At 42.0% G+C, this 288358-nt stretch overlaps 4 protein-coding genes and 1 pseudogene across 7 annotated transcripts; 3 read left to right on the top strand and 2 right to left on the bottom strand.

Moving 5' to 3' along the window:
- Positions 1–726: 726 nt before the first annotated feature.
- Positions 727–1031, bottom strand: LOC309807840 (small ribosomal subunit protein eS27-like). The gene has a single exon (XM_082627788.1). The coding sequence runs from the start codon at positions 932–934 to the stop codon at positions 776–778; it is 159 nt and encodes a 52-aa protein (XP_082483914.1). The 5' UTR covers positions 935–1031; the 3' UTR covers positions 727–775.
- Positions 1032–5433: 4402 nt separating this feature from the next.
- On the bottom strand, positions 5434–6010 carry LOC309807632 (large ribosomal subunit protein uL23-like; annotated as a pseudogene). Its single transcript has one exon. The product of its transcript is annotated as a large ribosomal subunit protein uL23-like (transcript).
- Positions 6011–19375: 13365 nt separating this feature from the next.
- On the top strand, positions 19376–50840 carry TMEM41B (transmembrane protein 41B). Of its 2 annotated transcripts, none has more exons than XM_082628632.1 (8): positions 19376–19465; positions 19585–19710; positions 33585–33702; positions 35839–35967; positions 45059–45152; positions 45797–45901; positions 47046–47184; positions 48746–50840. In XM_082628632.1, the coding sequence occupies exons 2-8, from the start codon at positions 19590–19592 to the stop codon at positions 48781–48783; spliced, it is 744 nt and encodes a 247-aa protein (XP_082484758.1). In that variant the 5' UTR covers positions 19376–19465; positions 19585–19589; the 3' UTR covers positions 48784–50840. The 2 variants fall into 2 exon arrangements, with proteins under 2 accessions (XP_082484758.1, XP_082484757.1); XM_082628631.1 differs by having other exon boundaries at positions 48614–50840.
- Positions 50841–74891: 24051 nt separating this feature from the next.
- On the top strand, positions 74892–187443 carry DENND5A (DENN domain containing 5A). Of its 2 annotated transcripts, none has more exons than XM_082626468.1 (23): positions 74892–75036; positions 116602–116673; positions 117439–117548; positions 119416–120073; positions 129980–130167; positions 141017–141334; positions 142528–142743; positions 143243–143477; positions 158628–158778; positions 160161–160254; positions 162473–162604; positions 167325–167477; positions 173247–173331; positions 174877–174961; positions 175753–175881; positions 179752–179873; positions 181041–181186; positions 181765–181883; positions 182288–182469; positions 183082–183164; positions 183649–183772; positions 184750–184918; positions 186421–187443. In XM_082626468.1, the coding sequence occupies exons 1-23, from the start codon at positions 74925–74927 to the stop codon at positions 186602–186604; spliced, it is 3867 nt and encodes a 1288-aa protein (XP_082482594.1). In that variant the 5' UTR covers positions 74892–74924; the 3' UTR covers positions 186605–187443. The 2 variants fall into 2 exon arrangements, with proteins under 2 accessions (XP_082482594.1, XP_082482595.1); XM_082626469.1 differs by having other exon boundaries at positions 184750–184884; positions 186421–186627.
- A 33578-nt stretch (positions 187444–221021) lies between these two features.
- On the top strand, positions 221022–287951 carry SCUBE2 (signal peptide, CUB domain and EGF like domain containing 2). Its single transcript, XM_082627121.1, has 23 exons — positions 221022–221157; positions 222360–222482; positions 228143–228268; positions 233120–233254; positions 238335–238460; positions 240828–240944; positions 241676–241765; positions 246757–246873; positions 247832–247954; positions 250681–250797; positions 252385–252507; positions 252936–253052; positions 253312–253398; positions 255112–255216; positions 257836–257991; positions 258386–258592; positions 273853–274023; positions 276244–276411; positions 277125–277286; positions 281048–281245; positions 282664–282816; positions 286920–286999; positions 287668–287951. Exons 1-23 carry the CDS (start codon positions 221037–221039, stop codon positions 287818–287820), a joined length of 3075 nt encoding a protein of 1024 aa, XP_082483247.1. The 5' UTR covers positions 221022–221036; the 3' UTR covers positions 287821–287951.
- The last annotated feature ends 407 nt before the right edge of the window (positions 287952–288358 follow it).

Genomic DNA, 288358 nt, shown 5'->3' with positions numbered 1-288358 from the left:
CCACGAGCTCTGGAGCCCGCACACCACAACTAGAGAGAGAAAACCTGCAGGCCACAACTAGAGAAAAGCCTGTGCACCACAACTAGAGAGAAGCCCACATACTGCAATGAAAGATCCCACATGCCACAACTAAGAACAGATGCAGCCAAAAATAAAAAATAAAATCAATCAATCAATAAATAAAATATTTTAAAAAAAGAAAAGGCAACTTTTTTTTAAAGTCATTGCATTGGTACAGATGAAGTAAAATGGGCTTTCTTATTCACTAGAGTTTTACAAGAAAGGAGTCATAGTTCACTTTTTGACTGAAAATTATACATATTGATCATAATGTAAACATTGATTATTAATGTAAGTTAAAATTGTGATTTAACTACTCTGGGACAATGGGGAAGTAGTGGAGTTGGGTGTGCGGTGTATTTGTAAGAGAGCTACATCCTCATCTACCACAACAGGAAGGCAATAGAGCGTGTTTAACACAGATACATCAGGAAATAACAGCATAAACACTTTTTTTTTTTAATATATGGAGGTAAATACCTGAAGCAACATGAAAAGTGGAAAATGGTTGTCTTTGGGCTATGAAGAGGAGTGAGGCAGAAGACTACTGTTTTTCACTATACGTTGTCTAGGGGTATTGAAGTATTGAAATATTTTTCAATGTGTCAAGGAATATTTCCAGTGAAATATTTTTAAACTTCATTCTTTTTTTTTTTTTTTAATCCAAAATGTGTTTATTGGGATGGTTTCCCATTCATCTTGATTCCAGGGGCTTTTAGTGCTGCCTCTGTCTGAAGGAGCATCCTTCTGTAAGCCTTGCTTTTCCTCCTGTAAGCTGGCAGAGGACAGTAGAGCAGCCAACACACAAAACTACTGTTTGTGCATGGCTACAGACGGTGGTGATTTTATAGCATCGTGGGCATTTCACATCCATGAAATAGGAATTGGGGCTCTGCACCAGGCGCTTCTTCTTGTGTTTCCTCTTCTCCTCTTCTGGAGAGGGATGAAGGAGATCCTTTGCAAGAGGCACGTTCTCGGGCTTCCCTGGTGGCGCAGTGGTTGAGAGTCCGCCTGCTGATGCAAGGGACACGGGTTCATGCCCTGGTCCGGGAAGATCCCACATGCCGCGGGGTGGCTGGGCCCGTGAGCCATGGCCACTGGGCCTGCGCGTCCGGAGCCTGTGCTCCGCAACACGAGAGGCCACAACAGTGAGAGGCCCACGTACCGCAAGAAAAAAAAAAAAAAAAAGAGCAAGGGGCTTCTCTGGTGGCGCAGTGGTTAAGAATCTGCCTGCCAATGCAGGGGACACAGGTTCGATCCCTGGTCCGAGAAGATCCCACGTGCCACGGAGCAACTAAGCCCATGCACCACAACTACTGAGCCTGTGCTCTAGAGCCCACGAGCCACAACTACGGAAGCCCACTAGCCACAACTACTGAAGCCCACTAGCCACAACTGAAGCCCGTGTGCCTAGAGCCCGTGCTCCACAACAAGAGAAGCCACCACAATGAGAAGCCCGTGCACTGCAACGAAGAGTGGCCCCAGCTCGCCGCAGCTTGGAGAGGGCCCGTGCGCAGCAACTAAGACCCAACGCAGCCAAAAATAATAAATAAATAAATAAATAAAATTTATTTTAAAAAAAAGAGCAACAACCCAAAATAATATTTATTGGACATCTACTAAAGCTAGGCACTTAGTATACATTATCCATTCTATGTGATAAGGATTATTAGCTCCATTTTACAGACGAGGATAGTGAAGGTAAGAGGAATTAAATCAATTGCCATTATTTTGAGGGCCCTGTTTCTTACCTAATTTCTATAGCCAAAAAAAAAAAAAAAAATCTAGTTAAGATTTCAGAGAGGCAATATAAACAAAGTCATATTTTGGACATTTAGGAGATAGCTCTGATTGCTAATGTTAATTTTTTTCTGATGCAAATAAATGCCTTTACTTTGTGTCAATTCACAAGAGCCATAAAATGTCAATTTTTGCCATCCTTACAGTTTTTTTCACTACAGAGAACTAAAGAAAAGAACGACCTTATTGTTGTTAAGTTTAACGGGGATTTTTTCTATCCTTTTAAAATGTGTCTTCGCTATTTGTGTGTATCTCTTCACCTTAATTGAACAAACTTTTTCATTACTAATTTACATATTCCATTGAATAATAGCATGTTTTAGGGTGACTCTTCCAAGAGCTATTGAGGAAAATATGTGTTATGGTTAATCTAAGATTTGCTTATGACTTTTGATTTCCTTTGATCTCTGATCCAAGTGGTAAAATGCACTGTGTGTGATACACTCACACCTGGTACAGAAACCAGTGCTAAGGGCATAATTAGAAGTTGACAATGGATGTGATAATCCCAATTCATTTTTCTTTCTTTTTGGCAAGACAGTAACTGGCTGGAAATTTAAAATTCTCTTTTTAAATCCTTAAACAAATCACTCCTCCGAAATTTTACACTTAATCACTACCATCTATCAGCCACCACCTATTCAATTATAATATGTACAAAAAGCCTGTTGTACACCAGGAACTATTCAAGGTGCTGGTGTACTGTGGTAACCAAGGCAGACAGGGTATTTGCTTTCATCGTGCTTAGGTCTTATCTAGGGAGACAGACAATAATCCAGTAAGTAAAATTTCAGATGCTGTAGTGTGAGGAAAATAAGACTACATGTCATGAGACAGAGTCATGGGAGGAGGGCAATATTAAATAGGATAGTCAGGAAGGACTGACATTTGACTGAAACCTGAATGATGAGGAGGCAGCTGCTCAAAGATTTGGAAAAGAGCCTCTCAAACCAAGGAACCCCGGTGCAGAGGCCTGAGGAAATGTGTGGCAACTTAATGTTTTGGGTACTGAGAATGAAGGCTGTCTCTCCAACGAACTCCCCGCCCCTGCCCCAGCTCCCCACCACACACACACTGATAAGAACCCAGCAGTAAGTACAGTGAGAGATTGGAATATTTTACTTAACTTCTGGACGGTGAAAGATCTGGTAAGGAAATAAGCAGAAGTCAAGAAGAAAACGAAGATGAATTGGAACCTGAAAGGCCTACTAAGATTTTTCTATCATTAAGGTGGATTCGAGGAAATTTAGTTTTGTTGATTTAGTTTTATTGATTCAATAAAGTTACTGACTAGCAAAGAATCCAACCTAAGTCACTCTTCTATGCTTAGTGCATCACTCTATTTATAACTAAATGTTTCCTGAAGTAAAATAGAAAACAGCCACTTTGCTCCCTGTACTTATGCTTCTCAACAGAGATCCCATAGTAGATTTTCTTACATTTGTGGTAAACTATTTTTAACCATGCATCAAGGCAATAAAAATAGTTTTCATGTGATTATGTCTTTGGAAGTCTGGCACAAAATGTCATTTTGCTTAGAGAGTGTGGTGTGACAGCTGTAAATCGTCACATTCCAGCTTAATGCTTCAATATTGTATTTTCAGTGTGACTGAATGGCTGGCTTTTTCCGGCTTTGACTGCGTTTTCTATAGAGAAGCTGGCACTCAGACAAATCCCCTGAGACACCCTCACAAAGAGATGCTGACAGATGTCTGTCTCTCAGAGGTTCTAACTGGGCAACATTCCATGCAGACATGCTGGGCATGAGCGTGGGTGTCTGTGTCTGTTGGCCTATGGGAGAGTCTTCTCATTCTGTCTTGCCAGCAGCCAAAAGGCATGGAGAGCCCTTTGGGAGGGGAGTTCTGCCCTGGGGCCAGCATGCTCAGGTAGAATGGCACTGAGCCAGTTTAACAGGGCAAGGAGTCTTATTCAAGAAAGCCAGAAGTAGTGCAGCAGGCTGGAGAATCAAACCTTTCTCCTCATTATATGGTTGGGTCATAGACTAAGTGCTTAATAAATAATTGGTCCTGTTCAGGCACTCTCCTCGATACGTGTGATATACAGATGCTTAACTCAAGGAACTCACCCTAACTTGTTCAGAGGAATAGCCTATAGCAGCCAACTCTTTTTTTAGCCACTCCACCCCAACTCCAAGACTGCTTACAACTCATTCAATGAATTTTCAAGTAGCTGTATCAAGTACTTTATTCTATGCCAGGCATTGTGATCTGCTTAAGATAAACAGAAGTAAAAAGACAGATTGTTCTAGGATTAATATTGTATACACAGAAATGTTGTAATGGTTATCTTGGGAGAGTAGAATTAGATGGAGATATGGACAAAGACTCAGATTTTACATTTTGAACTTTACTATTTGAACTTTTTGTAACATTTTTTTGGCAGTGATTATTTGTTGTAACTCAACTAAAATCTTCTGAGCAACTGTTTGTGCCAGGCACCCTTCTGAGCTTTGAGAAGACAGCAGTGAATGAAGCAGAAAAAGTCCCCTGTCCTCAAGAAGCTTACATTCCAATTGGGGAGTAATACAAAACAAAAAACCTATACAAATGTGCTATTATAATAAGTGATGACATGGCCCATGGAAAAAATAATTTTTAAAAATAAAAATGTTCATTTTTTAAAGTTATTCTATTCTGACTTGTTCAGATAATCTTGACTCTTTAGAGACCAGGATTCTTTACTGGCCTGGGCAAATAGCAGCACTGAGAGAAACGGGACAGAGGGCCAAGCCTCAAAGCCTTGAACCATTCAGACTCTTGCCAACACTCTCTCCATCCAGCACAAATGAAAAGGCAGTTTGAGATGCCTGCATTCTTTTGGCACAAGTGTGATGTCAATCCAGAGAGTTTGACCTGGCTGGTTGTTCTTGACTGGAGCCCAGCCCTTTTCCCACTCAGTTTGGGGACAGAACTCACTGCTGTGCCAGTATGTGAAGGTGCCGACCCTGCCTACCCCACATACATAGCCTGCTTCTTTCCAGCTTTACCAGCTGGTTTCCATTGGCTTCTGGCCTGCCTTGTCTGACAGCTGCCTGAACACTGGGACTTAAAAATTAGTTCTAAATGCCTGAGTCCAGCCACCACATTCCAACCTATTTCTAGGACAACATCTTATTTCTTTGGCTCCCTGAGAAACTACTCTTCTTTTTCTGTTTCTAAACTGTTTCCATTCCTAGTTCAGGGTGAGGTCTCCTCACCTGGAAGTGCAAAACTTAGGGGTTCCAGTTCCTGCTCATAGCCAAGGAGAAGATGCTGTTTTCACTAAATTCCTCTAGTCAAAGAAGAGGTAAGACTTGATATATTAAAGAAACAATAAAAATTGTACGCATACTAACATTACGAACATTTAAAATATCTTCTTTGTTTTTATTCCAATCATGAAGGTAACACAAGCCTGTTGCAAAAACTTTAGAAAATACAGTAAAAATAATTTATACTTTAATAAATTATTTTCATTTTTATCTATTCTTGTGCTCATATGTTTATTGCTGTTATTGGTTAAATATATTATTCATTCATTTGGGACAAAATTCCAAAAGTAAAATCTCACTGTTTCCCTGCCACCCAGTTCCTCTCCCTGAAGCAAACTGTTCATCACAGTATCCTCTTTTTTTTTAGTGAAAACTTTTATATTTAAAATTACCAACTGGACTCAGTTTAGATAATCTCAATTTTGTTGGCAACTTCCAAAGCATCGTAATCAGGAGCCAGTTGAACATACGCTTCTTCTCTCCATCAGGCCTTATCAGGGTGTTCACCTTGGCCACATCAATGTCATAGAGCTTCTTCACAGCCTGTCTGATCTGGTGCTTGTTGGCCTTGATATCCACAATGAACACCAGTATGTTGTTGTCTTCTATTTTCTTCATGGCTAACTTGGTGGTGAGGGGGAACTTGATGATGCCATAGTGGTCAAGTTTGTTTCTCCTAGGGGCACTCTTCTGAGGACATTTGGGCTGCCTTCTGAGCCACAGTGTTTTGGGCGGTTGGAAGGTGAGTGATGTCCGGATCTTTTTTGCGTGGCTATGGATGCTTTTCAGCACTGTGGTCTTGGCCTTCAAATCCTTTGCTTTGGCTTCAGCTTTGGGAGGGGCAGGGGCTTCCTTCTTCGCTTTCAGCACCATCTTTGTGAAAAGCCACAGTATTCTCTTATAATCCTTTTCATTTCTGTAAAATCTGTAGAAATATCCTACTTCAATAAACCTTTCTCTGCTTCAAACTCCGATGTTTCAGTTTATTTGGCCTCACTGTGCAGCGGGCACATGAACTTTGGTAACAATTTATTTTCTGATTTTAATACTTTAATTTTTCTTGCTTTGTATCTTAGTCAATCTAGCTAAATATTTGTCAATTTTTTTAAGAAAAAGCTCTTGGTTTTATTGATTTTCTCTATTGTTTTTCCATTCTATATTGTATTTGTCTCCATTCTGTTCTTTATTACTCCCTTCCTACTGCTAGCTATTGTTTTAGTTTGCTCCTTTTTCAAGTTCCTTAAGGTGTAAAGTTACTTTATTGATTTACTTTGCCACTCTCTCTATTATGTCAATGAAAAATCAAATAACAATCAAGCTAAGAAGAAAGAAAAGAGAATATTATTCAAGACAAACTGAGGATTATAACCCGGGAAACAGATTCTCAGAAACTCTAAGAACTGCTCCATTAACCAGGAGTTAGAGATGCAGTTTTATACATTTTTGAGACAAAGAATTAATGTATCATATTGAAATGTTAGCATTGTGCACACAGTTCATCAGTTTTTTTGTTTTTTGTTTTTAGTCAGTTATGCACATACAGAACAAGCCCTTGGTCAATGTGACCCTTTGTGTGAGATGAAAAAGAAATATTAATCATAGAATTACAATGCTGGCATCTGAAGAAAGGGACCAGCTTTTTCTCAAAGTTTGATTTCATCCTCCTGCTTTGAGAAGGTCTGGGTAATGTATAATGTAGATGCACAGTGCACATTGGGAAAGGCCTACCATAAAGGGGTCATGTCATTTTTTTTTTCCTTTCTGTCTTAGTTTGATTGTCCAGCCATAGAAAATTTAAGATTTTTCCTCACCAACTATATATGTAGATATTATTATTATTTACTATTTTATTTAAAAATTATCATACAGGGCTTCCCTGGTGGCGCAGTGGTTGAGAGTCCGCCTGCCGATGCGGGGGACACGGGTTCGTGCTCCGGTCCGGGAAGATCCCACATGCCATGGAGCGGCTGGGCCCGTGAGCCATGGCCGCTGAGCCTGCGCATCCGGAGCCTGTGCTCCACAACAGGAGAGGCCACAGTAGTGAGAAGCCCACGTACTGCACAAAAAAAGAAAAAAAAAAAAAATTATCATACACAACAATGTAAAGCAACTATATTCCAATAAAATTAATTAAAAAATAAAAATTATCATACAGTACTGTTCTATGAAGATTAGCAAATATATAGATGTGCATAACCAATATCACAATCAGAATACAGAACAACTACTTGTTCTGTTAATTACTGAGAGATAAGTGGTAAAAATGTCCGACTATAACTGTGACTTGTGTATTTATTTCTTTCAGAATTGTTGCCAGTAGTACAAAGAATTTTTTTCTTGAATCATTTGAGTGGGATATAAAGTTACTCTTTTTCGTTTTGTAATTAAGCAATATTTTTATGATAGATATTTCAAAACTATGTAAATATTCAATTTTCATCAAACTTTAAATTTATTCATTGATTTTTTATCAACATAAATTCATGATTTCATATTTTATCCAATGAGTTATAGTCTGTTAATATCATTATTTGTTTTGGGACCGCCCTGGTGGCACAGTGGTTTAGACTCCACACTCCCAATGCAAGTGGCCCGGGTTCCATCCCTGGTCAGGGAACTAGATCCCACATGCATACCACAACTAAGAGTTCGCATGCCACACTAAAGAGCCTGAGTGCCTCAACTAAGGAGACCACCTGCCGCAACTAAGACCCAGTGCAACCAAAATAAATAAATGGATAAATATTTAAAAATATATATCATTATTTATTTTGCAACTCAAGTTATACCCAATTTGGCCACTGGAGCCTCTTCAAGCTGGCTCTTGTCCTTTTGATATGTCCCTATCATTCTTTGAGCACGTCCTTGTTTCTTGTACAAGATGCTCCAGACTCATCTTGTATTTTTCCATGCCTGTAATTAACCCTGTAATTAGCCATTTCTCCAAGAAGTGAAAAATATTACTTAGAACCAAGATCTTAACACTAAGTATATTCATTGTCCTTGAGGTGTCACTGCTCCAGGCCCTTTTGGTAGACACCCTCATTTACATTTATATTCATTCCTACTTCCATCTATCTATCTATTGAAAACCATGATTTCAGACTGATACCTCCAATTTCAATACCCCCAACATCACAAGTTTCAGTCTACTTTTCTCCCTTCACATGTTTTTAACTCTAATGATGGTAAGAAAATCCAGGCCACTATTATCCTAATATTGTTACTTATTTTTTATCAATCTACCAGTTTGTAACCAATCTCTTATTGCTGCACCCTTCTCTCTCCTGTGTAGATGCTCACCTTATCCCATTTGACTCCAACACCTTGAACCAGGTTGCCCTATATAGATGCATTTTTCACCCAGTTTTGACTTTGACTCCCAGTACCAGGCTAGTACCATCACTGCCCCCTGTGTGGACACTCTCCTCAACCTTCTTTGGCTTTGAAAACCTGCTTTGAGCCGCCCCTCCTCAAGGATACCCTGTCACCTGATGTGCAGAAGAGTTCATCCAGAAGGCCTGAGACTGCTATTGCTAGAAGGGATTGTGTACAAGTTTGGTCCTTGGCTGGCACCTAGTACCCTGGAATTCAGGAGGGTTCCCACCTTCCCCATACTGATAAGAATGGTTCACTGTGCCCAAACTCTTTGTATAAATAATGTGGTTTATCCTGAACAACTTGCTTTCCTTGTGGGAATCTGGAATTTTTGTATATACAGGCATGGAGTACCTTTGTGACCAACTTTTGATAAAAACCTTGGGTTCTGAATCTTACGAGCTTCCTGATAGATAACATTTCACACATGTTGTCACAGTTTGTTGCTGGAGGAACTAAGCATGTTCCCTGTGATTCCACTGAGAGAGAACTCTTAGAAGTTTGTGCATGGTTTCCTTTGAACTTTGCCCCATATGCCTTTCTCTTTGCTGATTTTGGTTTGCATCATTTTGCTGTAATAAATCATAGCCATGAGTATGACTGTGTGCTAAGTCCTGCTAGTTAATCATTGAACTTGGGGGTGGTCTTGGGACCTCTGACACACCTGGCTTGGGCTCTGAAAGTCCACACTGGGCTGCTTCTCTATAAGGACACCCTCCCCACTCTGCTTGGGTTTTAAACCCCTATGCTGACCGAGTCTCCTCATTTTGTCCAGGCTCTGACACCCTACACTAGCCCACCCCATTTCAGGGACAATGTCTTCATACTACCTGTTTCCAGTTTTTAGCTATTGTAACTAAAACTGCTAGGAATATTTGTGTATAAGTCTTTTTGTGGACATGTATTTTATTTTATTTTTTATTTTTTTTTATTTTTATTTTTTTGTGGTACGTGGGCCTCTCACTGTTGTGGCCCCTCCCGTTGCGGAGCGCAGGCTCCGGACGCACAGGCTCAGCGGCCATGGCTCACGGGCCCAGCCGCTCCGCGGCATGTGGGATCTTCCCAGACCGGGGCACGAACCCGCGTCCCCTGCATCGGCAGGCGGATTCTCAACCACTGCGCCACCAGGGAAGCCCTGGACATGTATTTTAAACTATACTTAAGAGTGGCACTGCTAGGTCATAAAACAGGTGTTTGTTTAGCTTTATAAGAAACTGCCAAAACTTTTTCCAAAGTGGTTGTACAATTTAATACTCCCACCAGTGATATATGATTACCAATTATCCCATAAAAACTATATAATGAAGAAAAAAGTCTTTTATAGTTACCCGTCTATTTTTGGCACTCTTCATTCCTCTGTAGGTCTGCATTTCCTTCTGCCATCATTTTCCTTCAACATTTCTTGTATTTTAAGTCTGCTGATGACAAATCTCTCAGTTTTTGTTTAACTGAAATATCCTTCTTTCACCTTTGTATTTGAAGCTATTTCTGCTGGATTTAAAATTCTCAGTCCACAGTTTTGATTTTATTTTCTTTAAGCACTTTAAGGAAGTTGTTCCATTTTCTTCTTATTTGCATTATTTTTCTACAAGAAGTTTGCATTCGTTCTTTTTCTGTTCCCCTGAATGAAATGTATTTTTTCTCCAAACCCCCTCTGGCTGTTCCAAAGATTTTCTGTTCATCTCTGGCTGTCAATATCATCATGACAGGTCTGTGTTTTTCTTTATATTTATCCTGCTCGGGGTTCAATTAACTTTTTGATCTTTGGGCTTATTGTTTTCAACAAATCTGTAAAAAAAAATTGACCATTATTTTAAAAAGTACTTCAAATATCCTAATTTTTCTCTTCTTTCTTTCTGAAGTTCTAATTAGACATATAATACATTGGACTCTGCCTTTTTCTCTCTGTGCTACAATTTGGAAGATTTATTTTGCCCTGTCTTTAAGTTCACTGGCCTTTTTTTTGTAGTGTCTAACTTGATGTTAAACCCATCTAGTTAATTTTTCACTTCAGGTATCGTATTTTTAGTTCCAGAATTTCTGTTTTGTTCTGCTTTACAGGTTACATTTCCTTAGTGGTATTTCTTGTTTGTCCCCTTATTATGTTCATGGTTTCCTTTAAATCCTTAAACATATTCACAATAGCTTTAAAAAAAAAGTCATTTCTGGGTCTCTACTGACTGATTTTTCTTCTGATTATGGGTCACCTTTTCCTGAATCTTTGAGTGCCTAGTAATTTTAGATTGCATGCTGAACATTGTGGATCCCATGCTATAAAACTTCTTGATTTTATTTTCTTTTTAAAAAAATTGAGCTGCGGCACAGCAAAGGAAATCATCAACAGAATGAAAATGCAACCTACTGAATGGGAGAAGATATTTGCAAATCATATATCTGATATGGAGTTAATATCCAAAATATATAAAGAACTCACACAACTCAACAACAACAAAAACAAACAATTCAATTGAAAAATGTGCAGAAGATCTGAATAGACATTTTTCCAAAGAAGACATACAGATGGCCAACAGGCACATGAAAAGATGTTCAACATCACTAGTTATCAGAGAAATGCAAATCAAAACCACAAAGAGAATGACTATTATCAGAGAATGACTACTATCAAAAAGACAAGAAATAATAAGTATCGGAGAGGATGTGGAGAAAAGGGAGCCCTGTTGGTGGGGATGTAAATTGGTGCGGCTGCTATGGAAAGCAGTATGGAGGTTCCTCAAAAAATTAAAAAGAGAACTGACATGAGATCCAAGTATTCCACTTCCTGGTATTTATCTAAAGAATACAAAACCACGAATTTAAAAAGATAAATACACCCCTGTGTTCATTGTGGCATTATTTACAATAGCTAAGATATGTAAACAATTTAAGTGTCTATGATTGGATGAATGGATAAAGATATACAGATATACAGATTACAGTGCAATACTATACAGCCATAAAAAGAATGAAATCTTGCCACTTGCGACAACATGGAAACATGGATGGACCTTGAAGGTACTATGCTGAGTGAAATAACTCGGGGAGAAAGACAGATACCATATGAGTTAACTTATGTGTGGAATCTAAAAAACAAATGAACAAACAAAACAAAAACAAACTCATAGATACAGAGAAAATATTGGTGGTTAGCAGAGAGGAAGGGAAGTGGGGAGAGGATGAGATGGGTGAAGGGGATCAACTGTGTGGTAATGGATGGTAACTAGATGGTAACTAGTGGTGATCACTTTGCAGTGTATACAAATATTAATTTATAATGTTGTACGCCTAAAATTTATATAATGTTATATATCAATTTTACCTCAATAAAAATAATTGAATTTTGTTCTGTAGACAGTTAATTTACTTGTGCATCAAATCAATCCTTTGAATCTTGTGTTTAATCTGTATTAGTGTTATGTCTAAAGCAGCCTTTTCTCTAGGGTTAGATTAGCTCTAATACTAAGGCTTTGCCTTTCTGGTGTCTTTTCTGAATGCCAAACTTGGTCACGAGCTTTTTTCACTCTGGTTTAGTGGAACTTTAATGTCTTCCAGTCCCATGTAAGCTCTGGAATCTCCACACAGCTCACAGCTTTCCAGTATCTGTTATTTTGCGAGCATTTTTCTTTGCTCCACCTCATGTGGTCTTACGCTGGCTTGGGCAGGTTTTCAACCAAAAACCCAAGGAGATTCCTATGCAGCTATCTGGAGCTTCTTCTTTGTTCCTCTCTGGTGTCCTGCCCTGCAAATTCCAGCCTTAGTGGTCGCCTTGAACTCCCATCCTGTTCTCTTTGGCCTAGTAATACCACTGTGCCCTCTTTGGGCTACCCCTTCTTGTGCTGTGGTTCAGAAAGTGCCTCTAGGCAGAAGACCATGCAATCATGAGACTCATTTGTTTCCCTTCTCTCAAGGATCATAGTCCTTGACTGACTATTGTTCAGCATCTAAAAACAGTTGTTTCAGATATTTTGCCTAGTTTCCTAGTTCTTTGCAGTGGGAAGGCTGGTGTGGTACCAATTACTTTGTCATGGCTAGATAGGGAAATCTCAAATTGGCTTTAGGTTTTGCATTATATTTTAAGAGGCTTTTCCAGTGGTTTTTCTTGGGGAGGGTGAATAGTGACTTGGAAGGAAGTATTGGGTATTCTGGGTGTTGGTACTGTTCTGTCTCTTGACTTGGAGATGCCCCTCTTGAGTCTGAATATTCAGCAAGCTGCAAACTTAAATTATGTCCATATTTCTTTATGTAAAATATATTTTAATGTCTTCCTTATTCCAATATTAATTTTAGATCCTTAAAAAAGCTTTTCAACTTTTATTAGATAAATATTTGCTATGCTTGCACAAAGGCTAGACCTCCAGGGCCTGTGAGTCAAGACTGAAAGCAGAAAAGCACTGTGTCTGCTCTAGAGATTACGAGGGGGGAGAAAAAGTGAGGTGCTGACAATAAGAGGGAAGAACAAAAATGTCTAGAAAAATTTATTAACGGTCTCTCTGTTTCTCTTCAAACAATTCAGTAATCTCTACATTATTCATTATTGTTTTGTGGAGTAGATTTTCCTTTGGGTGTGTGATGGGTGCTAAATTCTGTTTTAAATTTGCACAGGGATAAATCAGAGGCTTTCTTATAGGTTATACTAAGAAAGGTCTTTTTTTTTTTTGCGGTACACGGGCCTCTCACTGTTGTGGCCTCTCCCGCCGCGGAGCACAGGCTCCGGACGCGCAGGCTCAGCTGCCATGGCTCACGGGCCTAACTGCTCCGAGGCATGTGGGATCTTCCGAGACCGGGGCACGAACCCGTGTCCCCTAAATCGGCAGGCAGACTCTCAACCACTGCGCCACCAGGGAAGCCCAAGAAAGGTCTTTTTGCTCAAGATAATAAAAACGAGGGGCCTCCCTGGTGGCGCAGTGGTTGAGAGTCCGCCTGCCGATGCAGGGGATATGGGTTCGTGCCCCGGTCTGGGAGGATCCCATATGCCGCGGAGCGGCTGGGCCCGTGAGCCATGGCAGCTGGGCCTGCGCATCCGGAGCCTGTGCTCCGCAACGGGAGAGGCCACAACAGTGAGAGGCCCGCATACCGCAAAAAGAAAAAAAAAAAAAAAAAAAACGTTTTCTCTATTTTATCTTTCTGTACTTTCATAGTTCTTATTATTAAATTTAAAGCTTTAATATCATCTGATAATTAATTTTATATATAGTATATGATAGATATCTGATTTAAAAAATTGGTTAGACAATTATCCTAGTACCATTTATTAAATAATCTATCCTTTTTTCTTCTGGTTTAAAATGCCTCCTTTGAGGGGCTTCCCTGGTGGCGCAGTGGTTGAGAGTCCGCCTGCCGATGCAGGGGACACAGGTTCGTGCCCCGGTCCAGGAAGATCCCACATGCCGCGGAGCGGCTGGGCCCATGAGCCACGGCCGCTGAGCCTGCGCGTCCGGAGCCTGTGCTCCGCAACGGGAGAGACCACAACAGTGAGAGGCCCGCGTACCGGAAAAATAAATAAATAAATAAAATGCCTCCTTTGAGTCATCTGGGACCTACCAGCATGCACTGAATTGATCTGGTTGTGCCTTAGACACACACACACACACACACACACACACACACAGGCATAATGATTCATTTTCTAGAATGAGTTCCTCTAGACTTGCCCTTTTTTTCTCTAAATTAGTTTTTTCTTTAAATTTAACCTTCAGTTTTGAGTCACTTAGTTGCCTGTTGCATCAAATGATTCTTTGGTTTACAGGTTGTCTCCCAGTGATGCCAGATGGGATCAGCACAGCCCCAGGTGCTAGTTGCTAATGCCTATAAAATAACCCCCCCCACACAAAGGAGAATCATTTAAGAGTTCTTTGGACTTCATCTTCAAAAGTAGCCAAAGAATTCAAGTGACAGGTTATCCCAGAAAATCTTTTGCAGTTAGTGAAATTAGGGTATAACTAAGAACATTCAGAATACCACACACACAGTTTAGGTATTCTTGGTATAGTGGTGGGACAGCGGTGATTATAAAATGAAAGTAATTAACATGTACATGCTCTGCTGGGGGAGACTAAAGGGAAACAGGTGTTCAGCCTAGAAAAACATTTCTCAGTGGATTTCCTATGAAGTCAATGTGTCTTGGGTTTAACTTTGAAACAAATTAAAAAATTTTTTAATTGAAAAAAAATAAAATGCCTCCTTTATCATATACTAATCCCTATGATTATGTGGGTCTACTTAATCTCATTTGTTTACCTACATTTTTCCTGATCCAGTACATCCCTGTTTTAATTACTTTATAATATTTTTTTGTTTTTTGGTTGTTTTTTTTTTGCGGTACGCGGGCCTCTTATTGTTGTGGCCTCTCCCGTTGTGGAGCACAGGCTCCGGACGCGCAGGCCCAGTGACCATGGCTCACAGGCCCAGCCGCTCCGCGGCATGTGGGATCTTCCCGGACCGGGGCACGAACCCGTGTCCCCTGCATCGGCAGGCAGACTCTCAACCACTGCGCTACCAGGGAAGCCCTATAATATTTTTTAATATTTCCTGATACAGGTCTACCCCTCTCAGCCTTCTTTTTTCATTTGTGCATTTAACTATCTAGTGATCATATGCATTTGGAGAGCTTTCATGTATCTCAAGGCATTCATTGTACAAAAACATATTGAGAAAGGCACCATGCTGAATCACCAAAGGGGCTTATAGTCTGGTGGCAGATAATAAGTAGACAATTAGGGGACTACCCTGGTGGTCCAGTGGTTAAGACTCCATGCTTCCAATGCAGGGGGCACAGGTACAATCCTTAGTCAGGGAACTAAGATCCCACATGCCATGTGGTGTGCCCCTCCCCCCCAACAAAGTAAACAATTAAATATAATTAGATAATTACTAACATAGAGTCAATCCAGGGGAGGAAGTGCCTGTCATGATTGGTAGGTACCTTTAGGACAACTCTTCTAAGATAAGCAGTAATTGATCATAGAGAAACACTGGGGAGAAGACATTTAAGGCAGAGGGACAACTATTGCAAAGGCACAGTAGCACAAATGAGTATGGCATGTTCAGGGTACTATATGTGGTTTGGAATGGTTTCTTTTATTCATTTATTTGTTTATTCACGTTAGATTCAGAGTCAGCTAGACCATTTGAGCTTGTGTCACACCATGAAGGGCTTCAAGATGGTCTCTCAGAGACCACTCTAGTGGTAATATGGAAAATTGCTTAGAGGTGAGCGAGAAGAGAGGTCATGAGATCTGAATGAGGAAGGTAAGGAAGAGGAGATGGAGATCTGACTAGACCCAGTGTTTGGATGTGGTGTGAAAGACAAGAGGAATTCATTCATTCATCATTCATTCAACAAGTTGAATTTAATGAATGTTAAATGAGAGTTCTTAGGTTTCTGGCTCAAGCAAAAGGGGAACTGAAGGTGCCATCTCCCAAGACTGTGAATACAGGAAGTGTTTAAAGTTTGTAAGGATAAAGTTGATTTCAGATTTGGATATTCTGAGTTTGAGGTGCTTGTGGCACACCCTGGTATAAATGTCTAATAAGTGTTATGAGTATAGTTCTGGTGTTTGAAATAAAATTTTTTTATCTATGTATGTATAAGTGGTTATTGAAGTCATGGCCAAGATTGCCTAGAAAAAGTTTGTAGACTGAGAAGAGAGTGGATATCTAGGGGAGATGCCAGCTTTTAAGGGAAAGGAAAAAAGAAGTTTCCTCCAAAAGAGTTTACTAAGTGGTCAGAGAATTGTCATGGAAACCATGAAGGAGGGAGCAGTTAATCTATTAAGCAATGGAGAGAGGCAGCAAATGACTAAAAACTGAATCCAATGAGAAGAAGCTCACTGGTGACTATAAGGAGAGGAGTTTCAGGTGAGAAAAGATGATAGAAGTCAGGAAGCAAGGAAGTATAGATAGACAGTATCCAAAACAAAATTCAGCATCTTTCCCTCCAGTGTGACTCCTCTTCCTGTAATCTTAGGCACAAATATTCCCCTCAGCCTCCTAAACCAGAAATTCCTTGAACACCTAATCCCTTCACTCTCACTTAATATCCTTGTCTAATTAGGGCATTACTCCCCTAGATTCAACTTCCTTAGTTAACATTTCTAATATTCCAGAAGGATAAATCCCAAATATCATGATTATCTATGGATGGTGTTATTAGTGATGATTTTTATATTTTTCTGTTTGTTTTTTCAGTTTTTTCTGGAATAACTAGTATGTATTTACTCATGTAATTAAATAAAAGTTTAAAAATAATTTTTCTCACATTATCTCATATCTGACACCATCTTTGTTTCCAGTCCACTACGCTGGGTCTAGCTGGGATTATTACAATAACTTCTTAGCTTCTCTTTCTGCTGCTAGTGTGACACTCCTCTAATTCTGTCACTGGGCAGTAAGGATAAGCTTTCTAAAATACAAATCTTAATACATCTCTCTCCAGTTAAAAAAGTTCTTCAATGGCTTCAGGTATCTTTCAGGATTAAGTTCAAACTTCTAGCACTTTGTGATAATGCCCTTGTCTTATCTCACTTTTTTCCATTCTCCTATTCTTTGCTTAAAGCTCCTTTACAAAGATAAGCAGTGGTTAAGAATCCGCCTGCCAATGCAGGGGACACAGGTTCCATCCCTGGTCCGGGAAGATCCCACATGCCTCGGAGCAACGAAGCCCCTGCACCACAACTACTGAGCCTGTGTGCCACAACTACTAAAGCCCGCACACCTACAGCCTGTGCTCTGCAACAAGAGAAGCCAATGCAATGAGAAGCCCATGCACTGCAACGATGAGTAGCCCCTGCTCGCTGCAACTAGAGAAAGCCTGCGCGCAGCAACGAAGACCCCATGCAGCCAAAAATAAATAAATAAATAAATAATAATAATTAAAAAAACAAAGATAAGCAGTAGCTTCTAGCATTCACAAAAGCTGTTTTCTCCTCCTTTCCTTTGTTAATTCCCTCTCATCCTTTAAATCCATTTAATAATCATTCTTCTTAGGAGACCTTCACTGCAGCTCCATTCTAATTTAGACACTCCTCTCTTCTGCTATTGCAATCTATACACCTCTCAGTGCCATCACACTGTATTAATGAACTTGTTCATCTTTTCCTAATTTGTTGGCTATTTAATTTTTCTTCTATGAATTTATTATTCATATCTTGTCCACTTTTCTGTTGAGTTGTGCTTTTCTTATTGATTTGTAGTAATTCTTATTTATGTGACAAATATTTTTTCTCAGTCTGTTCCTAGAGTTTATTTTTTGGTGCTTAAAAAATTTTTTTTAGTAAAATATATCAAGGGTTTAAGTTAATAGTTTTGCAACTTGCTCAAGAAGACCTCTATTCCAAAGATATAAATTTACTTGCTTATGTATTCCTTCTAATATTTTTGTTTTGTTTTTTATAGTTATCTCTTGGAATTTGTTTCTGAATAAGCGTCATCCGCATTATTAGTCTCTGAGTTTTTTTTTTTTTTTTTTTGGCTACATTGGGTCTTCGTTGCTGCACGCGGGCTTTCTCTAGTTGCAGCGAGCGGGGGCTACTCTTCATTGTGGTGCGTGGGCTCGTCATTGCAGTGGCTTCTCTTGTTGCGGAGCACAGGCTCTAGGTGTGTGGGCTTCAGTAGTTGTGGCACATGGGCTCAGTAGTTGTGGCTCGCAGGCTTAGCTGCTCCATGGCATGTGGGATCTTCCCAGACCAGGGCTTGAACCCATGTCCCCTGCCTTGGCAGGCAGATTCTTAACCCCTGTGCCACCAGGGAAGCCCCTCTTCGTAATTTTTTATGGTTGAAAATCTATTCAACATATTTATTGAATGCCCTCTTAGGTGTTGGCACTGTCATCTCCTTGGGGATACAATGGTGGACAAAAAGACAAGGCCCCTTACCTTAATGGAGCTTACATTCTAGAGGTGGAGGCAGACAATAAACAAGTAAACGAATAATCCAAATAATTATTGCTTTTAAAAACGGCCATGAAGGAATTAAATGGGAAGCTACCTCTTAGAGTGGTCACTGAAGGTCTTAATATAAGTAGGCAGAGGATGTGTACATAAAACAGTTCCACTGATTGGTTCTCCCATCATTTACCTAACCATTCTTTGGTGTTGGGTTTTTAGATTGCTTCCCCATTTACTATTATACTAAGAAATAATCCCGTTAGGAATAACTCCCTCTGCATGTTTATTCCCACAGAATAGCTTCTTAGAAATTTAATTACTGGATAGGAACAATCAGTATTTTTATACACATTGCCAAGTTACTTTCAAGAGAGAATTCCAATACATTCAGAAGTGAGTAAGCTGAATACCACTCTGAGAGGTAGGAGTGGAAAAAGTAACCGCCAGAAAGGTACGTTTGGGCTCTACGAAAGGAAAAGATAAATGAGCTGACCTGGATTTACAAATGAGGGGTGGCAGGGCGATGACGTGGGAAAGCATTTGCTTGGGAACAAGAAAACTGGATTCTAAACCGATTTCTGCCACCCTGTGACCTTCACAGATTACGGGCTCCTTGAGCCTTAGTTTCCTAAAACTCGGTGGGTTCGGCTCAGGCTTTATGTTTTCCAACATCTTCAGACCAAGACAGATTCTCGAATTGGTAGAGAAAGGAGTCAGCTGAATCAGCATCCACCGCGAAACTCCAACTAATCATTCCCGGGCACTTCCGGTCGCCAGGACAAAGGCATTACAATCTCTGAGATCGCACTTCCGGATAATTGGAGCTGCGCTTCGGACGCCTGCTTCTCTGAGTCACACCCGCTGACTCCGGGGCCGTGACTGCGCATGCTCCGCGCAGTCATGATGCGGGGCGGGGCAGCAAGTGGGGCGGGCGGGGACCCTGACTTGTCTCGCGGTTACTGGGCGGGCGCGAGCGCGCGAGCCTCGGGGGCGGGGCGGGGCGGAGCCTAGTCCGAGTAGGCGCTGCGGGATCCGGCTCGGCTTCGCTGTGCTCGCGGGCCTGAGGTCGTCTCAGGTAAGGTCGTTGTCCCGGAAGTGGCTGTGGCTGTGGCCCCTGGGTGTTGTAAGGAGCCTGCCGTGTAGTTGTTGTTAAGGGGCCGCGGCATCACCCCGCTTCCTCCACCTTCCCTGCAGCAGCCATGACGAAAAGCAGAGTTGTCGAAAGGTCGCAAACGGGGGCACTCCATACGACCCCTCCGGGAGACAAGGCAGCGGGGCCGCGGGGTCCCTCGGCGCCAGGCAGCGGAGACCACCTGAAGGGTGAGTAGACCTGGGAACCAGAGCTGGGGCTGGCCCAGAGGCGTGAGTGTGCCGTGAGGGGCTTCGGAGGAGAAAGGACCCCAGCGGGTCCAGGGGATTTGCGGGTGGAAGGGGGGCCTGTTGGCATCTAGGGACGGGAGCAGAGTGGGGGACCTAGGCTACGGCCTACCACAAGGCCGGACACCTAGTGGGTTCGTAAATGCTTTTTTAGCTGAGTTAAATTAGAAGAAGGAATAACACTGGCTGGTTGACGCTCAGGGAGATTGTAAGGTTGATAATATTGAAGTTAGGCAGAACTGGAAGGAACGTTAGCATTCGTTGCTTTATTTTTATAGATGAGAAAACTGAGGTCCAGAGTGGATATATAACTTGCACAAAGTCAGAAAGCCAGATTAGTGAAGTATTGGCTAAAAGCAAGGATTTAACTACGTCCAGGTGCCGCTTCGAGGTGGCAAGAACACTTGGGTTTGCGTCCCTGCTCTACCACTTAAGACTTTGGACTTGTTATCCTTCAAAAGCTCAGTATCTGAACTGTACAGTGGGGATGGTGATAATATTAATAATAGTAATATCTACTTAAGATTGGTGCGTGGATTAAACAAAATAATTCACATAAAGGATTTAGTGTAATGTTTGGCTTATATGAAGTGAAGGCTGAATAAATGTTAGCAATTACTATTATAGCTAAGATCTCTTATTCTCAAGTTTTTTTTCCACTACGCCATCCTGGCATTTCTCAGGGCCTCAAATATTATTTTAAGAAAAAAAGTGTACCTAGAAACTAAATACTTTGATTTCATCTGGGCGTAGAGTTTTCATTGCTTTTCAGCAGTTGAAGCGATTTAAGCTCCTTAAGTGCTTTCAAGGCCCATAAACTTGGAGAGATCCTAACAAATGCCCATTAAGTTGTCTGCAGCTTACTCACACTGATGTGTTCCACCACCAGTGATGGGTAAAGAGAGGATCTTTTAAGAGTGTCTAGCGACATTGTAACTATAGTCATCAGTAAAGTATTATACACTTAAAAAATATATTTATATATGGAGATAATTAACATTCAGCTGAAATTTTTTTTTTGGCCGTGCCGTGTGGCTCTTAGTTCCCTGACCAGGGATCGAGCCCGTGTCCTGGTAGTGAAAGTGCCGAGTCCTTAACCTCCGTACTGCGAGGGAATTCCCATCAGCTGAAATTTTTTGAATCAAATTTAAAACATATGAAAAATTTAGAAAACGTCTTGCAGAAAATGGTATTTTATTTTCAAATAATTTAAAATGTCTCCAGTCTAATTTGGGTCTTTTCGGCTTTATATATTTGGATATTTTTACACCTTATAGACAATAGAGCCAAATAACTTCAAAAACCAGAAATGAAGTGTTGTCAAGGTATAAATCCACTCTAAATGACAGTGACCTTGTTTTGATGATGCTGCAACTGAGAATGACAGTAATCTAAGGGCTTCCTGAAAAAGTATTTTCCAGATAGGAAAATACTTAAGAAGTATTTTCCATGTTGTCCAGATAGGACATCCCTAAAGATTGTCATTTGGTTTGGGATAGCAGTTAGTTATTTTATTATTATTATTTTTTTTAACCTTAAGCTGTTCAGAAAATAAGACCTTGAAACTGCCAAAGTGCTTTTTTTTTTTTTTTTTTTTTTTTAGCGGTACGCGGGCCTCTCACTGTCGTGGCCCCTCCCGTTGCGGAGCACAGGCTCCGGACGCGCAGGCTCAGCGGCCATAGCTCACGGGCCTAGCCGCTCCACGGCATGTGGGAGTCTCCCGGACCGGGGCCCGAACCCGCGTCCCCCGCATCGGCAGGCAGACTCCCAACCACCGCGCCACCAGGGAAGCCCGGCCAAAGTGCTTTTACAATTGTTTATTGTATTTTAACATTTGAACAACACATTCAACAAAGTTACTTTTGTGATGCTGTCAAATGACTTCTGTGGACTACAAATCTATAGGAAGACAGAGGGAAGAGATGTGAAGGCACGCCTTCATAGAGAAGTAGGGTTTGGGTTAGTAGAGAGAACAGAAAAGGATTCTGGGTGGGGGAAACATTAGGCTTGAAGGTTAGTTAGTGTGAACCTTTTGTGTGTGTCTATAAAGAGATAAACTTGTCAGTAGTATAGGATTTCTTTTTTTTTTAATTTTTATTCAGAAAAGGAAAGGTTTTAGAGAAAAAAAATTTTTATTAACTCTTGAGAAATACATGGTAATAGAGTGTTTCTATAAATTCCATGTATTTGTATTTTTAAATAAATTTTTATTTTTATTAACTGATACATCTACATAATTTTGACAAATAGTTGTCATTGTGTGTATGCTTGAAATACTTTACACCTCACATGCAGTGTTTGGTACATTTAGTGGATTCCTTGCCTTGACTCTAGTCCGACGTCTGAGTCTTACTGAGGACCGCTGTGATGATTTGAGCAAGGCAATAACACTGAAAGTCTAATTCTTGCATGATTAGAAAGGGTGAGAGACAAGAGGTATTACTACTTGAGAGGCTCTTGACCTACTCTGTGTGCAAGGGTACCTGGACCAGGTGTTTTATTTTCTTTTGTTGTTTGCCCTGGCTGATCTTTTTACTCGCAAATCATAGAAGTTCCCCATTTTGATTTAAGAGAACTCCTAGGACCATGTTTTCCAATATATAGGTCATACCTTTGTGAGCGGTGTGAAATGAATTTGATGGGTAATCATGAGCCATTTAAAAAAATGGAAGAGAAAATAGCAGAGTTCTTTGCATGTAGTAGGGGGTAAGTATTCTTTGAATTTTATTTTTCAGTTATATAGATTTTGTGTGTATCATATCACGATATAAAATACAGTACTTATTGTGGAAAGCAGCCAAAAATGTTTGGGAAACACTGTCCTGAAGTTGGTTTTACAGCTCTTAGGAGACAGTATTGTTCAAAATTGGATAATAAATCCCTCTCAGATGCCTGTTCTAGGTTCTGCCTTGCTAATGTGGTTCAACAAATATCCTTTGAGCGTCTGCTATGAGCTAGGTACTGGCTTAGAGGAAGAAGAAAGCTCTGATTACTGATAACTGGGAACTAAGACTAAAATTGGCATTTGGACGTCAACCAAGGTATTAGTATGATGTGTTGATGTCAGTCTCAACCCAAATATTATATATCAGGATTCTTTTGCTTGTAATCAGTAGAAAACACAATCAGAAGCTTTGCTAAAAGGAGGTTTATTGGTTCATATAACCAGAAAGTTGAGAGATTAAGTGGGATTCACTGGCTTCAGTCTGGGACCAGTGGCTCAGTGATATCATCAGGATCAGATTTCTTTCATATCTTGTTTTGCTTACCTGATAGCAGCTTTACCTTAAGGTTGGTTCCTCTTGAAGGTCCAGGTAAGCTAAATGCTTCCTTGATAATTTTGAGAATCTTTTTCTAAGTATTAGCAATACAAATTTAGATATTAACTCTGATTAGATTGCCTCAGATCAAATGCTTATCCCTGAACCTATCGTCAGAGGGTAAGAATAACCTAATTGGCTCAGCCTGATTCATGTTCAACACCTAAAAAAAGGGAGTAGAAATGAGGCTAAGTCAGTTTTCCCATTGACGTGGATTTCTGTGATGGGTCACTCATGATTTTTCTCTACTTGTGCTCAACCATCTTGGTGTAGGAATGAAGAAAGTGAGCTTGAAACACTGATTTTGGGTTAGATAAGCTATAAGGAAAGAGTGAGGATTGTAATCAGAGGTGCTGCTGGATATACCATGGAGTCCAGGCTGGGCATAGAAGGAAGAGAAGTGAGGAGCCCAACAGAGGGAGAAAATGGAGGTGTTAAGTTCATGAAAGAATAAAGACGATCAAGGAATGGCATGTTGGAATTTAAAATATCCAAGATAGAGCAGTCTCAGGTAGTGTAAGAACTTAGTGTACCACTGGAAGTGGGTGGCTAAAGTTGAATAGAAATGAAAGTCTAAGAATTTTGAGGCTGGATGAATCATCTAAATAGATGTATCTTTTAGGATTATGAAAAGTTTGCTTGAAGCTTGGCTTAGTCTTCGCTGAATAGGGGAAGTGCCTGAAAGTGGTTGATGATAGTGAGTGAGGCTGTGTGGGTTGAATGGTAGCAGAGATGCAGGGCATAAACATCAGAGAATGAGTATCTTTATACAGGATAGGTAGTGCTCTTTCTTCTGCTGCCTGCAAGCATGCTTTCTCTCTGTGTGTTTTTTTAATGGTTAATTCTTTATATTTTATAAAAAAGTTATTTTAGCTGTTTAAATTTATACTTGATGATACTACCATTTTTGATTATTAATATATAATTAAAAAAATTTTAAGCTTGAGATAAAATTTACTTCCAAAAATATTACAATAGATTCTTGTAACCATAAAAAACTTGTTAGAGGGAATTCCCTGGTGGTCCAGTGGTTAAAAATCTGCCTTCCAATGCAAGGGACGTGGGTTCAATCCCTGGTCGGGGAACTAAGATCCCACATGCCGTGGGGCATCTAAGCCTGTGTGCTGCAACTACTGAGCCCGGGCACCCTGGAGCCTGCGCAGTGCAACTACTGAGCCCATGTGCTCTGGAGCCCACACGCCACAACTAGAGAGAAGCCCACTTGCTGCAACTAGAGAAGCTCGCGCACCACACAAGATCCCACGTGCTGCAACAAAGAGCCTGCGTGCCACAACTAAGACCCCATGCAGCCAAAGAAATTAAAAAAAAAAGAACTCTGAAAAACTTGTTAGAGTTCCTGTAAACTGTGTCCTCAGGGGAGATGGGTCTTTTGCTTCCTCCATGGTAGGATTCTGTAGGTCTAGAACTAGTGGACTAGATGACCAGTAAGAATGATTCCTAAAATCTTGTAGATATAAAGATTTTGCTTTTCAAAAGGTATTGATATGAAAGTTATAAGAGAAATAGAGAGCTACTACAGGGGCATTAAGGTTAAGTTTTGATTTTTCAGGATAGATATATGCATATTAGAAGTTAGAGAAGAGTTGCTTGTTAGCGGGAAGAATTGAAGATATTCAGTGAACGGAGATGAGATAATTCTGAGAGCAAGATCTGCAAGGAAGTGTGTTGGCATTTGATGCAAAGATAAGGGGAAAGAGGGAAGTGGAGATAATTTGGTGAACAGATCTTGAGGTAGAGATTGGGAAGCTCTCTAAAGTGTGGAGACAGCCTCATTGGTTGAGACTAGGGGGAAGTAGAATTAAAGGCTTGAAGAGACTTGAAATAGCCCTTTTGGAGGGTACTGTAAAAGGATCATAGTTTGCCAGTGATAACCTTAATTGACGATAGAAAAGCAGGAAGCATATGAACTTGTAAGCCAAGAGAGCACAATGATCTTTCTCTAGCTGTACCTTTGGCCTGGGAGGAGGTTGGAAAACAGATAATGGAATAAATGAGAATGGGAATTAGTATGATGGAAGATTTGGAGGTTAATGAATGTATAAAGCACTGTTGTGGGTGGCTCTAAATGCTAAATAACATGTGTCTAATGCAACCAGAAGGAGGATGCACATTATAAATGTGTATGTTACACATTCAGATGTTGAATCATTAAAGCAAGGTTTATAACCTTTTTTTTTTTTTGGCTGCACCTTGGACTTGTGGGATCTTAGTTCCCTGACCAGGGATCGAACCTGGGCCCCCAGCAATGGAAGTGTGGAGTCCTAACCACTGGACAGCCAGGGAATTCCCAAGTTTATCTCTTTTATCTCTGTTCAGAACTAAATGAATTACGTGCTAGCCTCTAGATTCATTAGAACTATACTCAGAAAGAATTGTGGAATCATAATAGGGAACACTCCCTATTTCCAAGTTTGTTTGAAAGAATGGAGAGCTTCAAAATTGACTTTTATTTTTAATAGTTTTATTGCATTATTAGCTGTTTTCTTGTGTTTACGTTGTGCTGAGTACAATACTTGAAAAAGTTTTCCTTTCAGAGAGTGAAAAAAATATGTATCGAGTTAAACTTGGAGGTTAATTTTGTTCAACAGATGTCTATATATTTCATCATCCAACTGTAAGGCAACAAGTAGCAATCAGAGAGATGTGTACTCAAGGAAGGCTTAGGGTGGTGTTCCGTAGTCCAGTTAAGTCCACACCTTTCTCCTCTCCGATCCCTTACTTAGGACTTGTGAATTAATGATGGGAAGAAAAATATTGTAGTTACATTTTAGAGTTGCAATGAAAAATGTCTTGTTTAATTTTTAATTTAAGAGGACTGTTACCTACTGAAGTATTTATTTAATTTTTTTTTATTGGAGTATAATTGCCTTACAATGTTGTGTTAGTTTCTGCTGTACAATGAAGTGAATCAGCTATATGTATACATATATCCCCTCCCTCTTGGACCCCCCCACTTCCCACCCATCTAGGTCATCACAGAGCACCTCGCTGAGCTCCCTGTGCTTTATAGCAGGTTCCCACTAGCTATCTATTTTACAGATGGTAGTGTATTTATGTCAGACCTAATCTCCCAATTCATCCCACCCTCCCCTTCCCTGCCTGTGTCCACACGTTTGTTCTCTACATCTGCATTTCTATTCCCGCCCTGCAAATAGGTTCATCTGTACTGTTTTTCTAGATTCCACATATATGCGTTAATATACAATATTTGTTTTTCTCTTTCTGACTTAGTTCACTCTGTATGACAGACTCTAGGTCCATCCACATCTCTACAAAGACCCAATTTCATTTCTTTTTATGGCTGAGTAATATTCCATTATATATATGTACCACATCTTCTTTATCCATTCATCTGTCGATGGACATTTAGGTTGTTTCCATGTCCTGGCTATGGTAAATAGTGCTGCAGTGAACATTGGGGCACATGTAACTTCTTGAATTATGGTTTTCTCAGGGTATATGCCCAGTAGTGGGATTGCTGGGTCATATGGTAGTTCTATTTTTAGTTCTTTAAGGAACCACCATACTGTTTTCCATAGTGGCTGTATCCATTTACATTCCCACTAACAGTGTAGGAGGGTTCCCTTTTCTCCACACCCTCTCCAGCATTTATTGTTCGTAGATTTTTTTTTTTTTTTTTTGCGTGACGCAGGCTTCTCACGGCTGTGGCCTCTCCTGTTGCGGAGCACAGGCTCTGGACGCGCAGGCTCAACAGCCATGGCTCACGGGCCCAACCGCTCCGTGGCATGTGAGATCCTCCCAGACTGGGGCATGAACCCGCATCCCCTGCATTTGCAGGCAGACTCTCAACCACTGCGCCACCAGGGAAGCCCTGTAGATTTTTTGATGATGGCCATTCTGACTGGTGTGAGGCGATAACCTCATTGTAGCTTTGATTTGCATTTCTCTAATAATTAGTGATGTTGAGCATCTTTTCATGTTGCCTCTTGGCCATCTGTATGTCTTTGGTGAAATGTCTATTTAGGTTTTCTGCCCATTTTTGGATTGGGTTGTTTGTTTTTTTGATATTGAGCTGCATGAGCTGTTTGTATATTTTGGGATTAATCCTTTGTTGATTCATTTGCAAATATTTTCTCCTATTCTGAGGGTTGTCTTTTCATCTTGCTTATGGTTTCCTTTGCTGTACAAAAGCTTTTAACTTTAATTAGGTCCTACTTGCTTATTTTTGCTTTTATTTTCACTACTCGAGGAGGTGGATCATAGAAGATCTTGCTGTGATTTATGTCAGAGTGGTTTTCCTCTAAGAGTTTTATAATGTACAGTCCTACATTTAGGTCTTTAATCCATTTTGAGTTTACTTTTGTGTATGGTGTTAGGTAGTGTTCTAATTTCATTCTTTTACATGTAGTTGTTCAGTTTTCCCTGCACCACTTATTGAAGAGGCTGCCTTTTCTCCATTTTATATTGTTGGCTCCTTTATCAAAGATAAGGTGATCATATGTGCATGGGTTTATCTCTGGGCTTTCTATCCTGTTCCATTGATCTATATTTCTGTTTTTTGTGCCAGTACCATACTTTCTTGATTACTGTAGCTTTGTAGTAGAGTCTGAAGTTGAGGAGCCTGATTCTTCCAGCTCCATTTTTCTTTCTCAAGATTGCGTTGGCTATTTGGGGTCTTTTGTGTTTCCATACAAATTGTAACATTTTTTGTTCTAATTCAGTGAAAAATGCCATTGATAATTTGATAGGGATTGCATTGAACCTATAGCCTGCTTTGGGTAGTATAGTCATTTTCACAGTATTGATTCTAACAATCCAGGAGCGTGGTATATCTCTCCATCTGTTTGTGTCATCTTTGATTTTTTTCATCAGTGTTTTATAGTTTTCTGAGTACAGGTCTTTTGCTTCCTTAGGTAGGTTTATTCTTAGGTATTTTATTCTTTTTGTTGCAGTGGTGAATGGGATTGTTTCCTTAATTTCTCATTCTGATCTTTCGTTGTTAGTGTATAGGAATGCCAGAGATTTCTGTGTGTTAATTTTGTATCCTGCAACCTTACCAAATTCATTGATTAGTTCTAGTAGTTTTCTGGTGGCATCTTTAGGATTTTCTATGTATAGTATCATGTCATCTGCAAACAGTGACAGTTTTACTTCTTCTTTTCCAACTTGTATTCCTTTTATTTCTTTTTTCTCCTCTGATTGCTGTAGCTAGGACTTCCAATACTATGTTGAGTAATAGTGGTGAGAGTGGACATCCTTGTCTTGTTCCTGATCTTAGAGGAAATACTTTCAGTTTTTGACCATTGAGAATGATGTTTGCTGTGGGTTTGTAGTATATGGCCTTTATTATGTTGAGGTAGGTTCCCTCTATGCCCACTTTCTGGAGAGTTTTTACCATAAATGGGTGTTGAATTTTGTCAAAAGTTTTTTCTTCATCTATTGAGATGATCATATAGTTTTTATTCTTTAATTTGTTAATATGGTGTATCACAATGATTTGCATATATTGAAGAATCCTTGCATCCCTGGGATAAATCCCACTTAATCATGGTGTATGATCTTTTTAATGTGTTGTTGGATTCTGTTTGCTAGTATTTTGTTGAGCATTTTTGTGTCTATTTTCATAAGTGATATTGGCCTGTACTTTTCTTTTTTTGTGATATCTTTGCCTGCTTTTGGTACCAGGGTGATGGTGGCCTTGTTGAATGAGTTTGGGAGTGTTCCTTCCTCTGCAATTTTTTAGAAGAGCTTGAGAAGGATAGGTGTTAGCTCTTCTCTAAATGTTTGATAGAATTCGCCTGTGAAGTCAGGTGGTCCTGGACTTTTGTTTGTTGGAAGATTTGTAATTACGGTTTCAATTTCATTACTTGTGATAGGTCTGTTTATATTTTCTAATTCTTCCTGGTTCAGTCTTGGAAAGTTGTACCTTTCCAAGAATTTGTCCATATCTTCCAGGTTGTCCATTTTATTGGCATAAGGTTGCTTGTAGTAGTCTCTTATGATCCTTTGTATTGCTGCAGTGTCGGTTGTAATTTCTCCTTTTTCATTTCTAATTTTTTCAATTTTTATTTTTAAAAAATATTTATTTGTTTATTTATTTATTTATTTGTGTCAGGTCTTAGTTGTGGCATACTGGATCTTTGTTGCAGCATGCAGGATCTTTTGTTGCAGCCTGCGGGCTCTTTGTTGTGGCGCATGGGCTTCTCTAGGTGCAGCACATGGGCTTCTCTCTATTTGCAGCACGTGGGGTCTCTAGTTGTGGTGTGCGGACTCAGTAGTTGCGGCACATGGGCTTATTTGCCATGCAGCATGTGGGATCTTAGTTCCCTGACCAGGGATCGAACCCTGCATTGATTCTTAACAACTGCACCACCAGGCAAGTCTCTCATTTCAATTTTATTGATTTGAGTCCCCTCCCTTTTTTCTTGGTAAGTCTGGCTAAAGGTTTATCAATTTTGTTTACCTTCTCAAAGAAATAACTTAGTTTTATTCATCATTGCTAATGTTTTTTTCATTTCTATTTCATTTATTTCTGCTCTGATCTTTATGATTTCTTTTCTTCTACTAATTTTGGGTTTTCTTTGTTCTTCTTTTTCTAGTTGCTTTAGGTGTGAGGTTAGATTGTTTGAGATTTTTCTTGTTTCTTGAGGTGAGATTGAATTGCTATAAACTTCCCTCTTAGAACTGCTTTTGCTGCATCCCATAGGTTTGGGTTGTCGTGTTTTCGTTGTCATTCGTTTCTGTGTATTTTTTAATTTCCTCTTTGATTTCTTCAGTGATCTCTTGGTTATTTAGCAGCACACTGTTTAGCCTCCATGTATTTGTGTTTTTTACAGTTTTTTCCCTGTAATTGATTTCTAATCTCATAGCGTTGTGGTCAGAAAAGATGTTTGATACGATTTCAATTCTTCAATTTTCCGAGGCTTGATTTGTGACCCAAGATGTGATCTATCCTGGAGAACGTTCCATGTGCACTTGAGAAGAAAGTGTTTTCAACTGCTTTCAGGTGGAATATCCTATAAATATCAATTAAATCTATCTGGTCTATTGTGTCATTTAAAGCTTGTGTTTCCTTATTTATTTTCTGTATGGACGATCAGTCCATTGGTGTAATTAAAGTCCCCCACTATTATTGTGTTACTGTCGATTTCCCCTTTTATGGCTGTTAGCATTTGCCTTGTGTATTGAGGTGCTCCTATGTTGGGTGCATAAATATTTATAATTGTTATATCTTCTTCTTGGATTGATCCCTTGATCATTATGTAGTGTCCTTCCTTATCCCTTGTAACAGTCTTTATTTTAAAATTTATTTTATCTGATATGAGTATTGCTACTCCAGCTTTCTTTTTTTTTTTTTTTTTTTTTTTTTTTTTTTTTGCGGTACGCGGGCCTCACTGTTGTGGCCTCTCCCATTGCGGAGCACAGGCTCCGGATGTGCAGGCTCAGCGGCCGTGGCTCACGGGCCTAGCCGCTCCGCGGCATGTGGGATCTTCACGGACTGGGGCACGAACCCATGTCCCCTGCATCGGCAGGTGGACTCTCAACCACTGGGCCACCAGGGAAGCCCTCCAGCTTTCTTTTGATTTCAGTTTGCAATGCATATCTTTTTCCATTCCCTCACTTTCAGTCTGTATGTGTCCCTAGGTCTGAAGTGGGTCTCTTGTAGACAGCATATATATGGGCCTTGTTTTTGTATCCATTCAGCTAGTCTGTGTCTTTTGGTTGGAGCATTTAATCCATTTACATTCAAGGTAGTTACAATTTTGTAATTGTTTTGGGTTTATTTCTGTGGGTCTTTTTCTTTCCTTGTGTTTCTGCCTAGAGAAGTTCCTTTAACATTTGTTGTAGAGATGGTTTGGTGGTGCTGAATTCTCTTAACGTTTACTTGTCTGTGAAACTTTTGATTTCTCTGTTAAATCTGAATGAGATCCTTGCTGGGTACAGTAATCTTAGTTGTAGGTTTTTCCCTTTCAACATTTTAAATATATCCTGCCTCTTCCTTCTGGCCTGCAGAGTTTCTGCTGAAAAATCTGCTGATAACCTTATGGGAATTCCCTTGTATGTTATTTGTTGCTTTTCCCTTGCTGCTTTTAATATTTTTTCTTTGAATTTAATTTTTGTTAATTTGATTAATATGTGTCTTGGTGTGTTTCTCCTAGGGTTTATCCTGTATGGGACTCTCTGCGTTTCCTGGACTTGGGTGGCTATTTCCTTTCCCATGTTAGGGAAGTTTTCAACTATGATCTCTTCAAATATTTTCTCATACCCTTTCTCTTTTTCTTCATCTTCAGGGACCCCTGTAATGCCAATGTTTGTGCGTTTAATGTTGTCCCAGAGGTCTCTGCGACTGTCCTCAATTCTTTTCATTCTTTTTTCTTTATTCTGTTCCTCAGCAATTATTTCTACCAGTCTATCTTCCAGGTCACTTATCTGTTCTTCTGCCTCAGTTATTCTGGTATTGATTCTTTCTAGTGTATTTTTCATTTAGTTACTGTGTTGTTCATCACTGCTTGTTTATTCTTTAGTTCTTCTAGGTCTTTGTTAAACATTTCTTGTATTTTCTCGATCCGTGCCTCCATTCTATTTCCGAGATTTTGGATCATCTGTACTATCATTACTCTGAATTCTTTTTCAGGTAGGCTGCATGTTTCCTCTTCATTATTTGGTCTTGTAGGTTTTTGCCTTGTTCCTTCGTTGTAACATATTTTTTTGTCGCCTCATTATTTTTGATGGTTGGGGCTGTGTTCCTGTCTTACTGGTTGGTTGACCTGAGGTTTCCAGCACTGGAGTTTGCAGGCAGCTAGGTAGAGCTGGCTCTTGGTGTGGGGATGAGGACCTCTGTGAGACCTCACTCTGATTAATATTCCCTGGGGTCTGAGGTTCTCTGTTAGGCCAGTGGTTTGAACTCGGTGCTCCCACCACAGGAGCTCAGGCCCAACCCCCAGCCTGTGAACCAGGCTCCCGCAAGCCACCTGGTGTGTGGCCAAAAAGAAAAAAGGAGCAGAGCAATAACAAAGGATACAAAAGAAATACAGTTAGAAAGATAAAACATATACTAGATAAAATACAAAGAAAAATGAAATAGCAACACAGTGAAACAGAACCATAACAGCAAAAAGAAAAAAGAATAAAAGCAGGAAAAGGCCTTGGCTGTGGGGGAGGGGCAGACTTAGGCAGGGGCAGGGCCTAGGCTCAGGACTGGAAAAGCCCTGGGGGTTGGGGGGGCGGGGCTTAGGTTCAGCACAGCTGGAGGGGGCCTCACAGTGGAGGCTCAGGCCTGGGGGCCCAGCAGGCTTGCTGGGACCCAAGTGGGCAGGGGCAGTACTGGCCAAGTACCTTCTGATCCTCCGAGGTTCCCTCCCTGTCCCCACTGATCTCCTTCCTGTGGGTAGGGGATCACAGTATGCCCTCGGTGTGCCCCTCCTCGGTGCCCACCTCCCAAGCTGGGGAACCCCTCCCCTCCCCCAGCCACCCCTCGGGGCACTGGTCCCATCTCGCCTCTACTTTTCCTCTCCCCCTCCCTCTCACACCCCCAGGACCCACGCAGATGGAGGGGGCCTCGGAGGGTGGAGGATCTGCCCTGGGACCTCAGCAGGCTCTGGGGCCTGAGTGGGTGGGGGAAATGCTGGCCACATTCTCTTCCAATCCTCTGATCCCCTGACGGTCTCTCCCCATCCCCATTGATCCCCTCCCTGTGAGTGGGCCCCTACGGGCGTGGGAACCCTTCCTCTCCCCCAGGCGCCCCTCATGGGTGCCAGTCCCTCCTGCATCCACTTTTCCTCCCCCCTTGCTCCCCACCACGTCCTACCCGGTCGCTCAGGGGTTCCTCCTGTCCCCTTAGGTGTCCAAAGTCCCCCACCAGCACCTGGTAGGTGCCCTAGTTGTGAGGAGATGCAAACTTAGTGTTCTCCTACTCCACCATCTTGACTGCGCCCACTTGCATATGATTTTTAAGATAACACTAAGATTACCTTGTTGGAGAACACAAACATATTCTCCCATTCTTGGAGTCACAGACAGAGCCACCCAAAACATTTGAGGTTCAACTATATTCTGAAGCCCTTGGTGTAAAGAGAAAGTGTAACATTCATCAGTTGCATTAGTGAATCTGTTGGTTCTTTCTCATGACAGTTTGAAGTAATTGCCAGATTACCTCATTTTTCTTAAGAGGCCATCCTGCCTATGCTGTTATCCCCCAATATGGATATATAAAATTGAAAGTCAGTGATAGCATTTAGAACAATGCCCTTTTTTCCCCTTTGGCTTATCAACAAATCAGTGCTACAAATTCTGGTGTTCTGTTTTTCTGTGCTTCTAAAATGCATATATCCCTGCAAAGAACTATGGCCAGTTAATAAACATCAAATATGGTAGTATTAAAAATTTAATGTTACGATGTTTTGGGCAAAAGTGTGAACAGTTTCTTGGGAGGAAAACCTTTCAGGAAATTATTTACTGGCTTGGAATACTGTCTTCCTCTATATTTATCTTAATTATAATTTTTTTTTTTTTCAGAGAAAGCCTGTGCAGAAGCTGGGTCAGCAAGAATGTCGCTTCTTATATTGGTGTCCATTTTCTTATCTGCAGCTTTTGTTATGTTTTTGGTATATAAAAATTTTCCTCAGCTTAGTGAGTAAGTATACTGAAAGAAACGGAAAATGTCTAGACATTTATAGAGATGAACGTGCATTGAAAGTTCAACTAATTTAAGGAACAGAACTGGCATAATAATTGTATGTCAGCTCTCATGGCTTGTAGCAAGTTCATATTGACACTGTAATTTAAATACTTCTTTCCAATATGTCTCTTGATTTTCCATGCAAGGTTCTCCTAGTGCTGCTCCTCTAATTAAGGCATCTTTCTAATGGCTATGTTGAAAAACATAGCCACATTAATAAATTTATTGCATATTATTTTTTAATGTTAGTAGTGACCAAGTAAATTTATATTGCAGTCCATAATAGATATTGACCTGCAGTTTGAGAAATACTGATGCTCTTTTTCTCTGCGTTATCCCTTTTTCCATCCGTTTTCTCCCTTCCTACTTTTCCGTGTCATCAGTTTTTGTCTGCCTCTATTCATCCATTTACTTCCACACCACATCTCTGTCTCCTAGCTCTTTTTCTCTTCTCTGTTTTATAGAAATGACATGGTTTGAATCGGTACTTTTCACTGTCAAATGCACTTTGTAAAAACACTTGTCTATCTAGTATACAGCCACAATTCCATAGCAGAAACCTTGGGAGTGAAACGTATTTCAGAATTTAGAACTTTTCTATTTTGGAAAGATAACATGGAATAAATACTGTATATTATGTAGTATCTCCAGCAGGATCTGGGGCAGCACCCCATAATCAAATACATTAATATTTTTATAGTGAAACCTGTATTATAGAAGACTATGAAAAACTGTATATAAGTGTGGGTCAATTTTTGCTGACAGATTACAAAGAACTTTTGGTTTTCAGAGCTTTTTGAATTTTAGGGAAAAGATTATAGACCTGAAACATACCTTATGAGGATAAAATATCCCTGGGTTATTCAACCACAATAACAACACCCTTGGATAATCATAGATTACATCAGAGACTACTAAAATGTAGTTAGACTTTCAACCAGGGCCAGCTTGGTGTGGTGATGGATAACTGTGAAATGTGATTTCAGGGTATAAGGAAGGCCCTGTTTCCTCTAAATTTCTTTCATTAACACTTTCTTATGCTTGAAATTTTATAGTTAAACTTATTTTTATTTTAATACTTTGATTTCTTACGTGAATGTAAATGCCTTTGGGAGGATAGCATGTTATATTGTTATGTTAATATTAGTATCATTGAATTTTAGGTCTTTTATCTTTTTAATCAAAGGAGTAGGAAATAAAGAGCTGACTGAAAGGGGGAAAGAATATAGAGTGTAGATTAAGGTTGTTTTGGATCCCAATCTGCTCTAAGAAATATAACACTTTTATATAATAATATGCTGTTATAAATCTTTTGTATTCTGCCTATTTCTTTCTGTGTGTGTATATGTGTGAGATGCATGCACACGCCTATAAAGAGCTTTTTAAAGCTTTTAAATTTATAAATGAGAAAACCCATTTTAGTTTACCTGCTATTTTTATAGGACTTAAAGAGCATTCTATCATTGTTCTGCAAGGTTAGTTAAATTTTTTCATGTAAACAAATGGGTAAAATAAATGGGTACAATATACATTAAACACAAAGGTGATTATTTGGGGCTTTTACAAACAAAACATTCAGTTCCAAACAAGGCACCAAATATAAAGTAAAATTAATAGAAAGTGACAAGTGTTTTAAGTTTTTATTTGAACTTTGAGCTGGGATATTCAAGAAAAGATGTGAACTATAAATTCATTGAAATTTTTACTTAATTTTGGTTGTAATTGATTATTGACTTCAGTTTATCATGAGGATTACCCAAAATGATGTTCAGTATGTTTTAAATATGCTAACATCAGTGGTTCATTTCTTAATTCAAAATTTACTCCAGTGTTAGAGCAAATGCTTTTTAACCTTCAGTTTGGGTCATCCTGAATTTTCAAATGGATTACATATCTCATGAAATTATATTAAAGCATTTAAAAACAAATCATTTATAGACTTTGAACTTAAATTTTGTGAATTTATGCTTAACATATTACAGATCAAGGCATCAAATCATTTTGGATAAAACTTCATGTTTTGAACTTGACTTTGATAAGAATTATCTTGGCAAATTTCTATTTAAAAATTTTTTCACTTTATTTCTTTAGAGAAGAAAGAGTGCATATGAAGGTTCCCAGAGATATGGATGATGCCAAGGCTCTAGGAAAAGTTTTATCCAAATATAAGGACACCTTTTATGTACAAGTACTTGTAGCTTATTTTGCTACATATATTTTGTATCCTTTTAACTGAAAAATGTTTTCTAGTCTGTTTAAGAAAAAGGTTTTAAAAGATCTGCTGCTCAGTTATACATAACTATTTTTCCTTTTAAAAATTGTTAATGCAGTATAACCTTAAATAAAATATTGAAAAATGAGAATGAAAAAATTCTCATTTTAATCCTTTCTCTTCAAGTCAGTTGTCATTTCTGAATATTTATTACCAGTTTTTCTATTTTCTGCTTATTTCACTTATCATAAACTTTTTTTCTTTCCTTTGTATTATTCAAGATAATCATTTTATTTAGGATTATTTTATTAGTTAATTGATTGTCTTAATTTAAATAATAATTTTGAATTAATAATCACCATACTATAAATTTAAAAAAATTCCCTTAGGTTTGAAGATATAATTTGTATTTAATTTTTGCTTTTCTATATGTTATGTTATGAATCATTTGCTCATGATTTTTTTCTTCCATTTAATGGTTTTCTTGGTAAAAAATCCTATGAGAGTAACTAGTCATGTAAAGGATATGATTTTTTTTTTACAGTTCTTAGTATGTATTTCTTTGTTTTATATAGAAATATATGTTGTATTTTAACTAGGCAGGAAAATTGCTTTATTCTTTCTACATATTTTCAAACTGCCTATGCAACTGATGATTAGCCTTCCAATTTGTGGATGTTAATTTCTAATTTTTGTATCTTTTATTCTAATCCAATGTATTTTCCAAGTCTCCTTGGTTAATGAAAGACATTAACTTTTTTTTTTAAACATCTTTATTGGTGTATAATTGCTTTACAATGTTGTGTTACTTTCTGCTGTATAACAAAGTGAATCAGCTATATGTATACAGATATCCCTATATCCCCTCCCTCTTGTGTCTTCTTCTCACCCTCCCTATCCCACCCCTCTAGGTGGTCACAAAGCATGGAGCTGATCTCCCTGTGCTATGCAGCTGCTTCCCACTAGCTATCTTTTTTACATTTGGTAGTGTATATATGTCAATGCCACTCTCTCACTTCGTCCCAGCTTACCCTTCCCCCTCCCTGTGTCCTCAAGTCCATTCGCTACATCTGCATCTTTTTAATTAAATTAATTAATTAATTAATTTATGGCTGTGTTGGGTCTTTGTTGCTATGCGCAGGCTTTTTCTAGTTGTGGTGAGTGGGGGCTACTTTTCGTTGTGGTGTGCGGGCTTCTTATTGCGGTGGCTTCTCTTGTTGTGGAGCACGGGCTCTAGGTACGCGGGCTTCAGTAGTTGTGGCACGCGGGTTCAGTAGTTATAGCTCGCAGGCTCTAGCGCGCAGGCTCAGTAGTTGTGGTGCACGGGCTTAGTTGCCCCGCGGCATGTGGGATCTTCCCAGACCAGGGCTTAAACCAGTGTCCCCTGCATTGGCAGGCGGATTCTTAACCACTGCACCACCAGGGAAGTCCCTACGTCTGCATCTTTATTCCTGTCCTGCCCCTAGGTTCATCAGAACATTTTTTTTTTTGAGATTCCATATATATGTGTTCGCATACGGTATTTGTTTTTCTCTTTCTGACTTACTTCACTCTGTATGATAGACTCTGGGTCCATCCACCTCACTACAAATAACTCAATTTCGTTTCTTTTTATGGCTGAGTAATATTCCATTGCATATATGTGCCACATCTTCTTTATCCATTCATCTGTCGATGAACACTTAGGTTGCTTCCATGTCCTGGCTATTATAAATAGTGCTGCAGTGAACATTGTGGTACATGACTCTTCTTGAATTATGGTTTTCTCAGGGTATATGCCCAGTAGTGGGATTGCTGGGTCGTATGGTAGTTCTATTTTTAGTTTTTTAAGGAACCTCTATTCTGTTCTCCATAGTGGTTGTATCAACTTACATTCCTGCCAACAGTGCAAGAGGGTTCCCTTTTCTCCACACCCTCCAGCATTTATTGTTTGTAAATATTTTGATGATGGTCATTCTGACTGGTGTGAGATATTACCTCATTGTAGTTTTGATTTCCATTTCTCTAATAATTAATGATGTTGAACATCCTTTCATGTGTTTGTTGGCAATCTGTATATCTTCTTTGGAGAAATGTCGACATTAACTCTTGATGTTGTAAAGGTAATCATTTTCCTTTTTCAAATCAACTTTTTAAAAGGCATATTAATTATTTTGTTAATTCTCTCAAAATATTTCTATTCTTCCTTCCTCTCTTATTTCCTGAATTTCTTTTGGTTTGTTGGACTTTTCAGCTAAGATTTTTTTCTCATAAAATTCAATAGCATTTTATTTTCTTGGATTTTTATTGGATTAGATATTATGTATTTAACATACAGATGTTCCTATATTTACCTCCTTATGCAGATGTTTTGAGTGTATACCTAAAACACATTGGATCAGTTATTCCTGGCATAAACAACTTAAGTGACAAGTATGGTTTTAATTGCTTTTGCTGCTAACACAAACATTACTCTTTTACCCAACTGGTGAGGATAACATTTATAGTTAGGTAGTGTGCTATGTGTGGGCACTTTGTCATTATCTTCCCTATTTATTAGAAAAATTCAAATTTGGGGGTAATTTGAAGAATGATTATTATTCACCTGTCTTTCCACAGTTCTTTGGGACAGTTATTTGTAAAGTAATTTAATTATATACTGACTGTTCTAAGAAATTCACACCTGCTGCCTTTTCCTACTTCCCATTTCATCACTTATCTGTAAAAACCAAAGTGTTGGGCTTATAGGTTATTTTGCATTTATAAACTTTAGCCATAAAAAATATTTTCCCCAGAGCTTCTCTGGTGGTGCAGTGGTTGGGAGTATGCCTGCTAATGCAGGGGACAAGTGTTCGTGCCCCGGTCCGGGAGGATCCCACATGCTGCGGAGCAGCTGGGCCTGTGAGCCATGGCCGCTGAGCCTGCGCATCCAGAGCCTGTGCTCCGCAACGAGAGAGGCCACAACAGTGAGAGGCCCGCATACTGAAAAAAAAAAAAAAAACTTTCCCCAAATAAGAAACATTTGGTTCAGCCCTTTCATTTGGCTTTTATAAGGTTTTTGTGAACATTTTGTGAATGAGGTATATAGTTTCTGCTTACTTTGGAAAGTCATCTTTTTCTGCCCCATTTTGCCCCGTAACTTTGGAAGGATTCATAGCTGAGGGATAAAGGGGATACCTACCCATAGGACCAGAGAGCCAGTTAGCATAAGTGAATCTAGACCATCTATGGCAGAATAAATGTTGTAGACTAGTTGTCTTAATATCCATATGTAAATTAGTAGAAAAAAATAAAGTGCCTTGTAGAAAGTGAATTAAAAGTATAGGAATAGGGGGCTTCCCTGCTGGAGCAGTGGTTGAGAGTCCGCCTGCCAATGCAGGGGACACGGGTTCGTGCCCTGGTCCGGGAGGATCCCACATGCCGCAGAGCGGCTGGGCCCATGAGCCATGGCCGCTGAGCCTATGCCTCTGGAGCCTGTGCTCCGCAACGGGAGAGGCCACAACAGTGAGAGGCCTGCGTACCGCAAAAAAAAAAAAAAAAAGTATAGGCATAGGGACTTCCCTGGTGGCGCAGTCGTTAAGACTCCATGCTCCCAGTGCAGGAGGCCCGGGTTTGATTCCTGGTCGGGGAACTGGCTCCCACATGGCATGCAACAACTAAGACCCAGCACAACCAAATAAATTAATTAAATAAATATTTTTTTAAAAAAGTACAGGAATAGGTTTATTATTATAAAATACATTTGGTTTAAATTTTTCAATTTTAAATGAATCATTGGTTAATATTGTCAATTCAGCAGGTTTTGTTGCATATGGTTACTATTTGCTTAATAATTAAGGTATTGTAGTGATTCTGCATTGTTTTAGATTTTTTAAAACATTAATTTATTATTTATTTTTTGCTGCATTGGGTCTTTGTTGCTGTGCACGGCTTTCTCTAGTTGCGGCAAGCAGGGGTTACTCTTCATTGCTGTGTGCAGGCTTCTCATTGTGGTGGCTTCTCTTGTAGAGCTTGGGCTCTAGGCATGCGGGCTTCAGTAATTGTGGCATGTGGGCTCAGTAGTTGTGGCTTGTGGGCTCTAGAGCGGAGGCTCAGTAGTTGTGGCGCACCAGCTTAGTTGCTCCATGGCATGTGGGATCTTCCTGGACCAGGGATCAAACCTGTGTCCCTTGCATTGGCAGGTGGATTCTTAACCACTGCATCACCAGGGAAGCCCCTGTTTTAGATTTTTTATAGGATAATTTGTTAAATCTATATTTTCTTATAACTTTCTATTTATTTTACACTTTGGAATCTTAAGCTCTGAGTGTTAAAAAGGTACTTTTTAAAACTCAGTGAACAAAAGAGAAGACTTATCTTTGGGCATATAATAAGTACAGCACTGATTAATAGAAGTATAATGTGAGCCACATGCAGTTTAAAAATTTTCTAGTTAGCGCATTAAGGAAAGTAACAAATTAATTTTAATACATTTTACTTGAACTGAAATGTCAAAAATATCATTTCAACATGAATCCACATAAAAATTATTACTATTTCACATTCTTTTTTTGGTACCAACTCTTTAAAATGTGTATATTTCACACTCATAGCACATCTCAGTTCAGACGTGGCACATTTTAGTGTCTCTTCCCCACAGCCACATGTAGCTAGTAGCCATTGTATTCAGCAGTGCAGTACTAGTACTTTCATTGGTAATACCTATTTCAAACTCTTGTAATTACTTATTTTAACTTTAGCTTTCATCCATTTAACCAGAAAATACTAATTATATGCTAAGTGCAATCTAGTGTTTTAAGCATTCAAAAGCAAAACAACTATTTCCATCTGGAATAATGGGAATTATGGTTAGAGGTATGGTATAGTCATTCTAGACATAGCAAGTCTAGAGCAGAGCTTATAAGCACAGGGCATGGTTAGGAAGTGATCAGTAGTCCAGTTTTGTTGGTATATAGGGTGTGAGAAGGGGAGGATTTGAAAAATAAGTTTAGGAAGGTAGGCTAGACATTGCACTCAGATTGTAGAGAAGTTTGAGTACCAGGCTAAGGAATATAGAATATTGATTTGGTATTGGATAGTCATTGAGGATTTTTGAGCTGTGGATGACAAAAGAAAGGATATATTTAAAAACGAATAAAAAAGTTTACCTATGGAGAGAGAGATGAAACAGGGATGGAAGTGAAACTTCTCTAAGTGTATTTTATTGTGTAGATTTGACTTTAGAGCCAAGTAAATATTTTACATAATGATAAAACCAATTAAATCAAATTGAAAAAAGAAACAGAAATCTTAAAAAAGTAACCTCACGCCTGTTAGTAGGATGGCTACTAATCAAAAGAAAAAAAAAACCCAGAAAGTAACAAGTGTTGACGAGGATATGAAGAAATTGAAATCCCTGTGCACTGTTGATAGGAGCATAAAATGGTTTCTCTGCTGTGAAAAACAATATGGCGTTTCCTCAAAAAATTAAAAATAAGATTCAGCAGTCCCATTTCTGGGTATATACCTGAAAGAATTGGAAGCAGGGTCTCAAAAGATACTTGCACACCCATGTTCATAGCAGCATTATTCACAGTAGCCAAAAGGCGGAAACAACTCAAGTGTCCTTTAATGGATGAATGAAACAAAGTATGGTGTATATATATACAATGGAATATTATTCAGCCTTAAAAAGGGAGGAAATTTTGAAACATATTACAACATGTATGAACTTTAAGGACATTATGCTAAGCAAACTAAGCCTATCACAAAGATATGCTATATGATTCCACTTACATGAAGTACTTAGAGTAGCCCAATTCATAGAGACTGAGAGTAAAAGGATGGTTGTTGGGGGGTTGGGGGAGGGGAGAGTGGGGAATGTTATTTAAGCTGTATAGAGTTTCAGTTTTGCAGGATGAGAAGAGTTCTGGAGATTGCTTGCACAACAGTGTGAAAGTACTTAAATGTTATTGAACCATACACTTAAAAATGGTTAAGATGGTAAATTTTATGTATATTTTAACAAAATTTAAAAAAATTAAACAATCTAAAGCAAAATGAAACAAATCTAACAGTATATTGAGTGGATGGGGATTTGACTATCTAGAAGAATTATTTCAAATTGTTTCCTTGAAAAAAGTAATTTGGCTGTGTGTCCCTTCTGGGATAAATCTTAAGGACAGAAAAGATTTGAAAGAAATCTTAAACTATTTTCAGTTGCTTTATTGTTCTGAAATTTTAAAATATGTGATATTAATGTATCTAGTATATATATATATATAGATAGATAGATAGATAGATACTTAATAGTATGTAAAGGAAATAGCTAATTATGTTTATGACATTAAGAACCAAGATTTTTCAGTGTTAGAGAAAAGAAATTAACATCTATACAAAGTTGGAAAGTTAAGGTCAAATTTTATTCCCATGCAGAGAGAATGGCTTTGTTAACACTATAAGATAAATGACAGCGGAATGATATAGGCATAAGTATAACTGATTCACTTTGCTGTATAGCAGAAACTAACACAACATTGTGAATCAACTATACGCCAATAAAAATTAATTTTTAAAAAATGACAAAAGAACATGTTAAACTACCCTAAGGGATACAATAGGCAAAGTTCAAAAAGTGGTAAATTCTGCAAATGACCCAGTTTCTTCAACAAGTAAATTACAAGACAGAAAAAAGAACCAAACCTGTACTTAAGTGCTGTGGAGAGCAAATACCATGTGTGGACCTTTTTTGTCCTGAGTTGAACAAACCAGCTGTCCAAAAAAAAAAAAAAAATTAAGACTCTCTTGGGAATTGTGAGCACACTCAATAGCTACTTATGGTAGTTAGGAGTTTTGGTTAATTAATCTCTGACAATGGTATTATAGTTGTGTTAAAAAGAAAAGGAATCCTTATCTTTTAAAGGTATTAATGTAGTTGTATGGGATATGTCTGGGATTTGCTTCAATATAATCAAATGTAAAGGATATAGAGAAAACAAGATTGGTTGTATGTTAATTGTTGAAGCTGTATATGGGCATATAGGGCATCATAATACTAGTTTCTCTACTTTCATATGTGTTTGAGACTTTCCATTAAAAGATTCTAAAGAGCCCTGAAATAACTAAGTTTAATTTTTAAAATTTTTAATGGAGGCATCCAGTAGACTGCTGGGAAATTTGAGACTGGTATTTGATGAGAAAAGTTGAATCAGAGATAGAGAATTCAAAGTTACCTATCACCTATCTATCTATCTATCTGTTGCCATATGCTTGAAGCCATGTGTACATCCATATACATGGAAATGACTGAATTTATCAAAGAAAAGTGAGAGATTAGCTAACAGAATGTTAGAGAAATCTCAGGTTTGAGGGTGAGGAGAGAGAAAAACTAGAGAAGTAATGATCTGTAACACAGAAGAAAAATACAGTTCACTGGAGGTGAGTTTTACACTGAAGGATGTTTAATCCTATGCAAGGGTCAATGGAAAATTCTTACTGAGAAAAAGTCATTACTTTTGTCCAGGAGGGGGTTTCAGTAGAGTGAGGGATGGTTAAGCCAGGTTGCAAGGGAGGCAGTGAAGATGAGAGGCAGTAACTGGATAGGATACCTTGCTCAAGGAAAAGCCTAGGTTTTCTTTAGTGTGTAGGCATCTGAGTGGTTTTATACAGAAGGGATCTGTGCAAGAGCAAGAAGTTGAAGATAGAAGAACTCAGGAAGAAAGAGATTGAAATGAAAACAAGAGTAAAGTGGGGACTAGAGGAAAAAAGGAAGGATAGGTAAAGATAGAAATTTTAAAGTAGAGGGGAGAGATGTTGAAGGAATTCACTCAGTCTGTCTGACTTACAAGTAAATCATGTTATGGGTGATGCAGAGGTCCAGGCCAAAACTAGGAACTAGAGAGACGTAGGAAAACAACATAATTCTGTTTTAAAAATAAGATTTGTGGGGCTTCCCTGGTGGTGCAATGGTTGAGAGTCCGCCTGCTGATGCAGGGGACACGGGTTCGTGCCCCGGTCCGGGAAGATCCCACATGCCGTGGAGTGGCTGGGCCCGTGAACCATGGCTGCTGAGCCTGTGCTTTCGGAGTCTGTGCTCCGCAATGGGAGAGGCCATAACAGTGAGAGGCCCGCGTACCGCAAAAAAATAAAAAATAAATAAGATTTGTGACTTTTACTATATTGTGTAACCCTTATTCTTTTTTAAATGAGTAGTAAGTTGAGGTAAATGTCCAAAAGTTAAATTAGAAATAGTAATTATTATACCTTATACTGTACCTGTATTTCCATAGAAATCATGTTTCCTAAAAATATTTGAGAGTAAAAATCCAATGCATCAGGGGCTTCCCTGGTGGCGCAGTGGTTCAGAATCCGCCTGCCAATACAGGGGACCCGGGTTCAAGCCCTGGCCCAGGAAGATCCCACATGCCACAGAGCAACTAAGCATGTGCACCACAACTACTAAGCCTGCGCTATAGAGCCTGCGAGCCACAACTACTGAGCCCGTGTGCCACAACTACTGAGCCCACGTGCCACAACTACTGAGCCCACGTGCCACAACTACTGAAGCCCATGCGCCTAGAGCCGGTGCTCCACAACAAGAGGAGCCACCACAATGAGAAGCCCACACACCGCAACAAAGAGTGGCCCCCGCTCCCCACAACTAGAGAAAGCCTGCGCCCAGCAATGAAGACCCAATGCAGCCAAAAATAAATTTTTTTTAAAAAAAGCCCTTAAAAAAAAATCCAGTGCATTAGAGAAGCGTGTCGTTTACAAGATTATTGAAGACTTCTGTTCTCTTTCTTTTTTGCTGCCCCCCGTCCCCCTCCCCACTCCATCCCCCTAAAGTGCCCAGTTCCTCTCTATCTGGTACACATTCAGTATTTGTCTTTGTTTTCTCTTAGTAACACACTCTAATTAGCATTGATTTACGATAATGTTAGTAAATATTTATAAAGGTATTGTAGCTGTAGAATCATGTATTTTTTAAACTTTGGGTATAATTTTACTTTTTTTAATACTGAAATATGGATATAATCTTATTAACATCTAATTTCTGTATTGATACTTTTTTTCTGGATTGTTGGATTTGTGGTTTAAAAATCCATTTAATTATGTTTTAATCCTTAACTTAGAAGTTAACAGCTTGCAAACATTTGCTATTCCGGGCTCTATATTTCTCAGTATACTCTCAGGGTTTCTTTATCCCTTTCCACTAGCCTTATTTCTTGTTTGTTTGGTAAGTATATAAAATGAAATCGGGAGACTAGAAAGAAATAACTTTAAATAGAATGATGGGAATGATGATGGCATCCTAGTCCCACTAGTCTCTGGAAGCATAGACTTATTAGTTTTAAAAGGGGTTTAATGTTACAGTAATATCTGTTAAGTCCCTCCATAAGGAGATGTTATAGTTTGGCTTTTTTCTAGAACAGGGTTATCATAGACTTAATTGCATTTATAGGCTCTGTTCTAGCCTTTGCTTTCTGTACTGTTTTGTAATTCAAATAGTCCAAGAATGTTGGTGGGCCCAAGGAGTTAAGTCCCATGGCTGGAGGTGGTGTTTTCAAGCATAGGAATTGAAAAAATATTGCTCTTGAAGATTTATTCATAGGCTAATGGCTAACGTTAACTATTTGCATATAGTCACTAAGTTTAATCACAAGTGCCAGTTTGTTTTAGCTGGTCTCATTTTAGTTATAATTTGGTCAGAGAAAGGACTAGATCAGATGGGTTCTTGTGCTCTGCTCAAGAGATGTTACGCAGAGTATCCACCCCATACCCCAAAAGAAAGAAACTAGTTGAGGTTTGCCTTAGGTGAATATATCCATGTGAATAAGATGGAAAAGTACAAAGTGCTTATGGGTTCTTCTTATTTTGTAGTGTTCTGGACTCGGTGCCTCATTCTGCTATATGCTCTCCTATTTAGTTGGGAGGCCAGTTGTCTATAAATACCTAACTGAGAAAGCAGTAAAATGGTCACAGCAGGTAAACATGTATTTTTAAATTATTTGATGTAATTCTTTGGCTACTTGGGGGGTCAGTGTATAATATCCACATAAATTAACTCAGACTCAGGGCTTTGATAAAAATGATCTTTTGAAAATTAAGTGGTAGGCAAATAATGTTAATAATTTCAAATATGATGTTTTTGTATCTGTAACAGTAATCTTAATTCTTTATTCCTAGTAACTTCAATCAGAGCACAAAAGTCAAAGTGTCAATGTAAAGGCATCCATATATTTAGACACCTCACCTGTTTTGTGTTGATGCAGGATGCTGTCAGTGGGTCTCTGAAAAACTTGTATCAGCCAACTCTTTTAATGCATTTCATCAGTGGGAAGAACTTATCTTCTGTTAGGGTCTCTGCAAAGACTAGCAGTGATAAATAGAAGGACTACTGCCCAGGAAAGTCTAGTATAGTATTGCTAAGAATCTTATTCTTAAAGAATCAGAAGAAGCAGACTATTAAATCAGAGGAATTTTAGAAATTTACCCCTTTGTTTTACAGGTTAGGAAATTAAGAGAAATTAAGCATTTTGTCCAAAATCAAAATCATTATTTGTGTAGCAAGATCTAGGAAGTATAAACTGTAATCAGTGCTTTTATTTAGTCAGATAAATGTTTCTATATGATTGTTTAATCTCATTTATCAATGATGAATGAATTCACTCATGTGAAGTACATTAACATAAAGATTATCTGAATTTTGTTTAAATTGGAGGCCAGGTTTATTGATGTACTATACTAGCCCTTTATATTACAGGACGTTAAAGGCATTAAAAAGTTGGTCATTTGATATCTATCTTATATATAGTTATAAATTTAATTTTGCCTTTTTAGGTTTAAAATGTTGTTGAGCCATATTATCTAGGCTGATGTAGAGCCATCTTTAGTAGTATAACATTACACTATAAGCACAATCTTAAAAACTTTCATCTGATGTTATTTAGCTCTGGTAATGAACATTTGATAAGCAGTTCATTGTCATTTTCAAGCTCCTTATTTGATCATTTCTGTTGGGTAAATGCTGAGCTATCAGGGATAAGAATTTGAAATAAGGTATTTTATAATGAGTTTATTTTCAGGCTTGGCTTTATCTTGATCCTAACTTGTTTCTTTCTTGTGACAGGTTGAACGTCATAGAGAACATCTCATTAACTACATTATATTTTTGAGAATAACACCATTTCTGCCTAACTGGTTTATTAATATTACATCTCCTGTGATAAACGTGCCATTGAAAGTTTTTTTTATTGGCACTTTTCTAGGTAAGCCCTCTGGTTCATGCTGTGTTAGAACTCATTGTGTACATGTCTAGCAGTGTCCAGCTGGGCTAGATTTTATGCTCTTTGCAGGCATGCCAGCACCATATATAACTGGTGGGCACAGAGCCTGGCCTATTATAAGTAGATGCTCGGAAATGTTTGTTGGATTGTGTTGATTTAAATTTTTTTTTTAAACAAGAGCACTCTCTGCTGGATATTTTTTTAATCATGTAGAATTAAGCAGGACTTTTTAACTCCATTCTCTCCCTCAGTGGAGAGAAAAAAAAAAATTTGAAGGTGCCTTTTTTGAGTACTTTCTCCTTTGTCTTCTAATCAGGTACTGAAATACTGAACTTTAATTTTCAATAGAAAATTGATCCTATCTTTTTATTAACATAGAACTTATTATGGGCATTACTGAAAGTTTGAGGGAAAGCAAGGATGAACAAGAAGTTTCTTGCTTTCAAGGAGCTAACACTTAATTTTGAAATTAATCAGTGGGTGTAAAGATTCATTTATATATTTGTGAATTCTGATAGTTCTTTAGTAAGAGTATTCTGCTTTTCTTCCAGATTTAAGGTGAATTGTTTAGATACCAACAAAATGAGCAGATTCCTCAAGTATTGACTGTCTGTTAAAGCTTTATGTTAATACTTAATTTTTTGTTGCTATTTTTAGAAAAATTTATAGACAAACTTAAAAATCTTAGCAGGTTCTCCATAAAAGTGGGGAAAAAATCTTAGCAGGGTTAATTTTGGATTTTGTAAAATAATATTACACTTATAGAATCAGAAGAGAGAATTTTTGTACAGTCTCCTTATTTTACAGATGAAATACCTAGAGATAAAGTTAACTTCAGCTTTGGCTAAAGTAATTTTTCCAATTTGTTCTGGCTTTTAATAAAATGTAGTTGTTCCACCGTGCTTTTGTATAAACTGCTCTTTTTACTCATATATTTTGAGTATCTTTCCATTTCTGAGTATCTCCTACCACTCATTTTTAAGTATACTCTATAAAGGGTGAATGACAATTTACTCAATCTTATTTTTGAAGATTTAGATTGTTTCCAGATTTTTATTATTATAATTCTTTGATGAGCATCCTTGAGACTAGATCTTTGTTCATATACATTAATATTTCCTAAAGATGAAATTGGTGGATCATAGCACATTCATTTTTTTAAGGCTATTGATAAATTTTGTAAAATTATTTTCTGGAGACTTTCCTTGGGTTTTTTAATTCATTATCCTTAAGTGGTGATTATGAAAGACTGAATTCTTTATATGGAAATAAACTTGAGGGGCTTTAAATTAAATTAAAATTTTCAAATTGTAAATCACTATATTCTTAGAAGAAATTGTATACACACAGTATTTTAATTTTTAAAAAGAATTGATTGTTTTTTACCATATGTTTTTACTTTCTATTTTAGGTGTTGCACCTCCCTCTTTTGTAGCAATTAAGGCAGGAACAACATTGTACCAGCTTACAACAGCAGGGGAAGCTGTTTCCTGGAACTCAGTATTTGTTCTAATGATTTTGGCTCTTCTTTCTATTCTTCCAGCCATCTTCCAAAAAAAACTAAAGCAGAAATTTGAGTGAATAATCCTCTGGATTTTAGTTTTCCTATCATCATCATCATCTCTCAGGATTGGCAGGTTTATGTGTTAAAATCACCTCTTCGGTAAATGAAACAGGAATTTGTAAAATAAAATTTCCTATCCAGTGGTTAAAATAATGCATTTAAGTGGCAAAGGAGAGAAGAAAGTAAAAATGGAAACTGGTATACCATGAAAAGTGCTGTCAGTAGTTATGATAGACATCTCCTAAATTACTATTCTAAGGCTATAGATAATAAATGTAGCAGCATAGTAGGAAATTCTTGACCCAACAGATTAACTCAATATATTTCATGAACTGGCCGTAAATACTTACCCTTGACTTGATAATTTAATATTTTTCTCTCTATTCCATACTATAACTAAAATAGGAAAAGCAAATACAAAATTCAAAAGCAAAGATACAGTATTGCTGTTCTGACTAATGTCAGCATCTATTTAGTGAATTTTATTTCTGTCTTCTTCTGTTCTAGATTATCATGGATTGGTCTGAAATTTAAAATTCTGACCAGTCTGTTTTCATCTGTTTCCTAGCTTTCAAAATATTTCCACTGTGCATATACAAAATGGCAATGACATGATAATTGTATCATATTGGTGTTGATAATTTATATTCAGATAATATTTTGTTACACAGTTCCCCTTTACTATCTCAAAAGGGTATCAAAAAAGCAAACATTCAAAGTATGCAGTTTTTAGATGTTAGATTAATTATGTTACTTTATATTTTGAAACAAAATCAGTGTCAGTACAGCACTCAAGTAGTTGAATATAGTTTATTTGTTCCAATGACTATAAAATTTACCTCATTTATTTATTAATCTGGTCATTAAAGTATGTATTATGTAATTATCCTTTTTATGCATGATACATAAGAATGCCTTGTTTCATTTCTATTGATGGCTTTTTTGTTTGGGGCTGCTTTTGATTAATGCAGTTTCCCTATTTAGGGTTTTTACTTTTTATATCTCAAAGTAAAATTAAATTCTCATATGGTAACTACTATTTAAATAGTCCTGGAAAAACTAAACAGCTTTTTGCTGCTTGCTTAACGGTAATATCCTCAATCCCTTGATTCTAGGACATAAAGTAAAGTACTCTGTCAGTTTTACCTTCACCCAAGACTGTCATGTTGAAAAGTACTTTAGCTGTGGAAGAAATCCTTATATGTTTTTATTGTGAGAGGTATGATCAGCCTCAAAGCCAGTTTCTACTACATAATGTGGACTGATTATTTTTTCTATCGCAGTATTAACAAATGGATTTATTGTAAATACAAAAAATATATTAATTAATATACTATTCTTATGTCACCTGGACTTTTGTGTGAAATTATTTATTGTTATTTCTAGCAAGGTTTTCTTCCTTTCTTATTGACCAGAGACTGAGTGATAAAGCTTTTGTTATTTTTACAAACAAAACATAGTCTTTTTGGACAAAGCTCACTAAATATTATTGTATAAAATGTAATTGAGTAAATTTTTATCAGACTTTTAAAAATAAGAGTTTGGACTCAGGAGCAGCCTCACTATTTATTCCATTATGTATGTATTGTACTTACTCTATTCTCAGAGTATTTTCCCTATCCTTATCATTGATCCTGTCCCTTTGCTGATTATTTTTTCTATTAGAAAACTGTAGTTGTCACTTAAGGTGAGGTATATTTTCTTCTCCCAAGAGAATAGCCAGTCTTTCCACATTCATCATCATTGTCTTGTCAAGAAAGAACCTTCAGCAGGCTGAACCCTAAATGCATTTGGTGGCCTATATTCATGGATTCACAGACTTGGCCTGATGCCAGGTGTAGATTCAAGCTTCAGCCACATCTTGAAGACAGTTACATAGTAATAACCACCAGAGAGCAAGTATGTGTAGTGGGGAGGCGAGCAGGCTAACTAGGAAGTTGACACACTGAGACTGTACACCTCTTAGTTAATGGCCTCTCTCTGGAGCTCTATTACTTTGTGTGTAATATTTCTAAAACACTTAATAAATGTAAATTAAAATGTAAGAAGAATAAATTGTACTGAAAAACTTAAATGTAGCACTTGGGATTTATTTCATGGAAGTATTTGTATTTAAAAAAACGTTCATTGAATAAAAATATTCTTTTGAAATTCTCTGCACATTCTCACCTCTAAGAACAAAGAAAAAAATTTTTAAACCTTTAATTTTTATAGTTGGCTTTTGAGGATCTTAAGGCATTTAAAATTTAAATTGTAGAGGTAAGTAAGTACAGGTAAACATTTATTTAAGTATCTAGTATATATAATTTCTCTATAAAGGAATTGATCTCGGAGAGAGCAGTGAGCGGTCCTGAAGAGAGATTTTAGTTCCCTGTCCAGGAATTGGACCTGGGTAGCCTGGATGAAAACCAGGAATCGTAGCCACCAGACCACCAGGGGCTAGAGGCTAGAAGCAAAGTGGCCCTAGCTCTTTCCCTTGTTTGAAAGGAAGAATGTCTTGTTCAAGGAGGCAAAAACTAAAATCAGGTACAAAGTTTATTATTAAAGACAGCACAGCGTATGGGAGAGCACACAGAGAAGCAGTTTGTTTAAGACAGAAGTAAGGCAGAAATACACACCCAGAGAGAAAGGGTATGGGCATCCTCTCTAATGAGGAGGAGCACAGTAAGTCAGAAGCCAGGCAGAAATACACACCTGGAAAGGAGTGTGGGCGTCCTGAATGAGGAGCGCAATAAAGAGGTGATTTAAATCACATATAGGACAGTCCTTCTGGGTCTTTGTTTACATTTAGCCAATTGTTTCTTTTTTCACGCCTGACTGGTCCTAGGACTCTCCCCCAACATGCATGTGCAACTTTTTGCTCAGATAGAACCCACCCCAGAGGCCTGTGGGTGCATTCCACACTTACTATGGGGTGGCGTCCCCTCCCTTTTTGACCCCCAAGGTGCCTTCCTGCGAATGTGCAGACAAGGAAGTTTTCCTTGACCTCAGGAGTGGCACCTTATCTCTATACTTTAGCAAAGCTCAGCTTCTGCCCCTAGCTTTGTCCTTGGAGTGTCTGGGTGAGAACAAAGCTTCAATTTTACTCCACTTGACAACACTTGACAAACACCAGCTGTCCAGCCCAGGGGCACATCTATCTCCTACCTTAGAATCTTTTTAAAGTTCTCTTTGGCTTTTTGAAAATGGGTAGAATAAATCAAAAGGGCTGAAACATTCCTGGTGTTTAAATAATAATTGATCGATTGTTTAGATGTTTTAAGGTGGATCTTACTGCAGTTTCAATACTCTCTACTGATTATTGCTCTTTCTCTTTTTTCTTCCTTACCTGGGGAAAACTTGCTAAGCTGGGTGACTTCGGAGGATGTTGTTTAAGCTCTAGGCCTCATTTTTCTCATCTGGACTAAGTGAGCTCTAAGGTCCAGGTTCCTTACAGCTCAGACATGATAGGATTCTCAGAAATTAATGAGATACAGGAATAGGCCCTTCTAACTAAAAATATTAAATTAAGCAGCCTTTTCTTTGTCTAGCTTGATTTTTTGTTGTTTTAAAAATTTATTATTTTTTGGCTGTGTTGGGTCTTCGTTGCTGTGTGCCGGCTTTCTCTAGTTGTGAGCGGGGGCTACTCTTCATTGCGGTGTGTGGGCTTCTCATTGCAGTGGCTTCTTTTGTTGTGGAGCACGGGCTCTAGATGCGCAGGCTCAGTCGTTGTGGTTCGCGGGCTCTAGAGTGCAGGCTCAGTAGTTGTGGCGCACGGGCCCAGTTGCTCCGCGGCATGTGGGATCTTCCTGGACCTAGGGCTCGAACCCATGTCCCCTGCACTGGTGGGCAGATTCTTAACCACTGTGCCACCAGGGAAGTCCTGTCTAGCTTTGTTTTATAGCTTACAGTGCCAGATGTAGATTTCATGTACACTGTCTCATTTAAATAAATTAACCATTTTATTTGCAATGAAAGACTTGAGAAAACAACAAGGTCTATTCCCATTTGGTTACTTTGCTAGTAATATGAGGTAGGGTAAAATGGAAATTGTTTAGGGGGCTAAAAGGACTCTTCTGAAGAGTCTTTTCATCCTAGAAATACTTGGTATGAAAAACAGAAGTCATAATATCAAGTCTGATGACCACTTCGAGTTATCAGGGATGGTACTTTGAGAATAGAAGGTGGGGGAACACACTCCTATATTATATTTTGGGGGCCTGTCTGGGCTCCTTAATCTAAGGTTTAGTATCATGTAACATCTGGAGCTGTGCCAAGTGGGTACTCTTGTCATGATGACTGAACTGTTAGATAAAGACTGCCAGGAAGGACTTCCCTGGTGGCAGTCCAGTGGTTAAGACTCCACGCTTCCACTGCAGGAGGTGCACGTTCAATCCCTGGTTGGGAAATTAAGATCCTGCATGCTGCGCGGGCGTGCTCAAAAAAAAAAAAAAAGGAGTGCTGGGGAGTAGAAATTGACCCAGTGTTAGCCACTGATTGTTCTGGAGTACCACTTGAAAGTCTAAGGGGACTTTTGAAAACCACTCTGAAATCATTGTAAAACTATGGAAGCTGAGAGATGGAATTACGCTGTTCAGGTCTGTGTATTTTAAATGGAAAACTAGTCACATTTTAGCATTGTCTTAACCCTGTAGAGTGAATCTATAAGAATCTTCATCTTGAAATTATAGTCTGGAAGATGGTCTTTTGTGCAGCACCTACACTTCCTTAAGAAAATGGATTATTTACTGGAAAGCTAACAGGCCCAAGGTAGACATAGTGTGCAGAGTCAAGACCCCTACCTACTTTCACCTTTGAGACAGGGTTTCCTGGTGACTAGATCAGCACTCTGGAGCTTGCTTTGGAATTCGTGTTAGAACACTAGTCAAGGTTTGTGATGGATAATCTAATGTGTCAACTTGACTGGGCCATGAGATGCCCCAATAGCTGGTTAAACATTTCTGAGTGTGTCTTTTGAGGGTGTTTCCAGAAGAGATTAGCATTTGAATTGGTGGTCTGAGTAAAGCAGATTGCCCTCCCGCCTGTGGGTGGGCATCATCCAATCTGTTGAGGGCCTGAATGGAACAAAAAAGGTAGAGGAAAGTTGAATTCACTCTCTGCCTGATGGTTGAACTGGAACATTGATCTGCCCTTGGTACTCCTGGTTCTCAGGCCTTCAGACCTGGACTAGAATCTACATCATTGGCTCTCAGGCCTTCGAACTATACCACCGACTCTCCTGGGTCTCCAGCTTGCAGACAGCAGATTGTGGGATTTCTCAGTCTCTGTAATCAGATGAGCCGGTACCTTAATAAGAAATCTCTTTATATCAATATATATAATATATATCAATGTTTCCTATTGGCTCTGTTACTCTGGAGAGCCCTAATACAAGGTCATAGGCTACTATTAGGTAGAGACATATTGAAAGGAAATAGTGATAGATATTGCAGAGGAAAATTGGAATTCCTGGTGAAGTCTGGAAATGATGAAGGGATAGTGATTGATACAAAAAAATTAGAATTATACATCATCATCAAGAATTATATGTGGTCTCAAAGGTGCAGATGCCCATGTCAGTGTAGTGGTAAGCATGAGTCCTTATATAAGGTATTTGGTAATGTGGATAATTGTCAGAATTTATCGTTTATTACTACACAAAAAATAGGAAAAATAATCTCTACCTATATGAAGACTTGGGATATTTCTCATCAAGTGATGTGATAAGGGTGCTATCAAATACATTTTGGAACATCAGGCCTAGCTGGAATCAAACATTATAGAAGCAATTTTTAGTGATGTTTAAGTGTAGAAACTAAGATTCCACCTAAGACCTGAGAGACTCTTGAATCATCTTTCTTAGGTCTCAAATTTGGGTGGAGAAGCAGGATGACACACTGGTTATCTTTAGATAACAATTCTAGCCAGCCTTGTTGGAAGGAGAGGCATCAGTTCAAACCGAGCTGGAACTGAGTTCAGAGGCCCAATGAGTAAAGTTCTGGGCAATGGAAAGAAATACATTCCTTACCTTTTGGTTGAAATGCTGCCCAAAGCAAGCCCTAGACATCAATTTGCTTCAGCTGTGAATGTGTGGAAAGGCTTGGTTACAAACAAAACAAGCCTAGCAGGTTTTGGAATTTGGGGGAGAGGTTCTGAGAAAACAAAGGGCTGCTTGATTGGGGGAGTGGAGGAGGAGAGTGGGTGGGGCTGAAACACTAACCCATTTGTTACTGTTGTAGAAGCTGGGCATTTGGGGGCAGACTGCACTCATGTCCTGATTATTATTAGTTATTAGCCAGGGTTCACTGATGGCAAACAACAAAACTCACCCCTGGCTTGAGCAAAAGGATATTCATTGGTGCCTTTGGAGGCTAGGAACCAGAAGCACTGGAATGGCCTCATAACAGGATAGAGGTCGGGCTACTGCCAATGGAATGAATAAAGTACAACTGTCTGCATCTTTTAGGCATTTGATCAGCATTCACATTCCAGGGGTTACCACTGGAATGGTAACCATTCCACTCAGCCACCAGACTAAAGAAATTGGAATGCTGATAGGAAGGGGAAATGAATTTAAGTTAACCAAAAAGCCACAAATGGAAAACTGGAAATGAGAGGAGCTGGAATGATTGGTCCCTGTGAGCAGAAAGCTTGAAGGTCATATATACACATCCTCTCCCTTAACAGTGATAGAGACCCTGAAATGAGACACTGAAGTAGTCAGGAAGCCCATCTGATGATATACATTCTCAGGGCATGGGACAGAGACAAAAGAAACCCGATACTGAGGGTGCAGAGAGTAGCAGAAGATCCTGCCTGGGAACTCGCCTAGTTTGGGGGTTTATGCTGTTGTATCCAGTAAGAATGTGCTAAATGTCTAAAATTGAGAACTCCCAGTTTTGCTCTTCTGTCAGTCTTCCTCCTAAAAATGGCTCCATTCATACATCTAGTTTTTTATGCCAAACACTTAGTAGCCATTCTTTATTCTTCACCCTGAATTCGATTCATCAGCACAACTTATTAATTATGCCTCCAGCACTTAAAAAAAATAATAAATTTATTTATTAATTTATTTATGGCTGCGTTGGGTCTTCATTGCTGCGTGTGGGCTTTCTCTGGTTGCGGTGAGTGGGGGCTCCTCTTGGTTGTGGTGCAGTGGCTCCTCATTGCAGTGGCTTCTCTTGTTGCAGAGCACGGGCTCTAGGCTTCAGTAGTTGTGGCTCGCAGGCTCAGTAGTTGTGGCTTGCGGGCCCTAGAGCGCAGGCTCAGTAGTTGTGGTGCACGGGCTTAGTTGCTTTGCGGCATGTGGGTTCTTCCCGGACCAGGGCTCAAACCCGTGTTCCCTGCATTGGCAGGTGGACTCTTAACCACTGCGTCACCAGGGAATCCCTACTTCCAGAACTCTTGAATCCAACTACTTCTTCCATCTTTATTGCTAGCATTGTAGTTTGTCCAAGTCCATTTACCTTTGACTTCAATAACTTAATTTGTCTGCCTTTTGCCAGGCTTGCTCCTCTAAACTCCATTTTCTACGCAGCAGCCAGCATGATCTCTTAAAAACGTAAGTTACCTATCAAGATTGTGAACGAGCATAGCCTGCTGGCTTCGTGTCCAAAATCAGCCCTAGAGGAACAAGGGAAGCAAGAGAGAAGCACAAACATCATGAGAAACCTCTGGGGAGAATGAAAGCTTTAGAGACTCTCTGTGTGTGTTTGCACATGTATGCTCACTAGTGCTGGTAGCTAGAGCCATGGGGGAGGACTGGAGACAAATGAAAGTATGGGTTGAATGTTTCGAAGTTACATTTTTTTCTCTTCCTGCATTAAATAATAGCCCAGACTCCCTGTATCACCAGGATAACAACAGGATAGTGCGAAAGTGCTGCTGGGGTGAAGAACTGATGAACACAGGGCCTAGCAGCCCTCAACATTCACTTCTCTCCACCCCTGCCCCCGACCCCACCCCAATCCAGGACTGAGGAATCATAAACTAAGGAGACTACCTCCTACATTGGGGTTTCTTTCCAAGAGTTTATAGGTAAATCCCTGACCTGAGGAGTGGCCTAATAAAGTGGCAGTCAAAGGAACCTAGTATCTGAGGCTTTCTACCCTAGAACTTATTCCATCCTCTCTCTTTAAATTCACTGGGAGAGACACTGAGACTTGGCCTTCAGTCCCTGCTTGATAGATATTAACAGAAAGAGTAACTAATACCAGGAGAACATGTGATCATTAACCAAGACAACTAGACACCTAAGAAGAACAATCACTATGAAAGAAAGACAGCAAATTGAACAACGTATAATACTTAAAGCAGAATTATTGGATCAGATAAATGTTAAACAATAAATATATTAAAAATAATAAAGATATTAATATGCTATAAGAACAAGAAATCATAAAGAACTAGGTAAAATATTAAATATGATATGTATAATCATTGAAATAAAGAATATAATAGATGAATATTTAAACAAAAATTTTAAGTGAGAGGATTGAAAGGTATACCAGGTAATTCTAAATCAAAAGAAAGCTGGAGCACTTGACAAAATAGACTTAAAGACAAAAATATCATAGGTGATAAACATATACTGGGAAAAAAAGTATAGAGTGGAAGATACAATGATTATAAGTATAAATGCATTAAAAACATAGCTTCAAAATGTAAAAAGGAACAACCTATAGAACTGTGGGGAAAATGGATAAATTAATTGTGGTTGGAGATTTTAACACATCCCTCTCAGAAACTGATAAGCAGACAAAAATGAGCAAACACTGAATATATGAAAAGGAAATTAATTAAAGCATATATATGTATGATATATATGTAGAATTATGTACCCAAAAAAGAATACATATTCCTTCTGAACACATGCAAAATCTTTACAAAAACAGATCACAGAGGAAGCCTCAATAAATTTCAAAAGATTGATACCAGACAATTTTTTTAAAATAAATTTATTTATTTATTTTTGGCTGCATTGAGTCTTCGTTGCTGCTTGCAGGCTTCCTCTAGTTGCGGCAAGCGAGGGCTACTCTCGGTTGCAGTGTGTGGGCTTCTCATTGTGGTGGTTTCTCTTGTTGTGGAGCACAGGCTCTAGGCACGCAGGCTTCAGTAGTTGTGGCTCGTGAGCTCTAGAGCGCAGGCTCAGTAGTTGTGGCGCATGGGCTTAGTTGTTCCATGGCATGTGGGATCTTCCTGGACCAGGGCTTGAGCCCATGTCCCCTGCATTGGCAGGTGGATTCTTTAACCACTGTGCCACCAGAGAAGTCCCAAATGTCATTCTTTTTTTTTTTTAATAAATTTATTTTTTTTAATTTATTTAATTTTGGCTGCATTGGATCTTCATCGCTGTGTGCGGGCTTTCTCTTGTTGTGGAGAGCAGGGGCTACTCTTCGTTGTGGTGCACAAGCTTCTTACTGTGGTGGCTTCTCTTGTTGCGGAGCACGGGCTCTAGGCTCACAGGCTTCAGTAGTTGTGGCACAGGCTCAGTAGTTGTGGCTCACAGGTTCTAGAGTGCAGGCTCAGTAGTTGTGGCGCACAGGCCCAGTTGCTCCGCGGCATGTGGGATCTTCCCGGACGAGGGCTCGAACCCGTGTCCCCTGCATTGGCAGGTGGATTCTTAATCACTGTACCACCAGGGAAGTCCCCCAAATGTCATTCTTAATGGAAAATTTTAGATGCAATCTCTTTAAGATTGGGAATCAAATAAAGATTCCCACTGTGATTGCTACTGTTTGACATGATACTGAAGGTCTTGGCCAAATGCTGTAAAGAAAAACAGAAATATTAGGTGTGGGCTTCCCTGGTGGCACAGTGGTTGAGAATCCGCCTGCCGATGCAGGGGACACGAGTTCGTGCCCCGGTCCGGGAAGATCCCACATGCCGTGGAGCGGCTGGGCCCGTGAGCCATGGCCACTGAGCCTGCGCGTCCGGAGCCTGTGCTCTGCAACGGGAGAGGCCACAACAGTGAGAGGCCCGCGTACCGCAAAAAAAAAAAAAAAAAAAAAAAAAAAAAGAAATATTAGGTGTAAAGATTGGAGAGGAAAGATATAACTGTCATTATTTGAAATTGCTACGATCATCTACTTAAAACAGCAGAATAAACAAACAAATTGAAACTAAAACAAGACGTCAGCCGGGTTGCTGGACACAAATAACCGGCATACCGGTTAATAGGATCTACCATCTTAAAAGATAATCTTTTGGAATCTCAGCCTTAAACTACAAGGCAGTCTCCTCCATGAGGAATTTTTGTACAGCTGTTAAAGGACTAAATGTTCTCAATGTAGTTAGATCTATTTGCTCTTAACTAACCATGAGCTCTTTGAGTACAGGACCTCTGCTGATGAGAGAGAAGGTTGTTGCAGTCCCAACCAACTGGTATTACTTCAAGAATGGAGATATAAACTTCCAGTTACAAAATAAATGAGTCACGCACCTGGAGGAAATGTATAGCATGGGGAACACAGTCAAAGAAAATGCAGAGCCCTTTGTTCAAAAAGCAGAAAAAAATTAGTGCCATTAAAAGTACTTAAATGTGGGACTTCCCTGGTGGCACAGTGGTTAAGAATCCGCCTATCAATGAGGATTCCTACATGCCTAGAGCCCGTGCTCCACAACAAGAGAAGCCACTGCAATGAGAAGCCCGTGCACTGCAACCAAGAGTAGCCCCTGCTTGCTGCAACTAGAGAAAGCCTGAGCGCAGCAACAAAGACCCAGTGCAGCCAAAAAAAAAAAAAAAAGTCCTTGAATGTAAACATTTTTTCTTCGTTTCCAGGGTCTTCTTGATTTGTCCTGGTGTTTGTGTTTAATGTTGGTCTAAGCAAAGAAAAATTAAAATTGTAAATTATTAGCTTGAATTTTATATTTATCTTTATATTGTGCAGTGGCAGTTTTAAATGCAAATATAAGAGCATTTAACTGGATGTAGAATCACCGAAATTATACAGTTCTACTGTGAAGCTCATACATGCATATTCACTTAATTCTTACATGAACACTGGAAATACTGCAAAAAGTAACTCAACCGTTTTTGTTTCACTTCTTGATGAGCACTCGTTCTACCAGCATTCTTCAACTTACTGATGAATGTAAAAGGCCTGAAAGGAAAAGGAGCTATGGGTTGCCCTGTTTTTCCCCTTCCTTCTATGTCACCATTTTTAGCAAGTCATTGGCTACTACAAGGAAGTCACATAAATAAGAATATGCGCCTAGGGGTAAGACAGGAATAAAGACACAGACCTACTAGAGAATGGACTTGAGGATATGGGGAGGGGGAAGGGTAAGCTGTGACAAAACGAAAGAGAGGCATGGACATATATACACTACCAAACGTAAGGTAGATAACTAGTGGGAAGCAGCCGCAGAGCACAGGGAGATCAGCTTGGTGCTTTGTGACCGCCTGGAGGGGTGGGATAGGGAGGGTGGGAGGGAGACGCAAGAGGGAGGGGATATGGGAACATATGTATATGTATACTGATTCATTTTGTTATAAAGCAGAAACTAACACACCATTGTTAAGCAATTATACTCCAATAAAGATGTAAAAAAAAAAAAAGAATATGCTACGGTTCCTCAGTTGTTTCCATTTCTCAGAGTGCCATTGCCTTCTTTCTGTGTTAGAAGCAAGTTCTGGTTTGAATAGAAAGCACACCCTGGCAGGGTAGTCAGCACCCCTACTTATGCAGTTGTAGACATAACATGCTTGCCCTGTACTGGCTTTAAGTCTCGCTGAATTCCCAAGCATCACAGGTCCACAGGAATTCACCAGCCACGGAGTATTGCAGACACTGTATGGGAATCAGGCAGCAAGGAACAGCGGACATGCATTTGCTCATACAACATCTGCTCATGGGCCTGCTCGTTCATTCCATCAGACTTCACTTATAAAACACAAGTTCAGGGCTTCCCTGGTGGCGCAGTGGTTGAGAGTCCGCCTGCTGATGCAGGGAACACCGGTTCGTGCCCAGTCTGGGAAGATCCCACATGCCGCGGAGCGGCTGGGCCCGTGAGCCATGGCCACTGAGCCTGCGCGTCCGGAGCCTGTGCTCCGCAGCGGGAGAGGCCGCAACAGTGAGAGGCCCGCGTACCGCAAAAAACAAAAAACAAAAACAAAAAAACCCCCACAAGCTCAAAGATAAAGTTACTAAGAATTTTAAGGGAATTCCCTGGTGGTCCAATGGTTAGGGCTTGGTGCTCTTACTTCTGGGGCCCTGGTTGGATCCCTGTCAGGGAATTAAGGCAAACCCCTCCAGGCGACCAAACAAACAAACAAACAAAAAATTAAAACTGCAACAGCCCAGAATTAAACCAAGTTCTGAATACAGAGTCCTGTGCATAGATGGAAAGCCCATGGAAGTCTCCCTGGGTGTAATAGAAGGAGGTAAGAATCAATGTTGACTCCAACTATTATTATATATCCAGTATAGACATTTGTAAACAGATGAGTGAGGAGTGAGGATGGAAAGTGAGGGAGAAGAAGGAGCAGAGAGACTAAAAGAAGCCATGGTGGGGGGGCGGGGAGAGAGAGAGAGAGAGAGAGAGAGAGAGAGAGAGAACAACTAAAGCTGACTTGACTTTCTAGTTCTGTGAGGCCCAGTTCTACTTCCTGTGTCTTGCTGTTGACCAGCACCATGCTGGGCAACGCAGATAAAATGCAGCCCCACTGGTAGTTCATACTGTGATTTGGGGTGAACTAGAAAAAGATGCCTCTTTCTTAAGATACTTTACTGCCATCTGTTGGAAAACTGTCATAATAACTATGTGAATGAACAGTGACCACAATGAATGGTATCTCTGGGGCAATGCTCTGTCTGTACAGTGAATGGCAGCCCTGCCTGTTACCCTCAGGGTCCCCAGGAGTCAGAGGCACAAATGGGGATAACTTACAACCTGAGCTTAGCAAACTTAGTGGGAGGCAGACAGGAGTTGAGGCAGCGGGCCAAGGGGTGGCCCAGGCACACCTCCGAATCGTAGCCTCAGAGGCGTTCAGTTGAGAATCAAAACCCGTAGTTCCTCACTTTTAATATTTATTTATTACTTGTTTATTTTATTATTTATTTTTGGCTGCATCGGGTCTTAGTTGCGGCATGCAGGATCTTCATTGAGGCACTCGAGATCTTCCGTTACAGCATGAGGGCTTTTCCCTAGTTGTGGTGTGTGGGTGTGGGTTTTTTCTCCTCTAGTTGTGGCACACAGGCTCTCTAGTTGAGACGTGTGAGCTCAGTGTTTGTGGCGCACGGCGTAGTTGCCCTTTGGCATGTGGGATCTCAGTTCCCTGACCAGGGATGGAACCTGGGTCCCCTGCATTGTAAGACGGATTCTTTACCACTGGACCACCAGGGAAGTCCCCCAGAGATGTCTTTCTAATTATAGGGTCCCTGAGGTGGGAAAGCAATAAAAGAATTCTCAATGATGCAGCTACTGGAAATTGTACTCAAGGCCAAGGCCTTCTCTGTAGAACTGGGTAAGTGGAAGACTTGAGAGAATGAGGGACCTACCGAGGTCACATCATCTGAGTGCATTGCAGAGTTAGGATTTTAACTCGGGTTTCCTGGCTCCTGAGCCAGGCTCCTTTACAGTCCCCAGGAGTGGCATCTGCTTCTTTCTTCCTTCTCCTCCTTGTCTTGAAATTTCATGAACTTTTATTCAGACTCAGGAAAACCATTTAATTAACATTTGCTGAAAGATTATTGAATATTGTGCATATACTGCATTTAATAACAATCATTAATAATTCTTTTGCAAGCTCCACAGTTACCAGCAACCCAGTAATATCTCTTCCTTGCCCACAGAGTACATTAAACTGTACTCTTTTTTTCTTTTTTAACTGTACTCTTAAAAGAACATCTTGGGAATTCCCTGGTGGTCCAGTGGTTAGGACTTGGCACTTCTACTGCCAGGGCCTGGGTTCAATCCCTGGTTGGGGAACTGAACTAATACCCCGCAAGCCGCAAGGCGCAGCTAAAAAAGAAAAAAAAAGAACATTAAAAAAAAAAAGAGAACATCTCCCTATGTATGAATAAAGGCAAAGTGTTCCCCAAATATAAACTAGGACATAATGCTCTGAACTTTTTTAGCAATTCAGTTTATTTTGATTATAGTTAATTCTTTTTTTTTTTTTTTTTTTTTTTTTCGGTATGCGGGCCTCTCACTGTTGTGGCCTCTCCCGTTGTGGAGCACAGGCTCCGGACGCACAGGCTCAGTGGCCATGGCTCACGGGCCCAGCCGCTCCGCGGCATGTGGGATCTTCCTGGACCGGGGCACGAACCTGTGTCCCCTGCATCGGCAGGCGGACTCTCAACCACTGCGCCACCAGGGAAGCCCTATAGTTAATTCTTGATGTGTTAAAAGTCTTGTGCTGTTTTAATTCTGTCAATTCATTACTATAAATTTAATCATTTCAATAATTAAATATTCTTAATTTTTCTATATGTAATTATTCTTACATTTTTTGTCTGTCATACTAAAGGCAAATTGATATAACCTAGAAAACTGATAGTGTGACACTATGTTTTTGTTTATAGTCAGCTGAAAAAAATACTAACATTCAATTGTCAATTGTATAGACTTTTCCATATTTTTTATTAAGGTATCATTTACAGTAGAATTCACTCTTTTAAAAAAAATTTTTATTTATTTATTTATTTATTTTTGGCTGTGTTGGGTCATCACTGATGTGCAAATACTTTCTCTAGTTGCAGCGAGCAGGGGCTACTCTTCGTTGCGATGCGCGGGCTTCTCATTGAGGTGGCTTCTCTTGTTGTGGAGCACGGGCTCTAGGCACACGGGCTTCAGTAGTTGTGGCGTTTGGGCTCAGTAGTTGTGGCTCACGGGCTCTAGAGCTCAGGCTCTGTAGTTGTGGCGCGTGAGCTTAATTGCTCCACAGCATGTGGGATCTTCCTAGCCCAGGGCTTGAACCCATGTCCCCTGCATTGGCAGGCGGATTCTTAACCATTGCGCCACCAGGGAAGTCCTAGGATTCACTCTTCCTAGTGTACAATTCTGTAAGTTTTTACAAACATATACAATTATGGAACCACCATCACAATTAAGATATATAACAATTGCGTCACTCCTCCAAAAACCTTTGAGAGCCCAGCCACAGTTAAATATATCTTCCTTTTGGGATCTGGTCCAAGGGCCTTTCACTTCCCCTCAGGAGACCATCTGGCCTTTCCCAGAAAGCTCTTGCTCTCAAGTTGATGGGAATAGCAAGGGACTGTGTTCACAGTCTAAGGGAGAGGGCCGGATACAGCACATATAAGGCCATCCACCCTGACTCTCAAAATGCTCTCAACCCAGGTGGATAGAAGGGAGGAGGGGACAGAGGAACCACCAGTGAGTCACTCCTAGGTTTGTCAAGAGCCAAAGGTACCCCTTTGCTTATCTGGTCTAGCAACTCTGCCCTGTCTCAGCCTCCTCAGATACATACAACACACACAAACATACACACACTACCCACAACACAATTGTTTACACATGCAAGTACACAGACACACATGTAATATATGTGAGTGCCTACATATACACGATCGACTCTATATAAAAATGTTCACTCACATACAAATAAACAGACATGTATATAGATAAACACATGCACATGCTTGTGCACAACTTTTGGGAGAGTTGCATCACATGTGAACATTATCAGCAACTTGCTCTTCCTGTTGCTCAACTTCATACTTCCCCAGGCCATGGGGCAGCAGATGCTGCTTGATTGCTGACTCTTCTTTGGGGCTTCTTTGTTGCTGTGAGTTATGGTGGCTGAAGGTGATGTCTGATTTTCAACTGATTTAGGGAGCTTGTGTGGTTGAGAGACATGAGGAGCCTGATACTGGTTATGAATGAGGTATTGGGGGCTGGTGGGACAGCAGGACATGGATCAGTGTGCAGAGAGAGCTGACTGCCAGAGATGGCTGTGGGTGTGTCACTCTTTACCCAGATGTATTTGTGCTTCTTGTCTTAAGAAAGCCCAAATTGTGAAGCTTATGTTTTTCTGTATGATCAGTGGGATTCATTTCAGTTTGCACATGGTGAACTCTTCACTGAGCATTGGAGAGGAAGGGTTTTGAGAACCTCTGGGTTCACCAGCTGACCTTTCTTGAATGCTATGCTGTGAGCTGGGAGTGGGCAGGGTCTCGCTGGGTGGGGTCAGCCCTGTTAGTATAGATATGGACTGTCTCTGAAAGGATAAACAAGGCATTGCTGACATTGACTGCTTTGGGGGAGGGAAACTGAGTGGTGGTATCAAGACCCTGTGTGGTGAGATGCAGAGGGCTCTAGGAGTCCCCAGTTGTGGACTCTTAGAAGAGGTGCTGCATTAGCTGGGCCCCGAGGGAGGTCAGCAGGTGAAGGAGGGCAATTGATCTGTTATTAGCTTGGAGTCCAGCCTTGGCCCTATCTTCTCTTCAGAGGCTCTACCTGAGGCCAAGGCAAGAATGTACAGGTGGGAGGGTAAGGGGGGCTGTCTCAGCCTCCTCGCCTATATGGTGTGTCAGGCCAAGGTCCTCCCATCTGCCTAACCACTCTTCCCTTTCACCTCAGAGTAGGCTTAGTTTGGAAGGAGGAGGTAGGGTAGTTCCTGCTCCTGAGGTTTTCTTAGTGGAAGAGGCCATTGGCCCAGGGACTTTGGGATCCAAAAAGCTCTTTCTCCCTTTCAGAGGTACAGGTCTAAATTGGGTTAGCAGGGCCCCAATCTAAGGCCTGAACTTCTAGGTGTGGAGGTGAGACAGGCTAGGACCTGAGGCCTTGGACCCTTTGCTGCAGTGGTTGCACAAGGGACTAAAAATAACTGCATGCATGGGCAGTTGGGGCAAATTATGAACAACAAGATACAAAAAGACCAAAAGCCCAACTGCCACTTCTGAGGTGTCAGGAGCAAAAGCAGGGTACGGCACATGATCCCTGCACACAGCACCACCAAGGGGGTGGGCAGATCATCCAAGCCACCCCTCCAGCTCGACCCCTGGACCTGCCCCTACCCTCACCCCATTTAAGGGATCAACTCATTCCCCTCAGGGAGTGAGTAAGGGCACTTGTTACTTGTTTTCACTCCCTTGTGCTGCAGCACGAGTCCCAATAAAGCTTTGCCTGAATTTCTCATCTGGCTTCTTATCAATTTCTATTGATTAGAGTCCAAGAACCCGGGTGGGTAACAGAGGAGGAGCCACAAATAAGTGATTAACTTTGGGCTTTCCAAATGCCAAGGTGAGGATGGGTTATGGGTACTATGGTCCCAAACGGGGTGACTGCTGGGAAAGTAGTTGAGTGAGTAGTAAGGCTTGACTGGGGACAGACTGTGTGAAGGGGGATGTTGGAAGAATAATAGGATGGGTGTGTTGAGCCTGGATCATACAAAGCCTTAGCAGTCACACTAAAAAGAGTTTGTGCCCTACTGAGGATTCTGGCTGGCAGGGTGTAGCATGACCAGAGCTGTGTGTCTGGCAGATTAATCTTGCTGTGTGAGTAGGGGAGACTAGAGGAAGGGGATGGCATTTCAAAAAGTTTTAATAATACTTATTTTTTGAGTAGATAATACATTCTTATGGTTCAAAACTCAAAAAGTACAAAACAGGGCTTCCTTGGTGGTGCAGTGGTTGAGAGTCCGCGTTCCGATGCAGGGGACACGGGTTCATGCCCCGGTCCGGGAAGATCCCACATGCTGCGGAGTGGCTGGGCCCGTGAGCCATGGCCACTGAGCCTGTGCGTCCGGAGCCTATGCTCCGCAACGGGAGAGGCCACAACAGTGAGAGGCCCGCATACTGCAAAAAAAAAAAAAAAAAAAAAAAGTACAAAACAATGTATAATGAAACATTTCTCTTCAGTTCCCAATCCCTGTCATTCAGTTTCTGTCCCTAGAAGCAGTAAAGTTTAACAGAATAATTTATTCTTCCAAAAATAGTATATGCATATACAAGAAAGAATAAAGTACATATTTCTTTTATTTTATCTTTTTTACACAGATGATAGAATATTACACACACCTTTTTTTTTACATGTATCACTTTAATTCACACAACAAACATATGAGGCAAGTAATATCATTATCTCCATTTTACAGATGAAAAAATTAAGGCACAGAGAGGTTAAGAAATTTACCTAAAATTACAGATTTTGTAAATGGTAAAGTTGAGATTTGAACCTTGGGTGTCTGACTTCAGAGTTCCACTCAGAGCTGTTCTTTAATAAGTGACTTTGTTTCTTCTACATTTAATTTATTTATTTTTAATTTTATTTTTTGAAGTATAGTTGATTTACAACATTATATAAATTACAGGTGTACGATGTAGCGATTCACAGTTTTTAAAGGTTATAGTTCATTTATACTTAGTATAAAATATTGGCTATATTCCTTGTGTTGTACACTATATCCCTGTAGCTTATTTTCTACCTAATATTTTGTATCTCTTAATCCCCTACCCCTATATTGCTTTCTCCTACATTTTACTTGTATCTTCAGCTCAGATCTACTTTTTCATTTTTAAAAGCCAGTGTCCAAGAAGTAAATTCAGAACAAACAAAGAATGATGAGTTACCTTGAAATTTTATTTTATCTTTACTGTGGAATTTTTTCTCAATTTGAAAAATTGTGGTAAAATACACATAACATAAAAGTTACCATTTTCATCACATTTATGTGTACATTCAGAGGCGTTAAGTACATTCATAATGTTCTGCAGCCACCCCCACCATCCATCTCCAGAACTCTTTTTATTTTGCAAAATAGACACTCTATGCCAATTAAACAATAACTCCTCATTCCTCTCCTCCCATCCCCAGCTCCTGGCAACCGCTTTTCTCTTTCTGTCTCTATGACTTTGACTATTCTAGGTACCTTATATAAGTAGAATCACACAGTATTAGTCTTTTTGTGACTGGCTTGTGTCACAAAAAGACATCGCATGATGTCCTCAAGCCTCATCCATGTTGTAGTATATGTCAAAATTTTCTTCCTTTTTCAGGCTGAATAATATCCCATTGTATCTATATGTTACGTTTTACTTATTCATTCACCTATCGATGGGCACTTGGGTTACTTCCATGTTTGAACGGTTACACACACAGTTTTGCACTTGCTTTTTAAATTAGCGATATATCTTGGATTTTTTTCTGTATCTGTACCTAATGAGTCTCTTTTATTTTTTTCCTTGTCTTTTCTTCTTTCCTTTTCTTCCTGTTTTGTTTTGCAGATGCATAATATTTCAATATTTACAAGCTGTAGTTTCTTTAACCCGTTCCCTAAAGCTGGATATTTAGATTGTTTCCAGTTTTTTTTTTGGGGGGGGGGAGGGGGTTTCTCTTACAAACAACACTGCAATACAAATATATATAATTTTGCAGTTAGTGTTGTTTGAAGATACGCCAATGACCTCATTCCAGCTTTCAAAGCAAGGTTTGGCTCTGTGAGCAGATCTGTGTGGCCCTTTCCTAGGGGCTCATTCCCTCTGCTCTTGGGCTGATCTATTGTGATCATATCCTCCCTCCCTTTACTTTGGTGCTGCTTTTGTAAGGTACACAGACTTGCAAGGTTAGCCCTGCTGTTCTTGCATTTCTCCAGGGAAGAACTAACACCCAAGGGAGTAATAAGGCAGGTAATCTGGTATCTTTCAAAATGATATTTTAAAAGTGTTTGTTGAATATATATTAAGCAAAGGGAAAGAAACTGATTTATTAATAAAAATTATATACTTTTTCTTTTATATTAAAAATAAGGGATTTATTACATGCACTGTATATATCATTGTATTTTACACAATATGAATTTGTCTTTTTCCCAGTTTTTCCATTATTGGTATCATTATCTAGCAACACTCACTAAAGGTAAGGGTAACTTATAAGATACAGTTACAAAGTATTTTTCAAAACATGCTTAGTGATTTTCTGGATTTCCTGAAACCAGGATATTTCACACTTTCAGTAACCTGTTCTTTTTCCAGCTTCCTTTTATAACTTTCTGAACCAAACAAGGGTTAAAAGTAGACAGAACTGTGCTATGCTTTACTCATTGTTAAAATTTTCAGAACCAATAGAATTTTCTAATGGATATGACATGGACTGTGTGTGTGTGTGTGTGTGTGTGTGTGTGTGTGTGGTGTGTAGGTGTGGGGAGGGAGGGAAAGAGAAAGAGAGAGAGAAGAATGAGTGTAAGGTTTTTGGCATGAACTGAAAGCATGAAGTGCTTTCAGTTACTGAGATGGGGAAAGCATGTGGAAGGGGCAGCATATTACGGGTGTAAATTAGAAATTTGATTTGGAATATGTTAAATTTGAGATGCCTCTTAGACCTCCAGACTGAGATGATAAGAAGTCAGTTGGATATACAAATCTGAGTTCAGGACCAGTTCCAAGCAGAGTTAATATATATGAAGCACTTAAAATGGTACCTTACATATCCTTTTAAACAAGGAGGATCATGACACTCCTTTGTTCAAAATTCTACACTGACTTTTCATTTTATTCAGAGACAAAGACAAAATGTTTACAGTGCATCTACAAGGCTCTCCGTGATCTGCTTCCCCTACCTCAACATATTCTACTTGGGTGATGGTAATGCTAGCTGCTATAACAAATAAACCCCACGGTACCAGTGGCTTCACACAATTGAAGTCTGTTTCTTGTTCACCAAAGAGTCCAGTGGGGGTATTCTTGGTCAGCTGGAGACTTTCCTCCATGTAGTTGATTCAGAGATCCAGGCTCCTCTGTCTTCTGTTTTGCCATTCCTTAGAACCTCACAATTCTCTACTTTTAGCTGGTGGAAGGCAAAAAAGAGAGAGGGAAGAGCCTCATTTATTTCTTAAAATTTTAATTAATTAATTAATCTCATTTGCTTATTTTTAAATTTTTTTTAATTGAAGTATAGTTGATTTACAATGCTGTGCCAATCTCTGCTGTATGGCAAAGTGACTCAGTTATACACATATGGACATTCTTTTTTTTTTTTTTTTTTTTTTTTTTTTGTGGTATGCGGGCCTCTCACTGTTGTGGCCTCTCCCGTTGTGGAGCACAGGCTCCGGACGCGCAGGCTCAGCTGCCATGGCTCACGGGCCCAGCCGCTCCGCGGCATGTGGGATCTTCCTGGACCTGGGCACGAACCCGTGTCCCCTGCATTGGCAGGTGGACTCTCAACCACTGCGCCACCAGGGAAGCCCTGGACATTCTTTTTTTTAATATTCTTTTACATTATGGTTTATCACAGGATACTGAATACAGTTCCCTGTGCTATACAGTAGGACCTTGTTTTTTATCCATCCTATATATAATAGTTTACATCTGCTAATCCCCAACTCCCAGTCCTTCTCTCCTCCACTCCCCTCCCCCTTGGCAGCCACAAGTTTGTTCTCTATGTCTGTGAGTCTGTTTCTGTTTTTTGGTTTGTTTTTAAACCCCACATTTGTTTATTTATTTATTTTTGGCTGTGTTGGGTCTTCGTTTCTGTGCGAGGGCTTTCTCTAGTTGTGGCAAGTGCAGGCCACTCTTCATTGCGGTGTGCGGGCCTCTCACTATCGCGGCCTCTCTTGTTGTGGAGCACAGGCTCCAGACGCGCAGGCTCAGTAGTTGTGGCTCACGGGCCTAGTTGCTCTGTGGCATGTGGGATCTTCCCAGATGAGGGCTCGAACCTGTGTCCCCTGCATTAGCAGGCGGACTCTCAACCACTGCACCACCAGGGAAGCCCCCCGTTTCTGTTTTATAGACAGGTTCATTTGTTCCATATTTTAGATTCCACATATAAGTGATATCATATGGTATTTGTCTTTCTCTTTATGACTTACTTCACTTAGTATGATAATCTCTAGTTGCATCCATGTTGCTGCAAATGGCAATAGTTCTTTCTTTTTTTATGGCTGTGTAGTATTCCACTGTATATATATCACATGTTCTTTATCCATGCATCTCTTGATGGACATTTAGGTTATTTCCATGTCTTGGCTATTGTGAATAGTGCTGCTATGAACATAGGGGTGCATGTATCTTTTTGAATTATAGTTTTGTCTGGGTATATGCCCAGGAGTGGGATTGCTGGATCACATGGTAATTCTATCTTTGTTTTCTGAGGAAGCTCCGTACTGTTTTTCATAGTGGCTACACCAACTTACATTCCCACCAACAGTGTAGGAAGCGTTCCCTTTTCTCTCCTTTGCTTCTTTATTTCTTTTTAAAAATTTTGGCTGCACTGGGTCTTCGTTCTGGTGCGTGGGCTTCTATCTAGTTGTGGTGCGCTGGCTGCAGAGCTCGTGGGCTCCAGAGCATGGGCTCAGTAGTTGCAGCGTGTGGGCTTAGTTGCCCTGCGGCATGTGGGATCTTAGTTCCCCGACCAGGGATCGAACCCACATCCCCTGCATTGGAAAGTGGATTCTTAACCACTGGACCACCAGGGAAGTCCCTTCATTTGCTTCTTCTTCTTTTTTTTTAATCATTCATTTGGTTGCGCTGGGTCTTAGTTGCAGCCGGCAGACTCCTTAGTTACAGCTCGCAGGCTCCTTAGTTGTGGCATGTGAACTTTTAGTTGCAGCATGCACATGGGATCTAGTTCCCTGACCAGGGATCAAACCCGGCCCCCTGCATTGGGAGCACGGAGTATTAACCACTGCGCCACCAGGAAGTCCCCCTTCATTTGCTTCTTAAATACACTAATCTAGCAGTGACACACATAAAGTCCTTCACATATTCTATTGGTGAGAACCAGTCACATTACCAACATGTGAATGCAAGTGGGGTGGGAAACGTTGTCCCTGACCAGGCAGCTGCTTCCTAGGAACAACTCCACACACTCTGGAAGGGGAAACATGATTATTTGGTGAACTGCAAGCCAACATCACCACACCTACCATCTTCTCCCACTCCTCCCACCCCCAACACTTCCCAGTCATCCTAACCTTCTTATTGCTCCTTGACCACTCCAGGCACACTTTTGCCTCATGCCCTTTCCTGGATTTATCTTCCCTCAGATGTCGACTTGCTCTCTCTCAGATCCTTCATTCTGAAGTGGGTGCCCCAGGTTGCCGCTTATTAAGAGTATATTATGTTCCAGATATTTAAAATTCCTTTCTTCATTCATTAAAAAAATTAATTTATGAATCTTAAAAGCAGTCTTGTAGGGGTAAGGTTGATTATTCTCATTCCAGAGAAGTTAACTGATGTGCCTCAGCTCATACAGCTAGTAGGAGTGGGAGTGAGGATTTAAACTAAAACTTAAAAGCATTCAGCTCTGTTTTTTTTCTCTGACTCTGGCAGAAGCAATCACTCTGCCAAACATATTTCCTACTGGGAAGGAGATCACTTTACAGTTGAGTATTCTGGGCCTCTGAGCAGTTACATTTCCCAGGGCAAATTAATACAGTCTTTCGTTTCTAACTTGTTTTATGAGTTGAGTTAGTGTGAGTGGTGTCCTAGCACCTGATCACCCTGGACACATTGGATAAAAAGTTTCTGGGCTTCAAACTGAGGATAATTAAGACTTTTTGAAGCCTTTTCTTCCACATGACTCCCAGAGTGATCATTCTAAGATGTGAGTCAGATCTTGTCACTCCTCAGCTTTATTTTGTTTATTTTTAAAAAAATTAAGGCTCTTGGGCTTCCCTGGTGGCGCAGTGGTTGAGAGTCTGCCTGCTGATGCAGGGGACACAGGTTCGTGCCCTGGTCTGGGAGGATCCCACATGCCGCGGAGTGGCTAGGCCCGTGAGCCATGGCCGCTGAGCCTGCGCGTCCGGAGCCAGTGCTCCGCAATGGGAGAGGCCACAACAGTGAGAGGCCCGCGTACCACAAAAAAAAAAAAAAAAAAAAAAAAATTAAGGCTCTTTATTTATTTTTTTTAAATTTATTTATTTTTAAATTCTTGGCTGCATTGGGTCTCCATTGCTGTGCGTGGGCTTTCTCTAGTTGCAGAGTGCAGGGGCTACTCTTCTTTGCAGTGTGTGGGCTTCTCATTGCAATGCCTTGCACAGGCTTCAGTAGTTGTGGCACGCGGGCTTACTTGCTCCTCAGCATGTGGGATCTTCCTGGACCAGGGCTCAAACCCGTGTAGCCTGCATTGGCAGGCGGATTCTTAACCACTGCGTCACCAGGGAAGTCCCTCCTCAGCTTTAATTCCTGCAGTTTACCATTCCTCTAACACAGCGTAAATTTACAGGGTAAATTCTTTAGCCTGGCATTGGAAGCCTTTCCTGCTCTCTCCCCCTCCTCTCTCCCTGGTTTTATCTCCTTTTAATTCTCTATCTCCCAGAGAAATGAATTACTTGTTGTTGCCTGTATGTAACCATTTTAATCTGTCACTCCCTGTTGTTGCAGGTGCTGCCTGAAACATCCTTTCCTCCCCCTTTTACTTGAGAAATTCTTTTTGATCCTTTGGAACTCAGGTCGGATTATATCTCGTTCTGGAAGCCTTCCCTGACCATCCCCCAACCTGGAAAGATGCCCCTCTTCTGTGCTTTGTAACCATTTGGCTCTCTAAACCTCCTCTACTGTCTCTGCATCCCCAGCATGCAAGATAGGGTGAGGCATCACCCTAAATGCACTTTGTAAAGCTACCTTTTCTACACTTTTCTCTTACTAGTTCAGGCAGGTTACATACAAAGAGGAGCAGGTACTATGGTTCCAAGTGACATTGGCTGTGACCTCCAAGCCAATCCCCACCCCCACCCCCCACCCCCGGGAACCAATACTTTAGAGAGGTACCCAGGAGATAGCCCAGGGTCAGCCCTTGGGGAAGCCAGCTGCCTTCTAGGGCCTTTAGCAGCAGCCTGCTAGAGCAAACCCTAGGCACACCTCTTGCTGGAATAATAATATAATCTCTAATATTTATCGAGTGCCTTCTACTTCCAGGCACTATTCTAACTACTTAACCTGTATGCGTATTTATCTCATGTAATCTTCACAGAAAACATGACTGCTGGCTCCTGGAGATTGCCCAAGGTCACACAGTAAGTGATAAAGTCCAGATTCAAATCTAAGCAAATCAATAAATTAAAAAATTCTGTTTCTAGAGCCCATTTTAGTAACCACTCTACATATTACCTTCTTGGTTTCTGATCTCGTTTCCTGCTTAGCTTCTGTGGGAAACCAAATCGCAGGTTCCCAACACAACTACCAGGAGGCAAGTTTCTCTTCTCCTCATCCCCCACTTCTCTCAGGAGGACCGACTCAGGGATGGAACTGAGAATTCTCAGAAGCAGAAGGGGAGCTCCCAAGTGGCATGGGTCTCTGGAGGCTCTAGGAGAGAAAAAGGGACAACGTGGTGCATGGGAAAAGGCCTGGCTGGACTGGGGGGGGAGGGAGCGGGGACTAACCATGAGCCCAGGATTCTTGTCCAGGCTTTGTCTCTTAGACTCTGTGTAACCTTGGGGAAAGCCCTTGCTTCTTTCTGAGCCTTAGTTTCCCCATTTGTAAGCCAAGGGTAAATATAGGGCGGGCAGATCCACCTCGGCCAAAAGAGGGGGAATCCTCAGCTCTCCTCGGGAAAGGGCCGGGCGTGGACATTGGGAAGCGGGGTCAAGGAGAAGGCGCTATCTGGGGTCTAGGCCGGTGGGCTTCCTGGAGTTAGGGTGAGGTGGGCTTCCGAGCTCAATCCTGCGACCCTATTGCTGTGACAGGGCCGGTCTAAACAGGAGATCGCCGGACCTCTAGTGGGAGGCGGAGCGTGGGCCAGGGTCCCGGCTCTGTGGGATGCGTCCATCCATCCCGCACCTCCTCTTCCTTCCCTAAAGGAGTCGCAGCCCCGAGTGGGTGGAGGTTGCGGGCGACCCAGTAGTTACCCGCCGCGCTGCGGAGACCGCCTGGGAAGCTGCGGCCAGCCTGTCCGAAGAGCATCACGTCATCCTTTCCTCGAGGCGCCCGCCCCCTCCCCGAAGGCGCCTGCGCAGGCGCGGCGGGAGGGGGCCGCGGTGGGGGTTCTCTTCAGCGCTTTACGCCCTTTTCCAGGCTCGCTCCGGCCGCGGCGCTCTCGGCTGGCGGCGGCGGCGGCGCGGAGGGGAAGGCGTCCAGGATGCGGCGCGGGGCGGCCCGGTGCCCCCCTGCCCCGTCACGGCAGCCGCGGCGGCCGCGGGGACCGGGCCAAGGCCGGGGGCGGCGGCCGGAGCCGCGGTAGCGTCGGCGCCGGCGGGAGGGGCGGCCTGAGGGCGGGCGGGCGCCCGGTGCGGGGGCTCCGCGCTCCGCACGGCCCGGCCCGGCTCGGCCCCGGCGCCATGAGCGGCGGCGGCGGCGGCGGAGGGGGCTCGGCGCCCAGTCGCTTCGCCGACTACTTTGTCATCTGCGGGCTGGACACTGAGACCGGGCTGGAGCCGGACGAGCTGTCGGGTGAGTGCGCGCTGAGCCCGGGGCTTCTTCCCCGCGGCCGCCGGGGACCCCCGAGGAAACCACCCCACCTCCGCTTTGTCCCGGGAGCAGGGCGAGGGTCGGTCGGAAGGACCCAGGGCGGGCGCGGGGTAGGGGGCGTCACTCTGGAGGAGGGGAAACGGGCGAGGGGCTCTGAGCCTTGAGGGTTCCGAACGGCCCCTGCTCCCCGCTGAGCTGTGGCCAGGTCCTCCCGGATGAGGAGGAGAGAAGGGTTGTCTTCACAGTCTGGTGAAGGTTGAGTGACTTAGTATAAAATAAAGGGAAGCTTGTCCTCGAGCACCCATTAGGGAGGGAAGAAGATATCCCACGTCCTGGTGAAAGTAAGTTCCACCCAGACTTAAAAAAAAACAAACAAACCAAAAACTTGGTGAGTTTATCTGGCCTCTTCCCAAGAAGCCTGTGATTGCAGTTCCTCAAAACCGTTCTAACCCAGCGCTGGGCTGGGCCCCCTGGGTTGATGGGACGTGAAGTAATAAAGTGAACTTGGGCCACACCAAGGAGGGTGAGAACTCCCTTACATCTAGAAAGGGCTTGTACTCCGGGGCCGTGCCTTTTTATTGAAAATAATTTATGTCCTTTATGAGGCCAGCGTCATTTGTGAATAAAAGGGCAGCAGCCTAGTTGGAGAGCCTGGGTTGCGTAGTGATGCTTCTCAAGTCAGCTTTCAAAGGGAAGTGGTGGGGAAGTGAAGATAGGGCCCAGATCAGATTTGGCACTAATTGCCCAAGAGTGTCAGAATTGTAAAATCCCATGAATTCCACTGCACCGGTGTCAGAGTTGTAAAATCCCCGCGAACTCCACTGCACCGTCATTGGAGCCTTTGAATCTCAAGGTTTGGAAAAGTTTTTGTCTGGAGTGTCCAGTTTGCACGTTTCATGTGGGTGGAGGTTTGTTGTGTCATCCTGATTTGATGAGAGATACTCCTTTCTGCTGTTCTGTCATGATGTGTTTACTGTAAAATTTCTCTCCTGAAGGTGATTATCCTGTTGACTAATTTTACTTTGCTTCAGAGATGACAGGACAGGTTTTGTGTGGTTTTTTTTCCCCCCATCAGAAAAATTTCAGTGTTTCTTATGAAAAAAAAAAAAAGGTGCATACTTCGAAATGGACTTTTTTTTTTAATGTGTGTTGTATCACATTTATTGATTTGCATATGTTGAATCTTTCTTAAATCCCAGGGATAAATCCCACTTGGTCGTGGTGTATGATCCTTTTAATGTGTTATCGAATTTGGTTTGTTAATATTTTACTGAGAATTTTTATACCTATATTCATCAGGGATACTGGCCTATAGTTTTTTTCCTTGTAATGCCCTTACCTGGCTTTGGTATCAGAGTGGCCTCGTAAAATGAGTTTGGAAGTGTTCTGACCTCTTCAGTTTTTTGGAAGAGTTTGACAAAGATTGGTGTTAATTCTTCTTTAAATGTTTGGTAGAATTCACTAGGAATACCATCTGGTCCTTGGTTTTTCTTTGTTGGGAGGTTTTTGATTACTGATTCAATTTCCTTACTCGTTATTGGTTTGCTCAGATTTTCTGTTTTCTCATGATTCCGTCTTGGTAGGTTGTACGTTTCTAGAAATTTATCCATTTCTTTTAGATTGTCCTATTTGTCAAAATGGACTTCTAAAAAAGTGATAAATTGATGACCTTTAACAAGGTCAGAGCAAATACACTATTTCTATTTCCTCAGATCAATAGCAGGTGGAGAAAAAATCATGAATCAGTAATACAGTTAATACTAGGCCTCTTGTTGGGGTAGTTTAAGTTCACTTTTTTAGGTCTTCAAATTTTTATAATACTGATGTTAATTTTTCATCTGTGTTTCCTGTTTGTTAAATGTGTGACTTTGCGATGTATCAGTAGTTGTTGGAATTCAGTTCATGGTACTGGAACTAGAAGGGACCTCAGAGAGGAAAATGAGTCCCAGGAAGGACAGTAGGGCCCATGTCCTGCTAGTTAATTGCTTGACTTTGATCCAGTGCTCCTCTCATGACACTAAACTGCATCTCATTGCTTGGCTGGGTCTTTAGAAAACACTAACATGTTGAGAAAGACTAAAAATGACACAGTTCTCCCCAGTAAAAGAAACTTTAAATTGGTGGAATAAACCAGTGTTATTTTTATGTTGTGCTTTTAAGTGTCTATTAAATTTTATAGACATTCGATTTTCAAAAATAAAGAGAATGTTTTGCAAATGATAAAGCTTAGGAGTGAGCCGGGAAGTGATTTGTCAGTGAGAGCATGGGTTTTGGGGTTAAACATTCTTTCTCTGCTGTTGACTAACTCTGTGACTGGGGGCCAAGTTAGATAACTCTGCTGGGGTTCTTATCTATGAAAAAGAGAATATAAATAAAAAGTGTCTCATCAAGTAGATTCTCAAAAGGTTAATTCTCTTTTAGTGAATATCTGTTAATCATGTGGCTTTTCAGCAAGCTCAAATTATATACCTGTGAAAGCTTATTGAGAGAATAAAGAAGGGGGGGATGAGCTGTATAAAATGTGTAAGGAAGGGTATTTTTCTGTCTTTTTAAGTGTGGTTGCAGTAGTGGAATGCCAAGACTATTTATTCAATAGGTGGCCTTTGTTAGAATAAGCACTGATTGAAGGATTTCTTCTTTTCCTTTATTTCATTTCTGGTGGGTTGATAGGGGAATCTGGACTACCCAGAGGGAATCTTTGAGGAAAACAAAACAGAATACAAATAGCTCTTTGCGGGTCAGTCTTGAGACTCTCCAGGGTGCATTTTCTCTCTGCCTTATAGCTCCTAAACTGATGATGTCATAGTAAATGAAACTACAGGAAATTGTGAATTGCACCCAGGTTCTCTAGGGAGGTACCAAGGAGTCTATGTTCTCTCTAAGCAAATTAAGCTATATACATCAGATAGCTTCTATACTCTAGGAGTGAATCCAGAACAAGCAGATCAAAGATGCTCAGTGTTCCTTCTGGCTTTATGGAGAAAGGTTAAGATTCATTTTTTTCTGTTTGCAGCAATAAGCATAGGGCTTGCTGTGTTGAATATAGACTCTGTTCATTGAATTTATAGGAGTCTCTCCATGTCACCTTTCCCCTTTCTTCTAGACTTAAGCATTTAGGCAAGTCATGTAGTTATTTGTTGTGCAAGGAACAGAGGAAGATATGAAAATTAATTTTGTTTTCTCTTCTGGTTAGTTGAGGGAGTACTTTGGGTTGAAGGAGAGAAAGGTAATCTATTGGTGAAGCAGAAGTCTAGCCAACTTTAAGAAATGGTATCTGCTTGTTAGCTTTTTGAGTTTGTCAAGGAGATAAGCAAATCTGGAAGAAACGTTTTTGATTTTGATTTTTCATTATTGTTGGCCCATTCTAAGTGGGGAGGCAGATGGTAGTAGAGTCCAGTCCCTCTTTCTGCCTCTTTGATGGATGGGTGTTCTGGGCATCTTCATTTTCCATTTTTCTTCTTATGGTCACCACCAGGTAACTGCAGGAGAAGGTTTACCATGACATGGGACTCCTGAGTTTACTTTCCCTATCTCTGCCTGAGAGTTAAGTTTCCCGAATGCTAGTAACCTGTTTCTTACTATGGAATCCTTACGTTCCTCTGCACTGACCTGCACCCAGCATTGAGATATAAGTATCCTAGGTTTATGCATCCACTACTGCAGTTTCCCAGGCTCTGAGTGGTGGGTCTTGCCAAGAATCGAAGAGAGGGCTTAGGAACATAGATAGTTGGGAAACTGGCCAGTGTCCTGTATGAACCTGCTTAGAACACTGACATACCCTGAAATCATCTCTTAATGTCATCATTAGAAGAGAGAAAAAATGCTCCCTGTCCAGGAAAGCCAGAGGACTGGTCAGATCATACTTCTCCTTAACTGTATTGGACAATGAAATTAGAACAACAGAATCATGGAATGTCAAACATGGAAGCTCTCTTAGAGACTATATAACCTTCTGATTTTACAGATGAGGAAACTGAAGCTCTGAGAAAGTTGGAGAATATTTGTCTCCCTTGCCACGTTTTATCCTTCTTTTCTGCTACTGGAGTGCTGCTTTGCATGCTTTGCAGTAGTTTGATGAGTGTGGGGGAGACAAGTAAAATACTTGTCTGGCAGGGGTGGGAGCAGACATGGCAGTTTTGTCTAGTGCAGGTTTCCATTGCATGTTAAGCAAGAATACTGTGCATGATTATCAAGAGAGAGATCTTAATTTTTTTTAGCTTTTTCTTTTTTAATATATTTTTAAAAATTTGTTTATTTTATGTATTTTTGGCTGCTTTGGGTCTTTGTTGCTGCGCGCGGGCTCTTCTCTGGTTGCAGTGAGTGGGGGTTACTCTTCGTTGCGGTGCGCGGGCTTCTCATTGCGGTGGCTTCTCTTGTTGTGGAGCATGGGCTCTAGGTGTGCGGGCTTCAGTAGTTGTGGCGCACTGGCTCAGTCGTTGTGGCTCGTGGGCCTATTTGCTCTGTGGCATGTGGGATCTTCCCAGACCAGGGTTCGAACCTGTGTCCCCTGCGTTGACAGGCAGATTCCCAACCACTGCGCCACCAGGGAAGCCTAGCTTTTTCTTTTAATGTAATTTCACGCCAAACATTGACGTGAATGGTACAAAGAACTTCAGTACATCCTTTTTCCAGATTCACTGTTAACATTTTGCTCCAGTTGCTTTATCACTTATATATGTGTCTTATCTTTCTCTCTCTAATATATAAAAAATCTTTATTGAGATTTAGTTCTCCTATTTAAAGTACACAATTCAGTGTTTTTTAGTATATTCACAGAGTTGTGAAATCATGACTAAAATCAATTTTAGAATATTTTCATCACTCTCCCCCCAAAACCTATACCCTTTAGCAGTTACTCCCCATATCCTTCCAACTCCCTAACACCCCAGCTCTAAGCAACCACTAATCTACTTTTTTTTTTCCTCCTTGGGTGAAAAAACTTTTATTCTCTTATCACCAAATCAGTACTAGTTCACATCATTATTCTTCACATCCATGATAATAAGAAAAACTTAATCTCTTCATAGTAGTTAACATTTTAATATAGATCCTTCTAGACCTTTTATTAAAATGAAAGTTATTTTTGTTATTGTACTTATAATTTCGTAAAAACAGGTGCTGATTAGTTGGAGAAAGAAGAGTTTGAGGGCAGTAGGTTGATTGGGAACCACTAATCTACCTTTGATCTTTATGGAGTTGTCTATTCTGGACATTACATATAAATGGAATCACGATATATGGTCTTTTGTGATTGGCTTCTTTCACCTAGCATGTTTTCAAGGTTCATCTATGTTGTAGCATGTATCAGTATATCATTTCTTTTTTTTTGTGGTATGTGGGCCTCGCGCTGTTGTGGCCTCTCCCATTGCGGAGCACAGGCTCTGGACGCGCAGGCTCAACGGCCATGGCTCACGGGGCCAGCCGCTCCGCGGCATGTGGGATCTTCCCGGACCGGGGCACGAACCCGTGTCCCCTGCATCGGCAGGCGGGCTCTCAACCACTGCGCCACCAGGGAAGCCCAGTATATCATTTCTTTTTATGGCTGAATGATATTGTATAAATATACCACATTTTACTTATCATAAGTTGATGGACATTTGGGTTATTTATATACTTTTTGGTTATTATAAATAATGCTACTGTAAACATTTGTGTACATATTTTTGTGTGGACATATGTTTTCATATCTCTTAGGTATAAACCTAGGGGTGGAATAGCCAGGTCATGTGGCAATTGTATGTTTAACCTTTTGAGAAATTGCAGACTCTTTTCCAAAACAGCTGCACCGGTTTACATTTCCACTAGCAGTGTTTGAGGGTTCCACACTCTATATCCTCACCAACACTTATTATCTTTTTGATCATGGGCATCCTAGTGGGTGTAAAGTGGGTATCTAGTAGGTATCTCAGTGTGGTTTTGATTTGCATATTCTTGATGACTAAGAAGGATATCTTATTTAAAAGAAAAAAAAAGTTCTCTCTTCTCAGAGATGAAGTGGGTATAAAAAGTTTGATGTGCCAGTTTCAAACAGGGAGTCAATTTGAAATAACCTTAATTTTTATTTTCCTCTACCAATCTGGTCAATTCAGCACAGATTCTCTCATGGTCATTTTATAAAGGCATCCCTGCTCTGAAGCTCAGACTCCTAGCTGAAGCAAAACTCAAATCTTGGTAGCTTACCTCAGGCATCTGTGGATACTTCCAGAGGTCAGGGTAGAAGGGGGACATTTCCTAAGTTAGGTCATGTGTTTCCTTTTATAAGGTAGAGCAAAGAAGAAGTCAAGAGGAGACACCACTAGCACACAGAAAACAATTACAGAGCAGCCCCCAGGGTGATTTAAAAGCATATGCTAAATGTAGTTGGAGAGGCTGTAGTTTTAACATAAGAGCACCCTACCTCACACTCGCTCAGGTAGGGAGGATCGCACTGAAGGTAAGTGGATTTTACTTTAATAGCAGTGGGGTTCTGCTCGTCTCTTCTTAGGAGGAAATCCCGAGTCACAGTGTTTTGTGCTTAAACCAAATTCTTAGACTCTGTTCCGCCCTTCCTTCCTTCTGTACTAGATTATAAATAGTTTTCTTTGCCTAGGGCCTCCTTCGGCAATACCCATTTCCAGTCCTATATCCTTTTATAAGCTTGTTGTTTATTGCTAACTCTGGTGGAAGGTGTACTTGTACTTGGCTTGGCTTCTCAATTCCTGTTGCCATCCCTGGATTTGAATTACTGTCAGGTGGTCTTAGAGGTCTCTCAGGAACCTAGGTACACATGAGGGAACCTATACCTGGTATGTTTTAGGTTACTGCTGATATGGCATAGTACCTAGTAAAAGAGAGAAAGCCTTGCCCTTTAGAAGCTGGTGACTTCTTGTGGAATTCAGTGATTACACAGAGACTATCGTTGCCAGATTTTTAGGTTTAGTTCTCAAAAGTTATTAAGCGAGGCAGTTACTGGTCAAATGTCTATGTTCCAGATGTTTTGTGATGACTGATTGTAGTTTAGAGTATACAGAACCCTGGACTGGGTTTGTGAGTGTCAGAGTCCTGTCGTGGTGGAAAATAAGGGCATGTGCTAGCTTTCAAGCTGTTTTCTTCCAAGTGTGCTTCCAAGGGGTTGGGTATGGCTCCAGGAAGTTAGATGGGAACAGCTATGGTTTAGACCATCAAGTTTCTCAGATGTTATACTTAGGATATTTGCTTGATGGTCATCCACAGGATCTATCATAGTTTCTTATTAAAGAGAGCCAGGTTAGTAATTCTTGTTTGTTTGTTTCGTTCATTAGTGTGATGGGCAATTCAGGTCAAAGTTTTGCTAGGCCATCTGTGGCCTACTGAATGGGCTGAACTAGCTGCGTTAGTCTAAAATGTTTTCATGGAGTGCTGAGAGGCTGTGAGCAGGGAGAAGATGTGTGGAGGTTCCTCTTATTAAGCTTCATCCCTCTGTGAGTGTGGGATTTCTTGTTTTCTAAACTACTTCTAGGTGGCAAAACATAAAATAAGTATGCATTCATTTATATTGGTCACAGAATCAAAAACTGTCAGAGCTAGGTCTGAGATAGTCCAGCCACCACTTTTGACAGATGGTAATGATTAATATTTGTAAATGATTTAATAGTTTTTGGGCTTCCCTGCTGGTGCAGTGGTTGAGAATCTGCCTGCCAATGCAGCGGACACGGGTTCGAGCCCTGGTCTGGGAAGAGCCCACATGCCGCGGAGCAACTAGGCCCGTGAGCCACAACTACTGAGCCTGCGCGTCTGGAGCTTGTGCTCCGCAACAAGAGAGGCCGCGACAGTGAGAGGCCCGCGTACCGCGATGAAGAGTGGCCCCCGCTCGCCGCAACTAGAGAAAGCCCTCGCACAGAAACGAAGACCCAACACAGCCAAAAATAAATAAATAAATAAATAAAGACTTAATAGTTTTTAAACAGTTTTTAATATTTTCAGTCCCATTTGAAAATATAATTTTTTGTCCACTGTTACCCAGAAAGTTAGACAGAACTGTTAGAATCCAGGTCTTCTGTCTGCTGTCTCACCAGTGATGAGATTCTTCTTCTTCTTTTTTTTTTTTTTTGGCTGCATCATGCGGCTTTCAGGATCTTAGTTCCCCGACCAGGGATTGAACCTGAGCCCTCGGCAATGAAAGCCCAGAGTCCTAACCACTGGGCCGCCAGGGAATTCCCGAGATTATTCTTTTAAAATGATAGATTTGGGTATACTGAAGCAATGGCTTAATCATTGAGTAGCAGAGCTATGGCATGGCCTCTTTGATCAATCCCCAACCCACAGTGCAGTAGAGGAACTCTGTCAGGGGAGGAGTCAGGTCACTCATTTTTTGAATTGTAGTTAAGGCTGGTTGTTATTTTTTTTATATATATTTTCCTGTCTCCCCATTCTTATCAGTTCTGGAAATGTTTTTCTTAGACCAAATAGTTACTGGGGCTTTGTTTCTAAGAAGTTCTGTTTTTTGTGTGGCTGTTTCAGGATGCTTTATGCTGTTTGTCTGAGGTCTGTTTTCTTTGAAAAGAAAAAAAAGAGGTTTGCACCTACTAACCTCAGAAATTCCTCAGTGTAGCCTGCAGGTTGCATCTTTTTGTGGTTGTTGTTGGGTGCTGGCTATGACTTCTGATTTACCATATTCTTTATAATGAAAGGTAATGGGAAGAAACTAAGAAACTTTCAGGATTTTTTGTTTTTTTGAATTTAATTTAATTTATTTTTTTATACAGCAGGTTCTTATTAGTTATCTATTTTATACATATTAGTGTATACATGTCAATCCCAATCTCCCAATCCATCCCACCACCACCACGTCCCCTGCCACTTTCTCCCCTTGGTGTCCATACGTTTGTTCTCTACATCTGTCTCTATTTCTACCCTGCAAACCTGTTCATCTGTACCATTTTTCTAGGTTCCACATATATGCATTAATATACGATATTTATTTTTCTCTTTCTGACTTACTTCACTCTGTATGACAGTCTCTAGCTCCATCCATGTCTCTACAAGTGACCCAATTTCGTTTCTTTTTATGGCTGAGTAATATTCCATTGTATATACGTACTACATCTTCTTTATCCATTCGTCTGTCGATGGGCATTTAGGTTGCTTCCATGACCTGGCTATTGTAAAGAAACTTTCAGGATTTTTTTTTTTTTTTTTTTTGCAGTACGCAGGCCTCTCACTGTTGTGGCCTCTCCCGTTGCGGAGCACAGGCTCCGGACACGCAGGCTCAGCAGCCATGGCTCACGGGCCCAGCCGCTCCGCAGCATGTGGGATCCTCCCGGACCGGAGCATGAACCTGCGTCCCCTGCATCGTCAGGCAGGCTCTCAACCACTGCGCCACCAGGGAAGCCCCCAAAACTTTCAGGATTTTTAAAGTCAGGAAGACAGAGAAGGAAATTATTTAGAAATAATAATCATAAGCCATGATTTATAAGTGGATAAACCCAATTTACAACAAATTACATTCATTAAAGACAGTAATACATTAGAATTACTCTCCAGGAATGTCAAAAGAATTGGTTCTTTTCTCAGTTGTGTCATTTCTGGTGTCCTTTTTTTCTTTATTTTTGTAGTTTTAGAATAATGGCTTTCTAACAATGTCATGAAGATAGGTATTAATTATTGTTATATTGTTGAAGAAAACCAGAGGTTTTATTTTGAGTAAGTTAAATGTCTCTTTTCTTGTTTTCCCCATAGTCTTTTTTTTTTTATTTAAAAAAATATTTATTTATTTATTTTTTGGCTGCATCAGGTCTTAGTTGTGGCACGCGGGATCTTTTGTTGCAGCGTGTGGGCCCTTTGTTACAATTTATGGGCTTCTCTCTAGTTGTGGCACACAGGTTCATTAGTTGTGGCACACGAGCTCATTAGTTGTGGAGCATGGGCTTAGTTGCCCCGTGGCATGTGGGACCTTAGTTCCCTGTGGCGTGTGGGATCTTAGTTCCCTGAGCGACGTCCCCTGCATTGCAAGACGGATTCTTAACTACTGGACCACCAGGGAAGTCCCTTCCCTGGAGTCTTTATTTGACAATGACCATTACATTAAAATTTTTTTCCTGATTATAAAAACCGTAGGTCATTATACAAATTTAAAAATTACAGGGCTTCCCTGGTGGCGCAGTGGTTGGGAGTCCGCCTGCCAATGCAGGGGACACGGGTTCGTGCCCCGGTCCGGGAAGATCCCACATGCCGCGGAGCAGCTGGGCCCGTGAGCCATGGCCGCTGAGCCTGCACGTCCGGAACCTGTGCTCCGCAACGGGAGAGGCCACAACAGTGAGAGACCCGCGTACCGCAAAAAAAAAAAAAAAATTACAGAACTGTGTTATAACTTCTCTTGTCCCAGAGTCAGGTAGACAAATTTCTGAGCTTTGCTAGAAGAAATGCTTTACATAGTAGGTATTTGATAAAGATTTGTATTAATTATGAAAAGGTAAAGGCTGCTTATTCAGATTTTCAAAGAATTGTATGTAATCATATATATATTTTTTTCTGATATAAGGCATAGTACTTAACTTTTTAGAACTTAAGCCAGACTTCCACAACTTTTCTAAGTGCTAAGTAATAAAGGTGGGGTCTGTAGAGGAGATGAGTAGCACTGATTGTTTACCCATACTCAAAAAGCTGAGGGCCAACGTCAGATTTAGAGGTAAGATGGTTATGGGAGAGGGATTTTGTATTGCACTATGATTATTTTGTAATTTTTAATGTATAAAGCTAAAATTTTTTAGCTTTATAATTTTTTTGTAATTTTTAATGTATAAAGCTTTTTTTTTTTTTTAATGAATCTAGTTTTAGTTTATTTAACCAGTCCCATGGACTTAGGATCACAGTCTCTTATTGGGAAAAATAAAACAAATACCTAGAAGTATCACCTGCTAAACTGACATCCATCCAGTTTTGCTTAGCTCTGAGGTTCTGTATGTTCAAATGGTATTTAATCCCTTTCTTTGCTAAGTAATTAACCTAGTATTCTTCTTTTACCCCCATTTTCTCACATCTCTGTGAAACACATTTCTTTCCACTGCACTTTTATTGTGTGGAAAGTTGGTATTTAAGCATTTGTAGTTTTATCTTCTAGAAGAATGTTTAGTGTTTTGTGGAGGATTGTTGGTCTCCTTTTCTAGCTCTGTTGGCTGCTTAGCTCAGTTGGTTATGAGTGTGATGAATTTAATAAGGCCAGGGTCATTGAGTCAGTCTTCATAAGGACCAGTTAGCTTTGTTCTACCCACTTGTGTACTAGCCTCAGCTGACCATCCCACTCACAAGTACACTGTAGTTAATGGGGAACACAGGCAAGGAAATGAGGCTAGAGTAAGCTGTTCAATCCCTGATAACTAAATTAATAGCTATTTATTGTTTAGTGAATACATTTCAATTCTAGGTACCAAATGACATTATCCTCGCTTTACGGATTAAGAAACTAAAGTGAAGAGAATTTAAATAACATGCTTGAGTTCCCATAGCAAGAATTGGGAACCTCTTTTCCTTGTCTCTAAAGTCCTCTACCATATACCTTTCTGTTACTGAAAGACCATCTTAGTGATGGGACACTTGTTTGCATACATGTGTGAGATAGAGTTGCTGTTCTTGTGGAGCTCATAGTCTTCTGACCAGTCAGGCATACATAAACTAGTAGCTGTGGAAAAGGATCAGTTCCTTAAGTGAGGAGCAGATAATGAGGTGTTGCTGGGGTTCAGGAGAGGGAAAGAGTATTCTGTTCTCTAGCTTTGTAGTTTATGGCTTGCAAAATTTGCTGTAGAGGGCTTAGCTCTGGCTGTGACCGTGAACAAAAACATGGTCTCTCATGTATTCATTGATTAGTTCAATGCTTATTTAATATGTACAAAAACACCTTTGGCCTATACATAAGTTATGGACTCTGAGGTTTGGAAAAAACATATTTGAAGGTCAACCATGTAAGGAGTGGTATTTTCTCTCTCTAAAAATAAAACTTTAAATTATAAAGTACATTTCTTATAGGGAACTTAGAAATTATAGAAAGGTACAGAAATAAGTCACTCACGAGTGACCATTCAGAATTAAGCTTGTAGCATTTTGATGTCTTTTTGTAGTTCCTTCCAATTTTTAAAAATTCATATTGCAATCTGCCTTAAGCACAAGCCCTAAGTATATAGCTTGATGTATTTTTACATATGTTTACATGTGTATAATCATCACCGATATTCTTTCCAGTTTTTACTATATATGGGTGTATGTGTGTATACTTTTACATACTGTGATAAGGCAAAATGTAAACATTTTATGTTTTGATTTTTTTTTTCACTTAATGTCCTGTCATGAGTATTTCTCAATATCAGCAAGTATTCTCCTGAAATTTTATTGTGCCTGGTTAAGCGTTAATTAATTACAAGTAATAGAAACTCATTCAAACAAGCTGAAGTAAAAAGGGGATTTATGTCAAATTATAACATTCTATATATTTATAAATAACATCTTAAAAAATATCCCACATCAGTACAAAGATCTTTCTGGTGAATATATTCAAAATTTTCTTTTATCAAATACCCTAGTACAAGTATTTTTACACTTGTGGGAGTCATTGTATGGGATTAATTGATAAAACTAGACTCAGTGAGTCCAAGGAATAATGTACATTTTAAGTTTTAATAGATATTGCCAAATCGCCCTCCTCAAAAGTTTAGCCTTTAACCAACAATAAGATTCTACCAATTTTTTCTCTATATCTGCAACAAAATATTAACTGCTTTTCCAAAATGTTTTCAATCTGCTGGGAAGAAAATGTGTGTTTTAATCTAAATTTAACTATTTGTGAGGCTGAGTATCTTTTCATATATTTCATGTACACTTGTGTATTTCATGTTTCACTCCTTCAGTGAATTACCTGTTCAGTCCTTTTGTTCATATTTCTGTTGTGTTGTTTATATTTTTCTCCTTGATTTGCAGAAACTTTATCTCTTAGGAATATTTTGATTCTCAGGAAATACCTCAGAAACACTTGCAGTGAAAAAAAATATATGTACACTAATATAGAGTTATAAAATTGAGATCATAAAAGAAAAAAATGTATCCTGCTTTTTAAATTTACTATTATATGTTGATCATTTTCCCATGTTTTTAAATATGTCTTGAGTAGTTTTCTCATGCCATTAAGTATTCTTCATACACGATTTTAATTGTTATTTGATTCCAAAGTATGAGTGAACTGTAAAATTTTAATGATTACTTGGCACTTTGGTGGTTTGTTTATACTTTTTTATGATAAATAATTTTACAACGTGTATACTTTATACAAATCTGAGTGTCTGTTGCTTTAGTATATATAACAGTAAGACAGTTATTAAGTCAAATGAGATGAACTTTTAAGCACATTTCACGTGTAATGATGAATTTCTTCTTGGAAGTGCTATACCAATTTGTGCTCACTTCTAGCTTGCCATCATTTATGTATATATATATATATATTTTTTTGGGGTGGGTGGTAGATTACACATAACATAAAATTTACCATTTTAGCCATTTAACACAGTTCAGTGGCATTTAGTACATTTCACAATATTGTGCAGCCATCACCATTATGATATATATAACATGTTCATCACCCCAAAAGGAAACCTGTACTCATTGAACAGTCACTCCCTATTCCTCCCTCCCCCAAACCCCCGGCAACCTCTAATCTGCTTTCCGTTTCTTTGAATTTGCCTATTCTGGATATTTCATATAAATGGAATCATACAATATATGGCCTTTTGTGACTGGCTTCTTTCACTTAGCATAATGTTTCCAAGGTTTATCCATGTTGTAGCATAAATTAGTACCTCATTCCTTCCATTATATGGATATTATTGTATGTATGAATGTTTATTCATTCATCTCTTGATGGACATTTGGGTTGTTTCCACTTTTTGGCTATTATGAATAGTGCTGCTATAAGCATTTGTGTTCAAGGTTCTGTAGGAACACCTGTTTGAGTATACACCCAGGAGTGGAATTGTTGGGTCATATGGTAACTCTGTGTTTAATCTTTTGACAAAATGCCAAACTGTTTTCCACAGTGACTGCACCATTTTACTTTCAGACTGTCAACACACGAGGGCTCTACTTTCTCCACATCCTCACTAATTCTCATTATTTTCCTTTTTTGGGATATCATTATGTTTTAATCTGTATTTCTTTGACTACTACTAAGGTAGATTTTAAAAACTATTTATTGATCCTTTGTGTTCGTATCGTGAATTGTCTATGTATGCTTTTATAATTTCTTTTATTGCTCTTTTTTTGTGGGAGATTGGGGAGGATTGAGGTTGGGCTGCTTTTGAAGGATAATTATGGATTTCTTTTGCTTAGGAAAGCTGGTGAGTTAGCTACAGAAGTAAAGGGTAAACAAATGCGGTTTGGAGGGTGTATTCGTTTCCCGTGGCTGCTGCAACAGATTACCATAAACTGGGCGGCTTAAAACAATAGTGATTTTTTTCCCCCCTCTGTTCTGGAGGCCAGAAGTCCAAATTCAAGGTGTCAGCAGGCTGCATTCCCTCAGAGGGCCTTTGGGGAGAATAATTCTTTGCCTCTCCCAGTTTCTGGTGGCTGCCAGCATTTCTTGGCTTCTGGCCACATCACTCACTTCTTCACATCACCATCACCTTTGTGTCTTCTCTGTGTGTCTATCTTATAAGGATACTTCTCTTTGGATTTAGAGCCCACTCAGCTAATTCAGGATGATCTTCTCATCTCAAGATCTTTGATAACATCTGTAAAGATCTTTTCAAATAAGATAATATTCACGGGTTCTGGGGAGTACGATGTGGACATATCTTTTTTGGGGCCAGCATTCTACCCACTACAGAGGGGCTAAAGGATAGGTCTTGAATTTCTCTAAGTGTGAGCAAGAAGCAGAGAGGAGTAAAAAGGAGAGCCTAGGAAGAATACTTAGGGAAGAAGAAACTAATATCACCATTGCTCTGTACTGTTACTACACTTAGCATTCAGAAATACCATTGGACTTTTTTTGGCCGTGCTGCGCGACTTGTGGGATCTTAGTTCCCCGACCAGGGATTGAACCTGGGGCATGGCAATGAAAGTGCTGAGTCCTAACCCCTGGACTGCCAGGGAACTCTTTAGGACTGTTTTTTTAAATTAAAGTATAGTTGATTTACAGTGTTATACCATAGGATTTTAGGATAAAAATGACTTAGGTCCAGTTATATTTGACAGAAGCCATGTAACTCTGACAAAAATCAAACTTCTGTTTTGGTAGAACATTCTTATCTATAATAAAGTATTTCTTCAGCACAGTGATGTTGGAACCAGTCAGATATGTTGTCATTGTCATCAGTAATCACTGTCTTATCTAGGCCTTGTATTTGTGCTATATTCTTTTAATATAGGCAACAAAGGCTCATAAAAGAGAAGCAAGAGCTGGTTAGACTTTCCAGACCTCTCATTTTACAGAGAAAGAACATGTGGCTGGGAGGGTTTTGAATAATTTGTCTGGGTTCCCACAGCTGGTTAGTTAACTTAGCATTGAAACTTGAATTTGGGGTCCCTTAATTCTTAAGTGAGTGTTTTTTCCCATGATACGGTATACAAACTGTGCAAACTGTTAAAGAAGTAAATATTTGTGAATCTATATCTGTATCTGTATTGGTCTCCTCTCCTTAAAGCTGAGGTTCTCTGCTGAGATAGTAAAGGATATAGTGTAGCCTAAAAGTTACATCTGTCACCTGGATCAGAATCATCTATTTACTGTTTGTGTGACCTTGGCTGATTTACTTCTCTGTGTTTTAATTCTTTTTTTTTGTAAATTTATTTATTTTATTTATTTTTGGCTGCGTTGGGTCTTTGTTGCTGCACGCAGGTTTCTCTAGTTGCGGCAAGTGGGGGCCACTCTTCATCACGGTGCACAGGCTTCTCATTGTGGTGGCTTCTCTTGTTGCAGAGCACGGGCTCCAGGTGCATGGGTTTCAGTAGTTGTGGCACGTGGGCTCAGTGGTTGTGGCTTGTGGGCTGTAGAGTGCAGGTTCAGTAGTTGTGGCACACGGGCTTAGTTGCTCCGCAGCATGTGAGATCTTCCAGGACCAGGGCTGGAACCTGTGTCCCCTGAATTGGCAGGTGGACTCTCAACCACTGTGCCACCAGGGAAGCCCTAGTTACATCGTTTTTAAAGTGGAAATAAAACCTATCTCTTAGGGATTTTATAGGATTAAATAAGTTAATACATTAAATGGCTTGCAGTAGTGCCTGGCACATAATGAGTATCCATTAAATGTTTGCTATTGCTAACATTTTTATTCTTTGCATCACTTAATTTTCTATATAATTTTGACATTGTTGGGAAGTGGAAATGGGGTGATAGTACTACATATTATCTCATTTGGGCCTGTTAGCAACCATATGAGAGAAGTTCTATTTTTCCCATTTTATGGACGAGGAAACTGAGGCACAACACAATTTGCCTGAGGTTATACAGCTAATATACAGAAAGGCTGGGGTTCGAACTCAGATCTGTCAGAATCTGGAGTTTATGCTTTAAAAAAAAAGTAAAACTTTACTAAGGAAACAAACAAACACAGTAAAGTACATGTCAAAGTGTACACTGTGATATATTTTCACAAACTGAGCACACCCATGTTGCCAGAACCCCAGAATCCTTCCTTGTGCTTCTTCCAGTCCGTAATTGCCCTCCCACCCACCAAAGGTAACCACTGTTCTGACTTCTAACAGCATAAATTAGTTTTGCCTGTCTTTGTACTTTATATAAATGTAACCATACACTATGTGCTCTTTTGTGTCTGGATTTTTTTTTGCACAACATTATGTCTGAGAGGTTCATTCATACTGTTATATGCAGTTTTAGATTGATCATTCTCACTACTGTGTTTCCTTTCGTGTAAACTATTCCATAATTTCTCTCTCAATTCCACTGTTGTTGACACTTGGATAGTGTCTAGATTTTGAGTGTTACAATAGTGATATGTTATGAACATTTCCTGTATGTGCCTTTTTTGTGAACATGCACTTTGTCCTGTTGAGTATATACCTAGGAGTGGAGTTGCTGGGTCATAGGTTTATGTTCAGCTTTAGTAGATACTGCCGTGCTGTTTTCCACAGTAGCTGGATCAATTTACATTCTCAGTTGCAGTGCATGAGAGTGTAGGTTGCTCCCTATCCTTACCAACACTCAGCATTTTCCTTCCTTTTCATTTTAGCTATTCTAGCGGTTATGTAGTGGTATTGCATTACTTAAATTTGCATTTTCTGGATGACTAATGAAGTTGAGTACCTCTCAAAGGTATATCCGATATTTGTATATCCTCTTTATAGAAGTATCCAAGCCTTTTGCCATTTTTCTTTTAGGTGGTCTTTTTTTTCCTTATTGATTTAATGGAATTCTTTATATGTTTCTAGATATGTTTCTTTTTTCAGTTATATGTATTGCATGTATCTTCTTGTGATTTGTGTATTTCCTTTTCATTCTCTTCACGGTGACTTTTAAAAGCAGAAACTTTTAGTTATAATCCATTTTATCAGTTTTCTCTCTTTATGTTTCATGCATCTTGTATTCTGTTTAAGATATCTTTGCTATTGCAGGGTCACAAAGATGTTCTGTGTTTCCTTCTAAAGCTTTATTGTTTTACCATTCACATTTAGATCTGAAATCCCAGAGCTAGCTCTCTTAAGCACTGTGCTATAACACAATTTTGTACTGCCTGAAAGAGCTCCCCCATCTGTGTGTGTGTGTGTGTGCGCGCGCGCGCGTGCATGGGAGCACACCATTTATCAGCATTCTGTAGAGTAAAAGAGAAACATTTCCATTGCTCTCACAGCTGGGCCTAAAGTACAACAAGGCTTTGAAATGACCAGTACAGTGCTTTTAATACACATTTAGTAAAACAAATGTTAGTCATTGTTCTTTTTTTTTTTTAATTTATTTATTTTATTTATTTATTTTTGGCTGCATTGGGTCTTCGTTGCTGTGCACGGGCTTTCTCTAGTTGTGGCGAGCCGGGGCTATTCTTCTTTGCGGTGCGCAGGCTTCTCATTACAGTGGCTTCTCTTGTTGCGGAGCACGGGCTCTAGGCACGCAGGCTTCAGTAGTTGTGGCTCATGGGCTCTAGAGCGCAGGCTTAATAGTTGTGGAGCACTGACTTACTTGTTCCACAGCATGTGGGATCTTCCCGGACCAGGACTTGAACCTGTGTCCCCTGCATTGGCAGGCAGATTCTTAACCACTGCACCACCAGGGAAGCCCAGTCATTGTTCTTTGATTTAGTACCAATTGGTAAAATTTTAGTGGTTTAGGAAACTCTGTAAAAAAAAAAAAAGGTTGTTACTATAAAAGGCCTTAAGGGTGAAGATAATTCTCTTCTGTTATTGAGGGTAACCTGACAGGAGGCTCCCAGATTCTTAAATCTTGGCACTCTGGGAAAGAAGACTGTTGGGTGCTTCCTTGTGAGCTGTGGTTTGAAATTTGGATTTAGGGACATTTTAGTGTTTTTGGTACAGCCATGTTTCCTGCTCTGGGTTCTGCTTTGGTACTCATTCTGTGAAGCAGATAAATGCTGTCACTTTCATGCAGTAGAGGCTTCCTTTTGGGAAGCATTTGGGAATTTCCAGGGCATTTCTGTGTCTTGTTTTCATGGTTGAAGATTTAAATGTGATTCTTGCATGTATGGCTGTTTTTTTGCCTCTTGTGCTCCATACAAGTATGTCCCATATGCTTTACACATATTTACACACTCAGTCCTCGCAATACGCCTGTGAAATAGGTATTATTATCTCTGCATTACAGGTGAGGAAACTGAGATTTATAGAAGAGAGACCTTGGGCAGATTACTTAAAATTCAACAAGACATGGAACTAGTATTTGAATTTAGATTTGCTGTCATTAAAGTCCTGTTTCTTCCACTATTATAGTATCTATACCACAGGATATACAGCAGTACCTTCCTAGCTTCATCTGGATGAGAGGCCCATTCAGATTTCTCAGGCCTGTCTGCCTGAAGGACAAAATACAAGTTTACTCAAGTGTGTTCATGAATTCCAGGAGGGGTTGGTTTTGAACGATAATTTTTAAAAATTAATTAATTAATTAATTTTTGGCTGTGTTGGGTCTTCGTTGCTGTGCATGGGCTTTGTCTCGTTGCAGTGAGTGGGCTTCTCATTGCGATGGCTTCTCTTGTTGGGAGCACGGGCTCTAGGGTGTGCAGCCTTCAGTGGTTGTGGCACATGGGCTCTAGAATGCAGGCTCAGTAGTTGTGGTGCACAGGCTTAGTTACTTCACGACATGTGGGATCTTCCCGGACCAGGGCTTGAACCCTTGTCTCCTGCATTGGCAGGCAGATTCTTAACCACTGCACCGCCAAGGAGGTCCCTTGAATGATAAATTTTTATGTCTCTATAGCACTTAGCGGCATAGAGCTGTGTGCTACACAGTAGGAACTCAATGAAGATTAATGGATAATTGCTTGAGTATGGAATAATGTAGTAATGTCACAGAATGGGTGAATGTGGGGTAGACAGGGTCTCTATCCGGTGGCTGAGTGGAGAAAACATCAGTCTGTGCTTATATTTATAGCTTGGATTTGTTGAGAGGGTGTGATTATGATGTTAGGTTTTGGATGAATTGTTTTGATTAAATGTCTTGCACAATGAGTAAATATCTGTGGGTTGATATGTTGATGAATTTTGGGGATATTTTCACCTTGGGAGACAAGTAAAATTTTTGGCTTGACACATTTTCTTCCCTCTCTGTGGTAGCAGAAGTGTATTCATTTTCAAAATTCTTCTTTAGCCTCATTTGAAATAGGTTGGCTGGTTTGGTTTTTGCTGCTGTGGTAAGAAGAACTGTGTTATAATTACCATCTCTGCTTCCTCTAACAGTTTTATGGATTTGCTTTGAAGAACCCTAAAAAAGAAAAAACTTTTATTGTGATAAATAGTTCTTCAAGAAGGATGTTTTATACTGGGTGATACTCTAAATGTGGAATCCCAAATAACCACATTTGAAAAAAATATCTCCAAGACTGAAATGGCCCCAGAAGCTCCCCCCTCCATTGTCATGGTAAATTATCAATAGATTGGCAAGGATAGAACTGAATTGGTAAGAGGAGACTGAAACCTGAGATTATTAAGCATTTACATAGGAGCATTTAATTCCTCTGAATGAATTCAAGTCTCCTGACCCAGACAAATTACACCCCAGAGTTCTGAAAGAATTTTGGTATGATTATCATTTAGTCACTGGCAGTAACCTGTAAGGAATCATAGAATTACCACAAAAGACATATTTTCAAGTCTGAGAAGAAGGTAAGAGCTTGACATATTCCTAGTCAAAATCTAGAATGGTTTAAGGACGTAGTTTGAGGATTTAGAAGAGGAAACTGTGATTATTAGGAGCCAACACGGGCCCGCTAGGAATATGTTAGTGACTTAACTAACCACATTTTCTTTTTTCTTTAAATTAATTAATTAATTTTTGGCTGTGTTGGGTCTTCGTTTCTGTGTGAGGGCTTTCTCTAGTTGCGGCAAGCGGGGGCCACTCTTCATCGCTGTGTGCGGGACTCTCACTATTGCGACCTCTTTTATTGCGGAGCACAGGCTCTAGACTCACAGGCTCAGTAGTTGTGGCTCACGGGCCTAGTTGCTCTGCGCCATGTGGCATCTTCCCAGACCAGGGCTTGAACACGTGTCCCCTGCATTGGCAGGCAGATTCTCAACCACCGTGCCACCAGGGAAGCCCACCACATTTTCTTTATTAAGGGAGTAGACTAGTAGAAAAGGGGAATACTGTCAGCTACTATTTTTTTTTTTTTACTTTTTATTTTATATTGGAGTATAGCCGATTAACAAAGTTGTGATAATTTCAGGTGCACAGCAAAGCGACTCAGCTGTACATATACATGTATCCATCCTCCCCCAGACTCCCCTCCCATCCAGGCTGCCACACACTTCCCTTGTGGTCCATTGGTTAAGAATCCGCCGTCCAGTGTAGGGGACGCGGGTTTAAACCCTGGTTGGGGAACTAAGATTCCCACATGCTGCAGTGCAACTAAGCCTTTGCGCTGCAACTAAGACCTGACACAGCCAAAAATAATAAATAAGTAAATATTAAAAAAAAAAAAGAGTAAGGGAGCTTAACTCTTTAAAAAAAAAACCCAAAAAACATTGAGCAGAGTTCCCTGTGCTGTACAGTAAGTCCTTGTCGGTTATCCTTTTTAAATATAGTAGTGTGTTCATGTCAATCCCAACCTCCCTAACTATCCCTTCCCTCCACCCTTCGCCCCCCCTGCCCCCCATAACCACAAATTCATTCTCTTAAGTCTGTGAGTCTGTTTCTGTTTTGTAAGTACGTTCATTTATATCATTTCTTTTTAGATTCCGCATATAAACTATATCATATGATATTTCTCTTTGTCTGACTTTCACTCAGTATGACAATTTCATGAGTATGGTAGCTCATGTTGGTAAATGAGTTACCAATTTTTGATTCAAGAATGTTTTGAAGGGAATGATTAGGATATAGTTGGGAATAAGAGATTTGAGCTGTATGATGAAATAGGTGATACAGGGAGTTCCCTGGCGGTCCAGTGGTTAGGACTTGGCGCTTTCACTGCCGTGGCCCTGGGTTCAGTCCCTGGTCAGGGAAGTAAGATCCCTCAAGCTGTGTAGCGTGGCAAACAAACAAACAAACAAACAAACAAAAACCCAAGGGGGGAAAAAAGAAATAGGTAATGTATAAGTATAGAAAGGAGGTATGACTTAATAGCAACACAAAAATGTAAGGCTTGTAGTTGGCTGCAAGTTGGATTTATGGCAAAAGTGTGGTTTGGTTGACAAAAAGTTGTAGTTTTAGCTTTCATTAATAGATATTGTTGAAAGAGCGAGTGGATAGTGCTGTTTTAAATGATGTTAGTTAGACCACACCTAGGTAGAGTACTGATTTCAGTTCTAGGATCTAGGGTGGTGAGGGACCTGAAAATATCATATGAACTACATTCAAAGGAGCAGATTTGTTTTTTGACCAGTATATAGCTCTGACAGTAGCTCCTACAGAAGAGTTCCAGAAAAACTTGGAGACGGAGAAATGGCAGCATTGTTGGACTGCCATAGATTTTGATAGCACTCACTTGAACAAATGTAAATTTTGGCTAAGCAGGCAAAGAAAGGTATGAAGGTCATTCTAGGCAGAGAATAGCATCTACAGAAAGAATGAAGGTATGAAAAAGCATGCCATATTTGAGGAACTACAAGTGAATTAGTACAGATAGTGTATAAAGGGGAAGAGGAGGGTAGTAGGAGGTGAAACTGGGGAAATTGGCAGGTGCCTTATATGAAGGTGGAGAAACTGGAATCCAGGTGGATAAAAGTGATTGGCATAAGTCTTGATTGTATATTGAACCAGGCCTAGAATTCCAGGCTTTCTTGTGTCCTTTCAAGAACTCTCTCCCTCTTCCTTTTCTTTAGGTATGTTGTTTTACGTTTACTTTAAAATGGTCAGGGCGTGGCCTATGGTTATGAAAGGATTCTAAATAATCATACAAGACTATCTTTTACATTCGATAGCAAGCTAAAAAAACTGAAGAAAAGCTGTGACCTACAAGCAGTAGGTTCAGCTGTTAACTTTCCTAGTTATCAGTGCCAGATAATGGTTTTAACTTTTAGAGACAGACAGCCTATATTCTAGGTCATGCTAGAATCAAGAACTCTTTCTGCTTTTCCATGCTATTTGCTTAAAAGAGGGTTCTTTCTTTGCCTAGTTTAAATGATAGATGCTTGAATGAACAGTTGCAGCTATAGTGATCCAGCAGTTAACAGCTGTGCCAAATAGAAGATAAGTTTATCAAGACCTTGTGGTAACTTTGCGTGTGACTGCGGTGGTTGTAGCTTATTGTTCCACTGCCGGCAGGGTTGAATTTCAGCATGGGAAGCAGGTTTCTGAGGCCTTTCTCCTTGTTCCTTAGTCAGGGCTCTCTCTATCCAGGGTTGATATCCGGTCTGTATACTATATGTGTATGGCTAGCATTTGTCCTGATTGGTTGGTGCCCACACTGTACTGATTGTTAAATATTTTGAGAATCATGTCTAACTCTAACCATCCCTCTTTCCTGATCTTATGCCAGACCTGAAGTTTCTGTAATTTGTTTGTGGTTTATTCATACAGAGAAATTGCCTCTTTTTCTCCTCATGCTCTTAAACAATTTTATTTTAAAAATTCCTGGAAACAATTTTTTTTTAAAAATTATTAAAGGCCGTTACGTAGTATTTTCCTTTAAGTCCACTCAGTGTTGGCAAGCTAGGTTCAAATATTAGGAGACAGTTAAGGAAATTTGAACATTGACTAAGGATTCTTTTGGTCAAATTTTTTCTAGGTGTATTAATAGTATTACGGTTATGTTAAAAGAAAAAAAAGGTCTTGGGCTTCCCTGGTGACGCAGTGGTTAAGAGTCCGCCTGCCGATGCAGGGGACACGGGTTCGTGCCCCACATGCCGCGGAGCGGCTGGGCTCGTGAGCCATGGCCGCTGAGCCTGCGCGTCTGGAGCCTGTGCTCCGCAATGGGAGAGGCCCCAGCAGTGAGAGGCCCTCGTACTGCAAAAAAAAAAAAAAGAAAAAGAAAAAGAAAAAAAAAGAGGTCTTATCTTTTAGAGACACATGCCGAAATATTGTAGATAAAATATGTCAAGATTTACTTTAAAATAATTTGTTATGGGGGTGTACAGATATGAAGGAACATTGGACATGCATTGATATTTGTTGAAACTGGATGATGGATACATGGTAATTCATTGTACTTTTCATAATAAAGAGTTAGAAAAAGCTTATGTATTTTAACCCCCCCCCACATTTATAAAATTATAATTGGATTTTAAAAAATTCTCAAAGGTACATTATTGGCAATTATAACTTCTGATTGCCTTGCAATAATTAGAAGTACACCTTGGGGTTAATATGGGTATACCTCATTTTATTGCACTTCCTTTTATTGGGCTTCACAGATACTGCATTTTTACAGATTGAAGGTTTGTGGCCACCTTGCATGGAGTAAGTCTGTCAGCTCCATTTTCCCAACAGCATTTACTCACTTCATATCTCTGTGTCACATTTTGGTAATTCTGGCAATATTTTAAACTTTTTCATTATTATTGTATTTGCTCTGGTGATCTGTAATTAATGATCTTTGATGTTATTATTGCAAAAAAGATTGACTTGCTGAAGGCTTCAATGATGGTTAGCATTTTTTAGAATGAAGTATTTTTAATTAAGATATGTTGGAGACTTCCCTGGTGGTCTAATGGTTAAGACTCTGCGCTCCCAATGCAGGGGGCCCAGGTTCGATCCCTGATCAGGGAACTAGATCCCACATGCTTTAAGTAAGAGCCTGCATGCCACAACTAAAGATCCCGCATGCCACAACTAAAAGATCCCACACATGGCAAGGAAGGTCCCTTGTGCCGCAGCTAAGACCCTGCACAGCCAAATAAATAAATAAATCAAGAAAAAAAAGATAGGTACATTGTTTTTTTAGACATAATACTATTGCACACTTAGTAGACTACAGTGTAGTATAAACATAACTTTTATACGCATTGGGAAACCAAAAAATTTGTGTGACTCACTCTTGCTGTTTTGTAATATTTGCTTTACTGCGGTGGTCTGGAACCAAACCCATGATATCTCTCAGGTATGTCTGTACTTCCAGCTAAAGGCAAAGAAATTTGACCTTTTAGTTTATATAATATTTTTATATAGTATAGCTTTTTGAAGTATTAGAAATGATGCCCCCCGGCTTCCCTGGTGGCGCAGTGGTTGAGAGTCTGCCTGCCAATGCAGGGGACACGGGTTCGAGCCCTGGCCCGGGAGGATCCCGCATGCTGGGGAGCAACTAAGCCCATGCACCACAACTACTTAGGCTGCGCTCTAGAGCCCGCGCGCCTAGAGCCCGTGCTCCGCAACAAGAGAGGCCACCATGATGAGAAGCCCGTGCGCTGCAACGAGGAGTAGCCCCCACTCACTGCAGTTAGAGAGGGCCGCGCGCAGCAACAAAGACCCAACTCAGCCATAAAGGAAGAAAGGCTTTATGGGCTTCTAGTTGGGAGCCATTGGCTCTAAAAATTTTGATCAACCTTGTTTGTATTTAGACTTCTTAACCCAATTGTAATTAATATTGTAATTGGGAATTTTTTCTTTTCCTATGTATGTTGCTTTAATGGTTAGATTGTATTCCAGTGACTTGATATACCAAACTATCTTCTTGTTGTTAAGCATTTGCTTTTCTTCTTTTTCTTGCAGTTGTTAATAGCTCTACTATGAGAAATAGCTTTTTTTTTTTTTTTTTTTTTTTGCTGTACGCGGGCCTCTCACTGTTGTGGCCTCTCCCGTTGCGGAGCACAGGCTCCGGACGCACAGGCTCAGCGGCCATGGCTCACGGGCCCAGCCGCTCCGCGGCATATGGGATCCTCCCAGACCGGGGCACGAACCCGTATCCCCTGCATCGGCAGGCGGACTCTCAACCACTGCGCCACCAGGGAGGCCCGAGAAATAGCTTTTTTAAAAAATGCTATTTGAGTGCTATTTTAGTGGGTGCTTTTTTTTTTTTTTTCCTGGTACCTTTTGGGTGGTATTTTAGTGGATTTAGCAGGTCAAAGGGTATGGATATTTTTTTCTTTTTACAGCTTTTGTGATGTCATACTAGTTTGGTTGAGCTTCTTTCACAGGTGTCACTTAGTGTGTTGGAACCATTTCAGTGTTTAATTCTCTGACTGCTATACCAAAGTTTTAAGGCATGTTAACAGTCTGGAAAAAAGGATAAATTTGGTTCTATTCAGAAGAACTGAGCTTTCATTGGGAACAGGGGGAAGGATGGGAATGTATTAACTAAATTTTGCCTTCAGTGAAGTCAGTTTAAGATACTGCCATTTAGCTCAATTAGAGAGTTAGCTGCATAATAAAGGTGGCATTTGAATGAAGTCTTGAAGGATAGGAACAACTTAGACTTGATGTGAGTGGGGCAGGTAAAAGGTGGATGAGCAGGAGCTATGGGGCATGTTTAGGCAATGTTGAGTCATCCTGTTTGGCCATAACATATGCTATTTACAGCACGGTAATGGAGGCTAAGATTAAAGAGTTAGAGGAACAAGTAAAATAAACAAGAATATGCCAGACAGACTGTGTGAAAAATAATAGTGGGGGAAAAAAAGAGAAATGATGGTATTTGACTGTAATAGCTTGAAGACTATCAGCTGCCACTATTGCTTCTATAAATAACTTGCAGGAAAATTGCTACCCTGTTAGTCATTCTGCTAGGGGTCCTCATTTTAGCAGACCTATGATTTTCTAGGAAAAGTAGGATCAGTGTTTGTAGGGTTGTTGATCTAAATGGAGCTGATTAATTTTCATAGTCTATCCAGATAAGAGAATATGAGAGATGTAGACGATAATGGACATTGAGAAGGTGGAGAGAAAAAAATTGACATAGCGTTTACTCCTTGGGCTCTTTCTAAGAAGCTTTTCATCTAAAGCTTTGGCAACAGTGGTGGCTTTTAGTCTTGGTTTTCTTCCCGGGGCTGATAGAAAGCCCTAGCCTCATGAGTTCATGTTCCTCTTACTAAGCTCAGTTACTGGCAGGTTGGGCCCCCAGTTTAACCTCATTTTTTACTCTCTGTGGATCCCTAGTACCAAGAGAAGGCTCTGAGGGGCCGTCTTTGTCCTAACCGCTAAAGGGTATGGCAACTTGGAGATTGATGGTGCTTGGTGCAGTGAAAGGATCCAGGAGATTTGGGTTGCTTTAGTTGGGGAGGAGCCCCTATTATGACCTGTGGCTTGAGGATACTGCTTTGTATCACAGTAGAGAACTTGGGGTTTTATGGCTTTTTAGCCTTCTGATGAAGATTACTTACTCTTACACCAAGATTTTACTTCTTGACTGCTCTAAATTTTAAAGTTCTAAGAGACATAAACTCTAGTGTAGTATGTGTAAAGAACATTGGATGGGGTGTCTGGAAGGGTTTCTAATCCCATTTTGCCTTATACCCATTGGTGACTTACTATCTCTGAGCCAGTTTCCTTATCTGTAAAATCCCTCTGAGGGTTGTGGTGAAGCTTAATAAAATAATATACTATGTGAAAATGTTTTTAGTGAATTTCAGATAGTATATATATTTTTTCATTTTTTGAATTCAAGGTTTCTCATTCTATATAATGCCAAGAGTAGAGGAAATGTGCAGGAGTAATGTGTGGATAATTATGGAAAGTTTGGGTTCATGAAATTGACCTTTTGAGGAGGAATGCGTTTCATTTTCTAAGACTTAAAGAAGATATAGAGAAAACTCTGACAGTGAGGGCTTTAAGGAAAAGAGCTGTATTTTCCTCTTTGGAAGTCTTTGCAAAAACACAGAGAAAGTGGGTATTGGGTGAGCAGAAATCTGAGAAGGAGGAAATTATCTTGAAATTTTATTTGTGAGGAGACCCTCCTTTACTCACTTGTGGCAATCTGGGAAGGGAGAACAATGTTGACTCAAGTTGGAAACTAAATCTAGAGCCTTGGTAGATTTTTCACTATAAGGTAGTACTGGGTTATGAATTTCAAATATTTTTTCCTCCCAAGAGGGCTTTTAGTAACAAGGCAGGGAGTGATGGTTATTCTCCTTTTTGCTATTAATGAATAATGTAGCTATGCAAATCCCTTTGTAGGTGATGAGTCAGGACTCCTACAGTTGTTTTGGCTTTGAGTTAAAGTTTTGTTCATTTCAGTTTTCAAATACTGTGTTAATGTATAACTATTTTAATACATGTTTCTTTGGTTTAAAAGAACTACGTGATTAATATTAGTCTTCTAGTATTCACCTTTAAATTGGTGCATATAAATAGGAAGAGTTTTTTTTTAATCCTTGTACTTTAATATTGTTAAGGTATCTAAATTTTGCAGTATAGAAATTAGGAATTAAATTAGTATTCTAACTCCTAGTTAAAAAAAAATCTTCTTTACCAGCTCGAGAGGCTCGTGCTATTAAGTTATGCATATTTTTTAGTATAATCTCTTTATCTTGAGATCATACATGCTCAAGGTAGGCAATATAGAAAGTAGATAAAAGCATAAAGAAAAAAATAGCAATCACCCATAGTTCAGCCTTCTAGAAGTAACATAACCATGTTTAATATTTTGTGTATTTCTTTCCATAATTTTTTCTGTGTTGAATTACTTAAAAATATATTGTAATGCACCCCAGTGTTCATAGCAGCACTGTTTACAATAGCCAAGACATGGAAGCAACGTAAATGTCCATTGACAGATAAATGGTTAAAAAAGATGTGGTATATACACACAATGGAATCTTAGCCATAAAAACGAATGAAATAATGCCATTTGCAGCAATATGGATGGACATAGAGATTATCGTACTAAGGAAAGTAAGTCAGACAAGGAAAGACATATTCACACGATGGGCTTCCCTGGTGGCGCAGTTGGTTAAGAATCCTCCTGCCAGTGCAGGGGATACGGGTTTGAGCCCTGGTCTGGGAAGATCTTACATGCTGCAGAGCAACGAAGCCCAAGTGCCACAACAACTGAGCCTGCGCTCTAGAGCCCGCAAGACAGAACTACTAAGCCCACGTGCCTAGAGCCCATGCTCCACAACAAGAGAAGCCACCACAATGAGAAGCCCGCACACTACAACAAAAAGTAGCCTGTGCTAGCTGCAACTAGAGAAGGCCTGCATGCAGCAACAAAGACCCAATGCAGCCAAAAATAAATAAATAAAAAAAAACAAATATCATGATATCACTTACATGTGGAATCTTAAAAAATGATACAAATGAACTTAATTACGAAACAGAAATGGACTCCTAGACATAGAAAACAAACTTAGGGTTACCAAAGGGGAAAAGGTGGGGGGGGAGGGATAAATTGGGAATTTGGGATTAATAGATACACACTACTATGTATAAAATAAACAACAAGGACTTACTGTATAGCACAGGGAACTATATTCAATATCTTGTAATAACCTTAACCTATGATGGAAAAGAATCTGAAAAAGTATGTATATGTGTAGATATATATAACAGTCACTTTGCTGTATACCTGAAACATTGTAAATCAACTATATTTTAGTAAAAAATATATATTATAAGCAAACTGTCATTTTTTTGCAATTTATGGGAAATGTATGTTATAGGTACTTAACATCTATTTTTTTTGCTTTTAATGTTCTTCTGATTTAAAATTTTTATATGATTTTTCTTATGTCATTTTATTTTTTGAGGTAGGTAGGACAGAAATCACAAAATTAAATAAAATACCATTATCTTCAGGATGTCTTAAGCTCTGTAGAGTAAGGTATCAAGTTTCATCTGAAATCACATTCACAAGGCTTCTTGAGGGCTTTAACTGTGCCTCTGTTTCCTTTCTTTCCTTTTATTTGTACATGATCATATCTAGTTAGGAAAACTGTGTTAATCTTCATTACTCTCTATATTTCTTCTCTTTGAGATTTGCAACATCTGAGAGATTCTTTTTGTTATAGGAGTATGTTGTGGTTTGACCCTTGGGTGAAACCTGTAATGGATACTTTTTTTTTTTGCGGTACGTGGGCCTCTCACTGTTGTGGCCTCTCCCATAGCGGAGCACAGGCTCCGGACGCGCAGGCTCAGTGGCCGTGGCTCACGGGCCCAGCCGCTCCGCGGCATGTGGGATCTTCCCGGACCGGGGCACGAACCTGTGTCCCTTGCATCGGCAGGCGGACTCTCAACCACTGCGCCACCAGGGAAGCCCTGTAATGGATACTTTGAAGCAGTGGCTTATGGTAGTTTTTGGTTCACAGATTCCTTTGAGAATCTTACACAAACTGGGGATCCTTGCTCTAGCTCCATCAATCTGGATCATTTGAAATCTTGGCTTGCTAGGCCTATTGTACAGCTAGTACCTTAGGTTGTCCCTTTATCTTGGAGTTATACTTCGCGATACTTTTCTTGTGATAGTTCCAGTTTGCTGCACATCCCATATATACATCTTTCTTGGTTAATTTTAGTTTTGGCAGAGACCTTTTAAATTTCCACAAGCTTGTTGTTGTTGTTTGTCTCTTTATTTTTTTTAAAAACAACTTTATTGAGATATAATTTACATACCATGAAGTCCATATCCTCCCACTGTAGGCAACTACAAATGTACTTTCTGTCTTTGATTATTCTGGACATTTTGTTTAAATGGGATATAATTTTTAAAAATTTTAAAATTATATAAAATTTTAAAAATCTTTTAAATAAACTGTTTTAGAACAGATTTAAATTTATAGAAAAGTTGTGAAGATAGTGCAGGAAGTTCCTATATACCCCACACACAGTTTCCCCAATAGTAGTATCTTAACATTCAATATGGTACATTTGTCACAATTAGTGAGCCACTATTGATACATTATTATAATTAAAGTGTGGGTCTGTTTTCATCCACTGTGCTGGATCGTTGGAGTGTGCTTGCAAATTTGGGAATTCATGCCCTTCATTTCTGGGAAATTTTGTTGAATTATTTTGTTGATAAGATCTTCCCCTTTATTTTCTCTGTTCTCTCTTTATGGGATTCTATTATTTGGATATTAGACTTAGTGGACTGACTCCATACTTTATTCATATTTTCTTAGTTTTTGCATAACTCTCTTTCTGTCCAGTATTCCCCATTCAGGATACCATATTATAAATAGTCGTTATGTTTGTTTAGGCTTCTTTTAGCTGTAACCTTTTCTCAGGCTTGTTTTCTTTTTGATGACTTCAGCAGTTTTGAAGAATATTGGTCAACTGTTTTGTAGAATGTCCCTCAATCGGGATGTGTGTGATGTTTTTCTTCATGATTAGACCGGGGTTATGGTTTTTTGAGAGGAAGACTACAGAGGTAAAGTGTCATTTTCATCATATTATATCAGGAATACATACATACTCTCAACATGACTTATCATTGTTCATGTTTATCTTTTTTTTTTTGTTTTTTTTTTGTTTTGTTTTTTGGTTTTTTTGCGGTACGCGGGCCTCTTATTGTTGTGGCCTCTCCCGTTGCGGAGCACAGGCTCCGGACGCGCAGGCCCAGTGACCATGGCTCACAGGCCCAGCCGCTCCGCGGCATGTGGGATCCTCCCGGACCGGGGCACGAACCCGCGTCCCCTGCATCGGCAGGCAGACTCCCAACCACTGCGCCACCAGGGAAGCCCTGTTCATGTTTATCTTGATCTGATAGTGTTTGTCAGATTTTTCCAGTGTTTGTCAAATTTGGTAGCGTTTGTCAGATTTTTCCTATGAGCAGCCCATCCTTAAGGAGTGGGGAGTTATTTTTCACCTCATGATCTCTGGCTACGCATTACATCAAAGAATAATGCACCAAGGGGCTTCCCTGGTGGCGCAGTGGTTAAGAATCCACCTGCCAATGCAGGAGACACGGGTTCGAGCCCTGGTCTGGGAAGATCCCACATGCTGCAGAGCAACCAAGCCCGTGCGCCACAACTACTGAGCCTGCGCTCTAGAGCCCGCGAGCCACAACTACTGAAGCCTGCGTGCCACAACTACTGAGCCCGTGTGCCACAGCTACTGAAGCCTGCGCACCTAGAGCCGGTGCTCTGCAACAAGAGAAGCCACGACAATGAGAAGCCTGCGCACTGCAACGAAGACCCAACACAGCCATAAATAAATAAATTAATTAATTAAAAAAAAATAATGCACCAAGAAGCTGATTGGGATCTCTGTGTTCATAGGTGGGATTTGGTTACTGAGCGGTTCACTATAGAATGATTTGGCTATATAGTTTTTTCCCTTTTACCATCAGTATCTCTAGGTCTTTTTTCTTGTGCTGGTCAGGTTCACATAAAATGCTCCTTCAGATCTCTGCCTTGAGGGCATAATCCTAGCTGCCAAGTTTCTGAGAGCCAAGTAGTGGAAGAGCACTGAGGGTCTCAATGTTCAGTATGTAAATCTTCTCTTATTTCCCTATTTTTAGAACAATACCCTTGCTCTCAGCTATGTCTGTGGTTTTTCAGCTGTTAATGCTTGATAACTGTGCAATCCCAAGTATAGACACCCATTCTTCTTCTTCTTATTTTTAATTTATGTTTTTTGGCTGCACCGTGCGGCATGTGGAATCTTAGTTCCCCAACCAGGGATTGAACCCATGCCCTCTGCAATGGGAGCGTGGAGTCTTAACCACTGGACTGCTAGCGAAGTCCCTTCTTTTTTTATTTTTAATTGAGATATAATTGATATATAACAATGTATTGTTTTAGGTGTACAACAATGATTTGATGTATGTATATATTGCAAAATGATTACATAATGTCTAGTTAATATCTATCACCATAGCTACAAGTTTTTTTTGTCTTGTGATGAGAACTTTTAAGATTTACTCGCTTAGCAGCTTTTACATATACAATACAGTATTGTTAACTGTAGTCACCATGTTGTACATTACAGCCCCAAGACTTATTTATCTTATAACTGGACGTTTGTAGCTTTTGACCACCATCACCCATTTGCCCTCCCCACTCATTTTATTAATCCATTGTAAAGAATAAACTTTGTTTTCTTCTTGAATGGAGGAGGCCAGATGGAGTGGAAAATGTATGGGGTGGGCTGGGCTGGGCTGGGTGGTCCAGCTGGTTCAAAATTGAGATATAATTCATGTACCATAAATGTGGCATTTTGAAGTGTACACTTCAGTGGTTTTTAGTGTATTCACTGTGTTGTGCAGCCGTCACACTATCTAGTTCCAGAACATTTCCATCATCCCAAAAGGAAACTGCATACCTATTAGCAGTTAGTCCCCTGGCAACCACTTTTTGTTTCTGTAAATATGCCTATTCTGGGCATTTCATATACATGAAATTATACAGCATGTGGCCTTTTGTGTCTGGCTTCTTTAACTTAGCATAATGTTTTCAAGGTTCATTTATGTTGCGAGATGTAACAGTACTTCATTTCTTTTTATGGCTGAATAATGTTCCATTGTGTAGTTACACAACATTTTGTTTATTCATGAGCTGATGCCAGCTGGTTCTTAAATAGGCTTTCAATCAATTCTTCTGTTTTTAACCCCATCGTAATCCCTACTTCATAAGTACCTGATGCTACAAGTTCCTGAGCTTTTTGGAGGTTATGTTGTATCTCAGTTTTCTTAAGTCTCCTGTCAGTAATGATTCATCCATCTGCTTCCCAGCTTCTAAAATTTTGTTGCTATTATCTTCACTTTCATTCTATAGGTTTATGCTTCCCCACCTCTACTACTGTTTCAGTGGGATTTTGGAAAGAGAGAGGCTGTAGAGGGAGAACTAACGCATGCCTAGAGCTCACAATTTGAAAGGCAGAATTTCCACGCTTGGTCAGACTGTAGGCCCAGCAGTCATTAAGTCCTGGAATGATCGAGCTGGAAAAACCTTTACGGATCACCAACTAGTTCTCTGCTTCTTTATCTTTCAGTTGAGGAAAGTGAGACCCACAAAACTCAGTAAGTTGTTTAGGATCATACAATTAGTAGCCAAGGTGGGACCTTGACCCTCTTTCCTCCCTTCTAGGCTAGTTGTTTACACTTAATTTAGGCTGCTTATTTTAAAATTTGGTATTGAGGAGAGCATGGGGACCATTGCTCATATTTGTCCTCTGCTATTTCTTACTTAGAGATTCCAGTCCAGTGGGTTTGCCTAAGCCCAGTTTTCCGGAGGGCCCAGCTTATAGAGAAAAGTGCCTGTGTATACACACGTAAAGCCTCTGAGAGCCCTCACTCTATTTAGAATAGTATGTGTATTTCCATCTCACAGGACTGGGTTCGTTAAACTGGACCATGAATTTGAGAGCTTTTTGCTTTCCCCACTAAACACAGCAAATTACATATCTTAGTTCAAGATGTTAGCTCAACAAGTGTGTGCCCTGCAGGGTATTCAGCTGGGCTGAAAGGGAGGCAGTGTCTACACTTGATGCCTTGCTACCAAAGTTCTGTCTTAGCTGTGGTTTGGAGCAGTCATCTCTGGATAGGTTCTCAAATCTCAGTCTCTTGTTAAAATCGGGTACATGAGAAGTTCAGCCATTTTAGGAATACTAGGTTCATGAGTTGGACTAGGCGTGGTGCCTGGATAATATCAAGCAGGAGGCAAAGCATCAATAAAAGTAGTGGCTGTATACACAAATCTAAAGTTATCTGACAAAGAAAGTATGTTGAGAAAGAAAGTGAACAAATCTTCCTCAGGGGAACACATAGGAGTAACAGATGGTTTCTATTGCTCTTTCATTGAAAAGCCTGGTAAACAGCTTTCCTGGGTTAGATAGTGCCTTAGAAGAGGCCTTGTGGCTTGTCCAAGGTGGGGGCAGCTCACTATCTACATTCTGGATATTTGTTTGTAAATGTCTGACTCCTGAGCACCACAGTCATCTTGGTGATGTGGGCCAAGGTATAGGCTGTCTCTTCAAGGAGCAGTTACCTTCTTCACTTTATGCTGCAGGAGCTGTGAATTTACCTCAATTTTATGTGTACGAGAGAGGAAGAAGACAGTGATGAGGGCAGTGTAAGGTGGCTTTCTTTAGCTACCAGAACTCTGCTTGCTAGTCTTACTGTGTGTTTTAAAGCTGTCTCTATTTAAAAAGTGCTGATATTAATGAAGTAGTCATCTAAAAGTAATAACAAGGTTAATTTAGTTAGAAATTTGCATTCCCTTCTCTTACTACATTGTGCCCTGTTAGTCAAAGATGACCGAAGATGATCTCTGATTTGTACAGGGGTTCAGAAATTATCTAGAAGACAAGCAGAATTGAAATGCTGGGGCAACAAATGAAGATAAAACCAGCTGGTTTTCAACGTGAACTGAAAACCCAAGTATGAGTTGGTAGTAGTAATACTATTCTGATGTGCAGTCAGTTTCGGAAATGTTTGTAACACGAAAAATACAGTGATGTCTTTTAATGCAGGAAGGAAATTGATTATAGCATGAGTAGCACTGAATTGATGGCCAGTGACACTAACGGGATCAATTGTAGGACATCCCAGGATGCCAGTATGCAAAGGATAGCGTAATAACCTGGTTATATCCATTCCCAGAGGAAAAAATTTCATCATTCTTGCTGTAGATAATGTGAACTAGACCTTGTAGGATTGGTGTTGATGTGGTGAGGTGAGGCAGTTTATGTGACACTTCTGTCTTGGGCCTGGAGAGAGGGATAGTTAAGCTGCCTTCAAAGAGCTCTGTCCAAGGTATAGCTTTGAATGCTTCAATTGTGTTGCCTGCAGCCTCTGCTTTAAAACTTCGGCAGGTTGTTAAAAACATTAAAACACTTTTTAAAAATTAAAAATATACTTTTTAAATACATTAAACTTTTTATTTGACGTAATTGTAGATTCATAAGCTGTTGTAAGAAATAATACAGGGAGATTACCCTGTACCCTTTACCCAATGGTAATATCTTAAAAAACTATAGTATACTGTCACAACCAGGATATTGACATTCATATAGTCAAGATACAGAATAGTTCCATCACCACAAGAATTCTTGGGGTTGCCTCTTTATAGCCACCCTCCCCCCCATCCCTGACCTTTGGCAACCACTAACCTGTTCATTTCTATAATTTTGTCATTTCAAGAATGTTATATAAATGGAATCATACAGCATGTAACCTATTGGGATGGGCTCTTCTTACTCTTGTAGTGCAGGTCTGCAGCAATGAATTCTCTTAGTTTTGTTTTACTTGCAATTGTTTTAATTTTGCCTTCACTTTTGAAGGATTTTTGTTCGTTTATAGAACTCTAGGTTGACAAGGCCTTTTTTTTTTCTTTTAGTGCTTGTAAGGTGTTGTTCCGTGTCTTCTAATCTCCATTGTTTCTGTTAAAAAGGCAGTAGTAATTTCAATCATTTTTTCTTCTTTAATGTAATGTGTTTTTTTTTTCCTGTCTCCATTCAAGATTTTCTCTTTAAAATTCTCTCTCTTTTTTTTTTCAAAAATTTGACTGCATATGATTTTCTTGGTATTTATCCTGCTTGGGCTTCAGCTGAGCTTCTTGACTGTAAATTTATATCTTTTACCAAATTTGGGAAATTTTTGATTATTATTTCTTCAAATATTCGTTTTTACCTCATTTGCTCTCCTTTCCTTTGGGGCTCCAATTATATGTATGTTAGACTTGCTGCCCCACATATCTTTGGGTCCCCCCCACCTCTGACCCCCTTTCTCTCACTAATCTTTTTTCTCTCTGTTCTTCAGATTGGTTACTTTTTTTTTTTTTTAATGAATTTTTTAATGTCAGAGATTTTTCTTTCTTTCTTTTTTTTTAAAGGGCTTCAAATGCTTGACTTTTTATTTATTTATTAATTAATATATTTATTTATTTTTTTTGGCTGTGTTGGGTCTTCATTTCTGTGCGAGGGCTTTCCCCAGTTGTGGCAAGCGGGGGCCACTCTTCATCGCGGTGCGCGGGCCTCTCACTATCGCGGCCTCTCCCGTTGCGGAGCACGGCCTCCAGACGCGCAGGCTCAGTAGTTGTGGCTCAACGGGCCTAGTTGCTCCGCGGCATGTGGGACCCTCCCAGACCAGGGCTCGAACCCGTGTCCCCTGCATTAGCAGGCAGATTCTCAACCACTGCGCCACCAGGGAAGCCCCAGATTGGTTACTTTTTTTTTTTTTTTTAAGGAGTGATGATCCTCTCACTTGTCTTTCTTTTTTTTTTTTTTTAATTTATTTTTGCTGTGTTGGGTCTTCGTTTCTGTGCGAGGGCTTTCTCTATTTGTGGCAAGCGGAGGCCACTCTTCATCGCGGTGCGCAGGCCTCTCACTGTCGCGGCCTCTCTTGTTGCGGAGCACAGGCTCCAGATGCGCAGGCTCAGTAGTTGTGGCTCACGGGCCTAATTGCTCCGCGGCATGTGGGATCTTCCCAGACCAGGGCTCAAACCCGTGTCCCCTGCATTAGCAGGCAGATTCTCAACCGCTGCGCCACCAGGGAAGCCCCTGGTTACTTTTTGGTTGACCTGTTTTTAAGTTCATTAACTGTTCTGCATCTCCAGTCTGCTGTTAAGCCCATCCACTTAATTATAGTGTGTGTTTCGTTGTACTGTCTTTTCATTCATTATGAACATTGCTGTTTTAAATCCTTGTCTCCTAATCCCAATATTGGATCAATGCAAAGTCGTTTTCTTTTGATTGACTCTTCTCTTGAGAATGGGTCATGTTTTTCTGTTTTTTTATATGCTGAACAATTTTAGATTGTGTCCTTGACATTATGTACGATATGTTGTAGAGACTCTGGATTCTGTCACCTTCCTCCAAAAACATTGAATTTTGTTTGTTCTGTTTCCCAGCAGTGAGCGGCCGCTTAAATCTCAGTTCAGTTCTGTTAGCCCTAACCTAGCTGCTTGGGATCTGTTCCATGCACGCATGGTTCAGGGATCAGCCAGAGATTTGAGCAGCATTTATACACAGAGTTAGCGGTACCCCCTCTCTGGCTCTCTCTGGAATTTCCTTCCCTTGCTTCCCAGCTGTTGTGGTTGCCTTTAAATTCTGTCCTCCGGTTCCTTAAGCTAGTATAACTATGGATCTTTATCCGAATTTTAGCCACCTCTCATGGCACAGACTGGGACCTGCCTAGCCAAAAGCCATGAAAAGGGGACATTTATCCATTGTTGTTACCTTTTCCCAAGAGTTGACCCTCCATTTGCCTTCATAATCTGCCTGCTTTTCATTTCTAGGACCTTCAGGTAGTTGTTTTTTATATTTTGTCCGGAGTTCATGGTTATCTGCAAGAGAGTTGGTCTCGCTGGAAGCAGAACTTCCATCAAACTAGATATAAATTATTCTGTTGACAAAGTCAGTTTTTGTTGTTTTTTTTGTGTTTTGTTTCAGTTTCACAGATATTTATATTATCCTCCCTATCTCCTCCAAGGGACCAGATATAAAAATGTCCTTAGCTCTTTTTTCCCTTAATATTTATTTAATTTATTTATTTGGTTGTGCTAGCCCTTAGTTGCGGCATGTGTGCTCCTTAGTTGTGGCTGGCGGGCTCCTTAGTTGTGGCATGCGAACTCTTAGTTGCGGCATGCATGTGGGATCTAGTTCCCTGACCAGGGATCGAACACAGGCCCCCTGCATTGGGAGCGTGGAGTCTTAACCACTGCACCACCAGGGAAGTCCGTTTTGTTTTGTTTTTTTAAACTTCAAATTTTATGTAAAACTCCTTTAGTGTATCCAAACTCTGATTACTGATAGGTTTAGAAATTGAAATATTCATTTTATTTGGTATATCTAATCTAAGATGTAGATATAACAGATATGTCCTATAAACAGTTTCCCAGGAAATGATGGTTACTTTTATTGTGCTTGAATCTAAGCTAACATTGTGATCTGGAGAAGCTTTGTGTGGTTCAACATAAACCAGGTTGAGATTTAACCATATTGGGTCTTTCTCAGGTAGCTGTTTGGGTACCTACCTTTTCATATCTGCTCTACCATTTAAAAACACAAATGTAATAAATTTAATATAAATGTACAACTTGGAGATCTTGGTGAACATTTTCTGATGACCTTACAGAGGACTTCAGACAGAACTTTTGAGGATATATTTTTTTCTTTTTTGACTTGTTGACATGCATGTATGAAACAATCAACATAGGTGTCTCATGATAAGAAAGGAGAAAATAATGGTCTTAATTTGGGTCATCATCAACCTAGAAAGCAGTTATTTAGTAGTATGTGTATTTTATTTTAGATTGTATGAAAACCTGCCCATTTAGGTTAACCTTTAAGTGGTCAAAATATTTTCTGCCCAAATTAGGATAAACATTTGGAGCTGTGGTTTTTAACTTTTTCGAGTCATGAGATCCTTTGAGATCTGATAGAAATTGTGTTCTCTCCCCAGAAAAATGCAAATGTCTTCATACAAAAATTTGTAAATTATTTCAGAGAGTTTAGGGGTTCCTTTGAAGCTTCTCAGCATAAGCATCCCTCATTCAGGGTTATTCAAATCAAGCTAGTACCAAGAGGCTAATAGCAATACAAATATCAATTTGTTTCTGGCCTGGCCAGAGCAGAACAAGTAAACAAAGAACCTATTAGAAGTCCTTGTAAGGCATACAGGCTTTAAAAAAAAATCTGTCGTATTTTATCTGAACTGTACTTTCCAGGGAGCAGATTCACAAAGACAGACTGATACCTAGTTGACTAATTTTTAAGTTGCTGTTAGAAATGGGCTTTAGTTTTGATATTCAGACCTGCTGACATTTGTGCTGGGCAAATAATTAGTTGTTGTTTCTAGGAAAATAGGACAGTAGTTGTTGTGATGTCATATTTCTGATATTGTCTGAATTTCCAAAGGTCTAAATAACTGAGGATTTATGGGACCTGTGACACATGTGTAGGTTTCAGGAGGTGGGGCTATGTAGATGTTCCTGAGGTAATAAGTCTCCATTGCTTATTCTCAAAAAACTCAGCCCTCGGTAAATGATGAAAGATTAAATTGTTTTAACAAAAAGATCTTAGGTTTGTGATCTCCTTCCTCTATTACTTTCTGACACTTCATAGGGTGATTATAATGAACACGATTGTTCTCAGGGCCTTCATACCTCTTCTTTATACATCTTCTTTCTCCTTGCAGTGAAAAGACTATGTTCCTGCTACTGGTCCAGTCTAATACACAGAAGGACTTTTGTCTGAGATTGGCGCTCTCTGCTGTGCCTTTACTCAGAACCTGACTCTTTAACAAGACTTCTTTACTCAGCTTGTTTAAAGAAGGAGCAGGAGGTGGAGAGGTAGTGGTGGGGACAGAGGATCTGAAGGCCAGTTCACCCTGTGATTCATAGCTTCCCCCACCTCTTTGTCTGCACTCCAGGTCAGCTCATCATGTTCACTTCTGGCTCCATTCTACATCTCACTGGTTGTTTAAAATTCTCCCCCTAAATAGTCCCCTGTTCCATCCTTTGAATGCTCTTCATGTCTTACGGGGCACCTTGTAGCCATCTTAGGAAAACTTCTTTCTCTAAAGGCTTCCATATAGGACATTGCTAACTGCCCTGATTCCTGTATGTGTTCAAATATTTCGTGGTTTTTACTGAGGGGATTTTCTAGCCTACTAAGGAAGAAATGAGCAAACTGACAATTAAAAATAAAGAAGCTTAGGAGGAAGAAATAGTTATCTTCTCTCAGAACTGAATGCAGTTTAAAAATACATTCTGAGAATGTCAGACTGTAGACAAGACCTTATGTCAGCTGCTTGCTGTTTAATTACTTTGTACAGTGAGTGCAGGCTTGCCATGGGTGGGCTCTTTGCACTCTTTGCAGGTGTTAGTGAAAACTCTGAGACTAGCTCAACATAGCTGTAGGGCTTTGTTGCTACTGGTATTACCAGCTGCCGGCTGATTTTGCCAGTTTTATTTAGTGAAGATTATGAAATGTATTTTGAGAGATGAAATTTGCTAGAAAAGAGTTTCAGAAAAATCAATTTGGAAGAAGGGATTAGAAATTAGAGGAATTGAGTTGTGGAACTTGCTTTACTAACAGAAAGAAGGTTGGGTCTTGTCAGAAGTTGAAAATTATGAATAAGTGGGCTTCTGATGATGATGGTGGACAAAACCTGAGAGAAAATGGAAGTGAGGGTTTTAATTGTTAAAAGCAATAACTCACTGACTGGAATCATTATTAGTTTCTGGAACAGGTGCCTTAGAAGTAATATAATATAAACTGTTTTAAAAAACTTTCAAGGTGCCTCTGGGCTGATTTAGAGTGAAGGACTATCTGACTTTAGGTTCATCCCAGTCTTGTGTTGGTGAGGAGTGCATCTTCCTTAATAATCACCAGCCCCTTTGGGTTCTAAGCCAACTTATAAAAACTTTAGTTGGAACAGAATTTATTCTATCAACTAGAGCCCGTGAACAGGATCCTGTGCAGGTGTGCTCTGAATGGATAGACCACATAAGCTGGAGCCTCCCAGATAATAACCTTCCTGGGAAAATGTTATTTGTGTATGTTCTTTTTCCTATACGTTTAACGGAAAGGTCCTTGAGGATGGGTGTTTCATCTGGTTCATCTCTATCCTCCACAGTACCTAAGGCCCTTGTATAACATGATTACTCAGTAAATAGATATAGAATTCAATTGAATTGTCCTTGATCATGTTTCCCACATATTTTCCCATGATTCCTACTAAATTTATTTGTTCAAAATATTTAGGTGCATTTAATTTGTTCCCTTCTCCCTAATCCCTTGGGAAAAGCAATATTTGGGTGGTATACTTTTAGAAAAAGCACTAGTGGCTTTATAGTAATTTAATACCTGTTGAGCTCTTCATCCCATTATACTATTTTGTAGTGTTTTTCAAACTGTGAATCATGACCATTAGTAGGTCTGCAGTTAGCCTTTTTGGTTTTAATGACATAGAGTAGAAATTATGAGAACACATTCCATATAGTAAGGGTATTTTTTGGTGAAATTTTTGTTTTAAGTGAATTTATATATATTAATATATATCATGTGTGTGTTTATTGCTTCATGATATAAACTTTGTTTCATACTGGAGTCATGGTCAAAAAAGTTTGAATAACATTGCTTTATTGTAATACTATGTTATTTCATTTATCATATAGCATTATGCCAGTACATACAGGCTTCTAAAGCCAGGGATGGTGCCAGCCCTTTCATTTCAAGTACAACTGAAGGTAAAAACAAAACAAAATTGAGAACACCCAAAGCATTCTGGTGGCTCTTACATAAGTCTCTCCAGTGGCATTTTGTACCCTTTGACCTAACTTTCTTATGCCTTTTTCGACCAATAGATTTTTTCATATTTGTATCCCTCTAGGTGGTGGGTTCTTTGATTCTTCCTCTTTTCTTTTCAGTTTCTTTTCATATTTCAGTATGCTCTAATGTTTTTAGGAGGGGGAAGGGGGAAACAAAGGAGAATTTCAGAAATTTCAAATGATTCTCAATTGACAAAATAGCTCATTGGATTTATCCTGAAATCTGCTTTCTTAATGTTCTTGAATTTTTTAATTCCCTTTGTATTTTTTCAGAGATCATAGAAATGCATACTTTATTTTGAATTTAAAATAATTTATGCTTCTATGATGTTATTAGTTGACTTTAAGCAAATGAAATGTAGCTTTTAGGGAAAAAAAAATGATGGATATAATCCTTCATCTTTCCTTGTGCTTTCTCCCCTCTCCTCCCAAGAAGATTGTAGTAATGATTTCATTTTAAAGAAAAACCAAGGTAGCTAACAGTATCCAGTATTAACCATGCTAAACTTTTCCAGCTTCTTACTGATCTAATAACTATAATACCTTTCCTGTTCTTAGATGGTTGGCATACTAACCCTTTTGCCTTCATTTCTGTACCTTGCTGGACTACCAAGCTCAGATATTCATAACCTGTGGTTTCAGGGGACTTTGTGCAGATGACTTGCTTCATTCTTTTTCTTGCAGGAGAAAATTTTGAGCAGACACCATTGAGACGAACATTCAAGTCTAAGGTCCTTGCACGATATCCTGAGAACGTGGACTGGAATCCCTTTGACCAAGATGCAGTGGGAATGGTTAGTATTTGTTAGCTACAAGTATGAGATAATTTACAGAGTAATTCACAGTAGGATTGTGAGTTCAGACTATGGTAGCAGTGGTTCCACCAAGTATCAGTAACTTCTTATATGCATATTGTTTGTGATTCTGCATTTTGATCACTATATCAAATATTTGGAATATATCAGATATACCAGAAGTCACAAGGTGCTTCTGTTGAGTCAGACAAATACACAGTATTGGGTCAGTGAACTTTTTTTGTGAGATTGAACTGTTGGTTGCTTATAGCATTGATTTTACACAATAAGTGAGGTTTAAAGCAGTTTTCATCTGTATTGTATATATCTGAGTAATATGACAGAAATGGGTGTTTTTGTTTTATTATAATTTTAGATAGGGCAGCATTTTAAATTTGTAGATGAATACTACAATGAATAAGCTAACGTTTGTTGAGTATTCACCTTGTGCTAGGCACTGTGATAAGTATTATACATGAATTAACTCATTTAATCCTCACAATACCCCTTATGTAGATAATATTAAGTAAACACACACAGACACAGACACATATTTTATGGGTGAGGAAACTAACATCCAGAGAGGTTAAGTAATGTGTTCAGTGTCATATGGCTAACGAGCAGTTGAGCAAGCTTAAATATCATAGTCTGTTTCCAGAACTCTGCTCTTAACCATATCTTTGTACTGCCTCTGTTTCTTTTTTTTTTGCGGTACGCGGGCCTCTCACTGCTGTGGCCTTTCCCGCTGCGGAGCACAGGCTCCGGCGGCGCAGGCTCAGCAGCCATGGCTCACGGGCCCAGCCGCTGTGCAGCATGTGGGATCTTCCCGGACCGGGGCACAAACCCCTGTCCCCTGCGTCGCAGGCGCACTCTCAACCACTGCGCCACCAGGGAAGCCCTCTGTTTTAATAGCTTTTTGAGGATTATCTTGTTTGATGCATGCAGTAACCCTGTGAAGTACGCAGAGTAAACTGTATTATCTTCATTTCACAGGAGAGGAAACTGAATCGTAGAGAGCCTCAAGTTTTTTGACTCCTAGTCCAGTGCTTATTTCCTTTTAACATACTATATTCTAGAAACACTTAGGCTTTGAGAAGTCAAGTTCAAGGGTAATGGATATACCATAATGTAGCTCCTTGTACTTGTTAACCCAGGCTCCTCGTAGTTCCTTTGTATAGCCAGGTTTGTGGAAAATGGAAGCTGATTGATTCAGGTCAGTTAGATTAGCTACCCAAGTTTCTTTATATAACCCATCTGAGTTAGAGTGAAAAAAGTGCATCTTTATCCTGATTATATCATCTCCTTGCATTACATGAAATGAACACCCTTTTTTTTTCTATGAAAAGAGAAGATTTTATTGATGACAGAATCTTGTGAGCTGATAGAATCTAAAACTTTGTTTATTTTTAGGTATGAAGTTGCATCTGTCTGGTTTTTAGATATATTTCTAGCATCATCTCCTAATACATGCTGTCATGCTTAACCACCTACCTAAATTCTCCAAGCTTTCTTTTACCTCCTTTGTGCATTTTCTTCATGCCCCTGAAATACCCTTCTTTCTCTTATCTACCTGATGAATCCTAGCATAAGCTCATCTCTGAAGCCTTTTCTGATGAAGGCTGAGACTGAGTTGTTTGTTCTTTGTTCCTCTAGCACTTTGTGTATATTTCTGTATAGCCTTGATAAATGCATTATAATTTTAGTTACTTGTGTGTCTTAGAATGGGAGGTCTTTAGGGCAGATATTTTGCTGTGTTGGTCTTATATCCCAGATGTCCAGCACAGTAGGTGCTCTTTAAGTAAATGAGTAGTGATGGTGTTCTGAGCAGTGAGGGTTCTCACCAGTTGTTTCCTTGTGTCTTTTGCAGCTATGCATGCCCAAAGGGCTGGCATTCAAGACCCAGGCTGATCCCAGGGAACCTCAGTTCCATGCCTTTATTATCACAAGGGAGGATGGCTCTCGGACATTTGGGTTTTCCCTCACATTTTATGAGGAGGTGACTAGCAAGCAGATCTGCAGTGCAATGCAGACCCTCTACCACATGCATAATGCTGAGTATGATGTCCTCCATGCTCCCCTTGCTGATGGCCGAGACCACAGTGACATGGAGGATGGTGAAGGCACTCCTGGGACCAAGCTGCAGCGCTTCAACTCCTACGACATTAGCCGGGATACGCTCTACGTCTCTAAGTGCATTTGCCTCATCACGCCCATGTCCTTCATGAAAGCATGTCGGAGTGTGCTGGAACAACTTCACCAGGCAGTCACTTCACCTCAGCCCCCTCCACTGCCCCTAGAGAGCTACATATACAATGTACTCTATGAGGTGCCTCTCCCACCTCCTGGCCGGTCCTTGAAGTTTTCTGGGGTCTATGGGCCAATTGTCTGCCAGAGACCAAGTACCAATGAGCTTCCCTTATTTGACTTTCCTGTCAAAGAGGTCTTTGAACTGCTTGGGGTGGAGAATGTGTTTCAACTTTTCACTTGTGCCCTTCTGGAGTTTCAAATCCTGCTCTACTCACAGCGTAAGTCAGTGCTTACTAGAGCTCTCTCCCTTCATAGGGCCTCTCTTCTTTCCATATCAGATACAGTAGGGCTGACTGTAAAGAACAAGGGCTGTTACAGTTTGAGCAAAACTCAGATCTTTTGCAGGTAGGTGCTGGATGACAAATTAATGGAACACGAGAGGTCTACCACTTCTAATTGGCTATCATCGTGGCCTTTTGCTCGGCACTCCAGTCTGGGAGGGGAACCCTGCCTTCTGACGTCTGATTGATGCTGAAAAGAGGAGGCAGGAGTTGATGGTCATGGGAAATTGACTTTCCATCAGTTCTGTTCTATCACTCTGCAGAGTTATTTCTGCCCCTTCCTCAGCCTGACAGTACGATGATCCTTCATATATTTGAAAAAATATATTTGAGAAAACGAGGATGTGTTGCTTTTTTCTGTTGTTTGTTTGTTATAACTGAATTGTTTTTATAAATGAGACGTTAAGTGATAGTGAGCAGCAGATTTGGACAAAACAGTAAAATAGAGCAGAAGGAAACAAATGTTTATTAAAGGAGCCAGATAAGTGACATAAAATTCATTCATTTAGTACATGTTTATTGAGAATCTGCTGTGTGCCAGGAGTTACTCTAGGGGCTAGAGATTCAGGGTGGACAAAATAGATAAAAATCCCTGCTATAATAGAACTTATATTTTAGTGGGGAAAAAGAGGTGATTTTTTTTTTTTTTTTTGCCTCATGGCTTGCAGGATCTTAGTTCCTCGAGCAAGGATTGAACCTGGGCCCTGGCAGTGAAAGCACCGAGTCTTAACCACTGGACTGCCAGGGAATGCCCCCCCACCCCACCTTTTTTTTTTTTTTGAGAGGTGATTAAATAAATAAATAAAATATATAGTATGTAAGGTGGTAATAAGGTCTGTGGAAAAAAATAAAACAGGAAGGATAGTATTGGGGGAAGGGAAATTCCAATTTTTAATAGAGTGATTAGGTTAGGCCTCTGTGAGCAACCCACGTTAATGTCTAGGAAAAGTATTCCAGGCAAAGGGCGCAGGAAGTAGAAAGGTTCTGAGACAAAAATGTGATTGGTATGTTCAAGAACATTGAGGAAGCCTGGTAGATAACATGGTGTGAGAGAGCAGGAGTGTAGTAGCAGATAGTGTTAGAGACTTAACAGGAGGCCAAATTGTACAGAGTCCTGTAGGCCATTGTAAGGACTTTGTTACTCTGAGATGCTTAGTCATTGGAGGTTTTAAGATTTTTGACTTTTTGTTTTGAAATAATTCCCAGCTTATAGAAGAGTTGTAAGAAGTGTTCAAAGAACTCTTGTACACTCTCCCACAATACACCAGTTATTAACATTTAGCCACATTTGTTTTATCATTCCCTCTGTATCTCTGTATGTGTGTAAACATAACTGAACCACTGAGAGTCATTGTAGACTCCATGTTCCTTGACTCCTCAATACTTCAGCTTTTATTTCATAAGAACAAGAACATTTTTTTTTACATAACCATAGTATGATTAATAAATTTAGGAAATCTAACATTGATAAAATAACAATACTGTATTCAGGTTTTACCAGTGTCCAATAATGTCTGTTATGATAAATTTTTTAAAATTGAGGTATGGTTGATACACAATATTATATGTTTCAGGTATACAACATAGTGATTCACAATTTTTAAAGGTTATATTCCATTTATAGTTATTATAAAATATTGGCTGCCCTGTGTTGTACAATAAATCCTCGTAGCTTATTTATTTATTTTAAATTTATTTATTTTTGGCTGTGTCAGGTCTTCATTGTTGTGCGCGGGCTTTCTCTGGTTGCGGCGAGCAGGGGCTACTCTTCGTTATGGTGCACGGGCCTCTCACTGTGGTGGCTTCTCTCGCTGTGGAGCACAGGCTCCCGGCACGCGGCTTCAGCACCGTGGCCTGTGGGCTCCAGAGCACAGGTCCAGCAGTTGTGGCGCATGGGCCCAGCCGCTGTGTGGCATGTGGGATCCTCCTGGACCAGGGCCCGAACCCATGTCCCCTGCACTGGTAGGCGGATTCCCAACCACTATGCCACCAGGGAAGCCCCCCTTGTAGTGTATTTTATACAGAATAGTTTTTACCTCTTAATCCTCTATGCCCCTATATTGCCCCTCCCCCTCTTCCTTCTCCCCTCTGGTAACCACTTGTTTGTTCTCTATATCTGTAAGTCTCTTTCTTTTTTTTAATAATCTCTAGTTTGTTTTATTTTTTAGATTTCACATAAAAGTGAATGATAATTTTTTAAAAAAATTCCTTGTCCAGGATTTAGTCCAGTAACATGCATTGCTTTTAGTAGTAAATTCCTCATGTCTTTAATGACTGACATTTTTTAAGAGTACAGGCAAGGTATTTTGTAGAATGTCCCTCAGTTTTGGTTTGTCTGATGTTTCCTCATGACTAGATTCAGGTTATAAATTTTTGGCTGCAATATCACAGAAGTGATGTGGTTCTCTCAGTGCATTGTATCTAGAGGCACATAATGTCTATTTATCATCATAGGAGGCACATGGTGTTCATTTGTCCCATTTTTGGTAATGTTAATTTGATCACTTGGTTAAGACGATGTCTGCTGAGTTTCTTAACTGGAAAGTTATCATTTTTCCCTTTGTAATTAAGAAGTAATTTGTGGGGAGAAACCCTGTAAATACACTGTTTCTCTTCAAAATTTTGCTTAATAGCTTTAACATCCATTGATGATTCTAGTCTGAACCAGTTACCAGGATGGTTGCATTTTACTGTGAGGAAGAACATTTCATTCTCCCTTGTTTATTATTGTATGGACTCATAGATTTTTATTTATTCAGTAGGTTATATAGGCCATTACTATGATTGATTATTTTGATGGTCAAATGTCCCAGATTTGGTCCATGGGCAGAGTCTGAATAACGTTAGTTAGGAGGCCATTTTAACAATCTAAGTGAGAGATTATGTTGTCTCTGACTAGGGAGGTAACAGCGAAGTGGTATGATATGGTTGGATTCTGAAGGTGAAGTAATGGAGACTGTTGAATTGAAGAGCATATACTGCATCTAAAGTGGACAACCACTAGTTAGCTCCAGTTAATTCCTTGTGGAAATGCTGGCCTAATGTTACTAGGTCTTCCAATTTTTCATGAGGACCCAGATTTTTTATGTGAAATTTTTGATTTTTAAACGTTGGTAACAACATTCTTGTTGAACACTGCAGACTGAACAAAAGCATCTGTTGACTAAAATGTGGTTCCTGAGGTTTTACTTTGCAACTTGTTTAAAATAATGATGTTTCAGATTTCTGTCTCTGGGTGAAGTATAGACTTGTACAATTCTCGTTGCTTTTTTAGTTACTGTTTCTAGACTGGAGCTGGGCAAAACAGTTGACCCTTGAACAACATGGGTTTGAACTGCACGGATCCACTTATATGTGGATTTTATTCAATAACTATGTACTGTAGGACTACATGATCCATAGTTGGTTGAATCCTTGGATGTGGAACCATGGATACAGAGGGACGCCTGTAAAGTTATATGCGGGTTTTCAACTGTGTGGGTGGTAGGCACCCCTAACCTCCCTGTTGTTCAAAGGTCAACTGTACTTTGAAACAGAGACTTGGTTGAGTAGTGAAGACTGTCTGGTTTAGACCAGAACAGAGGAAGAAACCAAACCAGATAGGGTATTAAAATGTGCAGTGGCATTTTAATACCTATGATGCAGTTGGGGATGTTTAAAGGTGAGAAAAGGAGGATTAAAACCAGAAATATGATAGGTAATATTTTTTCCTTCAGTGCTCCTCCTTATATTTCCCAGAATATGGGTTATTGTATACATAATAATTTTAAGAGGTTTGAAGGCAGTTGAGAAGGTTTATATGCAGAATCAAATTGAACTCAGGACCTAAAAGTCATGCTTAGCATGTTTAAAAAAAAACTTTTTCTGAAAACTTCCTGAGCATTGCTGAGCATGGCTGAGGCTAAAATGGAGTGGATTGCCTTTTATTGGATGTAGATTGTGCTCTCTATTGTTAATAGAGAACTTGAAACAATTCAGGTTGGTTTTCTTGAAGTAATTTTTATTTATGACTCAGAGGACTCATGTGGATGGAAATCTCTCTGGCTCTTGAAAAACATGCCATCAGCACTCAGAGTTGGTGTTGCCCACTACATGTCCTGCCTTCTGAATAGAAAAGAGGTGTTATTTAGGGAAAATCTTTCTTTTAAGATATGTGTAGATCATTTTATTTACTACTGATAATTTTGTTCTTTGATCCCTATAGAGATAGTTTTTCTTTAACAGCATATTTTTTAGTGGTTGTTTTAAAATTATACAGAGAGCAGAAGTTCTTTATCTGATGTGATTTAGTAGGGTAGTGAATTCAATAATTGAAAAGTCACTTAAGTTTGGGAATCCTAAAAGGATATATACATCCCTTAAACATTTTAATTTAAACCATATGACTGTATAATCACCAGTCTTTTGATGAAGTATCTGTGCATTTTCTTTGATTATGGATCCACTAATCAGGGGTCTGCATTGTTTCTCTTGTATAAATCTCACCCATAATTCATTCACACTGAGTTTTCCAGTTTTTAAAGTGGAGCGAGAACTTTTAAAGGACCTTGCAAAAGAACCACAGTAGATACTAGTTTTCCCAAGTTTTCTGCACTTAAGTGATATGCCTAATTCAACTGCTGTATTTTTAGTGACTTTGTTTTACTGAGTCTTTTTAAAGCATTTAATTTTGTTTTCAGAGAAACAGTTCTTTTTTTTTGCCCTCATATCTTACCATTTATTTATATAATATTTCGTTAAATTATACAACCCAGTAATAAGTTCAACTAGTGCAGACAAGCTTGGAAACAAATGCATACATTAGTATTTTTTAATTCATTTTTTAATTGCAGTATAGTTGATGTACAATAGTATATAAGTTACAGGTGTACAATACAGTGATTCACAATTTTTAAAGGTTATACTCCATTTATACATATTATAAAATATTGGCTATATTCCCTGTGTTCTACAATGTATCCTTGTGGCTTATTTTATACATAAGCTTACATTAGTTTTTTTTTTTTTTTGCAAAGTAATGCAATCAAAAAAATTTAAAGGGAATAAAATGAAATCTTCCTCTCTCCTTCCTGTGGTAGCCGGAGATCAAGTTTCTTGTGCATCCTTAATGAAAATAATAGTTTTTTAAAACAAATAAATAATGTGTGGAAAAACAGTGCAGAGAGAATTCAATGTTTCCTTTTTTTTTTTTTTTTTTTGGCTGTGAGGGCTTTCTCTAGTTGTGGTGAGCAGGGGCTACTCTTTGTTGCGATGCGTGGGCTTCTCAGTGCAGTGGCTTCTCTTGTTGCGTTGTTGCGGAGCACGGGCTCTAGGCATGTGGGCTTCAGTAGTTGCGGCACATGGGCTCAGTAGTTGTGGCTCGCAGGCTCTAGAGTGCAGGCTCAGTAGTTGTGGCACACAGGCTTAGCTGCTCCGCGGCATGTGGGGTCTTCCCGGACCAGGGATCGAACCCATGTCCCCTGCATTGGCAGGTGGATTCTTAACCACTGTGCTACCAGGGAAGTCCCTGTTTCCCTTCTTTTTGATGTAAAATCCTACCCTTGTGAAATAATCTCTTGATTTTTTTTATGCCCTCCTCCTAAATACTTTTATATAATGCACTATTTTTAATGTTGTGTTGCACATGTATTAATTATAATATTCTTTACATTATATACATTTTGATATGGTATGTTAAAGTAAAACTTGGAAAAAAAGCATTTCAGTCATATGGTAGAAATTTAAAATATTACAAAAGGGTGTATGTACAGTGACGTGTTAAGACTTATCACTGTTTCCTGTTTCCTTCCAGACATAGACATGCATATACAGCATGTATACCTTTTAAAAACAACACAGATGGGAGCATACTAATCATTGTTTTATACCTTCTTTCATTTAACAATTTATCTTGGAGATATCAGGACAGAGATTAGGTTGTTTCCTAAGAACAAAGATTGCATGAGAAACATCCTTGTTCATACAGTTTTCACAGAAGTGTGAGTATGCAAGGACAGTTTCTAATTCAATTTCTGATTTGCAGGAACTTCCCTGTAGTTTGTTTTAGGAGTGAACTTATCTGTAAAGTGATCCCAAGTCTAATGTCTTTCTCTGCACAGAAAGAAGTCATAAGAATGTGCTGATTATTCTCTCTTCACCACTCAGAAGTGGTTGTAATCCCAGTATGCTTTGCATTATCTCCTTTTGTTAAAAGTAATTGCTCATTACAGCATTATGGGAGCTGTGAGAAAACCCAGAGAGTTGCCTCGAGCTGAAGTGTTTCCAGTTGATTTTGATTGGCTAAACTCTGGATGCAGATGACCTTCAGCTGTTTCCTATTTATTAGTTTCACCTTCTTGGCATGATGAGCACAGAGACAGGCAATGGCAAAGGAGGTACTGATTTTATCGTTTGTACTGGTGTATAGAAATGGATTTTTTTTTTTTTTTTTTTTTTTGCGGTACGCAGACCTCTCACTGCTGTGGCCTCTCCCATTGCGGAGCACAGGCTCCGGACGCGCAGGCTCAGCGGCCATGGCTCACGGGCCCAGCCGCTCCGCGGCATGTGGGATCCTCCCAGACCAGAGCACGAACCCGTGTTCCCTGCATCGGCAGGCAGACTCTCAACCCCTGCGCCACCAGGGAAGCCCCTAGAAATGGATTTTGTGCTGTTGCTTACAGCTCTGGGAGGTCAGCATCTTAGTGTGGGTACCACGGGTTGATGGATCCCGGAGGCATGGTTTATTAGGCCATCCTTCAAGATGAGTTGTTGCTTTTTTAAAATACAAAAAATGTAGGGAAATAGAAACCCACAACTCAGACCAGAGAGGCCATGAAATTCCAAGTTTCTAGTATCTGTAAAACCAAACCATATAAATGGAAAGCAGTTTAGCCTTGAAAGAGGAGATTATTTCTCACCCCCTAAAGTGTTTTGTTTCTAGGAATCGCACACTTTCAAGTGTATCACAGGGACTTCTTCAGGGATTTCAATCTGAGGCGAATAAGGTTACCCACTCTAGCAGAAATAAGTGGGCTGAGTTTCAGATACTGGATTAGACTCATCCTGAAGAATAGGGAAAAACCAGAACTAGATGTCTGTGCTATTGAAAAACCTGCTTTTATGGAGCAGAGGAAGCCCCTTCCTTCAGACTTTAGCATGCCCTGTTTCATGATTAGAGAGTAGATAGATGTTCCCTGACACTGTAACTAGGTACACTATAAGGAGTAGTCCAGTGTCCAGGAAGCCTCATGAGGAAGGCATTTCAGGGACTCCTGAGTACTCCTTTACTCAGAGTGTCTGTTGGACCGCTATGAGATGTTCTTGTCTCTGAGCAGACCTGTCAGGAATGCCAGCCACGTAAAGGAGTAGCACCTGCTTTATTGACTTTTGGTAAAAGAAGCAGCTTTTTGGTTTTCACATGATTGAAAAGGCCTTTCTCCTTCCTGCCTTTTTTAAAAAAAACCAGAAATGGTGTGTGTCTATATGTGTGTGTACACTGAAACGGGGGGAGAAATTATTCAGTGTAATATTTATTCAAAATGGGTGTTTAAGAGCCAGTGTTGGGACACAGTAAGACTGGACCTTCAGCTTTAAATATCTCTTGGAGGTTTTCTCCCACAGCTTTACATTCTTTTGATCATCTTAAGTTTGAAATTTAAAGTATATTCTTTTTTTTTTTTTTTTTTTTTTTTTTTTGCGGTACGCGGGCCTCTCACTGTTGTGGCCTCTCCCGTTGCGGAGCACAGGCTCCGGATGCGCAGGCCCAGCGGCCATGGCTCACGGGCCCAGCTGCTCCGCGGCATATGGGATCCTCCCAGACCGGGGCACGAACCCGTATCCCCTGCATCGGCAGGCGGATTCTCAACCACTGCGCCACCAGGGAGGCCCTAAAGTATATTCTTATCATGTCTGCGATTCTCAAGATTATTGCTCTTAGTAGATTATTTACAAGCATTCATATCTAGAAAAGAGAGGTGAAAGATACAAAAACTGAGGCCTCACCTAGAGAATCATTAGAATTCTTCTTAATAATAATTGTTAGAGTAATCATAGAGCAGGAAGATTTCAACAGAAAGATAACAAGCAAAGTTGTACAGGTGCCCCGTGGAACTGAGATATCTCAGAAGAGGCTGAAGGTAGAACTTGAAGTGGCCTAAATTTGTTCCTCAGTTGTTGCTTACTCTCACGTTGGAGTAAATACTTTTTCTGAAAGGCTATATAGATTATCTATTTAATCCTTGAAAGAGTGTGGTTTTTTTTTTTTTTTTTTTTTTTTTTTTTTTTTTTTTTGTAATTTGGGAAATATTTTTGTTGTTGCTTCAACTGGGAGAGGGTGCTCACCAAATAGTCTTTAATATGGGAATGGCAGTGCTTTGTGGGGCATAGTGAAAAATGAGATCGACTTTCTTCTTGAACTCTTATCAGTCTGTTCCTGATTTTAGTGAATATGAAAAGCTTGCACTCTTTTATCCTTCTGCTAAATCAGTTGTATTTTTAAAAAAATCATTATTGATGACCAAATCTCTGAGCTCAGTTTTACCCACTGATTGTTTTACATCACTCATCTATTATCTATCAAATGCCTTAGCTTTCCCCGAAGAAGCTGAGGCACTTGCTTAGAGTGTACTCAACATGTTGGAGATGATGAAGTTTTAGTCATCAATTTTTATTTATTTGCATTACTAGTTAAAAAAAAAAAACTATTTCCAGGGCAGGCTTAGCCAGGAGCAAGGTAGTAAGCTGCTCCAAAGTTTTATTGGTGAGCACACAGGATGCTTTGCTAAAACCTAGTTGATATATATCAGCTTCTGCTCACTTCCTGCTCATTCTTCTTCATTTTCTGGAAAGCTTTTTGTTATTTATTACTCATTTATGAACCAAGCTGAGGTTTGCTTAAATGGTGGGCTGAGTTTTTAGTGCATAAAACTGTTTAACTCCTGTGAAAACTCACTTGAAATCAGCCATTCCAGGAGGATATTACTCATATGATTTTAAAATTGATGTTCCTACTTTGTCTTTAAGTGTCTGAAACTAGCATACCATTTGTAAATAGTAATGTGTTAAATCTCAATCTATTGTATTGGCTTTGCTGATGTATTTTTTACTCATTTAAAAAAAAAAAAAGTCTAGAGATTGCATTCTGAAGAAAAGCTAAACTTTGAGCACAAGCTTCTCTTCCAAGATATGCTCTCTGACCTAGAATAAGAGTTTTGAGTAATGAAAGTCAATCTTCTGGGTCTTTCAGGTTCTAGGGGAGCTTTTTATCAAAGTGTTAAAATGACACTTTCATGCTGTTACCATTCAAGAAAGGTTGCCAGGTGGAAGGCAGACTTGGCTAGTGTGGAAAACCAGCCTCTGCATGCTTGAAGGTTCTTTGGGCTTGATCTTAAAGGCAAAGTTCACATCAGCTCCTTGTAGAATGCAGACATGTGAGTGGTAAATGAGGTGTTTTGACATTCATGCTGAACAGAGACTAGGCCACTGTTCCTTTTCTTTTTGTTTCACTTCCCCATTCTCCTTCTACTGAAGAGAATCTACTTAACATTCTGGTTTAGTATTTGGAGCAAGGTGCTATTTATGATTCCTATTGTATTTCTTTTTTTTTAAATTGTATTTCTATATGAAATTTTATAACTAGCATGGACCTGTGTGTGGGGGGGTGTATACTTCAGCTCGTGGTCCATTGAGGTCTCTGGGTTGTCTCTCTGATACCCACAAGGGAATCATACTCTGCGCATACCCTTGCTGAAGTTTATCCTGTTCCTTTCTAAATGTGCAATTGTGTTGAAGATTTTAACTTACTATTTGAGAAGCAAGTACCTTGTTTTTGACTGGTTTTGTGTGTGTTTTGTTTTTTTGACCTAGATTACCAGAGACTGATGACTGTGGCAGAGACAATTACAGCTCTCATGTTTCCTTTCCAGTGGCAGCATGTCTATGTTCCTATTCTCCCAGCTTCTCTCCTACATTTCTTAGATGCTCCTGTGCCATACCTGATGGGCTTGCATTCCAATGGCCTGGATGACCGGTCAAAACTGGAGCTGCCTCAAGAGGTAAGAAAAACGTGGAGCTTGGGTGCTGGTGCCTGTGGCCCTGATATAGGATTTGGGAGAGAAGGGCTTTGGGATGAGCCCGGGGTGGTATCACCAAGCTTGTTTTCTTTTATTTTGGGGAACACAAACAACTTCCTAGGAAAAAAATAAAAACAATGAAGACTTAGCTCAATTTATATAATTCCAGAAACACTTGTTTCCTCTATCACCTGACATACTTTTATAATAATCTCTGTTTATACTGTTGTGAACTGCCTTTTTCAAACATGATATTTTACATATTTTTTCTTTTTTTTTTTTTTTTTTTTGCGGTATGCGGGCCTCTCACTGTTGGGGCCTCTCCCGTTGCGGAACACAGGCTCCGGACGCGCAGGCTCAGCGGCCATGACTCACGGGCCCAGCCGCTCCGCGGCATGTGGGATCTTCCCGGACCAGGGCACGAACCCCTGCCCCCTGCATCGGCAGGCGGACGTTCAACCACTGCGCCATCAGGGAAGCCCCTCAAACATGATATTTTACATATTTTTAAGAAAATCTTTTTATTATGTAAAAGTTTAAACTTACACAGAAGAGTAGCATAGTGAATCTCTGTGTTTTCAATACTTAGCTTTAACAGTTATCATACATTTAAATTGTATGTTACTTCTGTACTTTCTACCCCCAATTTTTTTTTTTTTTTTTTTTTTTTTGCTGTACGCGGGCCTTTCACTGCTGTGGCCTCTCCCGTTGCGGAGCACAGGCTCCGGACACACAGGCTCCGCGGCCATGGCTCGCGGGCCCAGCCGCTCCGCGGCATGCGGGATCTTCCGGGATCGGGGCACGAACCCGTGTCCCCTGCATCGGCAGGCGGACTCTCAACCACTGCGCCACCAGGGAAGCCCTCTACCCCCTATTTTTTAAAGAAATTCCACATAATATAATTTTATAACTGCTTTAGTAGCCAGACATGTATTAATAAACCAGTGGTTTTGTTTTATAGGCCACAGTTGCTCTGTAAAAGTTGACCTGATCATAGTGATTCTTGTAGTACTGAATGTAGCTTTGAAAACTTTCCTTGCTGAAGATAAGGAAGGCCTTGAGAGAATGCTTCTCCTCCCTTGCTGTGAGGATGGCCTGCTCCTCTTTCCTACTGTTTTAAATACTAAAATAATTGATTAAAACAATATATTTGTTTATCTACTGCTTCATTCTAAAATAGATTTAAAGCATCATTAGAAATAAGATTGTCTTGGTTTTTATTTTCCTAGAATTACCAAGAGAACTGGTCTACCTCTTTTGGTCACTTTGTGGCTTTATGAAACTAGCTGGGGGAAGGCCTTTCCTACTCTGAATTTCGTAGTCAACAGAAAGGCCTGGGAAGAAGACTTTGGACTATGCACACACTGGTATCAGCATGACTCTGTCCCATCCTTCCACCAATGATTTTTGGGGGGAAGATTTTTATGTATAGCTGAGGAATATGAGTAAGAGGACCTCCAAAGAAGAGACTGTTCTCATGGACATGGATCTAAGCAGCATTCACATTGTTGGGCATGTCTGGGCAGCCATATTGATGAACATGCCTGATAATTAGATCATACCCGTAATGTTTAAGTTATAGTCAATTGCATCTCTTTTTCTCTTTCCTTTTTATTTTTTTAAATTTATTTATTTGGCTGTGTTGCGTCTTAGTTGCGGCACGTGGGCTCAGTAGTTGCAACACGTGAGCTCTTTAGTTGTGGCGCACAGGCTCTGGAGCGTGTGGGCTCAGTAGTTGCAGCACGCGGGCTTAGTTGCCCCGCAGCATGTAGGATCTTAGTTCCCCGACCAGGGATTGAACCCACCTCCCTTGCATTGGAAGGTGGATTCTTGTTTTCTTTTTTAAATTTATTTATTTAATTAATTTATTTTTGGCTGCATTGGGTCCTAGTTGCTGCGCGCAGGCTCCCCCCAGCTGCGGTGAGCGGGGGCCACCTCTCGCCATGGTACGTGGTCTTCCCATTGTGGTGGCTTCTCCTGTTGCGGAGCACGGGCTCTAGGTGCAGGGGCCTCAGTAGTTGTGGCACATGGGCTCCGTAGTTTTGGCTCGTGAGCTCTAGAGCACAGGCTCAGTAGTTGTGGTGCATGGGCTTAGTTGCTCTGCGCCATGTGGGATCTTCCCTGACCAGGGCTTGAACCTGTGTCCCTTGCATTGGCAGGTGGATTCTTAACCACTGCACCACCAGGGAAGCCCCGGGAGGTGGATTCTTAACGTCTGGACCACCAGGGAAGTCCCTCGCCTTTGGTTTTAGAATCAGAATATCTTCCTTGTAGTTTTTTCCGTTTCTGCCTCCTTTGAATCTATAGAACTTTGTGCTGTTTGGGGTGGGACAAGATTAATTAAGGAAGGAAAGATCTAAATAATGTCAACTAAAAAAAATGCAAGAGGCTGCGAAAAGAACAGAGTTTATTTGGGGACGTAAGAATTGCAACTGGGGAGACACAGATTCAGTTAACCCTGAAAGAGTATCCCGAGGAAGAAAAAGAGTCAGGGGCTTATAAAGACAAAAACCACGAGGTTGTTAAAAGTTGCCCTGGTGAGAGTTGTGATCAACTCTGATGCGAGTCAAAATATTTATCCTTAAGAAATCACAGGTTATTTTAGGGTAGGGGTCTTGTAAGTATATAGACTGTCACGAATTGTTTTAGGGTAAGGGTCTGATTAGTATCTTGAGTTTCTGGCAGGTGTTCTGGTGTTCTGTTCTTCATCAGGTCAAAAGGTCAGCTTCCATCCAGGCTGAGTCATGCAAACATCGTACTTCCTTAATGGCTTCCTGGCTCCATTTTAGAGATCGCTCTTAGAAATACTGACTCCATTTTGACTTTCCTTTCACAGTGATGGAGAAAACCATTGAGTTTTGGGGTACTGGGTTTTTATATGTATTTGTCTACTGATAAATATGCATAAAGAGTAGATATCAAAGATTGGAGAGTGGGGAGCTTTTTGTTGTTGCTTTAAATGGTTGCATATTTAATACTGACACCTCCTTCTGGTAACCCTAATTATCATTTTGTAAAAGTCAAAATAAGAATAACAGTGAGGGCCTCCCTGGTGGCGCAGTGGTTGTGAGTCTGCCTGCCGATGCAGGGGACACGGGTTCGTGCCCCGGTCCGGGAAGATCCCACATGCCGCGGAGCGGCTGGGCCTGTGAGCCATGGCCGCTGAGCCTGCGCATCCGGAGCCTGTGCTCCTCAATGGGAGAGGCCACAACAGCGAGAGGCCCGCGTACCGCAAAAAAAAAAAAAAAAAAAAAAAGAAAAACAGTGAAAATGTTCATTGCAGCTCTATTGACAATAGTCTGGACATGGAAGCAACCTAAGTGTCCATTGACAGATGAATGGATAAAGAAATGTGGCATATATGTACAATGGAATATTACTCAGCCATAAAAAGAAATGAAATTGAGATATTTGTAGTGAGGTGGATGGACCTAGAGTCTGTCATACAGAGTGAAGTAAGTCAGAAAGAGAAAAACAAATACCGTATGCTGACACATATATATGGAATCTAAAAGCAAACCAAAAATATGTCATGAAGAATGTAGGGGCAAGACAGGAGTAAAGACGCAGACATACTAGAGAATGGACTTGAGGATACGGGGAGGGGGAAGGGTAAGCTGGGATGAAGTGAGAGAGTGGCATGGACATATATATACTACCAAATGTAAAATAGATAGCTAGTGGGAAGCAGCTGCATAGCACAGGGAGATCAGCTCAGAGGGGTGGGATAGGGAGGGTGGGAGGGAGATGCAAGAGGGAGGAGATATCGGGATATATGTATATGTATAACTGATTCACTTTGTTTTAAAGCAGAAACCATCACACCATTGTAAAGCATTATACTCCAGTAAAGATGTTAAAAAAAAAAAAGAATAGCAGTAAAAAATGATTGAAGGTAGAAAGCCGAAGAGGCATGAATAATCTGATAAATAGGTCACTAGGCCAGAAGCCAGATTTCTGTTTTATTTTCATCTTTGGCGTCAGCTTGCTGTATACTTGGGGCAAGTTCTATTTCCTGTAGGCTCTCTCAGCATCATTTTGTGTGTGCTTCATGTATGTGGGTGTGTGAAGAGGCTGCTGGGAGACCAGCAGTTTTCTTAACAGGACTGAGAAACTGTGGGTTGTTTGAGAAACCCAAAATTTCACTCTGTTCTGGGATATTGGATTCTCCACTTTTGCAGCCTTCACTATTGCTGCATCTTTTGTACTCTGCTTCTCCTTGTGGTCTACTTGAGAAGGAGTGGTGACAGTGGGATTGTAGAATACCTGTGTGTATTTCATAAGCAGTTCTAGGGTTTCAGAGTCCCACTTCATCCAGCCTGTTCCTCTGAAGTTCACGTATTTGTGCGGACAATTACGTAGCTGGATATTTTATAACTTGATTTTTAGCAAGTAACCTCTGGGATATCTGAGTCTGTGCAGTCCCCATGGAAAACTTTAGGCTGGTGAGAAAAGACTGGCTTTCTCAAGGAGTAAAGCACCATGAAAGGTACACATAATGAATGGAGCGTGATAATATCTCTGAAAGACAGCTTTGGGATGTCTCCGAAATGATACATTTATAGTTAAAAATTCTAACAATGCAAAAGTATAAAGTAAAAATTACCTCAGATTTTACCACCCAGAGATAAGTACTTTCAACATTTTGGTGGCCATCCTGTGGTATCTTTATGCTGCTAGAAGGAAGCCTTGAGGCTGGGAAATGCACTTGGGCCTTTGCAGGTGGGCACCATCAGGGTAGTGGGGTGGGGGCACATTAGACTTATAAAAGGGACTTTGTCCAGAGACATGGAGAGTGTACATTCTCTGACCCCCCAAGTCAGAATTCATCAGTTGCTGCCCTATCTTTGGGCATCAAAAGTCTGTGAAAAGCCCTTTGTTTTTTACACCAACACATGAGCTCAGCTGGCCCTGAGCAAGTGAGAGTGCTGAGCTGCCTTTGTGAGGCATTCTTTGTCTTGTGCTTCTCTTTTGGGTTTCATTGTCTGAGCACAGGAAGGGGGCAGTTCTTCCACAGCTATGTCAGGGGAAGGGGGTGTTACTTCTTTCTATCTTGGGCCTCTCTTTCCTACTTTTTTTTTCTCCTTTCTCAGGATACTTTTTCAATAGCTTTCCCCCAGTTATCTGTTGAGCTCCCCTTCAGTGAATAACTTGAAGATAGACTAGCCAGTGAGGCTGTCTGTGATTTGGTGGCAGGAACTCAGGGCTGGGAAGGGCCATTGTGACCTTTTGCAGGAAGGAATTTGGGAAACTTTTTGTGGTTTGGGATATCCATGTGATCACTACCCCAGAGTAGCAAAGTCTTCCCATGGCCTCTCCCAACGAGACAGGAGGTTAACTGAGGAAGACTGATCACTTGGGTTCAGTGCCCCTTCCAGGTTGCTTCTTGTCCCCCAAGCTGTTTTGCAGGAGTTGGCCTCTTTTCAGGTGAGGAAGGGGGAGCATGAGGGGTTTGAGGTAGGTTTGCAAGTTACTTCTGTTTGCCAGAGCCCTCTGAGTACTGAGAGGAGAAAGCGTGAGGCTGTTGTATGAGTCTAGTAATTGAATGGCCCCCTTTTCATTTTGCCTTCTTATCCCTACCTGCTTCAGCCCAACTCTGCAAAGAATGGCTAGTAGTGTCTCAGAGGCTCCTATCTTAATCTCTGAAGTGTGCCTGAGCTGCTTTCTTTCCTCTGGCCACCTCTATCTAGGAGTATCTACAATATGTGGATACAGCATTTGGAGTTTATAAAGTTCTTTACAGACATGCTGTGTTTGGTCAATAGCAGTGGGAGAAAAGCCAGCCAAGCATTGTCGAGTGGTTATAGTTGTATTTAGCTGCCTTTATGTTTCCTATTGGACAAACTGGTTTTTTCCTCTAAAGAGAGGAGGACCAAGAGGATAAATGATTGCACTGTGTGCTTCTGGTGGGTCACAGTGCTTTTCCTCTGTTGGCTGTATGGACAGGCTTATGAGGCAGGTGAGCTTCATGACTAGATGATTTAATTCTGTCTTTACTATATTTTTTAGTTGCTTGACCTGAAGGCACTTATAATTTTAAAATCTTAGAGGAATAAACAAAAAATAGGTGTTATTTTTAGGTGTTAAACATTTATCGTCTCTTTAACAAGGACGGGTTTAAAGTTGTTATCTAGTGGAGGAACTCTAGAAGGTGAAATTTAAAGTGATTCTTCTGGGCTTCCCTGGTGGCGCAGTGGTTGAGAATCTGCCTGCCAATGCAGGGGACACGTGTTCAAGCCCTGGTCTGGGAAGATCCCACATGCCGCGGAGCAACTAGGCCCGTGAGCCACAACTACTGAGCCTGCGCGTCTGGAGCATGTGCTCCGCAACAAGAGAGGCCGCGATAGTGAGAGGCCCGCGCACCGCGATGAGGAGTGGCCCCCACTTGCCACAACTAGAGAAAGCCCTCGCACAGAAACGAAGACCCAACACAGCCATAAGTAAATAAATAAAAATTAAAAAAAAAAAAAAAAAAAAATAAAGTGATTCTTCTAATTTTTGAATCTTGGATATGGGAAAGTTCTCTTTATTAGTTATAGATTTGTAAATGGAGTAATTTATGCACTCAGCAAATGTGTATTGAATGAATGCATACATGGACATGTTAAAACATGCAGTCTTAATAGATTGAGAATTTGTGGAATAGTTATATTAATCTGGATTTACTATATGGGCCTCCTGCCTCTTAGAATACAAGACTTACTGGTACAGGGATAAACAGCAGGATCAGTATTTTGATATATAATAAACATACCATGCCAAAGAACTTTTTAATAACAGAGCTGGAAAAATTGCTTGTCCATAGGGAGAAAAAGTAAAGAAGGATTCCTACCCAACGCCATAACAAAATCAACTTGAGACGGATTAAGCAGTTAAATGTCAAAAAGAAAAATTTAAATCTTCTCGAAGGAAATATTAATAAATACCTTTTTGACCTCTGGGTAGGTAGGGACTTTGTAAACAAGATGAAGAAAGCACTTTCCATAAAATAAAAGATTGATAACTTTGATTTTTTTAATTAAGAAAAGGACATCTTAAAATGAAAAAATAAAAACTAGGAGAAGATATGTGTAGGACACATATAGCCTATGAAGAGTTAGCATCAGGAGGTTATAAAGAACTCCTACAAATCAGTAAGAAGATAAGCATCCCAACAGAAAAATGGGCTAAAGACGTGAAGAGAGATTGTACAAAAAATACACATTTCTTCACTAGCAATCAGGGAAGTGTAAATAAATGTACCCACTAAAGTGGTAATAATAAGAAATCTGATGATACCAAGTTTTGGAAATATTTGGATCAGTAGGATCACTTTAGATTGTTGGTAAAAATGTAAATTGTTATAACCACTTTGGAACACAGCTAGGCCTTATAAAATTGAACATTTGCATACCTCACAATGTAGCAGTTCCACTCCTAGGATATACCCAAGAGAAGATCTTGCACACGTGTCCAAGAAAACATGTATAACAATGTAAAAACAATAAACAGGAAGCAAGTCAAATGCCTTTTGATGGGAAAATTGATGAATAAATTGTAGTATATCCACATAGTGTAATATTACACAAGAGTGAAAATGAATAATGGGTAGCTACATACAACAAAATGGCTGAATCTTAGTAACTTAATGTTCAGTGAAGAAAAATAGTATCATAAGACTGTGTAAAGAACAATAATCCTTTTATAAAATTCAAAAACAAGCAAAAATTTAAAGGCATGTACTATACATACGTGATAAATTAAAAAACAAAAGGCAAAAAGGTAATAAACAGAATTCAGGATAGTGATTACAGGGGTGGGACTGTATAGGTTGGGGGATGGGATTGGGGAAGAGTATATAAGTAGATAAAAATATTGGTAATTTCTAGTTCTTGGGTTGGACTGGTTAAAAAAAAAAAGAATTTCTTTAAGATTGTTCCCCGAGGGCTTCCCTGGTGGCGCAGTGGTTGAGAGTCCGCCTGCCGATGCAGGGGACACGGGTTCGTGCCCTGGTCCGGGAGGATCCCACATGCCATGGAGCGGCTGGGCCCGTGAGCCATGGCCGCTGAGCCTGTGCGTCCGGAGCCTGTGCTCCGCAGCGGGAGAGGCCACGACAGTGAGAGGCCCACGTAACGCAAAAAAAAAAAAAAAGATTGTTCCCGGAAAGTTGTCAGTTCACATTCCCAATAACAGTGTATGAGTTGTTTGTTTCCTAGTAACTTTGCCAGCATTGGACATTATAAATCTTTTAAATCTTTGCTAATCCAGGAGGTAAAAAAATATTTTGTTTGCATTTCTTGGTTTATTAGTGAAATTGAACATCTTTTCATATATTTGAAGTTAATTAACGGAAACTTCTTCTGTGTTTGCCTTTTATAACCTGTTTCCATTTTTCAGCTGGGTAAATTATCTTTATCTCAATAATTTCTTTGGATGTTAACCTTTTACATGTTATGTATGACAATTATTGTTTCCCAGATTATCTTTAATTATTTTTTAGCCTTGTATAAAGTTTAGAAAGTCCAACTCTACCCTAAGGCATAATAGTAATCTTTTATATTTTCTTTTAATACTTTTGTGGGGGTATTTATTTTTTCACTTTTTGTTACAGAAAATGTTGAACACATGTAAGAGTAAAGAGACTAGCATCCATCATTACACAATAATCATCAACTCATGGCCACTCTTCTTTCTATATCCTCCACCCTTTTCCCATTTACCCTACTGGATTATTTTGAAGCAAATCTCACACAGCATTATTATGTCATCTTATATTTAGTATGTATCTCTAAAAGGTAGAGATTCTTTTTTAAAACATAAAGTGGCTTTATTTTTTATATTTAAATCTTCAGTCTATCTCAAATTTATTTTTGAGTATGGTATTTTTTTTTTTTTTTTTTTTTTCGGTACGCGGGCCTCTCACTGTTGTGGCCTCTCCCGTTGCGGAGCACAGGCTCCGGACGCGCAGGCTCAGCGGCCATGGCTCACGGGCCCAGCCGCTCCGCGGCATATGGGATCCTCCCAGACCGGGGCACGAACCCGTATCCCCTGCATCGGCAGGCGGACTCTCAACCACTGCGCCACCAGGGAGGCCCTTGAGTATGGTATTATACTTTAACATTTCTAAGTGTACAGTCATTTGTCCCCCAAACATTTATTGCATAATTCATCCACAATAAATGGGTCTGTTCAAGACTGTTCTTTTCCAATAGATTATTGTTTATATATATTTTAAACATTTTATTTATTTATTTTAAAATATTTATCTATTTGGCTGCGCCGGGTCTTAGTTGTGGTACGCGGGATCTTTGTTGAGGCATGTGGGATCTTCAATTGCAGCATGTGGGATTTTAAGATGCAGCATGCGAACTCTTAGTTGCGGCTTGCAGAATCTAGTTCCCTGACCAGGGATTGAACCTGGGCCTCCTGCATTGGGAGCGCAGAGTCTTAGCCACTGGACCACCAGGGAAGTCCCATTGTTTTATATTTGTATTAGAATCCAGCAAGGCAAGTCTCCCCTCAGAATTTTCTTGGCTATTCTTTTATTTTTTTTGGTAAGATTCAGAATCAATTCATCAGATACTCCCTTGAAAAAAATAAAAATCTTTCTGGGATTAAAAAATATATATATATTAAATTTACAAATAAATGTGGGGATTATTAGCATCTTTTCATTATGGAATTTTCCTATGTAGTAATATAGTATATATATTGTGTATGTGTGTATTCATTTATTGGAGTTTTATATTCCACAGTGATAATAACAATGTTAATTGACATTTATTGTATACTAACACTGTCCTAAATCCTTGACATTAATTGTCTCATAATCCTCAAAACAAACTTATGACATAGGTAATATTATTATCCTTGCTATAACAAACACTTAAGCATTTAATAATGCTCTGCAGTGAAGGAAATGACAGTTGTCTTGGCTAGAACAGGTTCATGGTTATAAAATAAATATACAAAAATAAAAAGCTTTTCTAATTAATAGCTGCACTGCAAGAAAATTCCAACAGGGATGAGAACTATAAAATATTTAAGTTAAATTGAACAAGAAATGTGTAAGACCTCTAAGGCGAAGAATGTATGGTTAAGAGCTTGAGGGTATGACTGAAGTCAGGCTAGCTGAGTTCAAATCCCAGCTCTACTACTTACTAGCTATGTGACTTTGGACAAGTTACTTAACCTCTCTGTGTCAGTTATGTCTATAAAATAAGGATAGATATTGCCAGGTTATTTTTTGTTAATCCAGATTACCTGCCTCCCCAGCAATGTATGAAAGTACTGTCTCTCTGCATCCTCTCAGGAGCAATCTTAAAGCCAGAAGGAAGCACAAAAATCAAGACGAGCCATCAAATCTTACAAATCAGAAATGAGGCTCAGAAAGGGATACTGGTATGCTCAGGGTCATATAGGGAGATAGTGACAGATTCTGGTCTGGAACCTAGACTTTCTGACACACTCGTAGCATTCTTTTTACTCTTGTAAGAATTTGTGAACTCAACAAATATTCTGTGAGCACTTACTATATATGAGAATTTTGTGCTAGATGCTAAACATCTATGTTATTATGTAATTCTTATCACTCTCTAAGATAAATTGTTTTTATCACCATTTTATAGCTGAGGAAACAGTTATGTAACTTTCCCAACATCCCACAACTAGAAAGCATCAGGGGAAGACTGGAACTCAGGTCCTACCTCCTTCCACCCCATCTTCTTTAACCATACCTAAGTTATGCCCATTGCAGACGTTTGCTCTTTCCTTTCTTGTTCATTATCCCCTCTAAAGCTTCTTCCTTAATACTTCAGAGTTGTTCACACTCCTCATCATGTTTTGACTGCAGGCTAACCTCTGCTTTGTGGACATTGACAACCACTTCATTGAGCTGCCGGAGGACTTGCCTCAGTTTCCCAACAAATTGGAGTTTGTCCAGGAAGTCTCTGAGATTCTCATGGCATTTGGCATTCCCCCTGAAGGGAACCTTCACTGTAGCGAGAGTGCCTCCAAGCTGAAGAGGCTCCGGGCCTCTGAGCTCGTCTCCGACAAGAGGAATGGAAACATCGCAGGCTCCCCTTTACATTCCTACGAGTTCCTCAAGGAGAATGAAACTATCGCCCGCCTGCAGGCCTTGGTCAAGAGGACTGGGGTGAGCCTGGAGAAGGTATGATGCTGTATATGGGTCTGTGCTAAGATGATATCCTGGTGAAATAAAGTGTGGAATGAGAAGGCACCCAGTTCAGGGCAAGGCATATCTGTGAGTACTGAAAGGATGCTCTGTGTGGGAGACTCTGGATTTAGCTCTGGCAAACATTATCCTAGTATAAATGCTACTTGAATCTAAATCTCGGTAGTTTCTCACTTCAACATCAAGGAGAAGCTGCTGTCATTCTCTGTAAACACTACTGCAGAGAGACTTGGAGGGATGGTGGTGGCAATCTTTGTGTTCAGACTCTTTCAGATCCATTGCCTTGTGAATTGCACAGCATCCTAAAGCACATAGAGCAGGAATTGTTGACTTAGAGATCCTGAGTGTTTTACCTAAGATTAAATGCTTCTGTGTGGCTGACTTGCGGCTAGAACCTGGTCCTCTTGAATTCTAGTCCTCTGCTCTTCCCAGGGATGTACTTAACTTTCCATTTCCTGACTTTGATGAGACTGTCTGCTTTCTGTAGTTGTTTACCCATCTCTTCACCCTCCCCATTCTCACTATTAAATTACTTTCTTAAATTACATATAAACAAAATGGGGTACTGTAATCATTTCGTTGGGCTATTTTTTAGTGAAGTGTGAAACATTTCATTTTCCTGATTTGTTTAGTTAGTGGAGCAGATATTAAAAAAGAAAAATCATAGCCAGTTAAAGAAGAGCAGAGAAATATTTAGAGAGATTAAAAAAGTTAAGAAAACCAGTAAGGAAACATTTTTAGGGAGAAAGATAGGGAAAGTGTTATGGGGGAGAAAAATCAAAGAGATGAAAGGAAAACCAGAGTCTGACCTTGTTGCTTTGCATTATCATTTTCTTGTTGACTTCACAGACTCCTTCCTTTCCCTGACCCTTGAGATAACTGGTGTCTTTTCCTCTATCGCTGAATCTCTCTCTGCCTGTAATGAGTTCCTCTCCACTTTCATTGAGTTGCTGGGTACCTGCAAGTGGAACACCCTCATTTATCCCTTCTCCATGTCAGAATTCCTTTCTTTTTCTTTTCTTCCCATTTTTTTCTCTTTTGTTTATTTTCTCCATTTGCTGCAAAAGTGAATGACCATTGGCGGAGGACGGGGGAAAGGATGAGTTGCATTTCTTTGGGATAAAAGGAAAAGCTTGCACGTTCTCAACTGTTTTGTTTTGTTTTTGTAGCTGGAAGTACGTGAAGACCCCAGCAGCAATAAGGATCTCAAAGTTCAGTGTGATGAAGAAGAACTAAGGATTTACCAGCTAAACATTCAGATCCGGGAAGTTTTTGCAAATCGTTTCACTCAGATGTTTGCAGATTATGAGGTGTTTGTCATTCAGCCCAGCCAGGATAAGGAGTCCTGGTTTACCAACAGGGAGCAGATGCAAAACTTTGACAAAGTGAGTATAATCCCACTGGGGAGGTGGTAAGAAGTGAGAACGTGCCAGACTCTCTTAAAGATGTGACTGAAGATGAGTTTTTCTTTCATAATATGTGCTGGAAACAAGTTCATGGTCCTTCTGATGTTAATAAAATATAAGGTCTGCTTGCTTTAGAGCAGAGTGCTGGTTATTGCTATCAGGTGGTTTACCTTCAGTCAAAGAGCTCTCTTAGGCAAAGATGTGCATGCACTTTGAACATCAGGATTCTGGGAACATTGGTTGCCACAGTAGGTTACCTGAGTAAGTTAAACGGGCCAGTGTGTCAAAGTTTCAGGATATCTGAAATTATATGAATTTTTAAAAAGGATGGAGAGGTTTTACTGTTTGCAATTTATAAAAACCTAGGAAGCTTCAGAGAAGAGTTAACCTCCTGAATCCCTTGGGTATGTAGCCTTGGTTGATGAAAGCTGACATGCCCTCTTCCCTGTTGATGACTTTTTCCTTTTGGTCCCACCAGGCATCTTTTCTGTCAGATCAGCCTGAGCCCTACCTGCCTTTCCTCTCAAGATTCTTGGAGACCCAGATGTTTGCTTCCTTCATTGACAACAAAATCATGTGTCATGACGATGATGATAAAGATCCTGTGCTCCGGGTGTTTGATTCCCGAGTAGACAAGATCAGGCTGTTGAATGTTCGGACACCTACTCTGCGCACATCCATGTACCAGAAGTGTACCACTGTGGATGAAGCAAGTGAGGCCTCCTTGTTGTACTTTCTAGCCTCTTGGATTATGTCACTAACGTGTCCCTGCTCCTAAACATGCCAGCTTCTTTCCCTGTTTCTGTTTTTGCATAAGTTGTTCCCATTGCCTGAAATGCTTTCCCCTGTCTTTTTTGCCTGGCAGACTTCTTCTCATCCTTTAACACTGTGTCAGTTAGGAATGGGTCCTGCTGTAAGGACTAGAGAATCTAATCAGCAGTGCATGAGATAAATGGGGTTTATTTTTCTTAAATTATCAAGAATTTGGTGGTTGCTCAGCTGCTCAACAATCAGGAAATGAGAGTCTGTCATTTCACTCAGCTGTCCTTAGCATGTTGACTTTTATATTCATACTTGTTGCCTCTTTGTTACAAGAGGCCTTTTATGTTCACATTCAGGGCAAAGGGGAAAGTTGATGCCAGCTGTATTTTCCCTCTTACATCAGAAAGCAAAAGCTTTCCCAGAATTCCCAACAACTTCTGTTGTCTCATAGGCCAGAACCATGACCACCCTTAAGTGCAAGGGAGGCTGTGAAAGTGAGTATTGACCTGGGTGTAATGTTACCCTGAATTGTATTGCTTCTATTAACAAGAAAGAAGGGGCGAGTGAGTTATGGGTAAGCAGCTTATAGAAATCCAGCTGATGTGTCTCCTCCTCTGTGAAGCCTTCTCTGATGTCCTCAGACTGAGTTGATTCTCTGCTAAGCTCCTGTTTTGCTTTGTTCTTGCCTCCCCTTTATAATCTCTATTGTTTTGAGCCATCATTATCAGGGAGCAATTTAAGAGCAGAGACTGTATTTAATCACTGTCTTACCCCCAGTCCTCTAACATTGTGCCTAGAACATATAGATGTTAAAAGTTGTTTGCTACTTGCATGATGGAATACACCTTTTTGTTCATAGAGGCCCCGTCTAGGTCAGTTTCTCCAGAGAATAGTCTCAGCTTGAGGTGTCAGATTAAGTAGTGTGTTCTCTTCCTTGTGCAATATTCAGTGTCCTTGTTGTAGCCTTTTTGTATATTTTGTTTATTCATTTACCAAATATAAATACCCACTACATGCCCAGTGTGTGGGAAGTGCTCACCAAGTATTTACCGTATGAATGAATGTGGCAGGCATTTTTTTAGGTTTTGAAGATACAAGTGGTGACAGTTTGGACAAAATCCTGGGTTCCTCAGCCTTATGCTCGATAGCCTTCTGACTTTATCTTTCAGCTCTTGCTCCAAGCCTTTCATTAAGGTGACAGTCCTCTTGGCCAAGACTTGAGGACGTGTTGCCCATGCAAGTGAAATACTCTAACACAGTCCTCCTTGCCTCCTGGAACACACACATCAAGTTTCAGGTCCTGAACCCTGCCTAAGGCGTTGGTCCTGGAGAGCATGATGGAGAATTTTTTACAAGATTGTGGGTTTAGAGAAACATCTCTTAAACCATCGCTTTAAATCAGGACTTCCCAATCTTTTCATGTTGTGTTACACTTGAAAAATGACAATATTTATGTATTGCTTGTGGGAGTAAAGGGAGGGGTCCGCTTATAGCTGGAGACTGTAAAATGAGACACTCTAGTCGCTTGAAACCTTGCCCCTCTGTCCAAAGGGTTGAGGCAGTCAGTTCTCAGCCTATCTGTAATCCAGTTGTTGAACACCAAATACTGATATGAGTTACTCTGGTCTCATTTGTGGCCAGGACATGAATTCTTGTGGTCCCATTAGAATGTGGAGTTCGGGATATGGAAGGAGGGTTAACTAACCCTCATTTCTATGACTCATTTCAGAAAAATGGGTATCACAGAGATCCTCCAGGCAACTACATGCTCTGTTCCCAGGAATCATGCCCTTGGTATAGCCCTTAGGTATTTCCTTGAGATATGTACTCCAAATATGCTAGTTCAGAGTTCTTGCCACTGGCTTCAGATTTATAGCCTAGAGGAGTAGTTCAGCTACCTCACGCCATTCCTCATGGACACCTTAGCTTCTTGAATCAGTCTGATTTGAAAATGGTAAAAATACAACTAAAGGGGTCTTTCTGTAGATTCTTTAAAATTTACATTTAGAAGGGATCTTGATGGCAATTAACTCTACTCATTCACTAATTTTACAGGTAAAGATTTTCCTTTGGCCCGCCATTGTATCTGGGTACCTAGAATAGTGCTTAGCACTTTTTTGAGAGACTAAATAAGTTCTGATGAAGGAGGGGTAAGGGTGGGAGGAAGTAAGGTAGGCCCAGAGAGAGAAGGGCACTTGACCTAGGACACTCAGCAAGGCCCAAAGGTGAGATGTTTTTATATGTATCTAGACAATACCAGGAGAATTACCAGCTTTTTTGGTTCTTACTCTTTAAAATTTTTGAGAGATTATTGATATACAGTAAACTGCACACATTTAAAGTTTTGTTACATGTTATATTCACTGACATTGGGAATATACCCATTATCCTCAAAGGTTTTCTCATGCTCTTTTGTAATACCTCCATCCTGTCCTCTCTGCATTCTCTCCCCCAGTCTCCAGGCAACCACTGATATGATTTCTGTTACTATAGAGTTTGAATTTTCTAGGTTTTTCTATAAATGGAATCATGCAGTATGTATTCTTTTCTTTTTTTTTTTTTTTGGTGGTACACGGGCCTCTCACTGTTGTGGCCTCTCCCATTGCGGAGCACAGGCTCAGCGGCCATGGCTCACGGGCCTAGCCGCTCCGCGGCATGTGGGATCCTCCTGGACTGGGGCATGAACCCATGTCCCCTGAATTGGCAGGCAGACTCTCAACCACCACACCACCAGGGAAGCCCTGTATTCCTTTTTTCTTTTTCTTTTTTTGGCTGTGTTGGGTCTTCGTTGCTGCGCACGGGCTTTCTTTAGTTGCGGCGAGGGGGGCTACTCTTTGTTGCGGTGCACGGACTTCTCATTGCTGTGGCTTCTCTTGTTGTGGAGCATGGGCTCTAGGCATATGGGCTTCAGTAGTTGTGGAGCGCAGGCTCAGTAGTTGTGGCTCACAGGCTCTAGAGCACAGGCTCAGTAGTTGGTTCACGGCATGTGGGATCTTCCCGGACCAGGGCTCGAACCAGTGTCCCCTGCATTGGCAGGCAGATTCTTAACCACTGCGCCACCAGGGAAGCCCCAGTATGCATTCTTTATTTTAGTCTGTCTTCTTTTACTCAGCATAATTATATTGAGATTCATTCACGTTCCTTTATTGCTGAGTAGTCTTCCACTGTATGGATATTACTACAATTTGCTTGTTTACCTGTTGGTGGGCATTAGAGCTATGAACATTTGTATGTAAGTTTTTGTATAGACATATGTTTTCTTTTCCCTTGCATACATACCTAGGAGTAGAATGACTGCACCATATGATATTCGTATGTTGACTTTTTAAAGAAATTGCCAAATTGTCTTGCAAAGTAGTTGTGTATTTTACATTCTCACTAGCAGTGTATGAGAGTTATAGTTCTTCCACATTGTTGTTAACATTTAGTACGCTCAGTCTTTTCAGTTTTAGCCATCTAATAGGTATGTAGTGGTATCTCATTGTGGTTTTGATTTGCATGTGCTTGATGACTGTAATGTTGAACATTTTTTCATTTGCTTATTTGCCATCCACAGGTCTTCTATGGTGAAGTGCCTGTTTAAATCTTTTTTTTTTTTTTTTTTTTTTGCGGTACGCGGGCCTCTCACTGTTGTGGCCTCTCCCGTTGCGGAGCACAGGCTCCGGACGCGCAGGCTCAGTGGCCATGGCTCACGGGCCCAGCTGCTCCACGGCATGTGGGATCTTCCCGGACCGGGGCACGAACCCGTGTCCTCTGCATCGGCAGGCAGACTCTCAACCACTGCGCCACCAGGGAAGCCCTGTTTAAATCTTTTGCCCATTTTTTTTATTGTGTTGTTTTGTTATTACTGAGTTTTGGAAGTTCTTTATATATTCTGGATACAGGTCCTTTATCAGATATATGATTTGCAGATATTTCCCCGTTCTGTGGCTTGTCTTTTTGCTCTCTTAATGGTGTCCTTCAAAGAACAGTTCTTAATTTTGATGAAGTCTGTTTATCAGGTTTTTTTAATGGATTATGCTTTTAGTGTTGTATCTAAGAAAATTTTGCCTAACCAAGGTAACATAGTTTATGTTTTCTATACATATCCTTCTAGAAGTTTTTAGTCTTAGGCTTTACGTTTAAGTCTATGATCCATTTCAAGTTGATTTTGGTAAATGGTGTAAGCTAAGGGTCCAGGTTTATTTTTTCCAGATAGATATCCAGTTGTTCCAGAATCATATGTTGAAAAGATTATCCTCTCTCTGATAAATTGTATTTTCACCTTTGTCAAAATATTAGTGATCTGTATATGTGTGAGTCTGTTTCTGGATTCTTTGTTCTGTTTCATTGATGTGTTAGTCTACATTTACACCAATACCACACTGTCTTGATTACTGTAGCTTTATATTAAATCTTGAAGTCAGGTAGTGTTAGTCTTTCAACTTTGTTCTTATTTTCAAAGTGTTTTGGCTACTGTAGGTCCTTTTTATTTCATATGTATTTAGAATCAGCTTGCCAGTCTACAAATAACCTTCTGAAAATTTCATTTGGATTGCCTTGAATCTATAGACCAATTTAGGGAGAATTGATATTTTAACATTATTGAGTCTTCTGATACATGAACATGGCATATCTCTCCATTTATTCAGGTCTTTAAGTTCTCTCAGCAGTGTTATATAGTTTTCAGTGAACTGCACCACCATGGAAGCCCATCACTATGGTTTTTCATGGATACTTTTGTATCAGTTGAGAATGTTGGTTTCTGTTAGTAGCTTGCTGAGAGTTTTTTTATCAGAAGTGGTGGTTGTATTTTGCCAAATGCTTTTTTGCATCTATTGAGGTAATTATATGGTTTTTAGCTTTAGTTTGTCAAAATGGTGAATTATATTCGTTGATTTTTGAATGTGTAAACCAGTCTTGCAGTCCTGAGATAAACTCTCTTTGGTCATGATGTATTATCCTTTTGTTTATTATTGGCTTCGCTTTACTAAAAATTTGTTTAGAATTTTTGCATCTGTGTTCAGGAGGGATTTGGTTCATAGTTTTCATGTAATGTCTTGGTCTGATTTGGTATCAGGATAATGCTGGCCTCATAGAATAAGTTGGGAAGTACTCCCTTCAGTTTTCTGGAAGAGCTTGTCTAAGTGATACTATTTCTTCTTTAAATGTTTAGCAGAATTCATCAGTGGAGCCATCGGGGCCTGGAGTTTTCTTTGTAGGAAGGTTTTAGACTACAGATTCAATTAAAAAAATAGATATAGAGCTATTCAGGTTATCTGTTTTCTTGAGTGAGCTTTGACAGTTTGTGTCTTTCATCTGTTGTCAAATTTGTTGGCATTGAGTTGTTTGTAATATTCACGGCCTAAGATAGGCTGTAAATCTTTCAAGTAATATTTTAATGACATTCCACAAATTTTGATATTTTGTGTTTTCATTTTTATTCAGCTCAAAATACTTTATTTCTTTTTTTTTTCCTTAGAAATTCTGGAATTCCTTTAATGTTCTCTGACATATATTTAATTCTGTACCATTATTATCAAAATAATCTCTTTTTTTTTAAACATCTTTATTGGAGTATAATTGCTTTACAATGGTGTGTTAGTTTCTGCTTTATAACGAAGTGAATCAGTTATACATATACATATATCCCCATATCTCTTCCCTCTTGCGTCTCCCTCCCTCCCACCCTCCCTATCCCACCCCTCTAGGGGATCACAAAGCACCGAGCTGATCTCCCTGTGCTATGTGGCTGCTTCCCACTAGCTGTTTTACATTTGGTAGTGTATATATGTCCGTGCCACTCTCTCACTTCATCCCAGCTTACCCTTCCCTCTCCCCGTGTCCTTAAAGTCTATTCTCTAGTAGGTCTGCGTCTTTATTCCCATCTTGCCCCTGCGTTCTTCATGACATATTTTTGGTTTGATTTTTAGATTCCATATATATGTGTCAGCATATGGTATTTATTTGTTTTTGTCTTTCTGCCTTACTTCACTCTGTATGACAGACTCTAGGTCCATCCACCTCACTACAAATAACTCAATTTCGTTTCTTTTTATAGCTGAGTAATATTCCATTGTATATATGTGCCACATCTTCTTTATCCATTCATCTGTCGATGGACACTTAGGTTGCTTCCATGTCCAGACTATTGTCAATAGAGCTGCAATGAACATTTTTACTGTTATTCTTATTTTGACTTTTACAAAATGATAATTAGGTTTACCAGAAGGAGGTGTCAATATTAAATATGCAACCATTTAAAGCAACAACAAAAAGCTCCCCACTCTCCAATCTTTGATATCTACTCTTTATGCATATTTATCAGTAGACAAATACATATAAAAACCCAGTACCCCAAAACTCAATGGTTTTCTCCATCATTGTGAAAGGAAAGTCAAAATGGAGTCAGTATTTCTAAGAGAGATCTCTGAAATGAAGCTGGGAAGCCATTAAGGAAGTACGATGTTTGCATGACTCAGCCTGGATGGAAGCTGACCTTTTGACCTGATGAAGAACAGAACACCAGAACACCTGCCAGAAACTCAAGATACTAATCAGACCCTTACCCTAAAACAATTCGTGACAGTCTATACACTTACAAGACCCCTACCTTAAAATAACCTGTGATTTCTTAAGGACAAATATTTTGACTCGCATCAGAGTCGATCTCAACTCTCACCAGGGCAACTTTTAACAACCTCGTGGTTTTTGTCTTTATAAGCCCCTGACTCTTTCTCTTCCTCGGAATACTCTTTCAGGGTTAACTGAATCTGTGTCTCCCCAGTTGCAATTCTTACGTCCCCAAATAAACTCTGTTCTTTTCGCAGCCTCCTGCATTTTTTTTAGTTGACATTATTTAGATCTTTTCTTCCTTAATTAATCTTGTCCCACCCCAAACAGCACAAAGCTCTATAGATTCAAAGGAGGCAGAAACGGAAAAAACTACAAGGAAGATACTCTGATTCTAAAACCAAAGGCGAGGGACTTCCCTGGTGGTGCAGTGGTTAAGAATCCACCTGCCAATGCAAGGGACACGGGTTCAAGCCCTGGTCCGGGAAGATCCCACATGCCGCAGAGCAACTAAGCCCGTGCACAACAACTATTGAGCCTGTGCTCTAGAGCTCACGAGTCACAACTACTGAGCCCATGTGCCACAACTAGTGAGGCCCGTGCACCTAGAGCCCGTGCTCCGCAACAGGAGAAGCCACCACAATGGGAAGACCGCGTACCATGGCGAGAGGTGGCCCCCGCTCGCCGCAGCTGGCGGGGAGCCTGTGTGCAGCAACGAGGGCCCAATGCAGCCAAAAATAAATAAATTAAATAAATAAATTTAAAAAAGAAAAAAAGAATCCACCTTCCAATGCAAGGGACGTGGCTTCGATCCCTGGTCGGAGAACTAAGACCCTACATGCTGTGGGGCAACTAAGCCCGCGTGCTGCAACTACTGAGCCCACATGCTCCAGAGCCTGTGCGCCACAACTAAAGAGCTCACGTGTTGCAACTACTGAGCCCACGCGCCGCAACTAAGACCCGACGCAGCCAAATAAATAAATAACTAAAAACCAAAGGAGAGAGAAAAAGAGATGCAATTGACTATAACTTAAACATTACGGGTATGATCTAATTATCAGGCATGTTCATCAATATGGCTGCCCAGACATGCCCAACAATGTGAATGCTGCTTAGATCCATTTCCATGAGAACAGTCTCTTCTTTGGAGGTCCTCTTACTCATATTCCTCAGCTATACATAAAAATCTTCCCCCCAAAAATCATTGGTGGAAGGATGGGACAGAGTCATGCTGATACCAGTGTGTGCATAGTCCAAAGTCTTCTTCCCAGGCCTTTCTGTTGACTATGAAATTCAGAGTAGGAAAGGCCTTCCCCCAGCTAGTTTCATAAAAGCCACAAAGTGACCAAAAGAGGTAGACCAGTTCTCTTGGTAATTCTAGGAAAATAAAAACCAAGACAATCTTATTTCTAATGATGCTTTAAATCTATTTTAGAATGAAGCAGTAGATAAACAAATATATTTTTAAAATCAATTATTTTAGTATTTAAAACAGTAGGAGAGAGGAGCAGGCCATCCTCACAGCAAGGGAGGAGAAGCATTCTCTCAAGGCCTTCCTTATCTTCAGCAAGGAAAGTTTTCAAAGCTGTGTTCAGTACTACAAGAATCACTATGATCAGGTCAACTTTTACAGAGCAACTGTGGCCTATAAAACAAAACCACTGGTTTATTAATACATGTCTGGCTACTAAAGCAGTTATAAAATTATATTATGTGGAATTTCTTTAAAAAATAGGGGGTAGAAAGTACAGAAGTAACATACAATTTAAATGTATGATAACTGTTAAAGCTAAGTATTGAAAACACAGAGATTCACTATGCTACTCTTCTGTGTAAGTTTAAACTTTTACATAATAAAAAGATTTTCTTAAAAATATGTAAAATATCATGTTTGAAAAAGGCAGTTCACAACAGTATAAACAGAGATTATTATAAAAGTATGTCAGGTGATAGAGGAAATAAGTGTTTCTGGGAATTATATAAATAGAGCTAAATCTTCATTGTTTTCACTTTTTTCCTGGAAAGTTGTTTGTGTTCCCCCAAATAAAAAAAAAAACAAGCTTGGTGATACCACCCTGGGCTCATCCCAAAGCCCTTCTCTCCCAAATCCTGTGTCAGGGTCACAGACACCAGCATCCAAGCTCCATGTGTTTCTTACCTCTTGAGGCAGCTCCAGTTTTGACCGGTCATCCAGGCCATTGGAATGCAAGCCCATCAGGTATGGCACAGGAGCATCTAAGAAATGTAGGAGAGAAGCTGGGAGAATAGGAACATAGACATGCTGCCACTGGAAAGGAAACATGAGAGCTGTAATTGTCTCTGCCACAGTCATCAGTCTCTGGTAATCTAGGTCAAAAAAACAAAACACACACAAAACCAGTCAAAAACAAGGTACTTGCTTCTCAAATAGTAAGTTAAAATCTTCAACACAATTGCACATTTAGAAAGGAACAGGATAAACTTCAGCAAGGGTATGCGCAGAGTATGATTCCCTTGTGGGTATCAGAGAGACAACCCAGAGACCTCAATGGACCACAAGCTGAAGTATACCCCCCACACACAGGTCCATGCTAGTAATAAAATTTCATATAGAAATACATTTTTTAAAAAAAAGAAATACAATAGGAATCATAAATAGCACCTTGCTCCAAATACTAAACCAGAATGTTAAGTAGATTCTCTTCAGTAGAAGGAGAATGGGGAAGTGAAACAAAAAGAAAAGGAACAGTGGCCTAGTCTCTGTTCAGCATGAATGTCAAAACACCTCATTTACCACTCACATGTCTGCATTCTAGAAGGAGCTGATGTGAACTTTGCCTTCAAGATCAAGCCCAAAGAACCTTCAAGCATGCAGAGGCTGGTTTTCCACACTAGCCAAGTCTGCCTTCCACCTGGCAACCTTTCTTGAATGGTAACAGCATGAAAGTGTCATTTTAACACTTTGATAAAAAGCTCCCCTAGAACCTGAAAGGCCCAGAAGATTGACTTTCATTACTCAAAACTCTTATTCTAGGTCAGAGAGCATATCTTGGAAGAGAAGCTTGTGTTCAAAGCTTAGCTTTTCTTCAGAATGCAATCTCTAGACTTGTTTTATTTTTAAAATGAGTAAAAAATACATCAGCAATGCCAATACAATAGATTGAGATTTAACACATTACTATTTACAAATGGTATGCTGGTTTCAGACACTTAAAGACAAAGTAGGAACATCAATTTTAAAATCATATGAGTAATATCCTCCTGGAATGGCTGATTTCAAATGAGTTTTCACAGGAGTTAAACAGTTTTATGCACTAAAAACTCAGCCCACCATTTAAGCAAACCTCAGCTTGGTTCATAAATGAGTAATAAATAACAAAAAGCTTTCCAGAAAATGAAGAAGAATGAGCAGGAAGTGAGCAGAAGCTGATATATATCAACTAGGTTTTAGCAAAGCATCCTGTGTGCTCACCAATAAAACTTTGGAGCAGCTAACCACCTTGCTCCTGGCTAAGCCTGCCCTGGAAATAGTTTTTTTTTTTTAACTAGTAATGCAAATAAATAAAAATTGATGACTAAAACTTCATCATCTCCAACATGTTGAGTACACTCTAAGCAAGTGCCTCAGCTTCTTCGGGGAAAGCTAAGGCATTTGATAGATAATAGATAATAGATAAGTGATGTAAAACAATCAGTGGGTAAAACTGAGCTCAGAGATTTGGTCATCAATAATGATTTTTAAAAAAATACAGCTGATTTAGCAGAAGGACAAAAGAGCGCAAGCTTTTCATATTCACTAAAATCAGGAACAGACTGATAAAGAGTTCAAGAAGAAAGTCGATCTCATTTTTCACTGTGCCCCACAAAGCACTGCCATTCCCATATTAAAGACTATTTGGTGAGCACCCTCTCCCAGTTGAAGCAACAACAAAAATATTTCCCAAATTACAAAAAAAACTCTTTCAAGGATTAAATAGATAATCTATATAGCCTTTCAGAAAAAATATTTACTCCACGTGAGCGTAAGCAATAACTGAGGAACAAAATTTAGGCCACTGCAAATTCTATCTTCAGCCTCTTCTGAGATATCGAGTTCCATGGGACACCTGTACAATTTTGCTTGTTTTCTTTCTGTTGAAATCTTCCTGCTCTATGATTACTCTAACAATTATTAAGAAGAATTCTAATGATTCTCTAGGTGAGGCCTCAGTTTTTGTATCTTTCACCTCTCTTTTCTAGATATGAATGCTTGTAAATAATCTACTAAGAGCAATAATCTTGAGAATCGCAGACAAGATAAGAATATACTTTAAATTTCAAACTTAAGATGATCAAAAGAATGTAAAGCTGTGGGAGAAAACCTCCAAGAGGTATTTAAAGCTGAAGGTCCAGTCTTACTGTGTCCCAACACTGGCTCTTAAACACCCATTTTGAATAAATATTACACTGAATAATTTCTCCCCCCGTTTCAGTGTACACACACATATAGACACACACCATTTCTGGTTTTTTTTAAAAAAAGGCAGGAAGGAGCAAGGCCTTTTCAATCATGTGAAAACCAAAAAGCTGCTTCTTTTACCAAAAGTCAATAAAGCAGGTGCTACTCCTTTACGTGGCTGGCATTCCTGACAGGTCTGCTCAGAGACAAGAACATCTCATAGCGGTCCAACAGACACTCTGAGTAAAGGAGTACTCAGGAGTCCCTGAAATGCCTTCCTCATGAGGCTTCCTGGACACTGGACTACTCCTTATAGTGTACCTAGTTACAGTGTCAGGGAACATCTATCTACTCTCTAATCATGAAACAGGGCATGCTAAAGTCTGAAGGAAGGGGCTTCCTCTGCTCCATAAAAGCAGGTTTTTCAATAGCACAGACATCTAGTTCTGGTTTTTCCCTATTCTTCAGGATGAGTCTAATCCAGTATCTGAAACTCAGCCCACTTATTTCTGCTAGAGTGGGTAACCTTATTCGCCTCAGATTGAAATCCCTGAAGTAGTCCCTGTGATGCACTTGAAAGTGTGCGATTCTTAGAAACAAAACACTTTAGGGGATGAGAAATAATCTCCTCTTTCAAGGCTAAACTGCTTTCCATTTATATGGTTTGGTTTTACAGATACTAGAAACTTGGAATTTCATGGCCTCTCTGGTCTGAGTTGTGGGTTTCTATTTCCCTACATTTTTTGTATTTTAAAAAAGCAACAACTCATCTTGAAGGATGGCCTAATAAACCATGCCTCCGGGATCCATCAACCCGTGGTACCCACACTAAGATGCTGACCTCCCAGAGCTGTAAGCAACAGCACAAAATCCATTTCTAGGGGCTTCCCTGGTGGCGCAGGGGTTGAGAGTCTGCCTGCCGATGCAGGGAACACGGGTTCGTGCTCTGGTCTGGGAGGATCCCACATGCCGCGGAGCGGCTGGGCCCGTGAGCCATGGCCGCTGAGCCTGCGCGTCCGGAGCCTGTGCTCCGCAATGGGAGAGGCCACAGCAGTGAGAGGTCTGCGTACCGCAAAAAAAAAAAAAAAAAAAAAAAATCCATTTCTATACACCAGTACAAACGATAAAATCAGTACCTCCTTTGCCATTGCCTGTCTCTGTGCTCATCATGCCAAGAAGGTGAAACTAATAAATAGGAAACAGCTGAAGGTCATCTGCATCCAGAGTTTAGCCAATCAAAATCAACTGGAAACACTTCAGCTCGAGGCAACTCTCTGGGTTTTCTCACAGCTCCCATAATGCTGTAATGAGCAATTACTTTTAACAAAAGGAGATAATGCAAAGCATACTGGGATTACAACCACTTCTGAGTGGTGAAGAGAGAATAATCAGCACATTCTTATGACTTCTTTCTGTGCAGAGAAAGACATTAGACTTGGGATCACTTTACAGATAAGTTCACTCCTAAAACAAACTACAGGGAAGTTCCTGCAAATCAGAAATTGAATTAGAAACTGTCCTTGCATACTCACACTTCTGTGAAAACTGTATGAACAAGGATGTTTCTCATGCAATCTTTGTTCTTAGGAAACAACCTAATCTGTCCTGATATCTCCAAGATAAATTGTTAAATGAAAGAAGGTATAAAACAATGATTAGTATGCTCCCATCTGTGTTGTTTTTAAAAGGTATACATGCTGTATATGCGTGTCTATGTCTGGAAGGAAACAGGAAACAGTGATAAGTCTTAACACGTCACTGTACATACACCCTTTTGTAATATTTTAAATTTCTACCATATGACTGAAATGCTTTTTTTCCAAGTTTTACTTTAATATACCATATGTATATCAAAATGTATATAATTTAAAGAATATTACAATTAATATATGTGCAACACAACATTAAAAATAGTGCATTATATAAAAGTATTTAGGAGGAGGGCATAAAAAAAATCAAGAGATTATTTCACAAGGGTAGGATTTTACATCAAAAAGAAGGGGAGGGCTTCCCTGGTGGCGCAGTGGTTGAGAGTCCGCCTGCGGATGCAGGGGACGCGGGTTCGTGCCCCGGTCTGGGAAGATCCCACATGCCGCGGAGCGGCTGGGCCCGTGAGCCATGGCCGCTGAGCCTGCGCGTCCGGAGCCTGTGCCCCGCAACGGGAGAGGCCACAACAGCGAGAGGCCCGCATACCGCAAAAAAAAAAAAAAGAAGGGGAACAGGGACTTCCCTGGTAGCACAGTGGTTAAGAATCCGCCTGCCAATGCAGGGGACATGGGTTCGATCCCTGGTCCGGGAAGACCCCACATGCCGCGGAGCAGCTAAGCCTGTGCGCCACAACTACTGAGCCTGCACTCTAGAGCCTGTGAGCCTCAATTACTGAGCCCATGTGCCACAACTACTGAAGCCCACATGCCTAGAGCCCGTGCTCCGCAACAACGCAACAAGAGAAGCCACTGCACTGAGAAGCCCACGCATCGCAACAGAGTAGCCCCTGCTCACCACAACTAGAGAAAGCCCGCACAGCCAACAAAAAAAAAAGGAAACATTGAATTCTCTCTGCACTGTTTTTCCACACATTATTTATTTGCTTTAAAAAACTATTATTATCATTAAGGATGCACAAGAAACTTGATCTCCGGCTACCACAGGAAGGAGAGAGGAAGGAGATTTCATTTTATTCCCTTTAAAATTTTTTGATTGCATGCCTGGAGTTTGTATTACTTTGCAAAAAAAAAAAAAAACTAATGTAAGCTTATGTATAAAATAAGCCACAAGGATACATTGTAGAACACGGGGAATATAGCCAATATTTTATAATATGTATAAATGGAGTATAACCTTTAAAAATTGTGAATCACTGTATTGTACACCTGTAACTTATATACTATTGTACATCAACTATACTGCGATTAAAAAATACTAATGTATGCATTTGTTTCCAAGCTTATCTGCACTAGTTGAACTTATTACTGGGTTGTATAATTCAACGAAATATTATGTAAATAAATGGTAAGATATGAGGGTATAAAAAAAGAACTGTTTCTCTGAAAACAAAATTAAATGCTTTAAAAAGACTCAGTAAAACAAAGTCACTAAAAATACAGCAGTTGAATTAGGCATATCACTTAAGTGCAGAAAACTTGGGAAAACTAGCATCTACTATGGTTCTTTTGCAAGGTCCTTTAAAAGTTCTCGCTCCACTTTAAAAACGGAAAACTCAGTGTGAATGAATTATGGGTGAGATTTACGCAAGAGAAACAATGCAGACCCCTGATTAGTGGATCCATAATCAAAGAAAATGCACAGACACTTCATCAAAAGACTGGTGATTATACAGTCATATGGTTTAAATTAAAATGTTTAAGGGATGTATATATCCTTTTAGGATTCCCAAACTTAAGTGATTTTTTCTATTATCGAATTCACTACCCTACTAAGTCACATCAGATAAAGAACTTCTGCTCTCTGTATAATTTTAAAACAACCACTAAAAAATATGCTATTAAAGAAAAACTATATAGGGACCAAGGAACAAATATTATCAGTAGTAAATAAAATGATCTACACATATCTTAAAAGAAAGGTTTTCCCTAAATAACACCTCTTTTCTATTCAGAAGGCAGGACATGTAGTGGGCAACAGCAACTCTGAGTGCTGATGGCATGTTTTTCAAGGGCCAGAGAGAGTTCCATCCACATGAGTCCTCTGAATCATAAATAAAAATTACTTCAACTAGGGAGAGTGGGAGGGAGGGAGACGCAAGAGGGAAGGGATGTGGGAACAGATGTATATGTATGACTGATTCACTTTGTTATAAAGCAGAAACTAATAAAAAAAATTACTTCAAGGAAACCAACCTGAATTGTTTCAAGTACTCTTAACAATAGAGAGCACAATCTACATCCAATGATAGGCAATCCACTCCATTTTAGCCTCAACCATGCTGATTTCCTTTTTGACCCCTTGGTTATTTAGAAGTTTGTTTTTTAGTTTTAAGGTATTATTGATTATTGTTGGTCACAGGACATACTTTGTATGATTCAAATTATTTTAAATGTATTGAGACTTGTTTTATGGCCCAGAATATGGTATGTTTTTTAAAATATTGGACTTTTTCATTCTCATCCAGAGAAAGCAATTGAGCTGCGACTGGCAAAAATCGATCATACTGCGGTTCACCCCCATTTACTTGACATGAAGATTGGACAAGGGAAGTATGAACCAGGCTTCTTCCCTAAGCTGCAGTCTGATGTGCTTTCCACTGGGCCAGCCAGCAACAAGTGAGTCAACCCCAGGGATTCCCTGATCCAGCTCCTTAGCCACAGTGGTGAGGGTTATACAGTATCTGCACCTAGACTGTTATCTCCAGAAGACCTTGACATTTGTAAAGCAAATATGGAGAAAATACACATTATCCAGGTTGTTCACTTGTTTGAACAAGGAAACAGGTGACGGAGTATCATCAGCTCCTGTCTCCACTGTGAAAATTGGGATAGCTTCATGTATCATGGCCTGTAAAAGGCCGGGCTGCAGGTGGGTTGAAATCATCTCATGACTGAATCCATACAACACCTAGCTAGCACTGTATTGTTAGTAAGTGGTGGTTGAAATAACAGAACTGAAAGTAGATAGCTTAGCAGGATTGCTCTTCTTCGTTACTTTTGGAGATGAGTGTATCAAAGCCCAGGTAGAGTTGAGTGAATATAGTTTTGGATCTGCAAGTGAAGTTTTTTTAGGTGTTTCAAGAGAGATATGTCTCTTGGGACTTCCCTGGTGGCGCAGTGGTTTAGAATCTGCATGCCAATGCAGGGGACACGGGTTCGAGCCCTGGTCTGGGAAGATCCCACATGCCACGGAGCAACTAGGCCCGTGCGCCACAACTACTGAGCCTGCATGCCTAGAGCCGGTGCTCCACAACAGGAGAAGCCACTGCAATGAGAAGCCCACACACAGTAACGCAACTAGAGAAAGCCCACGCACAGCAACGAAGACCCAACGCAGCCAAAAATAAATAAATAAATAAATTTATTTTAAAAAATAAAAAAGGTATGTCTCTGTCCCTGGGGAGTTATCTCTTTCTTGCCTAGTAACTGATCTTTAAGCTACCCTTCTCAAGGTTTCTGAGCTATCTCTGGTGGTTTCTTGGTGGTTTCCCATGGCCAGCATTGGTCCCTAGATGTTTAAGTTTTCTCCTGTCAGTTGACCTTACTTTCTTAGCAGAATATTCTTTCTTTCTTCCTTTCCTTCTTTCCTCCCTTTCTCCCTCCCTCCCTTCATTCCTTCCTTTCTTCATTTATTTTTGGCTGCGTTGGGTCTTTGTTGCTGTGCACGGGCTTTCTCTAGTTGTGGCAAGTGGGAGCTACTCTTCGTTGAGGTATGCAGGCTTCTCATTGTGGTGGCTTCTTTTGTTGAGCGCGGGCTCTAGGTGTGCGGGCTTCAGTAGTTGTGGCACGCAGGCTCAGTAGTTGTGGCTTGCGGGCTGTAGAGCGCAGTCTCAGTAGTTGTGGCACACAGGCTTAGTTGGTCCGCGGCATGTGGGATCTTCCCGGCCCAGGGCCCGAACCCGTGTCCTCTGCATTGGCAGGCGGATTCTTAACCACTGCACCACCAGGGAAGTCCCTCTTAGCGGAATATTCTTAATTGTCTGCTTTGATTCTGTCAGGTGGACAAAAAGGAATGCCCCTGCCCAGTGGAGGCGTAAAGACCGGCAGAAGCAGCACACAGAACACCTGCGTTTAGACAATGACCAGAGAGAGGTAAGACACCTTGAGAATGACAAGGAATGACCCTGTTATCATGCTACACCCTCCTTCTCTTTCTCATTTCCTTGGCCTCTGGTCTGATTCAAATATCCTCCTCATAAAGAAGGGTTAATAAATAAGTTAGTTCCTGATCCCTGATATGAGCCTCAGTTGTGACAAATCCAGGATGTACAGTGTTTCCCAAGGGGCAGCAGGGCCACTAGCCATGTGCGTCCTCTCCCTGAACCAGATTTGCACCTCTGTTCAGGAATGATACCAGTGCTTGGAAGAGAGCATTTCACTGTCCTTTCAGTAGTCACTCGTGCAATGATACTCACTTCCTCCCAGGGGTTGGGAGAATGGGAGGGGTGACAGGAACCTCAGAAGATAAGATTCTAAAACTTGGGGAAAATCCCTTTAAAATTTTTGAGGCTTTTGTGTGTGTGTGTGTGTGTGTGTGTGTGTGTGGTATGGTGGTAAAGAAGTTAATTTTGTTAGAGTGAGAAAGAGGAAAAGCTGAACTTGGGTTAATGCTGTGGCTCTCTGAACCTGGGGAGGAGGAGCCTTTTTTCCTATTTTTTTCTTTATCTTAATTTAAAACAGGTAATCTTGACTTTTTTTTCTCAGAGGAGCAAAGGAATATTATTATCAGGTGCATATGGGGATTGAGGATTCTTGAATTGACCTGAGTCCTTATTGCTCGTAAGCTGAGTTTCTCAGCTCCACTGTAAGTTGTTCCCAGTAAAGTTTCTAGTTATAAACCTCAGGTTGGAGACCCTGCCTTACTGAGTTGCAGAGAACTTGTGAAAATGGAGCTTCACCTTCAGAAACCTATTTCAGCAACTTCTCTGAGAAAAGACCCTGCAGTTTGCACTTTATACAGATGAAATCCAGTAAAGCATGTTGTTTTCATATGTGTCTGGCATCTCAATGAATGGGAAAATATTTTGCCTTTGCTGTTTTTTAAAGGAATAAATTAATATTGCAAAATATGGTTATGAACTTTTAACTGCTGGTTTATAGGGTACAATTGTACTTGGTGTTTTTGTGAGGGTGGCCTAATGGGTGTTGGGTATAGGTGTTATTTTAAAAGTCTCCCCTGGGTCTTCCACCTCACCTCCATATTATTTCTTTCAGCAGTTTACTGAGTACGTTTTCTTGGTCAAAATCACTATAGTAAACACTTTGAAATATAAAGATGATAAGGAGGTAGCCTTGTCCTCAGGGAATACCAGTTTATTAAGGAAGCAAAGGCCATATGAAAGGGCCATATGAGAAGCACACCAGTGTTTGATCACTGATTAGAGAAAGCAGAGGTCAGTTCTGTCTGGGGTAATCTGAAACAAGACTGTTTGGAGGAACCAGCACCTGTTTAAGTCTTGAGGATGATAGGATTGTTAGGGACAAAGACGAGTATTGCAAATAAAGGAGAGGCAGGATCCAAAGCTTGGTGGTGGTTGTGTGAAGGAGGCTGTGGGCAGAATATTTGGGAGGCAAGAGGTACTGGAGGTAGCTAGCAAGTTAGGAGCAGGTAGCAGTAGTGCAGGTGATAGTAATTGAAGCCTAAGCCTAGGGGCTGGTAGTAGGGGCAGATTGAGGGGCCAGAAGATAGAATGGACAGAATTGTACTACTGGAATAAATATGGGGAAAGAAAGAAGTCGGGAGTAAAAATGGTTGTGAACCTGGGATACTGAGAGGATGTCAGTGTGCAGTTTACTGCATTGATTTGGTTATATGTTAAAACAGACAGCATATGGGGAATCACCAGCAAACTGTAGAAAATCAGAAAACGCAGTTGTTGTTTTGAGTGTACACACATGTTCTTCAGGCCCTAATTTAGCAAGGATGGATATCTTTGATAGGAGCAGAGGAATTAAATTCCTCCAAACTTGGTGGGGAAAATGATTTTCCTCAATAGTACTCTGAGATTTGAGTTGGTTTGCCTACTCATAGGAGTTTGCACACTCATACATGTTGCAGCCATATGTTTTTTACCTCTTGTATCATTAAAGCCAAGAGGGCTTTACATTAGAAAAAACAGAATTAATTCATCATATTTTCTCAGTTCTCCCTACGATACAAGCACTGCATTTTAAACTTTGCCCTGAGCCTAGGAAAGAGGCAGTAAGAAAGTGCGGGGTGATAGTGCCCTCTTCAGGCCCCATCAGTACTGGTTGCCTGTGGTCTGTGTGCATGGGCACGAAGAGTCTTTGATTTTTCCTTTTGCTTTAGAAGTACATCCAGGAAGCCAGGAATATGGGCAGCACCATCCGCCAGCCCAAACTGTCCAACCTTTCCCCGTCAGTGATTGCCCAAACCAACTGGAAGTTTGTGGAGGGTCTGCTGAAGGAATGCCGCAACAAGGTGAGCTGTGGACACTTCTGAATGTGTATTTTCCTTGGCAGCCAAGATGAGACCAAGGCTTAGCTCTGACCACTCTTTTCTTGATTTTGAAAATACTGTTAATATAATGGGATAGTACTAATGTTAAGATCCTGTTAACTTGGAATTAGGTATATTTGTTTTAAATAAAATATACCATTAATTGAGAGCAAGCACACTTGGCTTGATAAAAACTTAATATGTATTCTTTAAAACTGAGAGACAGATGTAGTTTTAAATTTTAGACATCTTATGTTACTTAAAATCATTAACTTTAAGTAAGTAATATCTTAAGTAATGTAGTTGAATTGTCTTCAACAGATTAGTCTTACACGTATGCAAATGTTTTTGCCTCTCTGATTTAATCTGATAGCACTGATCTCGTGTCTAGAAACAAGAATTCGCTGAGTGCCTACTGTGTGCCAGATTAAGGTGTATTATTCAGTTTAAGCTTGCCGTTGGCATGTTTTTTTCCATTCTACAAGAAGAGTAATTTTTTAAAGCTTTATTAAGGTATAATTGATATACAAAAAATTGCACACTTATAATGTATACATCTTGATGAATTTGGACATATGCATACACTGGTGATACCGTTACCACCAATCAAGGTAGACATATCTGTCACTTCCAAAAATTTCCTTATATTTTTTTGCGTTTTTTGTTTGTTTTTGGGGTGAGAACACACATGAGATCTGTCCTCTTAACATATTTTAAATTGCACAATATTGTATTATTATAGGTGCTATGTTGTACAGCAGATCTCCAGAGCTTGTTCTTCTTACCTATGAATACCAAAACTTCATACCTCTTGAGCAACAGTTCCCTATTTTTCCCTCCCCACAGCCCCTAGCAACCACCATTCTATTCTCTGCTTCTATGACTTTGTTTGACTATTTCAGATACCTTATATAAGTGGAATCATGTAGTATTTGTCCTGTTTGGCTTATTTCACTTAGCATAATGTCGTCCAGGTTCACCCATGTTGCTGCAAATGGCAGGATTTCCTTCTTTTTAAAGGCTTTTTAAAGACTGAATAATACTCCATCATATATATGTATATACCACATATGGTTTATCCATTCATCTATCGGTAGATACTTGGGTAGTTTCCATATCTAGGCTGTCATGAATAATGCTGCAGTGAACATGGGGATGCAGATATTTCTTTGAGATCCTAATTTCTGTTCTTTTGGATATATACTCAGAAGTGGGATTGCTGGATCAAAAGATAGTCATTCTTTTTTTTTTTAATAACAGATTTGTAGAGATCTGCTTTCTTTTATTTTTAAAATTATTATTTTTTTTTATTTTTGGTTGCCTTGGGTCTTCGTTGCTGCGATGGGCTTTCTCTGGTTGCATTGAGTGGGGGCTACTCTTTGTTGTGGTGTACGGGCTTCTCATTGTGGTGGCTTCTCTTGTTGCAGAGCACGGGCTCTAGGTGCGCAGGCTTCAGTAGTTGTGGCGTGTGGGCTCAGTAGTTGTGGCTTGAGGGCTTTAGAGCACAGGCTCAGTAGTTGTGGCACACAGGCTTAGTTGCTCCGAGGCATGTGGGATCTTCTGGGACCAGGGATCCAAACCCATGTCCCCTGCATTGGCAGAGGGATTCTTAACCACTGTGCCACCAGGGAAGTCCCACGATAGTCATTCTTAACTTAATATTTTAGTTCAGAGCTTAAATTCCTAATAAAAATACAGCCTTTCAACCAAGTCAGTATACTGTGCTTTTTAGGACAGTTGAACTAACTTGGCCCCTACTACATCCTGTTTATTCATCAATGGGAAAAAAAGATTTTCCTGCATTTGTTTCTAAGTGATGCTCATTTATGGGATGAAATCAAATATGCTTCTTCTTGCAGAAAAAATTATTACTGTTACAAGTTAGGTTGATATACCAGTACTGATATTTTGAATTCAGGCATTTTAAAAACTTCATCAGTTCATTCTAAGTCGTTGATATCTATGATTTTTCCCAACAATGTTGTCTTTTCTCCCATCAAGAACATTGGTGATGCTGCCTTTCTTGAAAGAGGGCTTGTCTCTTTTTTTTTTTTTTTTTTTTTTTTTTTTTTTTTTTCGGTACGCGGGCCTCTCACTGTTGTGGCCTCTCCCGTTGCGGAGCACAGGCTCCGGACGCGCAGGCCCAGCGGCCATGGCTCACGGGCCCAGCCGCTCCGCGGCATATGGGATCCTCCCAGACCGGGGCACGAACCCGTATCCCCTGCATCGGCAGGCGGACTCTCAACCACTGCGCCACCAGGGAGGCCCGAGGGCTTGTCTCTTGTCTCTTGTCTCTGGGATTTGTTTTCCATGCCCCTTGCATTCATTCTCAAGTTTTGAGATGCATGCTCTGGCAGTGACAACTTTCTTATGTCTACTGCCTGGTCAACAATGATGGTGAAATATATCCTAATTTCAGATTTGTTGATATGTGGAAAAGTGTACATGTTAGAATTGAAGAAACACAGTAATCAGCCTAACGCTATCAACTGTTGGCTAGCATGTGGAGCAACAGGGAACTCTGATACTGTTGGAAATGTAAATTGGTATGATTGCTTTGCAAAACAGCATAGCATTTATTATCCAGTTTTCTTCTCCTAGGTATATTCCCTAGAGAAACCTTTGCAGCATGACCCAGGAGATATGTACGAGACATTTACAGCAGAATTCTTTGTAATAGTCCCAACCCGGAAACAACCCAAATGCCAGTCAGTAGGAGAATAAATAATAAATTGCAGTATATTTATACAGTGTAATGCTATACAGCGTGGAAATAGACAACAGGTATATTGATCAGTGTGTATGGATTTCACGAACATAAAGCTGAGTGAAAAAGAAAATAACAAAAGGGGCTTCCCTGGTGGCGCAGTGGTTAAGAATTCACCTGCCAATGCAGGGGACACGGGTTCGAGCCCCGGTCCGGGGAGATCCCACATGCTGCAGAGCAACTAAGCCCATACGCCACAACTACTGAGCCTGCACTCTAGAGCCCACGAGCCACAACTGCTGAGCCCGTGTGCCACAACTGCTGAAGCCCAAGCGTCTAGAGCCCGTACTCCGCAACAAGAAAAGCCACTGCAATGAGAAGCCTGCACACTGCAACGAAGAGTGGCCCCCGCTCGCCACAACTAGAGAAAGCCCGCACACAGCAATAAAGACCCAATGCAGCCAAAAATAAATAAATAAAATGAATAAATTAAAAAAAGAAAATAACAAAAAAAACCCCATACTGGCAAAACTAAACTACATTGTTTAGGGATACAAATATAGGTGTTAATCATTTCCTTGCTTTTCTGTAGTTTTATTGTGTAAGTCAGAACAGTGATCACTTCTAGAGTGGGAAAGGTGATTGGAGAAGGCACATGGGATTCTTCAAAGGTATAGATGGGCAATATTTTTTTTCTTAATCTCGTTGATGGTTATGATAGTCTAATAGTATACACTCACATACACACATATATGTGTCTGTATATGAGATATATTTCACAATAAAAAATTAAAAATAGTAACACTGGAAAGAAATATGCCAAAGTGTTAAGAGTTGTTGCTTCTGCAGGGTAGGGTATGGGGTGATATTTTTCCTTGCTCTTTAGATTCTTTTTTTTTTTAAATAAATTTATTTTATTGATTTTTATTTTTGGCTGTGTTGGGTCTTCGTTGCCGCGCGCGGGCTTTCTCCAGTTGCGACGAGTGGGAGCTGCTCATTGTCGCAGTGCGCAGGCTTCTCATTGTAGTGGCTTCTCTTGTTGCGGAGCACGGGCTCTAGGCACACGGGCTTCAGTAGTTGTGTCATGTGGGCTAGTAGTTGTGGCTTTTGGGCTCTAGAGCGCAGGCTCAGTAGTTGTGGCGCATGGGCTTATTTGCTCCGTGACATGTGGGATCTTCCCGGACCGGGGCTCGAACCCGTGTCCCCTGCATTGGCACGCGGATTCTTAACCACTGCGCCACCAGGGAAGCCCCTAGATTTTTATATGTCACAAATTTATAACATGATTAAATCTTCCTTAAGAACTTGGATTCAATATTCAGGCAGCTTTAGGTTCAAAGACCAGATCTGCTGCTTCTTTGCTGTGTGAATTTGGGCAAGTTACTTAAGTTCTCTGACCTCAATTTCCTTATCAGTAAATTGTGAAAAATAATAATACTTCTCATAGAGTTATTAGGCTTAAATGAGATAATGTAATACTTAGTACAGTGCCTGGCACAAAGCTGCAGTTATCATTATTCAGTGTGGTTTTTTGTTTTTGTTTTACAATGAGCACGTGAAAAATTTTACCTAAAAGTAAATTATTCCTCCTCAACTTTTCATCCCCTTGATGGATACTTTAGATATATTTCTAGGATTAAATGCTGAAAGGTTTGTTTAATAGGGTCAGTTAAGCAGTCGGAGTCAGAGAATGTCAGAGATGAGCATGACCAAAGGGTTTTATTCAACTCTTTTCAACTCATAAATGTAAAAACTGAATCTAGAGTGATGAAATCACTTGCCCAGGGTCAAATAGTGATTTCTGTGTTTTTATCTTCTTTGAAGAAGGCCCTCTACTATAACCTGACCTCAGTGGTGGAGAATAAATACACTCTTTATCCGTGGGGTCTTACTCCCATTCCAGCAGATATGCTGGGCAGTTGGCCACAACCCTCTCTAGTTGAATATGATCTGGCTAACTGTGGGTGTCTAATCTTACCGACTGATTTCTTATAGACCAAGAGGATGCTGGTGGAGAAGATGGGCCGAGAGGCTGTGGAGCTAGGGCACGGGGAGGTGAACATCACAGGGGTGGAAGAGAACACCTTGATTGCCAGCCTTTGTGACCTCCTGGAAAGGATTTGGAGTCATGGGCTACAAGTGAAACAGGTAATGAATGTCTAGCCTCTCCCTGTTGAGCAGACTGTCTTCCTGTTTTTGCTTACTAGCTTTCCCACACTTTTCCAGCTGGCTGGCTTTGAAGAATGGTGCATGGTGCTTTTGGAGTGAGACTTGAAATAGTTCAACAAATAAGTAAATAAATGTGACCCAAGCTATCTTCTTTAAAAATAAGCTTTATAAATCTGTGTATTTGTCAGACATTTTAAAAGTGCCATCTTTTTCCCTGCAAATAGAGCTGAAGGCCAAACTGATAGATCCTGTTTGGTAGCTGGTCCTAGTCTGGAGATAGAACACTAAAGAAAGAGAACTTGGAGCTCAGGAAGTACCAAATGTATTTTAAGGGTCCTTCACTATTTGTACATTCCCAGTGGGAAAAGGTCTGTCATTAACATTTATTTTATAAGCAGATAGCTTAACCTTCTAAAGATTTGAGAGAGTACCAAAAAAGTTGAGTAAGTTTGATTTTTACTGCTTAATACCAAGAGAATTCTCCTTATTTCAAAATACTGTACTTTGAATAACTAGGCAAGATGGACAGCTTATACTTTCATGCATTTTTAAATTTGAAAAGAACTTGAAAAGTTTTCAAAAGCAGTTTTATTATGGAAAAATTAGGAAATATATTTAAGTGTCCAGCAAATATTTATTTAGGGCCTGCAGTGTGCCAGGCACTGTTGTAGGTACTTGAGATACCTCAGTGAACAAAGCAGACCAAGATCTCTGCCCTCTGGAGTTTTCATTCTCATGGGCATAGAGACAATCTACCTAATCTGTCCTTCAAAACATTTTTCTGTACACATATGCCCATGTACAGCTGTATATTTAAAAATCCAACAGAACTGCAACAAGATACCTTTTCACATCTACTAGGATAGCTAAAATAAAGAAGACAGACAATAACAAGTGTTAGTAAGGATGCAGAGAAATTGGAACCTTCAGATATTGCTGATGGGAATGTAAAGTGGTGCAGCCTCTTTGGAAAACAATCTGGCAGTTCCTTGAAGTGTTAGAGTTATCATATGACCCAGCAAGTCCACTTCTAGCTATGTACTCAAGAGAAAGGGAAACGTGTCTGTGTAAATATGTGTGTGAAAATGTTCATATTCCTAGCAGCATTATTCCTAATAACCAAAAGTTGGAACAACCCAAACGTCCAGAAGCTGGTGAATGGATAAACTGAATGTGGTGTATTCATACAGTGGAATATTTTTCAACAATAAAAAGAATGAAGTGTGGATACATGGTACAATATAGATGAAATTTGAAAACATACTAAGTGGAAGAAGTCAGTCACAGAAGACCACATAGTGTATGATCTCATTTATATAAAATGTCCAGAATAGGCAAATCCATAGACAGAAAGTAGATTAGGGGTTGCCACAGGCTAGGGAGGGATAAGGAGTGACTGCTAATGGGTTTTTTGGGGTGGTAAAAATCACCTAAAATTAGGTAGTGGTTGGTGATGGTTGCACAACTCTGTGACTATACTGAAACAGATTTTTTTTTTTTTGGTACAGAACTTTGTACACTTTATAAGTATGAATTTTATGGTAATGTGAAGTATGTCTCAATAAAGCTGTTTTTAAAAAAAAATCCAAATGGGATCATACTGTACACAATGTTTTGGAACTTGTTTTTTCTTGCCTCAGAATATCTTTTCCATGTCCTTAACTAATTAGGTGATAGTATAGTAAGTGTTTAAGAGCTGAGACTATAAATCAGATAGTCCTGGGTTTAATTCCTGCTTTAAGTTTATGAAACTGAGCATGGTACCTAGCTTCCTAAGCTTCTGTTTCCTCATGTGTATGATGGAATTTTAAAAGAACCACCTCTGTAGGATTCTTGTGAGGATTTGATAAGATACTTTGTGTAAAGCACTGAGCTCAGAGCCTGGTATCTGGGAGTTTCTCTGTAAATGTTTGTGGTTATTCCTCTAAAATCTCAGTTTTAATTGTTTCCACTGTATAGATGTGCAGTACTTGAATCAATCCTTTATTATTGGTTGTTTGAGTTATTTCTGATTTTTCAGTATTACAAACAGCGCTGTGATTATAGATTTTTTAAAATGTTAATAATTGTGTATCACATCCCTAAAACGTTGAGAGTCTTTTTTTTTTTTTTTTTTTTTTTGTGGTACGCGGATCTCTCGCTGCTGTGGCCTCTCCCGCTGCGGAGCACAGGCCCCAGACGCTCTGGCTCAGCGGCCATGGCTCATGGGCCCAGCCGCTCCGTGGCATGTGGGATCTTCCCGGACCAGGGCACAATCCCATGTCCCCTGCACCAGCAGGCGGACTGTCAACCACTGCGCCACCAGGGAAGCCCCTGAGAGTCTTGTAGTATAGTAGCAACACTGTGAGCTAAAACCTGACTTTCAGGATTGTTATGATAATTAGATGTAGTAAAAAAAAGTACCTGGCATGCAGTGGGTATGCAGCATATGACAGCTCTTATTATGCTGAATTCTACATGAAGGATTTCTGTTTCTTTCCTTTTCTCTGTAATAAATGAGTAGAATATACATAATCATTTTATCATTTTCTTTGAAGTTTAGCAAGCCTGGCAATATAGTTGAGCTCTTTAGGTTTTTTAGTAAAACATATGCCTCTCAAACTTCTTGATATTCTCCATAAAAGTCTTCAGGGAGTTAGTGAGGCATTAAAAAGATAATACCATATCATCACAGGTGTTTTAAACCCTGAGGCTTTGCAGCTATATCCTTAAAGAATTCCCATAGCTTGAGGAATTTCTTTTGGAGCCCATTTGATCCCCCTCTCAGTTTGGATAGACAGAGGCTACTTACTTGTGAGAAACCAGTAGAGAATAGTGGGGACCTTTCAATTGAGGTTCCATTTTGTTCTTAGTCCTGCTTTTGAAGCTCTAAAAGTGAACCACTGACAGTGTCACAGAAGGAAGTGAGGGTCTATGCCTGCTGGTAGGGATTGTTCAGTTGGGGATTGAAATCCCTGACTATCTTTGTGGGGTTCCTACAGCATGTTCTCCTTAGGCCTCCATTTTGTTAGCCTGTGTTTAGACTACTTTTCTCCTGCTGAGACATTCTTCAGTTATGTTGCAGTCCAGGGATTATAACCTGGCTCCCTGGTCTCTTCCATCGTGTACCCACCCGATTGCAATCAAATTCACTCTCAGAGGGGTGATCTTATCACCCCTCTCTGAATCACTCCTTTATTATTGGTTGTTTGAGTTATTTCTGATTTTTCTGATTTTTTGGGCATGTTACTGAGCAGCTACCCATTTTCTGATTTTTTGGGCACGTTACTGAGCAACTACCCATAGTATCTGCTTAGAAAGTAGAGAGAACCCAAACCGCAGTTTTTGCTGCTGGCCTCCTAGGTTTTGTTATTAGCTGCCTGTAGGCTGCCTGCCGCAAGTCCTCATAAAAACCTCTGTTATCCTCACCATTCTCTTTGGCTTTCGGTGACATTTTCCGAGGACATGGACTTTCTCCTTTAGTATATATTCTGACAATTAAAGGTGAGGTTTGGTTTTTTCATACTGTTTTTGTAACTGCTGCCATTTGAGGACTGGTAAATGAAAAGGGGTTGTTTCTCATCTTTCATGCATGTGACATTCTTGGAGAATCTGGTGCTATATATTGTGTGGCCACATTCCCAAATGGGTAGTTGGACTGTATTGAATCTTGCAGTCCCAATCAGCCCCTTTGCAAAAGAGGAAAAGAATAATCCATGTCTCTTGAACTAGAAAACCCCCAGTGCCCTGTCACTAGGCTTCAGCCCAGCTGCTGCTCTCTCACTCTTGCCCTGGCTCTCCCTCCTGACCAGTGCAATCACTGAGCACCCGGTCGTCCTTCTGGCACAGTGGCCTGGTGTTGCTCTTGCCTTTGGCTCTTCAGTATCATTGCATGTGAGGACTCTCTGGTGACCAGCTGTACTTTACTTCCAGACAGTTCTGTTAAGGGAGGCTGCCTTCCTCATCTGCCCAGATTTTAGGGATACAGTGATGAAAAAGGCTGTCTCTGCCTTTTTAGGGGCCTGTGCTATGGTTTCAGTAAATGGATGGATGGATGGGTTTCTAGAAGTTGTATTACTAAATCAAAGAGCATGAATATTTTAAGGTCTTGTATTGTCTTCTACATACATTGTATTAATATACCAGTTAGTAACAGTTTAGGAGTAGTCTCATTGATGTTGTTGAACAGCTGTTTTCTCAAACGTTTGGTAATTCAGTGAATTAAAAAAAATGGTCTTGTCTAGTTTTAACTTGTGTGATTTTTTAAAAACTGCCATTGAGGTTGTTGGGTTTTAAGTTGGTTAAATCTTGTAGGAAAGCCAAACATACAGCAAGTTTATGTGAACAGCTTGCTGATCTATAGATGAGGGTTTTTTTTCCATTCAAATGCTTGATTTTTTTTCCCCCAAAATAGATCAAGTTGGAGGTTAAAAATAAAACAGATCCTCAGTATTCTCAAGGGGAAAATCTTGAGACCTTAAATCCTCACATTCATTCCAGAGAATAAAATTTTCTTCAGAAAATATAACTTCAGAAGTTAAATGCTCTCTTCCAGAAGCAGCCGTATAGCATCATTATTAACAGCAATGGTTCTAATATTAGATATACTTAAGCTTGCCCAACACTCTACTTCCTAGCTGTGTGATCTTTTACAAGTTACTTAGTCTTTCTGATTCTCAATTTGCTCTTTTCTAAAGAAAATGAGGATAGAGGTACCTACCTTTTAGGACTGTTGAAAGCATTAAATAGAGTATTGTATTTTAAACATTTAACATAGTGCTTAGTTCATAGAAAAATTCAAGACATGGTAGCTTCTGTCCTTATTATTACTCTTACTTTTATGAAATACAGACATTAAGTGACTTATAAAATGATCATAATAAATCCTACTATTAAACTTACACTACATTTATATTATATCAACTATATAGGAACATTTACCATGAATCTGAAATAAAGTTTTTAATCCCATAACAAGGGTCACTGTGTACTGAAGGATGACTAGAAAGAGACAAAGCAGTTGCTGGGTGACCAGCTAGGCTTATTCACTATGTAGGCAAATTGCTTCGTTATGTCAGGCTTGAGAATGCTGTTCAGATTTGTGCCTTGGTAAAATGACAAATCACTGCGTGTCTCCAGCAGTTTAAACTGCAGCTTTTATATTTTCAAATGCCAAGGTTCTGCTGTGTCGACTATAGTATATCTCAGATTTGCAGTTAAGTACCAGCCTCCTTTGCTGCAGGCTTCTTCAAAGTACCTTCCACAGTAAATCCCCATCCCTGTGATGACTTACCCTCCCTAGGCTGCACTAAGGGCAGGAATGCCTTTAAATATTTTAGGAAATTCGGGAGCTGTCACAGAATCTTGTAGGCTCCGTATCCATTCCTCTGTGCAAAAGCCATCATGCACTACCCAAGCTGACCTTCAACCAACAGACTATTGAGAGATTGATAGGTTATTTGCTTTTTTCTTTCTTACCCACTGGTCCATTCCCAGGCTCTTTTTTGGCCACGTCCTTCCTATTCCCAGTGGGGGATCATTTCTTTTTCTGTTCCCTTCCATTCTTCTTTATATTTCTCCTGGATTTTAGTAAGGGGATATATATTTGTATACATTGCATCTGGGTGTATATCGAGATAACAAATAGGACAGATACTTTTTAGCAAAAACACATATCTATATGTTCAAATTATCTCTGACTCTGCTCACTAGATGCCTTGCCCTTAGAAATCTAAACTGATAGATATTTCTCCCTTGCATTGGTTCCAGGGGAAATCAGCCTTGTGGTCCCACCTGTTACATTATCAGGAAAACCGGCAGAGAAAACTCACATCAGGAAGCCTCAGTACCTCAGGTAAGATGGTCTCTGCACCATTGGACAAACTCCCTCCACTCACTTTCCTATCCCCCACTGAAGTGATCATCTGTAGCAGACTGTTCAGGTCAATGAAGTCTTTACTCTGTAATGTTTAAGCCACAGGGCTCTCTGAACCACAGAGCATGCCAAAACCATGGGGTTTGCTTTTATTATGTGTTTCTATACACTTGATCAGTGAGATAGAAGATTTATATCAGCAAGAGGCCAGTCTTAGAATAAGTTTGGGTTTTAAATGAATTTGGATTGATACTGTTTAGAGTGTTTTCAGAGTCTTTTGTTTTATTTCTCTGAGATGAACATTGAGATGATCTATCCTATCAGTTAAGAGAGCCTGTTTGTCAGCGTCCTGCCTTGGAACTTCTCAAAGTGAAGGCCTGGTGTGCATGGTCCCTTCCATTTGCTTTCTGTTTCTATTTAATAAAAATATCAGAGTTGGCAGGGACCCCAGAAATCATCTAGTTCAGCCCCCTTGTTTTACAAGAGGAGGAAACTGGGATCCAGAGAGGAATTTAATTTACTCAAGATCACACAGTGAATTGATAGAAGAGGCCAGATCAGGAGCCAGGCCTCTTGTCTCCTGGTCTACTGTTCTTTGTAACATCCTGCAGTGTCCCTTCCAGGACAGTCTCCCTCCTTCCTTTTCTTCTTGGCAGCATCTCCTCTTCATACCATCCTTCATTCTCCTCTCTCTGCCAGGGAGTTTGTTTAACTTTCTTAGATGTTCTTGTCCTAATGGTAAAGATAAGTTTAAGTGGGGGCGAAAAGGTAGGCATATACTCAGTGTTGTCTTTGCCCTTGAATTAGTTCATCTGAGCTAGCACTGAACATGGGGAAAACAGTGGGCAAAAAACCAGGTACAAAAGCTCCCTAAGTAGCCTCATAAGGAGTTTTTTGTCCACTTTCTGAGTATGAGAGCAGAGTCTTCTCAGGCAAGCTGTAGAATTTATTGCCAAGGGATAAACTGTAGCCAAAAATTATCAACAGCTGAATGATGAAGATACTAATTTTAAATGTTGGGCCAGACATGAGGATGTAAAGGTATTATATCTAGAGGTCCTAAGCATTCTGGATCATGTTCTTTACATATTCCCTTGGCTCTTTTGTAGTCCATTTTGAGGCAAGAGCAGGACATGAGTAGTAGCTCCTAGTGGAAGCACTGCTTCCATGGATTATGATGAGAACATACTGGATTAGGAACCAGAGGATCTGTGTTCCTTCCAGTCCTGACTTTGCCACTTGGTGACTGCGGCAAAGCAGCTAACCTCTCTGAATTTCAGTTTCCTCCTCTGTGATACCGTCCATGGCTATCTTATAAGTTGTTAGAGAATTAAGTGAGATAATATGCATAAAAGTATAAAATTTGATACCTAGTAGGTACTTAATATTCATGAAATGATTGATCAAAGTGTTACCAAAGTAACCCCAGCTTTTTTCTGTAGATACTTGTGATTTGAGATAAGAAGGGTAGTCAGCTATTGGGGTATACAGATCTCTTTGGACTTAACCAACTTTTTGTTCTAGGAATATTTCTTGATTCAGAACGGAGGAAGTCTGATGCCAGCGCAGTCATGCCTCCCCTGAGAATCTCCCTCATTCAGGATATGAGGTCAGTCTGGGCTCATTTGTAATAAGCCACTAAAATCCTGTTTTCAGTTGCTGCTTAGGTGTCCACTTTATTTATTTATTTATTTATGGCTGCATTGGGTCTTTGTTGCTGTGCGCGGGCTTTCTATAGTTGTGGCGAGCGGGGGCTACTCTTCGTTTCGGTGCATGGGCTTCTCATTGTGGTAGCTTCTCTTGTTGCAGAGCACAGGCTCTAGGTGCATGGGCTTCCATGGTTGTGGCACGCAGGCTGAGTAGTTGTGGCGCACGGGCTTAGTTGCTCCACAGCATGTGGGACCTTCCTGGACCAGGGCTCGAACCCGTGTCCCCTGCATTGGCAGGTGGATTCTTAACCACTGCACCACCAGGGAAGTCTGAGGTGTCCACTTTAAATAGCAGGGTCTCAGTGACCTGAACTTTTACAGTGTCTCATTTAACCAGGAATCCCTCCTCATTGGTCCTGTACTTCATGATGCATTTGTAGAGCTGTACAAGCAGTTGTGTTTCCTGACATCTTTGGAGAATTACACCAGAGTATTTCAAGGCCTAAGACCTCTGGGGTTAGCCTTGCTTTTTAAGAGCTGTACTGGCTTCCTCCCCAGCCCCCCAAATTATCCTGAGCCTATCTGGCAAAGCTACATGGAAGCTCAGGATTTAGAGAACAAGAGAAATGGACTCTCTCAGGATGCAGTAGGGCTTCCTGGCCAGGCTTCCTTTGGTGTTACAGGGGAGGTATTGATAGTGAGTTCATCTCCCAGCCTACCCTCCACTCCCCTTTTCCCATTCCCCCTTCAGGCACATCCAGAACATCGGGGAAATCAAGACTGATGTGGGAAAAGCCAGAGCATGGGTGCGACTGTCCATGGAAAAAAAGTTACTTTCCAGACACCTGAAGCAGCTTCTCTCAGACCATGAGCTCACCAAGTAAGGCCACTCCACTTGGAGTATAACCAGCTCCTGGAAATGGCGGGAGGGATTGGAAACCCCCATGGGAAGGGAAGGGTATTCGGTATATCATTACTGCTGAATTCAGCTAAACTCAAATTGCATATGAAGGTTTTGCAGCATTTCTTCTTTTTTTCTTTATTCCTTTCTGTGTAGAACACCGTTGTACACTTACACTGCAATTTTTTTGTGTGTGTGTGTGGTGTGCGGGCCTCTCACTGTTGTGGCCTCTCCCGTTGTGGAGCACAGCCTCCGGATGTGCAGGCTCAGCGGCCATGGCTCACGGGCACAGCCGTTCCACGGCATATGGGATCTTCCTGGACCAGGGCATGAACCCGTGTCCCCTGCATCGGCAGGTGGACTCTCAACCACTGCACCACCAGGGAAGCCCCACTGCAATATTTTTTATATTTTCCTGTAGATGAATTAACTCTTTTGGCACTGCTCAACATAGCACACTTATTTTAGTAGGAACATTCAGACGTAATCAGTTGACTGCATGCTCTCTAACTTAGTTCTTTTTTTTTTTTTTCCTAACTTAGTTCTAAAGGCCTGGATTCTTCGGGCCTCTAGCCACAACCACTCCAGGAAGCAGTGGTCCTCCCTTTTGGCCATTGGTTTCTCTTCTGGGACTTACTGTGGTTTATCCAGGCTCTTTCAGCCATTGGTCCACCAATGAGCTCCTGTTGTGCTCTACCTCGGATCAGTTCCCATAGAGAAGATGGGAGGACTTTTCTTGTTTTGGTGGTATATTCTTCCTGAAGTTTTTGGTGATGTAACATTTCTTCTTCGCCTTCTTTATCTGTAGAAGAATAATTCTGTTATATCTGTTCTCCCTACCTTCTTGATCTATATCCCCCCCCACCAAATAGCTTTCTTACAGAGGTAGTGAGAAGGATGGAATCCTCATTGGATACCTCAGAGTTTTGGGCGTCCTCCTCTCCTTGTGGCACTCAAGTGACCTGTATACCTGTTGGGCATAGGGCATTTTCTTGGTCTCTTTCCTGTCTTGAGGGGGAAAGCACTGGAGAATTAAAAAGAAACTTCTAAGATATACCCTATCTCTTTTGTTCTCTCCTGAGCCTAGGCCAGCCCAAAGTAACCAGGTGCTTGCTCTTCCTCACTCCTAGGAGCCACTAAATCTACAGTTCCCTTCTCTTGATTTTATATCCTTTGCATTCGTTCCGTACCCTAGTTACTAGAGCAGGAGTGGGGAGGAAGGCTGTCTCCCTTCTCTGCCTCTCAGTTACCACCTCTCTGTCTTTTCCTATATATAATATGTTTGGTTCTTTCTTCATTGGCAAGCCTATTGGGCATTTTTCTTTTTGGCATTTCCTTGGGCATCTTTTCATGGTATCCTTTATTATGTGACTTCCCTGTGGACAATAAAGCAGAGAAGTGGACCTTGGGGAAATTTTGTGTAAGTGAATTGATTAAACCTGAAGAATCTGTTTTTATTTAAAGTGAAAATATAAATTTTTAGACTTTATTGTGTGTTTAAACCACAGCAAGAAACCGGTTTCAAAATCTTGATAGGTTAGAGAGCTCACTTTGAGAGGTTACAAAATAGCAATTCTTAAAGTGCTTACATTTGATTCCCTTTAGTGACGAAAAGGTTTAGGAATAAAATTTGAAGATTGGAAGGACAACTAAAAGAGAACAAGTGAACATTTAAGCCTGGAGTTTGGAAGGGAATTGTTTGCATACCAGATTCTAGAGGACAGTTGTGTGTCCTGGGAAAGTCTGTGGCCGTGTGGGCACTAGGGGCTGACAGGGCAGGAGTGATTCCTGTGGGCCGGTGTGGGCATCGTCTATCGGGAGATGCTGCAAGTTGGCAGGAGGACATGGCAGAGAGGGAGCCAAGAGGGAGTCAAGCCCAGGAACTTTATGAAGGTTTAGGGCAGTGGATCGGTCTAGGGCCTGTGAACTTAAGGGCCTAGGCAGGAGCAAACAGGGCACAGACTTTGGTGAGGAGACTAATTTTGGTTTCTTTAAACTGTAGCCCTGTTAGAGGACAGAAGCTCAGAATTTACTCCAGTGAGTAGAAAATGAGAGTTTTGCTGCCACAGATTGCGTTTTGGGTGGGATATAGGGAGAGAGAAAGGTGTACTTCATCAAAACCTACCTACTACTCTATCCTACCCTCTCTCATCTTTCTCCTAAGTTTGCTTAAAGCTCCAGCCACATCAGACCCCTCACACTTCTCAGGATGTGTTCAGCCCTTTCAGGGCCTAGTCAGAAGTCTTCTTTGCCAGAGTTTGCCTAGACTCCTCAGAGACTTAGTCCATTCCTCCTCCAGGCACCCACAGCATTTGTTACAGTATTTGTTCATTCCTTTTTTTTTTTTTTTTTTAACCACTGGTGGTCTGTGTTATCATTATCCATTTGTTTTCCACTTATTAAAATTTGCTTTCCTTGGAGGCATGAACCACATGCCTCTCCCAATACTCCTTCTCCCTACCTCGGTTCACAGTTTGGAGTTCGTGTGACTCCTTGCTTAGTGTTACCTCCCACATACACATTTCAAGTCCTTAGCTGCTGTTTCATCTGTCTCCTTATTCACTGCTACTCCCTAGGTTTCATCCTCATGCCCCTTTCACTCTTCAGCTGTACTAAATTCAAATTTCTTGAAGTTGGCTGTGGCTTTCCCTTTACTTCTAAGAAACCTATTGCTTGTAGGGCAGATTACAAACTCTTTAGCCTGAATATTTAGGGCCTGCCTTCATTTTACCCTAGCCAGACTTTTCAGTCTCATTGCTAGCTGATCACTTCTCTGAGCCCTCAACTCTAGCCAAACTGGCTTTTATACCCTGTCCTTCTCCTTCTTCTACAACCCCTGTCTAAATTTGTGCTGTCCTTCAGGCCCTCCTGTTCTAGGACCAGCGAAACTTCTGGACCTTTAAATGCCCAGAGAGTGCCTTTCATTTGGCAACTCATGTCTTATACTGTGGCCTTTATCAGATTTATTCATCTAGACTGTATGTGAGGATAGGTGCTTCCCTCTCCAGCACCTGCACAGAGTAGGTTTTGGTTGGTGAATTTTCTGTGGAAACTACCTTATAAACTGTCTAGGTAGAACCTCACAGGTCTACTGAATCCCATACCTCTCTGGCATGGTGACTGCAGTCTGGGCAGGCAGGACAGAGACCTTCCTTTGTTCTCTGTGTGTTTCTTGTGCTGGGGGCCTGTGCATTTGGCTCTCTGTGTCCCTGCTACTTGGGGAAGGTACCATTGCTGTGCAGGCCCAGAAGGCCTGCAGTGTCAGGCAGAGGGGTTGGCCTTTGATGAGTGAGCAGTGGATGAGGGGTGGGGATGGGAGGAAATTTGAAAAGAGGGGAAGGACATCGTCTGCACAGCTCTTCCTTGCCTGTGACCTGGTTCATTCCATTCCTTGCCTCTGAAGCTGTCCTCAGCTTACATTCATGTTCAGATCAGTGTTCTGACTTGTGGGTCTCAGGTCTGCTGAAGGTCAGAGACTAGCCCTGGTAAGGAATGGTGACCACAGACCTCCTCCTGTTGCTACTCCTACACCATACACTGGGGTGATGCCCTATAGAAGCCCTCAGGTTAGGAAAGAAGATCCCATGACGTCTGACACTTTACATTATAGTAACGTCAACTCTTGGACACAGGTGGAGTTTGGTTTTTGTTGTTCCTGCTGTAGCTAAAGCCACTTTCCCTCTAGCCCTCAGTTGGAGTAGCTGGCTTTGTTCCTTTTTTCGGTGGTCCTAAAGAGCTTGAGGCTTGACTCACATTCTTCCCTTAGCTGTATCCTTCCAGAACTGAATAATTCTAGCCTCTTACCCCTCCTTTGTCTGGGAGACTGATGTATTGCCTCTTCTCCGACAGAAAGTTGTACAAGCGCTATGCCTTCCTGCGCTGTGACGATGAGAAGGAGCAGTTCCTCTATCACCTCCTCTCTTTCAATGCCGTCGATTACTTCTGCTTCACCAATGTCTTCACAACTATCTGTGAGTAGCCCTGTGCTCCCCACTAGCCTTCCCAATGCCAGTCTTCATGAGCCTGTCTGAGGCTAACTTACTCTCCCCTTTTAAAGAAAGATTATCACTTGTACTTTCTTCTGTGGGGAGGGAGGTGTACTTGCCCTCCTTGGAGGTTGTATTTTCTCTCAAGCTTCTTACTCTTGTTCTGAACAGGGGAGCTCAGCGCTTTTGGCCATTATGTTGTCACTGTGGTCCTGGGCGCTGGGGGCCTAAGGTGGAGTGGGGTGTGGGGGGTGAAGTTCACTGCCCTCCCTGCACATCTGTAAAGAAATCTCCCTCTTGTTTTGGGCTGAGAGAGTCATTCAACATCACAGAAAGTTTCAGACCAGCCCCCAGGGAACAACAACTCTTCCTGAAGTAGCAGAAAGAACTTCAGATGGCAGTGGGAGGTTTGGGTGCAGGCCCTGTTCTGCCCTAACTCATTATGGATCTGTGAGCAGTGTCTCCTCCTGCAGTGGGGCTCAGTCTCCCTATTTGCAGAGCAAGGAAGAGCGTTTAAAATGGTCTAAGGAAGGCCCTTGGAGTCTCAACTTTCTTTGGTGCTAGGATGCTTTGTTTGGTGGGGGGTGGTCTGAATTTGCCCCATGACTAGTTGTTTGGCCAGTGACTCAGCAGCTTCAGCAGTGTGGACTCTTGTTCTATATGACACCCATCCTCCCTCTCAGAGAAAAGGGTTGTAAGCTTCAGTGGAAGCAGCACTGGACTGGAATATAGGAGACCTGGGGGAAACTGTTTCCCTCTCAGTTCCTCAGAAAAGGCATTGTGATACCTGCCTGGCCTCTCTGGAGATTGTTATTAGAGTCCTTGAGATGATAGATAGAAAAGTACTCTGAAAAGCAATTCAGTGCCGTGTTGAGTTGGTGATATTGTTTAAGGAACAGGTTTACTTAGCTCTGAGCTTGCAGGTGGGCTTGGATTTGGATGTTTGGGTGATAACCCTGGGAGGAGTGAGATTGAGGGGAAGATTGGCTAATATTCTAAGCTGGCCAGAGACTGGGTCCTCAGGACCTGCTGCTCCAGGCTCTGTATCAGGAACCCCAATCATGCCAGCACGCCTGGGGCAGGTCAGGGCCCTCTCAGGTATGGGAGGGATTCCTGATCCCCTCCAATGCCTTTGTGGCTTCCCCTAAACAGTGATTCCTTACCACATCCTGATCGTACCAAGCAAGAAGCTGGGGGGCTCCATGTTCACCGCCAACCCATGGATCTGCATCTCGGGAGAACTGGGTGAGACACACATCCTGCAGATTCCCAGGAACGTGTTAGAGATGACCTTCGAGGTACGTGTTATCCGGTGACCACAGCCCCAGGCTCTATGGGGATCTGAGTTTCAACAGCTACTTTGGGAAGCTTTCTCCAGGGTTTTAGAGGCCTTGCTCTATACAGGGTATGCTTCAGCACAGCTGACCTGTCGCAAGACGATCAGAGGCCAGAGCCAAGGGTTGACCTGAGGACGGGGGAACCTGCCCTGTCTAAATGGTTTCTGGCTGGAAGGCACCCATCTGGACTTGCATACCTCCTTGCCCATGGTGTATTGAAAAATCCCCAAGAATTCTTTCAGCTGCTGAGCCCAAATGTTCACAGAGAGCTCAGACTGCTCTGCCATTTCCAGAGCCTTCTGCTCCCAGGCCCTAGTCTTCCTCCAGGTAGTGGTGTCTTTCTTTCTTGGCATCGTGCCTCATGAGGTAGTACTATGCTGCCAGCTTTGGCAGTAGGTGGAGCCATGAGCTCTGCCCCTGCAGATACTGGGGGGCCAGGTTGCAGGGAGCCAGTCAGATGTGTGCCTCTGAGGAGTGTGGCGCTTTTCTTCTGTTTTCTTGACCTACCCCATCTTCTCTGTTTGGCTGTTCTCTCACAGTACCAGAACTTGGGGAAGCTCACTACGGTGCAGATAGGCCATGATAACTCTGGGCTGTATGCCAAATGGCTTGTGGAGTATGTGATGGTCAGGAATGAGATCACCGGACATACCTACAAGTAAGTGTTCCCTCAGCTATGCCCTGAGACAGTGGGGCTAGGTGTACCACCAGGGACTGTGCTTGATGCTTGGGTATGTGGGGTTCTCAAGGAGACCTTTTAGGTTGTGATAGGCTGAGGCAACTTCCTGTTTGGCTCTGCCTCATGCCCTGAAAAGAAATAGAAGGAGGAGGGCTTTACAAGTGAAGGTGTATGACATCGCTGTGCACAGGTTCCAGGCCACCCATCACTCGGGTGGCTTCCCTGATGCCGCACGGTGGGATGAGGAGCAGGGCCTTGAGGATCCCTAGCCCGGTTTCAGAGCCTCTCCTCAGGGATTGGCTTTTTGATGGCCTTTGCTGATCAGCAAGGGGAAGGACGCTCAAGGAGCTGGCAGCTCTGACAGGCTATTTCCTGACCCTCAGGTTCCCGTGTGGCCGGTGGTTGGGGAAGGGCATGGATGACGGAAGCCTGGAGCGGGTCCTAGTCGGGGACCTGCTCACATCCCAGCCTGAGGTGGACGAGAGGCCATGCCGGACCCCACCCCTGCAGCAGTCTCCCAGCGTCATCCGGAGGCTCGTTACCATCTCACCCAACAGCAAGCCCAGTAAGTGGGAGGTGGAGCCAGGCCCTCGTGTTGCCCTGCCTGGGGAATGGGCAGATTTCTGGAAGTCCTGATAAGGGAGCCCGGATCCCCCGCAGCCTGTGCAGCTGCCTCAGGAATCACCTCTGCCGACAAAGACAAAGCAGCCCCAGGCATTTGTCACCCTCCTCTCATGAATCAGTTGAGGGGGTTTGGCCCTCTTGTTAGAGGACTGGAAGGAGAGGGGGGAGCTCCTGGATCCTGGCCTGGGTCCTCTGTGCTATTTGTATGTGCCCCTGTAGAGGAGAGGGGTTTACTCTCTGGCCTTCCCCTTCCTTGTTCCTGGGCTTTACTGTCAAGTCTTGGCACTCTTTTGGTTGCCAAAAGTTCCAGGGCAAAGTGGAGAAGAAACTTGACCAGCATCTCCTGGAGACAGAACTCTAAGATCCTAGCTTTTGCTTTTTGTCCCAAGATTTTAGGAAGAGCTAGCTCAGCAAAGTTGGGTGGGCAAGAGCCACTCTTCCCAGGGTCCAAGCTGCCCTACCTCTCCTGTGGGTCTTCCTGTGTCCTCAGTCTTTTGCTCAGTCAACTAAGTACTGTTAACCTGAGACTGGATATCTGCTTGATTTTTATCAGAGCTGAACACTGGGCAGATCCAGGAGTCCATCGGTGAGGCAGTCAATGGCATCGTGAAGCACTTCCATAAGCCTGAGAAAGAGGTGAGCCTCCCTGCCCTCCAACCCAGGGCCTTATATTGAGTAAGAGAGAATAATCTTGTTCCAGGCCCATGTGCTGTGGACAGCCCAGTGCATAGAGTGTGTGCCTCAGTTAGTTTGAGATTCAGCAGATTCCTTTCTCTGGGGGCCTGTGCCTAGGGTTGCCCTGTTTTCCTTACTCACTGACAACTCAGCAGAGTCCCTGGGCCTCCAATGGACAGTGTATTTCTGTCCTCTTTGAACTTGTCTGGGTCTCCCTGAACATTGGCCACATGGGCTTTGTCCCCTGCTGGGGGCCCAGAACCATCAGCAGCTATTCACTGAGAGCTGCTCTAAGTCAGGCCCTGCCAGGTGCTGGGGAGACTAGACAAGGTCCCTGCATGTCTTTTGCTGCCCTCCCGAGTGTGGGCAGTGGGCTGGGGATGCAGTGGTGGGAGGGCATCTTGGCTGAGGCAAGCCTGGCACTCTCCCCTGTTTCCTTATATAGCGAGGTAGTCTGACGCTGTTGCTTTGTGGAGAATGTGGCCTTGTCTCGGCCCTGGAACAGGCTTTCCAGCATGGATTTAAATCACCGCGGCTCTTCAAAAATGTCTTCATTTGGGATTTCTTGGGTGAGTTGGGCTAGGGTGTGAGGGTGGGAAAAGCATGCGGAGACATGGGGGAATCATCAGCATAATGTGGGTGCTGACCACTGGGGTCTGAGGTACAGAAGCCAAATCAGGTGACTCTCAGGTTAGATGTGTTTGTTTGCCCTGGCTTTTCTCGGAGGTAATAACAGAAGCCCTCCCACCCTTCACCCCTCATCTCCTGAGAATTGGACAGGAAAGGTTCTTTCCAGGCACCTGTCATATATAATACAGGCTTAGTCATGACTCCTCACACTTCCTGCTCGTAGGTCCAAAAGACCAGTTGCATTGGAGTCCAAGCCCTGTGTTACATCCCCTTGGAGAATTTGATGCAAGAAGCTTCTCCCTCAAGAGTTTTGTTGAGAAAGGACCATCTTTATATCAAGGGCCACATAAAAAATCTAAAATACAGAGATAGGGAATATAAGGATCATTTTTTATTTTTATTTTTTTAAAGTACCAATTGTTTTAATTTATTCAAAGTGAAAATAAATATCCAAACGGAACATTTTATAAAGTAAATGGTTTCAAAATAAAACATAAAGACAAAATGGCCAGTTAAACCATACTATCAAAGTGAATGAAACACAAATTTTCAAATTTTTCAAACTAAATATACATAGTCTCTCTCATTTTCAGTTGACAATGCAGTATTGAATGTTGGTCAGTCATGTGTGATTTTTAGGATGGCTTTAGAATTGAGGTCTGAGACTACAGCTAACAAAAAGCAAGCACTTGGCTGCTTCACAGCAGGATGCAGATTCCTCTTTCTCAGCAGAATTCCAGACATTCATAAGGATCATTTTGAAGTGTGACCAGTGGCCTCAGAGCACTCATGTTATTCCTACTAAGTTACTTGCGTTGACACGGAGGTAGGCCTGTGGCAAGCGGCCTACAGGACAGTCAGGGACAGGTCGGTTTTGAGAGCCTTTGTCACTGGCAAGCTTGTCTCCTCTTCACAGAAAAAGCACAAACCTATTACGAGACTTTGGAGCAGAATGAACTTGTTCCTGAGGAAAACTGGCATACGAGGGCCCGGAACTTCTGCCGTTTTGTCACTGCGATCAACAATAATCCCCGGAACATTGGCAAGGATGGCAAGTTTCAGATGCTGGTGTGCTTGGGAGCCAGGTACTGCCGCCTCATGGCCCAGTGTGCACACAGCCAGCCCTGAAGGTGGTGCTGGAGGCCCAGTGTGGTGCGGGGGTGGGGAGGGGCTAATGGCCAGGTGCCCTTGGGCAGGTGAGGCCTTGGAGGCCTTGGTAGAGGCCCTTACTTTTCTTCATGTACCACGCGTGTGTGTGTGTGCGTGTGTGAGAGAGAGGGGTGGGGTGGGGATGAAAGCGTATGTGTGTAACTGGGTAAGAGGGGCCACATTTTGATGCGAAGGAATAAAACCGTCCCCCTGACAAAATTTGAAGTAGAGTGTATATATCTAGTCATTTCTTTAACAAACATTTGAATATGCCAGGCCTCACGGAAGGTGTGGGAATAGAGCTGAATAAAATACAGTCTCTACCATTTAGAAGTTCACCTGTCCTGATTATTTAGTACAAGGCAGAAGTTTGGGAGAGTTCAAAAAAGTACGCATTCATAACGTTTGCTGAAAATGTAGAGGAGAAGGATCAGAGGAGGCTCAGGGAGTAGGTGGTATTTGAGGTGAGCCTTAACGGAAGGGTAGACTTGAGGAGGGAGCTTGAAGCAGACAGAACTAACAGGCCCTAAAGGAAGCAAAGCATGTGGGGTCAGGAAATAACAGGTGGAATGTGGGAAGGAAACACTTTAAGGGATAGGGGCCATGAGGAGCTGGGACAGAGTTGATTTTTAATCAGGGGACTGAAATGATAGTAATTTGATATCATGGATGGTGTGCGTGGGCAAGATTGTTAGGGGTTATTCCAGTGGGTCAGGTGAGAGCACGAAGCCCAGATAAACAAGGCAGTTTTTATTTAGGCCGTGGAAGGGAGGGAGTTGGCATAGTGGTTAAAAACAGATTCAGGAACCGGATTCACCAGGTTCACATTGCAGATCAGCCACTTAACTAGCTGTGTGCTCTTGGACAAGCTGCTCAACCTCCATCAACCTCACTTTGTTCACCTGTAAAGTGGGGATAACAGTTGCACTGATAGCACCTGCCTCACACCATGGGGTTGTCACGAAGGTCAAATCCCTTATAACGGTGCCTGGCACATGCTGAGTGCTCTGTGGCTGTCAGCTTGCAGTGTTACTCCTGGTGGTGGTCGCTGTGGGGAGGAGCGACGATCTAGGAGAGACTGGCTGTTGAGATGGAGGAAGTGCTGCTGACAGGACGTGGTGTCTTGTTGGTGGGGTTGTCTGGGGGGCTAGAGGGGGAGGCGGAGCAGGCCTTGTGGGAGATGACAGGGCCTGTTTGGGTCAGGTTGGGTTGGCATCCCTAGGGCTCAGTAGCCCACAGTGGGAGCCTTTTAAAGCTGTGTAAGACATCTCCGCCAAGTGCTCTTAGGGGAGGGAAAGGGGGCTGCGGGGAGATATCTGCTTCTCCAGCTTCAGACTTTGTTCAGGGAGTGATGGAGCAGGTTTCCCCCTTGGGCTTTCGCTAACCGTCTCCCTTCCCTTTCCCTTCTGATGCATCTGGACTGATCCTTCCCTGCCAGAGATCACCTCCTGCACCACTGGATTGCCCTGCTGGCTGACTGCCCCATCACCGCACACATGTATGAGGATGTGGCGCTGATCAAAGACCACACACTTGTCAATTCCTTGATCCGCGTGCTGCAGACACTGCAGGAGTTCAACATCACGCTGGAGACATCCCTGGTCAAGGGCATCGACATCTGACTTTCCAGCACCAGCTAACAGCAGGACCCAGAGACTCGCCTGTAGCTCTGCCCCCCTTCTTCCCCAAGGGACCTACGCGAGTTGTGCAGGAGATGAGAGGAGATGTACACTCACTGTAAAAAGAAAAGTAGAGGATTTTTGGAATAAATAATCTATTTTAGAGTTTATTTGCTGATTTGCTTTTTACACACTTTCATGTGAAAGAGTGATAGGGAGAGGGAGACGAGGTTGGTGCCGCTTATTTTGAAGCTGGTGCCCTCCCTCGCCGTGGCCACGCGCTGGAGCCTGCGGCCTCCCTGGACTGAGCCTGCGGCACGTGTGGGGCAGTTCTGCTTCCTCATCCCCGCCGCGTTAATGAGGCCATTCCACATTGTTTTTAAACTGATGTTTTCTATATTAACATTATTATGGATATTTGGCTTTCACAGGCCACATACCAGTGTGCTGAGCAGGAAGCCCCAAGCTCCAATCAAAGGGATTTTTAGTAGTGCCTCTACAAGCACTGATGAGTCAGCTCCATGTCTTTTCTTTTTTTTGTCAGTATTATTTGGGAAGGAGACATGCCAGGATGTATCATCGTGCAGAAAATCAGTTTCCTCTTGGCACGCAGTTGCACAGAAGTAAACATAAGCACGTTTTAACAGGTTTTCCTTTTCTTTCTTTTATGTATTATTTATTTAACCCTCCATGGTGTGTTTTAAGTCTTTTTCTTTTTTTTTTAAGGAAAGAAAAAGCTGTCACAGTCTAACTGGCTATGTTATCATTGTTAAATTTATGTTATTTTGCGACTTAGAAACCAGCTGCAGTATGGCCCACTTAATAAAACACCTGAAACAGAACTGTGTGGGTCCCTGACTTTCATGGGGTGTTGTGAGGAGTGGGTAGTGGAGGGTGCAGTTGGGTCTGTCTGAGAGAACCAGGCTGTAGCATCACCTCCCAGGCCAGGACTGCGCAGAGGGGCTTGTGTGTCCTGGGTCCTACCCACTGCGGCACCAGGAGCTTTCCTGGCTGTTTGAGAGGGATGTATCCCGGGGTTAATTTCCCACTACCCAGAGGAGGAGGCTGAGGCTGAGGCAGAGAGAGGAAAAGACCTGGCCAAGGTTGCAAAAGTTGTCACTTGACTGAGACGGGATGGGCCATTTCTTGAAGGGTAAGAAAGACCAAGTGTGGGAACACGGCACATGAGACCCTGTCTGCCCTCGGGAAGGAAAGCTTTTTCTTGAGAGAAGGTTTGCTTTTTCCCAGGATGGCAGGTGATAGAGCTTTATAAGGGTCCCGGGAATCAGCTTCCTTTGGTTTTATTCTTCAACCAAGCTGCTTTGGCAGGAAGCTCCAGAAGTGTAGCACAATCAAGTACAGCACCTCAAGCCAGTCAGTGTCTTCTTTTATGCTTCCCTGACTTTGCATGTTCTGTTCTCTGCCTGGAATGCCTCCCCTCATGTCCACTCATGTTCATTGTTGAGGGTTTCCTTTACCCGCCGGGCATGGTTAATCATTCCCTCATTGTGTTCCTGTAGTTTCTTAGATGCTGGGACTTCCTCTCTGGGTTGTTATTGCCTGCTTTCATGTTGGGCCCACTCCCTAGACTGAGCTCCTAGAGGGCGGGGAGGGTCTCTTGTTCATCTCCCTCCCTGATGACTGGCAGTGCCCAGGTGAGGCTTTTTAAAGAGGTGAGGAAAGCGACTGGAGGCTTCCGGGACAGCTGCAGTGCGCCATCCTGCCGGCAGGGGATGTGAGCGGGTGGTGGGAGTCCAGGTTTTTTTGGAAGTGGGGCAGGTAGGCAGTGCCTCTGGAGCATGTGTATGTTGTGGGCTGAGATCAGAGATGACCTTAAGCCAGGTGCTTTACACATACCTCTCCCTTTTCCTCACAACTCTGCAAGGCAAGTTTAGATTATTCCCAGTTTATAGGCGAGGAAATCGAAGTTCGGCGAAGGTTAGTCATTGCCCAAGGCCACACATCATGTAAGTAGTTTGCAGTTACCAGAACTGTTTCACTCCAAGCTTGTGGCTTTTCCATTGACAACTACTCCCTTATTGGATTCAGGTCTCTGCTCAGATGTCCTTAGAGAGACCTATTCTGACGTCTAAAATACCAACGGTCACTTTTTTCCCCTATTCTGCTTTATTTTTCTTCCTAACATCGGCAACCATTATACTAATTATTTGGTAATTCTAAATGTAAGTTTTATGAGGCAGGAACCCAATCCACTTTGTTCAAGAAGTAGTAACTGGCACAGGTTATGTACCTAGTAGGTGTCTGTGGAATACATGAATTCATTGGCACTGGTTAGCATCACAGACTATGGGCCAAAGTCCTTTGGTTGAATTCTTGCTCTGCTACTGGGACTTAGAGCAAGCTATGTAACTTTGCCGAACCTCAGTTTACTCACCATCGGTGAAATGGGAATGGTAATAGTGGCCACCTCATAGGGTTGTTGTGAGGACTAAATGACTCTCTATATATGCCTGGAATAGGTCAGCTGTGTGTAAATGTTGGTCGTTGTTATTACCCCATTGTATCAAGCCCTGTCCTGGTTCCTGACTGAGACCCGGACTCCCTGTCCTTGAGGAGCTCAGAGGCAAGTGCTTCAGGAGAATATGACATCAGGGAAGATACCACAGTGAGTTGTGCTTAGGGTGGAGGATTGTTCCAAGAGTGGGCATTGCATGTAGAGTGAACAGCATGTGCAAAGGCATGGCGATGTGAAGGTGCCTGCTGTACTGTGAAGCTTGGGGAAGTCTAGTTCTAGAGTCAAGTCTGAGACAGGGAGGAGAGCATATGTGTGGGCTCTGCATCCACAAAGTGGGAGACAAGGAAAAGGCTGACAAGTATCCCAGGGCTTTGAACATTGCTGGTGCTCAGTAGACGTGGACTGAATGAATGAATGAACCCATGCTGCAGGCACAAAAACCAAAGCCATACCACCAGTATGTGGCATTCCTTGTGCACATTTACAGCTGTGAAGAATGTTATTGCTGCTCTGGCCCCTCCTTCTCTGACATGAGAAATGGAAACCTGTGGTCAGAGCATAACTGCTGGGCTGAGACATGACAACTGTGTGGCCTGAACAGGTCACTGGCAACATAGGCTCATAACCAACGTGTATGGTCTACTGCCTGGCAGATTCACCCATGACCGGAACACGTCTCAGAGGAGCAAGGGGAGGATACTGTTTAGGTAACCTGGGAGTATTTCTCCTCTGCCTTCAGCCACCAGTCGAGCCGATTAGAGTTAAATGACCTTCTTGGATGTGGTCATGGGTCTAACTTGTAAAGTGGTCCAGTGGGTCCTGGCTCTGTGTGGTGTGTGCACAGCACCCGGCACTTGATTCTGTGCTTTGACGGAGGATGCTGGTGGCCTCAGTCAGCCAAAAGCAGTGGAGAAGCAACACCCTTTCCAGCAGACGCTGCTGAGAAGGTAAGTGTGAATCATGTTTTATAAGTCAGGGCTCTCCTGGAACCATCTGTGTTCTTCTAACAGCCGATTGTGCTATGAATATGAATGTCTCACTTTCTACTGTGTTTTGTTTTATAATCTGCAGCAAACCCTTTTCGGAATGATGTGTGATATAAGAGAACAGACATGCTCAGTAGCTCAATGTTTCAAGGACACTCGAGTCAACTGCCTCTCAAGCAGCTCCGGGTAGATCAAGTGCAGTCAGTGTGCTCAGCAAGCAGCCCTTCCTGCCTTGGCTTCTGCACCTGCTCTAACTCAGTGATTCTCAGACTCTGAGATTTCAGGGACTGGTCAGTAAACAAGCAGATGAACTCAGTGAATTGTTAACGAAGCGAGCACTCTTGTAACCACTACCCTGGCCAGGAATAGAGCTTTACCAGCCTCCCCAGTGTCCTCCCAGCTCCCCATTCCCCATTCCTGTCCCAGCTGCCTCCCTCCTTCCGACTTCTTGACCTTTACAGTAATGACTTCGCTGAGTTTCTTTTATTGTTTTACAACCCAAGTGTGCATCCCTACACACTATAGTTTAGTTTTACTGTTTTGTGTTTTTTTTAGACTTGATACATCTCTCTTAATCTAACGAGTTTCCTCTACCCCTTTCTTTTCCTTACAGTTTATCTGTTGAGGAACCTGGGCAGTTTGACCTGTAGTTTTTCCACAGCCTGGATTTTGCTAGTTTCACCCTGGGAGTGAAGTTCAATGTGCTCCTTTACTCTCTGCACTTCCTGCAAATCAGCAGCTAGATCCAGAGACCTGATTCGCCTCAGGTTGGATCCCTCTGATGATGAGACTCTAGGCAGTGTGTGCTCATTTACCAGGAGGCACCTCATGACTGGTGTTCACTTTTATTGGTGTTGGCAGTCACTGATGCTCAACACCTACATCCGGTAAGTAATTCACTGGGGGTTGCAACATGGGGATATTCTAATCTATCATTTTGTTTTCATTTATTAGATGGAATAATTTTATAAGGAGATGCTGCCCCCTCATCTATTTGATTTCTCAGTAGGGTCTGTATAGGAAAGGCAGGACAAGTGCTTAATTCTTTCCTTTTATTTACTCAGCTTTTAAGACAATGAATTGGACTGGTTCCCTGCTATCCTCAGAAGGTAGCTATTTTAAAAAAATTACTGTGAACTTATGAATAAACATATCTGATGGGTTTCATTTCATTGCAATGATTGTCTTTATTGTCCCGTCTTGGCTGTTGGGAGCCTCTTCAAGTTGGTTGGCTCCGGAGTTGTTTGACAAGACTCTGGTGGTTGCTTTCTGGCATTTCAAGATGTCCCAAGCTCCTCTTGTACATTTTCTGTCCTAAACTTGGAATCAGCTATTTCTCTAAGAAGCCCTGGGTTTCACGTGTGTTTTACCCGTCCCCTATGTATAAAGCCAGCCCTGCCACCTCCTGCTCTTCAGGCTCAATTATCTCTGCCAAGATGGTGACTCCTTTCTTGTCTGCTGGTCCTCAGACACATGGAATGCAAAGTGCCCTGCTGGCAGCTGGAGCCTATAGTTCAATGCACCGGGACCTAAAGAATGTAGTTCTGTGTCCCCTGGAAAGAGTGTGCTCCCTTTGGAGACCAGTGCTTCCAACCCCGCAGAACCCAGGGCTGCAGAAACAGGAAGCACAATGTCCCTCAGTGGGCCCTTGGAAGTGATGGTAAGTGTGGCCACTCCTTCTTCTGCCCCTTGGTTCCTGGAACCATGTATTCTGCCTTAGGGATGCAGCAGCACATCAAAGTCTCTGATTTAATGCATATACCGGATCCTGAAGGATGGCACCCCACCCTTGAAGATGATTGCCTCAGGTTATTGAAGCTAGTGCTTCAGTTTTGCCTTTAGTGGGCCACGTCAGGGCTCTTTGAGGTTGGTAGCGGCTGGATGGTGCAATTAAACAAAATCTATCTATCTATCTATCTACCTATCTGTCTATCTCAATCACCAGTGGATCCTAACGTCACGGGCTCACTCCCTAACTTGCCTCACTGTGAAGTGGTGCGCTGGTTGAATGCTATGCTGGATGTAATTCCGTACCTGAGGATCAGGTACTCTCTAAGCTTCTGGATATTGGTGCTAGCTGAGGTTCTGTGGGCAGAAAAGGCAAACATTTTCAGAATAGATCTCTATCCCTGTGAGGATGAACTGCAGGCTCTCCCAGGATGGAAGGGGCCTGACATAGCTGATTTGCCACCAAGTGGCTGGTTGGTCTCCTCAAGGAATAATGCCATATCTGGGGCTCAGCTTTGGTCTCTTTCGCTGGCAGATTGGACACTCAGAAGCAGCAGTAGCTAGATTAGCTTTGTGGGCATCCGTGCTGGTGGGCCTATGCATAGCCTCCATATCTATCTTGTGACCAACTCCATTCATGTGCTTATTGGGCCAGTTCCAGGGTGGCCAGTGACAAAGTGGCTGAGTCATTTAATCTACTTAGTTCACTTCTCTTCTGTGGTGGATGCTGTCTGGTGGGTGGTGATGTGTGACATACTGGCTGTCTACTTCTAAGAGTCCAACCACACCCCTCTACCCCAAACCTTCTTGTCGCTAGTCTTCCAGACCATTTCCTTCCAGTCCCCTGACTAGCCAGCTAGGCCACGGGCCACTGCCCAGGAATGTGTGTCCAGCCTCTTGTATACAGCTCTCCTTCCATAACCAGGGACACCATCTGAAGCTCACTGGGAAGATTTTCCCTTGCTTTCCACTGTCTTTCAAGGCAACTCCTGAACTGTCTTTCAAGGCAACTCCTGAATGTGACTGTCATGCAGCCACTGTCCTTTTTGGCTTCCACCCACATACCAAGCTGACCTACCAGCAAACCAAGCAAAGTTACCATTTCCATCTTACAATGATCTACTGCTGGCTGCACCTGACCTTATGACTTGGCCAGCTTGACAGAACCCAGTTCATAACCGGAAGTTCTTTTTTTTTTTTTTTTTTTTTTTTTGTAATTTGTCTCTAGGTATTTTTTGATTTCCTCTTTGATTTCTTCAGTGATCTCTTCGTTTTTTTTTTTTATTTTATTTTATTTTATTTTATTTTATTTTTTTGCTTTATAACAAATTTAATCAGTTATACATATACATATGTTTCCATATCCCCTCCCTTTTGCGTCTCCCTCCCACCCTCCCTATCCCACCCCTCCAGGCGGTCACAAAGTACCGAGCTGATCTCCCTGTGCTATGCGGCTGCTTCCCACTAGCTATCGACCTCACATTTGGTAGTGTATATATGTCCATGCCGCTCTTTCACTTTGTCACAGCTTACCCTTCCCCCTCCCCATATCCTCAAGTCCATTCTCTAGTAGGTCTGTGTCTTTATTCCTGTCTTACCCCTATGTTCTTCATGACATTTTTTTTTCTTAAATTCCATATATATGTGTTAGCATACAGTATTTGTCTTTCTCTTTCTGACTTACTTCACTCCGTATGACAGACTCTAGGTCTATCCACCTCATTACAAATAGCTCAATTTCATTTCTTTTTATGGCTGAGTAATATTCCATTGTATATATGTGCCACATCTTCTTTATCCATTCATCCGATGATGGACACTTAGGTTGTTTCCATCTCCGGGCTATTGTAAATAGGGCTGCTATGAACATTTTGGTACATGTCTCTTTTTGAATTATGGTTTTCTCAGGGTATATGCCCAGTAGTGGGATTGCTGGGTCATATGGTAGTTCTATTTGTAGTTTTTTAAGGAACCTCCATACCGTTCTCCATAGCGGCTGTACCAATTCACATTCCCACCAGCAGTGCAAGAGTGTTCCCTTTTTTCCACACCCTCTCCAGCATTTATTGTTTCTAGATTTTTTGATGATGGCCATTCTGACTGGTGTGAGATGATATCTCATGGTAGTTTTGATTTGCATTTCTCTAATGAGTAAAGATGTTGAGCATCCTTTCATGTGTTTGTTGGCAGTCTGTATATCTTCTGTGGAGAAATGTCTATTTAGGTCTTCTGCCCATTTTTGGATTGGGTTGTTTGTTTTTTTGTTATTGAGCTGCATGAGCTGCTTATAAATTTTGGAGATTAATCCTTTGTCAGTTGCTTCATTTGCAAATATTTTCTCCCATTCTGAGGGTTGTCTTTTGGTCTTGTTTATGGTTTCCTTTGCTGTGCAAAAGCTTTTAAGTTTCATTAGGTCCCATGTGTTTATTTTTGTCTTTATTTCCATTTCTCTAGGAGGTGGGTCAAAAAGGATCTTGCTGTGATTTATGTCATAGAGTGTTCTGCCTATGTTTTCCTCTAAGAGTTTGATAGTGTCTGGCCTTACATTTAGGTCTTTAATCCATTTTGAGCTTATTTTTGTGTATGGTGTTAGGGAATGATCTAATCTCATACTTCTACATGTCCCTATCCAGTTTTCCCAGCACCACTTATTGAAGAGACTGTCCTTTCTCCACTGTACATTCCTGCCTCCTTTATCAAAGATAAGGTGACCATATGTCCGTGGGTTTAACTCTGGGCTTTCTATCCTGTTCCATTGATCTATCTTTCTGTTTTTGTGCCAGTACCATACTGTCTTGATTACTGTAGCTTTGTAGTATAGTCTGAAGTCAGGGAGCCTGATTCCTCCAGCTCCATTTTTCGTTCTCAAGATTGTTTTGGCTATTCGGGGTCTTTTGTGTTTCCATACAAATTGTGAAATTTTTTGTTCTAGTTCTGTGAAAAATGCCAGTGGTAGTTTGATAGGGATTGCATTGAATCTGTAGATTGCTTTGGGTAGTAGAGTCATTTTCACAATGTTGATTCTTCCAATCCAAGAACATGGTACATCTCTCCATCTATTTGTATCATCTTTAATTTCTTTCATCAGTGTCTTATAATTTTCTGCATACAGGTCTTTTGTCTCCTTAGGTAGGTTTATTCCAAGATATTTTATTCTTTTTGTTGCAGTGGTAAATGGGAGTGTTTCCTTGATTTCACTTTCAGATTTTTCATCATCAGTATATAGGAATGCCAGAGATTTCTGTGCATTAATTTTGTATCCTGCAACTTTACCAAAGTCATTGATTAACTCTAGTAGTTTTCTGGTAGCATCTTTAGGATTCTCTATGTATAGTATCATGTCATCTGCAAACAGTGACAGCTTTACTTCTTCTTTTCCAATTTGGATTCCTTTTATTTCCTTTTCTTCTCTGATTGCTGTGGCTAAAACTTCCAAAACTAGGTTGAATAAGAGTGGTGAAAGTGGGCAACCTTGTCTAGTTCCTGATCTTAGTGGAAATGGTTTCAGTTTTTCACCATTGAGGACGATGCTGGCTGTGGGTTTGTCATATATGGCCTTTATTATGTTGAGGAAAGTTCCCTCTATGCCTACTTTCTGCAGGGTTTTTATCATAAATGGGTGTTGAATTTTGTCGAAAGCTTTCTCTGCATCTATTGAGATGATCATATGGTTTTTCTCCTTCAGTTTGTTAATATGGTGTATCACGTTGATTGATTTGCGTATATTGAAGAATCCTTGCATTCCTGGAATAAACCCCACTTGATCATGGTGTATGATCCTTTTAATGTGCTGTTGGATTCTGTTTGCTAGTATTTTGTTGAGGATTTTTGCATCTATGTTCATCAGTGATATTGGCCTGTAGTTTTCTTTCTTTGTGACATCCTTGCCTGGTTTTGGTATCAAGGTGATGGTGGCCTCGTAGAATGAGTTTGGGAGTGTTCCTCCCTCTGCTATATTTTGGAAGAGTTTCAGAAGGATAGGTGTTAGCTCTTCTCTAAATGCTTGATAGAATTCGCCTGTGAAGCCATCTGGTCCTGGGCTTTTGTTTGTTGGAAGATTTTTTATCACAGTTTCAATTTCAGTGCTTGTGATTGGTCTGTTCATATTTTCTATTTCTTCCTGATTCAGTCTTGGCAGGTTGTGCATTTCTAAGAATTTGTCCATTTCTTCCAGGTTGTCCATTTTATTGGCATAGAGTTGCTTATAGTAATCTCTCATGATCTTTTGTATTTCTGCAGTGTCAGTTGTTACTTCTCCTTTTTCATTTCTAATTCTATTGATTTGAGTCTTCTCCCTTTTTTTCTTGATGAGTCTGGCTAATGGTTTATCAATTTTGTTTATCTTCTCAAAGAACCAGCTTTTAGTTTTATTGATCTTTGCTATCGTTTCCTTCATTTCTTTTTCATTTATTTCTGATCTGATTTTTATGATTTCTTTCCTTCTGCTAACTTTGGGATGTTTTTGTTCTTCTTTCTCTAATTGCTTTAGGTGCAAGGTTAGGTTGTTTATTCGAGATGTTTCCTGTTTCTTAAGGTGGGATTGTATTGCTATAAACTTCCCTCTTAGAACTGCTTTTGCTGCATCCCATAGGTTTTGGGTCGTCGTGTCTCCATTGTCATTTGTTTCTAGGTATTTTTTAATTTCCTCTTTGATTTCTTCAGTGATCACTTCGTTATTAAGTAGTGTATTGTTTAGCCTCCATGTGTTTGTATTTTTTACAGCTCTTTTCCTGTAATTGATATCTAGTCTCATAGCATTGTGGTCGGAAAAGGTACTTGATACAATTTCAATTTTCTTAAATTTACCAAGGCTTGATTTGTGACCCAAGATATGATCTATCCTGGAGAATGTTCCATGAGCACTTGAGAAAAATGTGTATTCTGTTGTTTTTGGATGGAATGTCCTATAAATATCAATTAAGTCCATCTTGTTTAATGTATCATTTAAAGCTTGTGTTTCCTTATTTATTTTCATTTTGGATGATCTGTCCATTGGTGAAAGTGGGGTGTTAAAGTCCCCTACTATGAGTGTGTTACTGTCGATTTCTCCTTTTATGGCTGTTAGTATTTGCCTTATGTATTGAGGTGCTCCTATGTTGGGTGCATAAATATTTACAATTGTTATATCTTCTTCTTGGATCGATCCCTTGATCATTATGTAGTGTCCTTCTTTGTCTCTTCTAGTAGTCCTTATTTTAAAGTCTATTTTGTCTGATATGAGAATTGCTACTCCAGCTTTCTTTTGGTTTCCATTTGCATGGAATATCTTTTTCCATCCCCTTACTTTCAGTCTGTATGTGTCTCTAGGTCTGAAGTGGGTCTCTTGTAGACAGCATATAGATGGGTCTTGTTTTTGTATCCATTCAGCCACTCTGTGTCTTTTGGTGGGAGCATTTAGTCCATTTACGTTTAAGGTAATTATCGATATGTATGTTCCTATTCCCATTTTCTTAATTGTTTTGGGTTCATTATTGTAGGTCTTTTACTTCTGTTGTGTTTCTTGCCTAGAGAAGTTCCTTTAGCATTTGTTGTAAAGCTGGTTTGGTGGTGCTGAACTCTCTCAGCTTTTGCTTGTCTGTAAACGTTTTAATTTCTCCATCAAATCTGAATGAGATCCTTGCTGGGTAGAGTAATCTTGGTTGCAGGTTTTTCTCCTTCATCACTTTAAGTATGTCCTGCCACTCCCTTCTGGCTTGTAGAGTTTCTGCTGAGAGATCAGCTGTTAACCTGATGGGGATTCCCTTGTGTGTTATTTGTTGTTTTTGCCTTGCTGCTTTTAATATGATTTCTTTGTGTTTAATTTTTGACAGTTTGATTAATATGTGTCTTGGCGTATTTCTCCTTGGATTTATTCTGTATGGGACTCTCTGTGCCTCCTGGACTTGATTAACTATTTCCTTTCCCATATTAGGGAAGTTTTCAACTATAATCTCTTCAAATATTTTCTCAGTCCCTTTCTTTTTCTCTTCTTCTTCTGGAACCCCTATAATTCGAATGTTGGTGCGTTTAATGTTGTCCCAGAGGTCTCTGAGACTGTCCTCTGTTCTTTTCATTCTTTTTTCTTTATTTTGCTCTGCAGCAGTTATTTCCACTATTTTATCTTCCACCTCACTTATCCGTTCTTCTGCCTCAGTTATTCTGCTATTGATCCCATCTAGAGTATTTTTTATTTCATGTATTGTGTTTTTAATCGATGCTTGATTCATCTTTAGTTCTTCTAGGTCCTTGTTAACTGTTTCTTGCATTTTGTCTATTCTATTTCCAAGATTTTGTATCTGGGAAATAGAATCTTGGATCATCTTTACCATCATTATTCTGAATTCTTTTTCAGGTAGAGTGCCTATTACCTCTTCATTTGTTAGGTCTGGTGGGTTTTTATCTTGCTCCTTCTCCTGCTGTGTGTTTTTCTGTCTTCTCATTTTGCTTATGTTACTGTGTTTGGGGTCTCCTTTTTGCAGGCTGCAGGTTCGTAGTTCCTGTTGTTTTTGGTGTCTGTCCCCAGTGGCTAAGGTTGGTTTAGTGGGTTGTGTAGGCTTCCTGGTGGAGGGGACTAGTGCCTGTGTTCTGGTGGATGAGGCTGGATCTTGTCTTTCTGGTGGGCAGGTCCACGTCTGGTGGTGTGTTTTGGGGTGTCTGTGGACTTTTTATGATTTTAGGCCACCTCTCTGCTAATGGGTGGCGTTGTGTTCCTGTCTTGCTAGTTGTTTGGCTTAGGGTGTCCAGCACTGTAGCCTGCTGGTCGTTGAGTGAAGCTGGGTGCTGGTGTTGAGATGGAGATCTCTGGAAGATTTTCGCCGTTTGATATTATGTGGAGCTGGGAGGTCTCTTGTGGACCAGTGTCCTGAAGTTGGCTCTCCCACCTCAGAGGCACAGCACTGACTCCGGGCTCCTCAATTTGGGATGATGTGTTGTCTATTCATGTATTCCACAGATGCAGGGTACATCAAGTTGATTGTGGAGCTTTAATCCGCTGCTTCTGAGGCTGCTGGGAGAGGTTTCCCTTTCTCTTCTTTGTTCTCACAGCTCCTAGGTCTCAGCTTTGGATTTGGCCCCGCCTCTGCATGTAGGTCGCCGGAGGGCGTCTGTTCTTCGCTCAGATAGGACAGGGTTAAAGGAGCAGCCTCTTCGGGGACTCTGGCTCACTCAGGCCGGGAGGGAGGGAGGGGCACGGAGTGCGGGGCGAGCCTGCAGCGGCAGAGGTCGGCGTGACGTTGCACCAGCCCGAGGCGCGCCGTGCGTTCTCCCAGGGAAGCCGCCCCTGGATCCCGGGACCCCGGCAGTGGCGGGCTGCACAGGCTCCCGGAAGGGCGGTGTGGGCAGTGACCTGCGCTCGCACACAGGCTTCTTGGCGGCGGCAGCAGCAGCCCCAGCGTCCCACGCCTGTCACTGGGCTCCGCGCTTTCAGTCGCGACTCGTGCCCGTCCGTGGAGCCCCTTTAAGCAGCGCTCTTAATCCCCTCTCCTCGCGCACCAGGAAACCAAGAGGGAAGAAAAAGTCTCTTGCCTCTTCGGCAGCTCCAGAGTTTTCCCGGACTCCCTCCCGGCTAGCTGTGGCACATTAGCCCCCTTCAGGCTGAGTTCTCGCCACCAGCCCCAGTCCTCTCCCTGCGCTCTGACCGAAGCCCGAGCCTCAGCTTCCAGCGCTGCGTGCCCCGGCGGGCGAGCAGACAAGCCTCTCAGGCTGGTGAGTGCCGCTCGGCACCGATCCTCTGTGTGCGGATCTCTCCGCTTTGCCCTACCCAGGTATGTGGGGAGTTTCTTGCCTTTTGGGATGTCTGGGGTCTTCTGCCAGCGTTCAGTAGGTGTTCTGTAGGAGTTGTTCCACGTGTAGCTGTATTTCTGGTGTATCCGTGGGGAGGAAGGTGATCTCCGCGTCTTACTCTTCCGCCATCTTACCCGGAAGTCCAACCGGAAGTTCTTGATGTCTTTTCACTTGAGCTCATGGATAAGCAAAACATCTAAACCAGGGCCCAGGGCCAGGAGCTGCTTCTCAAAAGGTGTGTAATTCTCTGCTGTAGATGGCATGACTTTGATCCAGAATCCCAGGGGCCTACTTTGTGATTCTTTCCCTGGGGCTTGCAATGAGCTCTAGATTGCATCTTTACCCATCATTGACACTTGCAACACTATATAGTCTACTGGATTGTGTGACCCAAATGACAGGCTATTTGCTTAGCAGCTTGGACCTCTTGTAGTAGAGCCCTCTTCTGCTCCAGGCCCCACTCAAAGCTGGCACTTTCTATGTCACCAGAGAAGAATTCCTAGTTGTGGAATGTGGGACCTCCAGAGACCAAAGAGGCCTTCCAGGTGCTGAGCTTCTTTCTTTGTGGTAGAGGATGAAAGAGGCATCAATCTGTCTTTTAATTTGAAGGGGATATTCTGGCACGCCCACGACCACTGGACACCTAAAAACTTCAGTGACGTAGCAGGTCCCTGAGTCTTAATAGGGTTTATTACACACCTACTGGAGCACATGTCTTAAGGTCTCCAATAAACTAGCCACCTCTTGTTTTTCCCACTCAGTCACTATTTATTTATTCTTTAATAAATTCCTTAGGGACGACTCATAGGAATATTATTTCCAGAGTTCTTACATGTTTTACTTGAAGGTCAGTTTTGCTAGATATTAAATCTTGGCTCACATTTTCTCTCCTTGGATATCTGAAATACATTATTCTGTCTTTGGCATGACTTATTACTGTCAAAAAGTCCAATGATCACTTTATTTCTTTTTAAAATCATATGCTTTTTTTTTGTTTTTTTGGCTAAATGCTCAAAGGATTTTTCCTTTTTCTTTAAAGTTAAAGTAATTTTACTAAAATATAACTTGGTGTTGGTTGTCCTAGGTCAATAATCTCAGGTACATGGTGTGCTCTTCCAGTGTGAGGGGCCTTGGGTGATTTTCCTTTCACTGTGAACAGAACACCCATCTTGGAGGAAATAAGTGCTCTGACCCAGGTCATGCTTTTTGTGGTTTGACTCCAACTTAAAGTTGTAGATACCGTCTTGGCATCTTCTCTGCTGATCAGATACTCCCTTAGCTCCATCCGGGCCTGCTGCCACTCCGCACACTGAGAGAACGATCTTGTTCACAGGTGGTCCCGCAGGTCAGTCTTCTGGCCTGACCCTTAAAACACCGAAATTATTTTCATTCACTTTTTCATTCATTTATCCAACAAATTTATGAGTCCCAGTTATGTGCCAGCCACTGTTCTAGGCACTTAAGCAATTGTGAGCAAATACTAACTATTAGAACTAATAAACGAAAGATTGGCAAGGTTTCAGGATACAAGATCAATATACAAAAATAAATTGTATGTCTCTACAGGAGCAATAAACGAACTGAAGTTAAATTAATAAAACAATTTATAATAGCATCAAAAAAATAAAATACTTAGGAATCCATAACAAAAGTGTAACACCTATGTATACTCTGAAAACTACCAAGCATCACTGAAGGAAATTAAAGGAGATGTAAATAAACAGATATGCATGTTCATGGATCAGAAGACTTAATGCTAGTGAGACGGCAATACTCCCTAAATTGATCTATAGTTGAGTGCAATTCCTACCAAAATTCCATCTGACTTCATAGAAATTGATAAATTGATCCTAAAATTCATGTGGAAGTTCAAGGGACCCAGAATAGCCAAAGCAAGCTTGAAAAATAAGAACAAAGTTGGAGGACTCACATTTCCTGATTTCAAAGCTTACTGCAAAGCTACAGTAATCAAGTCAGTGTTGTACTGGCATAAGGATAGACATATAGATCACTGGAATAGAATTTAATTCAGAAATAAATTCTCACATTTACAGTCAACTGTTTTTTTAAAAAAATATTTATTTATTTGGCTGTGCCAGGTTAATTGTGGCATGCGGGGTCTTCTTGTTGCAGCATGTGGGCTCTTAGTTGCGGCATGCATGTGGGATCCAGTTCCCTGACCAGGGATCGAATCCGGGCCCCCTGCATTGGGAGTGTGGAGTCTTAACCACTGGACCACCAGTGAAGTCCCCAGGCAATTGATTTTTGACAGGGTGCCAAAATAAGTCAGTGGGGAAAGAATAGTCTTTTTCAACAGATATGCTGGGATAACTAGATATCCACATGCAAAAGAATAAAGTTGGACCCCTACCTAGCACCACATACAAAAATGAACTCAAAACGGGTTTCAGGGCACGTAATGCTCATGTGTGGTTTCTTAGCTGGGCTGTTTCTTCTCTCCAAAGTTTTAATCAAGTAGGCATTGAGCATGAGTTCCATGTTGGTACCTATGCTGGCTGTGATGAGAAAAGAGATAAATCATACCGGGCTCTCCCCCAGGCAGCCTCCCACACATGTCCACGTGCTGTCTTTGTCAAGGGCAGAGTCCATGGACACGGTGACAAGAATAACAATGACGATGATGGTGATGATCGCTAACATTATGGAGTACTAACTATGAGCCAAGCACCATTCTGACCACTTTACAAGTATTTCTCATTTGATTCTTTTTTTAAAAAAAAGTTAATTAATTAATTCTATTTTTGGCTGCGTTGGGTCTTCATTGTTGCACGCGGGCTTTCTCTGGCTGCAGCGAACGGGGGCTACTCTTTGTTGCGGTGCATGGGATTCTCATTGCGATGGTTTCTCTTGTTGTGGAGCACAGGCTCTAGGCTCGCGGGCTTCAGTAGTTGCAGCACGCAGGCTCAGTAGTTGTGGCTCATGGGCTCTAGAGCGCAGGCTCAGTAGTTGTGGCGCCTGGGCTTAGTTGCTCTGCGGCATGTGGGATCTTCCCGGGCCAGTGCTCGAACCTGCGTCCCCTGCATTGGCAGGTGGATTCTTCACCACTGCGCCACCAGGAAAGTCCCTCTCATTTGATTCTTACAAATATTATTATCCCTATTTCACAGATGAGGAAACTGAGGCACAAGGGAAGTGGACTAACTTGCCACACAGCTGATAAATAGCAGAGCTTCTGAGAGAGGGGCTCTCAGGGAAGGCTTCCAGGGGAAGGGGCTGCACCTGTGCCAGGCCTGGGCTGATGACATTGATAGAGAGGAAAGGGGCAGGCGTCATGGTCAGCTGGGGCAAGGTCCTCACCTTGACTGCACTGGCCACATGTCTCCTTGGAGTCCTGTTGCTGACCTGCCCACAATGAGCTCAGCAGCCCCGTGGAACTCTGGGCCTGCCGTGGCCTCCACAACCCACGCTGCCCTAATGAGCATCTCCTCAGCCTGGCACGGAGCAGGAGCTTGCAGGTAGTTGCTGGGATCCTAAGACTTGACATTTACACTTGCTCATGGCCTGAACTCCTAACTTCCATGGCACTTCTCTTACTGAAAATAATTTAATTACGAAAGCGATACAGAGTCATTATAGAAAATGCACAGCCATTACACATGTAATGGAAAGACAAAATGGAAGAACTGGCTCTGGCTACTAATTCAAGCTGGTGGAGGTGACTATTTAAAGGGTTCTTGATGGTCTTTTGGATGTGAAAGGTCAAGATATTCCTGCTGGAAAAAGCATGTTCCACGAGGGAGACCTCACACTCTGCATAGGAAAATGAAGGACTTGAAGGATTTGGTGGTTTGGTGGAAGGTTAAGGACCCAGAGTGGGGTCCTGGGCCAGAAGTGAGGGTATCCTGAAGGGACCCAGCCGCTCTGTGAGAGGCAGGGGTCAGAGAAGAAGAATGTCCAGTGAGAATCCCCCAGAAGCAGGGTCAGCCAGGACACACTGGAACAGAGATGCTCCCGCTGATTTTAAGTTGCCTACCACGCCATGCAGAGCTGTAGTCCTTCAGCAGTGCCTCATGTAAGACAGTCTTTGGAGAAATCAAGGAAAAAGGACAATGTTCCATGTTTGTGTTAACTAAGGATAGAGAGAAGGAAACAGCTGCAGAAAGTGGGATGCCAGGGAAACCGAGGGCGGCAGGAAGAGGAAATCAGAGTAAACATGAGAACTAGGCACCTGGAAATTTGCACCAGTGTGGGGGGAGAGCATTGGAATTTGCATATATATATACTTGCTTATGTACATTTGCTATATACTTTCCTTAGTATATAAGATGAAGGTTTCAGCCATTTTTATTTAAATGTTAAAAGAAAGGGTGGTCCTGCAAGGCTGGAAGACTGGGGGATACAGAGATGGCTTGGGCTACAAGATAAACAAATGGAGGAAAATAAAAATCCCACCACTCCCCACCATGTAAAGAGAGTAAAGAGAGTAACTCTTTGTAAAGAGAGTAACTCCAAATATTTTGGTGTATATACCTTTAGACTTTTTTCTATGCACTTACATAGTTCTGTATCTAATTTTAAAAGTTGATTTAATGTGCACATCATTTTGAAATCTGCTTTTTTCCACTTAACATGGTATTAAGAGCATCCTTCCTTTTCAATAGATACTCATCTTGGCATCATTTCTAGGGGCTGTGTAATATCTTGTATGGAGATACCATGATTGACCCACCTGATCGCACTACCAAGGCTTAATGTTTTGATTTTAGCTGTGTTTTTATGAAAGTTAGACATGCTCATAGTTTGAAGAATCAAATAATTCTATAAATCTTGCTATGAAAAATAGCAATCCCTTACACATTGTCCCTCTGCCCAGGAGCAGAAGCAATCACTTTCATGTCCTATTAAGCTAATTACTTTCGTATTTACTCCTGTGCCTCTAAACAACTGCCTCGAATTGCTACTTGTTGATTTTTTATCTTAGGTATTATTTCTTCATTTCTTGCTATGGAAATTGAAGACTTATCTCACTTTCTTCCTATATTCCTGGGACATATCTCCCCATTCTCATGTCCTCCTGATAAAATGATATGGTAGTTTTGGCTAGATCAACATGTAAAGTTTACATTATTGTGGTTATGTAAACACTGTTGACTGCTGCATGGTGTAGTAAAATATGATGAATTGTCCTTTCCTCCACAAATTTTCTTTTCTCTGGAGTTGTCTTGTGTTGCAGGTTGGTGTTTCCAGAACGCAAACTCTGAGATGGATCTTAGTGTGTAGGATGTTTCAGACAGCACTGAGGATTTGGGAGAGAAAGAAGTCAGACTGCCATGCAGGGCAAGCACAGCCTTGACCGATGCCCTGGGAGCTCTGGAGCCAGAGTGGAACTTTGGAATGGTCCCTTCAGTGCCTGTTTCCTTGCAGTAATCACTAATTTAACCCCAGATCCTTGGCCAGTTGTCAGAAGCTCCTCTCAATGTGTGAGTTTGCACCAGATATTCAGTGCATTCCTATCTTCTTAAAGAAGTCTCTCCTGGACCCTTGGACCTGCTCCAGGCTGGGCTGGTGGCTCCTGGGGCTGCTGTCATTCTGGGCTCTCATTTCACCATCACCCTGGGCTTCAGGGCAACACATTGTATAAAGGTTGTGGTCATTGTACTCCCCTGTATTGGATATTCTGTTTTCCTGTGTTCCACGCCGTCTTCCTTCTTAGTTTATTCTCTTGTTTTCATGGAGCATATCTTCCAGTACATCCATAGAAAGTAGAGTAATGGGCCATACATTTTTTTGAGATCTTACATATATGAAAATGTTGTTATTCTACCCTTACATATTCCTAGTTTGGAAAAAGATAGACTTCTAGCTTGGAAATACTTTTTCTCAATTTTAAATGCATTGCCTCATGCCTCTTAGCTTCCACCATTGCTACTGAGAAGTCCAAAACCACTCTGACGTCTGACCTTTTGTATGAGACTTTTTTTACCTTATGGAAGCTTGTGGGATCTTTTCTGTCTCTGATGATAAAATTTGCCTACGTGTGTGCATGTATTTGTTTTCTTTTTTCCATTGTAGGCACCTGAGGGGCCCTTTCAATTCATTTGGAAATTCATTGGCTTCATTCCCAGGAAATTTTCTTAAATTATTCCTTGGCTGTTTTCCCTCTCCTTTTTCTGTTTTCTTTTTCTGGAATGTCTATTATTGAGGCACTGTATGTTCTGTACTTCATCTTACCACTCACTCATTTTTCCATCTTTTTGTTTTTATTTTTGGAAAATTTCCTCAGTTTTATTATCTATCACTTTCCTAGTAAGTTTTTAAAATGAAACCTGACACGTAAACAGCAAAGTGCACAACACACAAGTACGCATTTAGCTCAGTGACTCATCAGAAACTGGAAACACTTGCATGACTCCAACCCAGGCCAAAAAATAGATGATTATTATTACCTATTATTACTTCTCATGCCCCATTCGTCACCACTCCCTTCCTCCCCCCAAATCATCAGGATCCTAACCTCTAACACCATAAATCAATTTTGTTGTTTTCAAGCTTTAGCGTGCATCAGAATCACCTGGAAGATTTGTTAAAACAGATTTCTGGCAATCACTTTCTGAGTTTCTGATTCAGTAGGTCTATGTTGGAGCCCAAGAATTTTCATTTATAACAAGTTACCAGGTGCTGCTGATGCTGCTGAGAACTATTGGCCCATTCTTTAACTGAAAACAAATGGAATCATACCGTGTGTCCTCTTTGGTGTACGGTTTCTTTTGTTCAAAATTAACTTTGTGAGATTTATCCCTTTTTTAAAAAAATGTAGCTGAAGTTCATTCATTTTAACTACTGAATAGTATGACTGTACCATATAGTATGAAGTTATTTATCCACTTTGCTGTTGATGGTCATTTGGGCTACTACCAGTGTTGGGTTATTATGAATAATGGTGCTAAGAACATTCCTTTAGAGTATTTCGGTGAAAATGTGCATACATTTCTGCGGGGTATGTACATGTAGGAGAGGAATTGCTGGTAGGCAGCATGTGTCAAGCTCTTTTCCAAAACAGCTGTAGTAATTTTTACTCCCAGCAGCAGGGTGTGAGTGCTCTCCTTGCTCTGCATCCTACACAATACTTGATATCGTCAATCTTTTTATTTTTAGCCATTCTGGTAGGAGTGCAGTGTTCTCTCATTGTGGTTTTAATTTGCATTTCCATGATGACTAATGATATTGATTACTTTTCCATAAGCATATTGGCTATTTGGATATTCTTTTGGATGAAGTACCCATTCAAGTTTCTTCCTCATGTTTCCATTGATTTATCTATCTTTTTCTTATTGACTTGTGATGGTTTTTTATATATTCTGGATATGACTATTGGTAATACATATTGCAATAATTCCTTCCATTCTGTGGTTTACCTTTACTCTGTTAATGGTGAATTCTGATAAATATAAATTTTTGAGTTTTGTGTGTGTGTGGTGAGAGCACCTGAAATCTATTTTAAAGTAAATTTCCAGTATATAATACAATATTATTAACAGTAGTCATCACACTGTACATTAGATCTCTGGGCTTATTCATCCTACATAACTGTAACTTTGTACTCTTTGACCAATATCTCCTCATTTCTCCCACTTCCCTGCCCTTGGTAACCACCATTTTACTCTCTGCTTCTATGTATTCAACCTTTTTAGATTCCACATGTAAGTGAGATCATGCAGTATTTTTCTTTCTGTACCTGGTTTATTTCATTTAGTGTAATATCCTCCAGGTTCACCAGTGTTATCACAAATAGCAGTATCTCCTTGTTTCTTAAGGCTGGATAAAATTATATTCATATATTGGGGCTTCCCTGGTGGCACAGTGGTTAAGAATCCACCTGCCAGTGCAGGGGACACGGGTTCGGGTTCGAGCCCTGGTCTGGGAAGATCCCACATGCCACGGAGCAACTAAGCCCGTGCGCCTCAACTACGGAGCCTGTGCTCTAGAGGCTGCGAGCCACAACTACTGAGGCCGCATGCCTAGAGCCCATGCTCCGCAACAAGAGAAACCACAGCAATGAGAAGCCTGCGCACCACAAGGAAGAGCAGCCCCTGCTCACCGCAACTAGAGAAAGCCTGCATGCAGCAATGAGGACCCAACGCAGCCAAAAATAAAATAAATAAAATAAATTTATTTAAAAAATTATATTCATATATATATATATATAAATGCATACACACACACACCCACACACACACAGAAGACACAGAGCAAGCCAACAAAGAAACGGATATAGGAGTGGATGAAGAACAAGCAATAGCAAAGAAACCTACAGCTGAAAAAGATAAATTATAAATTATACTCTAACTATTTGGATCCTGTGTGGAGAGGGAATGTGAAATTTAAGTTACTTCTTTTGGGAGGGACTTGCCTTTGTACCAATGACAATGGCCAAGAGGATGGAATGTACTAATTTATCTAAAACAATGAGGGCTCACTCCTGGAGATGGAATTGGGGTCGGTTTTCCAAAGCACACAGGTAGCTTAGGGGAGAGGTGGATACCTGAATGAAATGAATGAATGAAAATCTATGCATTGTTAGCAGGAGATAGTGGGTGACGGATGCTTGAGAGGCAACTACATTTTCCAATGAGCACAATGAGTTTAAGCCTTGACTACTCTTGGATTCTCTGCAGCACAAACAGGTGTTGGCAGGGAAATTAATTCCCAATTTCACGGGAACTAAATAACTCTCTCTGTGATGGATTTGTTTGTTTGGTAGTCAGTGCTGACTTCCAAGTCCTTCTAGAATGCCTTTCTGCACTGTGTAAGCTAACAAGCTAAAAAACTCCAGCATAAACAGCATTTCCAGGCTCTCTTGCAGCTAAGGTCCTGGGTGTGATTTACATCCTGCCAGTGAAATGTATTCATGTGAGATTTGAAAAGTAGGAACGAGGCAGAGGCTATTTTCCAATTGCTTCTGGTTTTGTTTGTTTGGTTCATGAACAAGGCTTTGGAGGTAAGCCTAACAACCAATTTCCAAGTATTGAGAAGCAGTTGCTGTGATGGCAGCCTCCTCCACTTGATTCTTAAGAGTTTAAGTAACTTCTTCAAGGTTACGTAGATAATTAAATGACAGAGTTCAAGCTCAGGTGTCTGAATTCACAGCTATTTGGAGGGTTTTCGAGGTTTGCTCCAGTTGAGCAGAAGTAGTGGCTTCCCTGGCGGGTTAGGTCTGGGAATTGTTTCTGAAGGCCCAGCTTAGGGCTCACCCCTTCACTGCTTCCAAACATTTTGTTAAGTGCTTAGTTCTTTCTGTTATATACTTTCAGAGCCATTTCACTTTCCTGCACTGAAAACTTCTCACTAACATAATAGTAGGGAAACACCCTTCTGGGATCTGGACAGAGCTAGCTTATCTCCCCAAATCCCAGGTTTCCTAATTATAATCACACCATGGGTATGTATTAATAGCCAAGTTTCTCCCAACAAGCAGGGGCAAGTACCTGTGCTTTGGCACAGCTGTAGAAGAGCCTAAATAGAGGAAGTCAGGAAATAGGGCACCAGCCGGGCTTGGCTTCCATGGGTCCTGCCTCCACCGGGTGTGTGGGGAATGAGAATCTCTTTTACTATGTGCCCATTTTTTTTTTTTTTTTTTGGTACGCGGGCCTCTCACCGTTATGGCCCCTCCCGCTGCGGAGCACAGGCTCCGGACGCGCAGGCTCAGCGGCCGTGGCTCACGGGCCCAGCCGCTCCGCGGCATGTGGGATCTTCCCGAACCGGGGCACGAACCTGTGTCCCCTGCATCAGCAGGCGGACTCTCAACCACTGCGCCACCAGGGAAGCCCTATGTGCCCATTTTTACTATGTGCCAGAGCCTGTGCTCTGTACTTCACAAACATCATCACATCCACGACTCAACCCTGCAAAGCAGGTATGATTACCCTCAGTTTACATATGGGGAAACTGAGACTCCTAGAGGTTAACGTGACCTGACCAAGATGCTCAGAGTTAACATTCAAGTCTGCCTACATACTCAGCGTATACACATTTACATTTTAAAAATTCTTCTCCTAATTATAAAAGTAATATATGTTCATTGTAGAAGCTTTGTCATCATCCCTTTGGTGTCATCGTAGCAGGATGGAAGCAAGGGCTACTTTTTCTACAAATGAATTTACATAATTGTAAAGTCTCTGCTGCTTCTATTACATATGCTGCCCAGTTTTTTTTTTTTGTTTTGTTTTTTTTTTTTGTTTTTTTTTTGTTTTTGCGGTATGCGGGCCTCTCACTGTTGTGGCCTCCCCCGTTGCGGAGCACAGGCTCCGGATGCGCAGGCCCAGCGGCCATGGCTCACGGGCCCAGCCGCTCCGCGGCATATGGGATCCTCCCAGACCGGGGCACGAACCCGTATCCCCTGCATCGGCAGGCGGACTCTCAACCACTGCGCCACCAGGGAGGCCCGCTGCCCAGTTTTTGATATAGGATATATAAACTTTTCTTTCTTTTTCTTTTCTTTTTAATTGAACACTGGCATGAACAATATTTCAGAAATAAGAAATAATTGACACACTGACTTGTGTTGACACATTAATAAATGAAAGGGCATAGCTAGTTACCTGCAGTAAAATTGCAAAATGGATAATTGAAAGGAATCAGAGGTCACATCTTAACTTATAATCTTATTAATAGGCTATATGAGCTAATTTAAAAGGATTACAGCATCTCTCGTATCAGTAATCTTATACGATCATTTTAATGACTTACCAAAGTGTGTGTATTTGCGTGTGTGTGTGTTTTGGTTGCCCATTCTCTTCCCACAGGCTTTAGGCAATAGTTAAAAATGTGGCTACAAGAATTTAGAAGATGTTATCTGTTGCCTGTTTAGCCTAAATTGGTCCAGGATGATAACTCACTGTAATCAGGTCTCAACATTTTGAAGGTAGCAGGAGAAATTCACTTATACTCTGTGGCTGAAAATGAACTATGAACAAACCTCATATTGAAAATTTCCATGATTTTCAAAAGTGTTTGGGATCTAGACTTCATTCAATTTTAAGGTACTTTGGTGGTCATGACAATAAAAACCACCTCTACTCCAGTCCTTGTCTTCCTCCGCCTCCTCCTCCTTCTATGGCAATATAGTTAAATGGTTCAACCACTAAAAAGTATAAAGACACAATCACTGAAACCTCCCTCCCATCCTTGACCTCCATCTACCTAGCCATCTTCCTAATTTCTTATATATCTTTCTAGAAATTCTTTATGTATATACAAGAAAGCACAAATACAGATTCTTGTGTTTTTCTTTTTTACACAAAATGTAACAGAACATACACATTGTTCTGTACTTTTTTTTTCATTTAAAAGTATATCTTGGAGAGCTTTTCATATTAGAATATATAGAGCTTCCTCCTTCCTTTTTATAGCTATGTAATATTCTATTTTATGGATGTCACATAATTTATATTTCTGCCTGGGGTTTTTCACCATTTGAGTTGCTTCTAATCTTTTGCTGCTACAAACAATGCTGTGATGAATAGCTTTGTGCATATGTCATTTTGCACATGTGAGAGTCAATATATATTAAATATGTTTATTTATTTAATTTAAATAGATGTTTTAAGACTGCTTTTTGTAGAACTTATGTCAATATACACTCCCACCACTCGTGTTTGAAATGCCTGTTTCCCTAGACTTGCCATGAAAATGTTATCAAACTTTGGATTTTTTGTTTCATATGTTTAAGATTCATTTATATTTCTTTTAATTTGTGTCCTTTTCCCATTTTGTATTGGGTAACTGGTCTTTACTTATTTACATCTAGAGGCTCTTTACATATGAAATAGATTACTCCTTTGTAATCTAATATGAAAACATTTCTCCCAACTTACTATTTATTTATTCTTTGACTTTACTTATAATGTTTCTTAAACATTAAAGTATTTTCTTTTGTATGGTTGAACTTATTAATCTTTTATGGCTTCTGGATTTGGGGTGACAGAAAGACTTTCCTTACTACAAGATGAAAGGTATTTTCTCATTTTTCTTTTAGAACTGTTGAGGTTTTTTAAAAAGTTAAAAAAATTATTTTTGGTCACGCAGCTTGCTGGAGGGATCTCGGTTCCCCAACCAGGGACTGAACCCAGGCCATGGCAGTGAAAGCCTGGAATTCTAACCACTAGACCGCCAGGGAACTCCCTGAAAGTTAAATTTTTTATTCATTTGAAGTTAACTTAGTGAGGCATGAGGAATGGATTCAACTTCATTGTTGTCTAAGTGGCTACCCATTTGTTCCAATACCATTTATTTAGTGGTCCATATTTTTTTTTTTTTTTTTTTTTTTTTGCGGTATGTGGGCCTCTCATTGTTGTGGTCTCTCCCGTTGCGAAGCACAGGCTCCGGACGCGCAGGCTCAGCAGCCATGGCTCACGGGCCCAGCCGCTCCGCGGCATGTGGGATCTTCCCGGACTGGGGCACGAACCCGTGTCCCCTGCATCGGCAGGCGGACTCTCAACCACTGCGCCACCAGGGAAGCCCAGTGGTCCATATTTTTTCCAATGACTTGAGATGTCAGCTTTATTATATTGTATCTATGTATGATTTTGTGACTATTTCTGGATATTATATTCAACGCCATTAGCCTATCTGTCTACATTACACTGTTCTGATTACTGAGACTTCATAATATCTTTTAATATATGTAGTGCTGATCTACCTCCCCTGCCATTGCTCTTCTTTTTCACACTTTTTATCACTATTCTTGCTCCTTTCTTTGTCTATGTAAATTTAGAATCAATTTATCTAATTAAAAAAAGGTGTATTGGGGGATTTTCCTGGTGGTCCAGTGGCTAAGATTCCATGCTCCCACTGCAGGGGGCCTGGGTTCGATCCCTGGTCAGGGAACTAGATCCCACATGCCACAACTAGGAGTTCGCATGCCTCAACTAAAAATCCCACACGCAACAACGAAGATCCCGTGTGCCACAACTAAGACCCGGCGCCGCCAAATAAATAAATAAATAAATAAATAAATATTTTTAAAAAGCCTATTGGATCACATTAAAATTTTGAATTAAGTTATGGAGAACTGACATTTTTATGATGTTACATATTTCTGTCCAAGAGCATGTTATATTTCTACTTGTTCAAGTTTTCTCTTGGATAGTGTTTTCCTGTGAAATTATCTGGTCCTGCTGCTTTTTAAAGAGGTAGGGTAGGGCTTCCCTGGTGGCGCAGTGGTTGAGAGTCTGCCTGCCGATGCAGGGGACACGGGTTCGTGCCCCGGTCCGGGAAGATCCCACATGCCGTGGAGTGGCTGGGCCCGTGAGCCATGGCCGCTGAGCCTGCGCGTCCGGAGCCTGTGCTCCACAACGGGGGAGGCCGCAACAGTGAAAGGCCCGCGTACCGCAAAAAAAACCAAAAAACAAACAAATAAATAAATAAAGAGGTAGGGTAGCTCTTTGACAACCTTCTCTATTTTTTCCGTACAAATTGTTCTCCATCGTTTCTCTCTCTTCTGTGGCCGGTCTTGTGTGCAAGGTTCTTCTGCTATTTAGAAATCTTGGATTTTCTTCTTGTAAGTTGCCTTTATAATTAAAACCTTCTATGACGTCCTTCATCCTCCATTTCTTTAGATAGTATCTATGGCTTCCCTACTATGAAAATAGTAAAACTAGCTCATATCCTAATACAGGGCCCAGACTGGCAACTGAGGCAGTGGCAGCAGCAAGAAGAGAGGAGGGTCTCCGCATGGAGGCACAACTGAGACCCGTGGTGGCCCCTCCATCCGCAGAGCATGTTCCTGTGGTGTCTGCACAAGTGCTCTGGCCTGAGCACTGGGACAGAAATTGCCAACACTCAGGCAGTAAACTTTGTCGGTAAATTATTACAAAGGAAAGCAAACACATGCACGTGGCAGTCAAGCATAGCAGGGAGTTCTTAGAATTCTTTGAGGAGTTTAGAGTCTCTGGTTTTTAAAACTGCTGCAACATTGTGAGGCAAATGTCCAAAGGCTTAGAAATAGAAACCAAATATAAAAATAATTCCATTAGATGAAAAAGAACACTATTTACATATGAAACTTCAGCTTAACCAATTATTAATAAGGAAGACAATTTTAAAGTTAATTTTTCCTTGTAATTGAAGATACAGCAGTGAACACTTGAATACATAAACAAGTGTTTTGAATTATACAAAAATCATGAAGCCACTTTTGGTTTCTTATATGACCTTCACAAATTACAGGAAATGTCAGGGAAAACATTGAAATGCCATTGTATAAATTTACATTTAAAATTAAATTCAGACTTACCCCAAACTGATTTGTATGAAGAGTTAAATCTTCTAAGAAGAAAATTTCTGCAAGAATCATCAGCTCTAGATGTACTAAAATTTGTTTCAAAGTAATTTATCAAAAATTTATCCCCGTGTGTTACAGCCTAAAATAGTTTTAACAGATCCAGTAACAGTTTCATCAGCAGAAAGATCCTTCTCATAACTAAAAATTATCAAAAATTATTTGTGACCTTTCATTTGCCAAGAATGACTGATGTCCCTTCAATTATATTGATTGAAAATGAAGATCCCAAAAGTATAAATTCAATGACCTAATAAATGAGTTTTCATGAAAATGACCCAGAAAAAAATCTGATGATCAATCAAGATATCACATTAATAAGGTATTATTGTTTATTGCATTCTATAAAATTATACTAAAATGTTATTTTTGTACTTTGTAAGTTTGTTGTTACTCATATATCACTATTACCCCTATAAAATAGTTTTAAGGGAAAAAACTATTTTTGGTACCTTTAATGAAACTTTTCCCTTGCTTTTTGAATAAGGAGCCTTGCATTTTAATTTTGTACTGGGCTCTGCAAATTAAGAGCTGGCCCTGCCCATGAGGTTGGCCTATGGTATAGGTAATGCAGGCTGGGGAGCACCAAAGGTTTTTAAACAAGAATTATCATATTTTGAGAGAGGTAGTGAGGATGAATACTAATTAAGTTTCTTTTCTGCTGGACTGTAAGCTCTTTGAGGCAGGGTTTGCCTCTCATTCATCTTTGTATCTCCCATAGTACCTAGCACAACACCTGGCATACATATGGGCCACAAGGAGCAGTGGTTAAGAAGGAGGATCTGATGCCAGACATCTTGGCACTAAGTCCTGGTCTGTCCCCTCCTAGCAAGTTACTTAACCTCTCTTAACTTCAATGTCTATATCTGTAAAATATGGATAATGATGATACCTACTTCATAGAGTTTCTATGAGGATTAAATGAGCTAATGCATATGAAGTACTTCGAATAATGCCTGACATTTAGTATTCATTCAAATATTAACTATTATCATTTTAAGGAAAAATTTATTGGAAGGATTTTTAATCCTCTGTAAGCAAAAAGGAGTGTTGGTGCAGTTTTCAGAACCATTGAAGAAACAGAGTCCTGGCATTTACACCAAGATAGCATCAACTCTGAATAAACAGTTATTTGTTACTTAGGCTCCTGAGAGGATTCAACCCTACCCAGCTATCTTTCCCACCTCACTCAGAGGATCACCTGCTACCCAGCTGAAGTTTCCTAATGGAGGCTTATCTGGAGCTGAATAGGAATAGTTTTTGGCTGTAAATAACAGAAAACTTAATTCAGAAAACCTCAATGAGCCACCACTTCACATCCATTAAGATGGCTATTGTTTAAAACAAAACAAAACAAAACAGTAAGTTTTGGTGAGTATGTGGAGAAATTGGAATCCTTGTGCACTGCTGGTGGGAATGTAAAATGGTGTAGCTGCTATGGTCATTAGTACTGCAGTTCCTCAAAAAGTTAAAAATAGAAATACCATATGATCCAGCAATTCCACTTCTGGATATACACTAAAAAGAATTGAGGGCCTCCCTGGTGGCGCAGTGGTTGAGAGTCCGCCTGCCGATGCAGGGGATACGGGTTCGTGCCCCGGTCTGGGAGGATCCCATATGCCGCGGAGAGGCTGGGCCCGTGAGCCATGGCCGCTGGGCCTGCGCGTCCGGAGCCTGTGCTCCGCAACGGGAGAGGCCACAACAGTGAGAGGCCCGCATACCGCAAAAAAAAAAAAAAAAAGAATTGAAAGCAGAGACACAAATAGATGTTTGTATACCCACACTCACAGCTGTATTATTCAAAATGTCCAAAAAGCAGAAGCAACCCAAGTGTCCATTGACAGATGAATGGATAAGCAAAGTGTGGTATACACATACAGTGGCATACTATTCAGTCTTAAATGAGGAAGGAAATTCCAACACATGCCGCAATATGGATGAACCCTGAAGAATTTATGGTACATGAAGTAAGACAGTCATAAATACTGTATGATTCTATTCATATAAGGTACTTAGAGTAGTCAAACTCATAGAAACAGAAAGTAGAATGGTGGTTGCCAGGGGCTGGGGTGGGGTGAGGGAATGAACAATTATTGTTTAATGGGTACAGGGTGTCAGTTTTGCAAGATGAGAAAAGATCTGGGTATGGATGGCAGTGTTGATTGCACAACAATGTAAATGTACTCAATGCCATTAAAGCGTATACTTTTAAATGGTTCAAATGGTAAATTTTATGTTATATATATATATTACTACAATTTTTAAAATAAAAATAAAAATATTTTTAAAAAACCAATTCAAATGTTAAGGAAGTGTACTGGCACATATACCTGGGGGTCCCAAGGTGGGGCGTGGCTCAGGTGGGACTTCAATATTCCTCTTGGTTTACCCTCTTTGGGTTGGTATCAAGATGGCTGCCACAGTGTCTCGTTCATCACACCCATATCACAGCAAGAAAAGAGAACTCTTCCATTCCAGCGTTTCAAGCAAAGGGACTGAGATTCCTTCTGATTAGAACATGTGAACCAGTGTTTACCCCTGAACGAATGACTGTTGCAGGGGGAATGGAATGAAAGATATTGGTTGTCTTAATCCAACTCCAGAGCCTGAAGTCAAGGGTGGGGCAGCTTCCCTCCTAGGAACATGGGCTGTCTGGGGAAGGGGTGAATATCTGGTAGGAAGGAGGAAGGAGCAGATGGAGATGGGTTAAGCAACTAGAAAAATTCACTACTTCACATCCAGCTCAGACGTGCTGAAAAAGCTTTCCAGGAGATGTGAAGGCCATCCATGGAGGAGAAATTAATGTGTGTGCAAGAGCAGATGGCTTTTCCTTTCTGCATTAGTTCTCAGAACCTGCTAACTTGCAGACTCTAGTACTTTCATCCATACGTCATTGCTGTCTGCAGGGCATCTCAGCACACATCTTTTTCCTTGGGGTATAGTAATATATATTTTTTTTTCTGGGGGTGATTTTAATAGAAAACTAGTCTCATTCATTTCTGGTTGATTCTTAATGGTATGTATTTAATTTCATTTAATTATTTTTAAACAGCTTTGTTGAGTTATAATTGACATTTAGTTAATTCATACATATTTAAGGTGTACAATTTGGTAGTTTTTATATGTACAGTTGGCCCTCTGTTAGTAATATTTATTAATCAAAATGTTGCACTTCATTTACTCAAGTATTTATTGAGACCCACTTCATGTCTTTTAGGCAAAGGGAAGAGCGTGAGCAAAAGAAAAGATGCATCTGGGGGTAAGTGACAAATTCCTGGTACAAGTAGTTCGATGTTGCTGAGTGTATGTAGCTTGTGGGTAAGGGTGTAGTAGGAGAGAAGCTGGAAATGTAGAAGGGAGTCAGATCACAAAGGTCTTTGGCTAAGCAGTTCTTGTTTTAACTTATTTTTTGAAGTAAAAAGATACAATAAAGTGCATAAAGTATTTTAAGTGTAAGCCAACATCTCAATGAATTTTTATATACGTATACATCCATATAATCCCCACCCAGATCAAGATCTAAAACATTTCCAGCATTCCAGAAGGTTCCTTCATGCTTCTTCCCAGTCAATATCTATCCCCAGAGGGAACTACTATTCTGGCCTCTATCACTATTAATTAGTTCTGTCTGTTCTTAACCTTCATAGAAGTGGAAGTACACAATATGTACCCTTTTGTATCTGCCTTGTTTCACTCAATATAATAATCATGAGATGTCTCTGTGTTGTTGAACATATTAGAGTTTGTTCATTTTATTGTTCATTTTATTTATTCATTTATAGTATTCTATTGAATGAATATCCCACAATTTCTTTATGTATCCTCTAGTTGATGGATATTTGGGTTATTTCTAGTTTCGTGCTAGTGTGAATACAGCCGTTATGAACATTCTTGTTATGTGTCTTTTGGTGAACATACACACTCATTTCTCTTGGGTATACACCTAAAAGTGGGTAGTCATGTTTTGCTTGAGTGGTTATATCAAGGGAGTTTGGACTTTAGCCTGAGGAGGACTGAGATCGTTGTGATGAAATTTATATTTTACTCTGGCAGCCACTGTGGAAGATGCACTGAAGGGGGGTGAGATTCTAGACTGGGAAATCGATAAGGAACCACAGACTAGGAGCAACAGACCAGGTGAGGGATGATGAGGCCTGAGCTTTGGAAGCTTGCATGGAGGAAGAGGATGGTTTTGAGAGATGGTAAGAAGGTCGAGTTGACATGAGGGTTTGGCTGTGGTGGGAAGAGAGAAAATGGAGTCTAGGATGACTGCCAGGTCTCTGACCTGGTGTTGGCAGAATGGTGGTGCCCTTCTCTCTAAGAGAGGAAGTGCTTGAGAAGGAGCAGTTTTGAGGAAGAAGATGAACTCCATTTTGAACATCTTGAATCTGAGGGACCTGTGGGAGATCAAGGTGGAGGTATCCAGTAGACAATTGGAGACAATACACAGAACTGAAGCTAAAGGGAGGTTTCTATTATGGAAACAAGGGAATGAGTGATCCATCAGGGAGAGGATGTTGAAAGAGGAGGATCCCAAGAAGATGACCGAGAAGGCATTTCCTGAGAGGCTGGAAAATCAGGAGCTTGCCTGATGCCATGAAAACCCAAGGGAGGGAGAGTTTCTAAAAGGAATTTCCAAAGGCTGCTGAAGAGTCAAAAAAGATGGGCACTGAAAGGTGTCCAGTGAATGCAGAGTTTACCTTAGCCATATGCAGTTCAGGAACACCCGCAGCTTCTGCTTCCACAGTCTTCTTAGTGCCAGCAGCCCACACCAGTGGCTGGGGCTGGCTGGGCTGTCTCTACCCTCCAGTCTGGTTCATGGCCTCTCAGCCTGAGGGAGGGGAGAGGGAGTTTCAGCCTTAGTCCAGGGACAGTGTGGGGACCTCAGTGGGACAATAGAGGGCAGACGGCAGCTAGCTCAGGGCCCATGAAGTCCCTCCTGACACTGGAACACTGAAAACATTGACATTTGAGCACAAATTTCCCCTGAAGCCTTTCCCCTATGGAAATTCCTGGTTGTAAACCATACTGACTTTAATCTGAAGTGTCAGAAAGGTTGCCGAGGAATCTGGGAGCCGACCAGCTGAAAGCACGGTTGTATGGAAGTTAGGGCAAACAAAATAGGATTCAGAACATGTTTGGAGATCTGTGCCAGTGGTAAACTTTTCTGGGAAACACGGGGAAAACTTACGGTCTTAGACAAAAAAGCATTGGGTCTCATAATTAATTTGTATTCTTACTGAAATATAAACTTGGGGAAACAGTTGAGGGGAAGAACAGTGCATCTTATTTCTTACCAGGCACAAGGGGCTGGAGGAGGCTCCTGTAGAGTTTAATGGGCAGCTTTATGTATTTATATGCTTTGACTGGAGCTAACGAGGTCTGTGCCACACAATGGGCAGTTTCCAGTTGGATTTTAAAAGAAAATAACTTTGATCATTTCAAAAGCAATGAAGCCTGATGCAGCGGAGAGAAAAGAAGGCAGTAATTTATGGCTACCATTAAGAACACAAAGGCAAAGGCGGAGAGAACGTTTCACTAAGTGAAGATTTACAAATGTGTAAAAATAACTCTTATTACTAGAAATAGCTGAGTGTCTCTCTCCACACCAAACAAAAGGGGGTGGAAGGGAGGGGTGAAAGACAGAAAAAGGGATGCAACCTGCTTGCCTTTGCTGGGGATGAAAAGGTCAAAAGAAAAACAACCACAGAAAAGTTATTTTCTCAGATTCTCCATTAGACAGCAACACTAGGAATGAAGACCCAAAGAGTCAGTCTCAGCCTGGGTGCCGTGGGGATGGGACGGGCAGGGGCAGCCGAGGAGTGATGCAGAGTGGGGAGCTCTAAGAGGGTGCTGGACCCTAGGAAGACAGGTTTTTGTGCATGAGCTCGGTGTGGATTTTTTGTGATGTTTATTTTTTTCTGATTATCAAAGGAATGAATATATATACACACACATACATACATATATGTGTGCATATATTCACAGGAGAAAATTTAATAAATACAGAGAAGCTCAAACAAAGAACATTAAAATCCCTGAGTATGGTGTTTTGTTGCATCTGAGAATTGCTACTACCTTCGTTCCTGGAGCGATGCTGATGCTGCGTGTGGTTGGCTCCAGTCACCTGTGCCTAGGGTGGTGTGGGAAGGCCCTGTGCAGGTGTGTTCCCTTATAAGGATGTCTTGCTTGGAGGGCCAGGTGACAAGCACTGCCTGTATCTGCAGCTGGCCAGAGCTGATGTTTATGAGTTCGGGTGGTCGTAGATACCACCTGTGCCCATGTTGGGCTGTCTTGTCCCTGGTGGCTCACCCTTGACATTCTGGCCCCCTTTTCCTTCACCTTTAAGCTGCTCTGAAGATACATTTAACCGGTTTTCAGTGAAATGAACACTTTGTGCTGTGCTTCTGGGCCCAGCACTGTGCCAGAGACGTACAGTCTCAGCAGTGCCCCATGGGGGGACAAGTGGGCCACTGTCCTCCCAGGACTTGGGGGCAGGGGATCAGAGAAGGCCTGGGTTGGGCAGAACGGAGAAGGGTGTAGACAGTGTGTGCTGAGGTGAGCAGAGAAGCTGGGCTCACCCTCTCCGCTGAGTTCTCTTGAGGATCCGAAGTCTGTGGAATCACTTTCATTCCATCCACATTCCCCCTCCTAAGTGGAGAGATGGGTAAGCCCTATAGGTGGTTTTGGGGTTTGGGGACTATAGGACTCTGAGCTACACAGGACACTTTCTGGGTGCCCCGTGTCCGAGTATTTCAGGGTAGAAGTGCTGTTTGTCTTCACAAGAGGGACCGGGTCAGGTTGGAGGACGCCGCGAACGGGCGGAGCACGAGGCTCTCCGCGGGCCGGAGCGCCGCGGCGGTGCGGGAGCAGCGAGTTTGCGGCGGGGGCCTGCGCGGCGGGGGCCTCGCGGCCCGCCGGGTCCGCCCCCGCCAGGCTGACAGCAGTCCTCTGGCCACCGCGGCCGCGCCCCCTCCGCCCCGGCCGGGAGGGGGAAGGGAGGGGGCCGGGAGGGGCGGCCCGGGGAGGACTGTGTGAAAATGAGGCCGGGGCTCAGGGGCCGGGCGGGGCCGGGCCGGGGGTGTCAGAGCGCGGCGGGCAAGGCGCCCGCACACACCTCCCGGAGCCGCCGCCGCGCTCGCCGCCCGCGCTCCGCCGTCTCTGCCCGCAGCCGCCGCGCCTTCCATGGGGGTCGCGGGCCTTGGCTGCCCCTGGGCGGCCCGGGCGCTGCTGCCGCTGCTGCTACCGCTGCTGCTGACGGCGGCCGTCCCGCCCGGTTGGGGCCGCGCCGCGGGGCCGCCAGAGGGTGAGTGTCCGGCCGCGGGGGCGCACCTGGCACAGCGGGCAGGGAGGGCGCCGAGAAGGGGTCCCGTGCCCCTCGCGGGGCGCCCAGGGCGAGCGGGGCCGGGGCTCGGCTGCGGAGCTCCGCGTGGCCCCCCTTCCCCTGGGGCCGCACCCGCAGGCCAGGCAGAGGCGCTGCCACCGCGCGGGCCAGAGGCCCAGGGCCTGAGTGCGCGGCCCGGCCTCGGACCCGGGGCTGATGACAGTTCCCGCCCCGATCCCTGGGGAGCGCCTGCTGGGCAGACTCGCGAGGGCTGAGCGGGGAGCAGGGCTTTGGAGTCTCCTTGCGGAGATGGGGAAACTGAGGGGTCCGGCCGCAGTCCAAAGTGAGGTTATGGCAGCCGCGCTCCTTTCTTCTGGGGCCGGGAAGCTCTCCTGGGGGCTTCAGGGTCGGCTCCAGGGATTTTTCTGTCTGTGGAACAGCTGCTGCTTGAGAATCTGGGAATACCCGTTGTGCACTAACTGGACTTGGAATACTTTCAAAACTCTTTTGTTTTTAATTAACATCCTGGAAGGGTATCAGCCAAGGAAAGGCTTCTGCCAAGGCCGGTTTCCAGGTTGAGAGGGTGGTCAGCGGTGAAGGGGTGGAGGGGGGCACCATTACCTCTCTGCATGGTCGGAGGGTTCAGGATGGTGTTCTCAGAGCCCAGGGTGAGCTTTCCCCCGATACCCAAACCCTGAGAAAGCCGACAGACACTGCTCAGTTTTCAGAGCATTTTTGCCAACTTGCTCTTTCCTTCAGCAGGCCTTTACCATCGCCTACTCATGTGCCAGGCACTGTGCTTTGCCTCAGGGACACAGGTCCAATCTGTAATAAAGACACCATCTAGATGGGGAGGCAGGCAGGAAAACAGTGACAATGTGATATGTGAGCATATTCTGGGGGACACCTCACCTACACTCTGGGGTCCTGGCAGGCTTCCTAGAGGAGGTGGATTTGAGCTGAGTCGTGAAGGCCAGTGGAGAGGGTATCCCAGTCAGAGGGAACAGGCTGTGCCTGGAAACAGGGGCCTGGACATGGTCCACTTCATCCCAGGGGCTCCCAAGCAGTTTATCTGGTGAGGCATGAAGTGGGATGGGCTGGTGGGAGATGATGCTAGAGAGGGGCCAAGGCCAGGTCACCAGGGCTTGGGGCAGCATATCAGGAACTGCTGTGCTCTTTTGCAGACGTGGACGAGTGTGCCCAGGGGCTAGATGACTGCCACACCAATGCCCTGTGTCAGAACACACCCACCTCCTACAAGTGCTCCTGCAGGCCTGGCTACCAAGGGGAGGGCAGGCAGTGTGAGGGTAAGTGACTTGGGGACCAGCAGTGGGTGGGCCAGCAGGGGAAGCTCCCTACCTCCTCAGCTCTTGTCGTGGCCACTTGCGTTGGTAAAAGTGCTTCAACAGCCCTCCCACCCCCACCCCGGGTCACATCACCTACTCTCTGAATTACATGTCAGATCCTCCTTAAAAAACAGGGAACATCAGGTCTTCCCGAGAGCTGATCATACAGTTTTATCTGGCTCTGAAATGTCCTTTTGTCTAGCTTCTGCAAAGGAAAAGAGCTGCTTTAGTATCTTTTGGTCCCACTCAGTTTGGGGGCAGAAAGTCAACAGCCATGTTGATCAGGAGAGCCATGCTTGCCAGAACAGGGTTGATCCTGTGCTGATCCTGTTCCTCCCTGGGGCAGCACCCTTGCTCTGAAGTCTGAGTGCCAGAGTCCTGCCCTCCCCTGAGGTTCTGGTGGCTCTATCTTGTCCTTGACTTCTGGTGGTTTGGCGTTGTGACCTGCCAAGCTTTAGAGCTGCACCAGGAGCCTGCCTCATTTGGAGCTGCAAGTTGGCCCTGGAAAGATGTGTGGAGGGATATTTTAAGCCCTTAGAGCTCCAGATCTGGGAGCCTGAAGTCTGGACTTTGCCATTTTGTGTTCTGGGCCGCGGGGGATTAGCTCAGTGTCATTGAGAACTAGCTGCAGACTGGACTCTCATAGGAAGAGGCTGCTTGGGGCATGGAAACTGTGGCATGTTGGAGCTGGCATGGCTCTTCAGGGAGCTCTGAGCCAATCCTCTCCCTCATGTTACTGATGGGGACACTGAGGCTCAGGGGAATCAGGAAAGGGGTTGTGGGCATGATCACACAATTAGCCGGCAGGTGAAAAAAAGTCAGATTCCCACTCTAGCTCTGTCCCTGACCCCACGTCTCTGCTGTTCACGCAGCCTCCTGGTGTCCCTCTTTGGTTGAGTGAGAAATCCTAATAAATTTATGGTCTCCTTTGTGCAGGAGGAGCAAAACTCCTGCCTCTCCTATCAAAGGAGACGTGCTCCTGGTCAGGTTTGTGGCAAGTGGAATTGGTGGTCCATCCATAAAGCCCTTCTGTTTCTTCAGGCTCATATTTTCCCAGAGACAGACAGCTATCTCTCTCTCTATCTGCCCTACATCATGGGAGGCCAAAAGAGTACTCTCTCTGAAACATCTCTCTGCCAGTTCCTCCATACCACATCCTCACCGTATCAAATATTCTATTTACAGTACTGGAATTCACACATGTTGGTACCCTGTTTGGGGTAAAAAATGTTCACTTTTTCACTGTGACCTTCAGTCACTGTATGCTCTCTGGGGGTAGAAACCATGCCAAGTTTTCTTTTGGATAAAGTACTTGTTTAGTAAATAATGTTGAATGACAAGTGGCAAAAGTTTGGTTATTCTTAGCTGTTAGGTTTGGCTTATCACAAATGAAATTGAATTGCTAACAGTTTAGAGTGAAAAGTCTACTATTTAGTTTAAAATAATTAATGATTGACTGGCATCACTGCTTTTATACCTTTAAATTGGTTTTAAAATAATATGTGATTATTGTTATAGAAAGTCAATACAAAGCAATACAAAAATGTATAAAATAGAAAAGTAAGGACCTTCCTGTTTATCCACAGGTAATCACTATTAACAGAGAGCATATATTCTCCCTGTTAAGAAGGATTTGATCTTTTGAATACTTGTAGTGTTTATAAACCTAGTGAATAAGGATGACCCTGTTTAGTTTGGATTTCTGGTACAGGGATCCAGAAATGGAAACTTTCTTCCAGGAAGGAAAAGGAAAGAAAATGGGGATTGCAAAGATTCAAAAATATAGATATTCAAAGATGTAACTCTTTTATGTGTATTTCCTGGCTTATTAGTTTTTAAGCCTCTTGGGTCCAATCTGTGGTATCATTTGTGTTGTGATTATCACCGAAGTCACTTGCCCCTATTTAAGTTCAAGGATGGGAACGGGTTTGCTCAGAATGAACAGAATTTTATCCTCCACAAATTTCTTCTGCCAAAATGTTGGAAAAATGAAAGTATGGGCCCTGAATAAGTATTTTTAAAATAATGTGATTCAGAAGTGGCTTTAGGTAAATGATGTTTTATGCTAAATGATCTTTGCTTATATCCCAGACTTTGGGGAGGGGATGTTTCAGTGGTCAATATTAATTATATGGTCCTTATTTCTCAGTTTAAGGAACTGAATCAGGTTTAATAGGGATGAATCTAGACTTGGCCTTTGTATTTTTTTTTTTTACTTTTTATTTTGAAATAATTTTAGATTTCAGAAAATTTGCAAAACTAGTGCAGAATTCTTCACATATGTCTGTCACTTATCTTACCCTAATGTTAACAATTTATATAACCATCGTACAGTATCAAAACCAGGAAATTAACACTGGCACAATATTGTTAACTAAACTATAGACTTACTAAAATGTCACCAGTTTTTCCCTATCAGTTTTTCTATTTTTTTTCTTCCAGAATCCAACTCAAAGTCCCACATTACATTTAACTGTTGTCTCCTTAGTCTCTTCCATTCTGTGACAGTTCCTCAGTCTTTCCTGGTCTTTCATGGCAGTGACACATTGATGAGTACTGTTCAGTTCTTTTGTCGGCCTTATGTTTTCACATGATGAGAAGTAGTATGGTAGGAACTGACGCGATAAGAGAATGTCCTATGTCTTCTCTCAATAAAATTGAGGCTACGCATTTGTAGTAATACAACAGTGAAGCTTTCGGCAAAGCTGCTACAGAAGTGCTATTGTGTGCTTTTCAGTGCATCACATCTGGGGCACATGATGTCAACATTCCCACTACAGGTGATGTTAATCTTGATCATCTGGTTAAAATGGTGTATTCTGGGTTTCTCCACTACAGAGTTACTATTTTTTCCCCTTTATATATATATATTTTATATATATATATATCGGGGCAGATACTTTCAGCCTATGCTGATTTTAGCATCCAACTGTGGATCTTGCCTGCAACAGTTATTACTGTGATATGTGACTCTCAGTAATTTTGTGTTTCTCTAGTTTCTTACACATCTATTAATTGGGATTCTTCTGTAAGGAAGATCTGTCCCTCCTCCCCCATTTATTTATGCATTGATTTATGTGTTTATGTATTTATGCCAGTATGGACTCATGGGTATTTATTTAATTATATAGTTATTTATTTTTGGCTCAAGTTGTTCCAGCTTTAGCCATTGGGAGCTCCTTCACATGGTCTCCTGTGTCCTGTTGACATGCCTCCATCCTTTTTTGAGAAATTCCTAATTTTCTGGTACCACAAAATGCTCCAGCCTCAACCTGTATTTTCCCCTCCCCAGCCCTGGAATCAATTACTTCTCCGGGAGCACTGGTTTTCCTTTTATTGGAAAACGATGTATAGAAACCAAGATCTGGATGCTTGGTGTTTTCATTGTTACTGGGATGTCATTCCTCCTAGGCCCTCTCAGTGGACAGAGCTAGGAAATATATGTATGTATACTAACCCACACATACACACTTATCTATTTTTATTCCTTGTATCTATCCATTTCTATATATATATTAAAAACAGTGAGTTACACTGATACTTCAGATTCCAAAACAGTATCACAGGATTTATTCTAACCTCCTTCTTGGCTTATTCATAACTTCTTTCTCCAACAGTGAGAAACCTGGCTCTCATTATCTGCAATATATGCACCTATTTGTTCAATCCCAGTATACACATAAAGTATTTACAGAATTACTACTCTATAATCCTGGGAGTAAAATGGATTTAATAATTAGGGTACAGTATTTGTATACAACTATTTTTATATTTGGCTTTATAACATCCAGTCAAGCGACTATTTTTCAAACATACTTAGGCTAGTACTTTTCTTCCCCATCCCCTTCAGTGTGGTGTGTTACTCATTTACAGTACAGTTAGGTTCATTTGTTTCTCTCTGTGTTCCTTTTTTTTTTTTGCGGTACGCGGGCCTCTCACTGTTGTGGCCTCTCCCGTTGCGGAGCACAGGCTCCAGACGCGCAGGCTCAGCAGCCATGGCTCACAGTCCCAGCCGCTCCGCGGCATGTGGGATCTTCCCGGACCGGGGCATGAACCCATGTCCCCTGCATCGGCAGGCGGACTCTCAACCACTGCGCCACCAGAGAAGCCCTGTCTGTCTTTTTTATTATAACTGTTCTAGGGAGTGTGAAATGGTATCTCATTGGATTATAATTAGAATTTCTCCAATAATTAATGATGTACATTTTTTTCATGTGCTTATTAGCCATTAGCATACTGTCTCTGGTAAAATGTCGATTCAAATCTCTTGCCCATTCTAAAGTTGGGTTTTTTGTCTTCTTATTGAATTGTAAGAGTTCTTTATAAGCCCTTTATAAGGTATGTGATTTGCAGATATTTTCTACCAATTTGTGACTTCTCTTCATTTTCTTAATGTCTTTTGAAGTACAAAAGTTTTAAATTTTCACAAAGTCCAACTTATTAATTTTTAGATTTATGGATTGTGTGTTTGGTGTTGTATCTGGTGTTGTATCTAAAAAATCTTTACCTAACCCAAGGTCTCAAAGATTTTCTCATGAAAGTTTTATATTTTCTCTTAAAAGCTTTCTAGTTTTAGCTCTTACATTTAGGTCTCTAATGCATTTTTTTATTTTTGTGTATCGTCTGAGTTAAGGGCCTAAATCAACCTTTTTTGCATATGGATATCCAACTGTCTCAGCACCATTTGTTGAAAAGACTATCATTTCTGCCAATAAATTGCCTTAGCACTTTTGTCTAAAATCAAGTGACCATAAATATAAGGGTTTATTTCTGGACTCTGATCTGTTCCAGTGATCTATTTGTCTGCCTCTATGCCTGTACCACACACTGTCTTGATAACTGTAGCTTTATAGTAAGTGAAAATCCTCCAAATCTGTTCTCCTTTTTTCAAAATTGTTTTCCCTCTTCTGAGTCTTTTGCATTTCCATATAAATTGTAAGATAAGTTTGTCAAGTTTTGCAAAAAAAGCATGCTGGAATTTTGTGTGTGTGTGTGTGTGTGTGTGTGTGTGTGTACCTCCTTATTTTTTACATGAAGATAACATACTACAGATACTCTTTTGCATTTTGATTTTTTTTTTACTTATTAGTATATTCTAGAAATCACTCCAAATCAGTTCATAGAGATCTATCTCATTGTTTCTTTTTAACAGTTGCATAGTATTCCACCAAGTAAATGTACCTTAATTCTTCAACTGCTTGCTGTTCATGGGCATTTAGTTCATTTCCAATATTTTGTAATTACAAATGCTGCAGCGAATAACCTTATGCATATTTATTTTTCTGTTGTTGGAGATTGCTAGATGTGGGATGGCTAATTAAAAGGTAAATGCAGGGCTTCCCTGGTGGCGCAGTGGTTGAGAGTCCGCCTGCCGATGCAGGGGACATGGGTTCGTGCCCCGGTCCGGGAAGATCCCACATGTCGCAGAGTAGCCGGGCCCGTGAGCCATGGCCGCTGAGCCTGTGCGTCCGGAGCCTGCTCTTCGCAATGGGAGAGGCCACAACAGTGAGAGGCCCGCGTACAGCCAAAAAAAATAAAATAAATAAAATAAAAGGTAAATGCATATTTCTCCACACTAAAGAAATAGTGCTTGTGTGGTTTACTTCTGTTTTACTCCTCAGATATTGATGAATGTGAAAATGAACTCAATGGAGGCTGTGTCCATGACTGTTTGAACATTCCCGGCAATTATCGCTGCACTTGTTTTGATGGCTTCATGTTGGCTCATGACGGTCATAATTGTCTTGGTAAGGAAAATGGTTGGAAATGGTAATTCTCCTTTACCTACCCTCCGGCACCTCCAACCCTTTCTTTTCTTTGACAAAAACATACTCATTAAAAGAAAAATGGGATCAAAGACCTTTGTTTTCTGGCTGCCTAGAAATCACACTCCCTGATAGAAAACCAGGTTAAGTATTTTAGTTTTTATGTGATCATTCATAATATAAATCCTCCATTAGTCCAAGGAGGTGGGTGGACATTGATATTACTACTTATTGATTTTCTGCCATTGACTTGTTACCTTTAAGATCTTTGGTCTTGTGTTAAAAGGGTCTTGACTTATAACCATTTCTTCAATGGTAAGTGTCTCTCTTCCAGAATCATGTAAAACTACTTGTCCTGAAGATTCCACATGTGTGCTTGGATCTCAGCCAGGTAGACCCTCCTCTTTTTTCTTAAAAGAGAGAGAAATTCAAATAGAAACCTTCCATTAACATCCTCCTAGTATTCCACAAACCAGAAACATCTGTTGGAGTTTCAGTCTCTGAGTTAGGGACTGCAAAGAGTATTGTTTACATTGGTTCCTTATGCCAGGAATAAAACAGAATTTAAAAATAGCAAGCAGTTGGATAGGGTTGAATGTTGGATGGTCTTAGAAGATGCAGCACACCTGGAAGGCAAGTGTTTGTGGTCTGTTTGCACTTTAAGACTGGTGTTAGCAGTGGTACAGGAGGACATGGGACCCAGATGGCGTCAGATTCCTTTGACACTGATGATCCTTCATGTGGCTGACCCACTTATATCCACTTGGCTAACCAAGGAGCAGCTTGAGCCAGGCCCTGGCTCTGTGGGGACAGCTATTCAGATGCTCCCTTGCTGTGCAGTGGGAATGGCCACTTGATCAAATGCTTTGAGATCAGCATAAAAGTCACTAAATGAGTACAGGCAGAACTTGTATTTTTCGTGTTGGGGAAGGAGAGTATTTGGGACTAAGCCCTGATATGACCTTTATCATGTCACCTGGAGCCCCCTCCTGATGTAGCCTCTGTCCCTTCCTGTCTGAGCCCTGTGTGAGAGGTCAAGCACTGGTCAGACCGCTTGGCCTTCTAAGTCTGCAGCTATCAGGAAGAATGGATTGAGGGCTGGGGAGTCACTAACCCTTCTGCAGACTTTCTAGGCCATTAGCACCACAAAAAGACACATTAGAGAGACAATCCTGAGAGCAGCAATAAATTGAGATTAATTAAAAACTTTTTAAAAAAGAAAGAAATCACTTTTATTGTGTAATTTGTTGAGAAGCATACAGTGTGGGGTTTTTTTAAAAACCATTTTCTAGGGGAAATCACTCATTTCCCTTTGATTAACCAATGGCATTTTGAGGATTTGTATTTGATGGAAGACCCAGTCATCACAGTTGTGCCCAAACCCACAGCTTGGAGGAAGTATGAGCTTCCTAAGAACAAAAAGTGGACACTTCCAAGAGTTAAGGACCTGGGCCAGCTTGGGTGGGGGTGGTTTGGAGTAAAGGCCTGAGGCCCCAAGTCCTTCCTGGCCTGGATGCTAACACAGGTATTTCAGCAGAGTATCTCCATTTCCCCTCTTTGGGGTCTCTGTGGGTTTGGTAGCAAGGGTCTGCCTTGGAGAAAAACCCTGAGTATATCCACTGAGTATATCTGAAGGGGCTAAGGATTCTATGAAAAGGAAGGCATGAGAAAATACAGTGGTACATTGAGAAGAGCAGGACCAGCACACACAGAGACTTCGCTGCCATTTGGACTTGAAAGAGCAGAAGCATTTTGTGACAAGAGAGGAGCTCAGAGCCTAAATTTTTTTTTTTTTTAATTTAATTTTATTTTTTTGCTTTATAACAAATATAATCAGTTATACATATACATATGTTTCCATATCCCCTCCCTTTTGCGTCTCCCTCCCACCCTCCCTATCCCACCCCTCCAGGCGGTCACAAAGTACCGAGCTGATCTCCCTGTGCTATGCGGCTGCTTCCCACTAGCTATCTACCTCACATTTGGTAGTGTATATATGTCCATGCCGCTCTTTCACTTTGTCACAGCTTACCCTTCCCCCTCCCCATATCCTCAAGTCCATTCTCTAGTAGGTCTGTGTCTTTATTCCTGTCTTACCCCTATGTTCTTCATGACATTTTTTTTTCTTAAATTCCATATATATGTGTTAGCATACAGTATTTGTCTTTCTCTTTCTGACTTACTTCACTCTGTATGACAGACTCAGAGCCTAAATTTTTTAGGAGGGACAGTTTCCTGTGTTCTCTGGGATGACCCTTACCTCTCCCCGGCCCCTTGACTGCACAATTAGCTGCTGATATATTAGCCAGGATATGCAGAGTACAGACACCACTTAGCTCTGGCACTAGACCCAGAGTGCTCGGAGATCCTGGGTGCCTGTGAGCCTGAAAAACAAAATGAAGCTCTTCCACACAGCTCAGCCCACCTGAATTCAGCTTCTATTTATTGAATGTCTGGGAGCACAACATAGCTACTAGGTCCTGTAGCACATTGGCATCACTTGAGAAGTTTAAAATGACACCACTGCCCAGGTCTCATCCAAGGCTAGTTAGATCAGTGTCTTAGGAGGTGGGGTCCGGACATCAGGGTTCTAACATGCAAACAGGGTTGTAAAACGCTGTTTTACATTCTGCAGAAACTCACCAGCCTAGTGATACACATTTGTGCATGTGAACTTTTGTATTAATTCAATCAGAGTGCATCACCCAACTTGATACATTTCTAATTGCTTTGGAGAAAAGGAATAGTGGGTTAAACACAGGGTGGGGCGGTGCAGCTCATAGAGGAGCACACCTTTACTTAGAACCAGGCCAGGATTTGGTGTTCAGGGAAACATCTCTCCTGCTCACCCCAGGCCTCGCTGTGGAACAGCGGGGCCAGGTGTGTTCCAGCACATCTCACCCTCTGGAATGTGCTCCCTTCACCCTTTGGCACAGAGAAGGGCAAGTCTGTTAGGCTTCAGGGGATGGCTTAAGTCCCATCAGTTTAGAAAGACATCTGCTGGGTAGTGTGGGAGGACGGATGACTGTAAAATCTGAAGCTTGAAACCAGATAACAGATATTTAAATGTAAATGTTCTTGATACAGATGCCCCCAGGAGCTAGTGACAGGCACATGGGAAGTCAGGGCTAGAGAAAATAAATTGCTTTTACATCAGCCTTCTCCTTGAGCTTCTGTCATGTCTGAGATTTTTCTAGAATTTTACTCTTCTTTAACTCTGGTGATGCTGTGCTCTCCTGCTTGTTTGTTCATGCATTGAAGAGTTAATATGTGCCTGCAGGTTCCAGGGCTATGCTAAATTTAAAAAAAAATCTGTAAAAATCTGTCCTCAAGGAGTTTGCAAGCTAGTGGAGATGCATAAGTAAAAGATTTTGAGGAGTCAAAAGGTACAAATTAAAAAAAAAAGATTTTGAAAATGCATGGTGGTAAGTGTATTGATGGAGCCGCGCACAAGGTAGTATGTGACGCAGTGGAAGGAAGGTCCCCTAACCTTGCCCTGGGGGCATAGCACTGGGGCGAGGCTCCCTCCCTCCCTGCTGATGGCTCCTTTTCTGGGGCTCCTGCTGTCTCCTGCTACCCATGGTGTTCTCCACATCCTACCTCTGGCCATCTCCTTTCTCTCCCCTTCTCTTCCTTCCTACACTCCTGCCTTTGACTTTCTCATCTGCATCCACCACTTTATTGGGACACCACAAGTAAGTGGTTTTCAAGGCTGTCTTTACACCAGGCTCAGGCTTCCCACAGCCTGTTGGAGCTAGCCCTGAATGTCAGCATCTCACACTTCCCACCTCCCTGCCCTGCTGGGGACCAACCACATCTCCACACCCAATTCTGTACCCAGCACTGGTCTTCCCCATGTTTCTCAGCCACCTCACCCCATGTCCACATGGCACCTTGTCCACAGCCCCCTTCTATTTCTTCCATCCTAGGCATCCCCACTGCCAGGCCCCAGGTCCGGTCCCCTCCTAGCACCAGCCGTGGCTATTTCAGGCAAACGTGTGAAGCTGGACTTCCAGGCTTTCAATTCTTCCCCTTCCCCGTGTCCTTCCCTCAGCTGCTGCCTTATCCTTCCCAACACGAGGGGCTGACCATGTCACCCTGCTCCAAGGGTTCCCAGTTGCCTCTCAAATGAAGCAGGAACTTCTTTGCTATTCAAGGTCCTCTGCAGTGTGACCCAGTCTATCTTCCCAGCTCTGTCTCTTGTAACTTCCCTGCATGTACCGTGCTTCAGCCAAACTGAATAACACTCTGTTATCTAAACATACTCTGTGCCTCCCAGCCTTCGTACTATGCTCACACCCTTTCTTTTGCCTAGAATCCCTTCTCCTGATTTAAAATGGAAGAAACACTGCAGAGCTCATACCTTCATCAGCTTTTCCATAAAACCCATCCCGATACCCACAGCCAGAGGTGACTTCTTTCCTTTGTACCACCATTTACCTTATCTCACGATTACTTGTACAGTTGTCTCTTTCCCTCTGCTGAAGGAGATGCTCCAGAGCAAAGGAATTCGATCTTACTCATCTGTGTTTTATTGTCTTCTCTAGCATGGTGCTTAGGAAAGAGAAGGTGTTCAATAAATACTTACTGAACTGATTATCCAGGTGTCCAGGTGGAGGGCCTATTTAAGGGAGCTCTAGACCCATGAGGGCTGGATTAATTACCTGCTGCCCCACTGGCTTCAGTTCTGAGAGCTTCTGTGATGCAAGGACCTGACGAGAGACCTCGTCTCTGCTTAGCAGGAGCCCCTGGGCTGCCGGGGCAGGGTGGTGGTGGGTGGGGCGGTGTGTGAAGCAGTCACAAAAGCAAAGGCTAAACCTTCTCCCCCTCCAGATGTGGACGAGTGCCTGGAGAACAATGGCGGCTGCCAGCACACCTGTGTCAACGTCATGGGAAGCTACGAGTGCCGCTGCAAGGAGGGGTTTTTCCTGAGTGACAATCAGCACACGTGCATTCACCGCTCAGAAGGTAGCTCTGCTCGGCTGGGGGCAGGGGGCAGGGTCACATCTGAGAATCCCCCACCCCCATCCTCAAAGGCTCTAGAGGGGAAGCACAGGGTTTAGAAAGCCTGGAGGCCTGAGGACAAGTGGGCAGGTTATTTTAGCTGCACCTTTCTCACCCTGCTAAAAAAGTGTGTTGGACTGGGTGAGCTCTGAGGTCTCTTCAAACTCTCACATTCTCTGATTCTAATCTCTAAATGGAGTACATTTCAAACATGACTAGACGTCTCAGGAGAAATGCAATGGATGATCTGCCCAGTTTTTCAGAAAGGTGCTGGAAACCACAGCACATTTTTGGGGGACGGAGGGGCTGGAGCTTTCCTTTGGAGACTCAGTGAACTGCCCTGTTTTCAGCAAGACCTGGCATTCCCTGTGTTTTGCGTTTTTGAACTCTGAGCTTCTGGGATTCCAGGGGCCAGGTGGACCCCCTCCCCAGACTGGGTGTCTCTATACTATGGTTTTCTTCACCCATGTTGTTTGTCATTTACCATTCCTCCATAAATGTGCAGAAAATTCTTCTCCTCTGATGGCTCGTTCTCTCTGCTTTGAGTTTATACCTATTTTATTCTTCTATTAGTTCAGTGGATTCTCAGGAGGGAGAGGAATTAAGTACCTGTGGCCCATCAGCCACTTTGAACTCAGTGATGTGCTTTTAATTCTCTGCTCTTTCTTAAGCCAAAGAACCACATTTTTAAAAAAATTCTATTTATTTATTTATTTTCGGCTGTGTTGGGTCTTTGTTGCTGCGTGCAGGCTTTCTCTAGTTGTGGTGAGCAGGGGCTACTCTTCATTGCGGTGCGCGGGCTTCTCATTGTGGTGGCTTCTCTTGTTGCAGAGCACGGGCTCTAGGGGCACAGGCTTCAGTAGTTGTGGCTCGCGGGCTCAGCAATTGTGGCTCACGGGCTCAGTAGTTGTGGCTTGCGGGCTCTAGAGCGCAGGCTCAGTAGCTGTTGCGCACGGGCTTAGTTGCTTCGCGGCATGTAGGATCTTCCCAGACCAGGGCTTGAACCCGTGTCCCCTGCATTGGCAGGTGGATTCTTAACCACTGTGCTACCAGGGAAGTCCCCAAAGAACCACATTTTGATGGCTGTATGTCTCCCAAGGTTGCCTGTGCCTGTTTTTAAGGGAAGTGCCCAAAATCCTAGACTATTAATTCCTTTTGGCATGTGCTGCGTATTCACCCTCATAACTTAAGAATGTGGTGATTTTCAGTTCTTCTTCTATTTGTAGATTTTTAGATTTATTGTTTTAATCGTGGTGGTTTTAATGATTTTTCAAGGGTTTCTTTGTGGAAGATGATTTTTGCCTCATTTTCCAAGAATCATGGGCCCTTTCTTATCCCTAACCAGAAGGTCTGTTTGGGTACTAAAAAGAAGGGTCAGGGAAATGGGGAGTCGGATGCTCTTATTCCCCAAGCCTGCTCATTGTCAGTGTGGAAGCTGGGTGGTCATAGACTCCGACCCTAATCAGGTGGATCTCTTATCTCATGCAGATGTGTGGCCCTTGATTAAGTAGCAGTTAGGTTTCATTTTCACTTTCCTGCCAGGGTTCTCTGGACTCTTGGGTGAGCTCTGCCTCTGGTCAGAGGCTGAACTAAGATGCCAGCAGCACGAATGATCTGGATCTCAGGGCCTCTCCCTTTTGGTTACTCAAAGCTGCTTCCTGGAAAGTCACTCTGGCTTTCTCTTCAGGCAGTGGGGAGGGGGGTGGCGCCCTGTAGGTCAAGCCAGGGCTTGAACACCCCCAGTACGGGTCCCACCACTCACGAAGCCACTCTCGGTGATTAAGATCACCTCTTACCCTCACTCTTCCAGAGCAGTGGCTCAGCCCCTTTCTCCTGTCCCAGACTGGACAAGGCTCCAAGCCCCCCAGACTGATTACAGACACGGGCTCCTCATACCAGGAGTAAATACAAGAGCAGTTCCTTTCCGCAATTTGTGTTTTCTAAATTTTCTACGATTCAGACATTCTTAGAACCCCTGAAGAGTATTTAAAATGAGCATATTTGTCTGGAGCTAAAAACCAAAATACAAGAATTTGAGTTGTGGTCTGGAAGCACTCTCTGTGATTTCTGTTGTGTTTCAACCTGATTGCTGGGCAAATTCATGGCAGCGTGAGCCAGCAGATTGGAGAGGTCTGCAGCCGCCCCCTTCCATCCTAGGGTTTTAACTCTTCAAATAGAGCCATCTGTAAACAGTGTTACTGTAGGGTTTCCTCCTTGATGTGCACATTAAACCCTTAGAAACTGTATTAAAGTAGACGTTAAAACCCATAGCTGATACTCTGAAGATGGTTGAAAGAAGGTAAACACCGCAAGCTAGTATTTTCTAGTGTAGCTGTTGTTGTTTTTAATAATTATTTACTAAATGTTCTTTAATATAGGGGATCTTAATAGCTGATTCTGAGAGAAACTCAAGCTATTGTGTTTTTTTCATCCTTAGAGACCCCAAAGCTCTGATAAAGAGACTGTGTGTTTTCACCCATGTAATGGGGGTAGGCTAGAGGGAGACACACCACCCCAGCCTGCCTTTGTGCCTATTCATGGGAGCTCAGGCTCTCAAAATGAGCATTCCTCTTTTGTTTTGTCCGCTGCGAGAGTATTTTTAGATGTTTGCACTGCTGCCTTTTTAGAGTAGTAAGGAAGGTGTCAGGTTAGTGAGGAAGAGGCTGTGCTCTCAGCAGAGGCTGTTTCCCCCTTTTCTTGCCCTATTTGCAAGGCATACTTTTATTTGGTTTCCAGAAATATTCTTCAGTGAGACCCTGAGCCTGCGGACCACCAGAATGGGATATTTCTCACATTTCTGAGCTGTTTCCTTCCTGGTGAACTAACGACCCGAAACAGGCCTGCCAGGGCAGTTTCTGGGGGAGCCAGAACCATAGCCAGAACCAGATCCATCTGCCACCCCTAGCAGTGACCTTGTTTTGAGCCAGGGGACTGTGAAAAGCTTCGGGGTCAACTCTTAAAAAGCCCTTAGCATTTCCAGAGCCATTTAAACCTCCGATGTCTCCTGGTAACTTTAGGTCTTGCTTGATATGATATGACATCAGGGGGCAACTTCTTTGTATCCCCATGGTATCTGGCACACAGTCAGTTCTTACAAAGTATCTCTTGTGTAAATGGATTGCTCTGAGGCAGTAAAGGTCACTTTGCAAATGTCTGAACAGACTTGTAAACAGAATGAAAAAGAAGAAGAGGAAGAAGCAGCTGACCTGTTTAGGAGTGTACCTCGCAGGTGTTACTGCTGCCTTTTCTTGGGCACTGTTACGTTTACCCTTGGGTGCTCCTGGGCCCTATTATTTCAAATGTTCTGCTGATCTTACAAAGGTAATGCTTGCTGGGCCTTCCTAGGAGGACAGGACACTGCTTCTGGAGGCAGCTCTTACCTTCTGTGCCATCTTATTACTGGGAGCAAATAACGCCTTCAGAAGTCACCGGCCAGAGCAAAGAGAGAGCTTTCCACTGACCCCGTGCAAGCTTCTTTCTGTGTTAATTGACAGCAGCCCTTGGCACGGGTGAATGAATCCCAGCAACTTCCAGCAGATTGAGTGGTGGAGTTCAAACAGCTTGTAACTGTCAGATAAAAAACAAGATAGTTTTAAGAGGATATGGGATGTATTAACTGTTGCTCTGTCTTTTGGAATAGGAATGACATCTGTTTGTATTAAAACAATCATTCCAGTTAAGCACAGATCAACGGCCCCATGGTGAGAACTGGAGAGAAATGACTTTTGACTTTATTAGAACCAATTGGCTAAGGTTTTAGGGGCACAGTACGGAACAGTATTGGATCCTAGTGAAGCTGAATGAAAGCTTTTTGTACTCATGTTAAAACAGTGCCACTTCCAGTATTAGAAAATGTCTTGTTAGTGGAGAATCAATGAGAACAAAATCCCTACTCTTGAAGATGTTTTAGAGTTAACATTGCACAAATGCAAAGAAGCATCACATGAATACGTACTTATTAATGATGTACAAACCAAGAAGAGGTTTTGAGGTTACTCTTGGGTTTGATAACGGTTCCTTCAGAGTGCTGGGAGGCGGCAGAGCCCCCTAAAGGATTGGTACTGAGAAGAGGCCTGATGGTGGCAAACCACACAGGTGTCTACTTGGCTATGACCCCATCATTTAGATGCATGTTAAACCATCCAGGAAAATAACCCTGTTTCCTACCACATTTACCACAAGATCGGGCCTAATGAAAATTACAGTATACCTGAGAAGGATTTTACAGCAGCAAAAGGAAACCACATATATGAGGTCTCTCTCTGTTCTCTCTGCTGTTGTCCTCCAAGCCCACTGAGGGAGGGCCCAGGGACTAACTGAAGGTGGTCACATAAGAGAGGTCCCTGGGCAGGTGTCCATGGGGTGATGCTGAAATACGGTAGTCACAGTCACCTCCAAAGTGTGGATTTGGTGGGGGTAGAGTGGAGGGTTGAAATTTTCTGAAAGTCATCTTCAAGAATATGTGAAAAGGTTGGGAATCTTCATCAGTCTATCTGCAGATTTTTGTAGAGAGATTCTCCTTTTCTGTTTGTATTCTTGATCAGCATGGGTAACAACATGGCAGAGATAAGAGTCTGAGGACATGTTCCTGTGGTCCACAGGTTCTGATTCCACACCCAACAGAGAGCTCCTGGTGGGTACTTTCTTTTTTTTTTTTTTTTTTTAATTTTTTTGGCCACGCCATGGGGGATCTTAGTTTCCCAACCAGGGACTCAACCCGGGCCCTCGGCAGTGAAAGCTCGGAGTCCTACCCACTGGACCACCAGGGAATTCCCTCCTGGTGGGTACTTTCTTTTCAGTGTATTGGGAGAGCTCCTACCTCTTTTGGGGAATTGAAACATCCTATCTCTTGGGTGACATAAGAAAGTTTTCATATCTTTGTTAAATGATGTGGCTTGATTTGAGTGATGTATTCTTTTAAAACGTGGGACTGATGGACACCCAGGCAGGCAGGTCTGTGGCCCACCCCCCAGACCCTTGCCTCACTCCCGGGGTCAGGATTCTGTTGCAACCTGGTCACTGGCTGCGTGCTGCTCTTTTGCAGAGGGTCTGAGCTGCATGAATAAGAATCACGGCTGTAGTCACATCTGCAAGGAGGCCCCGAGGGGCAGCGTTGCCTGCGAGTGCAGGCCTGGTTTTGAGCTGGCCAAGAACCAGAGAGACTGCACCTGTAAGTACAGACTGGCACACAGCTGTGCTGGGAACCATCCTACCCCAGAGGTTGTCTTGTGCAGCCCAGCATCAGAAACATCAGGGAAGGCAGTCACGTGAGATATTGAGGGTAATCTCCTGTAGGGAAGGGAAATGATGTTTTCTAAAAGAACCAGTCGGAAGGAAATAGCACTCAGGAGTAAGGAGTGTGAATGTTGGGGGCCAGGTCTCTCTGTTCCCATAGAATAGAGTCAAATTTCCTCATCTGGCAGTTCTTTGGTACCTGGTGCCTGCTTCTTACACAAGCCTCATCAGCCTCCTTTCTCCAGACACAAGACTCCTGGCTTTTGGAGAAAGCCCCCATTCTTTCATGCCTCCAAGGCTTTTCCAAGCCTTCCTTCCTTCCTAGCTTGGTGAATTCTCACTCAGTTTTTAATATCCTGCCTAACTTCTAATCATGATAAAGATAATAGCTACTGGGGGAGCATTTATTATGTGCAAAGCCTTGTCTAAAGAGGTGCCATATTGCATTTAATTCTTACAGTCACCACCTTATGAGCTAAGTGGAGAAAATCGTGGAGAAGGTAAAGCTACAAGGTCACACAGGAAGTAAGTGGCAAATGTAGGGTTCACACGTAGGCCTGCCTAACTGTAAGGCTTGTGCTCCTAGTCGCCATGCTACATAACCTCAGAAGCCTTCCCCGATGGCCTCAGACAAGGCGGCCAGTTTGTATTTTGGCTCCCATAGCGCTGTTTATTCCTCGATGGTAGCATGTGGCACTCTGGGGTTGAATCGTGTGTTTGATTCAACCACACGATTGGGTTGAATCTGGAGTTGAATTTATGTGTCTGTCTCCCCAGCTACAAGCCCCACCAAGTCAGGGATCTTGTCTTATTTTTGCCTCCCAGTCTTCCCCTGGGTGTGCTCAATCCACATTTGTTTAATGGATGAGTCAATGAATGGTGTACACAGTCCAGACGCAGCTGCCACATGATGAAGAAACACAATAATAGCTCCAATGGATAATAGGAAACAACCGGTCATTAAAGGTGCTTCTAAACCACTATTTACGCCAGAGGAAACACTGAGAGTTTCCCTGTAGGAACTCTTCCCAAAGTCATGGACACTCTAGAAGACGCCTGCAGTTTGCTGGGGATGGTTTACAGTGAGTAGACCTCAGTGGTTAAGAGAAGGAGAGGCAGTTTCGTCAGTGAGAGACTCCTCTCTGTTGTCTCCACCGCAAACCAGAGTGCAACCTCAAAGTCTGACAAACCAGGGCTGATGCTACCATCACCAACAACAGGTTCTGACAGCCTCACAGGGCCCCTAAAAGTGGGGCTGGCTCCAGCTGTCTTCAAAAGGAGGACCCAGGTCTCTACAGGAGAGTCACCTGTGGAGTGACACTCAGCATTTTACAGCTTTTTGGGAGCCAGTAGAATACCTGAAAACTTACTTTAAAAAATTTAAAACGTTTTTAAGGTATCACTGCTCAAATAATATTATAAGGTTATATTCAGATATTATAAAACTTGAGGATATAATAAAGAAAAAATACAGAATTCCACCACACAATCAGTTGTTTTGCTTTTTTCATACTCCTATTTTGTTGTTGATATGCGTACACAGTTTTTACACAGCTATAGTAACAGAACAGTTTTTTTTCACAGCGCAAATATGTTTTTAGTTCTTTTAAATTAGAAAATTAAAAATGGTTGTGTGAGAGTTTAAACAGTCCAAAGAAACATGTAACATTTCCCCCTTTTCCTTTGCCATTTCCTTTGCCAGAGGTAACCACTGTTGAGTTTGACGAATAGATAGTTTTGTAGTTGGCTTTTTCCCCCCTTGGCTTGTCATCAATGTGTTCATACATAATCTTTGTAATTATTGGTTAATGTTGCATTAACTGTGTGCAAAGAGTCATCATTTCCTCTGATTACCCTCCCTTTTAACTAATCCACATGGAATCTGATGAGAGAAATCCTAACATATACATACAAATTAAATATTGTCTGTTCCAGACATAAAGTGTAACAGCATTTCCAAACGCCCTAGTACTTCTTGTGATAGAGCAAAGCAGTAGTTTGGAATCTTTTGGTATAATTTCCTCTAAATACTGAAAAATCTCCCCTGACCTTCCCATGTCTATCTTTCTGTATAATGTTGCTCTAAATCTGTCATTCAGCATTTCTACAAGTCGTATCGTGACTACCTGTTGATATAGACAGGGACGTGGTCTGAGTCAAGGTTCTCTCTTTTATGCACAATTCCTAGCACATGCTAGGTGCTTGAATACTTCCTGAATGAAAATCAGAGTTCTTCGGGAGCAAATACAGCCCCAGTTGTGGAAATCTCCGTGCTTTATGGTTTGATTCATTTTCCTCTCAGTGACCTGTAACCATGGAAACGGCGGATGCCATCACTCCTGTGAGGACACTGCTGCAGGCCCAGAGTGTAGCTGCCATCCCCAGTACAAGATGCACACGGATGGAAGGAGCTGCCTTGGTGAATGGTGACCCCAACACTGGGTTAGGGTCTTCCCCAGCCTGCTCACCCCAACCCAGCCCTAACCCTAACGATTAATATTGTTTAGTACTAGAGGCAGGGTGTTTCCAGTGCACATGCCCTCAAGCATGTCCCATGCTGCCTCACATGTGGCAGTGGAAGTAGTCCAGGCCCGGACTGGGGGCCCCTTTCTCCCTGTGAGACCTTGGAAAGCCCTTTTTCCTCTCCTGGACTAGGCTGCTCCTGAAGCTGGTATTCTGGAGATTGGAACAGCACATCCCAAAAGGCCAGGGCAATGCAAAGTTAAAGCTAGCTGTTCATGATGACAGGTGGCCTTTGCCATCAACAGGAGCCATGGTTGCATATTTCTGGTGGGATGCCTGCCTGCCCTGCTCTTCATGGCGTGTCCTTTGCTAGCTCCATTTCAGGTGTTCCCCAATCCAAGATTCTTTTTGTCCTGGACTGAGGGTTCTGGAGTGAATCTGAAGCTTGCGTTCCCCAAGGTCTCCGGTTAGTACAGTAGAATAAAAAAATCTTTTCCATATTTAATGTCTATTAAGGCTCTGAGGCCATTTAACATAGAGCCTCATTACAACATATTTTTATTGAATGAACAGAGTCACATTTCTCACATTGTTCTCATGTCTGGGATTTCCACAGAAGTGGTTGTGCAGGGGATGAACAATCTGACTCATTCAGTCTGAGAACTGTGCTGTTTGCATCTCTTGCAGAGCGAGAGGACGCTGCCCTGGAGGTGATGGAGAATAATGCCACATCCGTGGCGGATGGGGATAAACGGGTAAAACGGCGGCTGCTCATGGGTAGGCACCTCACCCACCCTCCCCCGCCACTGACGTTGTCCCTTTCCCTCCCCAACTTACTGCATCAGGCCTGAACCTGGGGCCCATGTGTCCTCAGACCAGCTGAATTAGTCAGCAGCTCCTGTCCAGCCAGGGTGTGTCTGCTCTCCACTCACTGCTATTGCTTAGTCACCATCCAGGACCCCTGGTATTGTGGGAAGAGCGCCGGCCCAGCCATCAGAATAACTGGGTTAGCGTCATAACGCTGCTGAGACTTGTGCTGAGACTTGGGCAAACTGTCCCGAGCCGCTGTGTCCTGGTCTTCCTCTAAAATCAGTGTAATACAGTCGACCTCTTAGGGTTATCAGGAAGCTCGGTTAAGACAATAATATGCAAAAGTGCCCAGAGTCATCCGCTGTCTGGGACTTAGTGGGTGGTCAGTGCCTGTCAGACCACCCCCGCTCTGAGTAATTGTGATGAGAGAGGCATTTTGGGCAGCCCCTATTTAGCATATGGCAACTTGGCTGGGTTTTTGTCCACTGAGTCTTCTGTTTCGGACTCAGCCCATGTTAATGGCAGAAGAGATGAATGGAGAAGAGTGGCACTTGGCTGGGGGACACAGGAAGGTCTGGCAGCCGGTCTGCTGGAGCTGGAGGTAACTGCAGACGTTCAGCGGTGGCTGTGAGGGTGGGCATCAGATCATTTGACGTTATTATTCTGGAGAAAGCTCGACCTGGCCTCAACAAAACTGATCTTTCAATAGCTTCTGGATTTAATAGGTAAGATATTAAGCAGCCATTGGTTACCAGGCACGTGACATTTCTGAGCTCTTTTCTGCCCTATTAAAATTATTATTTTTAATTGCCTTAAAACAGTACATATGAATAATATAAAAACCTTTAAAACTTAATTAGCACTGTTAAGCTTGTAATGCAATACATCATTTCCCTATCTCCTAACTAGCTATTTGCCAGGGGCCATAATTTTCAATTCTCCTAGTTGTTTCTTCTTCTCCTGACTCCCCCTCCCATATGTTTCTGAAAAGGGAAGTGTATACAGTTATTTCTTTTTTAATAAATTTATTTATTTATTTTTGGCTGCGTTGGGTCTTCGTTGCTGTGTGCGAGCTTTTCTCTAGTTGCAGCCAGCGGGGGCTACTCTTCGTTGCTCTGTGCAGGCTTCTCGTTGCGGTGGCTTCTCTTGTTGCAGAGCACAGGCTCTAGGCACACGGGCTTCTGTATTTGTGGCACACGGGCTCAGTAGTTGTGGCTCACAGGCTCTAGAGTGCAGGCTCAGTAGTTGTGGCGCACGGGCTTAGTTGCTCCGTGGCATGTGGGATGTTCCTAGACCAGGGCTCGAACCTGTGTCCCCTGCATTGGCAGGCAGATTCTTAACCACTACACCACCAGGGAAATCCTACAGTTATTTCTTGATGTATCAGGTTTTATTTGTTTTGTTTTGTTTTTGTTTTTGCTGGCCGCACTGCACGGCTTGTTGGATCTTAGTTTCCCGACCAGGGATTGAACCTGCGCCCTTGGCAATGAGAGTGCGGAGTCTTAATCACTGGACTGCCGGGGAATTCCCTTGATATGTCAGTTCTAGATATTAGCTTTTGACTTCCTACCACAGAAGACTAAGTTATATCTCCCTTCTGTCCCCTTCCCCCATACCCTTAATATAGTTTTATCACAATTTACATATTATGAATATCTAAATATGATTCACCCCTGAGTCATGTAATGTGCTATGATTATGTTTTCTTTGTTTGCTTAGTTTTCTTAGTACCTCTTACCAATTTTTTTGCAAATTTCTGGCAGAGCTCTAAAACCTTTACAATGTGTTCAAATACAGCAGGTAACTTATCAATTCTATTTTCTTCTTAAAAAGTCTCTTCTGAGGCTTCCACCCTGCTCTAGCAGGGCCTGAATCCTGGGCCAGCTGCACCTCTGTCATCCTGGCCTTTCCCTGAGCCACAGCCTGGGAATTCCCTTCCTCGTGCTCCTGTTTTGGTGGATCCCATGTCTTCTCTTTTGTTAGTTTACGTGGGTAGATATAGATTTTTTAAAAACTTTGCATACCTGAAAATGCCTTTATAGTCTACCTTCACCCTTTCTTGAGAATTTGGCTCAGGATAGAATTCAAAGTTGGGAAAAATATTCCATCAGAGTTTTAAATAGCGCTCTGTTGTTTTGAGCATTCAGTGTTCTTTCAAGAAGTCTAAGTCACTTTTATTCTTTTTTTTTTTTTTTTTTTTTTTGCGGTACGCGGGCCTCTCACTGTTGTGGCCTCTCCCATTGCGGAGCACAGGCTCCAGACGCGCAGGCTCAGCAGCCATGGGTCACGGGCCCAGCCGCTCCGTGGCATGTGGGATCTTCCCGGACTGGGGCACGAACCCGTGTCCCCTGCATCGGCAGGTGGACTCTCAACCACTGCGCCACCAGGGAAGCCCCCACTTTTATTCTTGATTCTTTGTATGGAACCTACGAGAGCTTCTCTCTGGATGTTCTCAGGGTCTCCTTTTTGTCCCTGGTGATCTGAAATTTCACAACGATGTCCGCACTGTGGGATTTGTCCCACTTGTTATTCTGAGCACTGAGTAGGCCTTTTTAAGGGGGACATTCGCATCCCCTGGTTCCGGGAAATTTTCTTATATTTTTCTTTTGATAACTTTCTTCACTTTTCTCTTTCTCTCTGGGACTCCTATTAGCTGGCTGTTGTAATTCCTGGATTGCTCCTCAAATTTCTTCTTTTTTCTCTTCTTGATATTTTTGTTCTACTTTCTAGGAGATCTTTCATTTTTTTCTTCTAATCCTTCTGTAGGGTTCTTTTTAAATTTCAGCTTTTGTATTTTAATTTTTTAAGAATTTTACTTTGGTCTTTTGTTGTAGGAACCTGTTCTTATTTCATGGATGCTTTTCTTACCTCCCTGAGGAAATTAATGATAAGATTTTCTAACTTCTCTGTTGTTCCCTGTATTATCTTTGCTTTCCTCAGGTTCCTTTTCCCTTGTTTGTTTGATTTGGTGTATTTATTTCATACTAGAGGCTTTTCGGAAATGTCCGGTGATCCTTGGCTCACTTTTCTTATTTAATAGTGGAATATTGAAAAGCCACTTTGATATTGTGTCAGCTGGTGGGCTTTATGCTTGGTTAACTAGGCAGTGGCTTAGTCATTTCATTTGGAGATCTTCAAATGACAGAATCTATAGGTCTTTTCACTTGGGCCGGTCAGTTTGGCTGGAGAGGAATCCTTCAGTCTCCTGATGAGGGGATTTAGGCTTGGCTGCCAGTGTCCTGGGAACTGGGGTGCAGAGGGGGTGAAAGTTTGAGATCTCTCTTTTCACATATAGACTTTCACCTGACAGCGCCTCCTCTGCTGTTACTGGTGCCCTTTTCCAGAGAAGAAATTTATCTGCCTTAGTCCAAATAGGGATGTGCTGTGGGCTGTGGAATTAAGATGGGGATCTGGGAGCCTATTTGTTATACAGACTCTCAATCAATCTTCCTATTTTTAACTCCATCCTCACCTCTGCCTCTAGACTAACTTTAGTACCTCCAGTTCCTGAGCCTCTCTAGAATTCTGTGGCTCAGATGAGCTTACCACTTGTTGGCATCACTCTGCAGACTGCTAGGTTTTTTTAAAAAATAAATTTAATTAATTTATTTTATTTTTATTTATTTTTGGCTGTGTTGGGTCTTCGTTGCTGTGTGCAGGCTTTCTCTAGTTGTGGCGAGCAGGAGCTACTCTTTGTTGTGGTGCGTGGGCTTCTTGTTGCAGTGGTTTCTCTTGCTGTGGAGCATGGACTCTAGAGCGCGTGGGCTTCAGCAGTTGTGGCACATGGGCTCAGTAGTTGTGGCTCGCGGGCTCTAGAGCTCAGGCTCGGTAGCTGTGGCACACGGGCATAGTTGCTCCGCGGCATGTAGGATCTTTGCAGACCAGGGCTCGAACCCATGTCCCCAGCATTGGCAGGCAGATTCTTAACGACTGCACCACCAGGGAAGCCCCACTGCTAGGGTTTAACTTTCTGCTATGCCAGTTACTGTTCCTCCATTGACATGCCACTTCCAGAAGATTTGACATCTTTCATCTATTGTCTTTTATTTGTCCTTAAGGATTTATATTTTAAAAAATTTATTTACTCTCATTTTAATGAGTTTTGGCGAGGAAACAGAGATAAACATACATGTTCTATCTGTCACATTTAATCAGAATTAAGTTTACCCCCCCCCCCCCGCCCCCGAGGCTTTACAGAGGTAGCTATGGAAGTAAAATCAGTTTCTGGATGCCTAAGTGCTAACTGTTGAATGAATGTTGAATAACATTTGTGTATTACTTGGAATTCATGCATGATATATAGAAATAGAAGGCCATTAGCTTGTTGTTCTTCATCTCTATAGATATGATTTAACAACTGCGGCTGCTTTTTCATGTAACTATGACAGGTCTTTCTCCTTTCAAGGAAAGGTAAACTTCTAATCTGAGTTACTTGGCAGTTGCCAGGAGGAAGTCATTGGTCTGCGGCAAGGGAATGGGTGGCGTGGGCAATGTTTACCCTCTCTCGCTTTGCCCATTACACGTGGTGAATAGAGAAGGTTCAGGATAAAGGAAGGAACATCCCCCTTTGCTCTGTTCTGCATTCACATCTAGGCTGCTAGATGTGCTCATACTTGCAGGTCACTGGCTGTCGATCAACAGGAACTTTTAGTGGCTTCAAATCTGCCACTAAAAAGGCTCAGCAGGTTGGCAGAGTCATCTTTCCCCCTCTCTCACCCTGTCAGGCTTCCTCGGGAGATGTCACTTATTTAGATGGGTGCAGGGAGGAGCTGCCCCTGTTCTCCCTCTAACTCACCTGCGGGTGGCAGAGGCTTGGGATATGACCATGAGGACCCCACATGCTTCCTGACTTTCATAAATTTTTGTCAAGTATTAACACTGCACCAATACCCCTTTTTTCCCAGCTGTGTGAGCACTTCGTTAGGAAGCTAACTGCCTTTTTCTTACCTCCTTGGCAGAAACGTGTGCTGTCAACAATGGAGGCTGCGATCGCACCTGTAAGGATACTTCGACAGGTGTTCATTGCAGTTGTCCCGTTGGATTCAGTCTCCAGTTGGATGGGAAGACCTGTAAAGGTAGCCTGTGCCTCTCCATGCGGCTAATGTGTGGGAGTAAAGGCAGCTCTTCCCCTCCACACCTCCTGAGTGACTCCAGATTTGCTTATGATTCATATTGATCAAAAGGAAGCTTTTCTTCCCTGGGCTAGTAGAAGGTTGTAACTGAGTAAGCTTAATTAGAACCAGCTTAATTACACTAACTGTTGAGAAGGTCAGCTTCTACAAACATCAAATGATCCATTTCAGGCAGTGGCCTTATTAGAAGAAAGCAGTTGTTCAAGGGAACATTCATTTGCAGGAGATAATATCATCATATCATAAATAACAATCTAGAGATTATTATATAAATAACAGCCAAGATTGTTATCCAGAGAACAATGAATAACTGTACGATTAACTTGTACTGATGAATAGAGACCCCGATGACCTAGTATTTCATGGGCCAGAGTACAAAGGCTTAGTTCTTTAACGTGATAAAAAAGCAGATAACCAGTTACCAGTTGAAACTGAGAAAAGATAAAATTAATTGAGTATCAGAAATCACTTAAAAGCATTGAGGCTATTTGATCGTGGTGTAATTTGCCAAAACAAATATTTTAGTTCCTTATTACATTAATCATTAAACTGGAATGGGAAGTATAGGAAAGGAAGCCATCTTATCTTGAGAGACTTGTGCAAGGATGAGAATATAATAGGACATCACTGTTCTTTCCCCCAGCTTGTTTCCTTAATGCTAGTCAAGGGAGGGGCAGTGTAAGTCAGAGTTCTCCAGGGGACCAGGCACTTGTCTTTCAAAATGGGTTAAGCCAGACAAGAGAACGTGTGTAAGTTTAAAAACATCAGCAAACATCCTTAAATGCTTTTATGGGTCTGTTTTGTTTCAGAGAATAATGAAGCACACACAAAAGCACTTCAGGGATTTGTGGATAACGAGGCAAGTATCGCTGTCTGATTTGCCGATGCTTGACTGTTACAGATATCGATGAGTGCCAGACGTGCAATGGAGGTTGCGATCATTTCTGCAAAAACACCGTGGGCAGTTTTGACTGCAGCTGCAAAAAGGGATTTAAATTATTAACAGATGAGAAGTCTTGCCAAGGTATGTGCTGAAACATAGCTAGCTGTGCTGTGTAATGCCCACTGGTTGGATTGGAGAAGATGAAACCCTGCTCGGGCAGAGACTGGCTCGCTGGGCTTCTCTATGGAGTCATTAATCCAACCTCCACCCTGTGCTTCACTTACTTCATCTGTTAAGTAAAATAAAAACACTGAGGTAGCTCACAGGTATATTTTGGAAATTAAGCTGTTAATGATTAGAGAACACCTCAGTGAACCCATGTGGTGTGATTACAGCGGAGCTTGCTGCTAGAAATGGAATGGATCACAGAATGCAAGCAGGGTTGCATGAGGGTGTTGAAATTATGAATAATTTTCCCTTTCTAAAATTCCCTTTAATGTTATGGATTTTCTAACAAAATTTGGTGACAAAAAGATGTTGATTAGTTAACATACCTTTTCTCAGCAAAAAGCTGGGGTCAACCAGTTGGTCCCTTCCTTATAGGCCTTGTTTAAATGACCAGCCTTTGGTGTTTGGGGAAAGGGTAGGGGTGAGGGAGGGGATTAAGTGGAGGAAAGGCTGGGCAGTCCTTGGGCAGGATTTCAGACCCCTTCTCAGACACATCCTTCCCATATAAGGGGCGCAGCAAGGGAACTTCTCTGGGTAGCAGTTGTTGATATTAATAAGTGTTTTGCACAGTGATAAGCTGTTCTGGGTTGGGGGCATCATACATTTTATGCCCCACTGATATATAGAAAGAAACTCTCAGGAAAGATGTGCTGTCATTTATTTCTGATCCATTGCTGAGAATAAGAACAGCCTAACTTATTTTGTTAGAAATCCCAGAATTAAATCAAAATCAGAAAATAATATCTGATTTCACTTCATATAATAAAGATGCAACATTACCTTTTTATAATCTTACGGTGTGAATTAGGTTTCTCTCTTGGTTTTTTCTTCTTGGTACATAATTTGTCAGACACTTCACACCCCTTTATTTATTTATTTATTTATTTTTTATACTTTTAATTTATTTTATTTTTGGCTGTGTTGGGTCTTCGTTTCTGTGCGAGGGCTTTCTCTAGTTGCAGCAAGCGGGGGCCACTCTTCATTGCGGTGCGCGGGCCTCTCACTATCGTGGCCTCTCTTGTTGCGGAGCACAGGCTCCAGACATGCAGGCTCAGTAGTTGTGGCTCACGGGCCTAGTTGCTCCGCAGCATGTGGGATCTTCCCAGACCAGGGCTTGAACCCGTGTCCCCTGCATTGGCAGGCAGATTCTCAACCAATGCGCCACCAGGGAAGCCCTTCACACCCCTTTAAATTCAGCGAGTTCACTCTAGATGACTACTGCATAGTTTTCTTCTGTTTGACTTGGAAGGAAAATTTGCTGTTCCACATAATGTGTCATGATGTATAGAGCAAGAAATACTATTTAAGCTGTGTAAACACATTAAAAAGGAATTAGAAAAGAGATCTGCTTATTTTTGACAAAGCAAAAGCCTGTTGTGAGCAGCCAAAGTCAGCTACTGAATGAGCCCACTTTCTCGGTAACTGGCTGATATTAATAAAAGAATTCATAGAATGATATCAATTACTACAGAAGAAGTGGACTTTTTCTCATTTTTCACTGATCAGTCTTGGTAGAACAAATATTTACACAGAACAAACTTACTAAAGAAATTGTCAGGATTTCTGGGAAAAGTTTCGGATGAAGAGGTTTTGTAAGATTTTGCCCTTCTTTATTTCATGTTTTTCATTCCTCCGGTTCCTTCCAAATGTTTGTTTTTTATTAACATAGTTTCTCGTGGCACGTTTGGTGTTGAAAAGGGATCTAGCAATGGTCTAGTTGGCTTCCACTGAGTCCTGTGCTGGTCCTGGTTTATCCATTTGGAGAAACAAGTCATAACTCTGTTAAAATCTTCCAAAGAGTTGAGGAAGTGAAGCACTGAGGTTCTAGTGTACAGGAAAGATGTAAGAACCAGACCAGGGAAGAAGAGATGATTAGACTGACAAATACAGCCTCCTGAGGCTAGTTTCCGTGACCTCAACTGCAGCCAAGGATGCCTTCATGCTGAACCGGGAAGGGAGGGGCCCCCTGGGACTGAACCATGGGGGAGGAACAAAGCCAAGGGATTGGCCAAGAGGATCCTGTTTGGTGCTTAAGCACCACATTTCAGTGTCTGCAATAGAAAATTACTGAGGATGTTAATGTTAATGCATTCTTTTAGTGCAGAGGGCATTAAAACCCAGGATCAACTGGCCTCCTGGGGCCAGAAGATGAATTCTGGCAACACCCAAAAGAGATAGGAGCTAGATTTATCTCCAGCTCAAGTGTTTTCTCCTTTTAATTGGCCATAGCTTATAAAATTACTATTGCTCCTTTACCAATTAGTAATAGAACAGTAATAATGCACAGGCAGCACCCTAATAGTTTACAAAGCCCTTTTAGTTATGTTATCTCGTTTGACTTCATTTAAATATTTTAAATTATTCAACCCTGCAGATAAGCATGGGTGAGAGAGACCAACTGAGCTTTTAGGCAAGTGCAGTGTGCAACAGAATTTGGAAATAAGGGTCCTGGCTGTGAGTATACTTATTGTGGGCTGCTCAACACTTTGTTTAATGCAAGTGAGCAGGGAGAACTGATAGATAATTTTCACTTTGTTGTTTTTGTTATTGGTCAGCAACTGGTGTTCTTATAAGTGTGTTCTTCTCTCCACTGTCCCTCAGAGTTGGTTTCACCTCCCCTCTCCCTTTGACAATTACAGATGTGGATGAATGCTCTTTGGATAGGACCTGTGACCACAGCTGCATCAACCACCCTGGCACGTTTGCATGTGCTTGCAACAAAGGGTACACCCTCTATGGCTTTACCCACTGTGGAGGTGAGTGGAATCCCTCTAGAGTCGGATGAGACTGGGCCTTACTCCTAAGGTTTCCCCAGATCAGGGCCAGTTTTTCTACCTTGGGGGCTGAACCGGACATACCAGGCCCTATACAGTAGTAGGGAGTCCACAGACTTGAGGGAAGCAGCTGCTATGGGAAATCGTCCCACATTGATCCCTTTAACTCGTCAGGTGTGAAATGGAGCAGAGATAAGAGGTGAGCTCTTTCAGCTGTGAATTCTTTATGGACTTTATTGATACAGTTGTACTCAGACAGTGGGTGTGTCTCTCAGGAGCTGGTGCCCTGTCCGCTGGAACCTCCCAAGATAGTAAAGTCACTGCCCTCGGAGAGGCTTGGCAGTGCACCAACCGATTCCACAGCCCTGCTGTGCATAGGAACCGGCTGCGGAGCTTGGTTTGAGCTCTTTGAGCTGGTCTTTGTGCAGGTCTCTGAGCTGGAAGTGGGACCAGGGACTCTGTCTCCCTGCTCTGAGCCCTTGCAGCAACATGTTCTGATGTCTCATGACCTTACAGCTAAGTAGACTATGGCTTTAGTCAGATTTGGCATTACTCTACTCTCTCTAATCATTAGATTCATTCAGCAATCTTTGAGAACACACATTCTGATTCTTATTCTAAAAGTCTAGGGCTTCAGGGTGATTTTGGGGATCTGAGGATGTGGGAACCACTGGCTTTAGTACTTCCTATCCAATCCTTGTTTCCTGTGTCCTTAAGAAGAATGGATAGTAGTGATTTGCTATAGATAGTGTTGTTTCTCTTCTCCTTTTCAACACATCCTTGGCATGGCTGAACACATGCCCTTCCAGTCCATCAAGAAACCCCAAGGAAATATTCCCTGAATATGGACGTGTATTTGGGTTTTAGTTGGAGTCACCTTCTGACCTGGACTCAGTTTCAAGTTGATGGGGATTAGTGCAAGTCAGTTTTCTTATCTATATCCCAACTATATGAACTGCCAAGTGGGGAATCCTAACTCTCTCTGTCTCTCTTGGGATGTAGCCCAGGAGGATGGTGGAGTTTTAAACTGGAAGCCTGTGCAGTGTCTGAATTTGACACCTGAAAATAGAGTATGACCCCTTCTGAGTGTTCTTACTGGTGGAAATGTTTGGTCAAGAATGGAACTTGAGGGTTTCCCTGGTGGTGCAGTGGTTGAGAGTCCGCCTGCCGATTCAGGGGACACGGATTCGTGCCCCGGTCCGGGAAGATCCCACATGCTGCAGAGCGGCTGGGCCCGTGAGCCATGGCCGCTGAGCCTGTGCGTCTGGAGCCTGTGCTCCGCGACGGGAGAGGCCACAACAGTGAGAGGCCCACATACCGCAAAAAAAAAAAAAAAAAAAAAAAAGAATGGAACTTGAGACCATGCTGGTGAGGCTCATGCCAGGAAGACCACTGACTGGGGAGTGGGTCAGCTCGTGCCAAGTGCACATTCTGAAGGCGGTCAGCACCTTCCCTTAGTTCAGTGAGCTTCAGCTGTGCGACTCGCCTCCTGCTCCTTCCTCAATGGAGGGATAGTGTCAGCCAGGTCAGCAATGGGCTGCTGTGACAGGAGAGCGTTTTGCTCCACAGACACCAATGAGTGCAGCGTCAACAACGGAGGCTGTCAGCAGGTCTGCGTGAATACCGTGGGCAGCTACGAATGCCGGTGCCACTCTGCGCACAAGCTCCACTGGAATAAAAAAGACTGTGTGGGTAAGAGGCGCCGAGGCTCGGGCTCAGTGCGCGGGCTCACCGCTGGCCCAGCAGCACTCTCCCACGTCCCACTGGTCCCACTGGACCCAGAGTGCGGCTGACCAGTCCTCCACTGAATTCTCCTCCCCTGAGCTGCAGCAGCTGTTCTTTAAATCCTTCAAAAACAGGAGATACTTTGCAAGCCCTTCGGCGTTTCCTTCTGTGCTTCTGCGTAGGTTGGAACTCACTTCTGTTTTCCTGGTTGCTTTTCTGCATGAAAAGAATAGAGTACAAGGCACTCCTTTACCCTGGGGGGAATAAACATGGTGTCTGTGTTATGTGCTGGGCGTCGGCACTACCTTCTCTTCTTGGGGCCTTTGAGGCATGGGACTCAGCCGTCCTTGTCATACCTTCTCTCTCTGTAAGTGTCTGTATTTTGTCCTGTCTAGAAGTGGAGGGGGTCCTGCCCACTAGCGTATCACCCCACGTGTCCCTGCAGTGTGGTAAGAGTGGTGGAGGAGACAGGTGCTTCCTCAGATGTCTCTCTGGCATTCACCTCTCTTCAGGTGAGTGGGTCCCAGGCCCTGGGGCAGGTCCTCATGCCAGGGCCAGGCCTTCCTGGCCTTCAGGTGTTAGATGGCTTCAAAGGGCTTCCAGGTCTTTGACCAGCTGCCCCCTGACCAATGGAGGCCCATGCTCTGAGACCCTGTATTCTGGGGGCTTTTCTAGTGGTTCACATGGAGTGGGGTTGCGGGTGACTTGAGCTGCCACCGGGAGAGACTGTAACCTTGCTTACCTGCTGACGATCCACATTCTGTCTGTCAGGACTGCAAGAGGCCTATTCTGTCACCTGCGGCTCTTCCTCTCCTCTCAGGAGCAAACAGCAAAAATCAAATGACTCTGCTTTCGGGGGTAATTACCAAACCTGCGTGTTGTCTCTGGGGCTCACCGTGTTCCATGGGCTTCATTTGTGGGATACTGTTCTTGGGCGTTGGCTTTGTTTTCTTTTCTCCTAGTCTCTTTGATGCCGCAAGCACGTTACAGGATGTTCTTACCTGTAGCCTTGGTGCCTGCGATCTGACTCGCCACATAACAGACACTTATTGAGTGTCCATTGAGTGCCAGAAGGCTCCGTGCAGCCCTGGTGGGTCATCATATTGGGCAGAGGCCCACGTAACTCTGGGACCAGGAGACGCAGGTCTTCCCAACTCCCTGTACCATAGAGCACCTCAGAGGCTCGGCAGGAAATGTGGGCTTGGGACACATAGCATCAGTGGAGACAGGGACATGACAAGGGGAGCAAGGATTCTGACCAGGGAAAGGGGCCCAAACCCTTTATCAAAAGACAAAGAAGAACATTTAAAGCTTTTAAGAGGCCTTGTCCTCCCAGATTTAGACAAACATCTGTGATGTTGTCATGTGAACATCTGAATAAGGAAATGGTTCGTGATGTCCATATTATGTATATAAGCAAAGATAGAGATGCAAAGCATGATAATAACAGCCCGTGTGAATTGATGGAGCAGTTAAAACATGCCGGCCACTGTGTTACATGTATTAGCTGATTTAATCCACACTACAGCCCTCTGCGGCAATTTTACTGTTATCCTCATTAACCAGATGAAGAAACTGAGGTTCAGAGAGGTGAAGTAACATATCCAGAGTGACTCAGATAGGAAATAGTGGAGCCAGGATTTTGACCAGGCATTTTGGGTCCAGAGTCTTAAGCACTATCCTTCACTGCCCCTCTTGTCTGATGTTTGGACCCAGCCAGAGGGGACGTCACAGTCTGTTTCACCAAAACTCGTAGTGATGATCACTTGGAGATTAAGGCCACCGTAAGGTGAGCAAGCAAATAGTTAACAGTTATTCAGTTCTTACTATGTACCAGACAGTAGGCTAAACATTTTTTGTTTTGCATTATCTCATTAATCCTCACAACAGCCCGGTAATGTAAGGACTGTAATTATGTCTATTTTACAGATGAGAAGACTGAGGCTTAGGGAGACTAAGTACCTTGCTCAAGTTCTCATCACAAGTCGAAGGGCTGGAATTTGAATCCTGGTCATTGGCTCCAGAGCCTAACATGATTAAGACTGACCATGGAAGGAGAACAGAATTTTCCATATGGGGCCCTCAAAGTAGGACTTGCTCCCTCATAGACCCTGAAAATCCTAGCCACGTTTAGTGAGTGCCATCCTTGTCTGGCATGGTGGCTCCCTCAGCCCTGTCCTCCCAGGACAGGCTTTATTTAGGAGAATCTGCCCTTCCATTTCCCTCAGCTGTCTTGCTCAAATTTGAACTGGGGGATTCTGGCCTTCCTTCTTGGAAAGGCACAGAAATGACCTCATTTTTCATCTCACCGTTGAGGCTGTTTTTGGCCCTTCCTTAGTTATGTTTGAGCCCTGGATTCATCTCAGATGGAGCGATAAGTGTAACTCTTAGGAGGCTCCTGGTGCCCCCAGTCCAAGGGAATGGGCGCTCCCCAATCCCAAACTTTCTTGGTCTCAGCATAAGAGAGGGGCTCAGGGTGTACTTCCAGCAATGGACAGCTCTCCATTACCCACTAGTGTTTCCATTCCTTTGCCTCTGAAGGTAACATCTCTCACTTGTTTCTTTCTGAAGATGTCGCCACCGTCAGGACAAGTGTAACCTTTAAGCTAAATGAAGGCAAGTGTAGTTTGAAAAAGGCTGATCTGTTTCCCGAGGGTCTGCGACCAGTACTACCAGGTATGGAATCAGATGGCTGGTGCAGGGAGCTTGCCTGCATGGTGGGAAAGGGGCCTGTAATGAGCCGAGCCATTCAGATGGGATCAAACAGTTTAGAATCTCTGTGGACTCTCTTCACAAGATGAAGAAGAGCCTCACCTGGCACCTCCGTATGCTTCTGGAGTTATACTTCAGGGTTTCCTTTGCGGGGTACAAAGAGTAAAGCTCTGGGGAAAGCTGTGAGTTAATAGGAATCAATGAGGGCTTAAGATGCATTAGTAATTTGTGATCATACTGGGTTAAATTTTCTAGACCTTAGAGTTTCCTTAAAATAATCCAAAATCCGAATCCAAAGAAATGAAAAAAAGGTTTGGCTCAGAAAGGGTAATCTTTGGTGAACCAAGATGTAATATCCAGCTTTCCTGCTGGATTTAGTTTTTGGAGGCAGTGATGCCATTTGGCTTCAGCAGAACAAATACTCTCCAAGTAGACCTGGCCTTATGAAAAGAGCAGAATCCAGCATTCCTCTTTCTTCCCCAGCTCACATTTCCAGTATTATTTCATAGAATAATTTTAGTGAATAAAAAAAAAATCAGGAGTCATGTATTAGGGAGGGTTCTTTCCCCAATCTACCCTCAAATAAATTGTACAAACAAATAAATGCAAAATCACTCTAGTCATATTTGACTGCCTATTTTAAGTAACTAACCAAGATTAATTTGGGCACCTCCATTTGATGGAATATTATGCAGCTATTAATTATGGGTTTTCAAAGAATGTTTAATGACATTAGAAAATGTTATAATGCTAAGCTGGAAAAAGAGAGAGTAACATTGTGTATATCTAATATGACCTAAATTGTATAAGAAAAAGCGTGAGTAGAAGAAGAACAAAGAAAACTCACCATGTCCTTATTAGTGGGTTATATGTGGGTGGAAGGATGATGAGTGATTTTAATTTTTTTCCTGCATTTTCCACATTCCCCACAGTGAGCATTTATACTTTTAATCAGAGGGGAAAGAATTATTTAAAAATAGATTTGGGGGCTTCCTTGGTGGCACAGTGGTAGAGAGTCTGCCTGCCGATGCAGGGGACACGGGTTCGTGCCCCGGTCCGGGAGGATCCCACATGCCGCAGAGCGGCTGGGCCCGTGAGCCATGGCCACTGAGCCTGCGTGTCCGGAGCCTGTGCTCCGCAACGGGAGAGGCCACAACAGTGAGAGGCCCGTGTACCGCAAAAAAAAAAAAAAAAAAAAAAAAAGATTTGGTCTTTAGTTCACTTAATGGTATTGTACTAATGTTAATTTCTTAGTTTTGATAAAGATACATGTAAATGTAAGATGTTAACATTAGGGGACACTGGGTGAAGAGTATATGGGAACTCTGAGTACTCTCTTAGCAACCTTTCTATACATCTAAGCTTATTTCAAAATAAAAAGTTTAAAAAGTAGATATGGAAAAATGGAAAGGAAAACAGGTTCAGAATGAGCATCTGTTCAGTTTGAGATGTGAAGTTAGCCTTTTGAAAGGGTTAAGATAGATCTTTAGGGAAAAATTAATTTGCCTTCTCCTTCCTTTGGTCCTGATGACCTGCTGATTTGAACATCCTTATAATGTTAGAGAAGAGCACGATACAGAGAATTCTTCAGTTCAATAAAGTAAGATTAGTTAATTGTGTGGATGGTATGCAGACCTGCTCTTTGGTTCTGGTTAACAATCATTAGTTAAAAGAGTCACTGGAGGGGGCTTCCCTGGTGGCGCAGTGGTTGAGAGTCCGCCTGCTGATGCAGGGAACACGGGTTCGTGCCCCTGTCCGGGAGGATCCCACGTGCCGCGGAGCGGCTGGGCCCGTGAGCCATGGCCGCTGAGCCTGCGCGTCTGGAGCCTGTGCTCTGCAGCGGGAGAGGCCACAACAGTGAGAGGCCCGTGTACCGCAAAAAAAAAAAAAAAAAAAAAAAGATTCCCTGGAAGCCATGGAGGGAGGAGTGATGGCCAAAGTCAGGAATGAGGATGCACAAAGCCCTGCCTTACATAACACTTTCACTCCCATCCTACGTGCCTTCATGATATTGTTTGGTTCTGTTGATTCTTTGTGCCATTTATTGCTCCTGTTTATTTCAAAATGAGCCATCATTGTTGATGTGCTTTCCAGCTTTCCCTTTGGGTTGGAATTACTCCAAGGTCAGTTTGCCTGAAAGCAGGAGTTAATTTCCTTTCTACTCCTGTGCTTGTTCCTTACTTGAAGCCCCTCAGCCCCTGCTTGAGACATCATAGTCCAGCTTTAAAGAAACCAACTGTGAGAACATGAACGCACCTTAACAAATTACCAGTCAGGAATGCAAGACAATCTTTGGTCCCCATCTTCCACAGATGTGGCTGGTCAGTTGGAAACATTCAGCATTTATTCATGAAAATAAGTTTCAAGAGCTAAATTGTAAAGTTATATAGGTGGCAATACTGGTTCTTCAGGATTAAAGTGTCATCATGCTCCTAGCTGAGGGCTTGCAGCGTCTTGGCATATGGAGTTAATCATCTAGTCCCTTGAGAGTTGTTCTAATGAAATGTTTACAGAGTTGTAGCGAATGTTCAGCTGAGTGCTTTGCCAGGATTTGGCTTCCGATAATTTTGTTTCTTCATACAGAGAAGCACAGCTCAGTAAAAGAGAGCTTCCGCTACGCAAACCTTACATGCAGCTCTGGCAAGCAAGTCCCGGGAGCCCCCGGACGACCGAGCACCCCTAAGGAAATGTTTATCACTGTTGAGTTTGAGCTTGAAACTAACCAAAAGGAGGTGACAGGTTGGTTTGAAAACAGTCTGTGGTGCCAGACTTCTCACAGCTTGCTCCTTATTTCTTTGCCTTTCACTTTTCATCATTTTTGCGTGGGGCGGGGTGGGGTGCGGAGATAGTGCAACCACTGAAGTACCTCCTGTTTTTTTTTCACCCCCAAACTAAACTGAATTGGTTTGGAACCTGATGATTTTATCTGCTTCATCAAAACCCAAAGCTACCATTTTGGTCAACAAATTTCTGTTTGAATTGGATGCTGCCCAGCCTGCTAGGTGCCCAGCTCCAGGCCTCTCCCCATGCTGTGCACAGGGAGCTGTGGGTGTTTGTGGGTCCTGCAGTTGATCTGGACATGCTCACATGCTGCAGCCTGACCCCTCCACTGCTGTCCCTCTCGTTTCTGCAGCCTCTTGTGATCTGAGTTGCATCATAAAGCGAACAGAGAAGCGGCTCCGGAAGGCCATCCGCACGCTCCGGAAGGCTGCCCACAGGGAGCAGTTTCACCTCCAGCTCTCAGGCGTGGACCTCGAAGTGGCTAAAAAGTCTCCCCAAACATCTGAACACTGGGCGGAGTCCTGTGGAGTGGGTCAGGGCCATGTAGGAAACCAATGTGGTGAGTGGCCTGCTGGCCAGGACATTCTTGCTAACAGAACTGTCTTGAGCTCCAAAAACACTCAGGGTAACCAAAAGCAAGTCTGGCCCATCCTTTCTCCCCAGGCTTCTTCCAGACTACACCTGGGACACCCACACTCATTTGAGAACTACATGTGGGTATTGGCCTTGCCTACAGGATCAGGAACCCCCCAGCACCTGGCATAGTGCCTGGCACTTAATAACTGTCTGTTGGGTTGAGGGACAGAATGGAAGAGTCAGGGTTGATGAGAAGAGGGAGTGTTGCCCCTTAAGGGTCTGCGGGACCACGGTCTTCAAAACACTGTGGTCCCCCAGCTGGGGCAGGACTGCAAGTATAAGGCACCCATGAGCCTTCTCGACACTCCACTATCACAGTTCCCTTATCATCCCTCTGGTGTGACGCATGGCGGCAAATGAACGAACTCCTCTCCATAGTTCTGTGCAGAGGCAAGGCTGGGGGTTGCTCAGCTGCCTTATGAGATCCCTGAGCTATGGCCCAAGCTTTCTATAGTGTCGGTTCCAGTGTATATTGTTGGTGGTGGTGGTGGCGGTGGTGGTGTGTGTGTGCATGTATCAGAATTAAACTTGAGGCCCGGAACTTGAGCAATTATCAATTCTATTCCTCTGATGAAGTTCCAGGCAAGAGGAATCTGGGCAAGACGTTCCAGGGTGGTCAGTCTTGAGATTTGTTTGTTGTGAGAGACTGTTCTGGGCAATTATGAGAGCTTCTACCTAAAAAGTCTTAGATGGGGGGAAATTAGGGTCTCTCCTTACAGTAATACTGTAACCATTTGTTGAATCCTCATCTGTCACAAGCGTAACACTAAGCATTATATCTGCATGACCTCATTCAATCCTTCCAGTAATCTTACCAGGTAGGTATTATTATCTCCATTTTACAGATGAGCAAACTGGAGCTCAGAGGGATAAGTGCTCTTGCTCAAGGTCACATGGATGGTCCCACTCCAAAGCCTGTGCTCTGGTCCCAAGAAAGGTGAATTTCAATAACCAGACCCCTCCAAAGTAAATTGATGTCCTTTCTGAAGTGTCATTAGAATCGTGAGGCCTGAGAAATGATGCTTGAGCTAAGGAGTAATAAACCAGTGTTTCTGAGGAAGCAAAGCTGAGCTCAGAGGCGCTTGTTCAGAAGAATTGTCAGCAATAGGTCCACAACCCAACTCTGTTGCTTTGCCAAAACATAGTGAAAATCATGTGTAAAATCAGTGTAACCGTCCACCAGGGGCTGGTTCTCAAATAGTCTTGACTTTTATTCCAGCTGACTCTCCTAAAAAAAAAAAAAAAAAAAAAAAAAATGGTAAGAACAACCCAGCTGGTTGGTTGGTTCTCACTGAAAATTCTAAGAGTTCCAGTTTCCATACCAAAATGGTGATGAGAATTGGCTGTTGCCTCCCTGCTTTCCAGGGTGGGTTGCAGAAACTGTCAGGGATAGGCGGGCCAGCCTCCTTCTGGCCTCTCAGAGCTGAATTGCACCCCTTCCCCCAGCTTCTGTCCTGTGGGAAGAGGCCCTGCAGGCTCACCAGGGAAGTTTATGGCCAGTTAAGAGTTCAGGAAAAGCTAGTGTCAAGGGCCCTGTGGAACAACTCCCAGTGAGGGTATTATTAATACTACCGTGGGTATGCTTCTGGGGACTAAAGGCCTCAGGGTGAGGATCAGGAGTTACTTAATAGAGGCCTCATGACCGTGACAACTGGTGAAAGACACTCAGTACAAGGTTTGTGTAGCTGTTCTGTGTGTGAGCGTGTCCCTGAGATGCTTATCACGCTGAGTTAAGTTGGATTTGCTTCTAAGAGAGGCCATGTATCTTGTCTCAAGAGCTCCCTCTAGCACTGGATGAATTTTGTAGTCCACAACATCAGGTTCACCCTGCCTGACAGCAGTGTTAAAGATTTTACCGTGTCAAGGAAACAGCACAAGGAACTACCAGTGAAACTCCTTTCTCCTGCTGGAGGGAGGAAGTAGGTGTAAAGAGGAATCAGGTGTGTTAATTAGAAAGGCTTTTACCCAGCAGACTCCTGGCACGGGCAAACCATGGGTGTGTGTGTGTGTGTGTGTGTGTGTGTGTGTATGTGTGTGTGTGTGTGTGTGTCTTATATTCCTGATCTATTTAATGGTGTTAGAACATCATAAAAACCAGGCGTACTGGTATTTTCTGAGCTCTGATGGCACATGCAGTGGAGACAAACCTAGGATAGCTCTTTTTAGAAATTGTTTTGTGTTTCTAGAAAAGAGCCCAAAGACTGCTTTGAGTCACTTGGAAGGAGAGATGGGACCATTATGTTTTTCCTTTAAAATATTTTTTACTTAGTTTTTAATTACCTAAGTGGTGCATATTCCAAATGATACAGAAATGTACACAGTTAGGATGGAAACTTTCCCATCAGCTCCCAATCCCACTCCCCAGAAATAATCACTGTCAATAGTTTGCTGTTTATTTTTCCACATCTGTTTTTATGCATGTATAAAAATGAAATTTTATTTACTCATTCAATAAATATTGAGCACCTACTGTGTGCCGGATAATATTCTAGGTGCTGAGAATCCAATAATGAGACAAAAGAGCAAAAATCTCAGCCCTCATTGAGTTTACATTTCTGGAGGAGGGAGACAGACCACAAACCAATGAAGAAGGAAATATATTCTGTAGCAAATGGTGGTAAGGGGGTGACGAACACGTAAGCAGAGAAGTAGAATAGAAAATTCTATTTTGGCAAGGGGAGGGGTGAGGAGGAGTGTACTCCCCCAAAACATAGACTGTGTTCAGGGACAGTGGTCATTGGAAAGTGTCATTTGGGCAGAGATGTGAAGGATGGGAGGAACCAGCTATGGGGAGATCTGGGGGGCAGAGTCCCAGCCAAAGGCAACAGCAAGTACAAAACCCCTGAGGGCTGGAGAGAAGGCCAAGATGATGAGAGCTGAGGGAGGGAGGGCAGAGGAAGAAAGAGCAGTAGCAGAGGGCCAGATCATGTGGGGAGTGGAAATCCTGGTGAGGACTCTGAGTCTGAGTGAGAGAAAAGCCAACGAAGGGATTTGAGTGAAGAGGTAACAAGGTTCTGACTTACGTTTCAGAAGGATAACTTTGGCTGCTGTATTGAAAATAGGCTGTAGGTTTATGTGTGAAAAAAACAAAAAAAATATATTAATGCAGTTTTAATAGTGCTGTGTATTGTTTTTAACTACAGGGTAGATCATGGACATCTTTCCATGCTAACAGAGGAGCTACCATACTTCTTTTAAAGTTTCATAATCTATATTTGTTTTAAGACACCAGTGTTTATTAGCCATACTCCTATTGGTGGACATTTAATCAAGTTATTCCTGATTTTTCTATTACAAATAATGCTGCAGTGAATTTTCTTTTTGTGCACGTGTCCAGTATTTCTGAAGGATAGACGTGTAGATGTCTAATTGCAGGTCAAAGGACATGCATATTTAAAACGGAATAGATGCTGCTAAATTACCCTCCAAAAACATACTAATATATACTCCCTCCAACATTATATCTGAGTGTTTTTTGCCCCGCCTCATTGCTAACATGGATTATATATTACTGATCTTTTTCTTTTTTTAATTTAATTTAATTTATTTATTTTTGGCTGCGTTGGGTCTTTGTTGCGGTGCACGGGCTTTCTTTTAGTCGCGGCGAGCGGGGGTTGCTCTTCGTTGCAGTGCGTGTGTTTCTCATTGCTGTGCCTTCTCTTGTTGTGGAGCACGGGCTCTAGGCGGGCGGGCTTAAGTAGTTGTGGCATGTGGGCTCAGTAGTTGTGGCTCACGGGCTCTAGAGCGCAGGCTCAGTAGTTGTGGCGCGTGGGCCCATTTGCTCCGCGGCATGTGGGATCTTCCCAGACCAGGGCTCAAACTTGTGTCCCCTGCATTGGCAGGCAGATTCTTAACCACTGCACCACCAGGGAAGACTTACTGATCTTTTAAATTTTTGCAAATCTGATAAGTCAAAATAATAGTCATTTTAACTTGTTTTTCTTTGATTATTAGTAAGACTGAGCATGCTTTCATATGTCTGTGGCGATTTAGATTTCTTCTTCTGAGAATATCCTTATGCTTTGCCTATTTTTCCATTGAATTTTTTGGTTTTCCAATATCATTTAAAAAAAATAAAATTTAAAGTCCCAAGTTATATCAAAGAACATAGTCACTTCTGACCAAACATTTTCTTTCTTATAGTCATTTTTATACAGTAAAGTCTCATTAATTTGACATTTAAGGACTTTGGGGACAGCCTGCTCTGCAGGTGACCTTCGTACCATCTGTGATCAATTTTAGCAAGATGACAAAAAAGAAAAATAGCTATTATATTCTCCAAGGAAAAAATTCCTTAAGCTCACAGTAATTCATAAAGTCCTTCATATATAGAAGAAGAAAGAAAAGAAAAAATTAATGATGAAATGGATTTCTATTTTTCTTTAATAGCTATTTATCCTTTCATAAAGGATACATTAAGGAATATACTTGCTAAAGTATAAATTTTTGTATTTGATTATTTTGAAAACTTGTTGAAATTTTAAAAAGACACAATCCAGGCAACTGGCAAACTGGGAAGTATCCTAGTGCCTGGGTCCTTGAGAGACTAGAAAAGTTTAATTCAACTTTTAATAGTAGTAGCGTTCCTCTGCAGTAGTTGAAAAAAATTAATTAAAACAGAATTTATTGAGATCCCACTCTGTGCCACTCTATGAACTTAGGTTGAAGCAGTGAGAACATAATGGGTGAGAAACCTGCTTTTATGAAGTTCACATTCTAATGGAGGGAGATGGACAATAAAAAAGTAAAGAGAGGGCTTCCCTGGTGGCGCAGTGGTTGGGAGTCCGCCTGCCGATGCAGGGGACACGGGTTTGTGCCCCGGTCCGGGAAGATCCCACATGCCGTGGAGCGGCTGGGCCTGTGAGCCATGGCCACTGAGCCTGCACGTCCGGAGCCTGTGCTCTGCAATGGGAGAGGCCACGGCAGTGAGAGGCCCGTGTAGAGCAAAAAAAAAAAAAAAAAAGTAAAGAGAAAGATAATTTCAGAAATTATAAGTGTTATTGAAGATAATAAAACAGAAAGGGTCAGAGGGGAGGAGAGATTACTAGTCCCTACAGGGTATTCAAGGGAGACCGTCAGAGCAGGTGACGTTTGAGCTAAGACCTAATTGAGAAGGAGGAGCTGGCCATGCAAAACTCTGATAGAGGCAGGGGGTGCTCTGATGGAGGGGATAGCAGCAAGTGCAAAGGGCCTGAGGCAGGAAGGAGCCAGGCATTTTCTTCTTAAGTTTTCAAAATTGAGAAATTATTTGGAACTGAACAGGCAGCAAATTTCTTTTCTGTTTCAAATCAAGGAAAATATAAAGTGTATATTAGCAATATAGACCACTATTAAACCAATATTTAGCACATGGACTTCGTAGGAAACGCTTTTAATTTTAAAAACATAATTTAATAAAATGTTGACATGTATTGAGCACTTAATGTGTTCAGCCCTGTGCTAAGCACTTTACATGTCTCATCTCATTTAGTCTCATCACAAGTCATTCTGCATCATGCCCTTTTTACAGATAAGGAAACTAAGGCATACGAAGGTAAGTGGTTTTCCCAATGTCATGCAGCAAGTCAGTGGCAGAGCCAGGATTCGTATTCAGATCTGACTCAAGAGCCTATGTTCCTAACCATCTCAAATTGAATGCTCTCACGTCTCCCACATATAGCCTGTGCCCTGTGATTATCTTACTCATGCCACACTCGTATGGAGTGCCCTGCATGGGCCAGCTCTGTGGTGGGTGCTGAGGAGGTCTGAATAAATAAGACAGCATCTCTCAAGTCGTAACCCTCCCAGGGAAGAGTCAGAGAAGCCTTCCCCAAAGAGAGAAAGCCTAAGTGAGTTTTGAAGGATGCACCGGTGAAGCATAAATGGGGAGGAGCATTCAGGCAGAGGAACAGCCTTAGGTAGTGAGGTTGAGCAAGATGTGCACAGGGCATTATTGGCATCTCAGTATTACTAACCCTGGAGTGGAAGGTAGGATGCAGTGAGCAGCTAGGCTAGTGGGAAAAACATGGCCAAGTCATGAGAGACCTTGAATATGTTGCTAAGGAGCCTTGACTTTATCTCTAGGTGACAGGTGTCATTAGAGGCTTTAATCAGGGAGCATAAGGTCATATTTATATTCTAGAAAGATCTCTCTAACTGAATTGGGGGTCAGGACTGGAGGCAGAAAAACCGATTTGGGAGCTTCTGAGTGCTTTGCATAAGAGGTATTGAGAACATGAAGGCACTAGATGAAGTAGAATAGAAGCAGTGGATTAGAGAAATATTTAGGAGGAAACGTGAGTAGCATCTGGTGATAAATTGGGTTGGGGACTGAGACGAGGAAAGAGTTGGGGTGAGCTCAGAGGTTTCTGACTTGGCCTCTGATCCTGCACTTGCTTCCCATATGTCCCTCATCTCACCCAGCCCTGTTTCATATGCAGGAGGCACTGAGAAAAAGCCTGTGGGTTGGTTGAATGGCTAGATGAATGTGATCACTGGGGAAGAAATAATCAGAAAAGATTTATAGGAAAAGCAGGAAAAAATGGGCTCTTGAGAGGGCATGAGAAAGAATGAAAACTCAGATACAGAAAAGGGGACTAAAGGCTGAGTTTGAGAAGTGCAGGGAGGCAAGTCAAGGAGGTTTTTGAGCCAGGGAGTGAAGCAGTCAGAGAAGCACTTTAGGAAGGTGAATCTTTTTTTTTTTTCTTAATTTTATTATTATTTTTTGCTGCATTGGGTCTTCATTGCTTCGCGTGGGCTTTCTCTAGCTGCGGCGAGCGGGTGCTACTCTTCGTTGCGGTACGCGGACTTCTCATTGCGGTGCCTTCTCTTGTTGCGGAGCACGGGCTCTAGGTGCACGGGCTTCAGTAGTTGTGGCACACAGGCTCTAGAGCGCAGGCTCAGTAGTTGTGGCACACGGGCTTAGTTGCTCCGCGGCATGTGGGATCCTCCCTGTCCAGGGCTCCAACCCGTGTCCCCTGCATTGGCAGGTGGATTCGTAACCACTGTGCCACCAGAAGCCCCTAGGAAGGTGAATATGATGGCAGCATGTAATAACAGAGCTGAGGCCAGGAGGAGCACAAGGCAAGGGAAATCATTGGAAGGTTATTGTAGTACTCTAGATACGAGATGGCGAGGAGCAAAGGACACTAATGCCATGGGGATGAAGCCTAGGGGATGGGCAAAAGGGACACAACTGTAGGATGCTGCAGCAGGGAGGAGGGACATCTGGGATAACTGTGGTTTGGAGCGTTGGTGACTGTGAATATAGAGGTGCTGTTGAGAAAGAGAGTAAAGCCAGAGGGGTAGGAAGGCTTGGGCAGGGGAGGGAAGAGAAGCATTCCCCTTGGGAAAGTTGAATTTGAGTTGCAACAAGACTCCCAGGCAGAAATGTCCATGGGCAGGTGGGAGTCTAGGAAAACGACTTCACCTCTCCATGTGTGGACTGACCCTCCTATCCTGCGTCTGTCCATACATGCTCTGACTCGCCTGCTGCTGAAATGGATGAACAGCCCATGCTCCTTCCTAAGGGTAACTCCTCCACTGGGGCTCTGGAGCCCATTCCCTCTTATCGTCTCAAAAACGATGCTCCTGGGCTTCCCTGGTGGCGCAGTGGTTGAGAGTCCACCTGCTGATGCAGGGGACACGGGTTCGTGCCCCGGTCCGGGAGGATCCCACGTGCCGTGGAGTGGCTGGGCCCGTGAGCCATGGCCACTGAGCCTGCGCGTTCGGAGTCTGTGCTCCGCTACGGGAGAGGCCACAACAGTGAGAGGCCCGCGTGCCGCAAAAAAAAAAAAAAAAGATGCTCCTGCTGTTGTCCCCACCGACTCTCATCTCAGAATTCTCCTTCTCTACTGGATCATTTCAAACAGCACACAAACCTACCTCCTGTCTTAAAACCCACACAAATCCTCCTTTGACTTCCTGCTTCTCTCCAGATCCTGCCTCCTTTCTTTGACCCCCTGGTAAAGCAAAACTCCTTGAAGGACTTGTCCAAATTTGCTGTCTTTGCTACCTCACTGACCATTTTCGCCTCCACTTTAACCAATCTGGTTTTCATTCCCAACCTCTCCACTGAAACTGCTTTTCCCAAGATTTTTAGCAACTTCCACGTTACCAAATCCAGTTGCCAGCTGTCCCTCAGACTCTGCTGATCATTCCTTCCTCCTGGAAACTCTTGTCATGGGTTTCACACACCACACACCTCTGGTTCTTCTTCTGCTTCACCAGCTGCTCCCTTTTCATTTTCCATACTGGTTCTCCCCTAATTTCTTATCTCTAAACATCAGGGATCCCAGGGCTCAGTCCTCCGTGCCCCTCACCTATCTTCACACTCTCCTTGGTGACCTCATCCAGCGCCATAGCTTTAAATACCACCACATGCTAGTGACTTCCAAACTGCCCTCTCCAGCTCTAACCTCTATCTGAATCATGGACTTCTCTGTTCTAGAGGTGCTGAACGTTTTTTTTTTGTGTGTGTGGTACACGGGCCTCTCACTGTTGTGGCTTCTCCTGTTGCGGAGCACAGGCCCCGGACGCGCAGGCTCAGCGGCCGTGGCTCACGAGCCCAGCTGCTCCGCGGCCTGTTGGATCCTCCCAGACCAGGGCACGAACCCGTGTCCCCTGCATCGGCAGGCGGACTCTCAACCACTGCGCCACCAGGGAAGCCCGGTGCTGAACGTTTTTGATCACACATATACACACACACAGTGAAATACTTTTGAATTTGTGAATGTTTACTTATTTTAAAATTATATACTCATACTATTGGCTAATATATTGTGTACAACATAACAAGTAGAAGAATGAGATACAGTTTACATAACAAAATTTCAAATAGCTGGCTAGTCTCTGAGGGACCGTATTGACAACTTGGCAAGGTTCATTGTGAACAGTAGTGGTTGTAAATCATTTTTCAAATAGTTTGTTCATTACTAGTGTTTTGGCTTAACTCTTGCCAGATCTGATTAAATTGTCACTGTTTCTATCCCGTGATGTGGTTTGACAAGAGCTAGTACCAGGAGAACAAGCTGTGTCAGCTCTGCACTTCCCTGTGGTTCACCTGCACTTGCATCATTGGTTCTGCATCATGGGCCCAGGATTTCTACAGGAATTGTTTGAAGCTGCTTTCTACTTTGTGATGGTTCAGTTGGTTGAAACTAGATAATATTAATCAGGAAATATATTCAATGAGGCACAACTGAAATTCTTCTCGAGACACTGAAAAGAAGTGAGTCAGTCAGTACCTCACCACCCACAGGTCTCTTTCTTGGGGACCTTGTGTCTTCACACGTGTCTCTGACTTGTGGAGATGTGGACTGACTAAGGGACTAATTTCTTTTTTTTTTTTTGGCTGCATCGGGTCTTAGTTGCGGCACGCGGGATCTTTTGTTGACGCGCGCAGGCTCTTCATTGCGGCGCGTGGGTTTCTCTCTGGTTGTGGCGTGCGGGCTCAGTAGCACCGCAGCATGTGGAATCTTAGTTCCCCCACCAGGGATTGAACCCTCATCCCCTGCATTGGAAAGCGGATTCTCAACCACTGGACCACCAGGGAAGTCCCTAATCTTTTTTTTTTTTTTTTAAACCGAAGAACTTTAAAAAAATTATTTTTCTTTCAGTTTTATTGAGATATAATGGACATACAGTACTGTATAAGTTTAAGATGTACAACATAATGACTTGACTTACATGTGTCATGAGATGATGACCACAATAGGTTTAGTGAACCTCCATCATCTCGTATAGATACAACATTGAAGAAATAGAAAAAAAATGTTTCTCCTTGTGATGAGAACTCTTAGGATTTACTCTCTTAACAATTTTCATATGTAACATACAGCAGTGTCAATTATATTTATCATGTTATACATTGCATCCCTAGTACTTATTTATCTTATACCTGGAAGTTTGTATTTTTTGACCACCTTTATCCAATCTCCCTTTCTCCCACCCCCAAGCCCTGCACAGCTCTGGTAACCACAAATCTGATCTCTTTTTCTGTGAGTTTGTTTGTTTGTTTGTTTTTGAAATATAATTGATATACAACACTATGTTAGTTCCTGGTATGTGACACAGTGATTTGATATTTCTGTACATTTCAAAATGATCACCATGGTAAATCTGGTTTAACTACTAAACCAGTGAACCTTTCTTTATGTCTTATTTTTTAGATAAAAATTAATGCACATAGATGTGAAAATGCTTTGCTCACACTCTGGATCATTTTGTAAATGTAAATGATACCCCTGAGGTGTATAGTATTCTACCTTGGAGACCACCGGTATAACCAGTGCCTTCTCAATACCAACACTAGCGTGGCCAAAAAATATCTTAAACTTGACATGTCTAAACAAAACATTTTATTCTCCTCTCTCCCTCCAAAATAAAACCCACTTCTCCCTCATCTCCTTCATCCCCCATCTCCGTAACTGGCATCCCTATTTGCCCAGTTGCTCAAGTTGAAAGCCTCAGTCTTCTTGGCCTCTCTTGTTCTGTCATGCTCCTTACTGAATCCATTAGCAAATCCTGTCAGATCTGCCTTTACATTATATCCTGAGCCTAACTAGTTTTCTCTTCCTCTGTTATTACCACTCTGTTCCAAACCACCACCACCTCCTGCCCAGTCTATTGCAATGGGCTCTGAATTGTTCTCCTTAGCCTTGCCTGTCTTCAGGCTGTTCTCCACATGGTAGCTAGAAGATCTTCTAGAAACATAAGTCAGATTATTTCACTGCCCCATTTGAAACCTCCAACACACTTTGAGTAAGGTCTAATTTCCTTACCATGACCTTCAAGAACCTCCGTAAGCTGGCCCTTGCTTGCTTTTAGAGTCCATATCCTATCACCCAGCCCCTTTCACTATGTTCCTGCTACATTGGCTCTTTTGCTGTTAGGCAATACCATCACAAGGCTGTTTCTCTCGTTTCACTCTGCTGTCTGCTCAGAGAGGCCTTTCCTGGCTACTCTTCTAAAATAGCATCATGCAAACTCCATCCCCACCACTCTTTGCCTTACCCTCTCTGCCTGTTTTACTTTTCTTCATTGCACTTACCTCTAGTTAGCATTCTACTATGTATTTATTTGTTTGCTCATTTATTGTTCATATTCTCCACTAGAATGAGAACCCCGTTAGGGCAGGGCCCTGTCTGTCTCCTCTGCTGTATCTCCAACCCCCAGAACAGTACTCTGCACATAATTGGTGCTAAGTATTTAATTGAATAAATGAGTAGATGAATCTTCACAGGAACAACAGATGATGTCCCAAGGATAGTTGCCAACACTAAGAGAAAAGAGGGCCAAGGGCAAATCTTTGGGGAAATATTTAAATTGAGGGCAAAAGAGGCACTCTAGAGGAAGTGAAATCTCAGTCCCATTAACTAGGCATGAAGAAAACAGCGTGCACTGGGGAAACTCAGCAAGGAAGGCGTCAAGTCCGGCTCATCTCTCTGCCCCAACTATGAGAATGTTTTCAAATAGCAAACTGAGCACACACCAAAAACCTGGACAGATGTGACAAATCAACCTCTCAGCCCAAGGGAATTCTCTCTCCTGTTATCCTGAAACACTCATTTAAAAGGAGTTCAAATCAGGATCCTGAGGCCACAGCACCGCCTCGAGCGCCATTGCCTCTGAGCCGTGACAAAGCAGCAGCTCCAGGAGACCCTGGGAATCCACGTGGGCTGCCTGTGGCTCTCCTTCAGAAGGCAAGGCGTGATTCTTCAGAAAACAGTCAGATGCTGGAGAGTGACCCCTTTTATTAGGTTCACCATCTTAGCCACAGAGAGACCATAGTGTTTGTCCACAGCCTGAAATACTCAAAGGCCGGTGGTATTGAAAAGAGGGCCAGCCTTCAGGTCTCTTTGTCACCATTAATCCTGGTCCCCACTGGTCTCTCCCTTTTGCATCAGAAAGGCTTTCTTTTTTTGAAGGGGAGAGAAAACAGCTGTGCGGGATTTGAGAATGGGATTTTAATGGTCACTGAAGACACACAAAAGCTTTGCTGTGATCACAAAGTGTTCTGGGGGCAATTGACTCCTTTGTCTGGGGCAGCAAAACAAGCTGGCTGCTCAAGGAGAAAAGAGAAGCAACTGGAACTGGCATTGAGGTCTCTTTAGGTCAGATCTTTAGCACATTTGCAAAGAGTTGTTTTCAGGAGTCTCTTCATGACATTTCAGAATCGCTTTTTAGTGTTTAGCCCATTTTTACCTTGTGAAAGGAACAAATTAATCTGGAAGGTGCTTGCCATGGATTATTTCTGTATGTCTTTCTCTCTGGAAGGAAGATGGAAACTGTGAGTGACAAGATGAGCTTGTTTATGTGGAGCAGGCCTTTCACTGTGAGAAAAAAGAACTGGTGCCCTCTTTTCTGCAGGGCGGCTCAAGGGGCACTTCTCAGTCCTTTGCTCACTTGAGAAATTGCAACAGATGTGGGATATCTTGAGGCTTCACAAAATGTAACCTTGAAAAGGCTTTGCAGGGTTTCAATAGTTCTAAGAAGGAGTGGACAACCAGAGCAGCGGGAGTCCATCCAGTTACTCTTCGCAGAGAGAACCAGGTCCATTCTTGTCCACCTATATGAAGGGGATCGTTTTCTGCCAGAGGAACAGTGATAAAACAGACCAAACTGATCCAACTCTAAGTTATGATTCATGGGGCTGTTGGAATCATTGCCGTCATATGGGCACTGTCCCTTTAGGTGAATGAGTGTTATGAAAACAGCCATTCCCAAAATGGACATGGCTTGGGCTAGAGGAGCTCCTAACAGCCCTGGTTTTATTTTCTTGCTGCCAGTCTTCATGACAGCTGGCTTGTTAGAGCCATGAAGGGGTTATGCTCTCATTTACTGGCCTGCTTTAGGCACTGGGATAGTCAGGTGGAACACAGGATAAAAAGCTATGAATTCCTAGTACATAATTCAGCTCAGCTTTTCATGGGAGGTGAGCTGAAACCAGAGTAATTATGGAAACCATTATCCTGTAGGGCTGCATTTAGAGACTAAGTCTGGAATTATAGGCTCTGTCTGCCAGAGTTCTGTGCATCATACCCATTATAATGTCGTTTGCCAAGAGTTTGGTTCACTTTTAATTTTTTTTAAATGTCATTAAATTAATTAAAAATGATATGTGAATATTGTAAAAGAAAATCCAAACAATATAAAAAGTATTAAGATTTAGACTTTAGAGTAGACTTTGATTGATATCATTTAATTGTAAAAATAATATTTGAAATGTGGCATGTTTCATCTTACTATGATTTTTTTTAAAGCCTCAGTTTTCTTTAAATTATGGGGTAAATAATGAAAAGACATTTTTATTACTGGTAATAGAGAACTTTGCCATGTTTAACCCTAAAAGTACATATACAAAATGCATTTGTAGGGTAGGATGAAAACCAGTATTCCCCCTTACACACATTCAAGAGCTATAATAGCTAATTTTATCATGTGATATTTTGTTTTCTATTTCTTAGCAGCTTAGGTATAAAAGAAAATGTGTTTTATTCCAGTCAAACTCCCCTAATGCCCCATAGAGAATCCTTGGCAAAGTCTGGAATTGTGATTCAGTCAGCACTTTTATTCAATGACCTTTTTCCTCTTTAAACTCAAGGCTCTTGATCTCATTGTAGGTATATTTCACAGATTAGCTTTGGGACCTTGGCCAAATTATTTAATGTCCCTAAGTCTCTGTTTCTGTGAAATGGAGCTAATCATAGCACCTAGCTCCTTTGGGTGCTTCCAGAACTAAATGAGATAAAGTGTGTAAAGCTCGTCGTGGCACAGTATCTAGTAGATCATATGTACTCAACAAATGTCAGCCATCAGAAAGCCTGCTTTGGTGGTTATGATGATGTTCTTTAAATATTATACTAGGGAACCCACTTCAGTATATTTATATTCATATCCTAAAATAAGATATGAGCCCATGATTAACTAAGAACACCAAAATATATCAGAAGCATAGTTTATTAATTTCCTTGTAGTTTATTCTTTCAGGAGACATTTACTAGGCTTTGCTCTTTGTAATGTATCAATTTTATTTCAAATATGAAGCATGCTGTTTTGCAGAGGTCATCTGTAAGACCCTTGAGATCACCCTCCCCACAGCCAACAGAGAGTGGGCTTTTTTTTTTTTTTTTTTTTTTTTTTTTTTTGCGGTACGCGGGCCTCTCACTGTCGTGGCCTCTCCCATTGCGGAGCACAGGCTCCGGACGCGCAGGCTCAGCGGCCATGGCTCACGGGCCCAGCCGCTCCGCCGCATGTGGGATCCTCCCAGACCAGGGCACGAACCCGGGTCCCCTGCATCGGCAGGCGGACTCTCAACCACTGCGCCACCAGGGAAGCCCGAGAGTGGGCTTTTTAAAACACAGCTTCTGGTCGTATTCTTCTCCTTTCAATGGTTCCTTTACCTGCAGGATAAAATCCAAAGGCCTGGCATTCAAGGACTTTTTCAATCTATCCCCAACCTTCCTTTCTTCCATTTCCTCCCATATGTCAGGCATGAATCTTTACAACCTGCCGCTCATCCTATCTGGGGAGCTCCTACTCATCCTTCAAGGCCTGACACAAATGTGGCCTCTTCTAGGAAGCCTTCCAGGATGCCACCAGCCAGAATTAATAGCCCCCTCCTCTCTATCCTTTCAGCACCAGTCCTGTGTTCAGTGAATGATTTTCACTTTTATACTCCTCCTGTGAAGTAGGGAATGTCATCAAGTGCTTGTGTTCAAAAATAATTAAGACCGGGCTTCCCTGGTGGCGCAGTGGTTGGGAGTCCGCCTGCCGATGCAGGGGACGCGGGTTCGTGCCCCGTTCCGGGAGGATCCCACGTGCCGCGGAGCGGCTGGGCCCGTGAGCCATGGCCGCTGGGCCTGCGCGTCCGGAGCCTGTGCTCTGCAGCGGGAGAGGCCACAACAGTGAGAGGCCCGCGTACCGCAAAAAAAAAAAAAATAATAATAATAATAATTAAGACCACTGTGATCCCTGCCCCGGAGGAGCTCATGGACCTGTAAATGCCTCTAACAGTGGGTGACGGAGACCATGGCAGAGAGGTGTGCACAGGGAACCCAGAGGTGGCGCACATTCTGTATTCAGGGGGTTTGTATGGGGGAGTGTGGGGTCAGTGCCATCTGTTTACCTTCATCTCTAGCACTCACATCATCCTTCCTTGGCCTCTGTGCCCTCACTGACAAGATTATTTCCCCCTTTGGCTAGTCAGTTGCAGGGCTGGAACATACTACGATGGAGTACAAGAACGCTGCATTTTATGTCCAAATGGAACCTTCCAAAATGAGGAAGGGCAAATCACATGCGAACCATGCCCAAGCCCAGAAAATCCTGGGGCCCTGGAGACTCCAGAAGCTTGGAATGCATCTGAATGTGGAGGTGAGAATGCCCTCTGTCCCTTCTTACTCCTCCAGTCTCTGGTATTGTTTAGCAGAAGGCATAAGTGCATCTCAATGCAGACAATGCGTACTGCACCATGGAATTCCTACCAGCAGGGACCGTATTGGGCTCCTCAGGGGCTCTCCAGTACTTAGCTCAATCCCTGACACATGCTGAACAAATGAAAGAAGATCTGATAGAATACACTGACAGGAAAAAAATGTGTAAATGTTGCAATTGCATGTTTAATCACTGTAAATAAATATCCCCTGAGACCTGAGTGATCTCCCAGTGTGTAGGGACTACCTGAAAGTGTCAAAAAATGGAGGAAGTAGCGCTGATCCTTTTTCTAGCTTTGGTCTCAAAGTCAGAGCTTATTAATTGTTTTTAAAAAAGTATCCATCTGGTTATTTTGTTAAAACTCTGTGAAGAGTTTGTGTGTGTGTGTTGTATTTTTAGTTTTTATTTGTTTTTTAATTGAAGTATAGTTGATTTATAATGTGTTAATTATTGCTGTACAGCTCATACATGTATATACATTCTTTTTTAAAATATTCTTTTCCGTTATGGTTTATCACAGGATATTGAATATAGTTCTCTGTGCTGTACAGTAGGACCTTGTTGTTTATCCATTCCATATATACTAGCTTACATCTGCTAACCCCGCACTCCGGCTCCACCCCTCCCCCAACCCCCTCCCCCTTGGCAACCACCAGTCTGTTCTCTATGTCCGTGATTCTTGTAAAGAGTTTTTCATCGTCTTGTATAAAATGTTAACCCTGGAGCCACGCTTACTTAGGTTCTGTGGGCTTCTTTCCTATTTACTTTACTAGTAAATGTCTTTATTAAACAGGAGAAGGGCCAGCTGTACTGACACTCTGTGGGCTCAAATGGAAGGTGTGATTTGATGTGGCGATTTGTAGGTGATGTCCACGGCAGAGTGCGCCGGAGCTCTGGCAGCCCTGCCTCTCCTTCTAGTGATTCCCAGAGCCAGATTTAGTTCCCACCTAAATGACTTCAAACTCAAGTGCAGGACCTTTTCTGGTTTAAAAATCAGATCCTCAGATTGACTGTGTGACTCCTAGCATACTTTGGCCTGTTATGAAATCCTGGAACTAACGGCGAGGTTGATAAGGAGGTACTTTGGGGCATCTATTTACACTTGTGTGTGACCTTAATAAGATATATTTATAGTAAATCAGAATCTTAGTAATAATAATAATAATTGCTAACGTTTATTGTATACTTGCCTATACCAGGCATCATGCAGGCATTCATGAATAATTCCATGAGTTGTTCATATGGTTATTGTATCACTACAAAAACTTTATGAGGTTAAAGAGACTCATTCAAGGTCACACAGCCAAAGAGTGGAGGATGTGGAATCAGCAGCCAGGTCTGACAGATACCAGACTCCTCCCTCAGGTGTGTTTGTTAAATGCCATTATATCTGTACCTTATGGGTAGAAAGAAAACCATGAAAATTAATAGAGGAGAGATGATTAGGAATATAAGAGATGGCAGATTTTTATAGCATCTTGCCAATGCCAGGCCAATTCCTAAGGAACGTGTGCTTTTAGAAATTCTTTTGTTTATGGCTGTGATTCTTGTCATAAACTTAAAAAATATAATAAAGTAAGGTGTTTAAAGTAAATAAATGCCTCTGGGTCCCTCTGTCAATGTGGATTGGATTGGTTGTATTTAGTACACTAATTGAGGGAGGCCAGGACACACCTCAGCGTAAGGAGATGTAACTCAGTAAATATAATTGGTAAAAAGAGGAGACTCTTCCGCGACCAGAAGAGTCTTTATATCACTAGGATGTAATCAGCTGGGTGAGGGTGTACTTCTGGGTCAAATTACCACATTGACTGCAGGCAGAGAACCCTCTCTCTAGGGGCTCCTGCACTGCAGCGGCTGCCTGGGCCCTGGGTAGTCCTAAGCCTGCAGCCTACCCAGGCCTGCTCCATAATTCAGAAGGGTCCACACTTGTCTCCATCTTTGCACTGTGCTGTGTAGCCCTGTGTGTAAACATCAGGCACCCATATGCCACCTCGTCAGTGTCTGCAGCAGGGCCGGACAAAGTTTCTCTCACTGAGGTGGGAGCTGAGGTCCGCATAGGGCGACAGGCCTGACCACATCTCTCTGATCTCATCTGCAGAGAGATGGGAGAGGCTCTGCCCGGGGGCCTTGCTCACCTAAGGTCATTGATCCCCGCAGGTCTGTGCCAACCTGGTGAGTATTCCGCGGATGGCTTTGCACCCTGCCAGCTCTGTGCCCTGGGCACATTCCAGCCTGAAGCTGGCCGTACTTCCTGCTTTCCCTGTGGAGGAGGCCTCCTCACCAAACACCTGGGAGCCACTTCCTTCCAGGACTGTGAAACCAGAGGTGAGGACTTGGCAGCTTGCCTTTTCCCGGAATTGAATTTCCCCTTTTGAGAACCATGGTAAAGCCCCAGTCAAAATCAGCCGAGGTGCCCTGTGTGGGCCCCAGTGGCAGGGAGGACAGGTCCCCAGGGCCATTCGTCCCTGCTGGATGTGCAGGGAGCACAGGCACTCCCTAGACATGGTCCTCCCCTTCGAACGGGGCTGACTGCAAGGCAGCCAGGGAGACGGGCAGGTTTAGTGCACAGGCTCCCTCTGCTCCTTGCTTCCAGGCCTCCTCTAGCTCCTCACCCTTACCTAGAGTTCCCCGCTCCCAAACAGGCCCTACGCCTTCTCCAGAGCCTCACCCTGCTGCCTTCTGCAGGAGCCCAGCCCCAAGCCCGGGGTCAGCTCTGTGCCCCTCCATGCTCCCAGGCCCGCTGTGCATGAAGACAGAGCTGTGAGCGTTCACGCCTGACGGCGCAGACAATGAACTCAGAAGATACACCCGTACCTCGTTCCCTTTGTGTTTTTCTCAGTGTCATGAGTCACAGGTCCCACCCAAGCTGGCTATTTAGGGAATTAAGTGTTGATTAGCCCCAGAGTAGTAGGAAAGCAGTACTTCATTTGGGCATAGACATTTCTGTCACAAACTGCGAAACCTTTCGTGTTACATCTGATGAAAATACAGTCTTTTTTTTTTCTTTTCATTCTCTCCACCTTCCCCCACCCCTGCAGTTCAATGTTCACCCGGACATTTCTACAACACCACCACTCACCGATGTATTCGTTGCCCAGCAGGAACATATCAGCCAGAATTTGGAAAAAATAATTGTGTTTCCTGCCCAGGAAATACCACGACTGACTTTGATGGCTCCACAAACATAACCCAGTGTAAAAGTAGGTCTCTCTCTAAGGCTTTTCACAGTCCTTGATTAAGAGGGCAAGCACCTGGGTCCACCTAGGGGGGCGGGTTGGCAGGGGTCCCTGGTTCATTCAGGACCACAGAGCCGTTGTTAGCCCTCCTCAGGGCTCTGCAGGTCAGTGCTGGACTTGCAGGCACTCACCTGTATCGATCCAGGCTACTTCTCCAGGCACATTCACAAGCTGTACTTGCTGTAATTTGCTCCCAAGGGTAATATGTCAGTTCAGCCCTGTTCAGCAAGCACTGTTTGAGGACCTGTTATGTGACAGGCAATGCAAGCAGAATCAGTCCCTGACCCTGTAGCAGCACAGGCTGCGGGACTGCAGAGGAAAGAGCTACTCCCTCTGGAGAGATGTGGAAAGGCTTCGACAGGGCAGGAGAAGGTTTTGATGGGGAGGGTTGGGGGAGAGTGGGAGAAAGAACTTCACGCCCAAGAGAGCAGCTGGGAGGAAGCACAGAGTCAGAAAAGTGAAAGGCTTTATGGGAAGAGACCCCTGGACCTGATCATGGAATGTGCTGCAGGGAGTCTGAAGCAGACCAAAAAAGGAAGCCTTGTCGACTGAAAAAAAAAAAAAAAAAAGCACAACCTAAAAGTTGAGAGTTATGTTTTATTCGGCTCACAAAACTGAGAACTTAAGCCCCGGACACAGCCTCTCTGATAGCTCTGAGGGACTGCTCCAAAGAGGAAGGGGAGAAACCAGGATATATATGAGTTTTTGCAACAAAGACCAGGTAGTCGGAACATCAAGATTACTGTTAATTAAACAAGACCCAATATTGCAAGGTAAGGAAGTTAGTGCTTTTCTGTGTAAGGGAAGATGCAAGAGTCTGGGCTCACTGAAATCGTTCCTTTGATCTGCACCTCAGCTCTCTGGGGCCAGTATCCTGTGCTTTCTCATCCTGAGTCTCCTCAGGGTGCATCATTTGGGGTGGCTGCAGTGTGATGGCTTGATGGTCGCAACATCCTTTGTATACTGACATGGCAGGCAACATTTCTTTTTTTAAATTTTACTTATTTTTATTTATTTATTATTTTTGGCTGTGTTAGGTCTTCGTTGCTGTGTGCGGGCTTTCTCTAGTTGCGGCGAGTGGGGGCTACTCTTCGTTGCAGTGCGTGGGCTTCTCATTGCGGTGGCTTCTCTAGTTGCGGAGCACGGGGGCTTCAGTAGATGCAGCGCATGGGCTCAGTAGTTGTGGCTTGTGGGCTCTAGAGCACAGGCTTAGTAGTTGTGGCACACGGGCTTAGTTGCTCTGCGGCATATGGGACCTTCCTGGACCAGGGCTCGAACCTGTGTCCCCTGCATTGGCAGGTGGATTCTTAACCACTGTGCCACCAGGGAAGCCCAGCGTTTTTTCATTGACCGTCTTGACTGCCACACTAGGGAGCTTAGTTTGTATTCTGTAGGAATGGGGAGGTAAATCATTCAAGGACTTGCTGTTTGGACTTGGTTTGTTTGCTTGTTTGTTTTTAACTATTGTGTAAAATTCTCTAGTAAAGGCCAGCTGACAACCTCAGCTGGTTCAGCAACGTAGGGGAGCAAGAGACCTCCCCAAACTGGAAGAGTAGAGGATTGAAGGGGGCAGTGAATCACTTGAATTTATGACTGGAAGCTTATCTAGTTTTCTCTCTATCCCAACGAAGCCCTTTTAACAACATCCTCACAAGTGGCTGTCTAGTCTCTTTTTCGTTAAATTAAAAAAAATTTTTAACATCTTTATTGGAGTATAATTGCTTTACAATGGTGTGTTAGTTTCTGCTGTATAACAAAGTGAGTCAGCTATATGTATACATATATCCCCATATCTCCTCCCTCTTGTGTCTCCCTCCCACCCTCCCTATCCCACCCCTCTGGGTGGTCACAAAGCACCGAGCTGATCTCCCTGTGTTATGAGGCTGCTTCCCACTAGCTAGCTATTTTACATTTGGTAGTGTATATAAGTCCATGCGACGCTCTCACTTTGTCCCAGCTTACGCTTCCCCCCGCCGTGTCCTCAAGTCCATTCTCTACATCTGTGTCTTTATTCCCATCCTGCCCCTAGGTTCTTCATAACCATTTTTTTTTAGATTCCATATATATGCATTAGCATATGGTATTTCTTTTTCTCCTTCTGACTTACTTCACTCTGTATGACAGACTCTAGGTCCATCCACCTCACTACAAATAACTCAATTTCATTTCTTTTTGTGGCTGAGTAATATTCCACTGTGTATATGTACCACATCTTCTTTATCCATTCATCTGTCAATGGGCATTTAGGTTGCTTCCACTTCCTGGCTATTGTAAATACAGCTGCAGTGAACATTGTGGTACATGACTCTTTTTTTTTTTTTTTTTTTTTTTGCTGTACGCGGGCCTCTCACTGTTGTGGCCTCTCCCGTTGCGGAGCACAGGCTCCGGACACGCAGGCTTAGCGGCCATGGCTCACGGGCCTAGCCGCTCTGCAGCATGTGGGATCTTCCCAGACCGGGGCACGAACCCATGTCCCCTGCATCGGCAGGCGGACTCTCAACCACTGACCAGGGAAGCCCCTGTTTGCTTTTTTGATATAGAGCTGCATGAGCTCTTTGTATATTTTGGAGATTAATTCCTTATTGGCTGCTTCGTTTGCAAGTATTTTCTCCCATTCTGTGGGTTGTCTTTTCATTTTGTTTGGTCTCTTCTTGAATACCTGCCTTAACAAGAAGCTTACTGCCGCTCATAATATCCTAGTCTGTTGGTAGATTAGACTTGGGAAGTTCACAGTGTAAGAAGATCCTTTTCCCCATCAAGATGAAATGTTTCCTTGCCTTCCCACCCCTGGTTCTTGGTTGGCCCTTAGGAGCTGCATGGCACAGTTCCTCAGGTAGCCGGTCAGGCTCGGAGGCAGTTTTCTTGACTCCATGACTCTCTCCTCTCCCTCTTCTCTTCCAGGAGCAAAAGGCTGTTTTTTTGTTTTTTTGTGTTTTTTTCCTACTGGGAATAATAAATCCCAGTTACAACTAGAGAGGCCAAAGGTAATCCTTCAACATCTTCTCTTGAACAGGTTCACCTGACAGATTTAAACATTAAGCTCCTTTAGGGCAAGAATATTTGTTGGATGAGTGGAGATTCAGTGAGTGAAGTGTGGCTGAGGTGGTGTGTGTGTGTGTGTGTGTGTGTGTATACACACAAGTGTGTACTTGGTGCCAGAGGTGAGTATCCAGCATGACCTATACTGACTGATAGCTGAATGGAATTCTCTTCCCCACTTAAAAATAAAACGTGGTCTTGACCAGAGAGAAAAGTGAAAGAGTATGGCTGTCATGTCTTCATCAGAGATCTCTAGGAAAGGGTCAAATATCCTTTGCTGAGCAGTAAGCTCTATTCTCCCTATTTTGACAGACCTACAAGTTCTGTGCCATGCGTTCTCCTGGCACTTGGACTTTGTAAACAAAACAGTAAAAACTAAAGTTATCCTTTTGTTTCACAAACACCTGTCCCTGACCTTGAATGCCTTCAAGTTAATGAGAAAATGATGTCCTGGGAACCCAGAGGGATGGGCTTTGTGTGGGAAGTTGATGTAGTTGGGCTCCCAATGGGGGCTGTGGGCACTACAGGGCAGACTCATTCCTGCGATGGTGTCATTTCCAGGGGCAGTAGGGTTCTCCTCAGCCGAGCGGGGGCTGGCCATGACATCATTGTTATTATTATTTTTTGACCATGACATTATGGCGGCTGTGTTGTACCTTTGTAACTCCTGGCATTTCTTCTTCCAGACAGAAGATGTGGAGGGGAGCTAGGTGATTTCACTGGATACATCGAATCCCCAAACTACCCAGGCAATTACCCTGCCAACACAGAATGTACCTGGACCATCAACCCACCCCCCAAGCGCCGCATCTTGATTGTGGTCCCTGAGATCTTCCTGCCCATAGAGGATGACTGTGGAGACTACCTGGTGATGCGGAAAACTGGTGCGTCTCAACTGTCTGCTCCCCTCCCCTGCTGAGGCCAGCTGGAAATCCTGATGGCATGCTGCCTGGCTTTATTATTTAAAACATTTTTTTATTGAAGTATAGTTGATTTACAATATCATGTACATTTCAGGTGTACAGCACAGCAATTCAGTCATATATATGTTTGTGTGTGTATATATATATATATGTATATCTATTCTTTTTCAGATTTTTTTCCCTTATAGGTTATTACATAATATTGAGTATAGTTCCCTGTGCTTTACAGTAGGTCCTTGTTGGTTATGCTTGGCTTTAAATGGGAGAAGCAGGCCTAGAATGCCACCTCGTATTAGAACAGAGATGGGACATGAGTTTCTAGAGTTTGCCAAGAAAACAAAATTTAGACAAAAACCACAGGTTGAGGCCTCCTGTTGAACCCTAGAGGAAGCGATCCTGCAGGGCAGTCTTCCCTCTGTGCTCACTGGGAACCCTCTTCCACACGGACACAGAGTGTCAGTGAAGCTCATGCAGGGCTGGCTTCAGGACCCCAGACACTTGCCTCACCCTGGGAAGCAACTCATGGCTTAGAGACTGACCAAGACAAGGGGCATGGTCCAGCTAGGAGGGACCCGCCTCCCATCCTGATGCATGACCCAGTGTCCATAAAAGGATACTGTCATCCACGCAGCTTAGAGGCAGTGTCATGAGGGGGCTCTGCCTGGATCTGAATCCCAGCTCCACCTCTTATTAGTTCTGTGATCTTGGGAATACATTTGGGAACTTTCTGTGCCTCAGCGTGCTCGTCTGTTAAAATGGGGATAATAATAGTTGCTACCTCATAGGGTTATCATGAGGAATAAATGCATTTTTATTTGTAAAGCACTTAGAATAATAATGACACGTACTACGTAAGTATTTGCCATTCTTATTAGTGGTTACAATGTCTGAAGTCAGGTGTGGGTTTGAATCCTGATTTTTCCACATACTGGCTGTGTGACCCTGGGCAAGTAATTAATTTCTCCATAAGTGAGATAACCACTGCACCAACTTCCTCTGGTTTTGGGGGGTGGGGGTTAAGTGAGATAAAAGTCTATAAAGTGCAGAGCACACTGCCTTGTCTAAGGACCCATGCAGTGAATGGCGGAGATTATTACCAGGTTACAGCAGGTTGGCCCGGCAATGTGAGAGCCCTGACCTCAGCTCCTGCAGTGAGTGCTGCAGCCTGGGCTGCTGCTGTTTGCCAGCCATGGGCCTTGCAGTTAGCCTTCCCTGGAGCCCACAATAACGACTGTGGCCCTTACAAGGACTCAGCTGGTCCTGAAGAGCCCTTGTACATAACTTGTTTTGTGGTGTGAGTATTTGAAAAGATGAGTGTTCATTGTCTGCAGGCTCAGTGATGAGTCTTGAACCCCATCCCCTCCAACTTCCCTTGGCAGCTTCATCCAATTCTGTGACAACGTATGAAACCTGCCAGACCTACGAACGCCCCATTGCCTTCACCTCCAGATCCAAGAAGCTGTGGATTCAGTTTAAGTCCAATGAAGGGAACAGCGCCAGAGGGTTCCAGGTCCCGTATGTGACATATGATGGTAAGCACTATGAAGCCCAGGCTGCAGCATGAGTAAGAAGGTTCTCGGCTTTGAACAGAATCAACTCCTGGGCCAGCTGGTAGACTGCTGACAAGCACGCATGCTCAGAAAGGCAGGCAGGATACGGAGAAAGGACATCGCTGACTCACAGGTGCCAAGTTTTAAACAGGCATTTGGGGTCACTGACTACAAGGATAAAAAGATGTTTTAGAAAGTAAATGAAAGTGAGCATAGCTTTGTGGGTCAGAACATGGGCGATGGAGTCAGCCAGGTTGGTTTTAATCTCTTCTGCAACTTTGTGGATGTTACTTACCATCTCTAGGCTTCATTTTCTCAGTGTGTAAATAAGGATAATCGTTAGACTTAATGTGAGAGTTCAATAGGATAATCCGTAAAGGACTTGGTGCAGTGCCTGGCACATAGTAAATACTCAATAAATATTAACTTACTACAATTGCAGCTTTTTTAATACAGAATCCTAGGGAATGAGGAAGAAGACCTGAGTTCTGGTCTTGTCTCTGCCACTAACTTGCTGTGTAACTTTGGGCAAATTAGATGACTTCTCTGGTTTCATTTTCTTCTTGTTAAATGAAGGGGTGGCCTGTGTGAGCCCTGGGGCCCTACCAAGCTCTGAGACTTGGGTGACAAACATTTACTAGGAACACAAAATGAACTGGACCTTGTCCTGGAGGACCACCTAACCTAGTGGGGGAACAGTTTTCTGTTCATCATGAACTTATTCATTCATCCATGCCACAAATATTTAATGAGCATCTAGTATGCCAGGTATTGGGTGAGGTGCTGGAGACAACACGGTTAGTGACAGAGATACAAAAAAGAATATGGTGCCATAGATGCTCCAATGAGGCATGTACAAGGCTCTGTGTGAGACAGAAAAAGGGGCAGCCATTCATTTTGCATGTGTTTTTGGAAAGAATAGAGCAAAGTCTCAAGAGATTTGGGTCTTGAAAGAATATGTAAGTTTTCTTATAAATGGGAGGAAGAACATTCAGGAAAAGGGAATGACATAGGCCAAAGAATGGAGTACCTGGCATGTTGGGGACTACTGATTTTGCCAGTTGGTAGAGTGAATGGGGCTCAGCAGTGAGAGGTGAGGTTAGAAGCAGGGGGGGTTAGGCTATGAAGAGTCTCGAGTGCCAAGCTCAGAAGGGTGGACCTAATCTTATAGGGAGCCACTGAAGATTTTTAGGCAGACAGGTGTGAAAAGTAGGTGTTTTGGAAAGACAATATTCTATGGAGTTCCTAAAAACACCTCACATAGTTTATTTCTAACATGTGACAAACTCTAGAATCATCATCCTGGTGCCTGAAACCATGTCAAACACTAAGACAAGGGCCCTTAGTATCAGACTCCTAAGTGGACACAAATGGCTCCCAGGTGGCTCTGCTGGGATTCAGAGCATCTTATCTCCCCAAAGGCAGCCAGCCAACAACCTCCCCCATCTAGGATCAGGAAGGAGCCAAAAAGCCACAGAGACTCCAGGACAAATGTCACCAAAGTTCACACATTTTAGTCAGGCTGTTCTCAACTCTGTGACACATGAAAACGTCTTGATTTTTTTCTTTAATTCAAATAAAGGGTTGTAGCTTGAACCAGGGGAAATGACATATAACCCTGGTTAGGCCCACAAGAGTGTGTCTGAAATGTATGGACACCAAGGGGAGAAGAGAGGGTGCGGGTGGGATGAATTGGGAGATTGGGATTTACATATATACACTAATATGTATAACATAGATAACTAATGAGAACCTGCTGTATAGCACAGGGAACTCCACTTCGCTGTACAGTAGAAACTAACACAACATTGTTAAACAACTATACCCCAATTAAAAAAAAAACTGTGTCTGTCACAGCAGAAAATAGTTGAAAACTGCTGTTTTGGCCATGCAGAAGCCTTTTAGGTCTTCACCAGAGCCTATTTAATTTTTTCTTTCAACCTGTATTTCAGACAGTTTTGATATCTGGTTCCAAGCCCAGAAGAATAGCAGTCACATTGAGAAGGGGCAGCTGAGGCTGCTACAAACTAGCCCACTGGCCTGGAGAGCAGGGAGCACTGTAGCTGCGGCTAACGTGCTGAGCTTATGAGGACCAGGCATATGCCAAGTGCTCATGACACGGCACATTCCTCACAGCCACCCATACAGTGGACACGACTCTCCTGATTTTACAGATGAGGCCACTCTGGCTTAGAGATTTAAGTAACTGCCAGAGAGCACAGCAGGACAAAGTTGCAGGGGTCTTTGGGATTCCTGAGTTCTTACCCACAACACTGGAGTGCTTTTCTCATGACAGCTGGAGCAAGTGAGGAGACACAGTAGTTCTTTTTTTTTTTTTTTTTTTAATAAATTTATTTATTTAGTTAGTTTTGGCTACACTGGGTCTTCGTTGCTGCATGCGGGCTTTTCTCTAGTTGCGGTGAGCTGGGGCTACTCTTCGTTGTGGTGAGCAGTCTTCTCATTGCGGTGGCTTCTCTTATTGCAGAGCACGGGCTCTAGGCGCACAGGCTTCAGTAGCTGTGGCATGCGGGCTCAGTAGTTGTGTCTCGCGGGCTCTAGAGTGCAGGCTCAGCAGTTGTGGCACACAGGCTTACTTGCTCTGCAGCATGTGGGATCTTCCCGGGCCAGGGCTTGAACTCATGTCTCCTGCATTGGCAGGTGGATTCTTAACCACTGTGCCCGACACTGGGAAGCCCGACACTGTAGTTCTTAAAAGCAGAGGAAAGATTTTTTAAAAAGATGGTGGTTTAGGGCTTCCCTGGTGGCGCAGTGGTTGAGAGTCCGCCTGCCGATGCAGGGGACACGGGTTCGTGCCCCAGTCCGGGAAGATCCCACATGCTGCGGAGCGGCTGGGCCCGTGAGCCATGGCCGCTGAGCTTGCGCGTCCGGAGCCTGTGCTCCGCAATGGGAGAGGCCACAAGAGTGAGAGGCCCGCGTACCGCCAAAAAAAAAAAAAAAAAAGACGGTGGTTTGGAAGCATTTGGGATAGTGGCAAACAGCTCTCTAGAACAGTGACAGGTGTTCCTAATGGTGAACTCCTCATCAAAAGGAGCAAATTCTCTGAGGTAGAGACTCTGCAGTAGAGGAATTCAAGATTAAAAAGAAAAAATGGTACCCTTATTCATATTTTATAGATTTTGTATTCACGAAAATGAAAGGATAAGAAGAAAGAGACCACATGAATAGAGGACCAGTGATATTGTACATGTATTAAATTAGTAATTATGAGTATTATCCTATGAATTTCCATTTCCCATCACTTGACCAGGAGAAACTTTTTCTCCCACACAGTTCCAGTGATGTTCTTATGATTTGTTTGGATTTGTTGCACATAATATGCGTACAAAGAGGCATTCTTTTCTGCCCGGAATTTAAAAAAGATTGTGTTTTGCATATGCTTGATTTGAATTATGACTGTAGGAAATAGGCTAGACTTTGAAATGCTACTGATGCATCAAGGAAGACGAGGACTAAGAGTTGAGCAGCATGAAGGTCACTGGTGACCCCAACAAGCAGTTTTGGAGGAGTGGTGGGGGCCAGAGTTGACTGGAATGGGTGTGAGAGAGAAAGAAAGGAATCAAATTGGAGATAGTGAGTGCTGACAATTCTTTCAAGGAGTTTTGCTACAAAGGGGAGTGGAGATGTGGGATGGAAGCTGGAGGGAGAAATGAGGTCTAGAGAGGGTTTTTCTTAAAAACATTGGAGACACAACAGCATGTTTGCATGCTGATGTGAAAGACCAGCAGAGAGAGAATTTCATCACGTAGGAAAGGAAGGGCAGAATTAGTGGAACAACGTCCTTGATTTGGTGAGAGAAGATGGAGCTGGTAAGCAAAGTGGAGGGATGTACAGAGGTTCATCTGAGGGAGGAACAGGAGAGATGGGTGCAGACGCTGGTGGGTGCGAGGAGGTAGCGGGTGAGTCTGTGGAAGTCCTCTCTGATTGCCTTCTTAGTATCAGAGGGGTCATTGTTCTGATGGCAGCTACAGAAGGGGCATTTCTCAGAACCTTATTTGAAAAATGAAAGAGTCAACCTGGGAAGAACTAAAGCATACAAATGCAAAATATGTCCTTTATTCAAACAGAGGACTACCAGGAACTCATTGAAGACATAGTTCGAGATGGCAGGCTCTACGCATCAGAGAACCATCAGGAAATACTGAAGGTGAGTATGCATCCAAGGTGGCCACGGCAGTCACCCACAGGGCTCGCCAAGTGCCACCGAGGAAGGGTTTCCTCTTGCTGCCTTTCAGACACTGAGCCTGCTCTGGGCTGAGGTCCATTTTATATCTTCACCAGACTTAGTTTTTTTAAAAAAAATACTCAAGGGGCCATTTTTAGTGTTGTCAAATAAAGTTGTATTTTTTAGTTTGGAAATGTGTGGAGGAGCAGTGGGAAACTTGTTTATCAGAAATCCAAGCCAGCGGCAACTCATGTTTCCATGTTCATTCTCCAAATAGTTGAAGATTCTTGGCTCCTTGCCCATCCTTCCCGCCTGAAGTCCACCAAATTTTAGATACTTATAAGTATAAATAAACACTTGCCACATCACTAACGCTATAAATATTCCCCAAATTCCAAAGTTATCACGTGGTTTAGAAAAACAATTTTTTACATATTAAATTTTTAAAGTAAAAGTAATATGTGCTCTTTATAGATACTTAGGAAACAAAAATTGGGACTAAAAAAGATAAAAATCAGAGGAAGCAGTTTTCACAAAGTGTTTTTCAGCTGATCAACCTACCGCCTAACAGTGGGACATTATAGTTCCATTGGCAAAATGTCATAATGTTAAAATATTTTGGCCCAGTAACAAAATTCTGTTCTTTTCAGGATAAGAAACTGATCAAGGCTCTGTTTGATGTTCTGGCCCACCCCCAGAACTATTTCAAGTACACGGCCCAGGAGTCCCGGGAAATGTTTCCAAGATCCTTCATCCGATTGCTCCGTTCCAAAGTGTCCAGGTTTCTGAGGCCTTACAAATGAGCCTGCCCACGTGCCACTCAGCACAGCATTGGGCTGTGGGCTGGTGGAACACAGCAATCTGCTTCTGCAGCCAGCATAGCCGGATAACGCTGCCTCTAGTAGCAGTGGCTGGTTAGAGTTCAATTTTTATAGATAATACAGATATTTTGGTAAATTGAACTTCGTTTTTCTTTCCCAGCATTGTGGATGTGGACTGAGAATGGCTTTGAGTCTTACTCGCTTCTCATTGCTGTGGGCACGTGTCTTGGATGTGTCAAGGGCTGGCTGAGCGGGACTCCAGTCAGCTCAGGTGAGATGCACGTGTCCTTCTTAGTCCTCACTCCTCCTTGAGGGGGCTGCCTTGTCTGAGACTTCAGCTTCTTCCAGCATAGTCCTCCCTAAGGGAACCCTCTGCATTCAGGTGTCGGCTCCGACCAGGTAGAGCAGGAAAGGGGGGAGGGAGGGAGGGAGAGTCCTCCAGGCATCATCTACCTACCTGGGACCTGGGAGGACTCGGTGACTCCACAGCCTTCTCCAGCCTGTGTGACCGAAGCTTGAG

The sequence above is a fragment of the Mesoplodon mirus genome (assembly GCF_964341445.2).
Source record: "Mesoplodon mirus genome assembly, chromosome: 7".
Lineage (NCBI taxonomy): Eukaryota > Metazoa > Chordata > Mammalia > Artiodactyla > Ziphiidae > Mesoplodon > Mesoplodon mirus.
This window is presented reverse-complemented; position numbering and strand designations above follow the sequence as displayed.

Excerpts from the sequence above, each read along its gene's own strand:
- LOC309807840 (XM_082627788.1), bottom strand. The coding sequence starts at position 934 with ATGGATGTGAAATGCCCACGATGCTATAAAATCACCACCGTCTGTAGC.
- DENND5A (XM_082626468.1), top strand. The coding sequence starts at position 74,925 with ATGAGCGGCGGCGGCGGCGGCGGAGGGGGCTCGGCGCCCAGTCGCTTC. Across the intron at positions 117,549-119,415 it reads ACCAAGATGCAGTGGGAATG|CTATGCATGCCCAAAGGGCT; the intron begins GTTAGTATTTGT and ends TGTCTTTTGCAG. Across the intron at positions 141,335-142,527 it reads CTGGGGTGAGCCTGGAGAAG|CTGGAAGTACGTGAAGACCC; the intron begins GTATGATGCTGT and ends TTGTTTTTGTAG.
- TMEM41B (XM_082628631.1), top strand. The coding sequence starts at position 19,590 with ATGACGAAAAGCAGAGTTGTCGAAAGGTCGCAAACGGGGGCACTCCAT. Across the intron at positions 33,703-35,838 it reads AATTTTCCTCAGCTTAGTGA|AGAAGAAAGAGTGCATATGA; the intron begins GTAAGTATACTG and ends TTATTTCTTTAG. Across the intron at positions 45,153-45,796 it reads CCTTATTTCTTGTTTGTTTG|TGTTCTGGACTCGGTGCCTC; the intron begins GTAAGTATATAA and ends CTTATTTTGTAG.
- SCUBE2 (XM_082627121.1), top strand. The coding sequence starts at position 221,037 with ATGGGGGTCGCGGGCCTTGGCTGCCCCTGGGCGGCCCGGGCGCTGCTG. Across the intron at positions 257,992-258,385 it reads TAACCAAAAGGAGGTGACAG|CCTCTTGTGATCTGAGTTGC; the intron begins GTTGGTTTGAAA and ends TCGTTTCTGCAG. Across the intron at positions 277,287-281,047 it reads AAACATAACCCAGTGTAAAA|ACAGAAGATGTGGAGGGGAG; the intron begins GTAGGTCTCTCT and ends TTCTTCTTCCAG.